Consider the following 288,358-nt stretch of genomic DNA (forward strand, 5'->3'; position numbering starts at 1 on the left):
GGCATTCTAACTGGCATGAGATGGTATCTGATTGTGGTTTTGATTTGCATTTCTCTAATGACCAGTGATGATGAGTTTTTTTTTTTCATATTTTTTTGGCCACATAAATGTCTTCTTTTGAGAAGTGTCTGTTTGTATCCTTCACCCACTTTCTGATGGGGTTGTTTGTTTTTTTCTTATAAATTTGTTGGAGTTTTTTGTAGATTCAGGATATTAGCCGTTTGTCAGATGGATAGATTGCAAAAATTTTCTCCCATTCTGTAGGTTGCCTGTTCACTCTGAATGCCTACAGAAGAAAGTGTGAAAGATCTAAAATTGACACTCTAACATCACAATGAAAAGAATTAGAGAAGCAAGAGCAAATAAATTCTAAAGCTAGCAGAAGAAAAGAAATAGCTAAGATCAGAGCAGAACTGAAGGAGATAGATACATGAAAAACCCTTCAAAAAATCAATGAATCCAGGAGCTGGTTTTTTTAAAAGATTGACAAAATAGATAGACTGCTAGCTAGAGAATAATAAAGAAGAAAAGAGAGAAGAATCAAATAGACATAATAAAAAATGACAAAGGAGATATCACCACTGATCCCACCAAAATACAAACTACCATCAGAGAATGCTATAAAAATTCCTTTTCGAAGACACTACTGAAAAATAATTTTTCCTTGACTTATATTCTGCTTTGCAAAACCTTAAAAAATATATTTGTGATATTAAGTGTACTACTCTGAGTCTCGTATTTCAGGCATTTGGACATGCAGGAACAATGTTTGACAGCATGGCATGTTAATAATAAATTCAGTAATCCTTCTGTTTCACTTACTAGCACAGAGATTTCTGGGTCTCACCAAGAAATCAACATGATGAAAGGACTGAAGACATATTTAGAGAACAGAAAACTGTAAAGAAAAGTGACATGAAATTATCATTGACAATAAAACAAGTATGTTGGGGGCTATGAAAGGTTCAGCATTTTGTTAACACTTTTTACATGCAGAAAGTAATTATAGCCCTGAGTAAAATAATATTTACTTGCTAGAGGCAGAAAAACTGTGAGGAAAGAGAAGTGATAAAGTGATAAAATCACTTCTCTTTAGTGGAAAACAAACCATATGACCTAAAAGAGATTTAGGACTGCCGGTTCTGTTCATATAAGAAATGTTCAAGCAAAATAGGAAAGAAGATACTGTGTGTGAAAAGGGAATGTGAATGAAGAAAAAAATCTTAATTATTAAGTAACATGAGATATGTTAATAATCAATAATTGCTTGCAGATGATGCAATTAGTTGGCTGAAAACTACTGATGAGGTAACTGAGCTAATATGCCTGATAGTGCCTATATTTTTTACATGATATTTATTATAACATTATTTGATCAAATCCAGGGAAAATGCTCATTTTGTTGAAAAACCAATGTTAACTGAAATGCAGATAAAAATTAATTGAAAATGTTATTATCTTAAAACATATTACTCATTGGTCCATTTCCAGGTTCATAGTTTAAGGATAAATTTTTTTCAAATAATAATGTGAAGTGGGAATGCAAGAAAATATTAGCAATAAACATTTACTTAATGGCACCAATCTACATCTACTAAAATTTTACTAAAAATATTCTGAAATCATCTTATTTGAGCAGGATGTGAAATGAACTTTCATAATATGTGAAAAATAAAGTTGGCTCATCTGGGAGTATACCTACTCTGAGACTTGAACCTCTCATCTTTACGGAAAAAAGGTTATTATTATTTTTTTTTTTTTGCAATTTGCAGAGCTCAGTATTAAACTGCAAATATTACATGTAGCTTCTTTCTGTTGCTATGGGTAAGTTACTTGAATGACTTCAACAGATTCTTGAACTAAGCAGAAATTGCTTCCCACTCAGTTATAATTTTACCATGCAGAGGCTAGAAATTGGGAATAAATAATGAAAGAGGTCATTCTGGTTCACATTTAATGCTCTGTGTGGGATGTAGCTGATGATTGGAGAGAAAAACATGACCTGGTGGTAGAGAGTTGTTGCTTTATGATCGAAAGAAATTCTGTCAGCTCTGACTTTAATTTCACATAAGTAAATGGGAAAAAAAAAACCTGTCATGAAGGAACAAATATGGTTAGTAAAGTTTTACTTTTAAAGTTGTACCCTACAGAAAGAAGTAAATAATTACCATTAAAGAAAAGCATAGAATGTGGATTTCTTACAATCCAATCATACCTGTGGAATCATTTGTCATTTGTTATTGAGATAAACATTGAAGAAATTAAAGACATAAACTATATTTTTGCCAAAAGCAATTTGTATGAAATCCATAGCTTTGTTAATTGATAAAAAATTTGGAGGGTGTATTAGTCAGTTCAAGATAACAAAATACTGTAGACTGGGTGGCCTAGACATTTATTTCTCACATTTATGGAAGGTGGAAAGTCAAATATCAGGGTGCCAGCATTATAGGATTCTGGTGAGACCCCTCTTCTTGGCTTGCAGATGATCATCTTCTTGGTGTGTCCTCACTCTGTCCTCACATGCAGGGGAGAGAGAGAGTGCCCATTCTGGTGTTTCTTCTTATAAAGGCACTAATCACACCATAAGGGCCCCACCCTATGACCTCTTCTAAACCTAATAGCCTCCCAAAGGCGCCATCTCCAAATGCCATAACATTAGGAGTTAGGATTTCATATGAATTTTGTGAGGACACAATTAAGTCCATAGCAGATGGCCACAATTTCTTGTAACTCTCCTTTTTGGGAATTGATATTTATTTTCCCTTAGCTAGAATCTAATCTGGCCCTGTGGCTGCTTAAGCAATAGATTGCAGCAAAAGTGGCACTGTGCCAGTTCTAGGCTTAGCCGTTTAGAAGACTGACTGGCAGCCTTTGCTTCTGCCCTCTGGATACCCTGCCATCAAGCTGTGAGAGCATGTGTAGGTGTTGTGGACACAAGCCCTACCGAGAGCCGCCAGCCTTCATCCAGCATCAACAGACAGCCCTGTGAGTGAACCATGTGGGATATTCAGCCAAATAGAGCCTCCAGATGCTCCCAGATGCTTACTGTGGTTCCAGGTGGCATCACAGGACTAAAACTTCCCAGGTGATTCCAGTCAACACACAGAACTGTGGAGAATAATAAAATGATTGCTTTAAGCTATTAACTATTGGCTGCTTTGTGATAGAGCAATAGCTAATCAAAATGTGCATTTTGCATGAAGATTATATCAAGTTTTGTTAAAAGCTAAGTATTATAGATGACAGAATGAATAGAAAAGTAGTAAATTTGATCTATAGCAACAGTTGTGCCTGCAATCTAATGGTCATTAGATTGTATTAGTCTCTATGGGCATTGATTGCTCGGTAACAGCCCTGTGGAGCCCACCTATATGAAAAGTCATCCCTTCCCATATGCAGGTTTCACATCTCACAAATACCATATTTTTGATAAGCAGTTGGTTGAAAACAGTCCATGTCTAAGTTGACCTGTGCAATTCAATTCTGTTTTGTTGAAGGATCAACTGTATTCAGAACCCTACCTTAGTAAAGATTGCCTGTTTTTAATGAGAGCAGAAGAATGCCAAGAATTTAAATATTTTGACATTAAACTTTTATGTTCTCATCGATATGTTTTTAAAATAGATTAAAACAAAAAAAAAAAGCAAAAAGAAAAACTCCAAAAGACAACAAGCCTAGTCACCCTAAAAAGGTTTCTTAGCTTCAATAAACTATAAATAGAAACCTCTATATGTTGAGTTAGTTGTGGTATTAGGTGCCTGAATATTTCTATCCATATTTGGTCGTAATGAATCAGTGATATGAAATTGCATTGGTTTGTCACTGTTAGTTTGTTGGATTTTATCTCAGATCTTAGGGTTGAGTTACATGTAAACATGTGCTTCTGTGGGTTGATTAAACAAGTTTTTCAATCAACTTCACTGAGAAACAGAGTTAGGAAACCTGTCTTCTAGGGGAAGCTTTGAGAAAAAACTACTAGCTATGTTATTTTGAGCAAGTTGTCAACACACTTGCCTCAATATATGACTCAAGAAAAAAAAAAAACTATTCTTGTCCTGTTTACATGGAAGGATTGTTCTTCAAAATAAATGATCATATATACAAGGGATATTTATGGAGAAGGCTTTTTAAGCTAAAATAATTGTATTGTCATTCTTAATAATTTTGCTGTTAGTAATTGTTTTTTCTGTCAATTTTGAAAATTATTTTATTACACTTTTCTGAGGTCCAAAGTTGATCATTTGGTCAATTGTGGTGTCTGCTTGCTTTATTCATAAGGCCTCCAAAGTTAACTGATACTTAGTTGGAACATAAACCATGAACTATTGGGGAGAGATGATAAAAGATAATTATACAAATGTTGAAACAGAGATCATAAGACTGACAGAACAGACTCTTCGTGGCAATAAGATACCAAACTATAAACAAGACCTAAGGCCATATCAGGCAAGGGTTAGGTCACACACCCCTACTCTTAAAGAATAAAGTATGTTCTGGCCGGGCGTGGCAGCTCATGCCTGTAATCCCAGACTTTGGGAGGCCGAGGTGTGTGGATCACGAGGCCCAGTGTTTGAGACTGGCCTGGCCAACATGGTGAAAACCCGTCTCTACTAAAAAGTACAAAAATAATCCAGGCACGGTGGCTCACGCCTGTAATCCCAGCTACTTGGGAGGCTGAGGCAGGAGAATTGCTTGAATCCAGGAGGTGGAGGTTGCAGTGAGCCGAGATCGCGCCACTGTACTCCAGCCTGGGTGGCAGAGCAAGACTCTGTCTCAAAAAAAAAAAAAAAAGGAATAAAGTATGCGGAAGGTTTTTGTTTGTTTGTTTTTCTCTTTTTCTCCAGCAGCTACACAAGCACTGAAGCACTGGCCTCAAGATAAGCAACATTCAAACAATTGCAGCTCACTGACCACCATATGCTAACTGAGCCACGTGATCCACAAGCCGTAACTACAGCTTTGATTGAACAAGAGATTGATTTCAATAACTTTCTCCTGATAAGAGACACTGACCATGGACTGGTGCTGACCACTTTACAGTGGTTGAACGCGGTGCCTTTGTGTCTTTGGCTCCACCTTTGCACACATAGGACCTAACTGTAATGAATTTAAATGCTAGGTCTCCACCCCAAGCATTGAACATGGGACACATGTAACATGCATGTTTGCTTACTGCATTTTCATGCATCTCTCCCCTTCGTGAATATTCATTTTCACCTATAACTTGTTAAATATGTATACCTCACCAATTCATAGGGCATAAATCTCAGCCTTTCACTTTTTTTTCTCTGAAGTGCCTGCTTTCTGTCTCTGCTTCAGGCTGTGCTTCCAAGCCTGTCAGCATGGCCACCCTGAAGGCTGTAACTCTTCATAAGAAATAAAGCTCTCCTCTCCAAGTTTATAGATCTTGTGATTCTTCAGTTGATACAAAAAATTAGGTGACAATTTCAGGCATTGAAGCCTCTTCTTGTCCTAGCTCTATTTTAATCCATCCAGAACCTATAATATATAGATCCTACCTCCAATTTACCGTTCATCAGTCTCTCAGGTCCTCAGTTTTTCTCCACAACCAACTTAGATTCCATAGCTTATCCTTTTAACCATACCCTTGCTTATACCATTTCTCCCTTGCTTCTCTTTCCTTATATATTTCCCCTGGGAAATGATGTGACTACATAATGCTATGGTTAATTTCATATGTCAACTCAACTGGGCTAAGGGATGTCCAGATAGCTGGTAAAACAATATTTCTGGATGTGTCTGTGAGGGAATTTCTGGAAGAGATTAGCATTTGAATTCTTGAACTGACTAAGGCAGATGGCCATCCCCAATGTAGGTGGGCATTTGTCCACTCCATTAAGGGCTTGATTATATAGAACAAAAAGTCAGAGGACATCCATCTTGTTTAGCTGGGACACCCATCTTCTCCTAGCCTCAGATATTCGAGTTCCTATTTCTCAAGACTTCAGACTCTAGGGCTTACACAGCATACCCCTGCCAACACTCCAGTTCTCAGGCCTTCAGACTGACTGAATCACACCACTAGCTTTCCTGGTTCCACAGCTTACAAATGACACATCACGGGACTTTGACGCCTCCCTAACCACGTGAGAAAATTTTCACAGTATATCCTCTCTTATATACCTATATGTATCCTATTGATTCTGTGTCTTTGGAGAACCCTGACCAACACACAGAATAAGTATTCTTGTCTTGCTTCATTCACTCCAGCTAATGTTTTTATAATTTATCCATGTGTGTATCTGTAGTTATTTTGTTCCCAAATGGTACTGCTGAATATATCACAATTTGTTTATTCTCCTGTTTGTTGATTGACACTTGGGTTATTTCCAATTTTTGCTATAAATAAAGCTGCTGTGTGTGTACAAATCTTTGTATGAGCATATGTTACCAGTTTTCTTAGGTAAATACCTAAGACTGGAATTGCTGGATCTTAGGGTAGGTGTGTGCTTAACTTTACAAGTAACTACTAAACAGTTTTCCATCACCAGTAGGATAAGAGTTGCAGTTGCTTGGCATCCTCTCCAACATTGATATTTATATTTGTTAGTTCATGTTTCATAATAACTCTCTTCCGTAAAATAACACTGATCTATCCAGTTCATTGGAGCTGAATGGCCAAGGCTAGCCTCACTTGTATATTTGATGGTTTACCTCATTATTAAGTGAAATGATGGTCATGACTTGGCCTTGTGTATTTCAGAAGCTAGCAGGGCTCATCCACATGCTAGCTAGCTTACAAAATCAGCAAGAAAAGGCAAGCTCCTGTACATTTTCATTTTGTATATCTCTACTTGGGTTATGTTTGCTAGTGTCTCAGTAGCCAAAGAAAGTCATGTGTCTAGGAACATATTTAGAAGGTGTAGAAATAGACTCCATCTTCATAGGAGGAACTGAAAAGTCCCATTGGGCAGGAACATTGCTATAGAGATAGGAAGTATGTGAGGCCTTTTTGCAGTCTTCTCTTTGACCGCAAATTGCTTTTGTTATTCTCACATGAAAAATATGATCACCCTCATTCCAATTTCATATCAATAATGGCATCAGACTCAAAGTCTAGGATCTAGTTCTCTAAATCAGATTCAAGTGCAGATGAGGTGCCAGTAAATATAGTAATCAAGGCTTGGTCAGGGAAGCAGAGCTTCAGTGAGTGTTATTAGAATAAGGGATTTATTAAATGCATTAGATTTTATACTCAAGTGAGAGTAGATGGAGTAAATGGGAGGGTTGTTGGATCAGAGTCACTAATGAGTTTACCTGAAATGTTGGTGCAGGTGGACAAGTAAGATCCTTCAAGGGAATCTGAGAAACCAAGCACATCCAGTGACTGTAGTAGGACCAAGAAGAGGAAGTTCATGGAGAGGTCTATGGGAAGCTGTTGCCTAGGGTAGCTACCATGGCCAACCATCTGATGATAGAACTGGGACTGCTGTTGGTCATGTTGATGAGTGGGACATGTAGCAAATAAGAACATGCTGTAACTGAATGGACACATTTTCACCTGTCTGACACCCTACCTGACACTGACAAACATTCAAGAGTAATGGCCACTGCTTCATTAGGTGTTTAACTTGTCACTGTTACCTCCTTCACCTGTAAAGGTCTACCCCAAATATATACATGTCCCCTTTTATCACTGTCTTCAGGTCTCTCCACAAATGTCACTATAGCCTTTTACTTCTGACCACTTTATGAAATAAACCTAAGTCATCTCCTCTGTACCCCCTTCCATCATCCAGTTTATCTGGGTGACCTTACATTTAAGTTTGTACAGGATGTCCCAGCTTATGCCTGCTGACCTGGCATCCTGTCTAGTTTTCAGTTCCTTTTGTTCTAAAAACATGTCTCTATTTAGACAATAAATTACCTATCACCCTACCTTTATCCTGATTCATTTTTCTTCATGACACTTATCAACTAACTGTCATATTATACATTTGCATGGTTTTTTATTTCTAGTTTCCCCTCTTTTAAAGGGATTGTAAATTCCATGTGGCAGTCTCTACTGTTAACTGCTTTATTTCCAACATTTAGAACGTGACCCCGCACATAGTACTCAGTAAATAACTGTTGCATTAAATAATTAATAAGTCCACTAGTTGTATGACTTTGGGCATGTCACTTCACCTTTTGAAGTTCTGTTTTCTTTTCCCCTTGTTTGTAATGAGGTCCTAGATGAAATGAGATCGTAAGTCTAAAATCCAATAATTGCTTATGAAACCTTCTTCCTTTCGAGGACGAATTTCATTTAACAGTTGCTCTGTGTAGAGGGAGAATATTAGAGCTATGTTTTTAATAAGCTAGAGTAGTCATCTAAAGCAATAAAAGACATTGTTCTAAAGTATAATTTCATCTAAGCAGCAAGGATTGATTTAAAAATAATAATCACAGTGTCTTTACTTGCATGAAGAAATTAAGCCTAAATCCCTATTAATCATTTTCTGACTTGAATTTTCCCCCAGGTTCTTATAAAATTAAAAATATATTTTATAGCATTGGTAAAGTTATTTAGGGAATTTAATTTATGATGATAATCCCCAAATTTCCATCTCTAGCTCAGATCTATGCCCTGAACTCCAGGCTCATATATCCAACTACCTTCATGAGATTTCTGCTTGGGTTACTAATAGGCATTTCAAAACTAAAATGTTAAAAATCGAAACTCCTCATTTTCTGCCATAGCCTATGCTCTCAAAGTCTCTCATTTAAGCAGATGGCAATTGCATTCTTTCAGTTGCTCAGGCCAAAATCCTTGCTGTCACCTTGACTCTTCCTTTATCTCATTTTATCTCATACCTCACATCCAATCTATCAGCAAATCCTATTAGCTATACCTTCAAAATACACCAAGAATCAGGCCAGTCCTCACCCTCCTATACTTTTCCCCTAGCGTAGCCAACATTGCATTTCTCTGAATTACTGCAATAGCATTTTAACTTACTTTCTGTAGCTTCTGCCCTTCCCATCCTGAGCAGCCACCTATGTCTATTTTCAACAAATCATCCAGAAAGATCATTTTAAAGCCTAAGTTAGATCATGTCACTTCTTTGCCCCAAATTTTCTAATTGCTTTCATCTGATTCAGGATAAAGGCCATGTTCCTGATAGGGGGGTATAGGATCTGCCATCCTGCTGCCTCTCTAAATTCATCTTTTACTACTTTTCCCTGTGCTCTGTTTGTTCTTTTCATGAAGGCATAGTATACATCATGTACCCTCCTATCTCAAAATTTCACTTGCTACTGGCCTTGCCCAGAATGGTCTTACCTTCAGAGGTATGGGTGGCTTGGTCTCTTTCCCACTTCAAATCTTTCTTCAAATGTCCCATTATTAGAGTGGCCATTCCTATGCCCTTGATGCAATTAATAGCAATTTCCTCCTCAATTTTTCCATTTCCTATTTTCTCTACCCTATTTCCCTTTCCTATTTAGTATTTACCCACTTTTGACATAGTATAACAACATGCATATTATGTGTTTATTATCTTTCTCCCTGTACTAGAATGTAAGTTCACAAGAACTAGGATTTTGTCTGTTTTGAACCCTTCAAGACCCTAGAATTGGACTTTGAACATAGCAGATGTTCAATAAGTTTCTGTTAAATCAAAGAATGGATAAATCTGTTTATTAGATGAAGGTTTCATTATCCAATGCTCTTCTTCCTCTTATAGCCTTTAACTTTAGCTCCATTTTTTCGACTCCTTGATAGAGCAAACTTATCTTAAATTAGTTGCCTTTAAATTAATGCATATTATAAAACCGTGTTTTAAACTTGGTTATGAAGCTGAAAATATGCTCAAACGCAAACAGTGTAAAATGCCTAATCACATTTGAAAGCATCATTCTCTGAGAGACCAACACATGCCTCGTGTCAAGAGGGATGACAAGGTTGGATGTCAATCCTTTTTAGCATTCCCCTTTTTAGAGGGGAAAGGATTGGCAGAATCAGAGATACTTTAATGCCTTTCTACTTTGTTTCCCAGGCTTCTGCCACTGCTCACTTCTTGCTGTTTTAATTCGGCAAAAAGCCCACCATACATATGTCCTTACACTACCCTCAAATTATTCAGTTTCCCATAGTGATGCCCTACTCAAGACATTCCTCACCAAAGTATTCTTTAATTCTGGAAGTGCTGGTGTCTATACTAGCACTAATGAGGATCTGGAACATCATCTAGTTCATCTGACCATTCTCTTTTTTTTTTTTCTTTTTTGAGACAAGGCCTGGCTCTGTTGCCAGGTTGGAGTGCCATGTTGCAACCGTAGCTCACTGGAGCCTCTGCCTCTCAGGCTCAAGTGATCCTCCTGCTTCAGCTCCCAAAGTGCTGGAATTACAGGCATGAGCCACCATACCCAGCTTACCTGACAATTTTCTAAGTAAGGAAACTAGAACTTGGAAAGATGAAATGACTCATGCAAAGCCAGTCCAGGTCTCCACTTCCCCATTCCTGTTCATCTGTCCTGTACTGTATTTCCATTCACATTAGTTAAATACAGGAATAACCTAAAAGTCCAGTAAGAGGGCAATGGCTAAGTACATCCATGTGATGGCTTACTACACAGCTATTAAAATTTTTATCATGTAGAAAATAATTAAGTGACCTTAGTAAATGTTAACAACAATAGTTAAGTGAAAAAAGTCAAATACTCAATTTATAAAATAATTGCGTATATAATGGGAAGCCTCTGTAACATCAAAATATTGTCAGTGGTTATTTCTGGAAGTTAGGATTAGAGATTTTTTTTACTTGTGCTTATACTTGCATATTTCCAAAATCAACACTTTTATAATAAAAAAATCTAAGTTTTCTTCTGCTCCATGCTCCTAATTAACTTTGTCTGCATTTTTAAACACTAGAATATATTTTTAAATGTTACTTTTTTGTATAAATAGCATGTGTGAGATATGAGATTTAAATATGTGGAAAATTGAATAAGCTTCATAAATGTAAAGAATTACTAGCAATTAAGTCAAAAGACAGAATGACATCTAACAACCTTCACAAGGTATATAAGATGAAGATTCTTTGGGGAGACTAGTATACCTTATGATAATCATGAAGCTCTATTTTTTCTTTATAATTCTCATGTTTTAAAATTATAGTTCAAATTAATTTTCCATCCTTTTAAAAGTTTTTGGAATTATTTGAAATCTTTATAGATCATCTCAATACAAAATTCTGTTAGTCTCTTCTTTGCAACTTCGGTTTATGCCAAGCTATTTTTGAACCTTCATATAGACTACATAATGCTTTCTCATATAAGAATGATTGTGTTAAGTCTTATGTTGTTTCATTTTTGTTTAAAATATGCATCTCAATTGTCACAATAATCAGATGAGGAATGAAGTTTATAACCATTTTTTAGATGAGTAAAATCAAGGTCAGAGAGTCTAAATAGCTTGCCTGTTATCATACATCTTACAAATAATAGAGCTAAGTTGAAACCCAAGTCTAAATGCCAGTAAACTCAATGCTACAATTAGAATCTACCTGTACACTGCCTAAATAGAATCTTCTAAATTAACTTGGTGACATATTGCATAAGTGCGAAAATGGAGAAGTTTGTCTAGTGTTCTTTCATCTGCTCTTGTACTTGTGCTGAAACCCTCAAAACATCACCTTTCACTATCTAGAACTTCTTGCTGCAGCAAGTCACCCAGGACTGCCTCATGATCCAGATCTGAAATGTCACTCCCACCCTCTCACCATGCATCTGTCTGTGCTTATGCCCATGTGTCTAATCTCAGCTACAGATTTCTTTCCAGTCACAATGTGCTGTATGACCCCTTCGATGTCCTTCATCAGGATTGACAGCTATTCTATGGAATTCATTGTGTCATTTTGTAAATATCAGTCCTAGTTCCTTGTAGGTTCATAACCCACAAGATTATGAGTTCTTTGGGGATAAAAACCAAATCTTAGTCATCTTTTTAGAAACACACAAGGCATAAAATTAACCTCCAGATAAACTAAACATCCAGATAAACACAATTACATTAAAGAAAAATTAATAGACATAACAGATGGTACAAGCATCCAAGAAGGTAAAATTCAACATGTCCTGTAGCTAATAAAAAATAGAGCAAATGAGGAAAACGTGTCCCATTAGGAGGAAAGATAATTCAACTGAACCTGACCCAGAAATGACATAGATGTTAGTTAATAGACAAGAACAAGAAATCGGTTATTATAACTATATCTCTTATTTTTAGACTGGCAACAGCCATCCAGTTTCTTAATCCTTATAATTACTATTTCTCAAAACCTCTCAAAGTCCTGAGATATTGTATCTGTTGGTGCATTCTCTTCTACTATTATCTTGTTGTAATTTACCACAGGTCAAAGTTTAACAGTTGCACTGCAATCCTGCACTAATGAGGAACTCATTACCTGTTGGTCAGCTCCAAAGCTGACCCATTTTACAATGTTTGCTTTAACTGTGGCTTTAATCCATTTGGTTGTGATGCCCCTGGTGTAGTTTTATCATGTTTATTCTGCTTGAAGTTCATTAAGTTTTTTTGATCTATGGATTTATAGTTTTTATACAATTTGGAAAATTTCAATCATTTTTTCATGTAATTTTTTTCTGTATTCACTGTGCCATCTCTGACCCCAGCCCTCACCGTTCAGGGACTCCAACTAATCTTTATTAGACAATTTGAAGTTGTTCCGCAGTATCCAAATGCTCTATTCATTTGTTCAACAGTTTTTTTCTCTATATTTCACTTTGGACAATCGCTATTGATGTGTCTTCAAATTGGCTAATCTGTTTTTCTGCAATGTGTAATCTGTTGTTAGTTTCATACTGTGTATTTTTCTTTTCTTTTCTTTCTTTTTTTTTTTTTTTTGGAGACAAAGTCTCGCTCTTGTCCCCCAGGCTGGAGTGGAGTGCGATGGCACGATCTCAGCTCACTGCAACCTCCGCCTCCCAGGTTCACTTGATTCTCCTGCCTCAGCCTCCTGCGTAGCTGAGATTACAGGCACCTGCCACCATGCCCAGCTATTTTTTTTTTTTTTTTTTTTTTTAGTAGAGACGGGGTTTCACCATGTTGGCTAGGCTGGTCTCGAACTCCTGACCTCAGATGATCCACCCACCTCAGCTTCCCAAAGTGCTGGGATTACAGGTGTGAGCCACCGCGCCCGGCCACAGTGTATTTTCAATGTAGACATTGTACTTTGCATTTTTAGAAGTTCCTAAAATGAACTTATCATATTCTTTCTTTTAGTTCTTGAACATATGGAGTTCAGTTTTAATAACTGTTTTAATGTCCTCTCTAATAATTCTATTTTTTTCTGAGTTACTTTCAATTAGTTGATATTTTTCTTTTAATGAGACATATTTTTCTTATTCTTTTCAGACCTTTTAATTTTTATTGGATATTAGTTATTGAGAATTTTACTTTGTTGGTAAGTAAACAAGGTAAAATTCTTGTTTACTTGGATATTTTTGTATTCCTAAAAAATATTCTTAAGATTTTTTTCTGTCATGCTATTATTTGGAAATAGTTTGATACTTTCAGGTCCTGCTTTTCAGATGTGTTGGTTGAGACTAGTGGAGCATTTCATCTAGAATGAATTGTTCACTCTCAAGGGCAAAACTCTCTTTGTATTCTAGTCCATACCCTGTGAATTATGAGTTTTTTTCCAATCAGGCAGATGGTAACAGGCACAATTCCCAGCCTACTGTAAGCTCAAAGAAGGTCGCTCCTTCTAAACTTGTTAGGTGGTTTTTTCCCCTGGCCTCAGGGAATTTCCTCACATGAAGGAACAGATAAGCGGTCATGAATACTGAGTCCTCCTCTCTGAAGATCTCTTCTCTGTGCAGTTCTGTCCTCTCCATACTCTGTCTGTGCAACTTCTACTTTCTGGCACTCCATTCTGTGAACGCTGGCTGCCCAGTCTCCCTGGACCTCAGCTCTGTCTCTCCCAATCACGGCCACCATCAGGCTCTGCCTAGGTTCCCCTTTTCTGTGCCACAACCTAGCAGTAAGATGGGACAATTAAAAGGCTCAGTTTTTTTGGTTTCCATCTCCCAGGTATCACTCTCTTTCATTGTCTGACAGTCAATATCCTCATATATTTTCTTTAGTTTATTAATTATTTCATGAGAGAAGGTAAATTCTCTGTTACTTCATCTTGCTTGGAAGTGGAAGTCTTCCCAAATTCCATTTTAGAGTCTGCTTCCTAGGATCATCCCTATTACTAACACTGTTCCAAGCTAGTTCCCAGGAACCAGGCTCTGGCGCTCTGAGATTTGCATGCATGAGGTTTATTAGTGAGTATTCTCAATAACATCTGTAGGGGAAGCAGGATTGGGGAGAAGGAGAAGTTAAACTGCAACGCAGTTGTAACAGAAGCCTTCATGGGTCATAAGGGAAGTTCTGGAGAGAGAAGCACCTTTCAGAGTTGCCCCATTTATATCCCCTTCTTACATAAACTAGTTGGACGCATGTAGCTCTCAGTGCAAGTGTGCAAGAAAGGGTGAGTGTCTCTGTCCAGAAGGGGAAACAGAACCACCCATCTGCTACACAGATAATTGCAGCATTGTACAAAATAGGTTTGTTTGCATACTGATGAAGCATTTAGTTACAGTTAGTCATTGCTTCTTCTTGAAGCAGCTTATCAAAATGGAAATTGTTTTTCAACTAATAACTTATTTCCATATCCCCCATTTTTTAAAGAACCTCTATTCAGAATTTCCTTTCACAGGTCATTAAAACTATAAATTCAATTTTGCCCAGAATAATGGGGCTTTCTGTGGCAGGGCCAGCAGGTTTCATATCTGCAGGATCCAACTTCTCCTTAACAGGTGTAGAGACTGAATATTACTGGACACAACTGAATGTCAGTTGTGATTTTTAATACCATTTTCAATGATCTGAAGTAAATATGTTTTGAACTCTGAAGTAGGCAGTGTGTATGTAGCAGAGAGTTTAGGAGCCTGCACTCTGAAACCAAAGTGTTCACCTATGCATTTTGACTCCATTCCCCCTGTGCTTTGGACTTTGGGCAAGTTGCTTTGCCTTTCTAAAGCTCATTTTCTTCGCTATAAAATGGGCAGACTTTCATACTTCATAGGGTTGTGATCACTGAAGGTGTCAGAGGCAGAATAATGTGGTTATAAAGAGCACGGGTCTAGAGCCATGAGTTTGAATCATGCCTGATCACTTACTAACTTAATTTAGCCACTCTTTGCCTATGTTCCTATTTATAAAAGAGAGATTATAATAGCAAATCCCTAGGGTGTTTGTAAGGATTAAGTGAGTTAATACAGAAAAATAGCTTAGAAGAGGGTCAAGCACATAGCAAGTGCTCAACAAATGTAAGCTCTTATTATTAAGGGTTTAGGAGCTTCAAAAGTGTGAATGAATTTGATGGAAGAGGAGTTTTTGCTTTGAGTGACCCTACAGTCTAGTAAAGGAGAAAAAACAAGGCATAAGTATTAATAAAAACAAGACAGAATATTATAGGAATTTTAAAAGATGAACAAATAAAATTCTGTGGGAAATAAAGGAGAAGGGTGTAAATTTCCATGGAAACGTGAGAAGAACAGAACTTGAAGTGACAGTTAAATTCGACCTTACACAGAACATGTAGAATGCATACTTTCTCATTTGGCTGGTTAAATTCCAAGTAATTTTATAATTGACCTAATTGCAAAGAGGTAGCTGAGCAGCAAAATATATATAATTCCCTATGGCTGTGGAATCAAGTGTCTGAAGATGCCTGGAGTTATGGATTTAAGAAACAGAAATGCTGCCACTCTGCCCACCCCTGCCACCTCCCACCCAGTTCCCTTCATCTAGGATTCCCATTGGTGGAGGGAGAAGTGGTTGCCAATTCTCACTTCCCTATTCAGGCAGATCCTCAAGCAGAGAGACTCCTGCCTGTTTTGTTTCTGCTGATATGGGGAAGTGGGTACCTCTAACCACTTCCCTAGGGAGCAGGCGCTACTGCTGCCTGAAGCCAAATATCTCTTCCCCGAAAAGGAAGTATAGATTAGAGAGAGGCCCTACTCTGGGTAGCTTGAATAAAATATAAGCCCTGTTTCTCAGTCTTTGACAGTTGTTAAATAGCAAGAGTTTGGAAATCCCTAAGCTCAGTCCCAGGGCAATCATCTGTATAGACAGTTAGTCCAGAGAATTGGAGAGAGCACAGGTTATGGAGTGGCCAATCTTCCTCTGCCACCTATCATCTGCTCCATGTCAGGCAAGTCCCATTTCCTGTCTGCATTTCAGTTCTTTACCTGTGGAATAATAACATTAGCTATAATTCTCTGAATGCTTGGGATGAGTCAAGCATATTTGAGGTATTATTCTTCCCTTTTCACAAATAAAGAAAATGGAAGTTAAATAACTTACCCATAATTACCCAACAAGAGTCAGGATTTAAATTCAAGTTTATCTCTAAAGGAGTTAGCACCCTTCCCTAAACCTTGCATGTAGTAGGTACTCAATAAATCACAGCTATTATTATTATTATTCCAAAGTGACATTGACAACAGTTATAAGAAAAATAAAAACAGCAGTAGGACCTGTTGTCTTTTTTGCACTGCCACAATAAATATCATGTTAAGCTTTGTAGCTAGAACTATCTTAGAGAGGAACAGATTTGCTCTTACAATTATAGCCTGACCAGAACCTTAGCTCCAGAAAGAAGAGAAATTCCATTTATGCATGCTGCACTCTTAATATAATAAAGGAGAAAGAACACTGGCATAGGAATTAATAGGCAACTTATACTCGTCACATCTTTTATGATTATCTTATTCCATTCTGATGACAACCCCCTTACTTCATCCTAATTTAATAGATGTTTAAAAAGCAAGCTCTGAGTGGAGTAGTGATATGTTTGGCTTAAACTGGCAATGCTGACTTTAATGTGTTTAGTCCAAATTCCATCAATAAATAACCCAGCAACTTTTGGCAAGACATTTTGCTTGTCTTCGCCTGGAGTTATTTGTCCATAAAATACCGGTGGGATGTAGATCTTTTGATTTCTAAGGCTTATCTTCCCTAATTGTTTTGGCATCTTGCAGCCATTAACAATGGCTGCAGGACAGCCCTTGTTCAGGAAGAAACTCACCTCTCTGTGGGGTTGGCTGCTTAAAGTTGTGCTGTTTTCAGCCAAGAGTCTTTGTATATACTTATAGCTATAAATTTGATTACTCTGACAAAATTTGGTAGTAAATAATTTTTCTCACCATTTAGTCCTCTACTTTCATTCAAGAGAGTTCTCTGGAAGTTTGAATTATGGTATAAACAAAGCAGAATCTTCATGATGTGTTCATTGTCTTTACATATATAGGAGATGTTTGCAGGGCAGTCTTGTAGTCATAATATTAACACTGCTGACTTGGAATTTATTTATTTTGCATATAGAAATACAACGAAGGGGCTGTCTGTCATCTAGGTAACCCCCAGTAGTAATCCAATAGTAATAAGATTGGGATAGTCTGACAAACCATAGGCTATGCTGAGTGGAGAGCCCTGAGCATTCATTTGTCAGAGAAGTTGAAAGATTTTCTCTGCAGGAAGCTGCCTCTTGCCTGCACAGGTGGAACTGTGAGCATGTGCCCAGTCCCATGAGTGGAGGGGATTTCTTTTATTTAAAGATACTTAACTATTTCTAGGCTCATGAAAGACACCAACCAGTAGTAGTGGTCCTAAGCCTAAGGGCTGTGTATCAGGTATCTCTGAAGTGAGGTTATATTGAACCAACACAATATTTTGTTTTGTTTTGATAAATTTGCAAGCTCTTGCAGTCTAAGCATGTCTCAGTTAAGCATAGTATCCACTACTCTGTATTTAGCTGGCCAACTTCATTCATTCACGCCGTCTGCTGCTCCTTGAAACCAGGTGGTCTGTCATCTCTGAAAGAGTGGCTCCTATTTGCTGCGCTTTGCATCTTATCCTCAAAACAGAACTGTGAGTTAGGTATTAGCATCTCCTATTTATAAGTGACTAAACTGAGACTCAAAGGGAAAAACTAGCCCAAGGCAAGATAACTAACAAATATCACCACTGATGACTGAGCCTTAAGCCTGCGCCCTAATAAGCTTCATTTTACTTTGTTCTGTCTGTGTCACCTGGCCCCTGGACCTTTTCTGGAAAGTCTATAAAGGACCACCTGAGCCCATGACTTGGACTCACTCTTTCATTCGAACAACAAGACACCTTATTGGTTTTATTATAGATATCATCACCTAGCCCTCAGCGACTCAAGGTGTCATTATTTTGCCTTCCTTACACCCACTGTGTTAATTTCTGGACCCCAGGTTTTCAAGCCATTGACAATTTCAGCGTGTCTGTAATGTCTCCTTAGTAATTATTGAAGGTACTTGTTATATTTAGCCAAGAGAATAACTGGGGTGGTACTAGGATAACATCTACGTTCAAATAGCTGAATATTCAAGAGTCGATATATGTCTATGGTTCCGAAGGGCAAAGCCAGGCAGTGTAGGTCCTGCAGAAGAACTCCAATTAATCAGGGCTGCCCAGTAATCCTAATGTCAAACCCGTGCCCCAGAACCTCGATTTCTCCCCAGACACCAACTCCAAGTTCCTTCACGGGGATGTGGGATTTCAGTTTATGTTCTTGCGTCCCTCTGCAGCCACAGGCCGCAGAGCCCGCCCCCAGGGCCCCGCCCCCGCTCTCCGGGCGCTGGACGCGGGACGCCGTCTCCTGGCAACGCAGACGCGGAGCCCGAGCGCGCCGGCAGGCTCTTTGCTCAGAGCTCAGCCCTACATAGATGGGCTTCTGCCATGGCCTCCAAACAAACCAAAAAGAAAGAGGTGCATCGTATCAACTCGGCGCACGGATCGGATAAATCGAAAGAGTAAGGGACCTCTGCCTGTCCGTCCCTCCCCTGGCCTAGCCCCTCGACCTCACCACTAGTTCTGGGGCTGCCTCCCTGTAGCAAACTGTGCCAGGGCAGAAGTTTAGTGGCCTCCTCGCAGCTTGTCTTCTCTGGTAAACCAGATCCTGGAGGTGCTCGCTCTCATCCTTCTCTCTTGCTTGTCTTGACTCACTTCCTTTCCCAGAGCCCCTGATTTTCTTGCTTTGGGTGTTCAGCTCCCATGGGTGAATCTGCCACCCCTCCTCTTCTTCATAGCCCTCTCAGGCAGTTAGAAAGGCCATAGCTTTCCTAAGAAAGAGGCATATCTCAAATACTTCTGGTTAAAGCCACATCTGCATGGCCCCGGAAATGATACAGACAGCGAGGGACAGAGAGACATGGACACATTTCACCTTAATGGTGATTTTCTAGTTTGCATCTGCCCAGTCCAACGACTACGATCTTTAATCAGATATAGTCAGACGTAAAGTGGCTTCTAAACCTTAAAACAGTATAAATGTATAGTTCATGTTACTAACATTTACTCTGAGAAAGTAAACAGACCCTCGCTCATGGAATTTTTATGGTGCCTTTGTCCTGGGCTGGTGTTAGGTGTTGTGTCTTAGGATGTACTTCCCCATGATTATTATTTTCTGTGGTCTGTTTCCCTAGAGATATCCAGTTATCCACAGCATAGGATTGGGGCTGTTTGAACTTACACCATTTCTAATGTTCATTCCCACTGTGAATCCCAGCTGCCAGCCCTGCTTCAGTGGGATCATTCATGTTCTTCATGCTCTGCCTGATGGGGAGGGCGATGCAATCAATCATTTCAAATTGAATTCTTACATCCTTGATGCCTGTTTCTCCATTTCCTTCCCTGGCTGAAGAATTCCACATTGGACTGATCCCTATGATTCACTGATCCCTAAGATATAAACTCTTTTTCTTTGTGAATTCTTCTCCCAGACTCATTCCCATGTCTGTGATTCTCTAGTCCCTTAGTTCTAACCTCTCTCATAAGCAGGTTTCCAGTTACCCGGCAGATAATCCATTCCTTTTACTAGCTTAAATTTTAAATATTACATATATAAGTAATATTACATATATAATTTTATATAGATATTACATATGTAATTTTAATAGGATTGCTTTACTTCTGTGTACCAAAGTCAGGTCTTTTCAGCGTTGTCTAATGGCTTCCATTCCTCTAGGTCCAAGGCTGAGGAGGCCCTTCAGAATCAGGCCTCTATTACTTCTCTAACGTTACCTTTCACTAGCCTTCTCTCCACTCCCTGAGTCATCTCAGGATTGTTCCCACTGCAGGGCCTTTGCACTTGCTGTTTCACCTATTGGAAAGCTTTTCTGCTCAAATATCCATATGGTTTTCCCTCTCCCTTCCTTCAGGAGTTTACCTAAATGTCATTTTCTCCTGTTAGCTTCTTTGGCCACCTGATTTAAAATTACAACCTCTACTTCTCTGCCAAAACCAAACAAAGCTCCCTGTCTTCCTTCACTGTTTTATTTTTTTGCTCATTTAACATGCTATATATTTCACTTTTTAAAAACTACGTTTTCTTTTTTCATTTGTCTTCCCAATAGGGAAGTCAAGGATTTTCCTTTTCTATTTTACATACTGTTGAATTCTTAGTACTCAGATAGTTCCAAGGTCATACATAGTAGGCACTCAAAAGTGTTTAGTGAATGAATGAATGACTCTCTTAACTAGGAGATATTAAAGGATTGCAAAAGAATTTTGAGTACACCCCCCCACCCACCCACACACACACACACACACACACACAAATAACTAAGTCACTGATGGTTACAAGTAATGCACATTGAAGGCTCACAACTCTTTAGGAGCTTCGGGAAAATCTTGGACTTTAATGAGTTTATATCCTGAAAGAGATGTGACTGTTAACTCCCATAAAGAAACTTATCAAACCAGACACCATAAAACACATTACTTGCCCTGATCCTTTGATGGTTGTATTACACAATAGAAACTAGATCCCCACTGGTAAGATGCAAACTCTCTTCTTACTAAGACTTTCTATTTCTTTTTGAGATGGTAATAAATGTCTAACATGTTTTTTTCTAGAAAATATCTGAATTATATCAATAAAAATGTATGCATACATTTATGAAAATAGAAGAGGAAGGGCAAAGAGTTATTTTTAAAAAGCTAAGATTTGTTAGAGACTACTGAGCATCAAACACCAAATCATTAGATTTTTCTGCAGCATTAAATAATTGGATATTAAGTTCATTATAAATCAAGTCTATCCTCTAAGTTTAACTGAGGAACTAATCACAGAACCTAAGCTAACCCATAGATGTAGGACAAAATGTTACTCAGTATGAGGCATAGGGATCAAAGTCTAGCAAGGCTCTAGTATGATTGTTATTTAAAATACACTGGGAGATTTATAGTAAGTTTTTATGTCATTTTACCACACCTTGTGTTTACATATTCAATAAATGCGACCAACTCTAACATGGTCCTGGATACGGAAATAAAAGAAAAAGTCTTCAGAGCCTTGAAAATGGCTATGCAATAGAATCTTACACTCCTAGAGATGCCATCTCTGACATCTCTCTTTTGCCCTAAAATTATGTGTCGGACTGGGAATAAGTGCCATGTTTGGCTTTTGCCTCATATGGCAACTAGCACATAAAAAAAGTCACCATGTGCTTACTAAATGAGCTCATAGTTTTGTTATCCACCTTGGTTTTCATTCCTTCTGAATTTGATTGAAGCCCAATTCTCCTTCTCTTTCCTATTTGATCTGCTATTGGCAAAGTTCAAAAACTGAGATGTTACAACTGATTACGGTAGAATCATCTATGTTCATATTCATAAGTAAATATAACTTTGAATCACCAAGAAAAACTATTCCAGATAACTAAGCTGTAAATTTTTACATCAGATTAAACAATTTCTATTTTATCTATTTCCTAGTTCTCTGTATCTGCCAGTATGAAATCACTATTCTAGGGTTCACTCTGGCATCAATTTTTTGACAACGGACAAGTCATTTTCTATTCTGACATTTAGTTTTCACTTCTTTAAAGGGAGGGTCCTTTAATTGAAATTGCTCTTAACCAGCATGTCCTGTTCTCCCTTCCCTGCTTTATATTTTCCTCCAGTTCTAAACTTCCATGATTCTATCAGATATATTTTTTAACTTCACTGGGTCCATAATAAGTGAGGGGATTTCGTTACAGTAAAATGTTTAAAACCATGGTTTAACTGATTGTTCTGTTATCATCTTTTAACATAACAATTTTTAACATAAGATAACTTTAACATAACATCACAACTGTCACAGATTATAACTCATTGCCAGTATCTTAGTTTGAGCTGCTGTAACAGAATACCATAGACTGGATAGGTTAAACAACAAACATTTGTTTCTCACAGTTCTGGAGGCTAGAAGTCAACAAGCAGGGTGCCAGCATGGTCAGGTTCGGGGAAGGCTGTCTACGTCAAGGGTCCCCGCCCGCTGGGGCTGCGGACCAGTACCAGTCCATGGCCTGTAAGGACCTGGGCTGCGCAGCAGGAGGTGAGAGGCAGGGGAGTCAACATTTCCCCCTGAGCTCCCCATCCTGTCAGATTAGCAGCGGCATTAAATTCTCACAGGAGCGCAAATCCTATTGTAAACTGTGCATACAAGGGATCTAGGTTGTGTGATCTTTACAAGAATCTAATGCATCCCCCTCTCCATCCATGGAAAAATTGTCTTCCACAAAACTGGTCCCTGGTGCCAAAAAGGTTGGGGATGGCTGCTCTACTTAATTCACAGACATCTGTCTTTTTGTATCCTCACATGCTAGAGAGAGAAGGCTAGTTAGTTCTGTTACTTTTCTTATGAGGACAATAATCCCATCATGAGGTCCCACCCTCATAACCTAATTACCTCCCAAGGGCCCCATGTCCTAATACCATTCCACTGAGAATTAAAATTTTAAGATGTGTATTTTGGGAGAGGAGACACAGATATGCAATCTGTAATATAAACTAATAACAATTAGCAATTATAAACAAATTTAAATTAATTGATCAATCTAATTGATTTGAAAACTAATAAGTGCTACAAAGATTCATTCACCAATTAGATGCCACTGGAAGGATTTGTAGTGATATCAAGACAAAAATTTGATCTTCTTGGAAGTACTAAATATAATTATTTGTGTATATCATAGACAAGACAACAGAGACAAAAGAAGTGCAGTTTAAGTATTGACAGTATTAATGCATACACTTTATACACTAAAATACTTGGAACCTTAATGGGAAGCTTGAGATGGGGACACAATTTGATGTTTATACTCATAAAATTTTTTTCACTTCCAAAAGGACATTCAAACCAAGATTGAAAAACAGGTAATCTGTTAAACTAACAGGAACCATATAGCCTTGTAGATTTGTAATTATAAAATAATATTAAGCCTCTTTCAAAAACAGAATGAAATATATTTCATAATTTTCAAGTTAATCTAACTTATGACTAAAATGAACATCTAAATTTTATAGAATTTTCAAAAATGATCAGCATGTCTCTCTATATGAAATTTGAAAATGATACTATTACAAAAGCTGAATTCAAGATTTAATACAATGAAAACAACATAAAATAGAGGAACAAATATCTTGCTGTCTATTAGATTAAGTGAATTCTTTCTTGGTTGTCTGAGGCCCAAGAGAGAGATGATCCAATGAAACTATGCAACAGAGGTAGGTAAGTAATATGTTCCTCTACCTGCAGCGTTCAGAAAAGAAACCTCCCCAGAGTCAGCAGGACACATTAGGGAGGTGCTCTCTGTAACCCCAGGTCCAGTTTACATAGCTCACACCAGAAGGCAGAGCTAAGAAGGTGAAACTGTCAACAACCCAGGGGTCAGCTGAGTCTTGTGATTTCCCCAGGTGACCTGTGTGGAGCTCAACAACTATAGTCAATTAACAAATTTAAAAGGTCGGTTGGAGCAAGCATCCCCCAAAGTACTACAATGTGGCCGAAGACTTTGTACATTGTTCTTTTTTTAATAGTCATTCCAAATATCGTGAGATGCATTGTTACAGGAAGTCCCTTGCCCTCCTAAAAGCCACCCCACTTGTCTCTAAGGAGAATGGCCCAGTCCTCTCCCAAGTCCACGCAGGGGAGGTGATAGCATTGCTTTCGTGTAAATTATGTAATGCAAAATTTTTTAAATCTTCGCCGTAATACTTTTGTATTTTGTTTTATTTTGAATGATCAGCCTTTGTGGCCCCCCCTTTTTTCCCCCAACTTGAGATGTATGAAGGCTTTTGGTCTCCCTGGGAGTGGGTGGAGGCAGCCAGGGCTTACCTGTACACTGACTTTAGGCCAAATGAATAAAAGTGCACCTTAAAAATGACAAAAAAAAAAAAAAAAAAAAAAAGATCAACTTCAGTGACAGAAGCTTTCCCAGAGGATAGCTTATTCTTTATGCTTATTTCCCAATTATTTATTGAGGATTGCCCATGCTGAAGTCACTGGCAGGCCCCAGATAATAAGGAATTCTGAAACATGATGCTTTCTGTCAAGGGATTTATACTCTGGGGCCAGGGAAGGGAAGATTCATATAGAAGTAACTAGGAAATATAGAGTAATGCCACACTTGACAGGAGAAACTTGTTGGAAGTCATAGAAGGAATCATGCGTTGGTGTGGGGGTAAAGTAGAGGAATCATGAGACTCCTAAAATGAGGGCTGTAGGAGTTAGAAGAGAGGAAGAACACTTCCAACTGGGGCTGGTTTCTCATTGCTTCTGTCTAATAGCCACTCTTCAATTTCAAAAGGCACAGGTTAGTGGGGCAGTTAGTGCAGGCAACAGGAATGTGGGGACAGGTCATCCAAGTTGAATCATAAAGCATCTAAGATGAGTATCCAGCAGAATGACAGGGATAGATTAAGGAATTCAAACTATATGTAGTGGGGAAATACAAATGGTTTCAAATATCAAAATGGTGATTTATGATGTATAATTTGACAATTGCATGGAATTTATGCTGGATTAGGAATCAAGGTAGCAAGAAATAGTGATGGTCTGAGATAATGGGAGAATGCGTGATTCTTGGTCCTCCTGATGATAGTGAGGAACATATTAAAAGCGATGTGAGTGTGCACTGTGCACAGCAGATCTGTAAGGTGATTGTGGTTAAAGACTATACAAGCCACATTTCCAGTCTCCAGTTGCAGTTTTAATATGTGATGATGATGTCCAGACCAGGATGCCATCCTGTCTGAAAAAGAAAATAAAGAATGTGTAAATAAGATTCAGTGACAGATTTCTGAATGCCTCGCCTTATTTATTTTGCATTCTCTCCAGGGCCTGAATATATATTTTATATTATATATTTCATAAATGCATGTGTAATTTAATTGAGTTGAACAGCAAACTCAGTGCAGGAGCTAAACCATAAACTCCCTGACTCAGAACCAGACAGAAACTGGGACAGCCCAGAGGGAAAAGGCCCTGTCATAGTCATCTGCAGCACCCGGGACAACACTTGGCACAGATTTGGCCATTTTATGAATGTCAGTTGTATAAGTGTAAAAAAGTAGCAAAATTCCATGTTTAATGAGGATACCCCTTTATTTTTCATAGGGCCTTTAGTTCTCCCTTTGAAATAGTCTCAATCTGAGCACTTGGTTGATTCTATGCCCTTGCTATTGTGAATAGTGCTACAATGAATATACACATGCATGTGTCTTTATGGTAGAATGACTTATATTCCTTTGGGTATATACCCAGGAAAGGGATTTCTGGGTCAAATGGTGGTCCTGTTTTAAGTTCTTTGAGAAATCTCTGAATTGCTTTCTTGGAAATGGCTGAACCAATTTACATACCCACCACCAATGTATAAGCATCCTCTTTTCTCTAAACCTCACCTGCATCTGTTATTTTTTGACTTTTTATAATATCCATTCTTAATGGTGTGAGATGGTATTTCACTGTGGTTTTGATTGGTATTTCTCTAATGATTAGTGATGCTGAATATTTTTTCATATGCTTGTTGGCTGTCTATGTCCTTTGCCCATTTTAAGTGGGGTTGCATGTTTTTTGCTTGTTGATTTAAGTTCCTTATAGATTCTAGATATTAAACTATTGTCAGATGCATAGTTTGCGAATATTTTCTTCAATTCTGTAGGTTGTTCATTTACTTTGTTGATAGTTTCTTTTACTGTGGAGAGGGTCTTTAGTTTAATTAAGTCCCACTGGTCAATTTTTGATTTTGTTGCAATTGCTTTTGGAGCCTTCATCATAAAATATTTTCCAGGGCCTATGTCCAGAATGGTATCTCCTAGGTTTTCTTCTAGGGTGTTTTTTTAAAATAGTTTTACATTTTCCACTTAAGTCTTTAATCCACTTCAGTTGCTTTATGTATATAGTGAAAGGAAGGGGTCCAGTTTCAATCTCCTATAGATGGCTGGCCAGTTATCCCAGTACCGTTTATTGAATAGAAAGTCCTTTCCACATTGCTTGTTATTGTTGACTTTGTCGAAGATCAGATGGTTGTAGGTAGGTAGCTTTATTTCCATGTTCTGTAACCTGTTCCATTGGTCTGTGTGTCTGTTTTTGTATCAGTATCATGCTGCTTCGGTCACTGTAGCCTTGTAGTATAGTCTGTAGTTGGCAAACATGATGCCTCCAGCTTTGTTCTTTTTGCATAGGATCATCTTGGCTCTTTTTTATATTTGGGCTCTTTTTTTGTTCCATATGAATTTTATGACTTTTTTTCCAATTATGTGTAAGACATTGGTATATTGATAGGAATAGCATTACATCTCTAAATTGCTTTGGGCAGCACAGTCATTTTAACAATGTTGATTTTTCCTATCCATGAGCATGGAGTGTTTTTCCATTTATTTGTGTCATCCCTGATTTCTTTAAGCAATGTCTTGTAATCCTTGATGTAAAGTTCTGTCATCTCCTTGTTTAGCTGTATACCTAGGTATTCTATTCTTTTGTGGCTATTGTGAATGGGATTGCATTTTTAATTTGGATCTCAGCTTGGATGTTTTTGGTGTGTGGAAATGCTACTGATTTTTGTACATTGGCTTTGTATCCTGAAAGTTTGATCAAGTTATCAGGTTTAAGAGCCATTGGGCTGAGACTTTAGAGTTTACTATGTATAGACTCATATAGTCTACAAAGAGAGATAGTTTGACTTCCTCTATTCCTATTTGTATGCCTTTTGTTTATTTTTCTTGCCTGATTGCTCTGGCTAAGACTTCTAGAGCTATTTGGAATAGGAGTGGTGAGAGTAGGCGTCCTTTTCATGTTCTAGTTCTCAAGGGGAATGCTTCCAACTTTTGCCCATTCAGTATAATGCTGGCTGTAGTTTTTCATAAATGGCTCTTATTATTTTGATGTATGTTCCTTAAATGCCTAGTTTGTTCAGTTTTTAATGTGAAGGGGTAACAGATTTTATCAAAAGCCTTTATTTAGTATATTGAGATGATCATGTGCTTTTTGTTTTCAGTTCTGCTTATGTGATGAATAATGTTTATTGATTTGCTTTTGTTGAACCAACCTTGCATCCTATGAATAATGCCTACTTGATTGTGGTGAATTAGCTTTTTGATGTGCTGCTGGATTTGGTTTGTTAGTATTTTGTTGAGGATTTTAGCATCTGTGTCCATCAAGTACATTGTCCTGAAGGTTTTGTTTTGGGATTTTTTACATTGTGTCTCTACAGGATTTGGTATCAGAATGATGCTGGCCTCATAGAATGAGATAGGGAGGAGTCCCTCCCCTTGATGTGTTGGAATCATTTCAGTACGATTGGTACCAGCTCTTTGTATGTCTGGTGGAATTCTGCAGTGAATCCATCTGGTCCAGAGTTTTTTCTGGTTGGTAGGTTTTTTTATTACTGATTCAATTTTGGAACATGTCATCGGTCTTTTCAGGATTTCAGTTTCTTCCTGGTTCAAACTTGGTAGGTTGTATGTTTCCAGGAATTTATCCATTTCTTCTAGGATTTTTAGTTTGTTTGCATAGAGCTGTTTGTAATAGTCTCTGAGGTTTTGTGGTTTCTTTTTTGTATTTCTGCAGAGCCAGCGGTAATGTGTTTTATTATTATTATTATTAATGTAGCTAACAGTCTATCAGTCTTATTTATTTTTTCTGAAAAAAGAACTTTTGGTTTTGTTGATCTTTTGTATGGTTTTTTGTGTTTCCATTTGTTTCAGCACATCTCTAACTTTGGTTATTTCTTCCCCCTTCTAGCTTTGTGGTTGGTTTGCTGTTGTTTTTCTGGTTCCTCTTGTTGTGATGTTAGATTGCTAATGTGAGAAGCGTCTAACTTTTTGATGTGGGCATTTAGCAATATAAAATTCCCTTTTAACACTGCTTTAGCAGTGTCCCAGAGAGTCTTATATGTTGTACCTTTGTTTTCATTAGTTTCAAAGAATTTCTTGGTTTCTGCCTTAATTTCATTGCTTACACAAAAGTCATTTCAGGAGCATGTTGTTTAATTTCCACTTCATTATATGACTTTTAGAGATCTTGGTTTTGATTACTTCTTATAACACTGTGGTCCAAGAGTGATTGGTATGATTTCAAAATTTTTTCAATTTGTTGAGAATTGCTTTGTTGTCGAAGACATGGTTGATTTTACCGTATGTGCCATGTGAAAATGGGGAGAATGTATTTTCTGTTTTTATTGGGAGAAGTGTTCTGTAGATGTCTGTCAGGTCCATTCGGTCATGTGTTGAGTTTAGATGCTGAATATCTTTTTAAATTTTCTGCCTTGATGATCTGTCTAATACTGTCATTGGGGTGTTAAGGTCTCCTGGTATTATTGTGTGGTTATCTAAGTCTCTTCATAGTTCTCTAGGAACTTGTTCAATGAATCTGGGTGCCCCACTTTGGGATGCATATATATATTTAGGATAGTTAAGTCTTCTTTTTGAACTGAACCCTTTATCATTATTTAATGGTCTTCTTTGTCCCTTTCAATCGTTGTTGGCTTAAAGTCTGTTTTGTCTGAAATAAGAATAGCAACTTTTGCTCTTTTTTGTTTTCTATTTGCTTGATAGATCTTTCTCCATCCCTTTACTTTGAGCATATGGTTGTCATTGCATGTGATATGAGTCTCCTGAAGATAGCATGAGACTATCTTGAGTCTTGATTCTTTGTCCAACTTACCACTCTGTGCCTTTTAAGTGGGGTGTTTAGCCCATATACATTCAGGGTTAACAATGTGTGGATTTGATTATCAGGTTGTTAGTCGGTTGTTATGTAGACTTGTCTGTGTAGTTGATTTATAGTATCAATGGTAGACTATATTGTGTAGTTTATTTATAGTGTCAATTCCATAGTTGATTTATAGTGTCAATGTAGGTGATTTATAGTGTCAATATACTTCAGTGTCTTTTTGTGGTGGTCAGCAACAGTCTTTCATTTCCATATTTAGCACTCCCTTAAGGACCTCTTTTAAAGGAGGTCTGGTGGTAATGAATTCCCTTAGCGTATGCTTGTTTGAAAAGGATTTTATTTCTACTTCAGTTATGAAGCTTAGTTTGGCTGGATATGAAACTCTTGGTTGGAATTTCTTTTCTTTAAGGATCTTGAATATAGGCCTCCAGTTTCTCCTGGTTATAGGGTTTCTCCTGAAAGATCTGCTGTTAGACTGATGGGTTTCCCTTTTGGCAGTGAATCCATCTGGGCCAGAGCCTTTTCTGGTTGGTAGACTTTTTATTATTTAGGGGTAGGTGACCTGCCCCTTCTTTCTAGCTGCCTTTAATATTTCTTTCATTTGCATTAACCTTGGAAAATTTGATGACTATATATCTTGAGAATAGTCATCTTGTATAGTATCTCTCAGGAGTTCTCTGAATTTCCTGAATTTGAATGTCAACCTCTCTATTGAGATTGAGGAAATTTTCATGGACAATGTCCTCAAACTCTGAGATCATTTCTTTATCCTTGCCTATTCTGCTGTTAATATTACTAATTGTGTTATAAAATTCTTGTAGTGAATTTTTCAGCTCTATCAGACGAGTTTGGTTTTTCCTTAAAATGGCTATTTCATTTTTCAGCTCTCGAATCATTTTACTGGATTCCTTAAATTTGTTGGATTGGTTTTCAACTTTGTCCTGAATCTCCACAATCTATGTTACCATCCAGATGCTGAATTCTATGTCTGTCATTTCAGTCATTTGAGTCTGGTTGGGAACCATTGCTGGGGAGCTAGTATGGTCATGTGGAGGTAAGAAGACACTTTGGCTTTTATAATTGCTACAGTTCCTGTGCTGGTTCTTTCTCATCTGTGTGGGCTACTATTCCTTTAATCATTGAAGTTGTTGTCATTTGGATGGGGCATTTTTCTTTTATATTCTTTGATGCCCTTGAGGGTTTGAGCATGGCATAAGTTGAATTTAGTCAACTGGCTTCATTTCTGGATGATTTCAGGGGGACACGGCTAAGCTCAGCACTCCTGAGCTGTATGCTCTAACCCTGGGTGGCTGGGACCAGGCCTGTGATTTTGTTCTCTGGTTCCTTGAGGTTAAGCACCTTCTGCATTGGAGGGGCCAAGATATTCCCAGTCAGCTGGCAACAACACTCCAATGGCGGGTGGTTCACAGTAAAAGCATTTCATCGTGGTGGTGTCACAGTGAGGTCTGCTCATAAATGTGCACTGGTGGTAAGTTGTCAGGGTCCACATGCACGTGTCCATGCTGCTGGTTGCAGGGTGGCAGGATCCATTCACACATGCATGCTGGCATGGACAGGCCAGTGGTGGGGTGATGGGGTCTGCATGTGTGCTCATGCAGTGCTGGCAGTAGGGTGGCAGTGTGGAAAGGTCCACATACACCCACATATACAAGCACATTGGTATGGCAGTCAAGGGAGGCTGCAGGTGAGTGCATGCAGGCCAAGTTGTGTTGCAGGGGTTGTGGGCAGGCACATGCTGGTGGGGGCCCATCTGTAGAAGCTCTCTGATGGTTAGACAGGGTCTTTTGATGAATGAGCTATGGAAGTGGTCACTAGGAAGCACCCCAGTTGAGCATCTGAGGCTGTGCTGCAAGCAGGTGAGGCCAGGCAGGGACTTTTGGAAAGACTGGTAGACAGGGAGGTGCTCAGATTAGATTGTTCCCATTCCATGGGTAACATAACCTTGTTCTGTTCAGGTTCAGCTGTCAACAAAGGCCAAAACCACCTAGAGGAGCATGGGAAGCCTTGAGGGCTGGGCTCCACTGCAGCCATTCCTGTGCCAAATTTTCTGGGCTCCTGACAGGCTGAAGTCCTGTCCTTGCTGCCTCTCTAAGAAGCTCTCCATGCCAGCTCAAATGTCTTTGGGCATCGTGGGGTCTCCTGCAGCTGGGATTCTGAAAGTTCATGGCAAGAGTGGACCACTCCATGCCTATTTATCTCACTGCTTCCCCCAGTAGCTGCTCAGGGCCAGAAACGAGTCCTGGTGTTCGGCAACCCTATGCAGGGTGCCCGGCTTCCACCTCCTTCAGTCCAGAATCTGTGTCCTTCCCCCATCTCCTCTCAGCGCCCTCCTTCTGAAGATCAAATAATATGCCTGTCTTCCTGATGACCTGGTCTCTTGGGCAAACATTTTCCTGATGCATCTAGTCAGCCATCTTGGGAATTGTTTTTAAAAGGGATTAGTTTGAGCCTGTACATGTACTAGCCTTTGGGTTCTGCAGATCTGTTTTTTTTATGGATTTTGGTTAAAGTCTTTATGGATACCATTTCATGTATTTGCATACTTCTTATAAATATTAACTTTGCTGCTGAAAGGTGGCATATCCTGGGAAATGGCAAAAGCTTAAGATCTTAGTGGCCAGCATTACTTTGCTTGGGACCAGAGTAGCAGAAGCAGCCTGTGTCCCAGACTGCTCTCCTGGGTCGTTGTCTCTCACAAGGATTCAGGTGCCTTCAGGGAAACATAAGGCACTGCAGCCCAATCTGGCCTCTTTTACCTTTTCCTGGAGTTTTCCTCTCTTTCCCATCTGCCTCCTGCTTTGTTTTCTGTCCCCTACCTATGAAATCAAGCCATTCTCTGATGGTCTTAGTTTCTCTTCTTTCCCTTTTGATTGAAACAATTATTCTTTATTTAAGATTACTAAATTAACATCTCTGAACCTTATCATGTGATTAAGCTCACGTTCAAGTGGACAAATATATCTGGATGTGCTCCTCTACTCCAAATTAAATCAGTCTAAATGGGAGTCAGCCTTTTCTCTCCCAGCTGTATACACACTTCCCATGTTGCTCATTTTAGGGAATGTTACTTCTATCTTCCCTGTAATCTTAACTCCAGAGATCAGTCATCTTTGACCTCTCCCTCTCTTTTGTGCATCACATTCACGTGGTTTCTTTGTTCTTTCAGTTGTTCACCTTGGCTCCACATTCATTTTCTTCCCTGCCATCCTCTAGTTGAGGCCCTTTTAAACTCTAGGTAGAACAACTTGAGAAAACATTCTCATTCCGTTTTCTTTAGTCAAGGTTTTTCTTATCCAAATTACTTTATATGTAGTGCTGTCAGTAATCTTTGTCATCTACCATTTTGCTGGTAGAATGGTCCTGCTCTTTTTAAAAAAAGAAGAATGAAAGAAGGGAGACAGGGAGAGAGGGAGAGAGAGAAAAAGAGAGAATGCTCTCAGCAATCAGCTCTGCAACCAGCTTCAGCCCCTACCTACTCTCTATATCAACTAAATGCTACCATACTATTTACCATTATTCCACTTTTCTACTTCTAACCCTCTTCTCATTTCCTTTTCTATGTTTATAGTAACTTTTGTGCTACACCTACTTCCATCCATATCTATGAAGCCATAAAACCAACATTTACTTTCCAAGTTGAAAACAATTTTTCTCTCTCTTCCGTGCTAATAAAGTACTTTGTTTTAAACTTTGTTATAAGCCTCTTCATTTGTGCCTTTGCATTTTAGTTATTGCATTATTTATTGTCATTCATTTTAAGTTATTTGAGAATAGAAACTGAATCTTTGCATTTACCCAAGCACGATGTATTGAAAAAGAAATAAATGATGAACTTTTAAAGTTAAAAGTCCATTTAAATAATTTTTGTAAAACCAAGTGAATAAAACGTAACACAGCATGACTTTAACTATTTTAATTTAAAAAATATTTTAAGATTTTCAATTTGTTTTCCTATATGTTTGATTTTCTGAAGAGTGAAACTCAGAATGCCCTGACCCAAAATAATTCCATTGTGTGATTCTATTCATATTCTGATTCTGTGAGGGTATTAGCTGACACTACTTAAGAAAGCATGCTGGCTGCACATTGCATGAGTAAATTTCCTCCCTCTGTGAATAAAATCATGTCTTTACACTGAACAGCATGCCTTAAGAAAACAATGGCAAAGTTTCAGACTCTAATGTTATTGCAATTTTAACATCCCTACAGTAAACTTACTTCCATGAAATAATCTAATTAAAGCAAATATATGAGTGCATCAGTATGTTTATATGTGCATATAAGGGAGATTCAGCTGTGTTTCTATTGCTTCAAAGTCTATAGTGGCTTTATACCTTTGTACCAGCTAATGTTTTCCTTAAAGATTTTTACCTCTTGTGCATTCTTTATTGTATTAAATAAACTTTTCAATTGACTTCAGAGTTTCTAAGAAAATCATTTTATCTTCTTTGCAAAGTATGCAATTAGGTGCTTTTAAGTTTTAAATAATTAATTTATTCATATTTTAATAGCAGCTTTATAAATAATATTTTAATAAAATTATAGACTAATTTTATTATGTATAAAGACAATTTTCACCTTTCCCAACTCCAGATTATGTAGGATATTGGATATGCCAAGAATAGATATATATATATATATAAAAATATGTAGACAAAACAAATTTTATTACATGTGACTAGGTAATCAACAGTATAATAGAGTGTCGATTTAAATTTAACTATGTATGAAAAGTTTAGTAACAGATATTGCTGCTATCATGAAGTGATGTTTGTAATTTCCTGAAATTCCCTTTTATCCCCAAACTTGTTTTCTCTCCCTCCCTCCCTCCCTTCCTCCCTTCCTTCCTCCCTTCCTCCCTTCCTTCCTTCCTTCAACAGTTTTTTGATATAACATTGATATACAATGCATTGCACATATTTAAAGGATGCACTTTGATAAGTTCTGATGTGCATCTGTACACATGAAACCTTCACCACTATCAAAAAATAAACGGATCTATCATTTTAAAAAGTTTACTTCTGCCCTTAGTAATCCTTTCATCCTGTCCTTTCCTGTTATCAGTCCCCAGCAACCACCCTTCTGTTTTCTGTCACTTTATTAGTTTGTATTTTCCAGAATTTTATATAAATGGAATCAAACCCATGTACACATTTTGTGTGGCTTCTTGTAATCATAATTATTTATTTCATTTTATTTTTTTAAATACATAACTGTACATATTTATAGGGTAATGTGATATTTTGATAAATGCATACAATGTGTAATAATCAAGTCAAGGTAATTAGGATATCCATCTGAATTAGGCCATTGTTGCATTGCTGTAAAAGAATACTCGAGGCTGGGTAATTTATAAGGAAATGAGGTTGAATTGGCTCACAGTTCTGCAGAATGTACAGGAAGCATGGTGCCAACATCTGCTCAACTTCTGATGGGGCCTTTGGGAAGCTTATAATCATGGCAGAATGTGACAGAGAGCCAGCATGTCACATGGCAAGAACAGGAGCAAGAGAGTAAATGGGGAGATCTCAGATTCTTTTTTTTTGAGACAGAGTCTCGCTCTGTCGCCCAGGCTGGAGTGCAGTGGCACGATCTCGGCTCACTGCAAGCTCCGCCTCCCGGATTCATGCCATTGTCTTGCCTCAGCCTCCCGAGTAGCTGGGACTACAGGTGCCCACCACCACGCCCAGCTAATTTTTTTTTTTTTTTTGTATTTTTAGTAGAGACGGGGTTTCACGTGTCAGCCAGGATGGTCTCGATCTCCTGACCTCGTGATCCACCTGCCTTGGCCTCCCAAATTGCTGGGATTACAGGCGTGAGCCACCGCGCCAGCCAATCTCAGACTCTTTTAAACAACCAGAACTCACGTGACCTGAGTAAGAATTCACTCATCACCAAGAGGATTGTGCTAAGCCATTCATGAGGGATCCACCCCCACAGTCAAATCACTTCCCACCAGGCCCCATCCTTATCACTGGGAATCACATTTCAACATGAGATTTGGAGGGGACCGACATCCAAACCATATCACCAACACCTCAAACATTTATTGTATCTTTGTGTTGAGAACACTCCAAATTTTCTCTTTCTGCTATTTTGATATATACAATAAATTATTGTTAAATATAGTCACTCTACTGTGCTATCAAACACTAAAACTTACTCCTTCTATCTAACTGTGTTTTTGTACCCATTAACTAATATCTCTTTGCTCTCCTTAATTCTTAACCTTCCCAGCCTTTGGTAACCATCATTCTACTCTCTACCTTCATGAGATCAACTTTTTTAGCTCCCACCTATAAGTGAGAACATGGAATATTTATCTTTCTGTGCGTGACTTGTTTCACTTTATATAATGTCCTCCAGTTTCATCCTTGTTGCTGCAGATTACAGGATTTCATTTTTATGGCTAAATAGGACATTTTCTTTATCCATTCATCTGTTGATGGACATGTAAGTTGATTCCATATCTTGGCTACTGTGAATAGTGCTGTAATAAATACGGAAGTGCATATATCTTTTTGATATACTGACTTCATTTCCTTTGGATATATATCCATTAGTGAGATTGCTATATCATATGGTAGCTCTATTTTTGTTTATTTGAGGAAACTCCTTACTGTTTTTCATAGTAGCTGTACTAGTTTACATTCCCACCAGCAGTGTACTAGCATTCCTCTTTCTCAGCATTATTGCCAGCATTTGTTATTTTTTGTCTTTTTGATAACAGTCATTTTTAACTGTAATGGTGTCTTCTTGTGGTTTTGATTTGCATATCCCTGATGATTAATGATGTTGAATATTTTTATATGCCTGTTGGCCATTTGTATGTCTTCTTTTGAAAAATGTCTATTGAGATAATTTACCTATTTTTAAATTGTATTTTTTTTTTCTTTTGCTATTGAGTTGTTTAAGTTTTCTATATATTCTAGTTATTAATGGATACTAAAGTAGATGGTTTGTGAATATTTTTGCCCATTCTGTAGGTTGTCTGTTTACTCTGTTAATGTTTTCTTTTACTGTGCAGCAGCTTTTTATCTTGATATAATCCCATTTGTCTATTTTTGTTTGTGTTGCCTGTGCTTTGGAAGTCTTATTTTAAAAATATATATATTTGCTCAAACCAATGACCTTAAGCATTTTCCCAGTGTTTTTTCTAGTAGTTTTGTAGTTTCAATTCTTACATTTAAATGTTTAATCCATTTTGACTTGATCTTTGCATATGGTGAAAGGTGGGGGTCTAGTTTCATTTTTATGCATGTGAATATCCAATTTCCCCAGTACCATTTATTAAAAAGACTGTTCCTTCCCTCAATGTATGTTTTTGGTGCCTTTGTCAAAAATGAGTTGGCTGTAAATGTGTGGAATTATTTCTGGGTCCTCTATTCTGCTTCATTGGTTTATGTGTCTGGTTTTGTTGTTGTTGTTGTTTTGCCAGTACCGTGCTTCTTTGGTTATTATAGTTTTGTAATCTATTTTGAAGTCAAGTAGTGTGATGCCTCAAGCTTTGTCCTTTTCATTGAGGATTGCTTTGGTTATTCTGTGTTGTTTGGGGCTCCATACAAATTTTAGAATAGTTTTTTCCATTTCTCTGAAGAATGGCATTGGTATTTTGGAAGGGATTGCATTGAGTCTGTAGATCACTGCGCCTAGTATAGATATTTTAACAATAATAATTCTTCCAATTTATGAGAATGAGAGTTTTTTTCATCTTTTTGTGTCCTTTTCAATGTTATTTATCAGGGTTTTTTAGTTTTCTTTGTAGAGATCATTCACTTCTTTGGTTGCATTTATTTGTAGGTATTTTATTGTCTTTTAGCTACTATAAATGAGATTGCTTTCTTGATTTCTTTTTCAATTGTTCACAGTTGGTGTATGAAAATGCTACCTATTTTTGTATGTTGATTTGTGTGCTGCAACTTTCCTGAATTCATTTTTCAGTTCTGTAATTTGGTGGAGTCTTTAGGTTTCTCTAAACATAAGATCATGTCACCTGTGAGCAAGTATAATTGGCTTCTTTCTTTCCAATTTGGATGCCCTTTCTTTCTTTCTCTTGCCTAATTGGTTTGGCTAGGTCTTCCCATACAATGTTGAATGAAAGTGGTAAAAGTGGGCATCATTGTCTTGTTCCAGATCTTAGAGGAAAGGCTTTCAATTTTTTTTTCCTATTTAGTATGATGCTAGCTGTGGGTTTGTTATATGTGACCTTCATTGTTTTCAGGTGTATTCCTTCTATGCGCAATTTATTTAGAGTTTTTATCATGACGGGTTATTAAATTTTATCAAATGCATTTTCAATTATCTATTGAAATAATCATATGGTTTTTCTTCTTGATTCCATTGATGCTATGCGTCTCTTTTATTGATTTGCATATGTTGAACCATCCAAGCATCCCTGGGTTGAATCCCACTTTATCACAGTATATGATTTTTTAAATGTGCTGTTGAATTCGGTTTGCCAGGACAGTTGTTCTTTGAACAACATGGGGCTTAGAGCACCAACCCCTGCACAGTAGAAATTTGTGTATAACTTTTGAATCCCCAAAACCTTAAATACTAGTAGCTTACTGCTGAGTGAAAGCCTTACCAATAACATAAAAGCTTGATTAACACATATTTTGTGTGTCATATGTGTATGTTATATATACTGCATTCTTATAATAAAGTAACCTAGAGATAGGAAAATGTTATTTAGAAAATCATAAAGAAGAGAAAAATATATTTACTGTTTATTAAATGAAATTGGATTATCATAAAGGTCTCCATCATAACACCAATTTGTTGGTTTACAGTTGTTCATAACAGTCTCTAATTATCCTTTGTATTTTTGTAGTTATAATGTTTCCTTTGTTGTCTCAGATTTTATTTATTTGGGTATTACGGTTTTTTTTTTTCTTAGTCAAGCTAAAAGTTTCTCTATTTGTTTTATCTTTTCAAAAAATGAACTTTTTATTTTGTGGATTTTTTGTATATTTTTATTCGTCAGAAATAGCTCTGATATTTATTATTTCTTTTCTTCCACTAATGTTGTGTTTGGTTTGTTCTTGCCTTTCTAGTTCCTTGAGGTGCATTATTAAGTTATTTGGTCTTTCTACTTTTTTGATGAAAGTGTTTATTCATGTAAACTTTCACCTTAGAACTGCTTTTGTCATATCCTGCAGTTCTTGTGTTTCCATGTTTATTTGTCTCAATAAATTTTTTAATTTCCTTTTTAATTTCTTCAGTTACACATTTGTTGATCAGGTGCATGTTGTTTAATTACCATGAATTTTTACAGTTTCCAGCATTCCTTTTGCTTTCATTTTGTTTTATTCCATTATAGTCAGAAAAGATACTTGATATGATTTTGATTTTTTAAAATTTGATAAAACTTCTTTTGTGACCTAACATATGGTCTGTCCTGGAGAATGTTTCATGTGCTGTTGAGAAAATGTGTTTTCTGCAGCAGATGGATGAAATGTTATGTAAATGTCTGTTAGGGCTCTTTCATCTGGAGTGCAGTGTAACTCCAATGTTTCTTTGTTGATTTTCTGTCTAGATCATCTGTCCAATGCTGAAATCCTCTATTGGATTGAAATCCTCTATTACTCTTGTATTGCTGTCCATTTCTCCCTCTATGTCTATTAATATTTGCTTTACATATCTGAGTTCTCCAGTATTAGGTGCATATATTTTTACAATTGCTACATCCTCTTGCTGTATTTACCCCTTTATCATTATGTAATAACCATATATATAGATAGATAGATATAGATATATTACAATTCTTGACTTAAAGTTTGTTTTTTCTCAATAAGTATAGCTATTTCTGCTCTTTTTTGGTTTTTATTTGTGGGAATATGTTTTTCCATCTCTACACTTTCAGTATGTATGTGTCCTTATGGGCAAAGTGAGTTTGTCATAGACAGAATATTTGGATCATTTTTAAAAAATACATTCAGCCACTCTATTTTTAATAGGATAATTTAATCAATTTACATTCAAGGTTATTATTGATAGATAACGGTTTATTACTGCCATTTTGATACTGGTTTTCGGGATTTTAAAATAGATCCTTTCTTCCTTTTCCCACCCTCTTACTGTATTTCTTTATAGCTAAATAAGTTTCACTAGCAGTATGTTTTGATTCTCTGCTATTTATTTTTAGTGTATCTATTATAGGTTTTTGCTTTATGGTTACCATGAGGCATACAGAATATATCTTACAGTTATAACACGTTATTTTAAATTGCTAATGACTTAATCTTGATCACAGTGAAAGCAACAACAAAAATTCTCAACTTCAACATCATCCCCATCCCAACATTGTGACTTTTTGGTATTTCAATTTATGTCTTTTTCTATTTACTATTTACTAATTAACTGTTGTAATTATTTTTAATACTTTTGTCTTTTAGACTTCCTATTAAAAGTATAAATGGTTTACTTACCCCAGTTACAGTTTTAGAATATTCTGGATTTCTTTTTTCTTATTTTACCAGTCAGTTTAATAACTGCAGATGTTTTTGTTATATGTTAGCATCCAGTTTCTTCTGTATTGAAAAACTCTCTTTTGGTATTTCGTGTAAGACAAGTCTGGTGTTGGTGAATTCCCTCAGCCTTTGTTTGTCTGGGAAAGTCTTTATCTCTCCTTTGAGTTTGAAAGATTGCTTTGCTGGGTATAATCTTACTGTTTGGCAGTATTTTTTCTTCAGCACTTTGAATATCACATTCCAGTCTCTCCTGACTTGCGGGATTTATGCTGAGAAGCCCCCTGAAAGTTATATTGGGACTCCATTGAATGTGATATTTTTATTTTCTCTTGCTGCTTTGATGATTCTTTGTCTTTAATTTTTGGTAACTTAATTATGATGTGCCTTGGGGAATCCCTCTTTGGGTTGAATTTGATTGGTTATGTCTGAGCGTCCTGTCTTTACCTGAAGGTTGTAATCTTTCTCCAGGTTTGGGAAATTTTCAGCCATTATTTCTTTAGATATGCTTTCTAGGCATTTTTCTTTCTTGTTTCCTTCAGAAATTCCTATTGCACAGAGATTAATTCACTTGATTCTCTTGTCCCATAATTCTTGTAGGTTTTCTTCACTCACTTTTATTCTTTTTTTTTTCTTTTTGCTCCACTGGTTGGATAATTTTATATGTTCCATCTTCAAGCTTGCTAATTCTTTCTTTTGTTTGAGAATATCTGTTGTTGAAGCTTTCTAATGAGTTTTTTCAGGTCAGTTATTTTATTCTGTATTGCTAAGACTTCTATTTTGTTTTTGAAAAATTGTTTCTATTTCTTTGTCGTATTTCTCATTTTGTTTTTAGATTGTTTTCCAAATTTTATTTAGTTTTCTGTCAGGTATTTCTGTGATTCTCTAAACCTCTTTAAGAGAATTATTCTAAATACTCTGCCAGATCTCATAGATCTTCAAATCTTCTGGGTCAATTACTGGAGATTTGTTGGTTTCTTTTGGTGATGTCATATTTCCTGAGTTTTCGCAACTCTTATGTTGATTCCTGAGCATTTGATGAGACAGCCACTTCCAGTTTTTGCTGACATTCTTTGGTGGTTTTAGACCTTTACTACTTAGTATTGACTCTTAAACACTGCTCTACTGTTGCTTTCCATCCTGGGAAGAACTTATGTTGAGCACCAGAACTAAAACACTGCACTATAACTAACATGTTGCCCTGTTACTGTTTCCTCGTGTAGAAAAAACTTACAGTGAGCACCAAAACTTAAACTTAGACCCATAACTATATTGCATCCCTGCCATTGTTTTCTGGTCTTGGGAAGACTTAAGTTGGCACTAGGTATTAATTCTGATCTTTTAGTTTTTTTCCAGGCCAGGAAAATCCAGCTAGGGATTTAGGCATTCCCATGGATTGTGCCATCTGTGGCACATAAAAGAGACTGGCCAGTCTCTTTAATGTGGCACCCCCACTGACTGGAGCACAAAGTAGCTGCCAAAATCCATGCATCAGTTACTGTGATTAGTGCCCAGTTCATCACAGGTAGTTCAGCTTTCCTGGTACACCCAATTGCTCCCCTGGAAAAGAGTCAGTGTGGGCTTCCCATGAAGATTTCAAAAGGTGAGGAGATTGACCGTCCACCTCTCATTTCCTCCAATCACCATGGAAACCACAGGTCTAGAGAAATTCTCTTGAGTGGTTATGCCAGCTTGGGAGAGGGGCTGGCACAGTCTGAAATGACTATTTCTCTTTCTAGTCACAACTTCTCTGATGCCCTAATGGGTTTCTCTACTTTCCCTCTGTGCTCTGGTGAATTTAGGGAGATATTCTTGTCTTTTAATAGTTTCAAGTTGAATTTCTGTGGGGGAAGTGATGATGCTTAGGATCTTCTATTCTGTCATCTTGCTGTCACTCATAATTATTTTAATATTCACTGTCCATTGAATGGATATTCCATGATTTTTTTTTCATTTACCTACTGTTGGGCATTTTGGGCTATTTCTAGTTTTTGGCTGTTACAAACAAAGCTGCTATTCATATTCATGTATGTACATGCACTTTCAGTTTTCTTGAATTATCTAGGAGTAGAATGGCTATATCATATGGTATTATATGTTTAAGCTTTTAAGAAACTATTGGACCATTTTGCAAAATTCTATATTCTACATGGCCACCAGCACTATATGAAAGTTTCAGTTGCTCCACATCCTTTTCAACACTTGACATGGTTTATCTTTTTAATTTTAGCCTTGGTAATAGGTATACAATAGTAGCTAATTTTGGTTTATTTTGAATTTCCCTAATGACTATTGATGTTGATCACCTATTCATGTGTTTATTTGCCATTAGTATTAGTTTTCTATGGCTGTAAAACATTACCAGGAACTTAGTTACATGAAACACGAGCCATTATTTTCTCACAATTCTGTAGCAAAGACGTCCTGGTGGGCTCAGCTAGTTTCTCTTTTTAGGGCTTTACAAAGCTATATATTGGTGTATCAGCTGGGCTGGGCTCTTACCTGGAGATTTTGGGAAGAATCCACTTTCAAGCTCATTTACGTTTTTATGACAAGATCAGATCCATGCAGACAATCTCTGTTATTTTAAGGTCAGCTATCCCATACATCATCACATAGCCAACGATGTGATGTCATATTCATAGCTTTGATGATTAGACCGGATCGTATTTGAGGGGCCATTTTAGATATTCTGCATGCCACACAACTCACATGTACCCTTATGTTAGATTATCTGATCAAATATCTTGCCAATTTTTAATTGGGCTGTAAGGGGTACAAACCTTTTACAAGGTATATACTTTGCAAATATTTTCTCTCAGTTTGTGGCAGTCTTTTTATTCTATTAATAGTGTTCTTTGAAGAGCAGAAATTTTAAATTTTGATGAAATCTTAATAAATTTTTTACTTAATGGATTTTGTCTTTAATGTTATATTCAAGATATCTTTGGCATATCTTAGGTCACAAAGATTCTCTCCTGTTTTAGAAGTTTTATAGTGTAAGTTTTACATTTCAGTATATTTGAATTTATCTTTGTAAATAATGCAAAGTATAAATTGATGTTTATTTTGCATATGGATATTCAATGTTTTAGCACCATTTGTTGAAAATATTAATATTTCTTTATTCAATTGTTTTGTTACTTTGTTGAAAATCAGCTGTCCATATGAATATGGGCCTATTTTGTTACTATTTTCTGTTCCTTTGATCTGTTTATGTATCTTGATGCCACTACCTTGTGGTGTTAATATGAGATTTGAACTGTTAGTCTTTGAATATGTTTCTCCTGTTACAAAGTTGTTTTGACTATTCTAGTTTCCCTATGGGTCCATATGAGATTTAGAATCAACTTGTCAAATTCTTTATATTAAAAAAGCCTGCTGGGATTTTGATTGAGATTATCTCAAATCTGTTGGTCAATTTGGGGTGAATTGATGTCTTAACTATATTGAATCTTTCAACATATGTATATGGTCTATCTATTCATTTATTAAGTAGTTATTGAATTTAAGTAATTTATTTAATTTCTCTCACCAAAGTTGTATAGTTTCAGTCTACTGGTCTTGAGCAACAAATATGACATGTATTCCCAAGGATCTCTTATATTTATATTATTGGAAATATTATTATTGATTTTTAATTTTGAATTCTTCTTGTCAGTGCGCAGAAGTTCAATTTATTTTTCTATATTACCTTGTATCCTGAAACATGGCTAAACTCACTTATCATTTACAAAAGTTTTAATACATGCCAATAGATTTTCTACATAGTTACAATCATGTCATCTGCAAATGAGAATGTATATTCTTGTCCTATTTCTAATTAGGTGGGCAAAGCATTCAGTCTTACATCACTAAGTATGATGTCAGTTCTAGGTTTCTGCAGATGTCATTTATCAGGTTAAAGGAGTTGCCTTCTATTCCTTGTTTTTTGAGATCAGGATTGACTGCTGGAATTTTTTCAAATGTTTCTTCTCCACATATTTAGATGATCATAATTTTTTTTAGTTTGTTAATAGGATGAATTACATTGATTGATTATCATATATTGAACCAACTGTTTATTCCTGGGATAAACTCTAATTGATCATGATGTATTTTAATACACATATTGTAGTATTTGATCTGCTTTATTTGATCTGTCTAGATATTTTTTGCATCTATGTTCATGAGAGATATTGGGTTCCAGTTTTCTTTTATTTTGATGTCTTGTCTGGTTTTGTTTTTTGGGTAATGCTGGCCCATGGAATGAATAAGGAAGTATTCCCTCTTCCTCAATTTTCTGGATATGTTAGTGGAGAATTGGTGCTATTTCTTTCTTAAATATTTAGTATACTTAACCAGTGAAGCCATCTGGGTCTGCAGTTTTCCTTGTGGAAAGATTTTTAAGAAACTTTATTTTATTTAATAGATACAGAGATATTCATATCTCCAATCCAATCTATTTCTTCTTTAGTGAATATTGTTAGTTTATGTATTTCATGGAATTGATAATTTTATAAGTTATCAAATATTTGGATAAAGAATGATTTGTAATTTTTTTATCCCTTTGATATCTGTGGGATCTGTAGTGATGTCTTCTCTTTGATTTCTGATATTGATAGTTGTGTTTTCTCTCCTATATTCTTGATCAATTTGATGAAAGGTTGTTATAAATTGTGGTCTTTGATCTGCTCTATTATTTTTATACTCAAATAACTGGATTTTTTGTTACATTTATTTTTAGAGAAAAAATGTTTCCATGTTTTCTAGTCTATTGATTTCTGCTTTAATTCTTATTATTTACTTACTTTTATTTACTTTGGACTTGCTCTTTTTTTTGTTACTTAAGGTGGAAACTGCTGTATTATTTTGATATTTGACTAGGTATTTCGTCCTATGAATTTCACCCTATATGTTACTGTAGTGGCATTCCACAAATTTTAATTTGTTGTGTTTTCATTTTTATTTTATTCAAAATGTTTTCTAACTTTTTATATCTTTCTTAATACATAGGTTAATTACAGTGTGTTATTTATATTCCAAATATCTTGGAATTTTCCAGATCATTTTGTTTGTGATTTCTAGTATAAATCTCTTTGGTCAGAGAATGTACTTTGTATGACTTGAATATTTAAAAATTTATTGAGACATTCTATGTATTAAATTATGGTTTATCTTGATAAATATGCTATGTGCACTTGAAAAGAATGTGTATTCTGTTGTGATAGAGTGTTTTATAAATGTTAATTAGGTCAATTTTGATGATACTTTTCTATATTCTTTATCTTCTATAGCCTTATTGATTTTTGATTGGCTTATTCTATCAACTATTCAGAAAATCATATTGTGATTCTCTACTGTGTTTATAAATTTGCCTGTTGATTGTTGTACTTCTGTTGTTGCTTCATGTGTTAACAAGCTCTGTTATTAAATTCAAGAAGGTTTAGGATTATTATATGCACCCAGTGAATTTTCCTTTTTGTTATTATGAAATCACATTCTTTTATTACTGGTAATATTCTTTTTTTCTGAAATCTACTTTTTATAATGTTAGTTTTGTTTAGCGTTAACATGGCATATATTTTTTCATTCTTTTATTATTGATATCTTTATAAAGTAGATTTCCTAAAGATAACATATAGTTGGTGGTATGGCTTGGACATTTGTCCTTTCCAAATATCCTGTTGAAATGTGAGGTGTTTGGGTCATGGGAGTGGGTCTTTTGTGAGTTTCATGGTGCCTTCCTTGTGTTAATAAGTGAGTTCTTGCTCTGAGTTCACATGCAATATGGTTGTTTTTGAAAGTGTGGTTCCCCCTCTTTCTCACTCCCTCTCTTGCCATCTGACATGCCTGATACTGCTTTGCCTTCTGCCATGAGTTAAAGCTTCCAGAAGCCAAACAGATGCCAGCACCATGCTTCCTATACAGCCTACAGAACCACTAACCAGTTAAACCTCTTTTCTTTATAAATTACCCAGTCTTCAGTGTGTGTTGCTAGCAATGCAAGAATGGACTAATACAGTTAGATCTTGTTTTTTTTTAAATCAATTTGACATTCTGTTCCATATAGTGGGTTAAATTACATTTAATGTGATTATTAATATTGCTAAAACTGTTTAAATTTGTCATTTTGCTATTCATTTTCTTTTTGTCTCTCTTTCTTGTGTTCTTATCGTTTTATTCCTCTGCTATATTTTGGATAGATTGTATTTTTAAAATTCTACTTATCTCCTATATTGGCTTTTTGCTATATCTATTTGTTTTGTTATTTTGGGTATTTCTGTACAGTTTATAATACATCACTTATCACACTCTACCCTCTTGTGATGTTATATCAACTCACATAGAATATAAAAAACATTATAATAGTATACTTATCAACTCCAAGCACTATGCTATTATCATCATATATTTGATGTTATATATATTATAAACCTCGTATTACATCATCTGTTTATGTAAGCAGTTAATTATATAACAAAGATACTTTTAAATAAAATAACTTGTATATTTTGCCATGTATTTACTACGTAAAATTATTTTTGTTTGGCAGATCCATATTTCCATCTGCTATCATTTTTCTTCTGCTTGAGGCCTCCTTTTATGTTTTTATTGTGTTGACTATTTTCTGCTGATGAATGCTTTTAGCTTTTTTATGTCAGACAAAAAGCACTTATGTCCCTTTTACTTTTAATAGACATTTTCAATAGGTGTAGACTTTCAGTATGACAGATTTCTTCTTTTCTTTCAGTTCTTTAAAGATGTTGCCCATTACCTTTTCATTTACATTGTGTTTTAATGAGAACTTTGCTGTTCTTTTCTTTTTTCCTCTGCATATAATGTTTATTTTTTCCTTTAACTGCTTTTAAAATTTTCTTTTTACCACTGTTTTTAAGCTACTTCCTTGTATTGTAACTTGGCATGGTTTTTTTCAGTCTTTCTCAAGTTTGAGTTTTATTGAAATTCTTAACTCTGTAGGTTTATAGTTTTCATAAATTTTTAATGACCATTATTTCTTCAAGTAGTATTTTCTGTCTTTAATCCCTTCTTGGTGACAACAATTACATTTATATTCGACTACTTTAAGTTATGTCAGAATGTACTGATGCTCTGCTTATTTCCAATTTTTTTCTTTTGAATTATTTTTTATCTTCTAAAATTCATTAATCACCTACAATGTCTAATCCACCATTAATACTCTTGTTGTGTGTTTTCTTTCCTCTCATTTTAGTTTTTATTTATGGTATTTGAATCTTTTTTTATCTTCCTTGTCTCTACTTAACATTTTGAAAATATGGAATTCAGATATTAGTTTGGTGCAAAAGTAATTGCTGTTTTTGCCACAGCAACTACTTTTTGCACCAACCGAATATAATAACTATATTAGTATGATTGTTAGTTAATTTTAACACCTGTGTCAGTTATGTGTTTAAGTCAATCAATTGTTTCTGTTGTTGTTTCTCTCCGTTAGTCATATGTTCTTATTTTTTTATGCCTGGTAATTTTTTATTTTATGACAGACATTATGATTTTATCTTACTGGATGCTGGATATTTTTGTAGCCCTATAAATATTCTTGAGTTTTGTGCTAGAGTACGTTTAGTTGCTTAGAAACAGTCTGATTCTTTCATATCTTGCTTTTAAGATTTGTTACGTGGAACCAGAGCCATGTTTAATGTAGGGCCAATCATTCTCTGAGTGAGGCAAGATACTTCTGCCTCTCTAGGTGAAGCAAGATACTTTTCCCAGTATCCTATGGGGCTGGGCACAGTAATACTAGTTCTGGTTCAGCGTGAATCCTCAGATTCTCTCAGGTACTTTTTTTCCCCTGGCTTTGGGTAGCTTCCTCATGCACATGTGCTAACAAATACTTTGCTAAATATTCGTAGGTGACTCTATTAAGATCTCAGGAGTTTTATCTGTGAAACTCTTTTTTAGGATCCTGTCCTTGAAAGTCTACCTTGCTGTCCCCCAAACAGTCATCTCCTTCTGTATGCAAGAAATAAGCTGGGATTTGCCTGTGTTACCTTGCAATCTGAAAACTCTCTCAGGGCCATATGTTGTGGTCGTTAAAGGGCTCACATCATTTGTTTCTCATCTTTCAGGGACCAATGACCTGCATCATTTCATGACCATGTCTTTAAAATCAATTTCATGTATTTTGTCCAGATTTTGTGTTGTCTTAGGTGACAAAAATCCAGTCCTTGTGACTCTAAGATGGAAGTGATATTCCTCAGGCTTATTGTTTAAATTTTATATTTGTTTTTAAATATTAAGATGATAGATTTTAAAGTTGTTTTTACAAGCATGTATTCACAAATAATATATCACAGGTTTGGATAGAATTTTTTAATTAAATATGGAATCTCAAATTGAATATAATTGGCATTGTATATTATATTTTTAAAAATTATTTTTTTCTTTATTAGAAACATCTCCATATAAGAATTTTCCTCAGAAGAGTGCAACTTTCAGATCTGATGAAAATTACCTTCAATTTTTAAAATTATTATCATTATTGTGTTCATTTTTAAGTTGTATTTCAACTTCAGTGTTCCTCAAGCTTTACATTTGGAAACACCAGTAAATATTAAATAATATATATCTAAGAATAAAATGTTTATCTCTATATAATAAGCAAAGTCAACACTAACTAGAAAACAAAGTTCAAACTCCTCAGCAAGGCCCTCAGTCAGGAACTTCCTGCTTACCTTTTGTTTTTCTTTAACCTTAATTCCTCTTTCCTGCGTTATACTATAAGCTTGCATAGTACTGAACAGTTTATAGATCTCTGCACCTATTCTGCTGTTTCTTGCCTCTGCACTGTCTCGTATGCTGTTCTTTTCTCCTAGTGATGCCCTTTCTTCCTTTTTTAACTTGGAAAATTTGTAGTTATCCTTCAAGCATGTCAGATGCTATTTTCCGTAAGAAGTTTCTCTGAATTGCCTCACACTGGGCACAATGCCCCCCTCTTTATCACCTGGGAAAGCATCCATCTCTGCATACATCATTTCATATTGAAATTATCTGTCTACCTGTTTGCTTTCCTAAAAAATTCAGAAAGATTTAGAAACTGGCAATATGGGGAAATAAATGTTACCAAATTTAAGAAAATTCAAACCTGAAATAACTGGAAAATCAGAGTTACTCACAAAGTTAATTTGTTTACATAGCAATATGCCCAGATACTAGTAAATTATTTAGTTCATTAAAATTGCAAATTGCATTAAAATGTTCAAAAGCAATATATTATAAAAGTATAGGGTTAAAGGCCCTTCCACATACAGTGAGTTTAAATATTGAAATATTTAAATATTGAAAAATCATCTTATTCTCAGAATTAATGAGACCGGAATAATGCACTTTGAATACTTAAAAGATCCCAACTATACTAGAGCAGTGGGTATATTCTGCCAGTGGACTTCAAAGGCAACGGTGCTGAGAGTTTCAAAAGCAGGAGTTTACATGGTCATTTGAAGTCCACAGTATACTTCACCTAGAGCTGCATTTCAGCTTTGTTTATATTGTGTGTACAACACTGTAGGTGATCTATTGGGCTAGTAGGAGACACCTCTAATGAGAGTCTTTTTAAGTAATCTTCAATATAGATGGACACATATTTGATGCGTTACAAGGAAAGTAGGCCAATTAGAGATAAAGCTTAATAGCTTCAAGGAGGGAGCTGGAAGATTTACTTACACTTGACAGTGAAGAAGCAAAACATAATCTTAGTAAAGCCCTTATATTTAAGAAATGATATCTTCCTTTAAATAAATAGATTTTCAGATTTTTAGCTTCCTGAATGAAGTAATTTTATGCTGGTTTTGATGGACAAAATCACCAATTTATTTTTATCTGTGGGCTTGTGTCAATACTCTATACAACAGAGATATTGTAATATGCTAATTTATGCCTTGATTTTTCCATTAATACTATGAAAAAAGCTTCATTTTTCTCTGAAAACTATTCTAGTCATCCTCACTCCTTTATAATACATTCTTACATGCTACTTAGGAATCCTCTTTAACAATGTATAAATTTTCAGACTTTCTTTTCTAGGGTGATAGTAGATTAATATTTTAAAAGAATAACAATACCTATAAATGTGTGCATAAAGAAAAAAGCTGGCTAGGCGCTGTGGCTCGTGCCTATAATCCCAGCACTTTGGGAGGCTGAGGCAGGTGGATTATCTGAGGTCAGGAATTTGAGACCAGCCTGGCCAACATGATGAAACTCCACCTGTACTAAAAATACAAAAATTAGCTGGGCATGGTGGCAGGCGCCTGTAGTCCCAGATACTCAGGAGGCTGAAGGAGGAGAATCGCTTGAACCCGGGAGGCGGAGGTTTCAGTGAGCTGAGATCGCGCCATTGCACTCCAGCCTGGGTGACAAGAGTGAAACTCCGTCAAAAAATAAAAATAAAAATAAAAATAAAAGAAAGAAAGAAAGCTGGGCAGGATCATGCATGCTTGTAGTCCTATATACTTGGAAGGCCAAGGTGGAAGGATCATTTGTGCCCAGGAGTTAGAGGCCAGCCTGACAAAATAGTAAGGCCATAAAAAAAGAAGAGAATACAAATACTTATAAATATGTATATAAAGAATAAAAGCCAGGCATGTTGGCACTCCCTGCTACTTGGGAGGTTGAGGTAGGAGCATCATTTGTGCTCAGGACTTAGAGGCCAGCCTGGGCAACATAGTGAGACCCTGCTTCTTAAAAAACAAACAAACAAAAAAAGAATAAGGATCTTCAGGACCCAGAAGTGAAGAGAAAAATTGATGATCAGAGTGCTATGGCTCTGTGGGAAGTCCTATCAGTCTTAAAAAATTGGAATCTTTTGTTTCAATATATACAGTACATGGTCTTGTGCCCAAATGAGGAAAGGAAGTATTCCAATCTTAGATGAAAATACGGCTTTCCAAGAGTTTAATTGTCTTTAAAGAGATGAATGAGAAAATCCATCTAAGCACAGAAAGATTATAAGAAAGCTAACTTTTCACTGAGACTTGCGTAGGTTTGTGACTTGCTTTTACATTATCTATGGGTTCCTGGATGGCTTATTCATTTGGGGTTTCTGACAGAAGAAAACTCAATGTTATATTGAAAGAACATCTTCTCAACACAGGATTACCCTGGAGGAAAAGGATTGGAGGAGAAGAAAACCCTGATAAGGATAAGCTCATAATTAAAGAATATACAAAATATTGGCCAAAGTCACAACAAACAAGAGAATCGAAAGTTGAAAATATAAGATAATAGAAGAATAATCTGTAATATAGCATACAAGTGCTTATAATGATTAAAGATATGAAAGAGGAAATCCAAATCCTAAGAGTATAATTGCACTCTTTATTTGAGCCAATGCTATAGTATCGAAAAACCAAATCTCAGTGACTTAACACTACAAAGAATATTTCTTTCATACCAGAGTGTGACCAGGTGTGTAGTGATGGCTTTGCATGTGCTGAATAAGAGTTCTTGACTCCTTTCATTTTGTGTTATAACCATTTTGTAAGGTGTCCTTATAGGACTCAGACAGACATGGAGCAGGAAGAGAGAGAGAAGTATCTCACAGAATGTTTATGAACCCGAAGCTGGAATACAACATGACATAGTGCTAGCCAAACTGCAAAAGAAATGGAAACAGGATCGGTAGGCCTCTGGTCAATCTCTACCTACATATAAAAATTTGACAGAGTTTCAATTAGATATTATCAGAAATGTAAATTACAGGCATTCATTGTTTCATTTCATATAAATAGATGATAGAGAGATAGATTTATTACTTTGTCCAGGTACCATCCCAGTTACTGAAGATGGAGGAAATGAACAAAAAATCCAATATTCCTACCACAGTGGAGTTTACAAAATCCTACCTGTGGAAGCACACAGTCAGCACATAAATAAAGGATTAGTGAGAGTATTGAGTAGTATAAAAATGAAGCAATATGAAATGATGCAGAGAAGTGCCTTGCTATAATAGGGTGTTCATGAAAGTCCTCCTCTAGCCCTCACCTCCAGGAGGTGATATTTGAGAGATGTTTCCTTGTTGCTAAATGTAACATTTAGTTGTTTTCACTTTATCATGCTTGATCCGTTAGCTGCATTTAGGTCTCCTGCTCATGTCCTCATTAAAAAAAAAAATACTTCACTTGGTTTCCAAGGTATCGCCTTCCAGTGTGTTTTTCCTACCTCAGTGTATTAGTTTCTTATGGCTGCTAGAATAAAATATCACAAACTTAATGGCTTCAAATCACATACATTCATTGACAAATTCATTTGGAATTCTCAAGGTCACAAGTCCAAAATGGGTCTCACTGAGCTACCAACAAGATTTCAGCAGGGCTGCCTTCCTTTCTGTAGGCTCTAGGAGAAAATCCACTTCCTTGCCTTTCCAGCTTCTGGAACTTGACCACATTCCTCGGCTTGTGGCCACTTTTGTCTGTCTTCCAAACCCAGCAATTTTCCCTTGTTGCTTTCTTCAGCAGCCACTTTTCCCTCTAACCTCCTCCGACTCCTTCTTCCACTTTTGAGCACCCTTGGGTTTACTCTGAGATCCCCAGATAATCCAGGATAATCTCCCCATCTCAAGATACTTAATCACATCTACAAGCTCCCTTTTTCAATGGAGGGTAACATATCCACAGTTTCCAGGGACTAAGATGTGTATGTATTTGAAGTAGGGGTTGGTGGTTATTCTGTCTACCACATTCAGTGACTGCTTTCTTTTCTCAGTGTTCACAGTTATTTCCTCCTTATCTCTCTGACCCTTACATATAGAGTACCAGGGCAGAAATACAGCTCTGATGGTTACTAGAGATTGAAATATTTTTATATTTCTCAGTAGGTAGTCTTAACAATTACCAATAACTCTTGAGTTCCAGACATTTCTGCCTTTTGCCCTAGGTCCCTGACTTTCACTGAGGACTTTAAATCTTTGTTCCTGCTACATAAAATACATAATAAATGTCTGGTTTAGTTGGAGGCTTTGAAGACACTGACCCAGCATTGTGGTCAGGGTCCATTTAGAATTGTTCTTGCTCAATCTATACCAGCTGTTAGCATCCCTGGGTGTGCCCTTTCCTTAAGTAGTTATTTTCTTGATGATTTCATCCAGTCTTAAGACTTTAAATACTACCTAGATGCTGATGACTCTCAAAGTTTCACTTGTTGTCCAATTTTTTCTCCCAAACTTCAGAATCTGACGTCTAATTACCTACTCAGTATCCTGAAGGCTGTATTTTTGGCATCTAAAGCACAATCTTATTTATCAGCGCACTGCTGCTTTATGCCCCCTGCCTCAATTTTTCTCCATACCACGGTCTTCTGTCGATAAGGAAATATCAACTCTATCTGCTTTCTCTATCTTAAAGTGTATGCAGAATCTATTTCTTGCCTTCTCTTCAGTCACCAAGCCAGTCCAAACCCCCATTAGTTCTCCCCTCTTAATTCAAAGCATTTTACATTGTCTCCCTTCTTCCTTTGGTCTTTTTCAACATAGCAGCAAGAATGATCATCAAATTCTGATAATATCATTTTGGACCCCTGCTCAGAGCCCTACTTTGGCTTCTTATCTCAGAGTAAAGACCCTCCCCCTGCCTTAGATCACCTTGACAATCTTTGCATCTAGTACCTCTCTGCAATCAACTTCCACTGCTTTTCCTCCCACTCACACAGCTTAAGGCACACTGACCTCCGTATTATTCTTAAACTAAGTCAGGATGTCCTCTGCATCTGGAATACTCTTCCTTCCTGTATCTGGAGCATTCTTTGTTGGATAGTCACATAGCTTGAGCCCTCACTTTCTTTTATTATTTAAATATTGCCTTACTATAGACATTTTCCTTAACCAATGTTTTAAAAATTGAGTACCTTAACTCATCAGTTCCCCTGTACTGTGTTATATTTCCTTTTAGGAGTTTCATGTTTGAATACAATCATACACCTCATAACAACACTTTGGCCACTGATGAGCCTCATATATGAGAGTGGTCATCTAGTAAACTAAGGCTAATTTATTATTGAAGAAAGAAATTGTTTCTACAAATTTAATGTAGCCTAAGTGTACAATATTTATAAGGTCTTCAGTAGTGTACAGTAATCTCCCAGGCCTTCACAGTCACTCTCAAATCACTGACTCATTAAAAGCAACTTCCTGCAAGCTCCACTCATGGTAAGTGTGCTATACAGGTGTACCATTCTGTTTTAACTTTTATACCGTGTTTTTACTGTATTTTTCTATGTTTAGATGTGTTTGGATACACAGGTGTTTACCATTGTGTTACAGTTGCCTGCAATATTCAGGAGAGTAACAGCTGTACAGGTTTATAGCCTAGGAGCAATAGACTGTACCATCTAGCCTAGCTGTGTTGCAGGCTATACCAGTTGTGTAGTGTGCTTACTAGGTTTGTGTAAGCACACTCTGTTGTTTGAAGGACAACAAAATTGCCTAACAATGGATATCTTAGAATGTATCCTTGTTGATAAGCAGTGTGTTACTGTATACTGTATATTTTACTTAATTTATGATATTTAATTTGTATCTAGAACCCACTAGGATATAAGCTGTATAGAGATTTTAGTCTTTTTTTTTTAACTGCTTGTCCCACCCACTGTCTACAGGCAGGGTTTTAGCCTCACAAGGCGTTATAAACTTGAACATTAAATAATATACCTATTTTACACTTTAAAAATCATGAAAATGAATGAAAAGTAGCATTCAAGGTTTAGCAATATGGGAATTGTAATACACATATATTTAAAGTAGGAAACAAGTCCAACTTTTCAGTAGAAAAATAGTCAAAATCTATCACAAACCTTAAATATGCATACACTTTGGTATAGGAAGGCTCCTCATTAGAATCTATCGTAACAAAATGATGTGAATGTACACAAAGATTTTGCAATAAGAACAACCACCATAGTCTTATTTATGAAATTGAAAAATTTTAAAATTTTAAAAACCTACCCCCCCTAAATTTCCAAATATAGAAGCTTAGTTAAATGAAATAAGGTATATTTATACAAGATGATCTTATGCAATCCTTAAATTAGTATTTAGATAAATATTTAGAACATGAGAAATATTAACAATATGCTGATGAAGTGGTAAAAAGCAATTTATACAAAGTATATGCAAAATGACTTAATTTTTGAAAAAATATATGTAGACTGATAGATATATAGATGGGATTCTATATATCAGTCTGAGAATACAGCTATTTATCAACTATATGTTGTTTGTGTTCATGATATTTGATAATACTGTATATCTTTTTTTAAATTCTTACATCAGTAAGTAGGGACTAAGGCTCCACTTTAGCTTATGAAATAAACTCTTTGGGGTTATTTTAGTCTTTAGAAACTTAACATGTAGAAGCTGCCTAGCCACAAGTACGATTGTATTAAAAATGTAGTTAGTATGACTCAGCTGAGAAGACAAATTTATGTTATGCAGTTAATCCAATATTTGATCTCAGAGATTTTAATTAAACCTAACCCACCCACTCTCTGTCTCTGTCTAGTTTCTATCCTTTTGGCAGTAATGTACAATCTGGTTCTATTGAACAAAAGAAGGGGAAATTCCCAATCTGGCCAGAGTGGAGTGAAGCTGACATAAATTCAGAAAAGTGGGATGCAGGCAAAGGTGCAAAAGAAAAGGACAAAACAGGAAAAAGCCCTGTATTTGTAAGTAGATGTGAATGTGACTGGGTTTCATTTTGGTTTTTAATTTTATAATGGAATGAGATTTGTAAACATAAAAAGGTATTCATTCTTCTCCATAATGTGCATTCAAAAAGGAAATTTTTTATTTTTCTATCAGCCCCACCTCCCAACACTCCCACTTTGTCTTTCCAAGCCTTAGTCCTGAGCTTTGGTGAATCATATTTGGGTAAATTGGAAGAAAGAGATATGACCAAAGAATCATAATGATATAAAGGAAAAATTAAGAGATAGGGCAGGTTAGCTAGTCGACCTTGGACAGAGTTTGGAAACAGGCATTTATAAAGAGTGGTTAAGAAAATGAAAATCCACAGTGGACTTGGAAGCTGTGACCGGGAGATAATAGGAAAGATAATTTTTTAAAAGAAATGTTAACTGTGAGATGAAAACTGGATTCCTCCTACTATCTCCTCAAGATATGTGAATAAAGATCCTCACTGCTCTTCGTTTACTTTTTGTCACATAAACATGGCATGTCCCTGAGATTGGTGCCAAAATGTAGAATTTCTGCATTTTCCAATTATATTACTTTATGTTATTTGGCCTATTTAAAAATGTTTATTTCTAAAGACTTCAAAGTTGAGGCTATGGGTCTGAATTTCATTTAAAATATGATCTATTTATTGGGTGCAACAATTCATTTAAAAATATTTATAGAAAACAATATAATTTTCAAGACATAAACATAAGTGCCAGAAGGGTTTAGTTGAACTTTACATAAAGCATTCTGAAATAGTAAATCTTAGCATGTACGTTTTGTTCACAAAAGATTGTATCACAAATTGCATGATTCATATTGGTCAATTTGTTAACAAAAGGTACTCAATAAAGGTATTGCTGACTCTGTTAGCACCTAAACAATTTCCAAATTAGCAACATGTAAGGGAACAAATTCTTTGTACCACATCTAAAATGATTATGGAAATTCTAGATGCAGAGGGCTTTGAATTCTCTGGGTTCAAATGAAAATTGGCATATTCTATGTATTTTTTTCAGTGATTCAAAACTTATGGAGAGAAAGAGAGAGAGTGTGTGTGTGTGGGTGTGTGTGGGTGTGGTAAAATCTAGGATAGAACCTTACTTTCCACTTCCAGTCTGTCACAATCTCATCCATAACTCGTGAAGTAGCAGCTCCTTCACTGGAGTGAGTGGTGGACAGTGTCCAAGCCTTGTGATTGCATCTGCATGAAATGGTTGCATGGTAGCTCTTAGCCCTGATTTGCAGCATCCATATTTTATTAAGATTAATTTCCTTAAGCATCCAACTATAACAAGTATCCTGGGAGTTTTGCAGAAGGCCGCTTCCCTAGACATGAGGCTAGTCATCAGGAAATCAGCCTCAGATGAATTCACCCTTTCCTCTAAGTCCAGAGAAAGGTCTCACTTCTTTAGCTAAGTGATGAGAACTAAAGGATGTGATGGGTGAATCAAATTGTGAATATATTATGCAGTACTGTAAGGTTATTATAAGGGACACCGATATGAAAAATAATGTGGAAAGATTACCCTTAACTTCTTAATGAGGGAGGCCCAAATCCAGGGGAAAAGGGAACCACAACAAGGTCAGTTCCACATTCACCTTGTTCTTTGTTTATTTATTTTTTCCTCTCTCAAGTACATTTATTAATTCAAGGCATGAAGATTAGGGATCAAGCACAAAGTAGTGTCCTGGGACCTGTGTCAGTTTCTTGAGCTGGAGAGACAGAGGATATTGCCTAGGACTGCTAAAGCAATCCAAACTTGAACCAAAACCCCAGGGCTAATGGCAGAGAAGCGATCTGAAAATTTTGCATATAATTTTACTTGAAGATATTTACTCAACTCCAAAACTATGTATGAAGGATAAGCTACGGAGCAAATGGGTAAACAGCAGCAGCTTGAAGGCGAAATAAAAAACGATTTAATGGTACTTTGGAGAGAAATTTAGGAACATCAAGGTAAAGGGACCCCAATAAACACTCCAGCTTTTTTAGACAGTGCACAAGACCAGCTATAGCATTCTGTATAAAGTAAGGGCAAACCAAAGTTACACCAGCCCTACCAAATCCTGAAACCCAGTGTTGACTGAGTCAGGTACATCTTGTACTCTGCCTGCCAAAAGGAAATAAATTCTCCTCTCTGGAATAACACATCATTATCTAGAGCCCATATTAATTTTTATACTCAGTGTATATCATTCATTAAAAATTATTAAGCGTGTGAATCCTACCAGATGTACAAAGACAAGCTGCTATCATTCTTACTGAAACTATTCCAAAAAATTGAGAAAGAGACACTCCTCCCCAACTCATTCCATGAGAACATCATCATCCTGATAACAAAGCATGACAGAGTGACAACAACAAAAAAATCTTCAGGCCACTATCATTGATGAACATCAGTGCAAAAATCCTCAACAAAATACTTGCCAACCAAATCCAGCAGCACATCAAAAAGCTAATCCACCATGATCAAGTAGGCTTCACTCTCAGGATGCAAGGTTGGTTCAACAGACACAAATCAATAAATGTGATTCATCACGTAAACACAACTAAAGACAAAAACCACATGATTATCTCAATAGTTGCAGAGAGGACTTTTGATAAAATTCAATACCCCTTGATGTTAACCCTTTTCCCATTTACAAAAAAGTGCAGCTCGCTTCCAGCATGCATTTAATTTTACATAAACATACTCTTTGAGGCTGATGGAAATCTGACTGATTTTCAATGTGAAAATAAAACATAAAAAGCTGTTCTTATAGCAAAGACTTGGAACCAACCTAAATGTCCAACAATGATAGACTGGATTAAGAAAAAGTGGTACATATACCCCATGGAATACTATGCAGCCATAAAAAATGATGAGTTCATGTCCTTTGCAGGGACATGGATGAAGCTTGAAACCATCATTCTCAGCAAACTATCGCAAGGACAAAAAACCACACACTGCATGTTCTCACTCATAGGTGAGAATTGAACAATGAGAACACATGGACACAGGAAGGGGACCATCACACACTGGGGCCTGTTGTGGGATGGGGGAGGGGGGAGGGGGAGGGATAGCATTTGGAGATATACCTAATGTTAAATTATGAGTTACTGGGTGCAGCACACCAACAAGGCACATGTATACATATGTAACTAACCTGCACGTTGTGAACATGTACCCTAAAACTTAAAGTATAATTTAAAAAAGCTGTTCTTAGAGTTATTTCTAAACAGAACTTGTCTATAATCTTAATGTAACAGAAATGTATATGATGATCAGTGTTTAATAATTTTCATCATGTGATAAATTTCAAAGCACAGCACAACACAAAGTGGAGCATCACCTTCTGCAAAAAAAAAAAAAAAAAATGCATTTCTCTCCAGATCATCTTGCCATCCTTGCTGTTGTGCAAGCCTCAAAGTTTGCAGTGACTACTTGGATTTCATTTCATTTCCCTGATATTGGTAATAGGCTTTTGGGCAAAATGTCTTCCAGACAGATGAAAAGGGGTGGCATCACCAGAACATGGGTGACCTTGAAGATGTTGCTGCCCTGGCTTGTGATGCTTTTCCAGCATTTTTTTAATCAACAGGAATCTGAGGTTTACATGGCTAATCATGTGCTCAGGATTGTCCTTCTTGAACAGGATATAGGAATTCAGTGCTTTGATATTTAGAGGTGGCGAAAGAATTTCTTATACCAAGCGTGTTTTATCTTGGGATAAACACTGCAACTGCAAGCACTGCTGGTGAGTATTCTTGGGTGCAAATGGGAAATGGTTAAAAACTCTCCACAAACTAGGTATGAAGGAACATACCTCAAAATAAAAAGAGCCATCTATGAAAAACCCACAGCAAACATTATACTGAATGGCAAGAGCTGGAAGCATTCCTCTTGAAAACTGGCACATTACAAAGATGCTTTCTCTCACCACTCCTATTCAACACAGTATTGGAAGTCAGCCAGAGAAATCAGGTAAGAAAAAGGAATAAAGGGCACCCAAATAGGAAGAAAGGAAGTCAAACTATCCCTGTTTGCAGATGACATGATTCTATATCTAGAAAACCCCATAGTCTCAGACCAACAGCTTTTTCAGATGGTAAACAACTGCAGCAAAGTTTCAGGATGCAAAATCAGTATACAGTGCTCACTTCAGCAGTGCATATACTAAAATTGGAATGATACAGAAAAGATTAGCATGGCCCCTGCACAAGCATGCCTCCTGCACAAGCATGGCACGCAAATTCGTGAAGAGGTCCGTAATTTTAATTAAAAATCTAACTTCACAATTGAAATAATTAGAGAAGCTAGAACAAATTAATCCCAATGCTAGCAGAAGACGAGAAATAATGAAAATTAGAGCTGAACTGAAGGAAATTGACACATGAAAAACAATTTCAAAGATCAACAAATCCAGGAGTTGTTTTTTGAAAAAATTAATAAAATAGGCCACTAGCTAGACTAATAACAAAGAAAAGAAAGAAGATCCAAATAAACGCTATTAGAAATGATGAAGGGAATGTTACTACCGACCCCACAGAAATAAAAGCAGCTGTCAGAAACTACTACAAATTCCTCTATGCACACAAACTACAAAACCTAGAAGAGATGGATAAATTCCTGGACACATACACCCTCCTAAGACTGAGCCAGGAAGAAACTGTTTTCCTGAACAGACCAATAACAAGCTCTGAAATGGAATCAGTAATAAAGGGCCTACCAACCAAACAAAAGTTCGGGACCTGATGGATTAACAGCTGAATTCTACCAGATGTAGAAAGACGAGCTGGTACCATTTCTACTGAAACTCTTCTAAAAAGTTGAGAAGGAGGGACTCCTCCCCAAGTGATTCTATGAAGCCAGCAACATCTTGATAACAAAACCTGGCAGAGACACAGCAAAAAATGAAAACTTCATCCCAATATTCTTGATGAACATCGATGCAAAATTCCTCAGCAAGATACTTGCAAATCGAATCCAGCAGCACATCAAAAAGCTAATCCAATATGATCAAGTTGGCTTCATCCCCAGGATGCAAGGTTGGCTCAACATATGCAAATCAATAAATGTGATTCATCACATAAACAAAACTAAAGACAAAAACCACATGAATATCTATATAAATGCAGAAGAGGCTTTTGATAAAATTTGACACCCCTTCATGTAAAAACCTCTTAATAAACTAGGTATTGAAGGATCATACCTCAAAATAATAAGAACCATCTATGATAAACTCATAGCCAACGTTATACTGAATGGGCAAAACCAAAAGCATTCCCCTTTGAAAACCACCATAAGACAAGGATGCCCTCTCTCACCACTTCTATTTAACATAGTATTGGAAGTCCTAGCCACAGCAATCAGGCTAGAGAAAGAAATAAAGGACATCCAAATAGGAAGAGAAGAAGTCAAACATCTCTGTTTGAAGACGACATAATTCTATATCTAGAAAACCCCACAGTCTTGTCCCAAAAGCTCCTGCAGCTGATAAACAACTTCAGCAAACTTGCAGGATACAAATTCAATGTATAAAAACCACTAGTATTCCTATACACCAACAATAGCCAAAATGAGAGCCAAATCAGAAAGGCAATCCATTCACAATTGCCACAAAAGGAAGAAAATACCTAGGAATTCAGCCAACCAGGGAGGTGAAACATCTATACAAGCAAAACTACAAAACTGCTCAAACAGAAACAAATGGGAAAACATTCCATGCTCATAGATAGGAAGAATCACTATCATTGAAAAGGCTATATTGCCCAAAGCAATTTACAGATTCAATGCTATTCTTATCAAACTACCTATGACATTCTTCACAGAACTAGAAAAAACTATTTTAAACTTCATGTGGAACCAAAAAAGAACCTGAATAGCCAAGGCAATCCCACGGAAAAAAAAAAAAAAAAAAAAAAGCTGGAGGAATCGCGCGACCTGACTTCAAACTATACTATTATACAAGGCTATAGTAACCAAAGCAGCATGGTACTGATACGAAAACAGGCACATAGACGAATGAGGCAGAGTAGAGAGCCCATAAGTAAGGCCACACATCTATGGCCATCTGATCCTTGACAAAGCTGACAAAAACAAGCAATGGGGAAAAGACTCCCCATTCAATAAATGGTGCTGAGATAGCTGACTAGCCATATGCAGAAGATTGAACCTAGACCCTGTTCTTACACCATACACAAAAATCAACTCAAGATGGAATAAAGACTTAAATGTAAAACCCAAAACTATAAAAACCCTGAAAAACAACCTAGGCAATACCATCCTGGGCATAGAAATGGGCAAAGATTTCATGATGAAGCCACCAAAAGCAATTGCAACAAAAGCAAAAATTGACAAGTGGATCTAATTAAACTTAAGAGCTTCTGCACAGCAAAAGAAACTATCAACAGAGTAAACAGACAAACTACAGAATGGGAGAAAATATTTGCAAACTGTACATCTGACCAAGGTCTAATATCCAGTATTTGTAAGGAACTTAAACACATTTACAAGAGGAAAACAAACAACCACATTTAAAAGTGGGCAAATGACATAAACGGACATGAACTTCTCAAAAGAAGTCATACATGCAGCCAACAAGCATATAAAAAAAATCTCAATATTACTTATTATTAGAAATACCATTTCACACCTATCAGAATGGGTATTATTAAAAAGACAAAAAAGAACAGATGCTGGTGAGGTTGCGGAGAAAAAGGAATGCTTATACACTGTTGGTGGGAGTGTAAATTAGTTCAACCATTGTGGAAAGCACTATGTCAGTTCCTCAAAGAGGTATAACTAGAACCACCATTTGACCCAGCAATCCTATCACTGGCTATATACCCAGAGCAACATAAGTCATTCTACCATAGAGACACATGCATGCGAGTGTTCATTACAGCACTATTCACCATAGCAAAAACATGGAAGCAACCTGAATACCCATCAATGACAGAATGAATAAAGAAAATGTGGTACATATACACCATGGATACATATACACCATGTGGTACGTATATACTATGAAACCATAAAAAAGAACAAGATCGTGTCTTTTGCGGGAACATGGATGGAGCTGGAGGCTATTATCTTTAGCAAACTAATGCAGGAACAAAAAACCAAATACCACACATTCTCACTTCTAAGTGGGAGCTAAATCATAAGAACTTATGAACACAAAGAAGGAAACAACAGACACTGGGATCTTCTTGATTAGGGAGGCTGCAAAGAAAGAGAGGAGCAGAAAAGATAACTATTGGGTACTGGGCTTAATACCTGGGTGATGAAATAATCTGTACTACAAACCCCTGTGACATGAGTTTACCTGTGTAACAAACCTTCTCATGTACCCCCAATTATAAAATAAAAGGGTTTTTTTTTTTTAAAAAATTAACAGACATGAAAAGAAACAGAATCAAGCGACTGAAAACGAAGAGGAGAAATCAAATAATAGAAACTGATCCATGAACATCTTAGATTTTGGCATTGTTAGATAAAGGACTTTACAACAACTAAATATTTGCAATAAAGGAGGGGAAAATGATGTGAGGAAACCCCAGAAGTGTAGCAACAGCTCCTGGAAATTCAGTCAATTTTTCGATGACTCGCTTTTTGAGACTCTTGCCTGGATATTGACGTACATTTTGTCTTCATTCAAATTATTCCAGTATCTTAAAGGTGACAATAAACTACATCTTCCAGATAAACATATATACTTAAAATGTTCAAACTGTACACAATGCCCTCAAATATAACCTGTTTCTCAGGCCACACTGGCCTTAGGGTAAAAACGTGATTACTGTGAAAATCACAAAACAGTATTTATTTCTTCCTGTCCTTATTAACTCAGGTGAAACTTAGTTGCTCTTTTTCCTGTATAGATAGTTTATATTCCTCAGGCATTTCGTTTATAACCTGTCAATTTTAATATTACTTTTTGTAAGGACCTTTTTTTCCCAGTATCCTATAAATTCTTAGAACTCTTACATAGTACTTGCCCAAAGCATTTTTAACTTACTGGATTGCTAGCACTTGAGAGTACGCATTTGGATATTATTCTTTCTCCAGAGCTCACTAACTGACCCATAATAAGAATTCAAAAAATAGTGAATTAATTGCATTCTTGGGCATTTATCCCAGATAAATGGAAACGTATGCAGATGTTCACAGCAGCTTTATTGGTAATAGCTCAATCCTGGAAAGAGCCCAGATGTTCTTCAATAAACAGTTGGTGAACAAACAAATGTCTTTACATGAAAAACTACACAGCAATAAACAAGAACAAACTATTGATACCTGAAACAACTTGGATGAATCTCCAGAGAATTATACTGACAGAAGAAAAGCCAATCCAAAAGATTTCATACTTCCTTACAATTATACCACAAATGGTGGGATTTCACCTATGTAACATTACTGAATGTTATATAGCCATTCAGTATATAATGACAAAATTATAGAAATAGAGATCAGAGAAGTTGTTGCCAAGTATTAGGGATGGAGTATGGGATGGGGAGTGGGAGCATAGGTATGGCTATGAAAAAGCATAGGAATGGTACTTGTGGTAATAAAACTGTTCTATATCTTGACTGTCAATGCCAATATCCTGGTTGTCATACTGTATTACAGTTTCACAAGATGTTACAATTGGAGAAATTCGGTAAATGGCATATAAGAACCCATTGTATTATATCATACAGTTGTATGTGAATCTATAATTATCTTAAAGGAAAGAAATTAATTTTAAAATAAATAAATGAAAATCAGGTCAAACATCCAAGTTTTATTTATATATAATCTTGTTTATGATTCTTACAGTTGAAAATTAAATAAATATTTTTAAATCTTCTCCATTCAGGTAAAAAAAATTTTTTCAATGGAGAATGTGGCCATATCTGGCCCATCGTAAATTGCTTTCCTGCCATATCTAATATAGTTTCCACAGCATCTCATGCTTGTTTAGGCTACCTCCTATACAATCAAAATGCTACTCAACAATCAATGAGCATATTACATGTAATCCATGAGTATATGTTAATTATATACAGTATTGTTAAATTCAGTATTCTTTAAATACTCCATGAATTAGCTCTTACAACAAGAACACAAACTGCTTTTTAAAGGCTTATTGATTGACCAAATCTATGCACTTATTTCTTTTTTATTAAAATTGTTGTTTTTATTTTAATAAAAGAATATGCAGAAAAAACTCAATTTATTTTTATATAGCATTTTTTTGAGGACCCTGAAGGAAAGATTGAGTTACCACCATCCTTGAAAATTTATTCCTGGAAACGTCCACAAGATATTTTATTTAGTCAGGTAAGAAAGTTTTTTCTATTAAATAAAATACTTACTATGTGGATGTATTATCCTACTGATAAAAATTTGCATTTTTTGTAATGATTTAGGGTAATTTTCTCTTGTGGTATTCAGTAAAAAAGTAATTGCTTTTTGGCAACTAATCAAAACTAAATGTTTATTAATACAGTTTAATGTTTCTTGTACTGGCTTCTAAGAGATTATTGAATTTTTGTTTAGAACCTTGATTTTCCTTCTTCCCTCCAAAATGCTAACTTATAACTTAAAATGTTGTATGAAGTTGTTCCTTAATTTCTGATTGACACACTTCTTTCTGCTTCTTTGCATGAACATTCATAGCATGGAGGTCTGTTTTCTCTGGTGCTTATTAGCATTAATATTCCAGTCCAAGAGTTTTGCACATAGATACCTCTATTTCAGGGATTCTTGAAGCATTTTCCAGAGAACACTTTTATTTCTGGATCTCATGCCCAACTACGTGAATCATATTGACTGGAATGTCACTCAATAAACTTTCATTTTTAAATAGCACTTATAGAGATTAAGAGATTAAATCTTCAGACACACTAGTCTATCTTCATAACAGCTATATGTTAGTTTGAATATATTTAGCTTTTCCAAGGGTTTAATTATGACTAATGCCTTTTTTCTTCCTTGAATCTGCTATTATTTTCACCTAATGCATAGGAAACCAGTGGGCTAAATTATTTAGAAGTAGTCAAATTGTTGTAATAAAGCTGATTGTTCTGTACATTTGTGGAATCCATTAAAGCTATGTATCTATATGAAATTTACTTTATTCCTAAAAGTTTTACCCATTAGAACTGCTACTAATTCAAGAAAATATGATATGTCCACCATATTTTTCAAGTACTCTTACTAGTTGAGTAAATCAGATGAATCTAAATTCAAAGATTAAATAAGATGCAAAAATAATATCCTATCAGCCAGAGTATTTTTGAATGCCTACTTATAAGATATTTGAAATAAAGTAAATAGAATATATATGAGCCATGCTTTTAAGTTACTTATAGTAACTTAAAGTTTTAGATAACTTTAAGTTTTAGATAACATTGACATGAAGAATGTGAATTCAGTGATATTAATATAATGTACTTAATATTAATGTGTTACTAACAATATTCAGTCTCTGCTCAATATAAGTACATAGCTTACATTTCATACAAATAAAGGGTATGAATTCCACAAGATGATGATGTTGTAAATTTGGATAAGTAAAAAAGTTTTTTCCCTGAGGTTCCCTTGGTCAAGGAGGTGGGTCTGCCCAGTAATTTGGGGTGGCCTTAGGATGTTACTTTTTAGTATGTATTCCCCCTTTCCTTTTTGGGCAAGATATGCCAGAGGCAGTATCAATGGTCAAGGTTTTATTTTGGCTCATATTAATGTCAGGCTGGTGTGGCTACCTGTGCCAGGCCATCATGTTCTTTGGTGGCACCCCTATAGCCAAGGGACTTAGAGTCAAAAGACTTACAGCCAATTAACCATTTTAAGCAAGATAGGAATAGAGGTAGACAGGTGTTTATTAAATATTAAAGCTCTCTTAAGTAATATAAGAGCCCCAGACTAAAGTCAAAAAGCAAGGTTACAAAACTGACCTGTCTTTAAGTTTTATGTGTTGAGCTATCAGCTGTTTAGGCATCTGTGTGCCCAGGAGTCAAGACTCTGTAACTTAACAGCAGAAGGATTAGTTAATAGCACCTGAAAAGAAACCTTTCAGTGGGGTGAAGGTAGTGATACTAGAGTCCATGACCTGACTGGAAGTTGTAAAAAATATTTTACAACCTTGTAGTGATTAATTTTTATAATTTTCATAAGTTTCAGCAACAAATCAGAGGCTGAATTTAGAAGAATTTAACTTCTGATGACATTTGTCAAAGATGTTAAAGGGCTCAAAATATTTGATCAAAACAGAATCACAGGCTGGCTATGGTGGCTCATGGCTGTAATCTCAGCACTTTTAGAGGCTGTGGCAGGTGGATCATTTAAGGCCAGGAGTTTGAGACCAGGCTGGCCAACATGGCAAAATTCCATCTCCACTAAAAATACAAAAATTATTCAGGCATGGTAATGCATGCCTGTAATCCCAGCTACCCAGCAGGCTGAGCCATGTGAATCACTCGAACCCGGGAGGTAGAATTTTCAGTGAGTCAAGATTGCGCCACTGCACTCCAGCCTGGGTGACAGAGTGAGACCCTGTCTCAAAAAAAAAAAAAACAATAAACAAGAAACAAACAAAAAAACACACAAAAAACAAACAAACAAAAAAAACAGATTCCTGGGTCTGATAGTTAAAAGACTTTAAAGGCAATATATAAGGTTACATGGATGTAAAAACCTTAACTCTTTTTAGTCTCAGAGTTTTAAGCAATCAAAAATCTAATAATAATAATAATATAGGAATTATCTTGATAAAATATAAAATCTTGTTTATTTTAAAGCCAGTTGCCCAAAAAGCAAAGAGAAATCTTTTTTAGTGTGACTGATTTTCCTTACAGAAAGCCCATTTAGATAACCTAGAAGTCAAACATGATGAAAAAAAGTACTTGAAGTGAATCAGACACAGGAAGAGTATGTTCAAGGTTATGAGTATAGTAGGGAAATACATAATTTTTAGTAACTACATGAGAGGTTTTCTGATTTCATTGAAAAATTTAGACATATTAAAAAAGTCAAGAGCACAGAATCAAGTTATAGTTTGGGAAAACATTGCGTTTATTCTATACTTTATTACTTTTATTTTATTTTTAAGATAAAACATTTTAGCATCAGGCCACAACAACAACTAGAACCAGATGAAAAAAGTTACAGGATCTAATGAAAAAGCTGAAGGAGAAAGTTATCATCTTAGTCCTTCTGAAGGGGAGAAAGAGTTGAAAGCAGCAAAACACAACAAAGTTGAATTTTTGAATATGACTCTGATAAGTTTTTAAAAGAAACAAATAATAGAATTTAAATAAAAACTTATAGTAATTTTATTGAAAGAAAATAAATACCTTAAGAAAACCTTTCTTTAACATAAGGTCCAATTTTAGAAAGACTCTAGAAAATAATTTAAAAATATATATAGTCAACTTTATCACATACAAAGGTTTTAAAAATAAATTTCCCTTTATGAACATTGTCACAACTTACACAGACCATATATGACACGTTTGGACTTTCTTGTTTTATGTGGTCTTCTTTTTTAAATAATAAGTCATTTTATTTTAGGCCAAACATTTACTGTCTAAGTTTTTTACACAAAATTATTATTTTATAACCTTTTTAAACCAAAAATATATTTTCATATTTATATAAATCTCTCTCTCTTTTATTTACTTTTATTTACTTTATTTTATTTTTAGAGATAGGATCTCACTATGTTGCCCAGGCTGGTCTTGAACTCCTGCACTCAAGTGATCCTCCTGCCTTGGTCTCCCAAAGTGCTAGGATTACAAACATTAGCCACTGTGTTCAGCCACTGTATTAGTCCATTCTCACACTACTGTAAAGACACAACTGAGACTGGGTAATTTATGGAGAAAAGAGGCTTAATTGACTCACAGTTCCACAGGCTGTACAGGAGGCATGGCTGGGGAGGCCTCAGGAAATTTACAATCATGGCAGAAGGTAAAGGGGAAGCAAGCACTTCTTCACATGGTGACAGGAGAGAGGGAGAGTAAAGGGGGAAGTGCATATACTTTTATACCATCAAATCTCATGAGAACTCACTCACGATCATGAGAATAGCAAGGAAGAAATCTGCCCCCATGATCCAATCACCTTCCAATGGACTCCTCCCCCAACATTTGGAATTACAATTCAACATTAGATTTGGGTGGGGACACAGACCCAAACCATATAAGCCACCTTTTTAAATAAAAAACTTTTAAATAACCCCTAAATTATATAAAATTATTTTTAAATAAGAAGACAATTTATAGAATTATATATTAACTAAAATTTATATTTTTAGTAATGTTAAATTTTCATGAAAACCTAAGCAGCAAGAAATCCTTAACTGTTTATCAGATGTTAGCATTTTATAAATGAAACCATTTTACAAATTTTAGAAACACATATTTTATATTAAACCCATTTTTAGTTGGAAATGACCCATATATCCAACAAGCATCCAAAATCATTTTAAGATTTTAAATTACACAAAAAGTCTTCCTACAAGCATTTATCTCATTTTTATGTACTCAATTATTTATTTTTAACAGTGTATAATAGATTACTTTTGAAAACTGAAAACTGAGATACTGAGATATTAAACAAAGGTAGTCATTATTTAAAGTTTTTTTTTTGCTATCCATTTATGAAGTCTGTGAACATCGGGTATTCACCTAAATAAGAATCTTAAAGTGAAATATGTGGGCATTTTGCTGATAACTCAGAAGATTTAGCCATTTTTATTGAAACAACAGTATTAAGTTAGTCTTATTTGTTTAAAAAAAAAAGTCACACAAAGATTATTTTGTTTTTGGCTGGGTTGATAGTCTCACAATATTTGTACCAAACTCTGACACCTTAAAATAACTAGCAAAGGCAAACATAAAACTTATCTAGACAAAAATGTATACTGATGATTCTGAAGACATTTTTATTTTTATTTTACTAATTTTTTTTTTTTTTTTTTGAGACAGGGTTTCACTCTTGCCCAGGCTGGAGTGCGGTAGCATGATCACATCTCATGGCAGCCTCAACCTCCTGGGCTCAGGTGGTCCTTCCACCTTAGCCTCCCAAGTTGCTGGGACCATAGACAGACACCACCATGCCCAGCTAATTTTTCAATTTTTTGTAGAGACAGAATTTTGCCATGTTTTCCAGGCTGGCCTCTTAGTTCCTAGGTGCAAGCAATCTGCCCACCTTCGCCTCCCATAGTGTTGGAATTACAGGTGTGAGCCACCATGCCTGGCTTTATTGTACTAATAATTTTAAAACAAGTTTTATTTACCAAAGATTTATATGAACTTGAAAAGCATTTGGACTTATTGTATGAATACTCATTTACTCATAAGCCAGTTTGGTAGTATGTTAGACACAACGAATAGCACAATACACATACATATACCTAAACATATCTAAACGTGTAAATATTATATATATATACACACACAAAGATCCAATAGTTTTTATCTAAGAACTCTAGCCATGAGACAGCGTCAAAAACTCACTGCCCTATAAAAGATAGCTGGATCCATGTTATTTTTCAGAAAATTGGGACCTGTCCACATGGCTAAACTTTCTTTGCCTTGATAGGTAATCCTATAATAGCTGTGGACCAAAATTTTGGGTAAAGCCGTTTTCATTTTTAAAAACATGTTTTATCCTTTTTTCTTCGGTTTTAAATGAGTTTCCAATGTTTACATTTTAGCCGAAACTGGATGAACTGTATAAGAAAAATAAAATGTCCGAATAACCTTGAAATCATAAGTTTTATCTCAACACCAGTAGCTTAATAACAGCAGATTCAAAACAGGCAGAAAAGAAAAGAGAAATAGCTGTAGAAGACTCTCCTTAACTCTATAGTTGCAGGTTAAGTATTTGAGCTCTGACTTTTTTTTTATTGTAATTTGCCCATCAGTTTGTTTCACACAAACAAGCCACAATATGTAACCAGCTGGAGTCCCAGGTAAACTAGAAAATAATTCACATGTTTTTTTTTCCTGCACAAAGCTTGACACAGATACAGTAAATACTCCTGAGTCCCTCCCACCAAAATAAATAAATAAATAAATAAAAATCAGGGGCCAGGATTTTGGAAATAGTTTCTCCCCTAGTGAGGAGAGGAGAAGCCTGTTTTGCTGAATTCTGACAATCAGATGGACCTGGTCTTGGCTGGTGCAATTGAGACCATTTCAAAGCACCCTCAGAGGTAGGGGCAAGACTAAACAGACACAAACGCGAACGGATCTGACGCAGGCGGAGCGCTCCAAACTAATCCCTGAAAGGGGTTACTGGAGAAATGTCCTGAGACCTTGTCTCAAATGCTGACAGCACCACAGTTTAATTGTCCTGCATTAAGTCCAGATGTCACAGAGGCCAACACAGCAGCACAGATGATACACACTAGGTCTAGACAGCTAGAGAAACCAGATGGCAGCGACAGAGGATTTTCAGGTGCATTCCAGTTGACTTACCCAGTTCTTGAAGTCTGTTGACTTCCCAGATGTTGCTTTCCTCACACCAACAGAGAATGATAGCAAGAGCTGATGCCATGAAAGTGAGGGAAGGGAAATTCCCTGAGACAAAGGCAGCCTTGGTAGCTGCTGGTCCCGGGTATGGGGACAACTAGCCATGAGCTGCTGGCATTTGCAAGTGGCCCCTGCCCTGCCTGGTAGCATTAACAAATAATCCCTGGCACACTGCTGCAGGCAATTGCTCCACGCATTGGAAACTAGGCATATAGGCTGAGTCACTTGAAACACACAGTGTCTCACAAAGGGCACCAAATTAGTAACTGACTCAAATTTGGCCGCTCTCTGCCCAGAGGCCAGAACACGAGAAACAAGATGTGGTGAAAGGAAAGTAACTTTATTCAAATGCTAGAAATTGGGGAATGGCCAGGCTTATGCCCTCAAAAGGCAATTTTTGCTTTGGGGGCTAATTGAGGGAGTTTAAGAAGGAAAACTTGGAAGGCGAAACATGTACCAGTAGTCCAGGAGGATGCAGGTCTGCAAGTCTCTTCCAATGGCTATCTTGAATATTTGCCCATCTGCAGCTCTGGTTGATATCATTGATATCATCTTGACTTTGGCCTGATAATGGCAGAATAATCGTTCATAACTCCACTTAAGCAGGATAATTCTGCAGCTGGGTCTCTATGCCTGGTTTATTTAAAAAGTAGCCCCTGGGATTTTTAAGCAAACACATAATTAGATAAGTGAGCACTGTGCATGGAGATGCCTGGTGGGAAAGGAGGGAAACTAAGTTTTACAGTATATTTTATGGCTAACAGCAAGAAAGGAAAAAAAATTTCAAAAATGCATTTTGAAGCTAAGCTACTCGATTACACTGTTATAAAATACCTTAAAATCCTGAATTTAGGATAGCAGAATAAACATGAGCCCTTCCAACCAAAAAGGTTAACAAGTTCTGATCACAGAGTAACTTACCAGACCTGTTTATTTCTGAGAACTAGAAATGAGTGGCCCAGACCCTTGAACATTGAATGTGTTGAATAGATTAGGATGTCTGAAGATTTATCCTGTCCCGGGTACAGGTATAGGCAGTAAAAGTGTGAAAGTGTGCCATTGTAGAGACCTCTGCCTTAATATTTGTTGTCTCTTACAAACTTAATTTCTACTTTTCACTTGTCAGCAGGAGGCTATCAAGACTAATACTTCAAACTTGAGGTATCTAATACTTATTAATGTATAGCTTATCAACTTTGGTAATCACTGAAGTATAGGGGCATTTGAGAAGCGTTCCATCACAGTCAGTCAAGCCAGAAGAAACTATGTTTATAATTTATGATCTGCAGAGTCAATTCAAGCCTTTAAGGTAGTTTTAGGTAAATTTTTCTCTAACTTTTTAAATTGACTTTTCAAGATGCTGCTTGTATAGATGAGTGAAAGTAATTGACAGTGTTACTTTTCCTAAAAACCTGATTCTCTAATCAAAACTGTTTTCATGTTAATTTGGTATGTTAAATATATATACTTGATATGAATTATAGCTCATTTTAAAGAAGTTACAATTTGTATTTCCCTATTAGTTTTATATTATTATTATTTATTGGTACCTGATTTAGATGTGTACTAATTAAATAATGACCATTAAAATAAGTTTTTAATCTAACAGGATATTAACTTGAACAAGATTTTAAAAAGCTATCACAATCTCAAAAAAAAATTTAACACTAACAAAATAGACAATAATCATTAAATGGGAGAAAAGCTATCATGGCTAATATTAGTCATTCAAGATGAAGATATTTTCCCTGCTATCAGACGTTAACTAAGTTTTCAGGTTTAGCTTCAGTGGTTGATTTAGATTTTAAAGCAGTGGTCCCCAACCCTGGTCCATGGACCAGTACCAATCTGTGGCCTGTTAGGAACCGGGCCACACAGCAGGAGGTGAGCGGCGGGCGAACAAGCAAGGCTTCATCTGTACTCACAGACGCTCCACATCACTTGCATTACCACCTGAGCTCTGCCTCCTGTCAGAGCAGCAGCATTAGATTCTCACTGCAGTGTGAAACTTAGTGTGAACTGCGTGTGCGTGTGAGGAATCTAGGTTGCATGCTTCTTATGAGAATCTAATGCCTGATGATCTGTCACTGTCTCCAGTCACCCCCACATGGTACCATCTAGTTGCAGGAAAACAAGCTCAGGGTTCCCGCTGATGCTACATTATGGTGAGCTGTATAATTATTTCATTACATATTACAATGGAATAACAGTAGAAATAAAGTGCACAATAAACGTAATGTGCTTGAATCATCCCCAAACCACCCCCGACTCCTTGGTTCATGGAAAAATTGTCTTCCACTAGACTGGTCCCTGGTGCCAAAAAGGTTGGGGACCACTGTTTTAAAGTACTTTTTAATCTCTCAGTTTGTGTGTCTGTTCATGCTAAGTTTATCTGCATAAGGAACAGAAAACAAAATATCACATGTTCTCACTTATAAGTGGGAGCTAAATGATGAGAATACATCGACACATAGAAGGGAACAACACACACTGGAGCCTACTGGAGTGTGGAGGGTGGGAGGAGGGAGAGGATCAGGAAAAATAACTAATGGGTACTAGGCTTAATACCTGGGTGATGAAATAATCTGTACAACAAACCCCCATGACGTAAGTTTACCTATGTAACAAACCCACACATGTACCCCAAACTTAAAAGTTAAAAAATAAAAATAAAAATTTACCTGCATATATATGTATTTTACTCCTATAGTAAAATACTGTATCTTATTGGCATTAAATTACATTTCTATCACCTATAGCTCTAAGAATTATCTTAAGGAATGTGTTTATTTCTTATTTCTCTGGTTGTGAGAACTGAAATCAGGGTGGCCTATTTCCAGCACCAACCAATTTATGCCTAGTGTTCCATTATTGGAACGCTAAGCATGTGGGAGTTATTTATATCCTACTGCTCAAGGTCATTGCCAAGGTCTGATTGCAAAAATTCAAAAAATTGCAACTTCAGGCATAAATGGATTAAAACTATTTCATTAAATTACTTTTTAATTATTTTTCTTATGGAGTAATATATACATATATATTTTTTTCAGACTCCAGTAGTTGTGAAAAATGAAATCACGTTTGACTTATTTTCAGCAAATGAACATTTACTCTGCAGTGAGGTATGTACAGAAATATGAACTAAAGTCTCACCATGAAATGACTTCCAGTCCTGCTTAAACCATTCCCAGACAGTCGATTTCAACTCTCCCTTGCTCACCTTTAAGTTTTGGTATTATATATATATATATAATACCAAAAAATATATATGGGGGTGGGTGTTTGAGACAGAGTCTTGCTCTGTTGCTCAGGCTAGAGTGCAGTGGTGTGAACACAGCTCGGTGCAGTCTCAACCTCCCGGGCTAAAAATGATCCTCCCACCTCAGATTCCTGGTAGCTGGGACTACAGGGATGTGCCATCTCCCCCAGCTAATTTTAAATTTTTTGGTAGAGACGAGATCGCACCACATTGCCCAGGCTTGTCTTGAACTCCTGGGCTCAAGCAGTCCTCCCACACGGCCTCCCAAAGTGCTGGGATTACAAGCATCAGCCCCTGTTCCTGGCCAAAAATTGTGTATATTTAAGGTATACAATTTGATGGTTTGATATACATTGTTAAATATTCATCACAATTAAGCTAATCAACATAACCATCAACTCAGTTATTATTGTGTCTGCCAGTTAATATTGTGTATTATTGTGTGTGTTATTGTGTGTGTGTATATGTGTGTTAAGAACACTGAAGATCTATTCTCTGAGCACATTTCAGGTATACAATACAATATTGTTAACTACAGCTGCATTGTTGCAAGTAGATCTCCATAACTTATCTTTCAGAAGTAAAACTTTGTACTCCTTACCAACATCGCCCCATATCCCCCTCCTTCCAGACCCTGGTAACCACCATTTCTCTATCCGTTTCTCAGACTTTTGTATTTTTAGATTCCACATATATGTGAAATCATGCAGTTATTTGTCTTTGTTTGGCTTATTTCACTTAAGGTAATGGTATTTTACACACCAACATTCAAAAGGGAAATGAAGTCTCTTTAACTGAGTTTGGTGAGCCTCTGTTCTCCTGCCCCTGGTCTCAAAGTAGCTGTATTCTCTCCCTCTGGGCTTTTCTCCTTGAGATCCACATGACCAGCAATGGACATGAAGTGGCTGCCCATCCTGCCCTATGCCATGTCAAGAGGAGGGTACAGTGATGTTGTATGATGTGATAGTGCAAGGGAAATTGGGGTGTACTTGGATTACAATACCTCTTCCAAACCAGCAAGGTTTTCAGCACAGCTGTCCTACTTCCTGTGGGAACTCATCTCCCCACCTCCTACTCCCCACCTCCCTGCCCCATGTTGGGTTGGGATTTATCCATCACAAGCAGGCCTGTTCCACTCCTCTATGTTAATTAAATCAGAAACAAGAACTTTTAAAAATTATTTTCTGCTAAGACTCAGAGGAGTGGGGCATAGTCAATATTGATTAAAATACTTTTTCTTATCTTCAATATCTTGACCCATATTAAAATCAAAATATTATATTTCTTCAACCAGTTATACATATTAGTATAAAATTATCTCCAAATAATTTTATGTTTTAGTATAAAATACACCTATTTGATGAATCCTAATCCCACTTAGACTTTCGCTTTTCATTTTTCAAGGGAAGGAAAGTATAAAATATTCTACAATAAATTTTCCAGATATACAGGATGATATCTGCTTTGTCTTTTTCTACTTTACCAAACATTAAGAATTTCCTAGATAACTCAAATTAAGAGAAACATAAATCTTGCAAGGTCAATATTAAATATTTAATTTCCTTATAAACCAGGCAGTTAAACATGAGATGAATAATTCAGAAAATCAGATACTACTGAGGTAACAATGGCTTTATTGAACACCCACTGTGACCTAGAGATTTCTTACATACTGTTTCTAGTCCTCACAAAAAAAAAATGTGAAAAATAGCTACTATTATCTACATTCTACAATGAAGAACTGCAACTTAGAGAGGTGGAAGCAACTTTCCCAGCAGCAGAAGGCTGTGAAGATCTGAAAGAGGATTCAAATCCTGATCTCTGTTTCCACTCTGAAGTCCATCCACCCACTGGGCCTTGCTGCCTGTTAAAAACCCTGCAAGGGGACGTTTTACTTAGAGCATTTCAGCAGCTACAGATCAACCCATGAAATGTGGGATTTACAGTATATTTATGTGTCTACCCCATTTTAATTCTTTCACATCTCATTCCTTCTCTAATTTGTCCTATTGACATACAAGAGATAATATCCTTATCAAATATCTAACATTTACAAAAGAGTAGCTTGCTCATTTGTCACAATTTTCAGAAGCTTTCTCTCTCTCACACACAAACACACCACTCATATAAATATCAGTGTCAAATAGAAGTCGTGCCAAATCACCCACAGTTTACTTCAGCAGACAGCTTTCTTAGCTGAGTATGTTTAGTATGAGACATTTTAGTTTGTATTGTGACTGTATTTCCCAAAAACAAAAGCAAGACCTATAACTTTATTCTGTAGATCAGAAATGAAAGTATGGAATACATTACATGTATAATTTAATATTATTCTTGGAAGTGGATTTTTTTTACTGTATTTATCTCTAAATTACAGTACCTACAACTGAAAAATAACCAATTAACCCTAATGTTTTTTATCTCTAGCTGATGAGATGGATTATCAGTGAAATCTATGCAGTGTGGAAGATCTTCAATGGAGGAATTTTGAGCAATTATTTTAAGGGGACTTCAGGGGAACCTCCTCTTCTCCCCTGGAAGCCCTGGGAACACATATACTCTCTGTGCAAGGCTGTGAAGGGTCATATGCCTGTGTTCAATAGCTATGGAAAGTATGTTGTGAAACTTTACTGGATGGTAAGTCCATTTTCGTGTGCATAAAAACTCATGAGTCTTTCATATTGAAATATACTTGGCCTGGCATGGTGGCTCATGCCTGTAATCGCAGCACTTTGGGAGGCAAAGGCCAAGGCAGTGGATCACCTGAGATCAGGAGTTCGCAACCAGCCTGGGCAACATGGTGAAACGCTGTTGCTACTAAAAAGACAAAAAATTAGCTGGGTACGGTGGTGGGTGCCTGTAATCCCACCTACTCTGGAGGCTGATGTGGGAGAATTGCTTGAACCCGGGAGGCAGAGGTTGAGTGAGTTAAGGTCTCGCCATTGCACTCCAGCCTGGGCAACAAGAGCAAAACTCCAAAAAAAAAAAAAAAAAGAAAAAAGAAAAAGAAAGAAAGAAAGAGAGAGAAGGAAGGAAGGAAGAAAGGAAGGTTGCCTTGCACACCATTACTTAGGCTAGTACAAGATAATGCAGCTTTTATAGGATATCAGTTGTGTAGCTACAGAGAGAAACTGTCCTGCATATGTAATTTGTGATTAATGAGAAACACAGTAGCTTCTCCTGTGATTTCAGTCCCATGGGCACTTTAAACGGGTTCTGCCTAGACCACTGAGGTATGGCCACTCATTGTAGATGCTGGTCCTGCCGCTGCCTCTGCACTCTCATGCTGAGGCGAGCGGGGCAGGCAGGTGGATGCACCAGGCTTCCACCTTCCTCTTTCTTCTCTGATGTGGTATCAGGGTCATGGGCAGGAGGCAGTGCTAGCCCATGGTCCAGTCCTCTTCTGACTTTTGCTGTAGCTGAGGGGCCTGATCCCATCAGTTCTTGGTCCTGAACTTAAGATTTGTTTTCATGTGAGAAAATCTTACCCTGAGACAGGAAGATGTTACCTCTGCCTAAAAGGAAAGCAAATAGAGTAGTAGGAAGTACAAACAGAGGATCCAAAACCCCTTATAAATATGGCAAAGCAGACACACACTAAATTAGCAATGCTAGATCATATCAAACTCCTTTGGGTTTTTCTTGGCCCTTGTCACTGGAAAAGAATGTCCTCCTTGAACATTTAAAGGAATGGGAAAGTATTAAAAGTTAATAATTCCATTATATATTTATGAAAATGTAACTTTTTCTTTCATAGGCCTGAGCCATCTAGCTTCCTGGGATGGGGAATGTTGAAGCGCCAATAATGAGAAATTGTTAGGATAATTACAATGGGAAGGGAAAAGGGAAAAAGGTAATATAGCTTCTAATATCCAAAATTGGATTTTTGTTTTTTAAACATCCACAGCAAGACAATTGGCCTTGAAATTTTGTTAGAAGAGAAAATAACTTTCTAAGTTACTTTATCTTATTTATTTACCAATCAAGAGGACTATTATCTAGACTAGACTTTAAGTTTTAAATCTGTGCAGAGGAGCAAGCAGAAGGGTGTGATATTAAAAAGGTGAAAAACCTAGTGGATAGTGTTGAGGGAGTATAGAAAGAAGGTACGCAGAGGAAAAGTGAGGAGGTAAAATGCCCTGGTTCCTGTCCCACATTTGTCTAAACTTGAGGTGGGAGGAAGGTCAAAACTATGAAGTGTTTTGAAACATTGAGCCAACCCTGTTGATTTATTTCTCATTCTCTCTTTCTGCTTCCTGACATCCCTCCTTGGTTTTCAAATTTCCACCTGCACAGGAGTTAACATTCATTAACATCACTTTCCATTTTGCAAAGAAAATGTGACTTATTTCTCCTTTATCATACTGATTATTCACAAGCTCAACTCCACTTGATTCAGAAATTTGTTTAAAAATGTATTGAGCCCACTTTGGAAATCTCAGTCTGGTCCAGTCATTTAGCCCATCTCTAGATAATTTAGCCCTTTAGGGAACGATGTGGTAGAGACTGGACCTCAGCTCCACTGGCTCCCTCTGTTTCCTCAGTGGTCTCATCAGAGGAATGCCTACAGAGGATGCTGTGAGCACTGACATACCAGTTCCCTATGAATTATTTTGGTAGGCATGTGATAGAGAGGCAGCTGCCTGGTTTTCTGATTAGTAGAATCTGTTCTCTCTAGGCTTAGGGCAGAAATTTTTATTTCTTTCTACCTGATCCCCAGGTGATAGGGCTGAGTCAATATCTGTGTACATATTAACATTAGTAAGAAGTTAGAGTCAATTCTGTCTTACATGCAAATCCTATGTGGTTGGTTTTTTATCCTTTCCTTTCCAGACACACTCAATTTGATTTTGATTTTTTTCTCTTCCAATTCTAGTTCAGCACTTGTACATGTCTGTCATTTGATTCTCTCTGCAAGTATTTGGGAAACATGTTTATAAAATATGCATTATTACTTCTACTTCTTGATTCAGTACAATACACTACAGATTCATCTTATACCCTACATTTATTTTCTTTCCCGTTTCCCATCTTATGAGACATGATGAGTCTTCTTCTCACTGTTTTTCTTCTTTAGTTTCTTAAAGCTTTCTTACCTTTTTCTTATTGGAAATTGATTTTTCTTCTCTGCCTTATCACAAATATTCTTCTCCCTCATTCACTTTGTCCTGTAAAACATTTACCTTTATCACTTCTTTGAGGCAAACCAACCTCTCAGAGCCTCTTGGCATGACATTTAAAAATTCTGATTTTCACACCAGGTTATCATTTTTTCTATGAAAGTATTTTTATTATTTCCAGTTTGGATTCTAAGTAAATTGTATCAGGTTCTTTGACCTCAGCCAGATAGAAATTTATTGAGTAGCATTAAGAACAGGGTTGTGACACAGAGCAGCTCTCTCCCGTCTTTCACCTGGGAATGATGATACTAATGCTGGGACACATATCATCTCGTCAAGTGCCTTCCAATGGCAGCATTCCTTTGGGTCCCCGAAAGAAGCAGGTTAGCCATTGCTCTCCACTTGAAATATGTATTGCTGATGGCAGCTTTTCTCTGAGTGTCTCTGTGCTTTCATTTGTTTCTGATAAACAGAGAAAACACACACATTAGGACCAATAATTTTTCCCAGTTGCCATCAATATGTTTATATAAAAATGCATTTGCTTTATTTCTGATTGAGCCTTATACTGCTTAACCACAATGTTATTCTAGAATTCAGAGTTTCCTAACTTTGTGGTACAGAAACCCCCCAACATCAAACTGGCTGTTGTACTTCTTAAACATCCACTTCCCGTGCCCCACTCCAGACCTCATGAGTTTGAATTTCCAGGGTAGAGCCTGCAATCCTGCATTATAAGAAAACTCTCTCATCCAGTGACATTTTTGTTCATTAAATTTGAGGAACAATGTTTGCAAGATATAAACTATGACAAAATTATTTTTCTATCATTCAATTACTTTGTTCCAAAATGGAAATGCTTTATTTCATTATTTGTAATATTATACCTGCTTTTTAAAAAGGAAATTCAACTACTGTTAAAATGTTCAAAGTATGCAGTGAAAGTTCCCTGTAATTTTACCATATTTAATCACAGCAAATGATTTATTTATATCCTCCTAAGCTTTCTTGTATTCTTATAAACATACATAAAACTATTGTACATAATTTATAACAATAGGGTCATAGAAACGTATTATTCTGTAAACTATTCTTTTCCCTACACATAGGCATTTTCTATGCTAATATATATTGATCTACTTTGTATTCCATTGTGTGAGATATGTAAATATAATATATATTGCTAATTTGATATTGGTAAACATTTAGGTTAGGACCAGTGTTTTACCAAAACAAACAATGCTGTAAAATTTCATCTTTATGTATATAGTCTTTGCCCATTTGTACGGACTTCTTTTTCTAGGATTTCTACCATATGGAGTTATTCCATCAAAATATTTGCAAATTCTTAATTTTTGATAAGTATATTCAAGTTACTCTTGTATTTTAATTTGTCTGTATAGAACATTTATATTTGATGTAATTGGAATTGAAGTCTGTGATTTTATTCTTTGTTTATTCTTTGTTACCTTTCTTATTTTGTGTGTGTTACTTTGTATTTATTGCATTCTTAATCCCCTTTCCTTTACTCCTGTATGTTTCTTGGTCATTCCTTAGAATTCCATTTTGATTGACCTATAGTGCTTTCAAGCAAATCTCTTCACTTTATGAATTAAAATATACATGCATAGCTTATCACAGTCAACTAGTATCAGCATTTTACCACTTAAATTGGAATATAAATACTTTACCACCAATTAGTCTTCTTTATATTCCTCCTTTTCTAATATAGCTTTCTTTTCCTTTTTCCTTTACTTTTTTTTCTTTTTTTTCTTTTTTTTTTTTTTTTTTGGAGATAGGGTCTGACTCTGTCGCTCAGGCTGGAGTGTAGTGGCACAATTATAGCTCACTGCAGACTCCACTCCTGGGATCCAGTGATCCTCCTGCCTCAGCCTCCCAAGTAGCTAGCACTACAGGTATGCCATCATCACGCCTGACTAATTTTATTTTTTGTAGAGACAGGGTCTCACTATGTTATGCAGGCTGGTCTTGAATTCCTGACCTAAAGTGATCCTCCTGTCTCGGCCTCACAAAGTGTTGGGATTACAGGTGTGAGCCACCACACCCAACCACTGATATAGTTTTTTAAAACATTTCCTGTGTATATATTGAAAACCTCATCATAAATTTTGCTTTTAAATTCAAACACAATATAAAAAATTTGAAGACAAGAGTACCACATTTAGTCATATGTTCATTTTTTATTTTTTAAGTAAATATTTTAACTGGCATGTAAAATTTTTCCTTTATGCTTTCTCATTCTTGATGTTCCATTTTTCCTTTTATTCTCCTTTCTTTTTATTTCTGAAAAATTTTCTTTCACAATTCCTTTTGAGACACTCTAATGATGACAAATTATCTTGTCTTTCCTTTATCTGAGAATGTGTTTATTTTACTCTTATTCCTAAAGAATATTTTCCCTAGTGATATGATTCTGGGTTAGCAGTAATTTTCTTTCAGCATTTGGTATTTAGTGTGCCATTAATTTTCCAGCCTTCCAGAATTTTCCTCCAGGCCAGCCAGAATTATTCTTCTGGCCTCCCTGGCTCCTGGTGAGCAATCTGTCCTTCCCCTCTAACAGGTCTTCTCTTGCTGCTGTCTTTCAAGCTTTTTTTCTTTTGTCTTAACTTTTAAGAAGTTGGAAACTTAAAGTATAATAAAAAATTAAGAAAAAAAAAGAAGTTGGAATTTGATCTGTCTGGCTGTAGAATTCTTTGAGTTTATCCTATTTGGTTTAGTCTGAGTTCCTTGAATGTAGGTTTATGTCTTATGACAATTTGGGAGAGTTTTCAGCCATTATCCCTTCAACTATATTTTTAGCCCCACTCTCTCTTTTTTTTCTTTTTTTCAGTGGCAACAATGACATGAATATTATATCTTTTTGCATTATCCACACAGGTCCCTGAGCCTTATATGATTGTTGATACTATATTTTCCTGTTATTCGTAATTTCTATTGATCTAATATCCAGTTCACTAATTTCTATGCTATCTGCATTCTGCTATTGATCTCATCAACTGGGAGTTGCTTTTTAGTTTAATTTTAAGCTTAAAATTTCTATTTTTATGACTTTATATCTTCCATTTCTTTGCTGAGAGTTTCTATTTTTGAATTTGTTTCAAGAGTGTTCATAATTGCTTGTTGGAACATTTTTGTGAGAATTGCTGTAAATTTCTTATTTAATAATTCTAATTTCTCTGTCATTTTGGTTTTGTGGCCTGTAGATTGTATTTTCCCATTGAAATTGAGACTTTTCTGGGTTTTGGTATGATAGGTAATTTTATACAGTTTCCTGAATATTTGTAGTGTTATGTTTTACAACTCTGATTGCTAATTAGTTTTATATTTTAGCAAGTAGTCAACGTGTTTAGATTCAGAAGGCACATCCTGGCTCACATTTATTGGCTGTGTCTCAAATGCCAGTTTAGTTTATAAAGCCTCTGATGTACTATTCTGGTCTGCCACTTTTGTTTGCTACCCAGATAATAAGACTTCATTCCACAATCTTCTTATATATAATATATATATAACTTAATAATGTTATATATTACACATATAAATATATATGTTATAATGTATATAATATATATCTTAATCTTAATAATATATATCTTCATAATTTTATATAATCTTAATAATATAGATCAAAATAATCTTAATATTATTAAGGTCATATATTTATATAATTATATAAATATGTAATTATAGTATAAATATAATAAATATATAATTATATATATAATCATATATATAATAATATTAAGGTTTTTTATATATATAAGTATATATAACCTTAATAATATTAGTCTTGTAACAACTAAGGCTACTATACCAGAATACTATAGACTGGTGACTTATAAACAGCAAAAATTTATTTTTTATATTTCTGGAGGCTGGGAAGTGTGAGATCAAGGCACTGGTAGATTTGGTGTCTGGCAAAGCCCTGCTCCCTGGTTCATAAATGGCTGGCCATTTTCTTGCCTTAAAATTCCATGGTGGAAGAGAAAAACTTTGGTTTCTTCAACTTCTTAAAAGGGCACAAATCCCATTCATGAGGGCTTTACCCTCCTTTTTACCTAATTCTATCACTTTGGGCATTAGGATTTCAACACATGAATTTTGGGGAGAAACATTCTGTATGTATACACACATAGACACATGCACGCAAATGTATTTTTTATATGTTCAGGATAGATATGTTCAATATAGATATACATGTTCAGTAATCATACAGTATTTATCCTTTTGCATCTGGCTTATTTCTCTGTGGTTTCTTGTTGATCAAGAAATTAATTAGGAGCAGGAATAATATGAGAATTGGAAGCGTAAGATCAGTGAGGATATATCAAGATAAGCAATAATTACTAAAGTTATATTTGGAGAATTTGTATTTTGACTATATTAAATTATTTGATTATGTCCAAGCTTATCCATGGTTGTATAATGTTTTGGTTCTGGTCCTTGAAACACCTCAATTTACTGCATTATGCAGTAAGGGACTCCCAAGACTTTGTTCACAAGACCTCATAAGTAAAGACAATATTGATATAGACATGGGTGTGCTGTGATTATGCTAAATAAAGCAATAAGCTAACATATTCAACCAGAGTAGTATTGAAATCCAATATCTCAGTCTTTCAGTGTAAGATGCTAAAATAAAATTGGAAAACGGTAAATAGTAATGTCAGCCATGTGCAATCATTTACGAGAGAAAAGACTGTAAGCCATTGATGGTATTACATTTCTTTCATCTTATTTTTAGGGTTGCTGGAGAAAGATAACAATTGATGACTTTTTGCCTTTTGATGAAGATAACAATCTATTGCTTCCAGCTACAACTTATGAATTTGAACTGTGGCCAATGCTTTTGTCTAAAGCTATTATCAAGCTGGCAAATATTGAGTATGTAATGACACATTATCACTCACATGAATAAAAAAAGCAAACAAAAACATTAACTATACATTCGTATTGCATAATTTATTTTTTAAAAATTAGTTAAAAGACAGCTTTTTTCCCTAAACAATGTACATGCTCTAGTATAAAATCAAATACGCCAAAACCACTGATTTATTCTATTAGGTTAACAATAATGCAAAATTCCTCCAAGAAAAATATACCCAAGAATTATTCTATGTTCAATGCTGTCTTACTATGAATGGAAAGTTGATCATGGAAAATGGTGTTTTGTTTAATAGGAGAAAAAATTGTTTTGTGGGAGAAAAATATTGGTTCATCTAAATACTGAATAATATATCCTGAAATCTAGTTAAAGATTTAGGTTCCGTATATGCAGCAATAATTTACTGATCTTGAAAAACCTGAACTTTTCTGAAAGATGTCAATGTACACTTCATGATTTTGATAACGTTGGTCACTTTTGATACATTCATGATGAAAACTACTCATATTTTCTTCAGTATTCTTACAAAATTGGTTTCTGTCTTATATTCCTGCCTGACTTGTGCACCAGCATATATGAGACACATCTGCTATGTGCTATTCTCTCAGCTTACACTTCCAGAGAAAAGGAGTCATACCATCCTGGCCCTAACAATGCAAAAAATCTTTGATGATTGGGTGGGAAATGCATGGCAATTTTGCCTCATTGCTCACTGGAAGATGCTCACATACATTGCACAGACTGGGATTTTATACACGTCCACCTCCTGCAGTTTGTCAAAGATTCTCGATATTTAACAGGACACACCCACATGCTTTAACAGTACATGTTAGAGATTTGCTCACAGCTCAGCCCCCTTCCCTTCCATAAACATTGCAATGTTAGTCAGAAGTCAGGTCTGCTTTGTGTGGATTTTCTTTAGGCACAGCTTCATTTTTCTCTCCCAAGGCTACAAAACAAAAACAACCACTCCTACTGCCATCCTCCTCATATCTGTTTTTTTCTTACCAGCCCTCAGTTTTCCTTTGGGAATTAGTTTCACCCAGCTTTTAGCACTTAATTGCAATGATTTTTATAAAAACTCAGCCCAGATCTTTGTAGGTAGCTGAATAGCACTAAGTATTCATACCGGTGGCATGTTCATTTATTTGGGAAAAAAAATGTTCTGAATGTTTCTAGTTCTCAGACATAACTTGAAGTTCTGAGAATCAGAGCTGCTAGAGCAGTGAGGCATTGAATACATGACCTGGATAATTGGAGTGGTATTTGATCTTTCTTAAAGCTATAGTTCAGTAGAAATTTATAGCAACATAAGTATTAGGGTTATTATTATTGTTTAAAAAAATCCAATTAGTAAATAAAGCAACAAGCTAAGTGTAATACATTTCTTGGGAATTCTGGTGGAAAGTTGCCCTACATGGAACAATTTATATTTTTCCATAATTTTTTTCAGATTTTTACAGTACATAGTGATTGCTTTTATATGAGGTTTAGCTTACTACATTTTCCAAATTAACACATAGTAATTTCAATGTCAGTGTGAGATATGCACAGAAAAGAGCATTATTTCTATTTGATTTGCAAAGTCACTTCATAAATTTATCCAATGAGGAGTTTAGACTAGTCTGGGATCTATCCCAATAGACACTTATTATCTTTGAAATACGTAGACATATAGAAATTCGTAATCCATAAACAACAAAGCAGTGCACATTTTAAAATAATGGCATATGTGACAAAGATAGTAAGATTTCTTTCTGAAGAAAAGCACACATGTGTTGGTAATGCCATTAACACTACCATTGACGGATAGTCAGCTGAAGCCGTGACTCCCGGGCAGAAGGGACATATGGCATTTTTGTGTGTAAATGTAAATAGACTATTAACCTCAGGGAAAAAAATAAGAGGTCTAAATGAGAATAGCGATACTTGGTTAATCATATCCTCGTTTTACTTTATGCTAAGCTGACAGATCCACTCTTCTGTACAGGACAGAACAGATGTTTCTGGTTTCTCCACAGTTATCTAAGGATTTCTGATGCCCATCTTGACTTGCCATAGATGAGACTGATCTAACACACAGCTTCAAAGACATCTTAAAATAATTACTGAAATCAGAATGATAAAAGAGACTGTTCTGTTTTAAAAAGAAGTATACAAAAATGGATTATATACTAATTATATATTTCATAATATATAATGTGAATATATTTTATGTATATAGCATTAATATTACTTTTAGATCTTAAAAAATAAAGCATATAAACGTGCCTTGCAAATACAAATGAAATTAATTATATTATAAATCCTACTTCAGTGTTTTAACAAATAATTTGGCTTCTGGGATAGTATTTTTTAATACAGTCTATAATGAATAATCAGAATATATTGCTGTTTATTAATGATTCCTAGTTCTTATATATCTTTATGTGTTTTCAAATTTTGCTACCTGTAACATTATGCATTTTCTTTTTTAGCATCCATGTAGCAGACAGGAGAGAGCTGGGGGAGTTCACGGTTATTCATGCGCTCACAGGATGGTTACCAGAAGTCATTTCTCTTCAGTACGTTTGACTATTAAATTGCTCATATCTATTTTTTTATCTTCCCAAGATTTCTTTAAAATATTCCTAGCCTTTAAGAAAATTTCAAGAAAGGTCATGTTTTGCAAAATTTGGGGGAAAATATCATTTTGTAGTATTATATAAAGTTCCTTGGGAATTTCAGGGTAAATTCTATTTCCTTATGTAGGAGAACAATGACCCCCATAGGTTCTTTGTTGGAACCGACTCCTGTAACAGAAGACACATTAACAAGAGAAAAACACACAGAAGTTTATTACCATGTAGATTTCCACGGGAAATCTACAACAAAGAACAGTCAATTTTTACAGAAGTGACAAGACAAAAGAAAATGACTTTGGGCCTCTACAGGTGGCAACTTGTGGGAAGGCAAATAAATGATAGATAAAGGCTAGTTATGAAAGCTTGTTCATGTACATTCCTCTGGTACAATTCCTCAGGCCAGTAAGGGTCCAAAGCTGTCTTCAGTGGTTAACATCTGTTCTCTCTGGCACAAGGGAGTGAGGGGCAGGATACCTCTTGGTTTTTGTAAATCTATATCTTGCTTTTAGGCAAATAGAGGGAAAACAGAGTTTCTGTGTATCTGCTTCTTCACAGGGATTGCCTGTAGCTCAGCAGTCCTTCATATTTTCGGGTGGCATGTGCAGGTCTCCCACACTTATATATATATATATACTATGAATTTAATCTTTAAATATCTGATGTACAAATATTTAAACAATGGTAATTATTTATTATGGTAAAACATTTGCAAACTTCTCTTTACACTTATAAACCTGTCACACTTACTTCAATATAGAAACATAACAGCAACTTTTAATTGGCCACATCTATATGGAAATAATCATAAGAAGACAACTATTATGCATCAAGTATTTTAGTATATTACTTCTCGTTTAAAAATCACAGTCCTGAAAGGATAATCTCATTTAATCATCCATATGACCCCATCAACTAAGTGTACATCATTTCAAATGAGGAAACTAAAGCTCTCAGAGGTTGAATTCCCCCAAACTAGGAACATGTAAGTCTTGCTGGTCCAAAGCCCACAGTCTTTCTTTCATGTGATTCTAGATATAGAGAAATTGCTTCTTTATGTCCAAAAATAGCTATTAGGTAAAGAATAGAATAGAGACATTGCTCAACTTAGTGCTGACTTATAATTTCACGATCGTTTTATTTAATACATAAGGAATATAGATGCACCGTTTTATCATTTTACCATTGACATTTGGAAACAAATCAAGATAAGGTGCATAGAAAAGAATTATAACAATAGATTTGAATATACCCTTAACTCAGATACTGACTTTTACAAGATGATTAAATCTACAGTACAGTTATCAACCTGGATCATCTCTGATCTTTGACTGGCAATAGGAAGCTGCAATTCCCCAGGGGCAATAGAGATTAGAGGAGGTTGAAGACAGGCCGTAGTAACTTGGATTCTGCCATCTTCACCATATTTTCAGCAGGATAAACTTGGGTGTTGCTTTGTTCAAATAAAAGTATTTTCAGGGAAAAAAAACTGGAGGGTAGGAGCTGATCTTGTTTTTATCTTAGGAAAGGCCAAGTTAGCACTCTTTTATATCTTCTTTTGGAAACCTTTTCCTACTATCTAAATGACTTCCTGACATAATGTGTACAATGTTAGTGAGAGAAGTAGAGAGAAAATGAGATTTTAAAAGTATGGAGCTCTCTAAATTTTTATACTTAGCGTTGATGGAATGCTTACAGTTTTTCCTGTGCAATTTTCTCTGTGCAGTAGTCAGTAGAGGTACCAGAGACAGGAAATCATCAGAATTCTACCAGAGGATGGTAAAGAAACAAGAGATGAGAATAATTCACAACTAGAAAATTCATAAAATTTTGCCTCGGAAAATCAAAACAGAGTATCTTCTAATTTTCCATGTAATAATAGAAGCAGAGTCAGTGACATGTCTGAGTGGGAATTAGAAATCCAACCACTTCAAAGGACTCTTGTTGGCACGTGTCTCTGATGCATGGTCTGTCTGTGAACATAGCACTCTGCCACCCTGTCTTTAAGCCTAATGGTCCAAGAAGTTATATGGTCTCATTCCGTGGTGTTTGAATAGGTCTTTTTCATAGTGCAGCATATTTTATATGGTAGATGGGAAATACAACCTAGATTTTGGATTCAGAAAGGTCTGTTCCTATCCTGACTCAATTATTTGCTGGTTGTGTGATGCCATACAACTTAACAACCTCTTAAACATCGGTTAAGACTATAATGTTCCAGAGCTGTCATGGGATCAAATGAAAAAAAAATAAAATGTGCTAAAGGCCACTCTGCTGGGTAGTGGAGATCCAGGGATGAATAGGAGGCAGTTCAGGGAGTCGAGCAGATCAGAGATGCACAGGGAAACCAATTATTATTTTCCAGCCACCACTTCATTTCTCTTGTTTTCCTCAGGAAAAAAAGTCTTAATAAATGAGTGGTTTGTACACACTGTCTTCATCTCCTCAACTCCCCGTTTCTTCTCATCTGACTGTTTGACCTTCCCCCTCCACCACACCAGTGAAATGGCTCTTCTTAAGGTCAACAAAGACCTTAACATCGTCAAATCCAGTGATCACCTCTCCTGCCTCATTTACTTGCATCCCAGTATGTGACCCTCTTAAACAAGTTATTTCCTTTTGCAACACTTGCTTCCCTTGGTTTCCACAGCAACACACTCTCTGGGTTTTTCTCCTTCTTATTTTCTGCTCTTTCTCAGGCTTCTTGGATAGTTCCTCAACCACGGTACAGCTACTAAGTGATGGTGTGTAGCAAGGCTCCTGTCCTGTAACTTAAAATAACAAACTATTTGACAATGATTTTCAAGTTTATGCCTGGTCACCATTGCCCGAACTCTAGACTGTATTTATCTACAACTGCCTAAGTTACGTAGCTATGTGAATGTCAAAAGTGTATCTTAAACTCAGAATATCCAGAAAGGAACTCTTGATTCTCAACCTCCTAAACTGCACCGTCCCTAGAATGCATCATCTCAGTGAATTTCACTACCAACCACCTATTTATTCAAGCTAAAGAAAAAAACTAGAAGTCATCCTTCATTGCTCATTTTCCTTGCCTCTCACATAAAATCTCTCACTGGCATCTGTCAACAGTACATTCTCTCCTTACTCTGAACCTATTTGTTTCTCTACATCTCCATTATTACCATCCTAGTTCAACCACTGATCACATGTAATAGACTTATAACTGGTCTCCTAGAGTCTATTTTGCCCTCCTTTAGTTAAGTTGGTAATCAGAAGAATTTTCTAAAGTATAAATCAAATCATATAGTTTTCCTCGCTTAAAACCTTTCAGTGTTTAACTATTACACTTGAATGAAGTTTTACAGTCTTGACCATGATCCTCAGAGATCTACACTGTCTGATTCACACAGTCTCTGACCTCATCACTGACCACATCAATGTCTTGGCAACCATTTACTGGTCACCCAAGTCTTCTTTCTGTTTCTGAAATATAATGAAACTCACTCTACCTTACGGTCCTTACATGGGCTACTCTTATTTTTTTTCTGCCTGGAATGACCTTTCATCAGATTATTCACTTAGCTGGGTATGTCACAACGCCTGGGTTTCACCAAGCTTAACCATCAACTCCTTAGACAGGCCTAGTTGAGCATCCAATCTAAGTTATTCCTTCCCCATGTTATGCCACATTTCAGCTTCCCTTATTTCATTTTCATCATGGAAGTTATCACTGTTGTTATTCTCTCTCTGTCTCTGTTTTATCCAACCATTGGATGTAAAGTTGTCCACAAGAACAGGGACCCTCTTTTGTTTTGCTCAATGTAGTGCCTTCTGTGTTTAGAACAGTGACACGGAATGACTGGGATACAGTCTGTGCTCAATGAATTGTGTAAAATGAGAATTAAAAAAAAAATTTAAAGGCTATACTAGAATACTAGGAGAGCGTAAAAGATTCTTTGGGAACTCAGAACAGAAACCTATAGTTTAATTCCTGCAGAGGATAATACTTGAATTTATCTCAAAGGATTAGTTGAAATGAATGAAGCTGATTGAGGTGGGGAATCCAACTCACAGAAGAAAATATATCAAGGAAATAGAAGAAAGCAGGGTGCATCCCAGAAAAACATGTGGTTCTGCATTATGTGCTATGGAATTCTAGAGGAGGAATAGGATGTGGGAATGGAAACATAAATAGGATCTAGGTAGATAGGCCTTTTATGCCATGCTGACACTTTTACAACCTCCTTAAAATGATCAGATGTCACTAAGGGATTGTAGACAGGAGGATGACTGTATCAGACTCATGGTTTTGAAAGATTGCTCAGAGCCTTAGAACAGCAAATGGCAGGAGTGGAACAGCGAGACTGGCTTGTGCAGTATTCTTGAGGGGGGTCTTCTGAGGGCTTCTGCCAAGGAAGTGGTGATGAGAATGGAGAAAAGGGGATCCACTGCACTGAGAAAAGGTAGTATCCAACGGACACTGTGTTTTATTTGAAGGGGATTTTAAAGAGAGAGTCTTGGTCATTCTGAATTTTCTGCTTTGAGTACTAAGTAGAAGGTGATGCAGGACGTTTTTGTTTACTTATCTTTTTTTATTTATTTGGGACAAATACCTATTAGGTGGTTGAATGTGTGAGTCTGGATATCAGGAGAGAGGTTTGAGCTGGAACTAATGATTTAGAGATGACACACATTTGTGGATAAACTCAAAATATGAGGAAATACTATGTAAAATGGCAAGAACACCAAGAGGAGAGCTGTGGGAAGAGAATTAAATTGTGGACAGTGAGCAGAAGAAAAGGAGTGTTCAAAGGAGTCTGCAAGTAATTTCTATGACAACAGAAAGAAAACCAGGAAAGAGGGATGTTATGGAAGCCTCAGGGAAGAATTAAAAGCAAGAAACAACACTGTCACATTCCACAGAGAAGCCTCGTAAGATAAGGACCTTCTGCATAAGTGATCATGCATGCAAAAGTGTCTGCCACTTAATAGATGCTCAAGGACATGTTCTTTCCCTGTCCTGGCTGTTAACGTGATTAGCTTCCCTGCCAGGGCGAGTGATCTCTGAGATAACACCATGGTTTTGGTCGCTTTGTATCAGCAAAGCCCAGCACAGAGTGGGCACGCAATGAAAGCTTGTTGAATGTCTAATACATAATGCTGTTCTTTTAACTAAAAATTTGAGTAACAATTGAAATTATTCATTAAATAGCAAGTTGATTTTTCTGTCAGTAATTTCTTGCAAAGTTCAAGGAAAAAAAAAAACATCGTTTGGAAATTAATGTTGTTGTCTTTTCTCTTAGCCCAGGATATATGGACAAAGTTTGGGAGCTCCTGAAAGAAATATTGCCTGAGTTTAAGCTGTCAGATGAGGCCAGCTCTGAAAGCAAAATAGCAGTGTTAGATTCTAAATTAAAAGAACCAGGGAAAGAAGGGAAGGAGGGAAAAGAAATAAAGGATGGAAAGGAAGTAAAAGACGTGAAGGAATTCAAACCTGAAAGTTCTTTGACAACACTAAAGGCTCCTGAGAAAAGCGACAAAGTTCCAAAGGGTAAGATATTTTACATGTGATTCAGTATGGACATTGCATATAAATGCCTTACAATTGTATTTGATGTGTTGCTGGAAAGAGTGGTTTTGATCCAGACCCCAAGAGAGGGTTCTTGGATCTCATGCAGTAGGGAATTCAAGGCAGGTCACAGAATGAAGTAAGAAGAGATAGTTTATTGAAAACTCCTCAGTTACAGAGTAGGGCATCTTCAGCAAGCAAAGAAAGGTGCTGTCTTTGTTTTCAGTTTTTCTTTCTTTCTTTCTTTCTTTTCTTTTTGGAATGTAGTTGCGCTCTTGTTGCCCAGGCTGGAGTCCAGTGGCACAATCTCGGCTCACTGCAACCTTCATCTCCGAGGATCAAGTGATTCTCCTGCCTCAGCCTCCCAAGTAGCTGGGATTACAGGCGTGCACCACCATGCCCAGCTAATTTTTGTGTTTTTAGTAGAGACAGGGTTTCACCATGTTGGCCAAGCTGGTCTTGAACTCCTGACCTCAGGTGATCCACCCGCCTCAGCATCCCAAAGTGTTGGGATTACAGGTGTGAGCCACTGCACCCAGCCCAGTTTTTCTTATATAGGAGTCTTATCTATGTAAAAGCCAAGCTAAGCTAAGCTGTCCTGACAGCGTGACAAAATGTAGTATTCTGTTGATTTAAAGAAAGTTATACTTGGCATTCTAGTGCATTAAGTACATCAAAGCATAACAATAATTATCTTGAAAGCATACTTTTTAGGGGCATTGGGACATATGGACATATTGCTATCGGTATTGGGACATCTGGACATTCTGCTGTTGTAAGAGTGTGTCCCTTGTAGGTATCGTTAGGCTGTATCTTCAGCTATAAACATGTAATGACTGTGAGTCATGACTGGCAAGAAATGTGCCTTGTTATTCTTAAGATGGAGCTGAACTTAAAATGTGGTTTCTCAGGGCCTCTGAGGCTCCTGCTTCCCTAAGAAATGCATCTTTGTTGTCGTTATCCTTTCTTAAGTTTTTGTGACAACAGCCATGTAATTAAGATCTTTCTTTTCTAGGACTTTAGGACTTATAATGGTGTTTACTATATGCTAATTATTATTCCACATTTTGCTTTCTTTAAAAATCAAAAGCAATTCTCTACTTTGATGCTACTAAATTAATCTAGTATTAGCTCTCAATTTCCATTAAACACATATTTTTCCTATTTAAAAAGTAAAAAGTGGCAGAACTTGACAATGATGACGGGTAGAATTCCAAGCTGCAAAGCAAGATAGATGGTGGTACCATTTAGGAGAGATCACAAAATGATTTTGAATATATTGAAATTGAGGTGCCTTTAAGACAACCAAGTGGTTTTTCATGTCAAGACTCCTAGGCTGGTGATATACACTTGGGAGTCATTGACAAATGCCTGCAAAATTAAACCAGGAATGATATTTCCCAAGGAGACAGTATAGAGTGAGCAGATGAGGGAGGCTGAGACTGAGTCCTGAAGAAGTGGAACATCTAAGAGGTTGGTACAAAATGACGAGCTGCTGAATGAAGAGTAAGGACCGGCCAGAGGAGCAGGGACAACATCAGCAGAGCATTTTGTCATCGGGGCCAAAGGAAAAAGTGTTGCAGGAACCAGAGATTGTATTAAATATTGTGGGAAGATGAACTATGATGAAAACTTAAATTTCTCAATTACAATTTGTGATATGGGGGTCATTGCGCACTTGTGAGTGATAGGAGTAGAAGATACATTGGAGGGGAGTAAGAAGGAAGTGGGAAGTAAAATAATGTATAAACAACCCTGTGAGAAGCTTGTCCTTGAAGAACAGGAAATTGCAAAGTGGAAGCTGATAGAGAAGAATGTGGGAGGCAGACAGAATATATATTTGTGAATCTAGTGAAGGAAAATTGGTTTTTTTTTAAGTGATGACTGGGAAGATCCCGCTGAGATGACTGCAGTAGTATATGTTTTCTGAGAAGGAGCAAGTTCCACACCCCAGCTATAAGGGGATTGGGCCAACCCAGGGAGAGCAATGGCTCCTCCATTCTCATAGGTGGGCACAGGTCATGGGAGAGTGGATACAGGTGTAGGTGGGTAAACGGGTTTGGTAGGAGAAGATGAGGACTTCAGACCAAAGACTTCTACTTTTTGTTTATACACAGCCTAGCTATGAGCTGAAAGTGAGGTGGAGGTGGAAGATGTAGATTCTCACGGAGATTTAAAATAGATGTGGCAAGGTTTGCAGAACTATGGGAGGATTATCTCCAGTGGGACTCAGCTGCCAAGTTTATTCAGAGTGGGGTTTTGCCAGATGGGTGGGATGAAATGACAGAGGAGCAATCCTTATTTAGGGTATTGGCAAAAACACATTTTGGTGAGCACTGTTGTATTCTATCCAAATGTCTATGTGAAACAGTTTGATTTTTTTCTATTTATAATTTTTATTATGTATTATTTTTAAGTCACAAATTCTGAATAGAAGTTTGAAAGCTCTTAAAGTCCTATTTGAAAATTATACATGCACTCAAATATTGCTTCCTAAAATTAGTTTTATTGAATTAAGGTAATATATATAGAAAATTCACAAATAAAATTTTGATAATAAACTTTTTAAAAACAGAAACTTCTTGGTTAAATGTTTTATCCTATGATTAAAGTTATAGCTATCTTTACTTTTATATCTAATTTAAGTGTTAAATCTACTGAAAAAGCTAAGATATGGGCCGGGCATAGTTGTTCACGCCTGTATTCCCAGCACTTTAAGAGGCTGATGCAGGCAGATCACTTGAGCTCAGGAGTTCAAGACCAGCCTGGACAACATGGTGAAATCCTGTCTCTATAAAAAAGAAAAATAAAAAGAAAAGAAACAGAAAAATTAGCAAGTTGTGGTGGTGCACACCTGTAGTCCCAGCTATTCAGGAGGCTGAGGTGAGAGAATTGCTTGAGCCTGGGAGGTCAATGCTGCAGTGAGCTGAGACCTCGCCACTGCACTCCAGCCTGGGTGGCAGAGTGAAAGCCTGTCAAAAAGAAAAAAAAAAGCTAAGATATGAAACATGTCTATTTTGGATGTTCAGAAACATTATAAGTAGATAATGTCACAGTTTTTATTTATGAAAATTTTAAAGATGAGCAACCTGACCAATGATGATTACAAACTTTGCAGATGATGCAGAGAATGAAATGACAGAAATCTATAATTTCTGTCTCAGAATTGAGACAGATTTGTTAGGGAATTAAAAAAATCTTCGAGAAAAGTATTTTAGGTTGAAGAAGAATATGTTTTGTGGATTGAGTATATGAATGAGCATTCAAATGGTGGGAATCGTTCTGGATACAAGAGTTTTATTACCTAAGCCATGTAGGCAATAAGATGCTGGTTTGGGACTTTGGCTGGAATCTGGGCTCCACAAGAAAATATTTTGGAGTCATAAAACTGTTTCCTGTAAGTGGAGGACCCAAATAAGGAAAATCTGAGAGGGCTCTACATTTAGGACTTAACTTTCAGCACAGGCTTTGCTGTGTTTTGTTTTTATTTTTAAAATGAGAAAATTACCTTGATACTATAATCTTATATAAATAAAATATATTCAAATAATTATCTCCATGAAACAAAATTATATGCAGTAGATAAAAAGCAATGCTGCATTTATTTCATAATATATCTCAATTTTCAAAGTTCTCCCTGGCTTTATCATGGTGTTTCTAATTAGAGGGGATCATGTTTTGGAGAAATTATGGCATAATTTTACATTAAATAATACTATTATTTTGGCCTTTTTTCTGGAAGACAATGACTGAATAAGAAATATAGTTTGAGATTGTCTAGTTAAAGTATTTATTGTGATTTTTTCATATGTTAGAGAAAGCAGATGCAAGAGACATTGGAAAGAAGAGAAGCAAAGATGGAGAAAAAGAAAAATCCAAATTCTCACTTCATGGTTCAAGACCCTCATCAGAAGTGCAGTACTCTGTGCAGTCCCTATCAGATTGTAAGCTCTTAATTTCTTAGAATAATAACTATTTTAGTTGTTTCTTAAAATGCTGGAAAACCTTGGAACTTAGAAATACATTTCTTCTTTTGAAATAACTAAATAAACTTAGTCAAGGTTGCCTTAAATGTTGGGTTCTCAGATGGGTGGGCGTGTTGGGCCAAGTCCTACCAATGACAGAAGCCTGTTGTCCAAATTACAGTGCAATTGTCACAGAAGAAGTATCCACATGTGGGAGAGGCTTCTGCTGGTCGCTTTCAGGTATTTCTCTAAAAAATACTCAGGTTGAATTTATCATCCAAATTAAGTAAATTCAAAGTTACTTGTTTGTGTGGTTAGATGCCAGCCACCAAATAAAACAAAAAGCCTACATCTGGCTCCTTGCTCACAGTGGGCCTCCAGCTCTTTTACTGTGTTTTAGAAAGTAACTGTGAGGCCGGAGACTCTGGAAGTCATTGTTTATATCACAATACTGACAACCACACTTTTTTGTGTATCGCACTGTGACTGGGTGGATGTAAAAGAACTATTTATAATAGCCTCATTGTATAAAGGTCAACTATTTTTGTGAAAATGCTAGGGTTTCTCTATCACTTAAAATCACATTGGAGCTCTTTCATTTTAATTAATCTTTCCAATTTGGACTTACAAATTATCTCTAAAGACCCCTTGGCTACCGCATTTTTGTCCTGTGTACCAGCTAAAACAGTCTAGGTATAGTAGCCCTTAAACAAATTGTATCAGGTTGAAAGAAAACAAGCTGTAAAAAAATGATACCGCAACCTATTCAGGAGGTTATCAGGAGGAAGACTAGAGTGTCTCTTTTGAGTCTCAGCTTTGGCTCATCTATCTTGGTGCTTCCAGAGTGCAGGTTATCATTTTCACCTCATCCTTTATTAGCTAGTCAAAAATATGTGTTTTTACATCTAGTAGTGTGCCTCATTAATAAATTTTTATCTTTTTTCTTATTATGATGATTTGTATGAGGACATTTTAATAATTATGGCTTTTTATTTTTACTGAAACATGTCTAGTGATGTGGATAGAAAAAAGTCACTGTTGTATTTTTAATTCTACATTAAAAATCATTTTCTTATATTGATGCCTTAAGCAATATTTTTTGATAGTGAGAAACATTACATTAGCAGATTTACTGATGGTTCTTCATCTTTGTGAAAATGGCTAAAACTTTCTGAGAGTTCTTTCTTTGTGAAAATAAAAGTAATGATGCCTTCCTTCTCCTGCTGAACTTACAGTTAAGGTCATTCCAACACATACAATGTGGTTCAGTTTGGACTGTGGAGTCAAGCTGGTTGAGTTCAATATCTGCTCCAACACTGAGTGTATAAGTATCAGGCAAGTGATAGAGCCTCTTTAAACTCAGGATCTCTATAAATCAGCATTATTGTTTTGGTGAGGGTCCTTGTGAGAATCAAGTGTTGAATCCAGGTAAAGTGCTTAGCACTTGTTGGTAGAGCTACATTTTAGCATATTTATTGCAAAAGCCTTTGTTAATTCTTACATGTGCTAAAGATACAGTGTTAGAATGAACTCTATAGGAGTCCTTTATCTGGCATAAATATGAGGGTGGCCATGTGAACTTCCTTCTCCCACAGAGTTAAATCTAAGTGCATTTCTGATGGTGTTATAATTCATTTCCTTCAATCAGCTGCTTTGGTTTCACTTGTAAAGGAGATAATGGATAGACAGTAAGTGTTCAAGAGGTAATTGAGTGACAATTCAAACTCATATGGAAAATAGAACATGACATTTATATTGTTTGTTTGTTTATTGGTTTATTTATTCATTTGACACAGAGTCTTGCTGTGTCGCCCAGGCTGGAGTGCAGTGGTGCAATCTCAGCTCACTGCAATCTCCACCTCCCAGGTTCAAGCGATTCTTGTGCCTCAACCTCCCAAGTAGTTGGGACTGCAGGCGCATGCCATTACACTTGGCTAATTCTTGTATTTTTAGTAGAGACAGAGCTTCATCATGTTGGCCAGGCTGGTCTCAAACTCCTGACCTCAAGTGATCCACCCACCTTGGCCTCCCAAAGTGCTGGGACTATAGGCATGTGCCACCACGCTCTGTCTATATTGTTTATTGATGATTTGATATTAGAGGTGTTGTAGTTAATTCTGATAAGTCACTGAAAATTTAATATAAAGAACCCCTGTTTTATTAATTTTTTGAAGTAGCGTATTTATCACAACGGTCATTACAATAAAATGACGCTCACAGTTTTAAATGCCATAGGAGATATAGTTTTATAATGGCAGAAGACATGTAGAGATTTATATATATTTACATGTCATCTAATATTATCCAATGCATATCCTAATAATGACTTGACATTTAAGATTTCATTTTGTTATTTTCAAAATAAGTGTATTCATTTAGGTACACTAGCTGGTATGACTAACAAATGATTCTAATGTCATATATATTTCTTTCTCAATTAAAATAAAAAGACTAGTGTTAATCACTGGCAGGAAGTTATTTTCTAAATGGCATTGAAGAGACCCACGCTCCTTCCATTTTATGCCTCTTATACCTCTAGCATTCTAAAGTTCTATACCAGTGGGAAGAAAAACAGCTTGGAGGATTGCAGGAGCAAGATGTCTGAAATCAAAACAAGCTGTATTGTATATCACTTCTGGTCTCATTCTATTGAAGACAATTCAGTCCAATGGCCACACCTGACTTTAAGAGGAGTTGGAAATATGGAATGTGACGTGCTAAAGATCGCTCATTTCAGAAGAGGAAACCATTTGGTGAACAATGATCAATCTTTACCACATTCCACTTTCCTGATCACCAGATACCCCTTTCACTCTTCTTCTCACATATATGTTCAATACGTACCAAGAGTCCCAGTCTAAATTATTATCTAGTAATTTCATCTAGTTAAAATATCCAGGATCTCCAAGTCATGTACATGCACACACATGCTTACAGATACACCCATATGTATCCATTCACATCTCTCATGTACTCTTGAAGACGAACACAGTAACTGCGATATAAACTCCACTCATAAAACAAAATAGCAGGGGACACACTGTAGTCACTCATCATTCGCAATTCTAAAATTTGGCTGAGAAAGTCCTGTTAAGACCTTTTTCCTGGCATAAAGGGGAAGTTCTTTGGCACTGATTCTGCTCTCTTGGAGGAACTCCAAATTATAAAGTGTAAAGTGGGTTCATAAACCCACAGTCTTACTCCAGAGTTCACACAACTACTATGTTTTCTCTCCTCTCGATATCTATGAATACTAATATTTTAAACTGTAAAACTTATTGAAAAATTTTTTCTCTAAATAACTAAATTTAAAATGTAGCTTAAAAAGAAACCTTGATACAAATAATGACATTAATTACAAATACCAAAGTTCTATAAGAATGAATAAATCATACCCTTCCAATATTTGAGAAAAAATGATTATGAGAAATATTAGAGATTTGAGTTTTGCCAGTAACTTATTAACTATAGGGTAAGTTAGAATTTGTGTAGTACTCTATTATAGAGTTCAGTATCATAGTAACTTTAAAAAATTGTTTCAAAAAAGCAAAAATCAATAACATTAGAATATGACTCAGTGGAATAGTAAGTTGGATATTTTCTGACTGTGAGAAAAACTGCTAGCTTTTCACAATTTCCTCCTCTTTCTAGGAACAGAGTTTTGCTATATTTTCCCAGCCTCTTTTAAGTGAGATGTGGCCTTCTGTATCATTTCTAGCCCACAGGATGTGAAGCAAAGCGATACATACCAGCTGTAGACTGACCTATACCGTGCTCTCAATTACAATTCCCTTTTTGCTAGCTCAATGCTGTTGAGAGCACAGTGTTAAAGATGGCAAAGCCACAAGGATGGACAGAGCAGGAGTATGTGAATCACTACCTGGAGATCTGCCTGCTGGTCAAGAAGGTTCATTTTGTACTTTATATGAACAAAAAGAAACTATATCATGTTTAAGTCATTTTTTAGTGTGTTCCTTATAGCAGCTACAATTACCTCATGATAAATTAACTCCTGCCAGAAGTTGAGTACTAATAACAAGGTGAAAATATGTGGTGTCTGCTTAACAGTAGAGTAGAAGGCAGTGAATAAATGGTATCTCAAGCTTGAGGAAACCTGGAGATCTACCTCATACAGCAAAATATTTGGTAAAACTGGAACCTGCGACAATTTAGAAGTTAGCCATGTACTCAGTGAACCTGAGTCTCTAAAATAAGTGGTTGAAAATCTGCTATTCTAGGCAGTGTTAAGTTTGTAATATCTACTGTTAGCAAGATATTTCAAATAAGAAATGAGTTCAGGGAAGAATTGTCTGTTTTTCCAAAATAAATGGGAAAAATAGAGAAATTTCTGAGATCACAGAACATACAAAATTGAAAAAGAAGTCTATTTCTTTACCACAATTAATTGGAGATAAGGCTGGTGTTGAAGAGAGCCATGCTCCTCCCTTTTTATGCCTCCTATACTCTAGCATGTGAATTCTAAAGTTCTATACCAGTGGGAAGTAAAAGAGCTTGGAGGATTGCAGGTGCAAGGTGTTTGAAGTAAAAACAAGCTGTATTGTTTATCACTTCTGGTCTCATTCTATTGAAGACAATTCAATTTCATGGCCATACCTAAGTATTTAACAACAAAAGTCCAGGATATATTTTGGATATTTGTCCTCGCCCAAACTTCATGTTGAATTGTAATCCCCAGTGCTGGAGGTGGAGCCTGGTGGGAGTGGACCTGAAGGCAGATCCCTCATGGCTTGGTGCTGTCTTCATGACAGTAAGTTCTTGCAAGATCTGGTCGTTTAAAACTGTGTAGCATCTCTCCCTACTCTCTTGCTTGCTCCCATTCTCACCATGTGAGACATCTGCTCCCCCTTTTGCCTTCTGCCATGAGTAAAAGCCCCCTGAGGCCTCCCCAGAAACAGATACCAGATCTAGGCTTCCTGTACACCCTGCAGAACCGTGAGCCAATTAAACCTCTTTTCTTTATAAATTATCCAGTCTCAGGTATCTCTTTATAGCCATGCAAGTATGGCCTAATACAGTCCAGTAAAACTTAAACAACACACCTGGTTGTGTCAAAGATTAAGACTGCAACCTCTTTGTTGCAGCTATCTTCAAAGTAGCCTCTATGAAGCAAAGAAGTAAATTAGCCTTGGGAATTACGCTCAAGAAAGAATATGGACATGTGGAACTGATGAAACAAATAGATTAGAAGCCCACTAATATATATTATTTTAAAACTTGTATTAAGAAATTATGGACTTGGTATAAAAAGTCTTTTACTTTTCAGCTTTGCATCAAATATTGGACCTGCAAACATTGTCTGGTAGGAAGTGGGCCGGAACACATTTCGAGTCATTATCCTCTTTAGATATTGCCACATAGAATAATAGACAATAAAAAATTGCCAGAAAGACCAGGGTCTACTTTACACTTCACACTTCTTAACTGTGTAGTGGACATGTTACTTAACCTATCCGTAACTCAGTTTACTTGCCTGAAAAATACTGTTAAAAATAGAATTTATTTCATAGGGTTTACGTGAACTGACTCATATGAAATACCTAGGCCTTAGCACAGAGTAGGCATTCACTGAAAGTTAGCTATTCTAAATTAACTAAAGATCACATCTGAAAAAAATCATATATAATCTTTAACAAATACTTCTTATGGATTTATAGTAATTTGGGGTTCATCTCACTGGGACTCAAAATTTCAGGCTGAAATTTTTATAGGTTCAGACAGTAAATGTCTAACATAAAATGAAATCAATGATAAAAGTGGTATTTAAGTAATCTTACGTATTTTATAGCAGTCTTCTGAAATATGCTTATAGAAAGCAAAAAAAGCTGTATCACATGTAAAATAAAACATTTAAATCATACAAATGTAGCAAAAGCTTCTTTTGAGCAATAAAATACATATAATTAGTATGGCAGTTGTAGGCCATATAAGACTCATAATTACTGTACAAAATATTTTAAGGCAGTTTTAGAGACTAGGATGTTAAATTTCATTTCATCATTCAAGAGTACATTTTTTCTTAAATTTCTTTCTCAATTATTAAGCATTATTATATGCAGCTGTGCTAATTCAATACAAAGTTACTCCAACAACTGGAAAGATAAGGAAATTTCATGGTCTGTACCATTGATAGTTCACTGAAAGAAATTATAGAGCCCCTAGATTTAAACATTTGCCTTTAAGATATTTTAAAAGCAGTTTTATTGATATATAATAAAATCAAAAAGCATTATGGGTGTTCCAATATTGCAGAATCACACAACATATTTACAGAGAGATAACAGAACAAATAGGAATTATCTAAGGCCCTTTAGACCCTTTACAAATAATTCTTATATTTTTTTGGCTAATAAACTTTTTTGAAAATCTTATGAAAATTTTGAACCTTCTCTCTCTTTTTTTTTTTTCCAAATCCTTTGTAGTCTTGGTTGAATGTGTCTTCTGGAGTCCATGTGCTAGAATTTTGATCCCCAATGCAACCATATTGGGAGGTGGGGCCTAATGAGAGGTAATTAGGCCATGAGGACAGAGGGAATGGATTAATGCCATTATCATGGGAGTGGTTAGGTATCCCGGGTGTGGGTTTGTTATAAAAGGGTGAGTTTGGCTATGGGATGACATGCTTATTTGGCCATGGGATGACACAGCAAAAAGTTCCTCACCAGGTGCCAGCACCTTGATCTTGGACTTCCTAGCCTCCAGAACTGTGGGGAAATAAACTTCTGTTCTTTAAAAGTTACCCAGTCTCAGGTATTTCATTTTAGCAGTACAAAACAGACTAAAGCAGTTAGTGTGCACACAGATCTGCAGTGTTACATAATAGTTCACTGAGTTCTGGGCCCCTGAATCTCATTTATAAGATGTATAAAACTTAGTTTGAAAATCCCTATTTAATAGCACATTCCTATCCAGCTTTTACAGATTGATATTTAGTTAATAGCACCAGTATAGTGATACCAATATTTATAATCAGCTTCTAGTTTAATTAATCTGTGCCCATGCTATACCACTTATTAAATATTTAAAACTTCACCCTTAACTAAACACTTGTGTTATTTTTTAATATTTCAACATTACATACTACAATCCCATGTAAAATGTGTGATTATCCTAAAATTTGGAGCAAATTTTTTTGTCATCAACATCATTTCTATAATATGTCAAGACCACATTCTTTACTCCAAGTTTCTAAAGTTATTTTTTTCTAAGACCTCACCTGGAATTCCCAGGTTTCCATATATTTTATTACATAATGTTATAAAGTAAATGAGAACTTTTTTCAAAATACTTGTATTACAAACTTTATTTTTAATATCATAAGGAAAATAAAAGTTCAAAAGACTTATTAAAGATCAAGGACAAAGTACTTAATGTGATAATATTAAATATTAAGCTTTAGAAAATTTTAGGGAAGACATCAAAATTTATAATGCATAATGTACAAATGTGGGATATAATGTGGACCAAAATACTTTTACACGTTATGATTTTTAAAACAAGATTTAGAAAAGAGCTAATGAAATAGATCAACCTGAACGAGCCGTGGGGTGCCCAGACATTTGGTCAAACATTATGTAAGGTGTGTGTTTAACATCTGGAAACTCAGCTGACTTTTTGTAAAGAAGCCCAATCTTGCTCAGTAGCCAGGCTCAGAGAGGAACCCTCACTCTTCTTCCCTCCACCTCTCATGCTTCATACTTTCCTAAGGTGTAGACAGCCAACTGCTTAATCTTGAACCTGGAAAGTACATTTAATCTTATCTTCTTCCTTGAGCAGAAAGTTCTGCAGATAGATTTAAAAAACTGATTTTTAAAATTTTATCCATTTTAATATTTAGCAGTCATCACTGTCAGGAACTTCCTCTCCATAACTGGCCTTCAACTCTCAGCTGACACCTAAAGGCATTTCACAATCTTTCTTTTGATTAGAGGACTTATTGGAGGGCTTCGATTAGATTGATCAGTGAGAAAAGTAACTGGACTGTAAATTACTGGTCACTGCTGAGGGCCATTCTGGTCAATGTGGGTATCTCAAATGGTCTTATCTGATGATAGGAGTGCATGAAAAGTATTTTCATAAACATTCATTCTTTTTAAAAGGAATAATTATTTTGCTGCATCCTTAAACTTAAGATGATTAGTTATATTTAAAAACATATTATTTCATACAAGTTATCACACAATACACAGTACCTTGTATTCCACAAGGAGCAGGCCAAATTATTAACCAAGCCTCTGCAGAGTTAGTTAATCCAACTAACTTTGGATTAAAAGTTAGTTGGGGAGACAGCGTCTGTGGACATTAGATGATAACTAACATCATCAAACAAATGTAGCATAGATAAATGAGTAATGTAGGGAAAAGGCAATCAATATGTGTTGGCAAGGTGTATGAGAAATGCACAAATTTCAATTTTGAAATGTAGAAGTATGTTTCTCTAAGTCTGGCAGATTTCCATATGTCCATTCTAGACATATACTGGGCTGACAACTAATTTATGTTCTGTGGTCTTAAAGATATTATTCTTTTGTAAACATAGTATCAAATATAGTTAAATGTCGGTATGTAAGTTTGTAAAAAAATTTAATTAAATATAAAAAGAGGCTAAAATAAATTGACTTCTATTTATTTGTCCAAAATATTTGCAGGACCAAAAAATACTGAATAAAATAATCAAATAGAATAATTTCAAGGATAAGAAAAACATAACAAACAAATAAGCAACACTTAAAAGCAAATTCTACCAGCATTAAACATTTCAAACTAAATTATTTATGCCTTACTTCTTCATGGAAAAATTCATTTTACTTATGTTTTCTTTCTTTTTGAAATGGCAAAATGACATAGAAGCTCCTGGACTTTCTGTAAGTTCAACATAGAATAAAGATCCTATCTATGAAAGAAAAGAAATGCTTCAATTTAAAAATAATTCCTTTTGAACATTCTCATTTGTGGACCATTCTATGTTGCACTGATGAATAACTAGAGTATATTTATATAATAACTCTTGTTCATGAGGTATAATAAGGTCTTAAATTATTAAATAGTAACAATGTGAACTTAAAATGAATGAGACAGGCTACAAAATAGATACATCTTTGAGATTTAACATCTGTTAAATTCATTTTGCATCCTTTATGTATTTTTCACCAGCCCAAAGATAAATTCATTAAGGCAATTGAACAATCTGGAGTGAGCAACTCACAGACCGATTTTGACTAGAATTTTCACGACATAATGTATGTTTGTTTTACAGGTTCTTCTGCAATACAGACCTCTCATATGGTCGTATATGCGACATTTACACCTCTTTATTTGTTTGAAAACAAGATCTTTTCATTAGAGAAGATGGTAAGCATTCAAGCTTAGGAAACAGTATTATTTATTTTGTGTGTGTGGGTGCACGTGTGTGTGTGATTACTTGCTGTGGTAGAAGGCACATGAAAATTTAATTAAAATTCTATCTGTGGATGTCAGTTTCCTTATCTTCAAAATTAGATAGTCGACCTAAGGCATCTGACACATCCAAAATTATCTTAGATGATTGCAATAGCTCTGGCTAATTATAAAAAAGGAAAAGAAAAAATATATAGTCACTTTTAATTTTTATAGATCCTCTGTTATAATCAAAAAGAAAGATACAGGATTTATGTATTTCAGTGAAAATCATAGAAATTATTCCCAGGTAATAATTAATGACCTTCCCATAAATAGGCCACATACGTTTTCTTAAAATAAGATGATATTAGTGAATTCACCCTCAGGCTGGAGAGATACTGCTATGACCTTTCTTGTATCACAAAATAATACAAAATAAATGCTAATTGTTTTCTTATACATTTAACAAATTGTAGAAAATTTAGAAAATGTAGTGAAAGGAAATACAATTAAAATATTTATAGTATAAATGGTAAGGCATAGGTCCTATTAACATTTTGGCATATATACTCTGATTTTTCTTCTATATTCTGTGTTTGTATGTGTATACCTTTTTTACTGGAATCACACTTTATGTTACATTTGAAAACCATCTTTTCACTTAACAAGATATTGTTAACATTTTTTTCATGATGTTAAATTTTAATCAATATGTTTAGTGCTTGCATAGTATTTATGCATTTTCATAATTTTTAAGCTATCTATTGTTCTTGGACAGAAAAACAACTTTTCTCCTTCCCTTGTGATGGTGAAGTCCATCAAGTTATTAACAATTTATTTAAACAAATGCCCTACTGCTTTTGGGGTTTTTGAATCCCAATTCTGTTTGGGAACTCTAGACATCTAACGCTTTGTTACTAGGATTTCATAGTCTGGAGTCACTACATTAAAGTATACAACTGCATGATGCAGCAATATGATTACATATAAATGTTCATTTAGTTAGCTAGAAAGAGCTATGTTTTAAAACTTGAATGGAAATTAGCTTGAAACATAAATAATCCAATTGAATGATTATTATACTTTACTATGTGCATTACATTTGTCTTTTAGATTATGCCTGGGGGGCACGTTGCTAACATTTTTCCCCTTCTCTTTCTTCCCATTCTTTCTTCTCCACTTTTTTAGATAAAAATAATTCCTTCCACAAAAATTTTACTATATAACAGTGTTCATAAGAGGATTATGTGCCATCCTGAATATGGCAGTTTCACTATTTTTAATCCAAAGTTAGAAAACATTAGCCATGGTTAAATAGCAGAAACAGCAATTTGGACTGAATCTAAAAACCAGAAACATTCAACAATCTAAATGTACTTCTAAAGCCTCTCCCAAGTCAAGCCTCTTGCTAAGATTAGGGCTGGCCTTCTCACGCCTGCCTTTCTTTTAACCTCTTTGCATGCCTACTGGCCTACGTGCTGTCTCAGATATGCTAGCGAGTAAATGCTCTAACTCACTGGACTGCTGAAGAATACCAGCAATGCCCCATCAATGATAGAATGAATAAAGAAAATATGGTACATATGCACCACGGAATACTACGCAGCCATAAAAAGGAATGAGATCATGTCCTTTGCAGGGACATGAATGAAGCCGGAAGCCATTATCCTCAGCAAACTAACACAAGAACAGAAAATCAAACACCACGTGTTCTCACTCATAATTGGGACTTGAACACTGAGAACACATGGACACAGAGAGGGGAACAACACACAACAGGGCCTGTTGTGGGATGGGGTTTAGGGGAGGGAACTTAGAGAATGGGTCAATAGGTGCAGCAAACCACCATGGCACACATAGACCTATGTAACAAGCCTGCACATTCTGTACATGTATCCTGTTTGTTTCTTTTTAGAAGAAATAAAGAAAATAAAAAAGAATACCAGCAATGCTTTATAGAGTGCCATAGTCTTATGTCTGAGAAGTATTCAAACCCCCTTTAAAACCACAAAGTGTAAGCACAGGATAAAAGCATTACAAAAAGAATGGGGTACAAAATAATCCTTTTGAACCTTTGGTGTGCTACTGAGAAACTAAAATTTAAATACTGTTCATTTTTAAGTTAAAAAACTAAGACTAAAGACTAAAAACTCACATCTGTTTATTCATTGGTTAATTCAACAGATTTTATGAATTATCTATGATATACTATTATATGCTAAACAATATGCTATCTTCTGAAGATACAATGATAAGCAAGATTGACAAGGTTCTCTCCACAAAGCTTAGAGTCTAATGAGGAAGGCAGACAACTGAGTGAACTGCAAATAATACAATTAGAACAGAAGGCATACAAGGTGCCTGCCACGTAGTAGGTGTAGGTGAATTAATATTTGTTGGAGGAGTAACCAAGTGAACATATGGTTAAATGAATGAAAAAAAAAAGAATGAAAGACATAACAGAAACATGTCATCCTTTCTAATGGGTAGCCAGGGAAGTCCTCCCTAAGGGAGAACTGTTTAAGCTGAGATCTTAGAGAAGTTAGGCAAGTAAATGGGATAAAGTGTGTTCAAAGCAGAGGAAATCTTACGTTGGAAAGTTTGGAGATGAAGAAGATTCCACTGGGTTCAAGGAACTACTAGATATTGACATTATAAGGGGAGAAGACTTAAAGGCAGCTTGAGGCATGCCTGAGAGTCAAGGCATAAAGATTATTATAAATCCTCCCTTTGGGGAAGTTTAAGGCTTAAGGTGCCCAGAGGTTCTGGAATTAGCCCAGTGTCTGGAACAGTAAGTGACTTCCAAAGCTGTAATGAACTGACTAGTGTGTCACCATCTTCCTGTCTTGCCTGCTGATTCTTTTAGGTTAGCATCCTGTGAGGGTGATCTGGTTTCCCTGGTAAATATCAGAATATAATGGAGATACAATGTCTTAAGAATATACCTATAGGAAACAATTTCTGTCTTAATGAAATTTTGTTAAATGGAGTACATTGCTAAAAGTTACAGCCTCAAAGACAGTAAGATCAGCAGGTAAAATAAAGCCAAGAACTTACATTTATTTAAAGAAGTGGTAAAAAAGAAAAATACACGAAAATCAAGAACAAAACTCGGGAAGGAGCAAGATGTTACAAATTACATTATCCAACTTCTTTCTCCTCTTGGGTATTCTAATGGTTTTAGTTTTATGTAGATCTGAGAGTTTTAATAAAGCCTCTTTCACCTGCCCAAATCCAACTCTTGCATCTGTTAGAATGTTTGAAATGAGCTGAAGTAAAAAGAGTGAAAGGGGCCGGGCGCGGTGGCTCACGCCTGTAATCCCAGCACTTTGGGAGGCCGAGGCGGGCGGATCACGAGGTCAGGAGATCGAGACCATCCTGGCTAACACGGTGAAACCCCGTCTCTACTAAAAATACAAAAAATTAGCCGGGCGCGGTGGCGGGCGCCTGTAGTCCCAGCTACTCGGGAGGCTGAGGCAGGAGAATGGCGTGAACCCGGGAGGCGGAGCTTGCAGTGAGCCAAGATCGCGCCACTGCACTCCAGCCCGGGCGACAGAGCGAGACTCCGTCTCAAAAAAAAAAAAAAAAAAAAAAAAAAAGAGTGAAAGGGTCTTAGGAAAGGAAACTTCTAATTTAAGTCTTATACATGAATTATGCAGCATATGTATATTGAGTGCCTAGGAAAAACTCAGTGTTTCAGGCACTATTGTAAATCTCCCTCATCCCCTAATTGTAATCCAAGGAACTTTGAAATCCTTGAACAAACTTTCTCAGCATCAAACTATAACTATTATTAATAGCATTACTTTACATGAATCAGAAGTATTGCTTAGTACATTGAAAATAAAATGAAGTATGTAGAATTGCTGTATTTAAATTTCTTGTGCCAAAATCATGTTAGTACTTTGGCAGATTATTCAAATTATAAATAGGTGCTAATACTGGAATTTGTTATTTGGACCAGTCCTTTACATTTCCAAATGCTTTAAATCATTTTATTTTCTAATGCTCTACGGTTTAAAAAAAAAGTGTTTTTAGACTAAAATTTGTTGCAATGGCAGGAAGAAATTAACATATGTAGACCAAAAATTATGACTAGTAAAGTATCTGGAACTTATTCAACTTTTAAATACCACTTTGAGTTTGACTTCTATTTTGGATATTATTCAAATGTAACTTTTACAGTAATTCACCTTTTATAACTACTATACCAAGGCATTTTCTTTCCATTGAAAGAATTAGTTTCAGGTGGTGGCTTGACTCATGGAAACTTAAAACTCGACAGGGTTCAAGTTATAGAAAAAGGTTTAGATCTTAGAACATCTATGAAAAAGTTTTTTAAGGCACTCTAAGACATAATTCCAGAGTTTTCTGAAATTTTTTAGTTAAGTTGCTAAAATATACCAAAGGGATAAAAAGAAAATGACAGTTTCCTCCATTTCTTAATTTGGTGACTTAACAACTATTGCATCACTGTTGTCTGTATTTTGAATATTTACAATATTTTAAGCCACTGCTGGACTCACTAGTGCACTGATTAACTCCTTAAAATTATTATCCTGATCTTGGGAAGGACTCTACTATCTCACAGGTCTCCTACCTCGGGGCAGATTGAGCTCTACAGCAGAGTCGTGAGAGCAAGGCAGTTTCCAGTTGAAGTAATAATTTGGAATAGGCTGATAAGTGGGTTTCGGGTTCTAATTTAAGTGTCTGTTTTGTAAATTTGCAATCTGCATTGTGGCTATTGCATAGAAATCATTGAGACAACATAACTAGGAAGAAAAATAGTTATTGACAAAATCGGTCAAAATTGATTTTAGTGTTGTTAATATTTCAATCTATTTTACTTTAAATGTTAAAGTAAGCTGTGAACATCAGAATTTGGCTATAGTGTATATCACTTTAACATTCATATACTTTTTTATTTCCTTTGGCATTGTTCAGCCGTAAATCAGTAACGTAAGTTCTACTTAGCTGTTATTCTGAATTATTCCAAAGCAGACTGGCTTCAGGAGATCTAACATTAGAATATGAGAAGTATCTGCCTGGGCAACTCCTTGATTGTAATCATGTGTAATCATGGGGATCTTATGTGGAGGAACACATTGTTAGGGGAAGAGGGGTGAAGTGTAGACAAGACAGCCACTTACCACTGAACACACTCAAGAAAGGAGCATTTAAAAACATTATGTAGTAATGGCTAGTTTTTTTAAATTTACACATTAAGCACTAGTGTTAAAGCATTAACCTGTAAAAATAATGGCTGATTAATTTTGGACTAACTGGTGTGCTAAGATTTTGTGCAATCTCATTCATCCTTAAGCTTTTAGAACTGAAAAGTGTATTCTAGTTCCAATCTCTCATTTTGTAAATAAAGAAACAGGGCTCCAGAAAATTTAAAAGATGGAAAGAAATACAAATGATAATAATGCTTATATTAAGAGAGGTAGAGATATTGGGTGATTTTTTTTCTTACTACCACCATATTGCTCTGTTGGTGATAGTATTTTTACATTGGAAAAAGCATTGTTTTGAATGAAGGAGAATGCTTTTCAATTTACTTTCCATCTTCTAGGCAGATTCTGCTGAGAAACTTAGAGAATATGGGCTTTCCCACACCTGTAGCCATCCTGTGCTAGTGACTAGAAGTAGGTCTTGTCCTCTGGTAGCACCACCAAAACCACCTCCTGTACCTCCCTGGAAACTCATTCGTCAAAAAAAGGAAACCGTTATAACAGATGAAGCTCAAGGTATGTATCACATCATCTTCAAATCCTTCTAATTAATGTATGAAGGTCTAACAGTTTCATTTGCGGTGAAAGATGTATGTCAAGGTAAATCACCCAACATTGCTTCTAAAGCCTATGTTTAATTTTTTTTTTTTTTTTTTTTGAGACGGAGTCTCGCTCTGCGGCCCAGGCTGGAGTGCAGGGGCACGATCTTGGCTCACTGCAAGCTCCGCCTCCTGGGTTCACACCATTCTCCTGCCTCAGCCTCCTGAGTAGCTGGAAGCCTATGTTTAATTTTATGCCAAAATTTTATGTCTTTAAAGGATTAATTCTTCACATCTCAGAAGCTAAGAAGTTTGGTTAATGTCTGACTTGACCACATATATGAAGCTCATTCTTTTGAGTTATGGCGTTGTTATGATTAGTGTGATAGAAAAGTCGTTTGTAGCAAAGTGCATCTGCTTTTAGGGTTACAAAAACGTCCCGGTTTTTTGTGTGTGTTTGTTTGTTTTCTCCTTCCTTCCTTCTTCCTCCCTCCATCCCTCTCTCCGTCCCTCCTTCCTTCCTTGTCTCCTTCCCTCCCTTCCTTCTATCTTCTCCTTTATTGTTTCTTGAACGGAAGACCAGCATCTGTTTGACACTTGAAAGGAAAACAAAATCCTTTATTTTAAAATGTTATATTTTGGTTAAATTTGCAGAGCTTCTTAAAACAGTTATTCGTTCAGGGCATTGAGGAATAGTTGAATGAAAGGAAGAATAGTGAACATGTAGGTAATTTCTGATTTTGCTACTGATTGCTGTGTACAGTCAAAGAAAATTTATGTATCCCATGTCCTAGTCTCTTTTTTTTCCTAATAATCACCCCTAATGTTTAATTTCATTGGTCACCATGGTAATGCAAGTGCTGTGTCCTTTATTCATTGAGAATTTCTTTCTTCTGGATCAGCCTCAGACTCCTTTAGGAATATCCACAACGCCTCTCCTGACCTGCTGCTTTCTTTTTACCTCATGATCATTACTTTGCTACAGTTTTTGTTCTTCCACTGCCGTATTCATATGTTAGTTCACATTTCCTCCTTGTATCCTAAGCAATTGTGTTACAGAGGTTAACTAAGGGAACATTTTTTTTAGTAAAAGACTTTTATAGAAACTCATTCCTGTACTTGAAATAGCAGCAAATACCAAGTAATAATTCTATAAGACATTGCTAACTTTCTCCCTTGAGACTTGTTTCACATAATCTGGAAAGAAAAGAGTAGACAAAAGAAATTGAATACCGTAAAGATCTATAAACTCTTTCAATAAAAGCTTTATGTATGGTTTTACATTCCTATTTCACACTATTGAAATTTGCTGAGTAAATAGTTAATCTATCCAGCACTGTATTAAATGTTAAATTCTGTATGCAATCCTGAAAGATTTTTTTAAATGTACATCATACTTTCTAACTGCTACTTTTTAGAGTTAATAGTAAAGAAGCCTGAACGTTTCCTTGAGATTTCAAGTCCATTTTTGAATTATAGAATGAGTCCATTTACAATTCCAACAGAAACGTAAGTATTAACATTCTTCCTCACAAATGTGTCTTGTTAGTAAATACTTTGTGATGTGTCTGGCTAAAGATAACACCAAATGGGAGCATTTTGAAGAATAGTAATTTTAAAATAAGCCCAAATACATGTAAAAACTTTAAAAGGACATTTTCTTGACCTTTTATAGCTTGTAGTTACCTTAATCCACTTAATTAACAAATAGTTTTTACTACTTTCTTGTGTGTGTTATGAGCTGAATGTTTATATGCCCACCAAATTCATAGGTTAAAGTTCTGACCTGCCAGTGTGGCTGCATTTGGAGGTAAAGCCTCTAAGCAAGCAATTAAGGTGAAATGAGTGATAAGGCGGGAGTACTGATCTGAGAGGATTAGTGACCTTCTGAGGAGAGACACCAGAGAGTTCTCTCTCTCTCTGTCTCTTTCTCTCTCTCCAGGCACACACACAGTGGAAAGGCTACGTGAGCACACAGAGAAGGCAGCTCTTGGCAGGCAGGAAGAAGAGTCTTCATAAGAAACAAACCCTGCTGGCACCCATCCTGACTGGTCTCAGACTTCCAGTCTCCAGAAATGTGAGAAAATAGATTTCTCCTATGGTAGCCACCTAGCCTGTGGTATTTTGTTACGGCAGCCCGAGCAAACAAATACGGACTTTGGTACAGAGAAGTAGGGTGCAGCTGTAAAAAATATCTGAAAGTGTGGAAGTGGTTTCCACATCTTCCTTGTTCTCTTTCAAATAGGCTTTCTCATTTTTCCCAATATGGATAGGCTGAGAATTGTCCAAATCTATTTCTTTTTTCTAGCATTTTACTATAAGGAGTCAAGAGAAGCCACGCCACACTTTCAACGCTTTGCTTAGAAATTTCCTCAATCCAATATTTAATTTCACTGCTCACAAGTTCTACCTTCCGCAAAACACTGGAACACAGAAAATCAGCCAAAGTCTTTGCCAAACAAGGGTGGCTTTTCCTCCATGGCCCAATAACATGTTCCTCATTTCCATTTGAGACCTCATCAAAATGGCCTTTACTATCCATATTTCTACCAGAATTTAGTTCACAGACACGTATATATTTTCTAAGAAGATTGAGGCTTTCTCTACAGCTCTCTTCTTTCCTTTTTGGGCCCTTTCCAGAATCATCTTTAAAGGTCTGTTCATGGCAATGTAGGCTTTCTTTAGCATGTACCTCCAAACTCTTCCAGCCTTTATTACCCAGTTCCAAAGCTGCTTCCACATTTTAGGTAGTTACCATAGCAGCAATCCCACTTGTTAGCATTCATGTTCTGTCTTAGCCTGTTTGGGCTGCTATAACAAAATACCATAGACTTGCGGCTTGTAAATAACAAAAAAATTTATCTCTCATACTTCTAGAGGCTGGGAAGTCCAAGAACTGCATGCCAGCAGAGTCAATTTCTGGCAAGGGTCTGCTTCCTCATGCATGGCATCTTACCACTGTGTACTCACCTAGTGGAAGGGGTGAATGAGCTCTCTGGGGTACCTTTTACAAGGACACTAATGCCATGCATGCAGGTTGAGTCACCTCCCAAAGGCCTCACCTCTTAATACCATTATTTCAGGGTTTAGGATCTCAACATATAAATTTGATGGCAGAAGTGTATACACACCTTCAGACCATAACACCTTCCTTCCCCTTCATCTAGCAAGTAGTGTGTTCTGTTGATGTGTTTGTAAATTCATCCAGTTCTTCCCCTAAAATGAATAATATATAAAGCTCCTAAAATAATACATTGCAGCTTTTTTTGCTCCCTATCTACATGAAAAATCTTCAAATATTTGACAACAATTATATATGCACCACTCCATTCTCTTATTATTAGGTTTCTAGATGTGTAAAAAAATACTGTGTAAGTTATTTTCCGGTCCCACTGGACATTTCAGTTACAAAAGCCAGTGGAATTTCTATTCTTATTAAAGTTACTATGAATTAGCCTTCTGTCACTTGGACACAAGCAGTCCTAACTGATACTGCAATATAATAGAAATGCAATGCAATGTTATCAACAGTGTCATTAATTTAGTCAAAATTTGGGCTAAATTAACCACTTGTAATATACACATTATTAATATATTAAATAATGTCTTTCCTTCTTAAGTAGAGCATACTCAAAGCCTTCCTTGCTTCCTGGATGAATCATACTTAGCATTATTACTATACTGTCTTCTAACAGCGGGACCTCAAGGACTTTGAGGAACAATGACCCTAACATTCAATGACCTGAGACTACTGGCTTTTCCAGGGCTTTATTTCAGTGATTGGCTTAATTGTAGTTTTGATTTTGCTTTCATAGTACTAATGATGTCTTTATCAGTTCTTAATATTGTCTGCTTCCAGTAGCCTTCCCTTCTCCAAATTTGTTTCTAATTTTCTGGGTGTAATGAGTAACATCACCAAATTTTTAGAATTAGTTAACGTTGGCTTGTATATACTTATAATAAAGACATTAACAGTTAGCATATGGGCTTTGTATCTACACTGTAACAATTGGATATTTAACATAGTAACTTGGAAATCATAGGTATTAAGTAAATCATAGGTATTAAGTAAATATTAATTGAATTGATTAAAATATTAAAATATTTTGAAGCACCTAAGTTATCCAGTATTTAAAATTATGTTCTTTCCTGTATGGTAGGCACTAGGCACATGGGGCTATGTAAAATTTTTTAAGTTAATTAATATTATATAAAATTAAAAATTAATTTCCTTAGTTGCATTAGCAACATTTTAAGTTCTCAGTAGTCAAATGTTCTAAGTGAACATTTTCATTATTGCATAAGTTTCTTCTAAATATTAAAAGGAATGAACAAGTGACCTGTCCATAATTGTAGCATTTTACTATAACAGTATTATATTATTTTTAGTTTTTATTATTTTAACCCATATTACTATTCATAGATTAAAATGAAAAGCTCATTCATTCATATAATGCAACATAACTAAGTGGCATTTTCTTTGCCCTATTGAGAAGACCAGTTGAATGTAATTGTCCTAATATGATAGTTAAAGCATTTCAACCTTTTAAATCAATTTTATTTAATAAGTAAAAATGTATGCTTTCATGACAAATATACTAAAATTTGTGTCATTGCAGTGATTATACAAAAGCAATATTTCTTAAGTTCCCTTTTATAGTAAGAAATACTTTTTTTTTTTTTCCCAAGATGGAGTCTGCTCTGCTGCCCAGGCTAGAGTGCAGTGGAGCAATCTTGGCTCACTGCAACCTCTGCCTTCCGGGTTCAAGTGATTCTCCTGCATCAGCCTCCCAAGTAGCTGGGATTGCAGGTGTGTGCCACCACACCCGGCTAATTTTTGTATTTTTTGTAGAGATGGGGTTTCACCATGTTGGCCAGGCTGGTCTCTATCTCCTGACCTCAGGTGATCCACCCGCCTTGGCCTCCCAAAGTGCTGGGATTACAGGTGTGAGCCACAGTGCCCAGCCAGAAATACTTATTTTAAGATAAATTTTGAATTGGTTGAAATAAGGCCTACTTCAAATGTTCTTTAGCATCATAAAACTTCAAAAAATAAATTAAATGAGCCCCCTTATTCCAAGGATATTTAAATAAAATATTGAGGGGACACAGAGGATTAACTAGAAAGGGCACTGTTTTTGTGAGGAAAAATTTGTTAATTAATCAATGAAAACTCTGACTGTAAAAATAAAGTGATATGAAAATATTATATGTAAAACAAAGATACTATTGAAAAATGCCCTCACTTTTCTCTTTCACATTGTTTGTTTTACTGCTTTGGTGAGATGTCAAAGCTGCTCAAATTATGTTCCTAAAAGGAGTAGACAATGTAAGAGTGCAAGCTGGTGAGAGATTAAAGGTGGTGATAAGAAACTGGGATATTGCCTGGAGACAGAAGAGAGCCAGAGAGGCTTGGTGTATTTCATATTTAGAAGTACTCTAATTTTTTTTCTTGTTTCTAGTAATTATGCTGATGGGAAAATCTGTCTGGCTTTACAGATTTGGCTACTGTTTTAGAACAACAAAAAAGCATCTTACCTACTTTAATCATTAGCACTGATGAATATTTTCGGTTATTACCAGCTAATTAAATTACAAGATTAAATGATTGTCATAGAAATGTGGAAAACTGGGTGTGTCACTCTTAGGGAAAAAAAAGACTAACTAATACAACAGCAAAGACAATGAAGAACAATGAAGAGAAAGGGGGAAGGAGGAGGAAGAGGAACCCAAATTCACTAATATTTGAACATCACAATAGGGATAGAAAGAAAGACTGTAAAGCTGGGTCTGAAGTTTTTATTGAATCAGAAGTGACCATGAACTTCACAAATAGCAATAACTGGTGTATTGGATGATATGAGTGCAGGGTATGATGGTTGCCATTAAAATTGTGGTAATTTTTAATGCAGCAATAGGTGGCTAATACATGGTTATACACATATATCAAAGACTAGCAAATTTACACTTTGAATTTGTGCAGTTAATTGTACTTCAATTATCCTTCAATAGAGTGGTGAAAATTTAAAAAAGAAAGTATGTAAAGTGGTTTAAAAAATAAAATAGAAATTCTAGAAGCAAGGAGTATAATGACTAAGACCCAGAACTCAATAGATGTGCTTAAGAACACATTAGATACAGACTAAAGGAGAATAAGCAAAGTTGAAAATAGATTAGAAGATAATATCCAGACTAAAGCATGGAGACAAAAAAAATGGGAAAAAAAAGTACAGTTAAGACCTATGAGACACGTTGAACATGACCAACGTACTTGCCAGTGGTTCTCAGAAGTAGGAGATAAAGAGATTTGGAAATAATTAAAAACTCAAATCTTAATGGCCAAAAGAATCCCTAAAGGGAAAAGTTTAAGTCAAGACTCAGGAAGTCCTAAAAAGACTAAGTAATATAAATACAAAGAAAACTGCAGCTAGACACATCATAGTAAAGCCAAAGACAAATATAATGCAATAATATAATGCAATAAAAGTGAAATAAAGACTGCTATACAAAGCAATATGGACGAATCTCACATACACTCACAAAATTTAGTCCAAAGAAGTCTGGTACACAAATTACGTGGTTAGTTTTCAGCTATCCTATTAATATATAGTAAGAAAAGAATTTTAAAAAGCAATTTTAAAAAGCAATATATGGTGTTGGAAGTAACCAATGTGGTTATCTGTGGTGAGGAGAGTTGGCCATGATTGTGACATGCTTCTGGCAGGGTTTGTGGATTGCTAGTAATATGAAAAATGCTTGATCTGAATAATGGTGATATGACTGTGTTTACTTTGTGATATTTCAGCAAGTGTACATTCATTGTTTAAGAACATTTAAACATGTATTTTAAGCTTCAATAAAACTTTATTAAAATCATTGAATGGTCTATACCATCGGTCACACATATAATGGCCATTAAATATGGCTTTAGCCTTCTCTTGGATAGACTATAATCTATGATAGGAATATAAGCTGATAAGAGAAAAGCAGTCAAAATTTAGATCTGTACCGTGTTCATTGTGCTTTCCTACTTTTAGATACTCTTTACATCACAGGCAGTTAATTTACACTTTTATTTATTCTATTTAAGTTTATAATACTAAAGATATTCTTCAAATATTTTACCTTTAAGGTTTTGTCAGTTCTATGTATCGACAACTGAACATTGAAAAGTGGGTAGAGAGGGAGCACTGCACAGCACTACTAGACAAATATTGGCAGTTGGCAATGTCAAGCCATGCGGGACAGCTTTATAACCAGAAAAAAAACATTTCCTGCTACTTTCGTTTTAAAATTTTGCTATTGTTGCAAATTAATAAATCTAGTTTTTTTCTCAAACTTTTGGGGTTTTGTTTTGTTTTGTTTTTTGAGATGGGGTCTTGCTCTGTTACCCGGCTGGTCTCAAACTTCTGAGTTTGAGGCAAGTGGTGCCTCTTGCCTCAGTCTCTTGAGTAGTTGGGACTACAGGCATGTTCCACCATGCCCAGCATAAAATTTGTGTTATAATTTCTAATGAATCAATGTAATAAACCTGATCACATTTGTGATCAGGTTTCAACGTCCGAATTTTGGAGGAACACAAACATTTAGTCACACACAGAGTTTTTCTAAACTTAACATAAAAATGTTAATGCTTCATGATTTCTGATTAATATCATGCTTAAGCTACCCATTGTTTTAGTCAGGGTTCTCCAGAGAGACTGAATTAATGCGGAATATAGACATCAACATAGATATAGATAAAGATACAAATATAGATATATGACAGGAGGTTCATCAAAGGAATTGGCTCATTGGTTATGGAAGCTGAGAAGACTCAAGATAGGCTGTCTGCAAGCTGGGGAACCAGGGAGGTCAGTAGCACGTGGTTCAGTCCAAATCTAAAGGCCTCAGAACCCAGGAAGCTGATGGTGTAACTCTCAGTCTGAAGACAAAGGTAACGAGAATCCAGGGAGTTGTTGGTGCAAGTCCCAGAGTCCGAAGGGCAGAAACCCTGGACTTTTGATGTCTAAGGGCGGGAGAAGAAGGGCATCCCAGCTCCTGGAGAGAAAGTGAATTCACCTTTCCTCTGTCATTTTCTTCTGCCCAGGCCTCCAGGTAATTTGATGACACCCATCTACATTGAGGGTGGATCTTCTCTCAATCCACCGACTCACACGCCAATCACCTCTGGAAGCACTCTCACAGACACACCCAGAAATAATGTTTTACTGGTCATCTAGGCAGCCCTCAAGCCAGCCAAGATGGCACCTAAAATTCACCACCACACTCTCTAAGATGATGATTTTACTATTCAAAATAATTTTTGTTTATCTCTCAGCTAGTTGAGTTTGCATATCAGAGATTTTGTGGGTTGTAAGAAATAGAACTGCAGACCTCAAGGACAAATTTTCTTACAATTTGAATAGTCATAGCCAGCCTTTTAGAATCTCTATGCCAATAGGGACCCCAAATGGATTAGTTTCATAACCTAAATTCCCTGAGTTACTTACTTTTTATCTTCTTTCAGCTGTATTACTTGATTAAAGTACATGAAATTCTAATACCCAGATACAGGTGGCTTCATCACCTGATTGGATTCGACTAATCTATTCACTGCTTGAATCTGTTATTAGTTCATTTACATATTCATCTCTGACAGAGCCAAATCAGAGATATGTGGATGGCATTTCATCCTACGTGATAGACATGCCCCTTGTCCTGCTTTGCTGTCGCAGGTCAACATAAGAGCAAGCCTGTTTTTTAGTGAGCCTTTGAAAGTGACTGCTATCACAACTTTCTGTCTTAGGAACATTGTCTTTGTAGCAAAACTCCAGGTTTACCCATTCTTGGCTCCTGGCCATGTCTGGTAGAATTGGAGACTCAACCAAGTTTGTGCTACCCTCTAGTGGCAGTTTTGTGTAAATCAGAGACGTTTAGTTACAAGTGAATTTTTACAGAACACTAACTGGAAAAAATATCCAAGTTGATGAAGTCTATATACATGGAATTTATCTTTAAAACACACTTACTTAAAAAATACATATACTACAAAAGTGTCTTTACGTACCTATAAAATTCTAGCGATGGCAAGGGCAATTTGGAGTCATATCAGCCAATTACTTGAAAGGAAGACTGTATGCTCGGGTAGCTGGTATGAATGTCACAGTTATAAACTTAAGTGCTCAAGACTCATAATTAAATTTCTGACTCCTAGTTCTGTTTCACTGATACATCACTCTGATACTTAATTAAATCAATTCCACATATCAAATTTCTGTTTTGATCATCAAAATCCAAAGATGACCACCAAAGCTTTGAAACAAATAGTGTTCTAGAATTTTTACATCAATTTGTTGACTAATATACAATATTTTTAGTAGCACAGAAAGATATTCAATGTTTTAACATGAGGTAAAAATCATTACTGGTAGTAAAAGAATGAGAATGACAAATAGAACACAATCAGAACTTTCTATTGTTGACAAAAATGCAGTTATTTATTAATAACTTTAAACAGAAGATCAAAATAACAGAAGTTTGGGGTTTTGTTTTCCTTTTAGGCATTTTGTGCGCTCCTTAATTAAGAAAGGACTACCTCCAGGATCTGATTTACCTTCCGTCAGTGAAACTGATGAAACTGCAACACATAGCCAGACAGACTTGAGTCAAATAACAAAAGCTACATCTCAGGTGACTATGTTACTCTTACTGTTGGCCCAACTCTTAATGAGACAAGATTTTTTTCCTTACATTGTGAAACATACTATACATACAAAAGAATGTATAACATGGATCTGAACAGTATAAAGAGTAGTGTTAAAATAAATCTCTTATGTATCTATCACCTAGGTTAGAAAATGGAATAGTCATCTGCTATAGAAGTCCCCTGTGTGTTTCTTCTTGGTTGTATTTTCTGTCGGCCACTCAGATTTTGGTATTAAACAACTTCATATTTTTCTCATTTTGCCAATTATAATGTAACATCTTGTTTGTGAGATTCCTCCCTTTTGTTTCATGTCCGGTTCATTTCATTAACCAATGGTATTTATTGAATAAAATTATGCTACAAATGGTTTTTAGTCTATCACAGTATTAGTGGCTATATTAGTTGCTTCTTGTTTCTATTGTAAGAAATATTCTTACTTACTATTCTTGCTTTTTGTTTCTTACTATTGTAAGCAATGGTACCATGATTTTTCTCAAATGTCCCTTGAAACAGGTACAAGAGTTTCTTTAGTTTCAGGGTTCATAACCCTTTACGTGCTATGGCTCCCCTTAACAATTTTTTAAAACTCTAACAGGTTGAAAACAACTCATCTTTTTCTCCATATTAATTAACTGAGAATTATTGATAAGGAACATAATTAGCACTGTGAGAGAACATACAACTTCACTATTTGGTGGTTGAATGACTACTAAGCATAGTTGCTATAGTTACCTAGCCATATAGGTCACAGGAGTATCTGTAGACGGGGAGATATGACCACATGAAATACAGCAGGAGGTCTAATACCTGCTGTAATTTCAAAGTAGTAATCAGCTTACATATTCTTGTAAGATATTTGCAACAACTATAATATAATATAAAATATTGTGACATTTTGTGGATAGGGTCAGTTACTGCTCTCAACATTGTGACTACTTGCCTGTATTGACAAATTTGTAATTGAAAAAAAAATGTTGAGTGTCAAACATGTAATGTCTTTCTAACCATCCACATTAATGGATTTGTGAAATTTAACTATGAGCTTCATTGGATATCATATTAGGAAACCCTGTTCTGGGATATGAATCTAGGAGTCTAGTTAATAGGGCATTCATTCACCTCCTTGACCTTACAATAAAATGCCAAACCATTTTCCGAATGGGTGTAGTAATACCCACACCTGTCAACACCAAGAGTTCTCTTTATGACAGCATTTGATACTGTATGATGTTTGCTAATGTGGTGGGTATAAAATGGTATTTTATTTTTTATTATAAATATAATATATATTGACATATTAACCCATATATGCCTGAGGTTGCTATTTTTGGAATTTGAAAAATCAGACCTTGGCAATGACCTTGAGCAGTAGGATGCTGAGCTTTCCAATGTAAAACAAATGTAAAGAAATCTTGCCTCCATTTATGTACCTCTCTATCCCATTTTCACCATTCTGCCCTCTGTAGGAAACTTTCAGGATTTTTTAATGTAAATGCAAAGAAACACACACACAATATTTCACAACTTCCTTTTTTTCTACTCAAAATTAAATAATCTTAAAAATACTTAATATATGCTGGAGATAATTCCAATCTACACCTAAAGAGTGTTTTCATTCTTAAAGCTTCATAATTTTTTATTATGTAAATGAACTGTAGTTTATTTCTATCAATCTCTATAGATGGAATCTTGGGTTGATTTTAATCTTTTGCTATTATAAATAATACTGCTATGAATGAATTTGTACATGTAGTTGGATTGTTTGGCCAACAAATACAATTCTATTGGAATTTTAAAATAATTATTGCTAAATATACATGATAAGATTACACCCGGGTTGTATGAATATTTCCTTGGAGTGTGTAGAGGTTTTTTAAAAATTTTGCCAATCAGATTGGTAAGAAAAAGTAGTTCATTTTGCTTTTCCATTGAACTGATTGCTATTGTGACTGAACAGCTTTGTATACATTTACTGCCATTTCTGTTTGTGCTGCTTTGCAATGCCTGCTTATGTCTTTTGCCTAATTTCCATTTGGGTTGTATGGTCCTATTTTACCAATTCATAGATGTTCTTTGTGAAATATGGAGACTTATTCTTTATTAGATATGTATTTCATATGTTCTAAGTTTATCTTTTCAATCTTATTTGTCTTTTTAAAATTTATTTTTAATCGATAAAAAATGTATGTATTTATAGTGTAAAACATGATGTTTTGAAATATATACATAGCTGAATAACTAAATTGAGCTAATTAATATATGTATTACTTCACGTTCCTTTCATTTTTTGTTGTGAGAACACTAAAATCTTCTGTCTTATCAATTTTCAAGAATACATTAACTATAGGCCCCGTGTTGCAAATCAGATCTCTTGAATTTATCTCTACTAACTGAAACTTTGTATCCTTTGACCAGTATTTTCCCAATCACCCACACCTAGCCCCTGGTAACTACCATTCTACTCAGTATCTATTTTTCTGTGTGTGGCTTATTTAACTTCACATAACGTCCTCCAGGTTTATCCTAGTTATTGCAAATGATAAAGTTTCCTTCTTTTTAAAGGCTGAATAGTATTCTATTTTGTATATATACCATATTTTCCATATTCATTCATCTGTTGATGGACAATTAGTTTGATTTCATATTTTGGCTTTGTGAATAATGCTATAATGAAGACGGGAAGGCAGGTATCTCTTCTTTGACACACTGATTTCATTTCCTTTGGATACACACTCAGAAGGAGGATTGCTGGATCACATGATTGCCCTATTTTTAGTTTTTTTTTTTTTCAACCTCCATACTGTTTTCTACAGTGGCTGCACCATTCTACCTTCTCACCAGCAATATACAAGGTTTCCCTTATTTCCACATTCTTACTAACACTTATTTTTGTCTTCTCGATAACAGCCATTTTAACAGGTGTGAAGTGATATCTCATTGTGGTCTTAATTTATGTTCCTCTGATGATTAGTGATGTTCAGCATTGTTTAAAACACGTACATTGGCCATTTGTATGTCTTCTCCTGAGAAATGCCTATTCAGATTCTTTGCTCATTTTTCAATTGGGTTGTTTCCTTGCTGATGAGTTGTTTGAGTTCCTTATATGTTTTGAATATTAACCTCTTATCAGATGTATGATTTACAAATATTTTCTCCCATTCTATAGATTGTCTCCTTATAATTGTTTCCTTTGCTGTGCAAAAAAAAAAAAAAAAAAATTTAGTTTGATGTAATTCCTTCTGTCTGTTTGCGATTGTTGCCTGTGCTTTAGGGATTATTTCTTAAAACTTGTTGCCCAGGCCAAGTTCTTGGAGCTTATCCCTTATGTTTGTTCTAATAGTTTCATACATTCAGCATACATTCAGGTCTTAAAGTTAAGTTCTTAATGCATTTTGAGTTAATTTTTGTATATGGTATGAGGTGACTTTCCTCTTTTGTAAATGGATATCCCAAAATCATTTACTGAAGAGACTCTCCTTTCTTCCATTGCGTGTTCTTGTCAATATTTTTCGACCATAATACTTTGAGTTTATTTTTGACTCTCTACTCTGTTCCATTGGTCTATTTTTATGGTGATACATGCTGTTTGGGTTACCATAGCTTTGTAGTGTATTTTGAAGTCAGGTAGTGTGATGCCTCCTGCTTTGTTCTTTTGCTTTAGCTATTTAGGGTCTTTTGTAGTTTCACATGGATTTTAGGATGTTTTTAATATATCTGTGAAATATCTCATCAGAATGTTGATAGATTACATTGAATCTGTACAATTGCTTTGGCTAGTATGTGAAAAATCTCATCAGAATGTTGATAGATTACATTGAATCTGTACATTGCTTTGGCTAGTACAGCCATTTTAACAATATGAATTCTTTCAACTCATGAACATGGGACATCTTTCCATTTATTTGAGTCTTATTTTATTTCATCAATGTTTTATTTTATAGTATTCAGAATATAGGTACCTCCTTAGTTCAATTTATTCCTAAATATGTTTTGGTAGCTATTGTAAATCGAATTATTTTACTGATTTCTATTTTTGTTTTTTGTATGTTGATTTTGTATCCTGAAACTTTATTGAGTTTATATATTAGATCTAACAGGATTTTTAATGGGGTTTTAAGGGGTTCTATATATGATTGTATTATCTGAAAAGAGGAAAAATTTAGCTTCTTTCTTTCCAATTTGAGTGCCTTTTCTTTATTTTGCCTAATTGCTCTAGGTAGGACTTTAGGTGATATGTTGAATAGAAGTGGTTATTTTCCTTGTCTTACTCCTGATCTTAGAAGTAAAGCTTTCAACTTTTCACTGTTGAGTATGTTAGCTATGAGCTTGTCATATATGGCCTTTATTGTGTTGAAGTACATTCTTTATATTAGCTGTCAGTTGAGAGGTTTTTTATCATAAAAGGATGTTGAATTTTGTGAAATGCTGTTTTTACATCTATTCACATGAGTGCATGGTTTTTGTCTTTTATTCTTTTAATGTGGTATATCATACTGGTAGATTTGCATATGTCAAACCATCCTTGCATCTCTGGGAAAACTCCCACTTAATCATGGTAAATGATCTTTTGTAATGTGCTGTTGAATTATGTTTACTAGTATTTTGTTAAGGATTTTTGCATGTATGTTCCTCAGGGATATTGACCTAAGGTTTATTTTCTTATAAGTGTCCTTGTCCGGCTTTGGTATCAAGATAATGCTTGCCCTGTATAATTAGTTTGAAAGTATTCTCTCTTTGTCAGATTTTTTTGGAAGAGTTTGAGAAGGATGGTATTAATTATTCTTTAAATATTTGGTAGAATTCAGCAGTGAAGCCATAAGGTTCCGGACTTTTCTTTGATAGGAGACTTTTTATTTTAAGATATAGGGTCTTTCCCTGTTGCCAAGGCTGGAGTGCAGTGGCATGATCACTGCACCTTGAACTCCTGGGCTCAAGCAGTCTTCCTGCCTTACCCTCCCAAGCAGCTGTTACTACAGGCATGCATCACCACACTTGGTTAATTAAAAAAAAATTACAAATGGGGTCTTGCTATGTTGCCTAGGCTAGTCTCAAACTCTTGGCTTCAATCCTCCTGCCTTGCCCTCCCAAAGTTCTGTAATTACAGGCATAAGCATTGCACCTGGCCAACATGGGACAGTTTTTTGGGTTTTTTTCTTTTCTTTTTCTTTTTTTTTCTTTTTTGAGATGGAGTCTTGCTCTGTGGACAGGCTGGAGTGCAGTGGCACAATCTCAGGTCACTGCAACCTTTGCCTCCCAGGTTCAAGTGATTCTCCTGTCTCAGCCTCTCGAGTAGTTGGGGCTACAAGTGCATGCCACCACACACAGCTAATTTTTGTATTTTTAGTAGAGACCAGATTTCACCAAGTTGGCCAGGATGGTTTTGATCTCCTGACCTCGTCATCCACCTGCCTCAGCCTCCCAAAGTGCTGGGATTACAGACATAAGCCACAGTTTTTATTACTAATGTAATCCCCTTGCTCATGGTGTTCTGTTCAGATTTTATATTTTTTATGATTCAGTCTTGGGTAATTTGTATATGTCTAGAAATTTGTTTCTTCTAGGTTATCCAACTGGTTGTCATATAATTATACATAGTAGATTCTTAGGATTCTTTGTATTTCTGCAGTATCATTTGTAATGCTTCCTTTTTTATTTCTGATTTTGTTTGAGTCTTTTCTCCTTTTTCTTAATTAGTCTAGCAAAAGGTTTGTCAGTTTTGTTTATCTTTTCAAAAATCAGCTTAGTGTTTTTTGTTTTTTTTTTTTACTTTTCTTGTTTATTTCTGTTCTGAGATTTATTATTTCCTTTCTTCTACTAATTTTGGGTTTAGTTTGCTTTCTTTTTTTCTAGCTCCCTGAGGTGTAACATTAGGTTTTAAATTTGAAATTCTTCTTTAAATTTCCCTCTTAGAGCTTCATTTACTGCATCCTATAAATTTTGATATGTTACTGTGTCAATTTTCATTTGTCTCAAGATATTCTAAAAATTTCCTTCTTAATATCTCATTCAGAAGCACATTGTTTAGTTTCCATGTATTTGTGAATTTTCTGAAATGCCTCCTGTTGTTGATTTTTAGACTCATTCCATTGTGGTTATAAAAGGTAGTTATATGATTTCAATCTTCTTTAATTTGTTAAGACTTGCTTTGTGGCCTAACATATGAATATCCTGGAGAATGTTCCTTGTGAGCTTGAGAAGAATGTATATTCCACTGCTGCTAGATGCAAAGTTCTGTATATATCTGTTAGGTCCATTTGATCTAAAGTGTAGTTTAAGTCTGATGTTTTCTTTTGATTTTTTGTCTGGATGAGCTATCCTTTGCTGAAAGAGGAGTACTGAAGACTCCAACTATTATTGTATTGCAGTCTCTCTCCCCCTTTAGATCTATTAATATTGCTTTATACATTTAGGTGCTCTGATGTTGGATGCATACATATTTATAATTATTGTATCCTGTTAAGAAATTGACACCTTTATCATTATGAAATAACCTTATTTGTCTCTTTTTTACCGTTTTTGACTTAAAGTCTATTTTATTTGATATAAATATAGCTATCCCTGCTCTCTTTTGCCTTACATTTGCACGGAATATCCTTTCCCATCTTTTTATTTTCAGTCTATATGTGTCTTTAAGGTGAAGTAAGTCTCCTGTAGGCAGTATATAGTTGAGTCTTTGTTATTTAAATACATTTTGCCACTCTATGCCTTTTGATTGGAGAATCTAATCCATTTACATTCAAGATGATTATTGGTAGGTAAGCAGTTACTACTGTTATTTCATTAATTTTTTTCTGGTTGTTTTGTAGATCCTTTGTTTCTTTCTTCTCTTCTGTTTTCCTTTGTGATTAGGTTATGTTTTTAGTGGTTTGCTTTGATTTTATGTATCCACTGTAGGTTGTAACTTTATGAATACCATGAGGCTTACATCTTATGGCTGTAACAGCATATTCTAAGCTGATAGCAACTTAACTTTGATCGCATACAAAAACTCTACACTTTTACTCTGTCTCTCTTATGGTTTATGTTTTTGATGTAACAATTTACAATCTCTTATATTGTATATCCCTTGACAAATTATTGCAATTATTATTATTTTAGTAATTTTAACCTTCATACTAAATTTTAACCTTCATACTAAAGATGTAAGTGATTTAAACATCACCATTACAGTATTAGAGTATTCTGAATTTGACTATGTACTTACTTTTACCAGTGAGTTTTATACTCTCATTTTTTAATGTTACTGATTACCATTCTTTTCTTTCAGCTTGAAGAATTCCCTGTAGTATTTCTCATAAAACAGATCTTGTGGTGATGAATTCCCTCAGCTTTTTTTGTTTGGGAAAGTTTTTATCTCCACTTCAGTTTTGAAGGACATCTTTTTTAAGTACAGTATACTTTCTTAGTATTATTTTTCTTCAGTACCTTGACTATATTATCCCATTCTCTCCAGGCCTGTGAGGTTTCTACTAAGAAATTTGCTGAGAAATTATAACTCCTTATTTGCTTCATTTCTCTTGCTGCTTTCAGAATCCTCTCTTTGTCTTTGATTTTTGACAGTTTGATTACAGTATGTCTTGGTGCACAGTATTATTTGGATTAAATCTGATTTTGAAGACTTTCTACCTTCCTCTACCTGGATATATAGAACTTTCCCCAGATTTGAGAAGTTTTCTGCTATTATTTCTTTAAGTAAGTTTCTACTCCTTTGTCTCTCTTTTGTCTTTTGTGAACTCCTATCACTCAAATATTTGCTCTTTTGATACTGCCCCATAAACTGTATAGTCCTTTTTCATTCCTTTTCTTTTTTCCTCCTTTGAGTGCGTATTTTCCAATAGCCTGTCTTCAATTTCACAGTTTCTTTCTTTTGCTTGTCTGCTTGATTGATTCTGCTGTTGACCTTCTCTTGCATTTTTAATTTCATTTCATTCATTGTAATGTTCACCTCTAGAATTTCTGTTTAATTTATTAAAATAATTCCAATCTCTTTGTTAAATTTCTTGTCTTAGTTGTTCATTGTTTTCCAGATAGCACTTAATTGTGTTTTGCTATTTTTGAAGTTCACTGAGTTTCCTTAAAACAATCATTTCACATTCTTTGTCAGGCAGATTATAAATCTCTATTTCATTAGAGCTGGCTTTTGGTGCTTTATTTTGTTCTTTTGGTGGGGTCATGTTTCCATTATTGTTCTTTGTCCTTGTAACCATGGGTTGGTGTCTATAAATTTAAGAGTAGTAAATTATTCTAATACTTGCAGACTGGCCTTGTCTGGGAAAGCCCTTCACCAGTCAGATCATCTAGAGATTCCTGGCAGGTTGCCCACAGGCAGGTTTGTTACTGTACTCCTTGAACAGGCTGGTCCAGTGCCTAGATCAGCAGGTGGGCAACCCTGGCACTTGCGTCTGCAGGATTGGGTCTAGAATGTATGTCCTTGGAAACCAGCCTGAAATCTGGTTCCACAGAGGCTAGACTGATACTGGCATAGACCTAGAGTACCAGCTTCTGCAAGGGTGGGCCTGGGGCCTCAGTTTATGGGGGCCAGCCAGCCACCAGGGTCTATTGGGTGGCCTGGACCCTAGGCCTGGTAGGGATCTACTTTACTGCTTTACTGGTCCAGCCTGTGTTTAGGTCCAAGGCAAACTCCAGTCCTTACTTCCTTTTCCTTCTCCCAAGTAGAGGGTATCTCTCTTTTCCTGGGATTGGGAGTGATGTGTGTGATGCAAAACTGTCCTTACTACCTTCTTCAATGTGTCTTATTTCTGTGCTACATTCAGTTGCTATAACCTTTCACCAAGTTTCTTTAGCTCTTATGAAGATATTTTCTTATGTGGATTATTTTTCAAATTGATGTTTTTGCAGGCGGCAAATACAGGAAAGTCTTGTTCTTCCATATGACTGCTAAGAGCTCCTGAATATTGTGTCTTTGTATAAACAATTTTTTTATTTCTAATGTGGTTGAATTTATTTATATATTCATATATAAATCTGGTTCCTTAAGCCAGATATAGAAATCTCAATCATATATAATCATATTATATATATATGTAAAATCATATTATGATTATATATGATTGAGATTTCTATATCTGGATTAAGAAATTTGCCCTATTCTTAGGTCATAAAACTATTTTTCTAATCATCTTCTAAAATGTTATAGTTTTACTTTTATAAAATCCAATTAATTGGGAACTGATTTTTGTGTATGATATAAAATGATGAGACCAATTTTATTTTTTCCCATATAGATACACAATTGTTTTTAGAGGAATTCTTATGCAACTTTCAAATGTTATAATAAAATTTTGAGCCATTGCAATATGATAATGCTTGTAAATGTAGGTCTAGATTATAACAATAGATTCTTAGAGACAGAAGGTATCCATAAACTGATGTTCCAAATCATAATGAAACTTTGAAAAACTCCTCTTTAATTGGTTTGGCTTTTATTTGTTGAATGTGATAGCTTATGTGATGGTATAAGATACTCTCTGGAGGGCACATCATCATATACAGATGAACAAATCTATTAGTGTTAATTAGAAAGCAGAGATTAATAGGTGATTGAGGAGAATGAATATCTGTCAACATTTTTTGAAATTTTTTAAAAAAATTTAAATTATTGATTGTATTAGTTTTAAAGAGACAAAGATTATCCAGAAGATAATCATAAAAAATAGCCAGCATGCCCTACACCTCCTCATTTTTCAGTCTTCTCCAGAGTCACCTACTTTTATTTTATTTAACTACTTCTTCTGATACATATCTCCATAATTCTAAATAGTAGGCTTCATGAGGCAGAGATATTTATTTTATTATATTTTGTTTCTCCCTCGGCACCTGTGAAAATGCCTAGCATATAGCAAACACCATGACATATTTGTTGAATGACTACATGCTATTTTATCTTGATCTGTTAATTTAGACGTTATCTCTTGACTTCCTGTTATGGGAGATAAAGATTTAGCTCACCTGAACTCACTTACTATCCCATATCTACACTTTCCCCTGTCTTCAAGATTTTGTCATTTCATAATTTTTGGTTGAAACAACATTCCTGTTTTGTAAGGATTATTACTGCTGAAGCAAATATGATAACATTTCTTACACAAGGTTTTATACAAGCAAATTACTGCACTTTTTCCTTTGCTCACTTTACTATAGGAAGCATTAGTAGGTCTTTCCAAACACTACAAAAATTATAACCTCTCTATCCATCATTTTCTACACAGTCAAATACATCAAATATTTTATAAATGCCAGCTTTTTTTTTTTTTTTTGAAACCACCCCATGCACTCCTTTGCTGTCTTGCTTCAGTGCAAACTGAGAGAACTTTGCTCCTGGTACCTTTAGACTTCCTTTTGTCTCTCTCCTCTGATGGACTTCCCATTTTTGGTCTCTCTTCTTTCATGGTTTAAACCCTAATTTTAGTGTAGCACATCTTCCAGTACTTCCTAAGAAAAGATGTACAGGAAGTAAAATTTATGAGCACTTGCATGCTTGAAGATGCCTACATTCCATTCTCCCACCTAATTTATATTTTGGCAGGATATAAAATTTCAATTTGGAAGTCATTTCCTCAAAATTGTAAAGGTCTTATTTAATCCCTTGTCTTTTAATTTTAAGCATTGCTCTTGATTTAAAGATGACATTCTGGGCTGGGCATCGTGGCTTACACTTGTAATCCCAGCATGTTGGTAGGCCGAGGCAGGTGGATTGCTTTAGCTCAGGAGTTTGAGGCAGCCTGCGCAAGACAGTGAAACCCCATCTCTACAAAAACAAACAAACAAATAACAACAACAAAAACCCCAAAAACATTAGTCAGGCATGGCGGTGCATATCTGTTGTCCCAGCTCTGTGGGAGGCTGAGGCAGCAGGATGGCTTGAGCCCAGGAGTTTGAGGCTGGAGGGAAATAAGATCATGCTACTGAACTCCAGCTTGGGCAACAGAGCCAGATCCTGTCAAAACAAACAAAAAAAAAATGACATTCTGATATTCTGATCCTTGATCTTTTATATGTGACTCTTTTAGGACCTTCTTTCCATTCTTAGCATTATGAAATTTCACTATCATTGGCCTTGGTATGGGTTTTGTTTTGTTTTGTTTTGTTTTGTTTGAGACAAAGTCTCACTCTGTTGCCCAGGCTGGAGTGCAGTGGAGTGATCTTGGCTCACTGAAACCTCCACCTCCCAGATTCAAGTGATTCTCCTGCCTCAGCCTCCCAAGTAGCTGGGAATACAGGCACTTGTCACCACACCAGGCTAATTTTTTTGTATTTTTAGTAGAGATGGGGTTTTGCCATGTTGGCCAGGCCGGTCTTAAACTCCTAACCTCAGGTGATCCACCCACCTCGGCCTCCCAAAGTGCTGAGATTACAGGTGTGAGCCACCATGCCTGGCCCTGGGTTGTTTTTTTTGTTTTGTTTTGTTTTGTTTTGTTTTTACATGAATTGTGCTGCATACTTCATGAACCACTTCAACCTGAAGTCAAATTATTTAGTTCTGGAGAATTTTCTTATACCACTTCCTCAGTAATTTTCTCTTCTCATTTTCTCTGCTTTGTGGATCTTCTATTACACTACCTTTCTCCCAATTTATTCTCTAATGTACTTGATTTTTTTCTCATTTATTTTAATATATTTATCCTTATTTTAAATATTTTAAAACTGTTTAGTTGTAGTGAAATACACACAACATTTGCCATCTTAACCATTTGTAAGTGTGCAGTTCAGTAGTATTGAATACATTTTCACTATTGTATGACCAATCTCCAGAATTCTTTTCATCTTGCAAAAGTAAAACTCTATATGCATTTAAAAGCTTCTGATTCTCCCCTCCCCCTAGCCCATGAAAACCACCATTCCACTTTCTGTGCCTGTAACTTTGACTATTCTGGGTACTTCACATAAGTGGAATAATAAAGTATTTCTGTTTTTGTGATTGACTTATTTCATTTGGCATAATGTTAATGTTCTCAGGTTTCACCCGTGTTTGTACGTGTGTCAAGATTTCTTCCCTGTTGAAGACTGAATGATATTCCATTGTATATGTATGTCACATTCTGTTTAGCTAATCATTTGTCAATAGATATTGAGTTGCATCAACCTTTTAGATATCATGAATAACGCTGCTATGAATTTGGGCGTACACCTATCTCCTTGAGACTCTGCTTTCAATGCTTTTGGGAATATACCTAAGAGTGGAATTGCTGGATATGGTAATCATTGGAGGAACCACCACACTGTTTTCCACAGTGACCACACCATTTTACATTCTCAACAGTGCCTCTCAAATTTCTCTACATCCTTACCAACATTTATTATTTTCTATGTGTATTGTTTATGGTAGCCACCCTAATGGGCATGAAATGGTGTCTCATTGTAATTTTGGTTTGTATTCCTCTAGTGATTCATGATATTGAGAATCTTGTCATGTGCTGTTGGCCATTTGTATGTCTTCTTAGAAGGGTCTATTCAAATTATTTGCCCATTTTTTAATTGCATTGTTTGGGTTATTTTGTTGTTTTTGTTCTTTTTAGAAATTCTATATATATTATTGTATTTTCCCTTTATCAGATATGTAATTTGCAAATATTTTCTCCCAGTTTGTAGGTTGCATTCTCACTCTGTTGATTGTATCCTTTGATGTACAGAAGTTTTCTTTTTTTTATTTTGATGCTCAACTTACCTATTTTTTACTTTTGTTGCCTGTGCTTTTGGAGTCATATCTAAGAAATAATTGCCAAATCCAGTGTCATGAAGCTTCTTTCTATGTTTTCTTCTAAGAGTTTTGTAGTTTGTCTCTGTCTGTATCCGCTTCAGTGCCTAAAGCTTGTATTGTTTATGCCACTTATTCTATTTTTTAATTTCTAAGAGCTCTCTCTTGTTCTTTATTATTTTTGTAGAAGTTTCTTATTTGATAGATGAGTATCCTCTTATTTTTCCAATATTACTAATCTTTTAAAAATTACTCCTTATAATATTGTTTCTGTTTTCTATGAATCTTGCCACCCACAATTGTTAGCTTCTTTCTTTCATATAAGAATCTCTCCTCAATTGTTTGCCAGTGCTTTGTTGTACATATATATTTAAGAAATTTAAGGCACCAAAGAGTTGCTTATTAGAAGCAGCTCAATGGCATGGCCAGAGCTTATCAACTGTTGGCTCTAACTTAGGATAATTGAGGATGAGTGAGTTTTATTTGGAGGTGGGGCTGGCTCCCAATGTGCATCTTGTTGTTTTTTTTTCCCCCCTGACTCTGGTGAGTTTCTCCAGTTAATGGTTCTCTAAAGTTGATCACAGGGAATGGTATATACTTGTCCATCCATGAAGGTCGAGCAGCACAGAGAAGCTGAGAGTCTCAGCACTTAGCTTGTGGACTTTCACTTAATTCCTCTGTTGTCTATACAGTAGACTCTTCTACTTCCAGAGTATCTGTGAGTTCAGATTAAGAAACTTCTCATTTAATTTCTCCACTTGAAGCAATTTCAAGTGTGCTGTTTAGGCAAAAGAAGACTGGATGCTGAACCAGAAAGATTAGGGAGAAGAAGTGCGAATCTTTCTACAGACATTAAACCCATGTCAGTGTTTTAAGCCCATATCTCATTCTCTCCTGCTCAGATACCTGCTAATTGCTTCTGAGGTCCTGAGGCATGGATAGGCTTTGCTTTGCACTTAGTATTTAACTATCTCTACTCTGCTATCTCTTCCATCCACTTTACATAATTTTTTAAATATTGTTGACATTACCTGTAATTAGCCTGTATGAATTTATACCATTTTACTTTTTATATTTACTTTTGTGTTCCAGAACACAATTATTTGATATTAAATAATTAAAACAAAATTTATACACATGAATTCAACTTAAATTCCTTGTTAAAATTTTCAGGAGTCATTTTTATTATTGAAATCAGCCTTTTTAGGTTCTGTACATTACTTTCAGTCATAATCTTATTAAGTTATCTATATTAATAGCAGGTACCTTGTGCCAAGTAATATGTCTACTTAGGGATATTACTGTTTTAATTTAACTCTTGTTACAAGATTCAATCATTTAGTAAATTAACATATTCTGTGTCTTAATGTGACAAGCTTAAATACTCAGTCAATTATTTAATTCCATTCATGTCCTTTGACATTTAAAGTTAAAAACAAATTTTTTTGGTAGGTTTTAGTAAATTTTCCCAAAAATCTATTTCTTCAAAGTTTAAAAAAACTATATTAGCTCTTTTAGTAACTTCGGTGCTTTGGATGGCTGTAATGTTTTGTTGGATTCAAAATGTGTTTCTTTTAATTCATAGGGAAATACGGCTTCACAAGTTATACTTGGAAAAGGTAAATTAATAATTTTCCTGTGACTTTTTTCAATGTACATCAAGATACAGAGGGGCATCTCTGCTTCTTGACAGCTTCCCTTCTGGCTCTCAGCAGCCTTTTTTCAGTGTCTCCTTTGATTTGCTGAGTCTAGTCTGCTCTGGGCTTTAAAAAAAGAGATAATTTCAATTGTTAAATTGAAGCTAAAAATAAAAATAAGAGAGAATCTGATTACCCACAAATAAAGTTCATGTGTTTTAATGCTGCACCCTGTGATCGAAACACTGAAACCACTGCAAATTCCTTAGTTCCTAAATAAAAGACTTGGCCAAGACTTGAATTCAAAATTATATATATAATTTTGGATCCAGAAGTCTTTAAGAATGCTATGCTGGCCAGGTGCAGTGGCTCACGCATGTAATCTCAGCACTTTGGGAGGCTGAGGCGGGCAGATCACGAAGTCAGTAGATCGAGACCATCCTGGCCAACATGGTGAAACCCTGTCTCTACTAAAAATATAAAAATTAGCAGGGCATGGTGGTGTGTGCCTGTAATCCCAGCTACTTGGGAGGCTGAGGCAGGAGAATCTCTTGAACCAGGGAGTCAGAGGTTGCAGTGAGCCAAGATCGTGCCACTGCACTCCAACCTGGACTCCGTCTCAAAAAAAAAAAAAAAAAAATGGTATGCCACATTACTTGGTAAATATAAAATAAGGCTCTAGAACCACTGACTGTGGGAAGTGATTAAATGTGTTACTGAAACACGTTTGTTGCACCAGATCTTTCAAGTTTTCATTTCCCTTTCTGTTGTCTGAGCCTCCCCCTCCAATAAGAATATGTCCATCTAGAGCAGATTTTCAGTAAAGAATCTAGCTAATTTGTGTTGTAACTTCACAATCTCCAAAGAATCTGTGAACAAATTCGTCAAAGTAATTCTGAAATTTTTGAACACCCTGATATGCATAGAAATTATGATTAAATTCTCCTTTGTGTATGAAATGTGTCCCTGTGTGGACCTCCATAAATGTATGAAGCCTGGATTATCTCATAAATATTTTCCCAAAAATAGACGTTGATATTTAAGTTTCCCTTTATCATTTTACATATTTCAATAACTTGTTATTTAACAATATAAGATGTGTTTGACATGTGTGTCTTCTAGGCACAGATGAACAAACATACTTTAGATTGGGTGATGCTCATCAGAGTGATGGATTAAACTTGGAAAGAGATATAGTCATCCAGACCACAGCAACACAGGAAAAGTCACAGGAAGAACTTCCAACAACAAATAATAGTGTTTCTAAAGAAATATGGTTAGATTTTGAAGATTTCTGTGTATGCTTTCAGTAAGTATACCAATGGGATCAATCTGACTATGTCGTAGTGGTTAAACCCTGAGCTGCATTAGTATACAGTCACATTAAGATTTATTTTTGCATATTTAATATAGTGGTTATATAACCTATTAATTCTTAGCATCATCCAAAATAAGCCAATAACAGCCTAGTGTTGGTATATCAAATAAAATTTATAAAATGGAAAATAAATATATTGATTATCCATATAACACATTAATAGCCAAACCAATCTTAGGCCAGTTGCAGCTTCTCCTCAAAGGCTTGTTTCTTAATTAAAATGAAGAAATCTTATTCACTAGAATCATTCTTGTCTCTTTAGGGCAACTGACCCAATACTGTTGTTATTTTTTAACTTTCTTCCTACAATAATTTGATTATAAGAAACTTAACATGTAGTACTAGTCTTTGCCTATAATGACAATAACCTGTTAAAAATGTCTTTCTTTCAGAAATATATATATTTTCCACAAGCCAAGTTCATATTGCCTTAACTTTCAAAAATCAGAATTTAAGGTAAGTATGTTAGAATCTCTTTTATTCTCTTTAAATTTTTGGTAGAATTGCACCAGTAGAAAAGGTCTTCAAATTTCTCAAAACATTTCTAAACTTGTAACATAGTTATATTTTTAAAAATTAATTTTTAGAGTCTCTCACTAATCCTTATCCAAGCAATAAGCAAAATTCCACTAGCTTATAACCACAAATGTGATCCATCTGACTATGTTGGATCCTGGCCTGAATTATTATACAAATTCACATTAAGAAAAAATTGATTTATGAAAAAATGAAGGACATGCACAAATAAATTCACTAGATTTGGTTTCAATTAGTATTTATTGAATAGTGTATGTTTCCTAAAACATAAGGACACTCTACCATTATGCCTGCATTTTTTCCCCCATATCATCCCTCTACCTGGAGTTTCTGTCCTTTCATCCCTGTTATCCTCATTGCTGTTGTTCAGCTAATGCCTAGAAATCCTTCAGAATAGCACAGCTGCCCTTGACACTGTGAGGCTTCCCTTCCCTGGCCATGGAGTCTGGGTTAAGAGTCTCAGCTTCACCAGCCTGACCAACATGGTGAAACCCCATCTCTACTAAAAATACAAAAATTAGCCAGGTGTGGTGGCATGCGCCTGTAATCTCAGCTACTCAGGAGGCTGAGGCAGGAGAATCGCTTGAACCTGGGAGGCAGAGGTTGCAGTGAGCCGAGATTGCACCACTGCACTTCAGCCTGGGCAGTAGAGTGAGATTTCATCTCAAAAAAAAAAAAAAAAAGGCTCAGCTTCATGTCCTCTGTATGCTCTATGTTTGCCTGGCATTTGCCTCCCACCCTCCCAACTTTCTGATTGCTTCCCTGTGCCCATTCTTCCCCCTACTTACTGTTAGCATCTTTAGAAGAGCTGTATCTTTTTGTTTACCACTTATAAGAACATTCCTGCCATGAGGTAGGAACTCAATTTAAAAATTGTGGATTAAAGTAATTAACAAACCACATATTGAGCAGAATTTTAAGAAAAACTATGACACATATTCCGGAAAACTAAACTGTACCAACATTTACATGTTGTCCTGTCATAGGACAAGGCCACCCAAGCCCCTCATGATAATCCCACACTTCCATGAGCAGTACGCAGAGTTGGAGGAAGTAAAGAGTCCTTGAAACTTTTCCATTGCCCTTGTAACAGATGAAAACGGACAGAGAAAACCTTTTGAGCAGACCTCAAGAGCTGCTTTGTTGCTGGCTGCCTACTCTGAAAATAAGAATAGTGACTGGGGGAAAGAAATCCTTCACCTAGTCCTGGAGTATGTGAAAACACCTAGAGGAATACTTTGACTTTATAGAGATAACACAACAATTAATTGGGAATAGTTGAACCCAGAGTATGATATCAGCATAATGTACAGTTTACAGTTTATTTAAGCATATTTCCATATTTAAACTATTGCCAGTGGTAAAATGACAATGGTTTATAGATGTTGCAGGCCCTTAGGTTCTGTATTGCATTCACTCCTCGTAGCAAACCCTGCGAAAAGATACTATTACCATCATTTTACATCTAAGGAAAATGAAGCAGATCAAATGTGGAATAACATATGTAAAACACTTAGAAGAATGCCTATTAGTAAGTAATCATAAATGTTGGCTGCCATTTACTAAAGACAGTTGCATAGAAGCTTTTGGTACACATAACCATCCTAATTTAAGAGTGTATGTGGTAAACTGGTCAACTGTTCTTTATTCTGATCTTATTCTTATGAAGTCATGATAAGCACAGAATTTTTTTTCTTTTAAAAGTCTCAGCTTGGTGAAATAAAATTATGACATTCCTTTTATTTCCCTGAATTTTTTTAAATTAGGTATGAGAAAATAACTTTCTTGGAAGTCATTGGAATATAATCTTAATGGCATTTAGCATGGCCTGAAAGGAAGGATCAGCTGTGGTCTGAGGCCAGACACTCCAGACCTTAGTGGCCTGCTGAGCTGGGGACACAGAGCCCGAGGCCTGTCCTCAGCACAATCCACAGATGTTCCTTTGGTGCTCAGTGTGAGGTTAGAGCAGGGTCATTTCGACGGTGCCATGTGCTGGCACCAGAGCAGAGGCCCTTTGTGGCCTTCAGGAACACCCCACCCCTCAATTCTCAGACCCTTGAAAATGACAGAAAGTGAGCTCCGGGCAGAAACTCCTCCTCAGGTATGCATGCCAGGCTCACAAGTCCAAGGGTCCTTCATATTTTCAGATAGTGAATATTTGAAACAACTTTCTATATCATCAACATGTCACAGCTGACAAGAAGCAAATAATAAAGTGTCAAATGAAAACAAATGGAAAATAGGGGGAGGAGTAAACATTTAAGTCATGATTGCATTGTATCAAGCATTTCTAGCAATCTTTGTTATAGTTGATTAAATAACAAGGCTTCCCTTTTCATAGCATTGCTACATATTTGTTTTTCATATATTAACTGTTTAATATTGTGGTAGAATAATGTGAAAAACTTTTAAAGTGTAGTATAATTCAATTAAGTTAATTGAACACATTTACCGTGTGCCATCCCTCACAATTATGTTGAAGCACTGAGAACTTGAAAGGCAATAATAATGCATTAGTCAGGAGTACCAGCCTTAGAGTCAGACAGATGGCTCTACCTACTTTTTTCTCTCATCTTTGCTGCTACAAACTCTGCGACCTTTGGTAAATAGCTTACCCTTTCTGTGTAATTAGATACATTAATGTGTCTAATTATTTACATTAATTATTAAGTATTATTAAGTACTATTAATGTATAATTAGATACATTAATAGTACCCATATAGGATGAACCAAAATTATATACATGTAATGTTTATGTAACTATCCTTTAAGGAAAGTTTTGATTTTACTAAGCACTTTATTCCATCTCCAAAACAAAAACCCACAGCCTGCTGTATCAGCAAGCAATGGGTATTGAGTTAGGCCATTCTCACACTGTTATAAAGAACTACCTGAGACTGGGTAATTTATGTAGAAAAGAGGTTTAATTGACTCACAGTTCCACAGGCTGTACAGAAAGCATGGCTGGGAGGGCTCAGGAAATTTACAGTCATGGTGGAAGGCTATGGGGAAGCAAACATGTCTTACCATGGCAGAACAGGAGAGAGAGACAGGAAAGGGGAAAGCGCCACACACTTTCAAACAACCAGATCTCCTGAGAACTCCATCGCTAGAAAAGCAAGGGACAAGTCTGCTCCCGTGATTCAATCACCTCCCACCAGGCCCCTCCTTCAACATGTGGGGATTACAATCCCACATGAGATTTGGGTGGAAACACAGAGCCAAACCACAGCAGGTATATATCTGAAGCTCCTGTGGAAAGAAGGAAGACAGAGCTTATTTCACATACCACCCTGTAAAATAAGACATCCAACTGGCCATTCCCATTCTCTGCCAAAGTTTCTTACTCTATGGCCTTCCTGCCCATCAAAGACCCATGCTTGAGTACTACTCTGCCCCGGGCTCGGCCTCTTCTCTTTCTCATTTCTGGAACAAGCATATCCCTTTTCTGTCCTCATAGAGGAGAGCTCTGCCTCTCTCTGATATGGTGGCTAGTCTAACACAGCTGCTGCAGACCCAGTTTCCACAGACGGTTGCCAACATTCACCCAGTATAATTTTCTTCATATAATTAGATTCATAAAGTATTTATTGTGGTGCCTACAACACAGTAAGTTTCCTGTAAATCTTAGATATTATACTATGTTTTCATTAGAAGTGAAATAATAGCATTGATGAACTGATATTAAGTATGACAACTGGTCTAATTTCTTGCAGTTCTCAGAAGAACGAGTGTCCTACTATCTATTTGTAGATAGTCTAAAACCTATTGAACTACTGGTTTGCTTTTCTGCATTGGTACGCTGGGGGGAGTATGGAGGTAAGAGGGCTCTGAGAAAATGATAGCCTTAAAGCCTAGATCATGTTCAGGCTAGGGAACATGCAATAATAAGATTTTTAGAGGCCAGGCGTGGTGGCTCACACCTGTAATCCCAGCACTTTGAGAGGCTGAGGCGGGTGGATCACCTGAAGTCAGGAGTCCTAGGCCAGCCTGGCCAACATGGTGAAACCTTGTCTCTACTAAAACTACCAAAATTAGCCAGGCGTGATGGCACGCACCTGTATTCCCAGCTACTCAGGAGGCTGAGGCAGGACAATCGCTTGAACCCAGGAGGCAGAGGTTGCAGTGAGCCGAGATCGTGCCATTGCACTCCAACCTGGGCAACAAGAGTGAAACTCTCTCTCAAAAAAAATAAAAAATTTTGAAAAATATTTTTAGAAGACCATGGATGGAGGAACTTCCTCCCTTTCCAGAGTTTCTCCAGAGTCCCACAGGACCACCTACACCACCTCCTCTGATGCTTTTACCCCACAGACACAGGGATTATGCTCACTGCTGCCACCTGCACCTCTTCTGGTTGTACTATCTGTTCACCTTTTTGGTGTACTTACTCAATCTGTTATTGTTGTAGTTGTTGACCTATAAATGTCATCATTCTTAATTATTTCAAAATCTATTGAAAAACGAACTATTTTTCTTTGACTTGACATTCCAACAATCTTTTCCTCTATCCCACCTTGGTCCCCTACTTTCATGGTTACCTTGTAGACTTTAAGTTTACCAATTTGTGCATCATCTCAATCATCTCAATTTCAAGCACCCCACTCCCCGCTCACTGCTTGACTCTCTAGTTCACTCTACAGAACTCCCACTCCTACAATTTTGGAAGCCACTGGGACTTTCATTACTATCTACCCTGCCACTTTTTTCTCTGTCCATCACAGAGATAGCCTCCACACATTTGCTCTTTTTACCCCCTCATCTTACTTTCCTGGAAAAACTTCACTATTGGTTAAACTTGATGCATATCCAACCCACAGTTTCAAGAGAGCAGCTGAATGTGATTGGAGGAGAGAAAAACAAACACACTGGCTAGCCCTGCTTACATTTGAGGAGCACAAATCTCAACAAGGCCTTAGGCACTGCCAGTATTTCTGTCATTCTTTTATTCTCCCACTCTTATTTATTCCTGTAGACGACCTATTGCAAACCCTCAAACATTCTCTCTCTCTTCAAATCTTCAACACCTACTCTTACTCTCACTCATGTTCAGATGATGACCTTGCTGCTGATCTCACTGAAGAGACAGAAGAAATCAGAAAGGATTTCTGCTTTCAGAATTTGTACCTCCCTTTCCCACAATGAACTCTCTCAAAATCTAGGCCACCTTCCTTCTCTTCTAATGGATAGACAATCTCTGCTCCTCTACAAGGCCAAACCCTTGCATACACACGCACACACAGGCACACACTCACAAAACTTCATTATTTTATTCTTTGGCCTGTTTTGTTAAAGAATTTTTCTTCAGCTCAAATTAACAGTACATGGCACTGTAAATGTACAATAAGTATTTCCCAAATGCTTAATACTGAATGTTTTGTCAACATGCAGGGCAGGGATTTTTTTTAAACTGAAATATCATCAATGTTTTGAATGGTGTCTAACATAGAGCAGGTGGCTAGAAAATACTTGTTGTATAATAAACTTTCCAAAATTTAGTGATCTAAATTTAGTGCATCTACCAAACCAAAAGCTCTGAAGCCACACCATGTCCCAGAACATTTAAATTCTATAGGCATGAAGGCATTTCAGGTAATGTTGTGACCTTATATCCTCAACTCCAGTGTTTTCTGGAAATAGGGGGGAAATTATTTTGCCCTCAGTCATTGATGAACAATTAGCCTATATTATTTATCCATTTTTAATAAAAAACTTGATATTAAATTTAAAGTTTGTTAATTGCTTGCTATTTCTACATAATGTCAAAGACTGAATCAAAGATAAAAATTTTGATAAACAGGTTGGGCATGGTGGCTCACTCCTGTAATCCCAGCACTTTGGGAGGTTGAGGCGGGCAGATCACCTGAGGTCAGGAGTTTGAGACCAGCCTGGGCCAACATGGTGAAACCCTGTCTCTACTAAAAATACAAAAATTAGCCAGGGGTGGTGGCAGGTGCCTGTAATCCCCGGTACTCCAGAGACTGAGGCAGGAGAATTGCTTGAACCCAGGAGGTGGAGGTTGCAGTAAACCGAGATCGCACCACTGCACTTCAGCTTGGGTAACAGAGTGAGAATCTGTCTTTAAAAAATAAATAATTTTTTTGATAAACAGTGGGATATTTGGATTTATTTTTTACACTATTTTAGAGAAATCTCTTATTTTTCCAGATGTAATATGTTTTCTTCCTTTAAAATTGTATCTAGAAGGATATTGTAGTTATTACCATAGAGATAATAAAAGCGATGCTATACTACAATGAAAAATGTCCTCCTGATTCTAATTTTCCTATTCCTGGTTTCTTCACTTGAGAGGATTGTTACGAGAAAGAATATTGAACAGGGAGGAAGACCTAAGTGTTATTTCTAGTAATTTACCTGGAGTAATTTCTAATATTTTCTTTCATGATCAAACTTTAATACCTTTTTACTTATCTTAAAGCCTTAACAAAAGACAGTCCTCCCATAGAGCCTGGACTTCTCACAGCTGAAACGTTTTCTTGGAAATCCCTGAAACCAGGCAGTCTTGTTCTGAAGATTCACACATATGCTACCAAGGCTACAGTGGTTCGTCTGCCTGTTGGGTATGAAGTGGCTTCATTTTTCCCATAATAAAAATTGTTTGAAGGCTTGCAAATTGTTGGTTACTAAAGAAGTAAATAATATGGACTCTAAGACATTGTTTCCTAAAGCAATTTCTCAAGGCATAGGTCCATGATTATTATTCTTGAGAAAAATAATTCCAAAAAACTACATTGAGAAATACTGTACAATGAATATCCCTTTGGGAGATTCATAATTGTCAAAGATTCTGGGAATATATTTAGTCAACAATACTGCTTGAGCTTGTTTAACCCAGCATTTTCTAAAATTAATTTATAAATATTATACACATAACATTTATAATACTTTAGTATGAATTTTCTCATAAATATTTCTTATAAGTTTTCTCACCAATATAATACTTAGCAAAAACCTTGATTTTATTTAAATGCAAATTGAGAAATATGCATTTTCCCCTACCAATCTAGATTTTCTTGTGGCTTATTTTCGTTAGATATTATTTTTAATTCAGATAAAGCTGGTTAAACACATTAGTTTCAATTTTAAAGAAAATACATACAATGGAAAAGATTTTATTTTGATGAATAAAATTCAAAATATTATCTCAAATTTCAGAAGAAATATTTTCACTAGGCTTTGAAATAAACATTTTCACTAGCTTTTACTTTTTTCCCAAGATCAATCATGCTAATTCTATGTGATCAATGAAAAGCTATGTCTCTTATGCAAAAAGCAAAGCCTCAGCAACAAATGCTAAAATAATTGGGTCAAGCATCTAGTACTTCTACAAAATACTACATTTTGAAACTTTGACATTTCTCACATCTCCCCTTTATACTCTAGCAAATCAAATTACTCTGTCTGAGTGCTTATTCATTTGAGACAACCAAGGACAAGGAATTTAATAAAGAATCTTCTTATATCCGCTTTTCCCCCGACAGAACCTAAACCATCAGCATGTATGTTTTGAACATGCTCTAAATCTGCAGTCCCCAACTCCAGAGCCATGGACTGGTCCTGGTCCGAGGCCTGTTAGGAACTGGGCCATGCAGCAGGAGGTTAGCGGTGCCTGAGCTCTGCCTCCTGTCAGATCAGCAGCAGCATTAGAGTCTCATAGGAGCGGGAATCCTATTGTGAACTGCACATGCAAGGGATCCAGGTTGGACACTCCTTATAAGAATCTAATGCCTGATGATCTGAGGTGGAACAGTTTCATCCTGAAACCATCCCCAAACCAAGTCCATGGAAATATTGTCTTCTGTGAAACCGGTCCTTGGTGCCAAAAAGATTGGGGACGGCTGCTCTAAATGCTCAATAACTGGAGGACTGTGAATATCCCTGCTCTCACGATACGACAACCTGGTAGAGGAGACACGATTAACATACATGAAATGATGCATTTGTGAGAAAAAGACTAGGAAGTCTACACAGCCCTGTACCTGCTTGAGTTTTTCTTGTTGTTAGGGAGAAATCGAGACTAGTCTTCACACCATGACTGCAGTGTGTGGGAGGTCACTCCAGCATGTACTGCAGAGAAGTTTGGTATTTAGCCTAACTATTTTTGTCCTACATAATAAGTAAAGCGTAGATTTCATGATCCCGTAGGGTTCTTATAGAGTGCGAATTCAAAGATCCTTATCTCATCTGTGTTAAAAATTGAACTCTTCCCTAACCTTTGACTTCATTTGAGTTCCAAAGTGTGAATAAGCAACTCACAGGTCAAATGCCACCACCCAGGAAGCACTTGGTTCTCATCCGGCATCCCTTCTCTTTAGGAGACACATGCTACTCTTCAACGCATACTCCCCAGTAGGACACTCCATACACATCTGCAGCATGGTGTCATTTGCCATTGGGGATGAACACGTTGTGCTGCCCAACTTTGAACCAGTAAGTATTTTTGCAACAGCAAGTTATTTATTTATTTATTTATTTAGAGATGGAGTCTCGCACTGTTGCCAGGGCTGGAGTGCAGTGGCATGATCTTGGCTCACTGCAACCTCTGCCTTCCAGGTTCAAGCAATTCTCCTTGCCTCGGCCCCCCAAGTAGCTGGGATTACAGGTGCGTGCCACCACACCCTGCAGATTTTTTTGTATTTTTATTAGAGACGGGGTTTCACTATGTTGGCCAGGCTAGTCTCAAACTCCTGACCTTGTGATCTGCCCGCCTCAGCCTCCCAAAGTGCTGGGATCACAGGCATGAGCCACCGCACCCAGCCACAACTGCAATTTTTATGTGCTTTATTTTCAAAGATTTTGAACTAAACACATTTTTATTTTATACTCAACTTACTTTTTTTACCTTTTAAAACTATTAAGTATACTCTGCAAGAAATCCCCACATGCAACCATGAAGTCTATAATGAAGTCTGAACCCTGTAGGTATACAAGTGAAATATGTATACTTTTCTCCAACAACTGCTCTCACCTCTACTCTGTTGAATCTCTTTTCATATCTGTTAATATCTTAGTTAGATCCCATGGCATCATTGGTTCTTTGAGGTATAAATATCAGTGCAGTCCTTTTTAATAGAGTTTAAAATTTTGGTCTCTTTCTCTCCTTTCATTTCTTCCTTTGCCTAAGGAATCTGGAGCATGTGCCTGGGATTTAGCAGAGAAGGAGTAGCTCAGAAGGTTCTGTCTCTTCACCTTCGTCTCTTCTCATTCTTCTTGGTCTCTTCTCCTTGGTTTCTCTTGCTCTTCTGTTCTGACGGGGTCTGAAAGAAGAGATGAGGTCAATGGGACCAGTATGTCCCCTAAAATCTTCCCTTGGTTTTAGATGTCCTTTGTACACATGCATTTGGGACAATATTTGCAGACAGCCTTCCCACTGCATAATTCCTGATGCTTTCTCAGCTCTAACCCTTTCCTACCAAAAAAAAAAAAAAAAAAAAATCCAAATAGCACAACCTTGTATTGATGGGATTCTCTAAGCCAGCCAGCAAATTTCGTGGCAAGCAGATGGCCCCCACACATGTCACACTCATGCATTCTTCCTTGTCTGAGCAGTGGCTGTGCAAGAGTTCCCAGGGCTGCCTCCTCTGTTTGCTGTGCCATCTCTCACTAGCTTTCTTTCTCTCTTGCTCAACAGCCACAGCAAGATCACACAGATCAGCAAGTTCATTTTAGACACAGATGTCACTTATTTCCCTAACTATGTTTATCTTGCTTATTTCAAGTTGTCTTTTTAAGAAAATAATTCTGCTTTATATGGTATACATTGTCAGTTTGTTGTCTTCCTTTAGATAATTTATCTCCCCGGGTGTTTATTTATTTTGGTCTATGAGCTCACATTTCCCTGGAGATATCACTTCCTGATGTTGAAAAGATTGTTGGAGCTCAAGTCCAAGAAGCAAAAGAGAATAGACTGACCCAAGGGCAGAGAGACTAACGCTACTTAGAACCATAATTGATCCCTATCTAATATTTGACCAGAGAACTTTTCTGGGCATGGTTTCACCTTAGGGAGAAACACCACTGAGATGAAACTTTCTGTAGGCTTTGTGAGGATTCTAAGTCAGTGTGTTCCAGAAACGAGTCAGTTGCATCTGCTTCCATCAGTTTCTCACCCTAGCAAGGCATCTGTGCTTCAGGTGCACTTGCTGGGCCATTCCTCAAAATTTCAGGAGAGAATCGGGAATCATGATTGCACCATGGTGCCCTCTAAGGGGAAAAAAGTTGTTTTGTTTTGTTTTTTCCAATTTTACTTTTTTCATGCTGCTGCCAGGCAACTCCAGGACCACCCACCGTACACCAACCACAACAGCTCCAAACACCTCACAGTTTTCTCCAGTTTTTAAAAATTAGTTACTTCCTGAAATTCCTGTCTCCTTCTTGCTTTATGATTTTTTTTAAGAGTTGATAGCAGGAGAGAGCCACCAGCCCATGCTAGGTCACCCTCTTGTCTTTATCTTTCTGGCTTTCTCCCTGAGATCTCTGTTCGTCAGTCCTCAAACTCCACACAGTTTTTTGTCAGACTAATCCTAAATGTCCTCAGAACTAGGTCTGGTTATTAATACGGTGGGGAAATTTTACGTGATCCCCAATATGAGATGAATATTCCTCCTACAGGTTCCCACTCAGGTAAGAATTGCATTCCTTGTTTTTTCTGAGACTGCAGAATTTAGTAAAGCTGCCTTGATATCAAATCCTCTATAAAGAATCATTGAATCATATAGCAGAGATTTCATATTTTAACAGAAATTAATTTGTATAAACTAGATGACACTTAAGGATGAGTGAGGATGGCTGCCATGCTTTGTCTTCACAGGAGAGCTGCCGATTTACGGAACAGTCTCTGTTGATTATGAAAGCTATTGGAAATGTGATTGCTAATTTCAAAGATAAGGGTAAACTCTCTGCAGCTTTGAAGGATCTGCAAACAGCTCACTACCCTGTCCCCTTCCATGATAAAGAACTAACTGCACAGCACTTCAGGGTAAGCTTGTTTGGGATACAATGTTCAGAAGAGGAAATTTTCTTTTCAAAATGGTATATCTTCCATTAGGTGACCTCCCAAATCAGAGCCAGAGAAAATATTTTGGATGGAGATAATATATTTGGGAAGTGATTTCAGAAAGCAGAAATGAGGGAGTAAAAAGAATGAAATGAGAAAGAGAAAGAAATTGATTAAAGGACATGACAACTACTGCTGTGGCTTACTGGGAATCAGCTACGCAGGGTGTCCTGAGGAACTATGTGGGACATCCCTTTAAAAGTTCCCACTCAAGGAGGGCAAGATGGTGGTGCTTCTCCACCAACTCTTTTCCCCACTGTTAGATGGTTGCTCTCAAGGGCTTTGACTTCCTCACACTTACAACGTGTGCCTCTGCCAGGCTGAGCCGCATTCTAGCTTCACAGGCAGCCTTGAGGGCGTGAAGCAAAGAGACTTCCTGGTAACCCCTTCACAAGGCACATATGGACCTGTCCACTGCAGCTGCGCTAAAACCAGGTGGGCTTAGGTCTGGCTTTTTAACACTCACACTATTCACATTTTGGGTCAAATAATTATTATTCTCTCTTCTTCGATTTTTTTTGGAAGAGATTTAGAAAGATTTGTATTAGTTCTTCTTTAAATGTTTTGTAAAATTCAGCAGAAAAGCCATCAGGTCATGCACTTTTATTTGATGGGAGACTTTCTCTTTTTTCAAGAGATGGAGTGTTGCTCTGTCACCCAGGCTGGCTTGCAGCAGCATGATCATAGGTCATTGCAGCCTGAACTCCTGGGCTCAAGTGATCCTCCTGTCTTACCCTCCCAAGAGGCTAGGACTACAGGCATGCACCACCACACCTGGCTAATCAAAAATAAACAAACAAAAATTGAAGAGATGGGGTCTCACTATATTGCCTACGCTGGTCTTCAACTCCTGGCTTCAAGCAATCCTCCTGGCTTAGCCTCCCAAAATTCTGGGGTTAGAGGCATCAGCATTGCGCCTGGCCAACATGGGATACTTGTTATTACTAATTTAATATTACCTATATATGTCTAGGAATTTGTCCTTTTCTTCTGGGTTATCCAACTTGTTGGCATATCATTTTACATAGTAGATTCTTACGATTCTTTGTATTTCTGCAGTTCGTTTGTAATGCCCTGTAGGATGTTTAATAGCATCTCTGGTCTCCACCCTTTAAACACCTGTAGATTCCAGTTATGACAACTGAAAAAGACTTCAGACATTGCTAGATGCCCCTGCAGGGAGGGGTAGCATTGCCAGATTTAGCAAATACAAATACAGGACACCCAGTTAAATTCTATTTTGTGTGTAAACAAACCATATGTGCAATATTTAGGACAGAAGTATACTACTGTCCTAGTATACTTCTAAAATTACTTACATAATTACTTATAAAATTACTTATATAAAAATTTATTTTATCCATTATTCAAACTTGACTGGGTGCTTGGGGTTCTTGAGGAAATATAACTAGAAATAAAATCTCCCAACCTAGATGACCTGTTCACAAGGCAGAAGAAAAGGAAAACAATTTGCTGTTGAATGAAGTTTAAGCCAGAAGGTGGTGCACATCACAGACAATCTGCTAAGAGATTGCAAAGACAAAAACAAGCAAAAATCTTACCCCAAGCAGATACAGCCCATTTCACACATACCATCAAGATAAGCAATATGTAGTCTTCAAGGAAAAGACTCCATATCACCTCTTGCCACACAACATATTTCATCCCAAATTCACTTGGTATAGGGGTGACCATCTGTGTTAGGTAATTAGCTTTATCTAAAAGAAAAATACACTTGTAACACCTTCATATCAGCAAGGTACCTACCAATGGTAGTCTCCTACTCTCCTAAAGAAACTTGGAAATACTGGTGCTATCTTCCATGATGATTAACGTTTCAAATAAATGGTACTCAGGTCCTGGACAAAAACATTCCTGGGCTATTAAATGCGCAAGAGGCTTATTTAGCTTTTTAGAAAGATTTACTGGCCAACGTGGTGAAAATCCATCTCTACTAAAGATAGAAAAATTAGCCAGGTGTGGTGGGCACCTGTAATCCCAGCTACTTGGGAGGCTGAGGCAGGAGAATTGCTTGAACCCGGGAGGCAGAGGTTGCAGTAAGCCGAGATCGCGCCATTGCACTCCAGCCTGGGCAACAGGAGCAAAACTCCATCTCAAAAACAAATAAATAAGATTTACATACATTTCTGAGAGAGAGAGAGAGGAACAGAGAGAGAGAACTTATCATTACAAGTGTCCTAAATGTAAATGCTCTAAGGCAAAGGATGTGAGGGAGCAACCTCTTTCCTTATTTTTCGTAGGGGGTGATTAAGCCCCTTATTTTTTAATTTGTACTTCCCCTTACAGTGTAATGTATTTAATTGGCAATGCCGCCTGAGGTGCAGATCAACCCCAGTTGAGAACTACTCACCTACAGCATGAGAGTAATATACAAGAAATATTTGCCATAATTCACCTGTAGAACAAGTCTGATAGTGCCCCCACCCTTAAGTAAACTCTTATCCATTCTTCAAGTTGGTAGCTGGTCACAAGGTCTAAAATTAAACAAATAAATAATCAAATCACCATATGACAAAAAAAGCTATAGTCTCTACAGCTACCACTGGCCTTGAGGCCGCAATCCATATTCAACACCTGTCTTCTCTACCACCCATTCTAGATTGCCTTGTTTTGCAGCCAGTTCTTCTAGTTGTTTACCTGGTGAGTGATCCAGATTCTCCATCCTGATGAGTGCAGGATCTTGGCTACCTTACTGTAGCCAAGCCATGGTTGCTGCAATTACTCATTTACCATGGAAGCATTAAAAATTGTCCCAGCAAGTTTCAGACTAAATTCTCCCTGCTCCCTCAATGTAGCAGAAACCCTAATACCTCATGATAATCAATGTGAATTCTCCTCCTACCCTGTTATATTAACTCCTTTTTTTCTGCTTATCCACCAAGATGAGAGGCCCAAAGCAACCACACATATGTCATAGTTTAGTTTTATTGTAAATAATACCATATTCCCTGGTGGAATTATCCCTTGTTTTCTTCCCTCAAGAAATGTGTTCTGAAATCTAGCAAACCCGTTATTGTGGGGGAATCGGGCACGGAGTCTGCAAATGGGTCATGTCAGATGATGGGGAGAGAGGCCAATCTTACTTGCAACTTTTGAATCTCAGGCCTGTGTGTTTTAACTATGCAGATACAGCACCAGATATTGGTCTTTGGTTCCATATGTACGTACTTCAAGTGACATCTCCAGGCTGGCTTTTTAACCGAGCCTCCTATGTGTCATTGCAATCTACCAAGAATTTTATCAATTCTATATATGGTATATATTAGGACCAACATGTTCCAGACTATTCCCAGTGATTAAATCTTTACTCTATAATGCAACTCTTGATCCATGGGTATGTTAGCTGAATCCCATGTTTGTAAACCAGATTTTCTATAACCTCTTGGATGCTGGCCGAGGTACCAAGGACACAGAAAGCAAACTCATAGCTGAAGCAGGAGTCAATTCTTGTAAGGAATCAGTGACCCACCTAATGGAAGTCTAGTCCACTGAAAGCAATTTGCCACCAAGTAACTGACTGGACTTCTCAGGGGACTATACCATATCAAAGACCAGAGTCAGTTTCTGTTGCTGGTAGGTTAGATGACTGAGCCTGGATGAAAGAGAGCCCAGGTGGTCGGTTCACCATTTCACGCTACCAAGATTACTCTGCACGGGCTCAATGTAGCTGGCCCTGATTTAATATGTAAGGGGTCTTGGTGAATGAATCACTTATGCAAAAGGAAGCTATTTTGGTAAAAAAAAAAAAAAAAAAATCTCCATTTTATACTTAATTACACAACTATGTGACATATGATGAAAAAGCTTTGTTTAAATAAGTCTAAAAGTTTTTTCAATATGAGGTTAGTACTACTATTAAGTGATTAAAAAAACTCTAAGAAACATATTTTCATTTTATGTAGCATATGAAATAATAGTGTGTCTTACAATGGATGGCGTCTTAGAATCAATAAAATAAGCTATTTAACTTGCTTAAGCAGAAGGATAATGCTATTTTTTTACCTTATTCTTTACCTCCTCTACCAGTTTAATGCTGTATTTTCATTGAGTCTATATTATAAACGTTGTAGTGATTACATTTTGTTAAATTAGAAATAATCAAATGATAATTTTGGTCTCTTACTGGGCAGGTGAGACTTCAAAGAATCTTCTGTTAGGTTGCGTGTACATCTGAGAAATGGTTTTTATTTTTTATTTTTAGAGTATCTAAAAATTTTTTAGAGCTTCTCTGGCCAGATGACGGTATTTTCTTGCTATAAAAAAATTAATGTACTTTATGTGTTTCAGGTTTTTCATCTTTCCTTATGGCGTTTAATGAAAAAAGTTCAAATAACAAAACCTCCTCCAAACTTCAAATTTGCATTCCGGGCTATGGTTTTGGACTTGGAGTTACTCAATTCCTCCTTGGAAGAGGTTTCTTTAGGTACCCATGAATTGTGTATATTTAATCAAGGAATTCCTAGTTTTAAGTAAGGTAAATAATTTAAGAAATGTGTTTGTGGAGTAAGTGGAATAAGTCTGTGTGGACTGTCATGGAGTTCAAGCAGTGCTCTAAGAGCTCAAGGGGCTCCAAGGACCTGCTGGGGATCCCCTACCCCTAATCCCCACCACATACACTTCTAGGGGAGTGTCTTACAGAGGAGAATTTCCCTGTTTTATTTACTCCTAACCTTAAAAATATGGAAGTCACTAATCTATATGGTTTGATTTGAAGAATTCTGGCAAGATCCTCTGACTCAAGTAACCCTACTTTTCTCTCTTCTTCCCATGCTCTGCTCCCATCATTTTAACATGTCTTTTATTTTTGAGAAAAATCTCTGGCTATATTCACACAGGAATCAATAGTAGTTCACCAATATGTCCCTATTTTGTGTGTTTTCCCTCCTGCAGAATATTTACATTCTAACAAGAACCACCTAGAGCCGGCAATATTAAATATGATGCTAACTCTTGCAATGTAGAATTTTATATGTTGGAGGGCTTTGGCAGCTGAAGGCGTTGAAACTTAGGGAAGGGATGAAATATAACTTTCAGTCCAAAGTTTGTTTTTCCGTTTCCAGTGGAATGGCTGGACGTTAAATATCGTATGCCCACAAGTGATAAAGAGTATTCTGCTGAGGAAGTAGCAGCAGCAATTAAAATTCAAGCCATGTGGAGAGGAACTTACGTTAGATTGCTTATGAAAGCCAGAATACCAGGTATGATTGTCCAAACATTTATAAAATGAACTTGTTTGTATAAGAATAAATATTTATGTGTGTTAATGAAAGTATTTTGGAGTCCCCCACTTTATGGCTAATTAATTTCAGTCCTCTAAATAATGAAATTATTTGAAATCAGGAAGCATGTCCAATGCACCGAGTGTCTTGTTCCCAGGATTGGCACAGTGCCTGGTGCATCATAAGCACACAATAAATACTTGCTGAAAGAATGAGTGAAAAAATGAATGCATTATCAGCTTTGTTTTCCCAATCTATTGCAAGTTCTTTTAAAACAGGGAACTGGTCTTTTTCTGTATATATCCCAAGTAGCTAGCACTTGTGCTACCTCAGTCAGCCTCAGCTAAGTCATAGATATTTTCACATTTCCAGATGATTTTTCAAACAAATGAGTGAATAATTAAGTGAATGAATAAACTAATGCATAATAAAGAAGCCACTATATATGTCCGTACTGACACACATCTAGAAGGCATAAAATGCATGTTAAGTGTGTTCTTAAATTTATTAAATCAGATACATCTATGTACATGAAATACAATCTTTTTGCCAATAGGCCAGTTTTATCAGCTTAAAATAAAACATGGCAGATGCAAAACTTATATTCAAGCACTTTGGGAGGCTGAGGTGGGCAGATTGCTTGAGCTCTGGAGTTCAACACCAGCCTGGGCAACATGGGGAAACCATGTCTCTACAAAAAATATAAAAATTAGCCAGGCATGGTGGCATGTGCCTATAGTCCCAGCTACTTGGGAGGCAGAGGTGGGAGGATTACTTGAACCCAGGAGGTGGTGGCTGCAGCGAGCCTGAGCCGAGATCACACCACTGCACTCTAGCCTGGGCGACAGGGTGAGATCTTGCCTCAAAAAAACAAAAAACAAAAAATATATATTCAATTATTTTCATTCTGTGGTTTTTGCTGACATTTTGATAGGAGAAGCCTTACCTCCAATAGAATTCTTTACATATATTGAAAAACTTTCTTGTAAAAAAAAAAAAGAATCTATTTAAAACATTTAATGATAATATTTAAAATGTTTAAGCAGTAAAAACGTCAGATACACAATGGTTTAAAAACCCTAAATTACATAGTTTAATGATAGTTGTCTAATTCAATGGGTTTTTTCCCCATTACAAAACATATGCATTCATCAAACTCAATATAGGATGTCTTGCTTCATTTTGTGCTGCTATAATGGAATACCAAAGACTGGGTTATTTATAAAGAACAGAGATGTATTTCTTACAGTTCTGAAGGCTGGAAAATCCAAAATCAAGGGGTTTGCATCTGGACAGAGCCTTTATCCCATGAGGAAGGAGGCAGGGCGAGAGAGCACATTCATGAAAGAGAGAGAGAGAGATAAAGGAGGGATAGAGAGAGCCAGAACTCATCTTCTTATCAGGAAGCCACTTCTGAGATAACTAACACTCTTTCGATAATCACATTAATTCATTCATAAGGGCATAGTCCTCATGAGCTAATCACCTCTTAAAAGGTTCCACTTCTCAATGCTGTTACTTTGGGAATTAAGTTTCTAACACATAAAGTTTGGGAAATATATTCAAACCATGCATATGGTAAAATATGCTTTTATTGTCCACATATGTTGTAAAAATTTTCATATAATGATTTTACTTCCCTTTTTAGAGACTGAAAATATGGGCAATTTAGTAATGTACTTCATAGAGTTTGTGTTCAACAATTCAAAATGTTTTTTTAAATGGTGTTTGCATTTTTTTCACTCAACATATATTTATTGAATAACTCTTGATTGCATGGCAATGTTACGTATTTTGGCCTTATAGCAGTCAATGAAACAGACAAGGTTTCTACTCTGATGAATCTTGTATTCTAGTGAGAGTAAGCATATAATAGACAAGTAAATATATGAAGATATCAATTTCAGATGCTGGTAAATACTATGAAGAAATTAAGATAGGATAATTAGAAAAAGAATGTTAGTTTCTGATACAGTAAATTTGAGGCTCTTAATAAGGATTCACATTTTCTTGGCAAATTATCTACTTTTAAACCATTTGCAGATAATGCAGTAGATTGAGATCTAATAAAATCCTATTAGCCATTGTTCTTTACAAAAATTGGATGGATTACTTTTTCTGAGATAAGATCTGTCACAAAAAAAGTTTTAGTGTGACAGAGGTCTCCTTATGTAAACGCTTTGATGACTATCTTAAATTAGGTCAAGTAATATTCTAAAACTTTAAATTAAAGATGAAGGGAAACAGCATAACACAGTGAGCAGAGCTCTTGACTAGAAGTTTGTAGCTCATATTTTAAACCTGAGTTTTCTGCTAATGAAGCCTATGACTTTGAATACCATCTTACTTGTGAGTTTCAACTTCATTTGTGAAAATGAAGGCTTTGGACAAGATGATCTTTCAGGCATCTTAAAGCTTAACGTTTTTATTATTTATTATTATTTTTAGACACAAAAGAAAATATCAGTGTTGCAGATACTCTTCAAAAAGTTTGGGCTGTATTGGAAATGAATTTAGAACAGTATGCAGTTTCTCTCTTAAGGTAAAGCAGTCAAATGATATTTTTATTGCAGTATATTGTCCTTTTGTCAAAGTCCAGTTTGAATACTACCATATTTGTTGAGAGCTCCCCAGTCACGGCAGCTAGAACCACACCATTACTTCGGACCTTCCACAATATTTTATCTGAAACATTTCTATGGTACTTGCTACTTTTTGTTTATGTTTTAATTGCACATAACTAAAATTCTAAGCAGAAAACCTCTAGGAGCAGAACAAAGTTTCCTTAAATCTTACGGTACTGAGAAGACAAAAATTAAAGTTTAGGACCTGGGAGCGGATGAGATCCCAGTCAACAAATAGTCAGATGAAATCCTTGGAGGACAACACTTTCTAAACAGGGACAAGGCAGAGGTAGATCGAACCTTAGAAAAACTGCATTCTAGCCATAACTCATGTCCAACAGTCAAGCTAACCTGAAAAAAACAGAAAAAAATTACACACCCACTCACCTCCCCGCCAATATATATACACACCATACATTATGGAAAATATGTGGAACCATACCCTCTGGTGATGTAGATTTCAGAGGTGGCAGAAAAAAAAAAACCTCTAAACATGACTGTTATGAAAATGAACAAGAAAATAAATAATAAAAAAGAGAAAATAGATGAAAAGTTTGAGAATTTAATAAAACACAGACAAATGGAAAGTACGTCAATGAACATTTTAATAACCAAAATTAGGAACTCATTGATGAATTTAACCACAGATTAGGCATAGTAGAAGAAGAGTTTAGTGAACTGGGTAATATGTCAATAAAAAGTATCCCAAGTGAAGCTAAGAGAAAATGAATGGAAAATAGCATAAGGGACTTGTGGGGTATTCTCAGAAATCTTAGTGTGTAAGTAATTGGAGTGACAGAAGGTACAAAGATAACAGGTGAGAACTTTCCAAAACTGATAAAAGACATCAATTTACATTTTCAAGAGACTCTGCAGACCCCATGCAGATTGCTTGATTAACCTTTACTCCAGAACCCATTTCCTAAAAGGGCTACACTTTTGCCTAAAGTTTTAATTGTATGAATGCACATAAGGAGCACAAACCCTCTTTTCCAACCTGCTTTTGTATTTTGGGGCTACCAGGAGGAGATCTCTAGGTCAGATCCTACACCTAATTGTCATGAAAACGATGTGCTAAAAAGTGAGTGTCCCTATTAGGGAATAGGATCAGTACACCAGGGAGGTGTAACACTAGCATAATACCTTCAGGGGATTGTTGTTCTTCTCCATGTGATCTTTCCACTACAGCCAAGACCATTTCACGGAATCTCAGCTCATATCTGATACAGAGGCCATGCTCTTTCAATGCTTTGAGTTCTACATACACATTTCTTGGACAGATAAAACCAAAAAGTCTGTTATTTAAACTCAAATGCCAGTGGCATCCAAAGCTACCTTATCCTAGCAGGCATTAATTTTATGGTTAAGAGCACATAATTTGACACAAGACCTGAAGCTAACCCCGGCTCTACTAATTATTGTTATCTAAGATAAGATTCTTATCCTCTCTAAACTTAATTTTTATATGTAGCATAGGGATATCTACTGTATAGTACTATTCCCTCATAAATCTGTAAAGATAAATTAAGGTAGACAGGAAAAGTACTTAGCACAATGCCACAGATTGAATTATTACAGAAAAGTAGCCACTGTAAACATTGGTATTGTCATTACTACTACATGTGGAACTTTGAGGTTCTGAAGCCTAGCCTTTCATTCTCAACTCTGAAGGGGAAGAACTTCCCCCAAGTCAATTTGGGGAAGACTGAGTTTACCAATTTATGATTTAGTCTTAAGATTGAATCCCATTTCATCTTTTTTTTTTTTTTTTTTTTTTAGATGGAGTCTCGCTGTGTCACCCAGGCTGGAGTGCAGTGGCACAATCTAGGCTCACTGCGAGCTCCACCTCCTGGGTTCACGCCATTCTCCTGCCTCAGCCTCCCTAGTAGCTGGGACTACAGGTGCCTACCACCATGCCCAGCTAATTTTTTGTATTTTTAGTAGAGACGGGGTTTCACTGTGTTAGCCAGGATGGTCTCGATCTCCTGACCTCATGATCCACCTGCCTCCGCCTCCCAAAGTGCTGGGATTACCTGGGATTACAGGTGTGAGCCACTGCGCCCGGCCGAATCCCATTTCATCTTAACAATTCAATCCAATTGTGTGGACGCACACAGAGAGAACAGACCCTCTTATACAAGTTGCTTCTGCATTGTGGGGCCTATCATAGGAAAATCTGTGGGTGAGATCTTGCACCCAATTTTCTTGCAAATGATGTCTAAAAAACAAACTCCCCTATGAGGGCATCGTATCAGATAAAAATCTGACTAAATTGAAACTAATTCTTAATTAAGACTAAATCTTCCAACTCAGTCAGGTATATCACCCTGGGTCATTCAAAATATTCTATATAGTTCATCAGGATTTTGATGGCTCTACATTCATTAAACGGGTAGAATGTTTAAGGGGAACAGTGACAGTCTGGGAAGACTGGAAATCACACTCTTATTTTAGAATGGTGGCAGGTCCTGTTACAGTCAATTCCCACTGCGACCAGCTTAATTCCCATGTTGGTTGAGCCAACATCCTTGTATAGATTAGGCCAGCCCTGTGTGATTTACAGGGGTGTCATGCATTGACAGACCTGCACTTTATAGCTCCTACTTAGAATTATCATACCATTGATCATCCAAACTAGGACATTGACAAGAAAAGATGGAGGACTGTTAATAATTAGGCCTGTAATAATTAGGACTGTAATAAATAGTTAATAATTAGGACTGTAAGTATAAACCACAGCTATCCCAGGCAAACCAGGATAGATGGTTACCCTATTATTTGTCTTTGTCACCATTTTAAAAGGCCTTTTAAACCCCTTCCAAGTATAATCCTGTTAGTTTCCTCCTACCAAAAGCCTATGATCAACAAAAACCAATGATAAAATGGAGTATGTGACTTTTGTCTTCCATGAGGACCACCATGGCTTTGCTTTCCACTGACAATCGATGAAAACATCTGCCTTCTGGAAGACAAGAACACCTCTGGCTCTGTCTAGACCTCTAAAAGAGAACCATTTGCTATGGCCATAATGCTTCCATCCCAGCTAATACCTGAGACATCGTATAAAGGGCCTTATATTCCCAGTGCTATAAAGGGCACATCCAGTTTCTGGCAGAATAGGAGGGATAAGACCTGGAAAATCCATCACATCATCACTCCCATTATGTTCTGGAATATGTCACAGCCTTCCAGGGGGAAAACGTGGAGAAACCTCAGCTCCATAATTAGTTTAGCAGTGTATGCTCTACTCCCTTATACACTCAGAAATCATGCAGGAGGAAAGCCAGCACTCTCCACTTGCGCATGGCCTTAGATTTTTAAAATCTATTTTTCCAAACGTATTTCTCACTTTAAACTCCATTTCAGTCTCCATTCTCTCTACTTCAATTCCAGGCCCTTCAGTGACTCTCACCCAGTTTTGTTGCTGGTTTGCTTGCTTCTAGTTTTTCTATCCTTATAGCTTCAACTTTGGTTCTGGTTTCCCCCCTGTAAACTTTACTCCCTCAATCATGAATCATGTTTCCTTTGAGAGCCTCAGATAACCTTGGGCACCTTTGACAGACATCTTTTGTGATTAACCTAGAATGGGTCCCCTTCTCTTGGCACCATGTATCAGGGACTACACAGACCCCCTTTGATCAAGATCTCAATCTAGCCAACAATGACTTGCAATATCTTATACTATTTTTTGTCATTTCTTTTTGTAAATAGAGTTTATCTTTAAAGTGGCTTTTGCCATTGATACATAATTTATTTTTATATTTCTAGACTAATGTTTAAAAGCAAGTGCAAGTCTTTGGAATCTTATCCATGCTATCAAGATGAAGAAACTAAGATTGCTTTTGCAGATTATACTGTGACTTATCAAGAACAGCCACCAAATTCTTGGTTTATAGTATTCAGGTGAGGTTGTTATATAGTGACAAATATGTCTCTAAATGGCTTGCAATATCTGTATTTATGAATATTTATGATAGTAGTAAAGGTATTAGCTTCTGGGTTGCTTTCATAAGTTAGTTAAAATTCTTCCACACTTGGCATTTTAAATGAGATATTATAGAAATTTTTATCTATTCTTTTCATCAAAATATGAAGAATGTTTAGTAATTATTAGAAGCTTTTATGTTCATGATAAAAATACTATAACAAATTAATATGCTTTTAGTATAGAAAAAGATCCTTTAATTTCTAAGCAATAGCATATTTGGTAAAAGTCACAAATTACTTATAAAATTGATTTTTTAATAGAGTTTGCGTTTACTTGACAAAATAACATATTAATAGTAATTTTTAAAAGAAAATAATATGTGTGCCTTTTAGTTATTTGGAACTTTGGATTTTTAAAAAAATTTCTTGGCATTAATGCAAATTTCAAACTTCCTTTAAGAATTCACATCAAGGGAAAGTTCATGCTTTTGTAATTACAGAGAAACATTTTTGGTTCCTCAAGACATGATTTTGGTTCCCAAAGTATATACTACACTTCCAATCTGTATCCTACACATTGTTAATAATGACACAATGGAGCAAGTGCCAAAGGTGTTCCAAAAAGTGGTGCCTTATCTTTATACCAAGAATAAGGTAGGTATAAAATTTATTCTCCACATATGATAGAATGGCAGTGAAAAGCCACCAGCTTGTAGAGGGTCCTGAAGGGAGGGTAGAGTTGTTTTTAATCTACTTAACAGACAAATAAGGCCCTGATCTTTCACTATAGAAGTCCCATATATTTAACAGTAGGAGATATTAAATGTAAGTGCTAAAGCATTCTTTACCTCTCAACGCTCTTTCTTCTTCCGAAAGAAAATATGACAAAAAGAAAGCATTAGAAATTCTAATTATTGAAATTTAAAAAACATATAAATGCTTAAAATAGAAACGAATCTAAAGAGCTCCTTTAGCCTTATCCCAAAACCAAATCATATGATTATCTTTGTTTCCCACTGGGTTTTTATTCTACTCCTGTATATTTCAGAAAATTGTAGTTACATAGCCACCAACCATCACCACCTCATTTTGAGAGCTAAATAAATTGCTTTACCAGCCAGAGGTACTTGGGGACCTTACTGTGGCTAAATGATAGACCCTGATCTCTGACCTTCACTCAATCCACATTGCTTCTCTGTTTATTCAAACCTCATATTTGTCTTTTCAGTCATTTCCTCTAAGAGAGAATCACAACAAATGATAATGTATACCTAGCTGGATATGAAGAGGGCTGTTTTAGCTCTGGTCTTCCATTCTGCAGCTTTATGTCTTTAAACCTCTTCATTTTTCTTTTTGAGTTATGTCTGTACTTGACTTCTGAGATTCATTTCAGCCTATGATTCTATACATTATTTTGTGTAAATTAGAACATACTTATCTCATGAATACTGCTTTTGTATAAATGAAGGATACATTTAAAAATGTATTAACTCCATAAAAATCCTAATAGCTCTTTCATGCTGTCTTAGAGATTTTAGGAAACATTTTAAAAATAAGGGCAATTAAATTTTCGACGAAATTACTTAACCCCATTGATACATATGTGTGTATATGTGTATATTATATACATATATAATCTGTTTTCTTGAAAGATTTTTTACCATTTTATTATAATTAGAAGTTGTATATGTTTCATTAAACCCTTAGCATATTTTTCTATCATTTTTAATAAGACAGATTTTTTATATTACAATCAGATTTTATTAAATTTGATATTATCAAATTGTAACTTAAGCTTAAATTATTTTTATTTTGCATTAAATTTGGCAAATTTAACATTTACATTTTATAAGCAAATCTTATAAACATCAGTATTTTTGTGCAGTTATCTATATTTGGAATTATACACCTAAGCATAATTTTTAAAAACTCACTTGATTAAAGTCAATGCATCAATATATTATTTTTACTGATTGTTTTTGTTAATTACCTTGAAAGGGCATTTACATATCACTTAAAAACAGAATATTTTGCTACTAAAAATTCAATTCCTATACATCAGACATGTATTTACAAACTTTATTTGACCCACACAATTTCCTTTTATACTATATTTATTCTTCCCCATGTTCTAATAAATGATATCTCTAAACCAAGCTTGTCCAACCCGCGGTCCATAGGCTGCGTGCTGCCCAGGGTGACTTTAAATATATCCCAACACAAATTCGTAAACTTTCTTAAAACACTATGAGATATTTTTGTGATTCTTTTTTTTTTAAGCTTCTGAGTTTAGTTAGTGTTAGTGCATTTTATGCATGGCCCAAGACAATTCTTCCACTGTGGCCCAGGGAAGCCAAATATTGGAAACCCCTCCTCTAAACCTGACCTTTCTGCAGCAGAATGCCTTGGGTTAAACCAAACTACAGAGCTAGTTCTTCACGAACAAATTTGTCCACACACCAGTAGATGATTTTTTGAATGTTTGTTTTTAAAGTTTGAGTTAGACTTCCTTTTGAATAGAAACAGTTTATTTAATTTGTGATTAGAATTCAAAAGTCACAAAGATTAAGAGGAAGAAGATGATTTAATTTAAAGGGAGACTATCAAGGTTATAGATGTCATCAAATTCTAGCAATGAATTTTGTATTACTAGATAAATATACTAATGCTAGTCTTGAATACTTCATTTTGGAAGAGACCTTTAAAGAATATTTGGTTGAACCAAGTACGAATCTGATTATTATTTACATCTAGCATACCTCCTTGGGTTGGGATGGGTTTGGTTTTTGTTTTAGAAACTCCATTGTAGACATCCCTCTCTAGATTAAACTTGAATTTTTCGGATAGTTCTAAGTGATACATTTTGAGTCAACGTTCAGAAGAACATTCCGGCTCCACTTAACTATTATTTTTAAGTTGTAAATTGAGATTGCAGCAAACATACTTCCTGTCTCATATTTTATCTCTTCTGCCCTCTCACTCTAGCCAGCTCTGTTTAGAAAAAAAGTTAAGGCCGGGCGCAGTGGCTCATGCCCATAATCCCAGCACTTTGGTAGGCCAAGGTGGGTGGGTCACCTGAGGTCAGGAGTTCGAGACCAGCCTGGCCAAAATGGCAAAAGCCTGTCTCTACTAATAATACAAAAATTAGCCAGGCGTGGTGGCGTGCGCCTGTAGTCCCAGCTACTAGGGAGGCTGAGGCAGGAGAATCACTTGAACCCAGAAGACAGAGGTTGCAGTGAGCCGTGATCACGCCACTGCTTTCCAGCCTGGGTGACAAGAGCGAAACTCCATCTCCAAAAAGAAAAAAAGTTAAAAGTGGAGAAATGCGGAGGAGTATGTCAAGCTGTGTGAATAGAAAAAGAGCTTAATTGGACCCTTTTGTGCTGCAGTTTTCCTCTCTTCATAATTCTTGATCTTTGAACATTTATCCAAACAACCTTTGTCCCTGCTAAAATGTGGTTCCCAGAACTGAATGCTGCCTCTGAAAGTAATTCTGACCCGCAAAACATAAAGAGGATCATTGCTCCATTGTTTTGTACCCTGTGATTGCATCAGTCTTTGGGTACCTACAAGGCATGTTGATATGGTGGACTCAAGAGACACCTCAAGAGAGAACATCTTTGGCTGGCTAGATAATGTCTAAAACTGTATTGAGCAGTTGTATAACTAGCAATCTTAGGTGGGAATTTTGTGGCTAATTCTGCCCAGCAGGCTCATCCGGAGGCATCCTGACCCATACGAAATTCACCAGAGGCCTTGACATATGCCTGCCCAAAATTCATAAACACCATGTCTGCAACTTTTACCTGATGTTGTGTCTTCTAATCTTATGAAAAAAGTAAATAAGTTTTGTTTCCAATAAACTCATGCTGGCTTTAAGAATAGGTTTTATCTTTGAGGTTCACGTGAGACATGCTTTTTATGAGCTGCGGCAGAACTTTGATAAGCACTATTATTAAACTTACTAATCTGTGGTTTGCAGAGTATATATTCTTCTTAAGTTTGAAAAATCAGAATTGTTTGCTCTATTTTTTTTCATAAATACTCAAGACCATACACTGTAATTCAGAATACTAGTCTATGGGATTCCTCAATACTCAGTACTCGATTATATAGCTGTTTTACTACTGAATCCATTTAGAATAGCCAAGTTCTGTCCTATAATCCTATCACTGATTTAGCTTTGGATTTTCACTTACCAATATCTAATCCCACCATTTAATAACTTTTTCCTTTATAATCATTCTGAGTCTAAGCAAAAACAAAATAATTTTGCTTTGCCTCTTTAATTCAGTAGTACAATGAACTCAAATAATAATAAAAATATCAATACATATGTGCATTACCCTTCGCCAGTAAAAATGCTTTATTATACATTTTTTTTACTTGCCCCAAACATGATGTCATAAAGTCCTTACTGGTGTTGCAATTCTCATCTCATTATGGGGACTGGAATTCCAGCTAATATTTCTAGATGTGTATGAAACTTTTAAAAAATTCATTCTGGCTTACATATATCTAATTTTTACTTCTGGAAATCTAAACATACCAGAGAGCTATTTGTGGGCAGAGTACAGCTGGAAGACAAATCTATCTTTTTATTCTTTATTGGGGGCATCTGGAATTATAATCTCAGAATTACTTTGAACATTTGCATCTATTATGATATCATGCTTTTGATTCACTGACTTTTTAGCCAGCTATCCAATTATGTTAAACCAAGCTCTTCCCCATCATAAAGTAAGCCATTCCCAGGCTCTTGAGCTGCCCCTTTTCTGCAATCTAAAGAGCTCATCCTCAATCACACATCTGGGTTCTGTGGAATCAAATCAGCTATTAATTTTACAGTTTTACCTGTCATGTCAACAGAATACATTTCTTTGAACTCTTCTGCTTTTCTTAATTCAGTATTCCAGAAAGATAATCTGGGTGACAGGAAAATCAAGTAAGAAGCTTTTGGGCTACTCTGGGATGGTGCAATGATAAAAATCTGCCATGGGAGGCATTAGAAGAATTAGAAGAGGACATAGTAATCATCTATTGTAGTTAAGCACTTTATTTTATAGTTAAGGAACCACACAAAGGAAAATACCAGAGTTTATTATTTTCCTGAAAACTTTGTAGGATAGTGCTTTCTAAGAGAAATTCCAAACATAATCCTAGTGATTCTATGTTTATTAAGAGATCTTGGGACCTATAGGTATATCATAATAATAAGACATTTAGCACTATTAGATATTGTACATTCGATAGAATAATAACGACATAATTCATTTCTGTGTAATTTATCTTTCTTATAGAAGGGATACACTTTCGTGGCAGAAGCATTTACAGGCGACACATATGTAGCAGCCTCACGATGGAAACTGCGTCTCATCGGTTCTTCTGCTCCACTGCCATGCCTCTCTCGAGACTCTCCATGCAATTCCTTTACCATAAAGGAAATCCGAGATTACTACATACCCAATGATAAGAAAATTTTATTCAGGTACAAGTAAATGACAGAAGGGGAAAGGCATTTTTTAAAAAAATATTAATATTTTAGGATAAAAATAAATTCTGCAGTAAAATCCTGAGTCGGTTTTGAATTTCAAATTCTATATTCTTTTTGGAAACAATTAATTGAGTGTGATGTGATTATGTGGGTGTTATGTAAGATTAAGCCTGTATGGCTACATATAATGGTAGTGAGATTTCCCTAAGTCTTCATCCTACTTGACTTTGATTAAAGATTCTTCATGACATGGCTTCCTCTTACTATTTTCTTCTTCTTCTGCTCCATCTCTGGCTAGTATTTTGTGGGGGTTTAATCAACCAACTCAGCCTTCTTTTTATGCTCATCTATGTGCAGTGTTCTCCTTAAATAGCCTAATTATAGATTCCACTCTCTTTCGTTAATCAGTCTTCAATGTCCCTGCACTATTTCCAGCCCTCATTATCTTCAGTCTATACAATTGTTTTGTTTCTGGAATCCATGACTCTACTATATTCCCTTTTCTGCGCTTAATCAGTCTTTTCTCATTCTCCCTATCCATTTACATACTCATCCTTTACTTCCACAGTAATTGCCTTTCAACCACACATATTTAAATATGTGATTCTCCTGCTTTAAAACCTTTGATAACGTTCCATTGGCTACAGATAAACTCTGAAGCACATAGCATGTTATTTAGCATTCTTGAACAGATGCCTAACACAGTGTGCTCTCCTGATGGAACTAACAACCACCTCCTGATATATATGCCCGGAAATTTTATTTTGCTCAAGCATTTCCTCTTGTCCCACGTGTCCTCTCCCCACCTCTCCACTTAAAAAAAAATCATCACCTTTAATGAGAATTTTCAATAGTAAACTTCTTTGTGCTTAAACCTTCAAATATAATTAGTTGGCTCTGGTCATGTTCCTATAGTCCTTTGTTCTCTCTGAGACTGTGACATATCAAATTTTATCTAGTTAATTTCACCCTGGCCACTGTGAGAATCAACATTGATTGAAGGCAAGAATCATTTATTTTCAATATAGGACCTAACACAGTGCCTGATACATAATTGGTCTCCATTAACAATGTGTTGTTATTCAACGAGTTGTTGGAATACTTATCTTCTCTTTTTAATATACACTTCTCTGCACAGAAAATTTGGAAAATATGTGTATTCCCCAGAAGGAAAGAAACACACCAATAACTAAAAATAGCAATTGTGATAAAATATTTTAACTACTATGATAGAAAACTATCATATCACATGGCAGGGCCACTAATAGACTAAAAAGTGACATTTAACCTACTACCTAAATTACTCCCAGAAGCTGGTATTAAAGTCATCAAGCTGAGTGGTGAGGAAGGTGAAGAGGGAGCTGCTTAGGTAGCATAAGTGAAAGTTCATGAACTAAAGGATATACAACCTTTTCTGGAAACTCAAGACATTGTTTTGTTTGCAAAGTTGGGTTTTGGCATGCTATAGTAAGTAGTAAGACCAGAAAGTCAGCGAAAGCTTTCTGAGAAGAGCCTCACTGGACAAGAAGAATGGATTTTTACATTAGGAGCAAGGGGACTCTTTAAAGGATTTTAAGAAACATTATCAGACTTGTGTTAAAAATTATGTCTGCATAGCATGAATTTTTAAAAATATATTATATATATGCATGTGTATATACATATATATATATATATTTTTTTTTTTTTTTTTTTGAGACAGAGTCTCACTCTGTCACCCAGGCTGTAGTACAGCGGCACAATCTTGGCTCATTGCAACCTCTGCCTCCCGGGTTCAAGTGATTCTCAAGCCTCAGCCTCCCAAGTAGCTGGGATTACAGGTTCATGCCACCAAGCCTAGTTAATTTTTGTATTTTTTGTAGAGATCAGGTCTCACCATGTTGTCCAGGCTAGTCTCAAACTCCTGGCCTCAAGTGATCCACCTGCCTCGGCCTCCCAAAGTCCTGGGATTACAGACGTGAGCAACTGCGCCCAGCCCATTAATTATATTTTATAACAGAAAAGATGTTAGAACTATATTATTTTAAAATTATATTTAATCATAAAAGATGTGGAATATGAAAAAAAAAAAAAACTTCACTCAAGGCAGCAGTGTGTTGAGTGAATGGAAGGGGAGCATAACCAGAGGGTGGGAAACCAGGTAAAAGCTTTGAAATAACCCAGAAGTGAGATTATGGCAGTCTGAAGTAGGGCAGCATATTGACCTGTGAGGACTGTCGTAACAAAAGTCCACACACTGGGTGGGTGACTTATGCAATAGACATTTATTGTTGCAGAGCTGTGGAAACTATTAACAGAAGTGTGAGATCAAAGTGTCAGCAGGGTTGGTTCCAACTGAGGCTGTGGGAGAGAACCTGTTTCGTGACTTTCTCCTGGCTTCTTGTGGTTTGCTGGTAATCTTTGGTTATCCTTAGCTTTTAGAAGCATCACATCTATCTCTGCCAACATCTTCACGTGGTATTTTCCCCTGTGTGCCTCTGTTTCCAAATTTCCCTTTTTCTTTGGAGACAATCTCACTTTGTCGCCCAGCTGGAGTTCAATGGTGCAATCATGGCTCACTAAAAACTAACTCCTGCCTCAAGCAATCCTCTCACCTCACCGTAGCTGATACTACGGGCACATGCCACCATGCCCAGCTAATTATTTTTTAAATTTTTTGTAGAGACAGAGTCTTGCTATGTTGACCAGGCTGGTCTCAAACTCTTGGCCTCAAGCAATCCGCCTGCCTTGGCCTCCCAAAGTGCTGGGTTTACAGGCATAAGCCACAGTGCTCAGTCCTAAATTTCCCTTTTTTTATGAGGACACCAATCATACTGGAGTAGAGCCCACTCTAATGACTTAATTTTAACTTGATTCTCTGCAAAAGACCCTATCTCCAAATAGGTGACATTGTGAAGCACTGGGGGTTAGAACTCCAACAGATCTTTGGTGGTAGGCGGGGACAAAATTCAACCCATAACAGGCAGTGACAGTGAATCTGGAGAGAAGAAAAAGGATTTTAATATATTGAGGTAAAATTGACAGCCTTGCTGGAGTTCTAGAGTTTGACTTGGGAAATGTTTGGATGATGTCATTTACTTAGATAGAGGGGAGAAGCTCATTTGCAAGGTGGGCCATAGGAAGACAACTGATTCCTTTTTAGTTTTTAAATGTGGTGGTCTAGTGAAATAGCCAAGTGATACTGCATAGGTAGTTCCACTGCAGACCTTGATTTGGGAGTCATTATTCTGTTACTGCTCATGGAAGTGCCCAGGAAAGTTTGCAAAATGAGAATCAGACCTAGGACAGAACATGAAGACTCTCTGATGTTTGTGGGAATGTCTGTCAATGGAAGCAAAGCAGCCCCCAAACAGGAGGGAAAGTACAAAAGCTGCTGTGCTCATAGTGGAAGAGTTTTTAAAGGAGGAGGAAATCAGGGTCCAGTCAACACTGTCAAGTTCTCCTGAGAGGTAAAAGAAGATGAGAACTGAAGTTTCTATAGGATAGTGACAAACTCCTTGAAACCTTGGCAAGAGTAGGTTTAGCACCTGGTGTGTTAGTCGGTTCTCACACTGCTATAAAGACATACCTGAGACTCAGTAATTTATGGAGAAAAGAGGTTTAATTGACTCACAGTTCTACAGTATGTACAGGAGGCATGGCTGGAGAAGCCTGAGGAATCTTACAATCATGGCAGAAGATGAAAAGGAAGCAGGAAGAGTCTTCACATGGCAGAGCAGGAGAGAGAGAGAGAGAGAAGGGGGAAGTGCTATACACTTTCAAACAACCAGATCTCATGAGAACTCACTCACTATCATGAGGACAGCAAAGGGAATTCCTTCCCCATGATCCAATCACCTCCTACCAGGCTGCTCCTCCAACCCTGATTATCATAATTCAACATGAGATTTGGGTGGGGACACAGAGCCAAACCATATCACCGGTGTTGGTGATGGAGTAGGCATGTGGAAGTGGTAAGATGAGAAGAGTGGAAGCAGACAACTCTCCTTAGGTGCTGAGCTGGGAAGTTGGAAATGCAGTAGAGGCTGGACTGCAAGGTGGGCTGAAAGTTGTGTTGGTTTGTTTTTTGCTTTGTTTTAATCTGTTTTAAAGATAGGAGAGAACTGTACTTATGCACAAACTAATGTCAAGGAGGAATAAAGAGTGGGGTTTATTTAAGATACAGGAGAGGGGCCAGGTACAGTGGCTCATACCTGTAATCCCAGTACTTTACAAGGCTGAGGCAGGAGGATTGCTTGAGCCCAGGAGTTTAAGAACAGCCTGGGTTAACATAGTGAGATCCTGTCTCTACAAAAAATAAAAATTTAGTTGAGCATGGTGGTGCGTACCTGTAGTCCCAGCTATATTGGAGTCTGAGGTGGAAATATCACTTGAGCCCAGGAGTTCGAGGTGCAGTGAGTCATGATTGCACCACTGCACTCCAGCCTGTGTGACCTTTTCCATATATATAGAGAAAAAAAAGTATTGTCTTTTAGTGTCGTCATATATATGAGAGACATGATACTCAGAAAAGCAAATTTCTAGAGAAATTAAAAGTTGATAGAGTCCTGAGCATTTGTGAGGAATCACCTAAAATAAGAACAAAAAGCCAACTCTTTAATTGCATTAAAAGGGGAGCGGGAAAGAATGGATTAGACTGCATGTTTCCAGTCTTTTTGCAAGAGGTTTCCAAACTATTGGTGAGGGGTGAAGGTGGAGGCTAATTTCTCTGTATTTTTGTGAATCACAGAAAATGCTATTATCAGTGAAGCTCCAAAGGCTTCTGCCAGGAGTGCTTTTTGTGTAATAGAGAGGGTTGACGTGGCAGTAGTTTGCAGATCTATTAAGAGGTTTGGTGGCTTTTAGGGCTATCAAGTTTTATATTTGTTTATTTATTTTTATTAAGTTCTGGTGTACCTGTACAAGATGTGCAGGTTTGTTACATAGGTAAACATGTGCCATGGTGGTTTGCTGCACCTATCAAACCCATTACCTAGGTATTAAGCTCAGCATTCATTAGCTCTTTTACCTGTTGCTCTCCCACCCCCCACCCTCCCGCAACATGCCCTAGTAAGTGTTGTTCCCCTCCCTGTGTCCATGTGTTCTCATTGTTCAGCTCCCACTTATAAGTGAGAATATGCAGTGTTTGGTTTTCTGTTCCTGCATTAGTTTGCTGAGGATAATGGCTTCCAGCTTCGTCTACGTGCCTGCAAAGGACATGATCTCATTCCTTTTTATGGCTGCATAGTATTCCATGGTGCATATGTACCATATTTTCTTTATCCAGTCTATCATTGATGTGTGTTTGGGTTAATTCCATGTCTTTGCTGTTGTGAATAGTGCTGCGGTGAACATATGCATGCATGTATCTTTATAATAGAATGATTTATGTTTCTCTGGGTATATATCCAGTAATGGGATTGCTGGGTCAAATGGTATTTCTGGTTCTAAATCTTTGAGGATCACCACACTGTCTTCCACAATGATTGAACTAATTCACATTCTCACCAACGGTGTAAAAGAGTTTCCATTTCTCTGCAACGTCACCAGCATCTATCGTTTCCTGACCTTAATAATCATCATTCTGACTGGCATGAGATGGTATCTCATTGTGGTTTTCATTCACATTTCTCTAATGATCAGTGATGTTGAGCTATCTTTTATGTGTTTGTTGGCCACATGTATGTCATTTTTTGAGAAGCGTCTGTTTATATCCTTTGTAGGGCTATCAAGTTTTATAAGTGACTGCTTATTACATCTAAACAAAAAGTTATATTTTTTAAATCTAGGGTTTGATGATAATAAAAGTTCTATTTCCTTTTGTTTTACAGTACTATATTGGGATCCTTTGCCAAAGTCTCTAATAACTCCAGTATTTTCAGGATGTTAGTGAACTTTAAAAAGTAGTTTTATTTTTAGGTTATCATATCAGAAAATTAGACAGTTTTCCTTACTGTATTAGTCTGTTCTTGCATTGCTATAAAGAAATACCTGAGACTGGGTAATTTCTGAAGAAAAGAGGTTTAATTGGCTCATGGTTCTGCAGGCTGTACAGGAAGCATAATGCTGGCATCTGCTCAGCGTCTAGGGAGGCCTCAGGAAGCTTCCAATCATGGCAGAAGAGGAATGGGGAGCAGGTACATCACATGGCCAGAGCAGGAGTAAGAGAGAGAGAAAGGGGGAGGGGGATACACATGTTTAAACAACCAGATCTCATGACAACTCACTCACTGTCATGTGAATGGCACCAAGTAGATGGTGCTAAACTATTCGTGAGAAGCCTGTCCCCAAGATCCAATTACCTCTCACCAGGCCCCACCTCCAACAGTGAGGGTCACAGTTTGACAGGAGATTTGGGCAGGGACATATATCCAAACTATCTCACTTACTGACTTGAGAGAAAGACCAACATACTTGCTGATAATGTTAACTTTTTTTTCTTTACAGGTATTCAGTTAAAGTTCTAACACCACAACCTGCTACAATACAGGTACGCACATCCAAACCAGATGCATTCATCAAGCTGCAGGTCCTAGAAAATGAAGAAACTATGGTGAGCTCCATTGGAAAAGGCCAAGCTATAATCCCAGCATTTCACTTCTTGAAGAGTGAGAAAGGTTTGAGCTCCCAGTGTAAGTGTACCTTTATGAACAGGATAGTTAGATTCATAAATGGATATTTGTGTTTTCATGACACTTGAAAAATGAAAATAAAGTAGCAAGTAACCACTTAAATTATGAAACTTCATAGTACAGCAAAATATTACAAGTATAGCATTTGCATGTCAAATTAGGCTCTGAAAATCATTATAGGTTTATTTTAAAGCCTTTTCATCTTGGAGAAAAATTTACTTTCCTATTATATGAGCCTTCTTAATAAGAAGTCAAATTTTTATTATTTTGAAAGAATATTTTTACTTTTTTAAATTCATAATTCATTATTTTCAGAAAATATTCTACTTACTAAAATTAACAAAAACTAAAGTTACTATTTGCAATATATTATTCTCAATGAGTTATTAAATAAATAAAATAATTTTGGAAATAATGGTTAGCAGTACTACTCTGAGGCGTATTACTTAGTTATGTTAGTAACTTGATTCTGACTGTAAAAATCACACATTACCAATGTAGCATATTTGGAAAAATAGAAAATTACAAACAAGGGAACAAGAAATGCCTTATAATCGTGCTACTCAGAAAAAAAGTTAATATTTTAGCTTTTTTGCCAAAACACACTAAATATTTTGGCTTTTATGCCTTCATTCTCCATTTTTGCACTTAGATTTTAAGGAAAACTGAGTTCTTACCTATTTTGCCCGTTGATATTTCTTCTTTCTTAAAATAATAACTTTATTTATTTTTTGTGGCCTTGGCTGGGACCTCCAAACCAAGGTTAAATAAGTGATGATGATGTATTTCCTTTTCTTAAGGAGGAACACTTGGGACATTTATCATTAATTATCTTTTTTGGTGGCTTCTAATAATTAGACTTAATGAAACTTGAGAAAGTTCCTTCTATTGATAGCTGTGAATTTTAATATTGAATGGGTTTGGAACATTATTAGTTATTTTTTGTTGTTGTTTATAGAAATCATCAAATTTTACTCCTTTGAGTTTAATAAGTTTAGTTTTAATTTTGAATCACTCTTGCATTCTTAGAATAAAACCTATTTGGCCATGATGTTTTAACATACTCCTATGTTTAGAATATATAATTTTACTCAGTTTGTTGGATCATAATCATAACTTTGTATCTCTGTGAGAGTTTTTTTCTCTATGTGCACCCATACATTATTCTTTTCTAGTTCTTAAGCTAAAATTATAATGAATACTTGAAATTAATTTGAGAACTTTGTAGTTTTTCTATTTTTGAGACTTTTAAATTCTCCAGGATTCATTTCTTTTTAAAAAATTTATTATATTTGTCCTCAAAACTTTCTAAATCTGATGTTTTTAGGGGAGAGACATTAATTTGTTTTTTCACTATATAAGAAAATAATTTCCAAGGTTATTTTTAACTGCCTTTCATTTTTATAGAATATATTTTTAGTGAAAAGTACAGATTCATTTAGTGTTTCCAATTTATCTGCATAAATTTGCATAAAGGATTTTTAAAATTTTTAAATATCTTCTCAATGGGTTTGTATAAATACAATGTATTCTTTTTTATTTATTTTTAATTTATTCCTAATCAGACTTTTTTGAATTTACTGTGTATTATTGGTCTTTTCTTAGAAAGAATTGGATTTATTATTCAAACCCGAATGGCTCTTTTAGATTTATAATCTACTTTGTCAATATTTATATTTATCTTTTAAAACCCTTTCTCTACTTTTAAAATTTAGTTAAATGTTTTTTCTTCTAGCTTTGCCAGTTGCAATTTTATTTCATGTTTTAAGTCTTGTTTTTAAATGAATATACTTAATGCTATACATTTTTCTCACTCTGGCTACATATGTTTTATTATATTTTATAACTTAGAATGCTATAAAATTTTTATGTAGTGTTATGTTAGCCATGGGCTGTGATTTATTTTTTACTTTTTCTTTAACCTTAGCATTTATAACATTTTTAGAATTTCTAAATAATAAAATTGCTTTATTTAGCCTATTTCTGTTAATTTCTAATTGAATTCTGTGGAGTTCGAAAGTGTAGATATATTTTCTACTTTGAGGATTTGACTGGTGTTTTTCCAGTTTCCTGATTCAAATCAAGTTTGATTACTGTCCCACTGAGGTTTAAAAAGAACTCTATTTTGGAGGTAGTTTGATGTCTAAATGCACACATACACTTTCATAAAAGTCAAACTTGCTAATTATGATATTTAAAATGTCAAGGTTGTCATTTATACTTCAACTGGTGTGAAAATTTCTTAGTGATATGTATTAAGATCACCTATTTTTATTTTTAAATGTGTGATAACATCTCTAACTCTAATATGTTTAGTTTTACATATTTATATGCTATGTTGCTACTTATGTAAGTTTCATATTTGCTTTATATTTTTCATGTATCATATTTTTAAAATAAACATAAAGCAACCTTCTCTTAACTTTAACAGGATTTCTTATCACTGATTCTTCCTTTTGTTATTCTTCCTTTTGCTATTATTTGCCTGTTAATACTGTTCATCTGTTTAGTTTTCCATCCTCTACATGTTTTTGCTGTGAGTCTTTCTCCTGTAAATGGATATTTTTTCTACACAATGATATATGGACTGGCTTTGTGCCCCGCCCAAATCTCATCTTGATTTATAATCCAAATTGTAATCTCCACGTGTTGGGAGAGGGGCCTCGTGGGAGGTGATTAGACCATGGGATGCTATTCCCCCATGCTAATTTCGTGATAGTAAATGAGTTCTCGCAAAATCTGATGGTTTTATAAGGGGTTTTCTCCCCCTTCACTCTGCACTTCTCTCTCCTGTCACCATATGAAAAAGAATGTGTTTGCTTCCCCTTCCTCATCTACCATGATTGTAAGATCCCTCAGGTCTCTTCAGCCATGCGGAACTGTGTGTTAATTAAACCTCTTTCCTTTATAAATTATCTAGTCGGGCAGTTATTTTTAGCAGTGTGAGGACAGACTAATATAAAATGCAAGATTCTTGTCTCTAAAATGGGGGAATGCAGTCCATTTACATTAATTTTGATGTGTATGCTTTTTTTGAATTATTCCATCACATTATATTTCTTAATTGATTACATCTTCTAGTTGACCTTTGCAAAGCTATTTCATAATCAGCACCCTTCCTGAACTTTTTCCCCAATAGTGTTTATTTTGATTAAACCTACAAGCAAATTACTAGAAATAACTGTTATTTTTCTATGTGTAAAAATCTTTATATCCCTTTTCTACCTAATATCAGTATTTTTTTGTTTGTTTTGTTTTGTTTTAGTTATATAGGTGGGCGTTCCAGAGCAATACAGATTCCAGTGGTGACACTGACTTTTGACTCCCTGTCCCTCTCTCTTTAACAACTACTGGCAAGTTAGTGAGTATAAGCTGAGCAACAGATCACTGCAAATTGTTTGATATCCCATCATCTTACACAGGCTTCAGTAGTGTGAGTCTCTGTCTTTTCCCAGTCCAGTGTTCTATCCAGGAACTGCTCCTAGCTAGTGGGATGAAGGGTACCACTGAAGGATTTATTATTTACACTAACTTGACTGGAGGCACTCAGTCTATAATACAAATCCTTCCTACCATTCTCCCCAGAGCTTTCTGCAAGATAGACCTTGCCACGTGTGGCTCTACTTCTGAGTATTGTTTCCTAAATCAGTTTTTGGTTTTGATCACTAACGTCGGGTAAGAATCCCATTTCCAGGGAGACAAGGAGTACAGTTCAGGCTGTGACCTTAATCAAGATTTTAACACTGCTTATTTGAAATCTCTCTGCGTTTTTCATTTATCTCATTATTATGATTTATAGAATGTAAAATATTACATATACATACCTCTGATTAGTTTCTCCCTATTTCACTCTTTCCATATTTCTAGTCTGACTTTCAAGTTTCTTCTGATTTTATTGCATAACTCATTGTAATTGTGCTCGCTAAACATAATTCCCACCCTCCCACTGTACCAATATATTTCCCTTCTAAATGCCCCAATAAATAGTACTACCCACTCAACATCAACATGTTCATCATTATTTTGTTCGTAGATTTTTTTTTTTTTTTTGAGATGGAGTCTCACTCTGTCACCCAGGCTGTAGTGATCTCAGATCACTGCAACCTCCACCTCCTGGATTCAAGTGATTCTCATGCCTTAGCCTCCCAAGTAGCTGGGAGTACAGGTGCGTGACACCACACCCGGCTAATTTTTGTATTTTAGTAGAGACAGGATTTCATTATGTTGGCCATGCTGGTCTCAAACTCCTGACCTCAAGTGATCCACCTGCATCAGCTTCCCCAAGGGCTGGGATTACAGGTGTGAGCCACGTTCCTAGATTTATTTTGAATGCTTGTAATGATTTACCCATAATTCATCAACAAATATGATTGAGGGAATTTGTTAAAGAAAACTCTTCGTATTATATGTTGCATCATTTACAAAATTTAATTTATAACACATATTTACTTTTATCAAGTGTTTTTTACGATTTGGATTTCCCCATTTGATTTATAGTTATAAATTATATAAATATTTTCAATATTCAATAATATTTGCTATTTTAGAATAAACCCTAGTTGATTGTGGTGGTTTTTAATAGTAGTAGATTTGGTTTACAATTATTTTATTGGGAATTTTTTACACATTCTAATTAATATGTATAGTGAACAAATATGTTAATAATATATTTATTAAATGCTTATATAGATTGAATTTATCTCTGTTCCTTGACTGTTTAATTCTGCATGGATCTTTGAACATACTCTATCTCTCTTTTAAAAATTGTATATTATATGATATCCACTTGTAGAAAAGTCTTTTGTTCCTGTCATTCTTTTAATTACTAGTTACTGTACAATACCCCAATGGTCTTAGCAGGGAGTTTAACTCCAGCCTTCCATGAATAGTATATTGAAGCTTACTTGGACAGTAAGACGCACAAAGAAGTAAGGATCCTTCTGTTCTGATCCTTAGAATAATTTTAAATTATTTAAATTTAAAACTTTTAAAATTTAAATTTTTTACTTTAAATTTAAATTTTAATGTTTTAAATAATTTTAAATAAATAAGAATCCTTAGAGTGCTTTTTATTTGGAAAGAAAAATAGAAGCCCTTACAGGAAGGCTGTCTTCATCCTGTCCTATTAACCTTGGAAATAACGTGTGAATTGTTGTCATAACCCAGGGATATGCCTTTCCAGTGTGAATAAGACTTTGAGGAGAATTGAAGAAATACCACACTGGGATGATATAATTAGGGCACAAGTGCAGTGTTTAAGTCACAGGGAAGTGGGATATGCATGTACTATATTAGTAGGGTTGAGCTTGGGCAAAGCTGTAGTACTTTCAGTTCTTTTGAGCATGTCTTCTTTCTCCCATCACTTGTCCTTCACCCCTGAATATCTCCTGGGTTGTTTTCAGCACTTAGGCTGCATTACTCCTTTGTGGTTTCTCATTCAAACTTGCCCAACTCCATTTCTAGTTTTTTCTTTAGATATGTTAAGACCATTTATCAGACATGTTTTGTCAGTCGGAATGCTGTTTTTAACTCTTTAAAATGGCTGTTTTCTTTATTTTGATACATTTTACACCGGTATTATAGTTTAGTTCACAGAGGGAACTCAATTCCAAAATCTTAGTGGGCACTTTTGTGCAGCTCTCCTGTGCTATTTATGACCTCATGCTTTTCTTTAATTAGCTAATTACCACCACCAATTTTCTCTGCAATTTTTAGTTTCAAATTCTTGCAGGTAACACTGTTTATAGTTTGTCATCTAGTTTAATCATTATTTCATTCAAAATGTACCATTTATAAGAGAAGTATACATAAGTATTTAAAATCAATTTTTATAGGTTTACTTCTGGCCAAGAAAGATACAGAAAAATTGAGTGGAAGAGTAACTGGGTCAGAGATCAGAAATTGATCCAAAAGTAGAGCCAACATCTATAATGGCTCTTATTTTACATGATATTTCTATTTTACCATTAGTATTTCCAGATGAACTTTAGTACAGTTTTTCAAGCTTTCTCAAAACACACAGAAATCATTGTTTTTCTTCTGACTGCCTTGAATATATAGATACTATAATTTAAGGAAACTGACATTGTTACAATATCGAATTTGCATGCAAGGAAAGGCTATTTCCATTTATTCATGACCTCTTCTATTTTTCACAAAAAAGATTAAAAGATTTCTCCATATGATAGAACTATTATTGTACATTAGATAATTTCTTCATTTAGACTTCAAACAGGGTGTTGTTTTTAAATTGATGCTATTAATTTGTGTCTATGAGTGATATAAAAGACACTGAATTTAAAAATAATCACTTTTCCGTGGCTTCTCTTGGAAACAAATCTATTTACATATCCTTTACTGTATGTATTTCTGGAGTACCCCCACATAAATACTAATAGTTGCAAAAAATCTGTGTGTGTGTCTTTACAGGATATCAAGGTACACACTACCTTGATAGGTATTCTGTACACAAACACTCTTACCACATGCTAAAGGAAAGATAAAACTTCATTGCAAGGATGCAGAAGTTCAAAATGAGCCAGTCACAGATCTTATATACAGACTTCTTTATATCTGTTCTGTATCATATCATAGGAATTTACAGAATATCTGTATATCTTATAATTTTTAAAGAATAAAATCTTATACTAATACTTATGGTATAAGGTCAATATAAAACTTGTAATTTTGAATATTTTGTAAAATTTCTAATTTTAAAATTTGTAATTTGGGAAATTTATAATTTTCCATAAAATTTACATTCTAGATAACTGAGTATTTGAGGAAGACCTATAGGCTAGGAATAATACAATATTTTATTTCATATGGTTATATTAGGCTCCTACAGAGAGTGATCCTGTGATATGCCCAATCTTTAAAATTCAAGGATGAATTTTAACAAATTACATGTGTATCTAATTTTCTGAATGTGTACATGCATATATATGAAATAAATGTTTAGAAGTAGAACTACTAGGTCAATGAATGGGTACGTGCATTGTTATTTTCCTATACATTGTCCAGTTGCCCTCTACTGGAGTTTGAGTAAATTTATCCTCCTTTATCCATGCTCCCCTGATTGACAGAGTTACATTTCTTGACTTTTGTCATCTGAATGCTACAAATATTAATTTATGTTTCATTTGTCTTTAGTGAGGTTTGAACAAATTTTTATGTGTTATATTTCCTCTTTTTGTATTACCTTCTTTGCAAAATTTTAAGTGCTTTCCCATTTTTTAATTGAAGTTAGCTATTTTTTTCTAGCTGATTTGTAGAGTCTCATACATTAGGGAAATTTGCCCTTTTACCTAGGTGTTTCTAATGTTTTTGTAAAAATAATGAGTTATGAATTAATGACTAATGGATGGAAGGAAGTAAAGGACAGGGCCTTTGTGTCATACATTTTTAATTTTTTATTAAAGTATAATTTATATACAGCAAAAAGTATAAATCAATGTTTTGATAAGTACATACTTTAGTGTGACCCACACCCCTAACAAGATATCAAATATTTCTGTTACCCAGAAGATACTTCAGGCCATTTTCATTCAATTTCCTCACCCTCAAAGAGGCAATCACTGTTCACATTTCCATCACAATAGACTAGCTTTGCCTGTTCTAGAACTTCATAAAATTGGAACCATATAGTATTTATCTTTCGACACCGGCTTCTTTTGCTCAGCATAATGTTTTTAAGTTATATCCATGTTATTGCATATAACACTATTCTATTTCTATCTATATTTCTGAGTATTAATTCCATCGTATGGAGATACCACACTTTTGTCTACCCATTCTCCTATTGGACATATGGGTTTATTGGAGTTTTTTGATATGGTGACTCAAGTTGATAAGGACATGCTTGTACACATCTTTTGGACTTATGTTTTCATTTCACTTGGATCAATATTCAGGAGTTGAATTAGTATGTCAGTGTTTGACATATGTATACATTTATTTTAAAATGGTAAACAGTTTATCAAATGGATTGTATCATTTTACATTCCCAACAAGGTATAAATGTTCTAGTTTCTCACATTTTTCCTCACATTTATTGCTGTCAATGTTTTTAATCCATCATTCTAGCTTATATATTGTACTACTTCTTTGTAGTTTAATTTGCATTTCCCTTATGACTAATGATGTTGAGCATCTTATGTGTGCTTACTGACCATGTGTATAACTTATTGATTGAAGGATTTATTCACACATTACACCCACATTTTTAATGAGTTGTCTTTATTATTATTACCTTGTTCTTCATATATTCTGTATCTTCTGGATACAAGTTCTTCATCAAATGTATGCTTTGCCAATATGATCTTTTAGTCTAAGTTTGTCTTTTCACTTCCTTAACAGCAACTTTAGAAGAGCAAAAGCTTTTAATTTTTATAAAATTGGAGTTGTTAAAAAAATTAGTGCTATTTGTATTTTATCTAAGAAATCTTTACCTAATCTAGGATCATGAATATTTTCTTTCATGTTTTATTCTAAAAGTTTTATAATCTTAGCATGCATGTTTATTTCAATGATGCATCTTGAAATAATATTTATGTATGGTTTAAGGTAGGCAGTCAAAATTATCTTTATTCCCATGTAGATATACAGTTTTTCTGGCACTGCGTATTGGAAAGATGATATTTTCTCCATTGAATTACCTTGACATTTTAGTCAAAAGTCACTTAACCATGTATGTATAGGTCTACTTTTGGACTCTGGATCAATTGATCTAAATAACTACTCTTCCTCCAACACTGCCTTTTCTTCAAAATTGTAGATTTTAATTGGATTTGGATTGCACTGAACTTGGGGAGCACTAACTTCTTAACAAAACTGAGCTTTCTGGTCCATGAACACAGTACATCCCTCAATTTTATCTTCAATTTCTGTCAGCAACATTTATATTGTGAGTCAGCAGAGTGTGCATATACTTTACTATTTTCATATTTAAGTATTTTATTTTTAGTGGTGCTCTACCTAGGACTAAAAATACATACTCTATGCAATTTGATATCTTTATTCATTCTCCAGGACTGCTACGGCAAACTACATAAAGTGGATGGCTTAATAAAATGAACATTCATTCCCTTACAGTTCTGGAAGGCAGAAGTCTGAAATCAACATATTGTCTAGGTCATACTGCCACTGAAAGCTCTAGGAGAGAATCCTTCCTCCTTTCTTCTAGTTTTTGGTGGATCCTGGTATTCCTTGTCTTGAGACAACTTAACTCTGCCTATCTCTGTCAACATCTTCACATGACCCTCTTATTTGTATGTCTCCATGTTTTACCATTTTTCTGTCACCTTTAAGGACACCCATCATTGGATTTAGGGCTCATCCTAATCCAGGTTGATGTCTTCTTAGGATCGTTTTCTTAATTAGAACTGCAAACACCCTTATGTCAAATAAGGTCACATTCTAAGTTATTGGGTGGACATATTTTTTTGGGGGGGTCACTATTTCACTTTCCACAATATCGTACCATGAATCACTTATCCTCTTTTGAAGTTTTTTCACTCTGGTTCTATTTCAATCATTTCTATTGCTTGTATTCAAGTTTACTAATCTTTTCTTCTGAATTTGACAAAATGTTGTTCAAGTCTATCCAGATATTTTTTATTTCAGATATATTCAGATCTGGAATTTCATTTTGATTCTTCATATATTTCATTTTTCTGTGATACTCACCATTTGTTCACTCAGTATGTTCATCTTTTTCCATAAATCCTTAAGCACATTTTAAATAGCTATTTTAAAGTCCTTGTTTGATGAGTCCAACATTTTTATCAGCTTCATATCTATTTCTATTGACTATTTTCTCAAGTTATGGTCACATTTTCTGCTTCTTCATATATCAAATTGATTGTGTGCTGTATATTGTGCGTGCTACACTGCTAAGAGTCTAGATTATGCTCTTTTAATTGAAAGAGTGTTGAATCTTGTTCTGGCGGGCAGTTAATTTATTGGCAGCTTGATCCTGGTCCTGAGCTTAGTAAGTCAGTTCTAGAGTTGCCATGACTCTAGTGTTAGGGTAGCTCTACTCTTAAAGCTTGGCCTTTCTTGGGTCTCAACTGAATGCTCTGCATATTCATTGAATTCCCTTCATTTTGACAAGTCAGAATTTCAATGTCTCTCAACACTGTGGAACTACCAGAATCTTCATTAAGCTCACAGCCCCCTAGTAGTTATTGTCTGCCTGGTATTGTTGAGTGTTTGCACAAATGAAGTTTAGAATTCAGCTAAAGACTCAAGTGGACACCATGTCTATTTCTGAGCTCCTTAACTGCTCATATACTCCCTTCTGGTATCCTACCTCAAATTTTACTTGTTGCAGGAGCCCCGCTCACCCATCTTTGTTTCCTAAACCTAGCAGCACTGCTGTTCACTACTTTGGGCTGTACTTCCCTGTATACAGTTGGGAAGGTGCTTGCAGGCAGAAATCTCTGGAAATCAAGAGGTCACTTTGTATGTTTCCCTTGTCTCAAAGATCACAATCCTGGGCTGTATATTTTCCGGTGGCTAAAAATAGTTGCTTTATACGTTTTGTCCATTTTTATCATTTTTTGTGGTACGAGAATAAGCCCAATGTCATGGCTGGAATTAGAATATCCCTGTGTCAGTCACTTATGTTTTTTCAATACATGTTTGATGAATTAATTAATAACATTCAACATATTTCCATTTTAAACCTATCATCAGCAGTACTTATATGATCTGTTAATTAGAAAATAATTAAAAATTGAAAATTAAAGAGAAAGTCTTTTATAAGTGTGATAACATACATATGTGGCATTAAACACAGAAAATCAGTGTGTGGCGTTAGCTTAGGGTCATTCAAGTGGCACAAAATAAATGAGAAATTGTTGAACTGTTGTATATATTTTAGAAATAAGTGGTTACTCAGAATATACATTGCTCTGTGCATGTCACATACTATTATAATAGATTTCCTTAAGATCAATAAACCAAAAACACTGTTTTTTATCTCACTAAAACAAAAGAATTGACCTATTCCTTTGAGTGTTTTATAAAGGAATGTAACTGATTTAGTCAGTAATAACTATGTATATCACATATTTTAACTTTAACTTAGTATTTCTCCTATTCAGCTAGCAAGCACATTCTTTCATTTCACTCTGCATCCAAGAAAGAGCAAGAAGTGTATGTTAAGAAGAAAGCTGCTCAGGGAATTCAGAAATCCCCCAAGGGTAGAGCTGTAAGTGCAATACAAGACATTGGTCTACCCCTTGTGGAGGAGGAAACTACCAGTACACCCACTAGAGAAGACAGTTCCAGCATACCACTGCAGGTATATTAAAAACAATTGTTCAATTGGACTGTTCCTAAAACCCTAACATAAAACAAAACAATCATTTCCCTAAAAATAGTCAATATACAATGTGCCAATGTATAGCCAATGTATAGCCAGAATTGAAGAATAAGAGAGTCTTGAACAGTTTCTCTGTGCCAAGATCTTTAAATACATCTTGGCACAGAGATGTATTTAATATGTACATGAATACATCTTGGCAAATTTAATATGTACATGAACTCTATAATGTACCTGTAATTATCTAATTTTATAGTTGGGTTGTAAGAAGCTATATAACTTTGTGGGTCACATATTAATAAATGTCACATATTAAAGGTCATATATTAATAAAACTTAATTTGTATGTGCTTACAATTAAAGGGAAAAAAGATAATGCATATATTTATAAAACAGCAGACAAAGGCATGACCTAGCCATTGGAAACCAAAAAGTAAAATAAGTTTAAATTAAATTAAAGGAATAGAAAAGAAAATGCCAGAAATAAATGTTAATATCACAGAAATTACAATAAATCCAAATAGATCAAATTAATCAACTAAAATGCTAAAATTTTAAAGTTATATAAAAATAAGATCTAACTATTTTAAACAAACTGCTGTAGAAAGTTCCATGATAGAATGTTAGAAAAACATACCTGGCAAATATGAACCAAGAGAGAGCTGTGATGATAGTGTTTTGTTTGTTTGTTTGTTTTTTGAGATGGAGTTTTGCACTGTTGCCCAGGCTGGAGTGCAATGGCGTGATCTTGGCTCACTGCAACCTCTGCCTCCTGGGTTCAAGTGATTCTCCTGCCTCAGCCTCCTGAGTAACTGGGATTTCAGGTGCCTGCCACCACACCTGACTAATTTTCTGTATTTTTAGCAGAGACAGGGTTTCACCATGTTGGCCAGGCTGGTCTTGAATGCCTGACCTCATGATCCACCTGCCATGGCCTCCCAAAGAGCTGGGATTACAGGTGTGAGCCACCGTGCTTGGCCTGATGATAGTTTTAATACATATAGAAACATTACATAAAAATAAAAGGTAGAATAAATCAAGTAGACATGGCCATAACTAACATATAGGCACCTAATTATCTAGACACAATAAATAAAAAGCAATAACTATTAGAACTACAGAGATAAAAAGATAAGTAAATCATAAATAATTGAAGATTTTTAACCCATGCCTCGTGGAAACTGACAGTTCAAGCTGAAAAACGAAGTAAATAGAATTGTGAGAATTTGAAAACAAAATCTAAATATAAGCTTAATCATTTAGATATCTATATGGAACACTTTACCCAATAAACAGAGAATATACTTCTTTAGCACACATGAGATTTTTTTTAAATATCATGTAATAGACAATAAATGGAAGCCTCAATAAAATCCAAACTATCCCTATCATATAGTATGTTATCTGAACTTAATGCAATAAAATAGAAACTAATAATTAACAAGGAGTTTTAAATCCTATAAATAATAAAACTAAATAAAATATATTAAATATACTAAATAATTCTTTAGTTTAAAAGAATATTGGAAAATAAATTATGAAATACATAAGATTCAATAACAATCCAAATTTGTAAACAACATCTAAAATAGCATTTGTTTACTGCTACTATTTTTAGTAGTAAAAATACAATGCAGCTTCTAGATTAATTCATTAGGAAGCAGGGATGATTAAAAACAAATGAGCTAAGCTATTGAAATAAAAATTCAAAAAAAGAACAGAAAAGTAACTCAAAGATAAAAGAAAGGATTTTAATAATGATGAGAGCAGAAATCAATGAAATGTGGAATAAAAAATAAAGATTAATAAAACCCAGGGTACTTTTAAAGATTAATAAAATACACGTACTTCTAGTAAGACCAATTAAGAAAAAGAGAAAAAGAGAAGATATAAATTAACCAAATACAGAACAAAAAATTAGGATGGAGGTGTAACAACAGACAATGGGTTAAAAAAATAAGAGTATTAGAAACAGCTCTGTGCCAGCAAATTTAAAACCTACAGGGTGGTAGGGGTGAGGGGGGCGGTGAGCACAGTGGCTCACCCCTATAATTCCAGCACTTTGGGAGGCTGAGGCTGGTAGATCACTTGAGACTAGGAGTTCGAGACCAGCCTGGCCAACATGGTAGAGAAACCCTTTCTTTATTAAAAATACAAAAAATTAGCCAGGCATGGTGGCAGGTGTCTGTAATCCCAGCTACTTCAGAGGCTGAGGCATGAGAACCGCTTGAACCTGGGAGGCGGAGGTTACAGTGAGCCGAGATTGTACCACTGCAGTCCAGGCTGGGCGACAGAGCGAGGCTCTGTCTCAGTAAAATTAAATTAAATTAAATTAAATTAAATTAAATTAAATTAAACTAAATTAAACCTGGGGGTGAGGGGGAAACACATAACTTCCTGAGGGTGGGGGAGAGGAGAAATCGCAGAGTTGATTCACAAGAAAATAGAAAATCTGAATAAAACAGTAAAGAATAATAAAATTGAAATGATAATTCAAAGTCCTCTAAGTCTTCCCTTTCCAAAAAACCATATGCCCTTTTGGCTTTATAGGATAGGTCCAATAGACTTTTAAAAAGTAATTTCTTACAGAAAACAAACAATATAACTTTCCAATCCTTTTTAAGAAATTAATATAATCCTGATTTCAAAACCAGATAAAGGTAACACAAAAAGGAATAAAATGTATTTATAAACATAGGTGATAAATTGCAAATAACATAATAGATATCCAATTCTAGCAGTGTATTAAGCTATCAGACAGAATTCTTCTCAGAAATTCAGAAATCTTTTACCATTGGAAAATCTATCAGTATTAGTCACTACAGTAATAGACTAGATGAGAATGATCATATAATCCTGAAACATTTGACAAAGTTTAACACCTATTTATGGATTTCTAAAATGTGCTCTTAGCAAACTAGGCATAGGAGAGAACTTCTTCATCATAAATGTTACATGCCAAAAATTTTACACTTAATGGCCAAATCTCATATACAAAACCATTATACTAATGTGGGACGTGTAAGTGTGTTCCTATTAAAATTGGAATAAGAAAAGAATGCTTGCTATCATTGTTAGTATTTAATGATACTGAACTATTATGATAATGGAAAGCCACAATGTACAAAGAACAAAATAATTAAAAGATTATTCTAAATAATCATTGAATTATTCGCAGATAATATAATCATATGCCCAAGAAAAAACAACAGAATAAACAAACTTTAGAACTAAGAGATTTTGGCAAGATTGCCAAAGACATTAATAGTAATAACTAATATATTGACTTACTTATTACTTACTATGCACCTGATACTATGTGCTTCACACATAGATCTTGAATTCTCCCCATCGACTTTTTTCTTTTTCTTTTTTGAGACAGAGTCTCACTCCATTGTCCAGGCAATGGCGTGATCTCAGCTCACTGCAATCTCCACCTACGGGGTTCAAGTGATTCTCTCGTCTCAGCCTCTGGAGTAGCTGGGATTATAGGCACATGCCCCCACACCCGGCTAATATTTTTTGTATTTTTAGTAGACAAAGGGGTTCTCTACCACGTTGGCCAGGCTGGTCTCAAACCCCTGACCTCAGGTGACCCACCCACCTCAGCCTCTTGAAGTAAGTATTCCTATTATCTGTATTTCACAGTCAAGGAACCTGGAGGACAGGAAGCTTAAGTGACTTCCTCAAGGCCAAATAGCTGGTTTGTGCTAAAGCAGGACTTCAACCCAGACAGCTCTAGCTCATGAGGTCATGCCCTTAATCACGATGCTGTTCTGCCACTACAACTTAAACAAAAAACAGTAGCGTTCCTCTACACCGGCACTATGCATTAGACATCAGAATATGATGCCTTTAATAATAGCAGCAACAAAATCAGAAAACACCCAGGAATTAACCAAAAATATATCAGTTTTCCACATAGAAAAGCTTAACACTTGAATAAAGGCTACAGAAAGTAACCCAATCCACTGATGGACACAGATGACTTGAATAAATAGAGAAGCATTTCATGCTTTTCAGCAAGATGGCATAACAGTATAAAGATATGTTATCCTCAATCTGCCTTTAAATTCAATGCAATCCCAATCAAAATTCCCACTGTATTTTTCTGAAATTTTCTAAAGATACTTTAAAATTCATAGGAATGAATAGCAATTCACAAATAGCTAACGAAACTTGGGGAAAAAAGAGCAAAGTGTGTCTTAGTATTTCCAAAGACAAAAAGATATAGCAGTAAAAATAGCATTAATTAATGCATACATAGGTAAATGGAACAATAAGAGAAAGTAAGATAGAAACATCTATATTTTTATGAAAATTTCATATAGAATAGAGGCAACACCATAAACCAATGAAGAAAAGATGGACTATTGAGTAGGTTGTACCAGGAAAATTACATCTCCATGGAGAGAAATAAAACTAGATCACTAGCTAACATCATACATAAAGGTGAATTCCAGATATAGTGAACATTTAATTGTAAAATTTTAATCCATAAAAATAATAATAGATAATGTAGGAGACTATTTTTTTCTGTGTCATGATCACAAAGAAGAGAAAACCCTAAAGGCCAACAGCTTTGAAAAAATACTCAAACTCTATAGTAATCTTAAAAATGCAAAATACAATAGCAGTGAGATTTCACTTTATACCCACTGCACTCGCAAAAATTATAAAGTTGGGTAGTGGCAGGTGTTGGTGGGGATGTGAGGCTATTAAACTTTTATAAAGTGTAGCGTTACAGAGTTTTGGAGAACATCCAGCATGATTTAACTAAATTATGACTGTCTGATCTGGAAAATTCTGCATTTATCATGTACCTAGCATAATAAATGACATTAGACACATACCATGTATGTTCTTATCATTTTTAAACACTGCATTTTATTTCACAGAATTACAAGTATATTATACAGTGTTTGGTGTTGTATAACAGTTGGCCTCTCACCGAAAGCCAGCTGACATTTGTTCAAGCACTGAAAGACTTAAAGAAAAGTAATACCAAAGGTATGTCACCCTAAATGTTTAAACATGCACTTTACATTTGAATAAGTTGATATTTAAATATTTAATAATAAATTGATTATTTAGTCATGAAAATATCATTGTATGATGTTTTATTACACATTATAATTTGTACTCTATATCCTGTGACATTTCCTGTTGTGTTAATTGATTATATGTTTCAATATTTTTACTGCCTGTTTTATAAGGAAAAAAATATGATTAGTTAGATGTAATGTAAGCACATTTTGTCTAGTTAATAAAAATTACTAATTGATTATACTTTTGAACATTTCAAAAATGTATGACATTTTTCTATTTATAAAATTATATTTGCCCATATTTGTTGAGAATATATAGCATTAAATACAAGCTTTTAAAATATTTCACAAATTCTTCAATTCCAGAAGAATAATTTTCTAGTGAAAGAGTACTCTGGTTTATTTTTTCAAAATATAAACTACTCTAGTATTCCTGGCCAGGAAGCTTGTTGCTTTCAAAAAAGAGAATCAAAGGGAAATCTCCAACAGCTTTGTATCCCACTGGGCAATCTAATAATTGAATCTGAAAGAATGTGTATTTTCTATTTATGTTCTCTTTCAAATTTAAGCTAGATTGCCTAATCATAAAATAATATATGCATGTTATTTTTAAAATAAAATAAACCCATGCAATACAAAAGGGTATAACATAAAATGTAAAAGCCTCCATTTCCTCCTGGGTCCCATTAACCTGAGTTCAAACACTTGATGGTAGCCACCACCGAAGTGGGCTTTGTCATCATTCAGAATTTTTAGTATACATACAACACGCTTATGATAAGACGTAAACTCTTAGTCCTTTTCGTCCTCTAAGAAACAGTAAATTTTATCTATTATTTATATTCCTCTATTAGAATGCAAGCCCCTGAAGAATGAGGAGTTTTGTCCATTTTCGCCTGTTTCGTCCCTTGCATTATCCCTAGTTAGATCCCATATGAACAGTAAGCACCCCACAATATTAGCTGAATGAGTAAATGAAAGGATACATGTAAGCTATTCCTATTATTATTACCCTTATTTATTAATTGCCAACAACTCTGTTCAGGCGTTTGCTTGCTTCTATTATCTGCCTGGACCTGATCAAGAAAGAGCTTAAAAAGGTTTGTGTGTATAGAAGTTAAGAGAAAACTGTTATTGCCAGGCTTACTTTATTAGAAGGTATAGATTCTAGTATGTGTCTTAAAATTCAAAGAAAAGCTATAAAAATGTATGACACCAAGAGTTCCCATTTCCACTCAAATGTATTGAGTGTGCTTCCATAGCAACGCATCACACTGCGGAAATTCCAACAGCATCGCACTGTGCGGCCTCTTCTGAGGTTCCTCTCTCATTGGGCAGGGATGTGTTCTTCCTCGGTCTCATCATTGCATCTCTAGCACTAGTGGGAGATGTCAATAAGTGTTTAATGAATGAATGCACGAACATGCCACACCAGTGACCTCAGGTATGTGTAAATCCTAATGGCATCCTGGCCTGCTGTGTGGGCAAGATTCTGAGGCTGTGTTCAGGCTCAACGAGAAAGTTTTGTGATGTTTTATCAATGTTCCACGTAGACACAGGAAGAGAAAGTGGTAGCACTGGGACCACAGAGTCGCCGCCTCTTCGCTGTTCGTGTGTGTTATGTGGATAACTCCAGAGCAGACACTGGGGTGTTCAAACCTTGTTTTTTGAACAAGTGGCTGTGCTACTTACTGCTCCATAGTGTTATACATAAAAACACTTTCGCACATTCCCTGGATAGTCATGGAATATGAATTTTGCCAAAACATCTGCCCATTCTACTTCAACTTCCCCTCCTAAAGCCAACACCCCTAACAGCCCAGCACACTGACAATGTCTGAAATAGCAGACAAGGCTTCGATCTCATATTCTTGCCTACTAGAAAAGAACACAATTATTCTGTGAGTAAATGTCATATGAAAGCTGCAAATTCCTTGCAGGCCACGTCTCAAGCCGAATACGCCCGAATACGCCTGAATACGCCTGTTGATTCCCTTGTTGTGGTTGCACAGGCAGTTGGCTATGGCAATCACTTCCTTGCAGCTTGTTCCCGGATGCTGTGTTTCCGGCCCAGTTCCCTTCTCTGGGTCTTAAGCTGTGAAGGTTTCCGGGACCCACCTAATGTTGCCTAACCCTGTGTTATGGATTATCTACTGCTGTGAATTTGAGCCCTTTGATTATTTTGCAATTGACCACCCACACCCACCAAGTTCTAATGGAAACTAAATGAAAAAAAAAATCAGTTGTTTATGTTTATTTCTCTTTGCATGTTACCATGTTCTCTTTCTCTATATATTTTTCCCGTCAGGTTGCCACTTTTGTTCTCGCTTAAAGTAACCATTACCCTATCCCTACTTCCCCTGTGGTTCAAAGCAAAATCTCTTAGTTCATACCGTGCCCCCGCCCCTGGCCCCTGGCCCCCACCATTCTCTGTCTTCTTTTTCTCTATCAATTAACAGAAACCTGTTTGAAATAATGGATGGTACAAATCATGTGGTAATTTTGTGTTCCCCTACTGCAAAGAAGTAGATAGAGTATATGCCTAATACCAGTGGAATTAAATATTTTATGCTAAAGATTTAAGTGCAAATAAAATATTCACAATTATAGAAATCAAAGAACAAAGAAACAGCACAGTTTTGTATGAGCTTGTGTGTTCACCAAAGCTATTCTCATTTCCACTTTGTTCTTCAAGGATAATTTATAGGACTGGTAGATTTTACATTACATTTCTGAGGATTAAGAATTTCAATGGATCAGAGAATGACAGCCAGTTCTGATTTGTTTTGTTTTGCTTTTTGTTTTGGACAGTGTGGGCTTTTTCATGAGTTGCCTGTAACTCTTTATAATTCTGATTTCTGTATTATAATAGTGTGTTATACCTGTCTCAATAAGCTCAAAATAGTCATGCTACTGTTGTTTATAGCAATTATAAATTATAAACCCAGATCCATATGACAGAAAACAAATAATCTCATCATAAATCATAAAAGGAAAAATACAGAACAACCTTGCTGAATTCAGTTGAAGATCTTGCTCACAAGGAAAACCTGTTTCTGAATAATGTTTAAATGAGATTCATAAAAATGGGCAATCATAAGGAGGAGGTATTTGTGAAAAAATTTTAAGCTTTTCAGGGAAAAATAGCATCACATAGTACAATGCTATTGACTAGAATTGCTTTCTCCCAATTCTCTAAAGTAAACTAATGTCTAATATGGTGCAAAAGAAAAATATCTCAAAATACTATTAAATTTAGTTAAATATATATATTATATTTATTATATATATATATCACACAGCTGGTTGCTGGCACAGCTAGGAATTCTAATGGAAATTAAATTCCATCAAGGGCATTTGAATGGGGAAAATAATAATATACAGTAGTACTGGTTTCATGTCTTTACTTGTGTCTTTGATAGAGGGCTGTATTATGTTTTTTCCCTATATTAATATGTAATTATATAATATATAATATATTATATATTATATTTATATCATATGAAATATATTTGCCTAAATTTATTTATTATATATAAAACAATATATATATAATTTAAATACCTGTGTATATTTTCTGTGATAACTAGAAATTTGGTTTCAGTACTTATATGTTGAGTGTGTTATGTAAAATTTTGTAAATTTGGGATATTTAGAAAAAAAAAAAGAAATGACACCTTGAAATGTGTGGAGGAAGTGAGGGTAAAATAGTTTGTATTATACAAGAAAGTCTTGAAGGATACCAAGCATGAGAAATAAAGCGCTGCTTTGGAAGTAGAAGTAGCGAGAAGGAGAAGGTGTCTCAGGCTATACCCAGGAGCCAGTGCTGGACTCACATCACTCACAGGAGCACTTACTGGGCATCACGTGTGCCTAAAGAGGGACTGATTCCTGCCAGAGAACACAACATGAGGGACAGAGCAACAAGGAGAGTATCTGCACATAGCTCACTATTCAAGGCCATTCCCATTTCCTTCCACATCAGAAATGGTGGGGAGGAAAGATTCAGAAATGTTTTCTCTCACTTTAGGTCACAGAAATTCATAATTATTAATATTAAGACTTCATAACATTAGACATTAGTGACCCTAAATTACCACCTCTCTTCAAAAATACATAAATGCATAGAAGAAGAAAAGGCATACATAGAGAAAAAAAATAAAGATCGTACATACCAATTAAGGTAATTAGTTCTGGATGTTGAAATTATTAGTAGTTTTACTTTATCACTTGTATTTTATATCTAAAAACAAGTTTTAATGAAAAAAATGAGAAGTTTTAAATGAGCACATACAATTTTAATCAGAAAAAATATGGTACTTTTTAATTTTATAAACAAGGAAAACTCTGGAGAGACCTAGAAGTTTAATTACTCTAATTATAATTGTTTGAGTGCTATTGTGTCCATCTTACTCAACTTAGTAGTTTTCATGCATTCTTCTTAATTCTCACAAAAACTTTGGGAAGTAGTTATTACCATCCCAGTTTTACAGATGAAGAAATGAGCCTTAGATGCTATGAATAATTTGCCTACGTTTGCATAGGTAGGAAGGAGCAGAGTGAAGGTTCTAACATAAGTCTGATTTACTCCAAAGCCCAGAATCTTCCACCACATCATGTAAGCTCTTTAGATACTCTAACAAGTTGTATTGTCATAATAGTACTGGTGGTAGGGGTGATATTGATGGTACTGGTAGTAACTGCTAACATTTATGTCCAAGAAGGGCTTTACATATATTGACCCAATTAATCTTCCCAATAAACTTATGAGGTAGGTGTTATTACTACAGCATTGTCATTTTACAGATGAGGGAACTGGGATACAGACAGTTTAAGAAACTTGCTCTCAGTCACACAGCTAGTGACTGGCACAGCTGAGAATCTAATGGAAATTAAACTCCATCTAGGGCTTTGAATGGAGAAAAGTAATAATATACAGTAGTACTAGCTTCATATCTTTACAGTGTCTCTGAGAGATGTCTTTATCTATATTACTTTAGTGAACACAAAAGTAATATAGATAAAGACGTCTGTCAGATATATATGACCCATATTGTTTTTCCCTGTTAATGGGTAACTATTAAGATTCTAGTGGAAAACTAGATAAAAACATGAATATCTGAAATGAACACAGTAGTTTAATTCATGAAATACAATAATGTAAATATGTAGAATTGGGTAATGGTACAAAATTAATAATATGAGTGAACACTCAAGAAAATGGTATTATCATGTATTCCAAAGAAAAAATAAGTCTTCAGAAATAATTATGTTTTCTTTCCTGATATCACATTTGAAAATTTTATGTGTGAATGACCAGCTGCTAAAATTAAATTACACTTTGGATTACACAGTATGTTTGTTGCTGAAAAGCAGCAAAGAAATTCAGAATTAAATTGTATTTAAAATGAAGTAGGAAAATTTTCTGTTTGAAAGAATATTTTGTTGGGCAATCTTCTTGAAAGTCAAGCAGCTTTCAAATTCAGAATAATTAAGTCTTTAATGTCATGTTTATAAATATTTAGTCAATTTGATTAAAGCATGTCAATATGTCAGCTGCTATGTATCAATTATATATACAACTTAAAATCTACCTGCTCTGATTTGAAGTGCATGATATATTTCACACATCAGTTACTCCATACATAGAAAAATTACATATATAGAAAAATTCAGTTACTAATGTCTTTAATTTATCCACTTAGCTTACTTTGGTTTTTTTGCAACCTCCTCCTCCTGGGCTGAAGGGATTCTCGTGCCTCACCTTCCCAAGTAGCTGGGATTACAGACATGTGCCACCATGCCTGGCTAATTTTTGTATTTTTAGTAGAGATGGGGTTTAACCATTTTGGCGAGGCTGATCTCAAATTCCTAGCCTCAAGCAATCCACTCATCTCGGCCTTCCCAAGTTGCTGGGATTACAGGCATGAGCCACCATGCTCGGCCAGCTTACTTTTAAAATACAAAACTTTACATCAAGAAGAAATTGGTTAAGGGTTTTCTGTTGTTGTTTTTTACTAGTACACTGGTGACCTAAGTTAAATTTGATATTCATCCTGAAGTCAATGTTGCCCCACTTACTTAAACTCAACATTTAATTTATATGAAAAATACAATATATAATTTGTGGGGTTTTTTTCAAAAATTCATGTCTTTATAACCCATGATAAGAAAGAATAAGGCCTGAAATAATGGCTATGTACAACTTAGGATATTTCTATTATAAATGTTTAGAAACCTTGGCCTCTGGTTAACATGAGGCAACAGTGCCACCTTTAGTATATTTTAAAACCTAAGTTTTGGTAAAAACTGCTTACTGAGATGGTTCATGGTCACTTAAGAAAATAGAAGGCTAGAGAACCTTGAGCAGATAGCACTTAGTGATGTCACCTGCCTTCATGTATAATTACTGGTGTTGTGATTTTAAATTCCTTTTGCCAATATGTTATAGTTTTGTGTTGCTGGCCTGGATCTTTGAAGTTGTAATCTATTTGCAAAAACAAATATAAATTTGTCATTCTCAAAAATATTTGGTTTCAAGTCTCATTGAATTTTGTTAGCAGTATTATAACACTATTCCTTTAACTCTAATTAATATTATACTGTTGTTCTTTATTTGGCACAATGCATGGTGTAGCCAATTCAAGGTCTTTGAGGAAACCAAACATTATTAAATACATGTTATATGTATATTATTTATATATATAAAAAGACTTTTCTGTTTATATTTATCAAGTATAACTGTACTTGATAAATATATACTTTGTTCTAAACAAGTATTCTAGTTTAGAAATATGTAAATTTTCAAATTCCAACCTGATTATATTTCTGATATATAAACCTAAGCACTGAATTTTAATCATAAAAACAAAACTGAATTTTTACAATTTTTATATGTTTCGTTATCCACTGAAGATTTCTGTCTACTGTGTTCTGGATATATGGAGGATATTGTAAGAGGAGACCTAAAGGCATAATGCTAATGGCCTTTTGAGCTCATTTCATCAACAAAATACTCCCTAAGCACTTCCTCTCTTCCAGGGGTATATTAATTTATTCCAATGGTCATTTCCTCTAGAGGTCTTCTGATTACATAAATATGCAATGTGAAGTAACATGTTTCATAATTCTTGGACTAGTAGAATGTTTTTTTCTTGCATCTTACAACTATATGTACTCCCAACACATACGTATTTCCTGTAAAGCTTTACATATTAAAGTTAAACAATCTGATAATCAGTATATATTATTAGTTCAACATTATACTAGATGAAATTAGGAATTTAAAATGAGGCATATAATGATGTTCTGGCCTTCAAAGAACTTAAAATTTATGTGAGAAAAGGTTACCCTAAATTACGCCATTAAAAATTTTGGAAATTATTTTATTCTGTATATTAAGAATGTAAAGAAGAAGGATGGCACATACCTGCCGTGTGCCTGACATTTTAGTAGGTACTTTGTGTATGTAAACTTGAATATTATATGTGCTAACTTCAGTGGAATCAAATACACCTAAATGTATTACTCAAACACTAAAAACTATGTGTAGTAAGACAAGAAAGCCCCAGAAATGCTTCATGGGGCAGCTTGAGATTCAATTTCAGCTGACATTTGTTAAGCATTTAAAAAACCCAGTGGGTGTATGATACCAGATATGATCCTATTTTAAATGCTCTATATTGATTATTTTAAGCTCTCTAGGCATGGTGCTAGTATCTCCATTACACAGAGAAGGAAACTTAGACTCAAAGGATGTAATAAACCTACAAAAGTTAACCTATTTAGCAGCTGAGCCAGAATTCACCTCTAGGTCATTTGACTATTGGACCAAAGGATTTTCCCCACAGCAAGACTCCTCAGCAGCTGAGATTGTTGGCAGAAGGGACAGTTTCCACTCCTATAGAGCGCTCACAGTCCCTTTGCAGTCTGGTAGGGTGGTTTGTCCCCCAATTTGAAAGTAGCTAATAAATGGGCACCAAGTAATTTATAAATATGGGTTATTTACAATTACTATTTTACATTGCTAATGGGGTGATTTACATGAGACTCCAGTTTTGAAAGGGACTAACAGGTTCTTTGAACTTGTATTTGAGAATACAGATTCAACTCTTATCAGTTGGGAGACTTGAGTAAATTATATAACTTCTCTGAATATACCCTGCTGGGATGCTTGAGACTTAAAAGAGAAGGAAACACAGTAAAGATTCAATAAATATTATTTTAAATAATAAATAAATTATTTAAATATTTTCCCCTCACCACTTCCATATTTAATTGTTAGAAGAGGTTAAAAAAGCATAAGGCTCATGTCCTTCATGTTGGGGAAAGGTAATTATACTCTTCTAAAAGTAAACCAGTGGTTCTCAAAGTGTGATCCTTGGATCAGCTGCCTCAGCACCATCTGGAAACTTGTGAAAAATGTACATTTTGAGGCCCTATCACAGACCTAGCAAATCAGAAACTTTAGGGTTGGTGCCCAGAAATCTGTTCTATGGTAAGCCCTTCAGGTGATTCTGACACAGGCTAAAGTTTGAGAACCACTCTTGTGAGGGTACCTTCAGCTTCTTTGAATCCTAAGTCATTGGCATTCTTCCCTTCAGCCCATCCCTTTGCAGCACTTCTCTGACAAAAGGGAAAACTGTAGCAACTTCTTAAAGCAGTGTTTCTCAAAGTACAACCTACAGGCCACTTGTATCAGAATCACGTGAGGTACATTTTAAACTGTAGATTTCTGTGCCCCTCACCAGACTACAGAGTTGGAATCTCTGAGAGGTGGGCCTCAGGATGTGCATTTTACAGGTTATCTGTATGATTTCTACACTCACCAATATTGTGAATTGTTGTGTTACAATAAGCACACCATTAGCAGCCATATTTTGTGACAACAAACACAGCATTATTAGTAACAGACTTGTCTGGCAGCACGAGGTGAAAATAACGAGTTATTCTAGCTCAGTTTTTATGAGATTGGCTTATCTAAAGTGGGCCACAAAGGGAGCTCTAAAATTCTGTTAATCCCACACTCTATTGGCATTGAGAGCTCTAGGACCTGGATTTCCTTGGGACCAGAAGCTGAAGTGGTAGCTATGGCCAGTGAGGGTGGTTGAAGCCTGGTTACCTCATGTTTGGGTTAGGATGAAGGGCTGGTACTGCAACACCTGGAGGCAGGGGAGGCCTGAGGAGACTGAAAAGAAGCAGCACTGAGTTTGCTTTTCTGTGAAGGCAGTGTTTCTGCCACCCCAAAGTTTATGGCTGACAAAAGATGTGAAAGAATGTAGGAGAAAAGGTGTCCTCTGTGGCCTTTCCTACTTTCTATCTTGGGTTTCTGAGAAAAGTTTATTTTAATATGTGGTTTTCTATAAAAATCTTTGTTTTTATTTCTTTTTTCTTCTTATCCTGATGTTTCTAAATCTCTAATGTTAAGCCTTATCCTTCCTCTCATTTAAACAACCTTATTCTCTTTCTGTGAACTTTTTACTCACTTTTAAATCAGTCAATATTCATTTTTCCTTCCCATCACTAGCAAAAGCTGAACTGCTTAGAGTGTAATCTCACCTTCCTCCACAGAGTGCTCTGTAATTTCATAGACTTGTGACAAGGTCTCCAGGCTAGATGAATTTTTCCACTATCCCAGGACCCTATCTCAGAAAAACAGCATGCACAGATCCTCAGAAGGTTTGGATAGAAAATAAATCCTGGAGAATGGCAGTGAAAATGGCAGGGTAAGAACTCTAAAAATTAGTAACTCCATGAAAGCAGTGAAAAACCTGGCAAAAAATTATGACTGTCAACTTTTTCAGAACTCTGGAAACTTATAAAAGTCTGCAGCAAAAAAAGTTTGTTCAAGGAAAAAACAGCTGGATTTCTGTAAGAATAGGAAACTTTATGGCATTTTAACTTGTCCCATTCCTCAGCTCAGCAGTAGCTTTGGAAAAAAAAAAAAAAAAAAAAAAAAAACAGCCAATATTCCTGGCACATACTGGCGGATGCCAGAAGAAGTAAAATGGAGTTGGATTTATTTCAAGGTCTTATTCCCAAAGACTTATCATTATTTGACTTGTTTGATGACTTCCTGGAAGACTCCACTTAAAAGCTGAATCAAAACTACTGATTGTGCAGAGCTTTCTCCACAAAATTGTAGTCTGAGATTATGCAGTCTGAGGATATAGAATGAAGAAAAAGGAAGAGATCTTCAGAGACTTGTGGGACACCATCACACATACCAGCATGTACATAATGGGAACTCCAGAGGGAGAAGAAAAAGAGAAAGTGGCAGAAAGGCTATTTGAACTAATAATGGCTGAAAATGTCCAGATTTGATGAGAAACATTAACTGGCACATTCAAGAAGTTAAACTCCACATGGGAAAAATTCAAAGAGACCCAGAGCTAGACACCTCATAATTAAACTCTCTAAAGACAAGGAATCTTAAAATCAGAAAGGGAGAAGTGGCTCATCACATACAAGGGATTCTCGGTAATATTAATAGCAAATTTTTACATCAACATCTAGGGAGACCAGAAGCCAGTGGGAAGACATATTCAAAGAACTGCAAAGAAAATTATCAACCAAGAATTTTCTACCCAGAAAAGCTGTCATTCAAAAATAAAGGAGAAATTAAGATATCCCAGAAAAAAAACAACTGAAAATGTTTTTCAATTTATTTTGAAAACAAACCGAAGCAGTTTGTTTTGAAAACAAACTTGCCCTACAAAAGTACTACAGGAAGGTCTTCCAGCTATTAAAAAAAAAAAAAAAAAAGACACTAGGCAGTAACTTGAAGCTACATAAAGAAATAAAGTGTACCAGTAAAATTACATAGATAAATATGAAAGTCAATATAAATGTATTTTTTTTGCTTATCACTCTGTATTCTCCTGATTTAAAAGACAACAGCTTAAAGCAATGATCATAAGTCTGTGTTGATGGGCTTTATACATATACATATGTATAAAGATGAAATTTGTGATAATAACATAAATGGGGACAGAAATATGTGAACAAAGTTTTTGTATACTATTGAAATTAAACTGGTATTAATTCAAACTAGATGGTTATAAATTAAGATTTTAATTATAATCCCCAAGCAACCACTAAGAAACTAACTCAAAAATCTATACAAACAAACAAAAAACAAGGGAATTAAAAAGTAAACAGTAGTGGAGGAATTGAGAAATTAAAAAAAACAAGGTGTAGTGCATAAGAAATAATAAAAAGGCAGACATAAATCCTATCTTAATGATTATTTTAAATGTAAGTTAAGTAAACTCTCAAGTTAAAAGGCAGCAAATGGCTGAATGGCCAACAAACACATGACCTAATTATATGCTCTCTGTAAACAACATAGTTTCAAAAATACAAATAATTTGAGAGCAAAAATATGGAAAAAACAATACCATAAAAAGAATAACCAAAAGAGACCTGGAGTGGCTATAGTAATACCAGACAAAATAGGGTCTAAGATGAAAAATGTTAATAGAGACAAAAAAAAGATACTTTAAAATGGTAAAAGGGTACTTCATCAAGCAATAGAGCAATTATAAACATACATAAACCTAACAACAGAATTCAAAATACATGAAGCAAAAACTGACAGAATTGAAAGAAGAAATAGACAATTCAACAATAATCGTTGGAAACTTTAATACCCCAATTTTAATAATGAGTAGACAAACTAAACAGAAAATTAGCAAGGAAATAGAAGGCTTGAACAACTCTGTAAACCAACTTGACCTAACATACCTATAGAATACTCCACTCAACAACAGCAGAATACACATTCTTCTCAAGGGCATGTGGAACATTCTGCAATGTAGACCATGTATAAATCAACAAAACAAGTCTAAATAAAAGTAAAACTATGGAATATTATACAAATATGTTTTCAGGTCACAATTGAAAGGAAGTAGAAGCAATAAGAAATAAATTGGAGGCCCGGCGCGGTAGCTCACGCCTGTAATCCCAGCACTTTGGGAGGCCGAGGCAGGCGGATCACGAGCTCAGGAGATCAAGACCATCCTGGCTAACACGGTGAAACCCCGTCGTCTCTACTAAAAATACAAAAAAAAAAAAAAAAAAAAATTAGCCGGGCGTGGTTCGCGGGCACCTGTAGTCCCAGCTACTCGGGAGGCTGAGGCAGGACAATGGCGTGAACCCGGGAGGTGGAGCTTGCAGTGAGCCAAGATTGTGCCACTGCACTCCAGCCTGGGCGACAGAGTGAGACTCCATCTCAAAAGAAAAAGAAAAAAAAAAAGAAATTGGAGAATTTCACAATACCTGAAAATTAGACAACATACTCTCTTAACCAATGGAACAGAGAAGAAATCACAAGAGAAATTAAGAAATTCTTAGAAATGAATTAAAAAAAAAAACCGAGGATGCAGTAAAAGTAGTGTTGAGAGAAATATATAGCTACAAATGCTTGTATTACAAAGACGTAAGATCACAAATCAATAACTTATCTTCCATCTTAAAAAACTAGAAAACTAGAAAAAGAGATAACTGTGTCTAAACCAATCAGAAGTAAGGGAATAATAAAGATTACAGCAGAGGTAAATGAGTTCAATATTGTATTACAAGTACTAGCCAACACAATTATGCAATAAATGAAACAAATGGCATCCATATTGGAAATAAATTGTATAGTGGTGATGGTTACACAGTCTTATAAATGTACCAAAGCCTGCGGGTTCATCCACTCACTCAATGGTGAGTGTTTGGTATATGAATTATATGTAGATTTTATGAAAACGAGTCCAACAGGCCTTTATAAAAATCTGTGTGATTGAAAAAATACAAATCTATTAGCTTAACCATATTTCCCTGAGTTGATTCTCTTGTCCCCTGTGAAACCATTTTATTGTTATATTATGACTCACCATTTTTTATTTTTATGTCTCTCTAGCTTATGGTGAAAGACACGAGGAGTTAATTAACTTAGGAAGCCCAGACTCCCACACTATTAGTGAGGGACAAAAATCTTCAGTAACTTCCAAAATAACAAGGAAAGGCAAAGAAAAGTCTTCTGAGAAAGAAAAGACAGCCAAAGAAAAACAAGCACCTCGCTTTGAGCCTCAGGTGGGTGTGGAATTTTTTTTTATTTGAGTGACTTAATGATTTTAGGTTCAGTGGATTCCTGTTTGCCTATCTCGTCTGAGGACAAAACTGTGAAACATTCTTTCTCCCTGATTCCAGAAACCATCTAGATACTTTGAGGACATTCCTTGGACACCTTCCTCAAGCTCCCTTTTCTAGTTCAGTATCAAAAGCCATCAATTAAACCTTTAGTATGTAGAACACTATTCATGGCACTTGGGTTTCTAAGATAAATATGACTCAGTACTAACCCTAAAAGAATTCACAGTCTAATAATGGAGGAGACTGAAGGTAAACTGAGAATTATAATGTTGAATGTTGTATGTGTAGTGGTAGAAAGGATAGGTTCTAATACAGCCCCTTCCAGGAGGAACTGAGTTCTGAACCGAGTTAATAAGCAAAGACATGATGAGGTGAAAACTCAACCTGGTTTTTTGAAGCATTAAAGTATGAGAGATGAGGCTGGAGGGGTCAGTAAGGGTCAGCTGGAAAAGGGCCTTAAAGCGTCATTGGAAGGCTGGGACTCTATATACAGTCCAGAGGTTATGAGTCTAAACTCCTTCAGGGCCAGTTAGAAAATTGCAATGATTAAGGGTAAGGAAAAGGATGTGGATGGCAAACTCGAGGAGTGCAAGCACAGGCCTAAAGATTTTCAAGTTACCAAAAAACAGTGCACTCTAAACAAGATACCTATGAGTACAAAATCTTCCCACCATTTATGCCTAGGTTAAGCAGGACTGGAACTAGGGGTATTTAAGAAGCACATTAACATGATCAGATTTACATTTCAGATACCCTAGTGGCTTTTAAGGGTGTGGACTTAAAGGAGAAAAGACAGGAGAGGAAGATAATTCAAGAAAATACTTCAGTAATCTAAGCAAAAGAGTGCAAAGTGTGTCAGGAACAGGAAAAAAGGAAGCATGGGACAGATCAAGAACTATCTGGAAAACAAAAGGTGGGGTGCAGTTATTAATCCAAAGTGGGTGTTAAGGAACAAGAAGGAACAAAGTATATCTCTCAGGTTTCCAGCAGGAATAGCTAAGTAGGATGTCAGTACCATTAAGAAAATAGAAAATAAAGGAAAATTAACAAATAAGAAGAGATGATGACTTGTTTCAGACTCCAGGAATGGTTCCTATAGATTTCAAAGATTTCATTTCTTAGCTGAAGTCTACCCTTAGAAGTAAATAAGATTAACCCAATCCATAGATTCCTACAAGACCTCCCTTAGTACCTTCACAGTGCTCCCTTTCTTGATCAAAATTTGATCCCAGAAAAGTCTCTGATAAATTCATGTATTAAGCAATTTAAAAAATAATAAAAGCTAATATACCCTGTGTTAAAAGGAGGAAATAAAATAATTTCCAATTGTGAAAGTCAATTCTCACCAGAATATTAGGGAAATATTGTAGAAAGCAAGGTCATTTGGTAACACTAAAACCAAACTGCAGGTGGAAACTGTATTCAGTGATTATATCAATCCACTCTTCCCAGCTGCATTATTTATCAGTGATAATTGACATAGCCTCGACCTTATGTAAAGTGCTATGTAACCACATTAGTTTCAATCCTGTCTTCCTACCCAATTGCCACCTATGAGCCTCACCTACGTAAAACTTGTCTCCCAGCCTATGATACATGCAGGTGATCCCATGAGACATTAAAATGTTAATTTTCATGATGAATATGTAGCAAGTATATACAGACCTGGAAATGATCAACTATCCTACTCTCATTTTTATGAAGAGATGCTATGAGTGAACATAATTACAATTTATCATTTAATGCGTACAGTTTTAAGTAAAATTTGCATACATGAAATGCACAATTCACAGTTATAACATTCAGTGAGTTTTGATCAATGTATTCACCATGTAATCCATGCCCCTATCAAGATATAAATTATAGATAATTCCCGAGTTTATGGAAATAATCTCAAACTTCTTTGCATTCAATTTTCTAATTCTCACACCTCATCTCCTGGTAACAACTGATCTTTCAGTCACCATAGTTTAGTTTTGCCTAAATTGCTCTGGAATTTCATACTAATGACATACAAGACGATGTACCCTTTTGTGTTCGACTTCTTTATCAAAGTATAATATCTGTCTGTGGTGTATATCAATAGTTTATTACTTTTTAATATTAAGCAGAACCCAATTATATGACTATATTACAATTTGTTTATCCATTCCTCGATTGATAGACATATATGTTGGTTTTTTGTGTGTATTATGAATAAGACTGCAATGAACATTTTCATACAAGTCTTTTGTGAATATATGTTTTCATTTATCTCTAGTAAATACCTAATAGTGAAATTATGTATCATATGATAAAATCTAGACCCTTTTGAAAGGAGGAAAGCATGCAACCCAAAGGTTTTTATTTTATCAGATATCCACTGTTCACCCTCAACAAGAAGACCCAAATAAACCCTACTGGATTTTGAGGTTGGTCACTGAACACAATGAATCAGAATTATTTGAAGTGAAAAAGGATACAGAACGGGCAGATGAAATCCGAGCCATGAAACAAGCCTGGGAGACAACTGAGCCAGGAAGAGCAATCAAGGTCACCTGATTTCGAAAAGCTGTCATCTTTTACTTTTCCTCCTTAGGCATGCTCTGAAAAAAATAGTCATGCTGGTAAAAACCATATAGCCTGTCCTTTAGTAATGGTATCTGAAATTTTATCAGACAGGCATTGAATAACTACGTTAGGACCACCTTTGGACACATTGTAAAATGTTACCCTCCTGATTACCCAAAGGACTTGCAAAAACAAAGCACATGGTGGTACCAATTATAGGCCCACGCTATGGGTTACCTCATTCTTTCACATAGCCCTGGCTTTCTGCATGTCTGCTTTTAACACCCCCAAGTAAGAAAGCATTCAAATGTTTAAAATGTGCTTTACTACACTTTGCACAGCCTTAGATGGATTAAAAACCATGTGCTTCCCCCTTGTGGAATATACACACCTAGTCTCTAGAGTCTAGAGACCCTAGAGAGTCTCTGACCTATTTCCTCTAAGAGCGATTGCCATAGTGACACTATTACCATGTAAGTAAGTGCCTTCATGTCACAACTCAGGGTTATTGGGCAGATGAAAAAGATTCAGGAACCACTGCATCTAAGATAGTATGCCCAGAAATGTATTCTTTTTAGGGCTGCTTCTTCATCTATTCTCAAAAATAACTGTCAAAATCATGGATGACTCAGAATTTGAGTTTATCTGTTAATGAAGAAGAGCTGGTCTGCTTCATTTAGACTGCCCTATTTAATTCACATTTTCCTGTTTCGTTTTCGATTGAATACCATTAACATGTATTACCTGTACTGGTTGTTGCTTTTGAAGAGCTTTTAAAAAGCTGCTCATGTTTGTTCTTTAGGCTTCTCAGGCTCGTTTGCATTACCTTAGCGGGTTCATTAAGAAAACATCTGATGCTGAGAGTCCGCCTATATCTGAAAGCCAAACTAAACCAAAGGAAGGTGAGTGGATCCTACCACCCCAGCTGCCTCAGAGCACAGAGCTGTGATTTGCACTTCTTAAAAAAATAATCAGTGGGTTGTGCTTGGTGAAAAGGAGACATTTCAGAATCTCGTTTCTTGAGGATTATAAAAAGTCGCACAATTTCAAATAACTATATGAATAGTGCTTCAATTTTCAAATCACTTTCACACATTTTCCCATTTAAGTCCTACATCTCCCCCCTCACACACACTGTGCAAGGAGATGTGATTTTCTCCATTTAACAAATGATAAAACCGGAAAGAATGATGCAACCTAGTTAGAAAGTAGCAGTATAAAACTTGAAGGTAGGTCTACTACTATATTATTATTAGAAAGGTACCAGACTTAAACAATAACAAAAAGAAGTCATTTTTAAGTATATAATATATATTTTAAGTATATATTATATTATTTATATATATTTAAGTAAGTATATATTATATTATATATATTTAAGTATATATTATAATATTATTCCAGTTTATCAATAAGGACACAGGCACCAGAGACCCTCAGTAATAGTCTAAGTTCAGGGCCAGAGACAGAATTGGCCTGCAGACAGGCCCTTCATAATGCCAGTGTCTTCTCACAGCTACATGACTGATTACATCGATTGCCACACTGAGGTGTCCATGGAGGCAGAAGGCGTTCACATCCCAAATCATGCTTTTCCATTTTTATATATTCAGGAATGTAATTCAATAATTGTTATAAAAATAATATCTCTTAACTTTTCATATGAACAGTGTGAATAGCAAGTACCATCCTAATTCTGTTATCCTGGGATAGGCAAAGCATTTTACATTTATTACCTCACTTTAACCTATAGCAACTATGAGGTATGTATTACTTACTCTAATCATCTTAGAGACAAAGAGACCAAAGCTCAGAGAGCCACCTTATTCTTCCTAAGTCATCCATCTCAAAAGTGATGAAGTTGGGATTTGAAATATTTCTAACTCAAGTACTCACTCCTCTAATAGAGTCTAATGTAATGCTAGGAAAACAAAGGTGAATAGGATTCAGTTCTTGTCCTTTAGGCTATAGATTTATTATTATTTTTTATATTTTGTTTTAATGTATGTGTATAAAATATTACACTGAATACATTAAAATTGACCAAAAGTAGGGGAAGTCTCCCCTACTTCCAGGCTACTGAAGTAGGAGAGAAAGATTGCATTCAACCGTAGATACAACAGGAACAAGTGGGGAATTAAAACCAACAGTCCAGGTGAGGGAGTAGATGGTAAATTACTAAGAGGAACTTGGTTAGGTGTCAAGGGTCAGGAAAGAGGAACTTGATTTGATATCAAGTGGGGAAGGATTCTGGATAAACTGACTTAGCAGGATTTTTTGCTAAAACTGGGGTCAGCAGGCCAAGGACAAGGCCTAGTTGAGAACAGGGCTCAGAGACCCTGACCCTGTCATAGAACACACATACAATAAAAGCCACAAATTGTAACTGTACAGCTCGATTAATTTTTGCATGTGAATACTCAGTGGCCACTGCTTAGATCAAGATTGGAAACACCACATACTAAAGTCCTCCTCCTTTGTTTCCAAGTCATTTCCTCCCTCAAGGTAACAACTAGTTGACCCCCATCACCATCAAATAATTTTGCCTATTCTTGAACTTCAATTTAGACTCATATGTACCCCGTATGTCTCACTATTTAGTTATTTTATTTCTCACTGTGCCTGGAATAGTAAGCTTCGTTTTATAAGAAATTTGCCTATTTTATGTAGGTTCAACTTACTGGAATAAGTTTCCTTTTTACCTTTTTTTTCCTCAATCAGTCTTGCTCTAGGGATATATCAACTTTAATAATATTTTTAAGGAATCGACTTTTGACTACTGAATATCTGCCTCTTATTTCAACATTTCTTCATGCTCTTAAGTACTTTCCTATTGCCACCTTTCATTCAATGCAGAACATAACATGAATTTGGTCACCTGCAATTGATAAATAGGAAAATAATGTCTCTATATAATGAGGAAATTATGGTAGGTTTTACATAGTCTTTCCTAGGCTAGGGATCTGGAACACTGAATAGACTCAGAGTATCAAGAAAAAACTTCCCAGCTTTATGACGTCACAAGAAAGAGCTCTGTTCAGCTCTATTTTAAGACAATTTTAAATAAATGTCTGCATACAGGGATCCCCCTGCAGAGAGGAACACCTTATCTATTATGAAGCATTGTCAGCATAGGGCTAGTTGTACTTCCTCCAGGGCCGATCTTCACAGCATCCCCAATAATTCAAATATCCCATTTCCATTTATGCTGTCCCAACTTCTAAAAGCCTCTATTTTTATGTGACATTTTAATATATGGAGGCAGTTTTCAGACACACTTCCTGCCTGGGTCAGCCTTCTAGGGTGACAGTCATTACTTTTGCTAGTGCTCTGGTTAGAAGTTATAGAGCTTTTGAGTCATCTGCTCTAAATCTGTGCTCCCATCATCAAGCCCTGTTACTGTTTGCATGTGATTTCATGGAATGCCAGCTTTTTCAGTAATGCACATGTCATGTTGTAGTAGAAACAGCTGCACGTGGTGTAAAAGAACCAAACTCAAAGAATTCTGCAAGTTCAGAGAGCAAAGAGATGACACAAACAGGATCAGGGAGTGCGGTGTGGAAGAAGTGGCAATTGACCAAAGGCTTGAGGGATGTGGCAAAATCCACGAGTAGCGAAAGTGGAGGAGTGTCTTCACCAGGGAAGGAAGAGCGCGAGCAGAGCACGCGGAAGGAGAACATTCGTAAGTATTGCTGTCATTGGTAACATAAACATGTATTTTCAAATAAAAATTATGGAAAAGATTTTAACTTAAACATAAGTGACGGCTAGGGCTATAAAAGTAGAAAAGATGTCTTTCCGATATATAGATTTTCATTTTACTTAACAGAGTTGGGAATTTGCTCAAGGACCTGATTACTAAATATTAACCAAAAGACAAAAGTGGGCAAAAGCCCCCCTACAGATTTGCAGGTATATTTTTTCTGTGTATAGGTTTTCTGTGTCTACAAATGCTAGAAATACAATGTCAGCATTCACACATACACTTGTCGTTAAACACAGATTTTTTTGTGTTATCTGTAGTATGCTACAAGATAGATTTCCTTTTTACCTTTCATAGCAAATTTTAAGAATGTCATTTTTTAAATGTTGAAAAAGAGCAATTTTCAGTGGTGCACAAGTCACCCTGACCTGATTCATTTCTGTATGGATTCATATCTGTTCACTAAACTGAACTAAAACCCTGATCAAAGGAAAATGCCTTTCCACACTCCTGGTTTCCATGAATTCCTAAGCAACTCCTCAACTCCTTCTGTCTTAAAGGGAACTAAATGTCCTATTAATGCATTTGGAGAGAATGAATGAGGCTGCCCATGGAAGCACTGCTTCTCCCTCAGGTGTGAGCACTACCTAGACTGTGCTGGAACAGTCAGTCAGCTTCAGGTGATCATGGCCCATTTGTCTCTCACATCAAGCTACATCCTCCGATTAAACCTGGATCAATTGTATAATCTTACTCTATTTTTCTACTTGTTTTGAACCCAGACAGCAAAGAAAGAACTCTTAGAAAGAAGCATTCTCAGAAAAGCCAACAATGGTTCTTTTCTCAAAATTGCTAAACAATTCTGAGAATTTTTAAATTAAGAAGTGTTTAAAGCTAAAGTATGTCCTTAAGTGATTTCCATACTGAGAGGAAAATTCCAAAATTAAAAGGAATCTTTTACTATACTAACAAGAGATTCTGATATTTTTTAACGAATATTTTGAAAGTACATGCCCATTCAATAGGTAATAGCTCACATGATGGTAGCAGTAAAACTCATTAGAACACATTTCATTTAATATTAATTTTTAATTTGTAGAGTAATTTTTCCACTTATCTCACTTGAGATTCCAGGAATTAGAGAAAGCATATACTGCTATCTCCACTTCTAAAATGACAGAATTGGCAAATAACTCACCCAAGGGCAGGAAACTGATGCAGTTTGGGTAGAACCTGGACTTACACCCAGCTCTTTGGTCTCCATATATTGTGATCTCGAACTGAACACAAACTTTTCCCCATCCTTAGTTAATTTAAAGATCTATAAAATAGAAAAATGTAGCCAAAACAATGCAACTTAAATTCTGATATCAAATTATTTACTTATGTGCTAACAAAGTAATCCTTTTTGAAATTTCATTTTTAATTAACAAATAATTATATATATTTATGGGGTACAATGGGATGTTTTGATACGTGTATAGGTTATGGAATGATCAAATCAGGCTAATAAATATATTCATTACCTCAAATACTTATTATTTCCTTGGAGTGAGATCATTTAATATCCACTCTTTGAGCTATTTTGAAACATCCAATAAATTGTTAGCTGTGTTCACCAAGCTGTGCAATAGAACACCAGAACCTATTCCTTCTAGCTAACTGAAACTAACTATACCCTTTGACCAACATTTTCCCTTTCCTTGTCCACTACACTATGACCCCCCAGCCTCTGGTAACCACCATCCTAATATCTATATCTACAAGTTCAACATTTTTAGATTCCACATATAAATGAGATCATGCCGCATTTGTCTCTCTGTGGCTGGCTTTTTTACTTAGCATCTTGTCCTCCAGGTTTGTCCATAATGTTGCAAATGACAGAATTTTCTGTTTGTTAAAGGCTGAAGAGCATTCCATTGTGTCTACATACCACATTTTAAAAAATCCATTCCTCTATTGATGCGTACTTTGGTCCTTTCAATATATTGGCTGTTGTGAATAATGTAATGCACATGCAAGTACAGACACCTCTTTCACGTACTTATTTTAATTCCTTTGGATATATACCCACAGGCAGGATTGCTGTATCATGTGGTAATTCTACTTTTAGTTTCTTGAATAACCTCCATACTGGTGTTTCAAATGGCTTGTAATAATTCCCAGTACCACCAAAGTGTACCTGAGTTCCCTTTTATTCACACTCTCACCAATGCTTGTTATCTCTCATCTTTTTTTATAATAGCCAATGTAGCAGGTATGAGGTAGTATCTCATTGTGGTTTTAACGTGCATTTTTCTGATGACTGGAGATGTTAATCATCTTTTTATATATGTGTGGGTCATTTGTGTCTCTTCTTTTGAGTAATATCTATTCAGGTTCTTTACCCATTTTTTAATCTAGTTATTTGCTTTCTTATTATTGAGTAGCTTAAGTTCCTTGTATGTATTGAATATTAGCCTCTTATCCAATGTATGGTTTGCAAATATTTTATCTCAACCCATGGGTTGACTCATCACTTTTCATTGTTTCATTTGCACAGCAAAGGTTTTTAGTTAGGTACAGTCCCACTTGTCTATTTTTACTTTTGTTTCTGTGCTCTTAGGATCATATTCAAAGAAAATATTGCCCACACTAATATCATGGGCTGTTTCTCCTGTTTTTCTTCTAGTAGTTTTATACTTTCTGGACTTATGTTTAAGTTTTTAATCTATTTTTAGTTGATCATTTTTGGTTTTTGTTTTATTTTTAGAAAGGTTGGAGTACAGTGGCTCAATCATGGCTCGCTGCAGCCTCAACCTCCCAGACTCAAGTGATCTGCCCACCTCAGCCTCCTGAGTAGCTGAGACTATAAGCGCATGCCACCATTTCTGGTGAATATTTTATTTTTTATAGAGATGAGGTCTCACTGTGTTGCCCAGGCTAGTCTCAAATTTCTGGGCTCAAGGAATCCTCCAGCCTCAGCCTCCTAAAGTTCTGGGTTTACAGGCATGAGCCACCCTGGCCTAAGCTGATTCTTATATAAGGGTCCATTTTATTTCTTTTGTATGTGAATATCAGGTTTTCCAAACACCATTTATTGAAGAGATTTCCCTTTCCCATTGTGTGTTCTGTTCCATTTGTTTTCAGTTTAGTTTTTATTGAGACAGGGCCTTGCTCGGTCACCCGAACTGGAGTTCAGTGGCACAATAACAGCTCATTGCAGCCTCAACCGCCTGGGCTCAAGCAGTTCTCCACCTCAGCTTCCTAAGTAGCTGAGACTACAGGCACGTGCCACCGCACCTTGCTTTTTTTTTTTTTTTTTAATTTTTGTAGAGATGCAGTCTTACCATATTGCCCTGGCTGTTCTTGAATTCCTGGGCTCAAGCTATGCTCCCACCTTGGCCTCCCAAAGTGCTAGGATGACAGGCGTGAGCCACCACACTCAGCCTCTATTCCATTTGTTGATGTGTCTGTTTTTATGCCAGTACCATGTTGTTTTGATTAGCGTAGCTTTGTAATATGTTTTGAAGTCTGGTGATGCCTCCCTCGTTATTTTTGGTCCAGATAGCTTTGAATATATGGTGCCTTTTGGGGTTCCATACAAATTTTAGGAATCTTTTTGTCTACTTCTCTGAAGAACGACATTAGAATTTTGGTAGGGATTGTATTGAATTTGTGGATTGCTTTGAGTGGTATGGACATTTTAACATTAATTCTTCCAGTCTATGAACACAGGATGTTTTTCTATTTATTTATGTCACCTTCAATTTCTTTCATCAATGTTTTCTCCAAGGCTGCACCAACCTCCACCCATGCAGTCTGCACTGTGCTCTGAAACTAATAAGGTAATCTTTAAACTGAGAAAATTGACTATAATCATGATTCATCATTTTATACCAGCCCAGGGGCAGTCACAGCACAGACTTTTTTTTTTTTACTCAGAGTCCCAGACCAGTGTTGTAAGGCATGGAAGCTCAAGCCCCAGTTTCAGCTCATCTGCTTCTAATTTCTTCACACCTTTGGCCATCAGAGTCTTTGGACATTTGCAATAAAGTCTACATAGTTGTGAACAGGTATACTTTTGCATAGAGAGGAGAAATAAGAACAGGGAGGAAAGATAAAAGTCAGCAGGAAAGGAGGACCTAGACCAAGCAGCCTATCTCCAAGCACAAAATGTCTTCAAGACATTTCTCAAACACTTGAAAACATTTATTATCATTTTAATGTTTGCACCCCGTTGTGTCTGGAGTTGGTTCCTTCCAGTGGGTTCCTGGTCTCACTGACTTCAAGAATGAAGCCACGGACCTTCGCAGTGAGTGTTACAGCTCTTAAAGATGGCATGGACCCAAGGAGTGAGTGGTAGCAAGGTTTATTGTGAAGAGCAAAAGAACAAAGCTTCCACAACATGGAAGGGGACCCAAGCAGGTTGCTGCTTCTGGCTGTGGTGGCCAGCTTTTATTCCATTATTTGTCCCATCCCATGTTCTGTTTCTGTCCTATCAGATTGCCCTTTTTTCAATCCTCCCCACGATTGGCTACTTTTAGACTCCTGATGATTGGCGCATTTTACAGAGCACTGATTGGTGCATTTTACAGAGCACTGATTGGTGCGTTTTACAGAGCACTGATTGTTGTGTTTTACAGAGTGCTGATTGGTGCATTTTACAATCCCTTTGCTAGCTACAGAGTGCTGATTGGTGCATTTTACAATCCTCTTGTAAGACAGAAAAGTTCTCCAAGTCCCCACTTGACCCAGGAAGTCAATCTGGCTTCACCTTTCAATCCCCCCACTAAACAGGACACCCCAGCTGCTGTTAGGAATGGGGTGATGACCACTGTAGCTACTTCCTGCTGGATGGGGGCAAAGAAGGGGCACTGCAGTTGTAGTGGCCTCCAGAGAGGAGCTCTCTAGGCCAGCCAAACAGCCAGTGGGTCAGTCCAGGGGTCCTTGGTAGAAGTTATGAGTTGAGCTCATTTGGGGTTCCATTTGTAAGACCATCTGTAGCTTGATGGCCTTGATCCTGGAGGAAATAAATTTGACAAGGAGGTTAAAAATACAGGGCCCGAAGGCGAGTAATAGCAAGATGGCTGTCATGGGAACTAGAAAGGGGAGAAGCCATGTCACCCAACTCCAGAAGTTGGTATAAGAGTTTGAAAGGTGTTGGCTGATTTCAGAAGCCTTTTCCTGTAAATGCCAGGCAGCGTCTTGTACTATCCCTGACTGGTTAGTGTAAAAGCAACACTTTTCCCCTAAGAAGGTACAAAGTCCTTCTTTCTCAGCAGTGAGGAGGTCTAGGCCTCAGTGGTTTTGGAGAGTCACTGCTGCCAAAGAGTCTATTTGGGATTGTAGAGTAAGGATAGATTTTGTTATTTCTTGCAAACTGTCTGAGAAATCCTTTGAGAGTGTGTGGTAGTAGGATAATGAAGTAGATAAACTGGCTATTCCGGTTCCTGTAGCAGTGGCCATTCCTAACCCTATATGTAGGGGTATTAGTTGTATGGCCCTGCGCTGACAGATTTGAGCTTTGAGGGGCACTTGTAGGGTCTGATTTCCTGGGATAATGTTAATGTTGGCAATTAGGAAGACTAAGGTGCAGGTGCCTGTCCAGTTGGTAAGGAGGCAGATATAGGTTGAAGTTCCACATAAGAAGAATATGCCTTGGCTGGGTAGATAGAACTGGTTGTGTATGTTAAAAAGGTTGTGAGTTTATTGTTTTCATTTTCCCATACTCCTAGAGTACTTGCCAAGGTAGCTCCAGTGAGTGGCTGGAAAGGGGTGTTGGGAGCAAACTGAGTGGCTCCCTGCGTTCTATTGTCCCATTGGAGAAAAAACCTTACTGTTTTCTCACAAGTTTATCATGATTTTGTATATTTTTGAAAAAATTAAAAAATAATTTGGATATTGTTTTTTATATTTTTTAAAAGTTTGTAGTAAATAACATTTCTGAATGAGTTATAACTTCTAACAAATTATAAATTAAGCAATTTTCAATATTAAATATTACTGTGGCCTATTACAACCACACTTACATGCAAAATTAAATAGTTAAGGAAAGGGGGGTGGGACCTGGGGAATAGGAGAGTGAGAACCTGACACATCCTCTCCGAAAAAAAGGAAGAAGCAACAATAAACTAGAAAAAAATTATTAAAATGTTTTAGAAACCTAAAAATCAACTGAAGGCATAAAACTAAATAAAAAGTAATTACTAAAACTGAGAACCACAACAAAAAAGGAGAGACTGCAGAGGGTCCATCTTATCTACTTGTCCTTATTTGAGTATGAGACTTTAAACCAGTGAAAGTGGGGACAGCTTTGTACACTGCCAGAACTTTGAATGTGTACCCTAAACTACATAAAGGTCTCCTTGTCAAGAGTGGAAGCTTTACTGAATCAAGGAGTTTAAGAGAAATCTTCGAGAAAACATTGTATGACCCCTATTCTGACCCATTGGTGACCCCAAGGAAGCCAGGATTAAAAATAAATAAAAATTAAAGAAAATCATTAGAAACATCATTAGCTGAAAATTGCAGGGGAAATAAGACTCTAGAAGCAAATTGCTAAGTAAACAAACAACTAAACAAAGAAAAGCCACAATAATCCCTTGGGGAATCAGAATGCAGAGTAACTACAATGTAGTATATCAATTGCACATGGGAACAGGCAAAAATTTCATGACAAAGACACCTAAAAGCAATTGCAACAAAAGCAAAAATTAACAAGTAGAATCTTATTAAACTTAAGAGCTTCTGCACAGTAAAAGAAACTATCAACAGAGTAAACAAACAACCTACAGAAAGGGAGAAAATTTTTGCAAACTATCCATCTGACAAAGTTGTAATGTTCAGCATCTATAAGGAACTTAAACAAATTTATAAGAGAAAAACAACCCCATTAAAAAGTTGGAAAAGGACATGAACAGACATTTTTCTAAAGAAGACATACATGCAGCCAATAAGCACATGAAAAAAAGCTCAATGTCACTGATCATTAGAAAAATATAAATCAAAACCACAATGAGATACCATCTCACACCAGCCAGAATGGCTATTATTAAAAAGTCCAAAAATAACAGATGCTGGTCAGGTTGTGGAGAAAAAGGAACACTTATACACTGTTGGTGGGAGTGTAAATTAGTTCAACCATTTGATGTAGCAATCCCATTACTGGATGTATACCCAGAGGAATATAAATCATTCTACCATAAAGACACATGCATGTGAATGTTCATTGCAGCACTACTCAGAATAGCAAAGACATGGAAGCAACCTAAATGCCCATCAGTGACAGATGGGATAAAGAAAATGTGGTACATATGCACCATGGAAGTCAAACTCGCTGTTTGCTGATGACATGATCGTATACTGAGAAAACCCTAAAGACTCATCCGAAAAGCTCCTAGATCTGATAAATGAATTCAGCAAAGTTTCAGGATGAAACATCAATGTACACAAATAAGTAGCACTGTTATACACCAGTAGCAACCAAACTGAGAAAAAAATCAAGAACTCAATCCCTTTCATAATAGCTGCAAAGAAAAAAAACTTAGGAATTTACCTAACCAAGGAGGTGAAAGAGCTCTAAAAGGAAAACTATAAAACACTGCTGGAAGAAATCATAGATGACACAAACAAATGAAAACACATCCCATGCTCATGGATGGGTAGAATATTGTCAAAATGACCATACTGCCAAAAGCAATCTACAAATTCAATGCAATTCCCATCAAAATGCCATCATCATTCTTCACAGAACTAGAAAAAAAATCCAAAAATTCATTTGGAACCAAAAAAGAGCCTACATAGAGAAAGCATGACCAATCTGCATAGCCAAAGCAAGACTAAGCAAAAAGAAATCTGGAGGCATCACATTGCCCAACTTCAAACTATACTACAAGGCTATAGTTACCAAAACAGCATGGTACTTGCATGGAAACAGACACGTAGACAATGGAACAGAATAGAGAACCCAGAAATAAAGTCAAATTACTTACAGCCATCTGTTCTTTAAAAAGCAAACAAAACAGAAAGTGGGGAAAGGACACACTTTTCAACAAATGGTGCTGGGATAACTGGCAAGCCACATGTAGAAGAATGAAACTGTATCCTCATCTCTCATCTTATACAAAAATCAACTCAAGATGGATCAAAGACTTAAATCTAAGACCAGAAACCATAAAGATTCCAGGAGATAACATCAGAAAAACCCCTTAGGCAAAGATTTCATGACCAAGAACCCAAAAGCAAATGCAACAAAAACAGATAAATAAATGAGAATTAAACTAAAAAGCTTCAGCACAGCAAAAGAAATAATCAGCAGAGTAAACAGACAACTCACAGAGTGGGAGAAATTCTTCCCAAACTATGCATTCGACAAAGGACAAATATCCAGAATCTACAAGGAACTCAAACAAATCAGCAAGAAAAAATAACAAATAACCCCATCAAAAAGTGGGCTAAGGACATGAATAGACAATCTCAAAATAAGATACACAAATGGCCAACAAACATATGAAAAAATGCTCAACATCACTAATTATCAGGGAAACGCAAATCAAAACCACAATGTGATACTACCTTATTCCTGCAAGAATGGCCACAATCAAAAAAACAAAAAGTAATAGATCTGGGTGTTGGCATGATGAAAAGGGAAGACTTATACTGCTGGTAGGAATGTAAACTAGTACAACCACCATGGAAAACAGTGTGGAGATTCCTTAAAGAACTAAAAGTAGAACTACCATTTGATCCAGCAATCCCACTACTGGGTACCTACCCAAAGGAAAAGAAATCACTATATGAAAAAGACACTTGCACACACATGTTTATAGCAGCACAATTTGCAATTGCAAAATACAGAACCAGTCCATCAACCAACCCATCAACCAACCAGCCCATCAACCGAAAAGTAGATAAAGAAAATGTGGTATATATATATACATATATACACACACACACGTATACATATATACATATATACACACACACTATGGAATACTACTCAGCCATAAAAGGAAATGAAATAATGGCATTCACAGCAACCTGGATGCAGTTGGAGACCACATTCAAAGTGAACTAACCCAGGAATGAAAAATGAAACATTGTATGTTCTCACTTATAAGTGGGAGCTAAGCTATGAGAACACAAAGGCATAAGAATGATACAGTGGACTTGGGGACTAGGGGAAGGATAAGAGGAAGGTGAGGGCTAAAAGACTACACATCGGGTACAGTGTACACAGCTCAAGTAATGGGTGCACCAAAATCTCAGAAATCACCACTAAAGAATTTATCCATGTAAACAAGCATTATCCTGTTCCCAAAAAACCTATTGATAATACATAAATAAACAAATAAGTAAATAGTTGGAGATTCAGCAGTGAAAAAAAAGCAAGTTGGATAGAAAGTAATAAAGTAGACCTAAAGAAAGAAGGAATAAAAAAATTTTAATGAGACAGAAAACAAAGGAAATAAAGAAAATTCATAGAAATTAAGGCAAATTTAAACACATTCACAATAAGCAAGCACTTGTTTGTGCTTGATAATTTGTTTCCAGATGATCTGCCTTAAAACAAATACAAAAGGAAGTCCTTCAGGCTGAAAGAAGGTGACATCCAAAGGGAATTCACATTCACAAAGAAAGGTAATTATGTAGGTAAATTTTAGAAGACAACGTAAATAGATTTTTCCATTTGTTTACTTATTTAACAATTATTATAAAACTATATAGTTGGGCTTATAATGTACAAACATATAAAAATAATGCACGAACAGTGGGAGAAGGAACAAAGAAAGAAACTCACAACAAACTGGTAATAAAAGGGGATTTCCTCAGACCGATAAAGGATAGTTATGAAAAACCTATGGTAAACATCATACTTAAAGGTGAACAACTGAATAATTTTAGCCTAAGGTCAAGAACAAGGCAGGATGTCTACTGTAACCACTTACATTCCACATTTTAATGGAGGTTCTTGCTAGTTCAATCAAGAAAGAGAAATAAAACACATCAATCTTAGAAACGAAGAAGTAAAACTATTCTCCGACAACACTCTCCTATATGCTAAACTTCTAACAGAAAAAAAAAAAAACTGAATAAGTGAGTTTGGCAGGGTCACATGATGTAAGATTAGTAAACAAATCATTTTTATTTCTACATATTGATGAACAATCAAAATTGAAATTAAGAAGACAGTTTTATTCACAACAGCATCAATAATAAATACATGGAAATAAATTTAACCAAGTGTAGAATTTATGTATTGAAAACTACAAAACATCACCAAAGGAAATTTTAAATTATCTAAATATAGAGATCATTTATGTTTTGGACTATAAGACCTATTGTTCAGATAGTAATACCCCTCAAATTGATCTATAAATTCAGTATAATCTCTATCAAAATCACAGTAGACATTTTACAGAATGTGACATGCTAATCCCAAAACTTATATGGAAATGCAAAAAAAAAAAAAAAAAAACAGAAAAGCCAAAATAATTTTGAAAAAGAAGATCCAAGTGGGAGGGGAACTTACTCATCCTGATAAAGGCTTTCTACAAAAAAACCTATGGCCTACATTTTATTAATGGTGAGGAATTAGAAGCTTTTCCACTAAAATCAGGAGCAAGCCAAAGATGTCCTCTCTTACCACTCTTTTTCAACATGTACAAGACTCCTAGAAAATACAGTAAGACAAGGAAATGAACTAAAAAGACACACTAACTGGGAAGAAAGAAAGAAAACTCCTGACTAACGTGATGAAACTGTCTCTACTAAAAATACAAAAATTAGCTTGGCGTGGTGGCGCGTGCCTGTAATCCCAGCTACTTGGGAGGCTGAAGCAGGAGAATCGCTTGAACCAGGGAGGCGGAAGTTGCAGTGAGCAAAGATCGCGCCACTGCACTCCAGTCTAGCAACAGAGCAAGACTCTGGGGGGAAAAAAAGGAAGAAACGAAGGAAGGAAGGAAGGAAGGCAGGGAGGGAGAGAGGGAGAGAGGAAGGGAGGAAGGGAAGAAAGGAAGGAAGGGAGGGAGGGAGGGAGACTGTATTTGTTTGCAGATAGTGTGATTGTGTAATATATGTACCTCTCTGGTAGGGGATGTTAATAATGGGGGAGGCTACAATGTGTGTGTAGGAAGAAGGGGGATATGGGATATCTCTGTATGTACTTCCTCTCAATTTTACTGTGAAACGTAAAACTGTTTCTTTTGTTGTTGTTGTTGTTTTCTGAGACAGAGTCTCACTCTGTCGCCCAGGCTGGAGTGCAATGGTGCGATCTTGGCTCACTGCAACCTCTGCCGCCCGGGTTCAAGCGATTCTCCTGCCTCAGCCTCCCGAGTAGCTGGGATTATAGGCGGCTGCCACTGTGCCCAGCTAATTTTTGTATTTTTAGTAGAGACGGGGTTTCACCATCTTGGTCAGGCTGGTCTTGAACTCCTGACCTCGTGATCCACCCACCTTGGCCTCCCAAAGTGTTGGGATTACAGGCGTGAGCCACCGCGCCCGGCCCTAAAACTGCTCTTAAAAATCAACTTTTTGGCTTAGGCTGCGGTGGCTGAGAAGGCAGCGGGGCGGCGGCGGCGGCTGTGGAGGCCGCAGTCCGGGTCCTGGCTTCGGCCTCAGCCCCACCATGGTGACGCTTGCTGAACTGCTGGTGCTCCTGGCCGCTCTCCTGGCCACCGTCTCGGGCTATTTCGTTAGCATCGACACGCATGCTGAAGAGTGCTTCTTTGAGCGGGTCACCTCGGGCACCAAGATGGGCCTCATCTTCGAGGTGGCGGAGGGCGGCTTCCTGGACATCGACGTGGAGATTACAGGACCAGATAACAAAGGAATTTACAAAGGAGACAGAGAATCCAGTGGGAAATACACATTTGCTGCTCACATGGACGGAACATACAAATTTTGTTTTAGTAACCGGATGTCCACCATGACTCCAAAAATAGTGATGTTCACCATCGATATTGGGGAGGCTCCAAAAGGACAAGATATGGAAACAGAAGCTCACCAGAACAAGCTAGAAGAAATGATCAATGAGCTAGCAGTGGCGATGACAGCTGTAAAGCACGAACAGGAATACATGGAAGTCCGGGAAAGAATACACAGAGCCATCAACGACAACACAAACAGCAGAGTGGTCCTTTGGTCCTTCTTTGAAGCTCTTGTTCTAGTTGCCATGACATTGGGACAGATCTACTACCTGAAGAGATTTTTTGAAGTCCGGAGGGTTGTTTAAAAAGCCTCTTCCTGATGATCCCAACTCAGAATTCACTGTTTACCAAACACCTTGGTCATAATAATGTCATTAGTTTCTCCATTTTTATTTTCTGAACTGTACATTCAAAATTTATGTTTCTTTGTGATTAATAGATATTGGGGGGAAAAACGCCTTTTTAGGAAAATTATAGTGAAAATCTGACAGTTGATTGGCATAATTTCTTGTTTGAATGCTGCCTCCATTATATAGGTCCTTCCAGGAACTCAAACACTGTAAGTGAAATATGGGAGTATAGTTTTTATTATTTCTTCTTTTCCTTTTGTTTTCATAATATAATGCAGTTTGTTCAGGAAATCAGCACAAAGCCTGATAGTACTTTACTAAAATGACTGCATTCTTTGAATTCCTTCAGTCTATGGTTCAAGTCACTAAAGATTCATTTTTGTTGAGTCCTTATGAGAAACAGCAGTATGAATCTTGAGGGTTTCTGCCCGTCCTAATGGCAGAGCTCTCTGACTTGGGTGTATGCTGCCAGGCTGGGTACTTTCATACTTTGTTTTCTTGTTTTGCTTTAAAACTACGACTCAGCATACATTTTCCCGCATACATTTTTACATTGTACCTTAGGACTCAGTCATCTCCACTTAAATTGATGACACAAGCAGCTAATAACCATTTTTGGGTTTCTGCCTAACCCCCTAATTGTCTGTTAAAGCCAATTCTCTGGGTGTCCCAGTGAGTGGTGGCTTTTTTTCTTTCCACATTGGCACATTCACTTCTCCCACTCTTGGCATGTAAGAAATAAGCATTTACATAATTGGAAAAATCCGGATTTCTGATGCCAAAGGGTTAAAGCATCTTGGATTTCATTTCATTGATATACAGCCACTATTTTATTTTTGATCAGTGGCCTTTGGGCCACTGTTTAGGGTACTGACCATCAGTGTCAGCATTAGGGTTTTGGTTTTTGTTTCTTTTGGGTCTTTCTTTTTTGGCACATGTGAATCTTGTTTTGTGTAAAATGAAATTACTTTCTCTTGTTCTCTGATGATGGGTTTAAAATTAAAAGAGCATCTGGTTTTGGTATGGGGATGATCCAGGATTATGTTGTGACTGATACATATTAGTTACTTGTACATTTTTTTTTTTTTGGATCTTTGCAAGGGCAAAACTACAAGTAACGAGTTTTATATAATTAATTTAAATTTGTTACAGGTTTTCATGTTCAGGATAAACCATACTTCCACCTTGGATGAGAACACTTGCAACAGTTTATTAATGAGGTGACTTTTACCTTAGGACAACTGTTGCATGCCAAGTTTTTTGTGTGTGTGAAACACTTCAAAACTGATTTAAAAGATGTAAATTTAAAATTGGTTGTATCTAATATGCCCCAGGTTCGGTAAATAAACAATTCTTTTTTAAAAAATAAAATTAAATAAATAAATAAATAAATAAATAAAATAAAAATAAAAATCAACTTTTTTTTTTTTTTAAATGAACCAAGCAGGGAGATTTTTACTATGTAATTTCAAAATTGGTCATAAAGTTAAAAATAATGATCAAAACACCATGGTTTGACACTTTCTTTGAAAGTTGAAGAATTTTACCATATGACCCAGTAATCCACTCCTACTTACATAAAATGTCCAGGAAAGACAAATCTGTAGAGACATAAGTAGATTAATGATTGCCCGGGGTTTGTGGTGAGAACACAAAGTGACTATTATAGGACACAAGAGAGATCTTATTTGGATGATTAAAATGTTTTAAAACTGGATTTTGTTGATGGTCACACAACTTGGTAAATTTACTAAGAAGTATTGAATTAGAACCTTAAAATGGTTGAATTTTATATATGTAAATTATACTTCAGTAGTTTTTTAAAAAAAATCAGCAGTCTGGAAATGCTGAAAAGTTAATATCCTAGACTCAAGTCTTTTAAATCTGTTCTTGTGGGCTTGATACTGGTCTATGGATTAAAAAGCTGCTGCTAATTTGATTTTCAGTGTTTATCTTTTATACATTGCCTACTCCACTGGACTACAAGTTTATTGAAGGTAAAATACTGTTTTCAATATTTCAGTATAAATATGTAAAAAAATCTATTTATATCCCAATCCTGGTAGTACTTAGTGTAGCATTCAGGCAAAGCCCAATCTCATTAAATACTGGGCCATTTAACTTGTTTGTAATGAAATTTTGTAACTTAACATAAGACTTGTTCTTATTAATGGAGACTAATCCTCCTCCATTTAAGTGTGATTAGAATAGCATTTTTTAAATTTTTCATTTTTGTCATCTCCTTCATTTAACTAAAAGCATAGTAACACCAGCTAGAGGATAAACAAAACATAAGCATATAATTATATATTATTAACATTATATTAAATAAGACAAGTCCAATGAATGGTTGTTTTTCAACAGAAAATATTTTCAATTAAAATGAGATATAGTCATTTGGTTAGTCATTATTGATTATTTTTTAAAGCCTAGGTTTTTTGTTTTGTGTGTGTGTGTTTTTTTTTTAAAGGAACAGGACCTCGTACACGATCTCCAACAATTTTGGAAACATCTCCACGACTTATTCGAAAAGCACTAGAATTTATGGATTTAAGTCAGTATGTTCGGTAAGTTTTCATAAACATGATTGATGCAGACAACTGTGTGTTTTGTTAAATCGATTATTCAAATACTTAAATATTTTCTGTAAAGATTTAATTTGAGGCCTGATTAAGGTGAGATGAGCTACAAAATATTTCTATCACACCTGCTGCCATTATTTAATTAGATTCAATTTTTAATAACTAGATGATAGAAATATATTAAGCATATTTATAAGTTTGAAAACATCATCAAAATTACTAGCTGTATAAATTCAAAAGGAAAACCTACAAGATATTCTCATAGTTTTGAACACAAGTTTCACAATCACCTCATCAAGTGGTGAATCCAAATTTACTGATTTTCTCCAAAATATTTTCCTAAAATATCAGTGACTCAATAAATGGAGCATAGCATATCTAGAAAACAACCATTTATTTTTTCTATCCCTAATGTTTTATTTGACTCAGACCACCACACTGTTGATATGATTTAAAATTATTTGCTGTCTAAAGTGAAGCTTATTCCAGAGTTCCCAAATGAAATCTGTATCTTTTGATGATTTTTGTATCAAGGAAAACAGATACAGATCCTCTGCTGCAAACAGATGAATTGAATCAGCAGCAGGCAATGCAAAAGGCGGAAGAAATTCATCAGTTTCGACAGTATAGGACCAGAGTCCTTAGCATTCGAAACATTGACCAAGAAGAGCGGTTGAAGTTAAAGGATGAAGTCCTGGATATGTATAAGGAAATGCGGGTGAGTCTAAGAGCACATACATAGATTATAGTTCGCAAATTCTTTCGTAACATTAAAAAGAAATTATATAATTAAATAATATTTTGTATAGAAATAAGTCTTGAAAACATAGGTTTCTATTATTCACAACTGCTAGGAAAACATCACAAATTTGATTCTACACATCTCATCTCACTCCCTCCCTAAAATCCCCCTAAAACGCAGTATTGGGAATCTATCCTCAAAGATGGGAAGAATAGGAGAGAAAACAACAACAAAATTATGTGTTCAAGTTGGAAAATAACTGGATGAAGATCACATTAATCGGCTTGAGACATACAAATCCTAAACTGTCAGTGGGAAAAGTCTTTTTTTTAAGTATTTTTTAAATAAAACACAATCTTAAAAAAGTTAATGATGATTGTTCTTGGTGGTTCCTACTGGTAAGTCCTGTCTTATTTTTTCACATAGTATAAATTATATTTTTATGCAGGATTGCATTCAAATCCAGTAGTTCTTAATGTTACCAAATAACCATATAATTCCCAAATGCAGCAAAGGTGAACAATCTACATAGTGCACTTTCACCTCAATGAAATTGAAGCTGCTCCTTTTGGATATTTTTCCACTTCAATGTGAAGCAGATTGTTGGGATTTCATTAGTGGTTTCATTACGTGGCTTTTTAAAAGAAAAAATAGTTTTGATTTCTTCCACAGTTCACAGTTCTCAGACGAGACTTTTTTTTGTAAATTACACAGTTCAGGGATGTTTTGAAAAACCAAATGCTCTTTAGTAGATGAAATCTCTCAATGTAACTGTAATAAATAGGCATCTACATCCTTAGCTATATTACCAGTATATCCTGGAACCAAAGTAAGATGGTTTTCCTGTTCCCATAATCCACTTAATTGTTTTAAAATTTGAATATTTCCATCATTTAAAATTTCTGTTTCGGATGATAGTTCTGACCACCACCTTTTAATGACTGCTTGAAGCCAGTTTAAACCAACTATAACATATTCTTCAAATTTGCTTTTAAGTAGTGACTTTACTAGAGGCAACAAGTCTACACAGCAACCAAATGAGATATATTGTTTTTCTTCCTGTAAACAATTGGTGAGCACAGGAAGGCAATCTACCACAACGCCAAGATCTTCTATCCTCAACAAATAAGCTACAAGTTCACTTATACTTCTCTTTCTCCAGAAAATTAAAGCTACATTCAATCTCATATTCCTGCTGAACAAAACTTGGACCATTGTTTCATGGTCCTGAGAAACCTCAGAAAAAAACCCAGTATATTTTGATGATGGGCTTTCTGTCTGTGAAGAACCAGAATCACTGGAGTTAACCAAATATGTTCGACTGTCATGGTGTAATTTTTCAGGCAGGTGGCCTGCACAAGCCAGTTCATTTTCTTTATTTGCCATGTCACAGCCCCCACTTCCAGGGGGCTGTTTTTTTCTGTAACAAAGATTTGGAAAGGGATGATGAACTTTCTTTCTGAGATAGATCACTTTACGAAGTTTATCTGGGCTTTTCACAGTTTGTCCAACTGTTCTATTTATGTAAGCAGCCAACTGTTTTGGAGACTTCTTAACCTCCTTCATGTTCTTATTAGTGAAATTAGAGATCGTTTTTTCTAGGAAGATCAATGAAATGATCCTCAATCTTATTACAAAAGTTCCGTTTTTTAACATTGTGAGTTTCCGATGCCATAATCTCTTAAGTACCGGCGCCTCATGGTACCGCGGCGCCTCAGCCCAGCCTCCACGCTGACAATCCGCGCCCTACAGCCTAGAGCGTCCCTCGGCTTCTGGGCCGAGGGCCATTCAAACGCGGCCGCGCGCGCGGCCCGCCGGGATAGCTGGGAAAAGTCTTAACAAGCCAATTAGCTCCTCAGAATGCCTACAGAATCCCCAAAAAGGCTCAGCAATTGGTGGCAGCAGATATGTTAGGAAGTAAAAGTGAAGTAGGAGGAAGATGAAAATAGTTGGGTTTGTTCAGCTTAAGGCTATTTAGGAATTGCAGATCACCACTTCAACTTTTTGCATCCAGATTATTGTCATCCGTTCACCCCAGTAGAAGAATAGGTGTCCTTTAGTTAGAGATGACAACAAACGAAAAAAGGATTTCTAAATTGTAGAAGACTATACTTTATTGAAAATGGGAGTATCATACTAGAAAAGGGGAAATTCAATAAATACATATGGGTAACTTCCCACTACGGATAATGAGAATCTTTTTTTCTCCCTCCTCCCTGCAACACACACGCACACACTCCTACACATCCCCAAAGACACTAAAGCCTATAGGAAATTCTAAATATTTTAGCTACAGTGAGACTGTCATTTCCAGTAATGGCTCATGTGACGAATGTGCCTATTTGACATCTCTTCTTGTGCCTATTTGACATCTCTTCTTGTTTGTCCAATAGGCACCTCAAACAGAACCTCTCTAAATCCAAATTCAAGAATGCTTGCCCTCCTTCCCATCTCAGCGCAAATATGTCACCCCACCAAGATTCTCCATCTCGGTCAATACCAATTGCATTCTTTCAGTTGCCCAAGCAGAGACTATGGAGACACCTTTGACTTCTGTCACTCCTCACGTGCGAGGAATTGTCAGAACCTCTCGACTCTACCTTGAAAATATATCCAATATATATACACCACCCTAGCCTAACCTGTCATTCTTTCTTATTCAGAGGATTGCTATAGCCCGGTTACTGATCTAACTGCTTCCATCTTTGCCCCTCCAAAATGTGGTCTCTGCTTTGCCACAAAACAATTGTACCAATCATGACAAACTAGTCTTATCCTGTGGTAACAAAACCCCCAATATCACAGTGGCCTAACATAGTGTTTGGCAGACTTATTTTCTGTAAAGGCCCAAATAGGAAATATTTATGTTGCATCTACTCAACATTACCATTTTTTACACAAAATCACAGATAATACCTAAATAAATAGGATAATGGCAAAATGAATAAAACTTTACTTAGAAAAATAAGCAATAAGCCAGATTAACTTTACAGGCCTTAGTTCACCAACTCTGGCTAAAAACAGTAAAACGGTATTTCTCATTCTAGCTATGTGTCCAGTGCGGTTCAATAGAGCAACTTTCTTATCAAGATCCCCTGGCTGAAGGAGCTTCCATAGAGACACTTCTACCATGATTATTACAACAGGGGAAGAGAACATGGGGAATTGCACATTGGCTGTGACTATTTCTACCCAGAAATGGCACATTCATTTGCACTCACATTTCACTGACCAGAGCAAGTCACGTAGTCACATACAACTTCAAAGAAGGAACCCACCTTGGTGACACCTTGATGCCAAACTTGTAGCATCAAGCACTGTGAGGCAATGCATTTCTGTTGTCTAAACCCAATTTGTGGTTCTTACAGCAGCCCCAGCAAGCTAATAAAGAGGGAGGGCAATGCTACGAGGTACCTGGAAGATAACCAGCAATATTTTGTGAATTACACTAATGGTTATCATAATGCATATTTAAAATGAAGGTAGAATCATTTCACTTCCCTAATGGCTTTACATTACATTAAGAAATAAACCAAAATCTTGATGATGACCTCCAGAGCTTTCCTCTCTGATCTTTTTATCCACCTTTTGCCTAGGTGACTTTGCCTTTCCACTAACAGCAAGGCATGTTCCCACCTCTGGGCCTTTGACCTCACTCCTCTCTCTTCCTGGAATATTCTTTCCCCAAAGTGTAAAATGTAAAACTTTCCTTTTATGAGATCTCTTATCTAGGGTCACTTATTAGAGAGATCTTCACCAGCTGCTCTTTCAAAATTACTACCCTCAAAATTTGTGTAACCGTGCCTAGTCTTATTTTTCTTGAAGGCACTTACCCTGCATGTGCATTTATTTATTGGCATATGAAATTGTAGATATATTGTAAATACTATGCTTTCATTTTTGATTATTCTCTGCTACAATATAGACTATATGTGGACAGATATTCTGTTTAGATTCACTGTTGTGTCCCCAGAGCTTCAGAGGAATGTCTGTTTTGCAAAGGTTTGTTTCATTAATGAAGCAGTAAATCAATGAATGGATATTAAAATTGTGTAAGTTCAATTTCCCATCTGGGAAATAATTTAGATTAGATTAGAAAACAAAAGGGAATTTTCAGGATTGCTGTTTGTGGTTTTTGTGTGTAATAACCAAATAAATGCAGCAGATAGGAAATGGGGAAAAAATACTAACTCAGACAGCTTTGAGTTCACTCCCATTCATTTATGTGAGAGGCACAGAGAGAGCCCTAGTTTTGATTGAAGCCATTTTAAGAGAAACATGATCAATAACATATTTTTTATCAGATAGGAGAATGAATATGTTTTATACTCATTCCTCAAGGGATTACTGATGTATATTAAACTTATTTACACACGTTCTTAAAATGTCTCTCCTGCTTATTCTCTTGCTGTCTTTCTCTCTTTAATATGTCACTACTATCTTCTACTTGTGCAATTGGTTTAGTCAATCCAGTTTTATTGTGGTAGCTACAGTATTATCTTTTGTAAAAACTTCAGGAATTCTGATTCTGACATCCAGCTTTTCCAACATCTCAATAAAATTAAGCTGGTTGCAAAAAACATGGAAAATGTCTTGATAAATTCAAGGACGAAGACAAAGAAGCCATTTCTAGAAGAGTCTTTTCAGGCTAGCATCTCTGCTTTAATCTTTATTCTTTGATTATATTATTTTTGAAACAGTAAGCAATTCATTTGGCCACTTCCCTTTTAAGAGATGAAGGAGAAAAGGAGAAATCAGCGAAGGTGACTGAATAGGAGCAGCTGGTGGGACAGAAGATAATCTAAGAGCTAAGTGAAATCAGTTGATCCAGGAGGAGAGCGTGCAGTTAAGCAAGAATAAGAACAGTAAATGATCTTGGATTTAACTACATATAAGGCCTTGGTATCCTTGATGAAGAATGAAAGTCAAGCTGACAAGAACAAAATAACCAACCGATTTGGCCATACTATTTGGAGCCTTCGTCATCAAGTATAGCTCATATATTTTGTCAAGTATAGCATACATGTGGGGAACTAGTAATTTCTTGAGCACAGTTACTTTGCAAGAGACATTGGGCTTATTAATATCTCATATAGATTATATTTGAAATAATTTAAACAGAATACTTTTGGTAAAAAATCATGTTTTGACTATTTTTTCTACAACTGTTTTTATTTTGCCATACTGTGTTAAAATCTCATGAACCCTTTGTTGCTATGTTTTGTGTATTGATAAGCTTTTGAGACCATACACTAATTTTCATCTTCAATCATTTTGCCTATGAATGTGTGGGCATAAGGACAGGGTAAAGGAATTTCATTTTTTTCTTTCTGGGAACATAAGCCTTTACCAGTGGAACTTATTTGTTTGGGGTTTTGCTTTGGAACAGGACTCTTTAGATGAAGCCCGACAGAAAATTTTCGACATCCGGGAAGGGTACAGAAACAAATTGCTGGAAGCTGAGCGCCTAAAGCTGGAAGCTATGTCTGCTCAGGAAGCCGCCATGAAGCTGGAGACAGAAAAGAAGACCCCAGCTCCTGACACACAGAAAAAAAAGAAAGGAAAGAAAAAGTAACCAGGGGATGTCCAATACCACCCTGCTTCTGGAGAGAAAAAACTTATTTGTAATGATCTTTAACTGCCTGCTGATAAGATATTGGGCCAACTGAAAATAGAAATTGTTCTTTCTTAGAAATATTTTAATGCTAACTTGTTAGTTTTCCTCAGAAAGCTAGTATTTGAAGCCATTTGAGTTTAAGATGCTCTAATTTCAATAAAATAGCTTCCAAATATTTAAAATGTAATAAAATATATGTTTGACACTCTAAACTGCCTGCATTTTTAATTAGAAGTGAAAGAAGTTCATAAAGCAACAGGATTATCTTTGAAAATTTCAGCAATGAGAAAAGTGGCTTTTGTTCTTAGAAGAAATTTAGTGTTAAACTTTAAAAGTTTAAAAATACTAATAACTATGCTTCAGAATTATGTTTTCTTTCTTTTTTTTTTTTTTTTTTTGGAGACTGAGTCTCACTCTGTTGCCCAGGCTGGAGTGCAGTGGTGTAATCTCGGCTCTCTGCAACCTCTGCCTCCCAGATTCAAGTGATTCTCCTGCCTCAGCTTGCTGAGTAGCCCTGATTACAGGCACCTGCCACCACACCCTGCTAACTTTTGTATTTTTAGTAGAGACGGGGTTTCACCATGTTGGCCAGGCTGGTCGCAAACTCCTAACCTCAAGTGATCTGCCCGCCTTGGCCTCCCAAAGTGCTGGGAATACAGGCGTGAGCCACCACTTTGGGCCAAATTATGCCATTTTTAAAAACTGAACTTCAAGAAACCTCCTTCATAGACCAAGAACTACCCTGGCTTAACCCACCCAAAGTGTTAGGACTCTAGATCCTAGCAACCCATCATGGTCACCTGGGTGTAGAGAGTGTGATCTCAAACATCTCTTTTCATGCTCACCAGTGTCGTGTTTTCTCTAAGACACAGATGAAGTTGTTATACCCTAGTCTTAGAACAATGCAATGAGTGGATTAACTGAGGCACATAGCAGGAAACTGACTTTCTCCAAAAGCACACTTCTAATTCATGACTATCTCAAAACTCTCATAGTATTTTTTAACCAGTCAAAGCGGTTTCACTTTGGCAGGTGATTTTACTTATCCTTTCTTCTGTTAATCTTTGTTATTTAAAATATTTATTTATTGAGACATGGTCTGGCTCTCCTGTCCAGGCTGGGATGCAGTGGCACAATCTCAGCTCACTGCAACCTCTACCTCCTGGACTCAAGCCATCCTCCTAATTTTTTTTTTTTGAGATGGAGTTTCATTCTTGTTGGGGTGATCATACCCAACACCAGGTCGTGGGGGTGACAAAGTCTGGCAGAGTCAAAGGATTGAGAAAAAGACAGTTTGAGAGAGAAAGCTGGGACCAAGTGGCCATTGCGATCGTGGAGGCCGCGAAGGCCTCGAGCTGTGGGAGCCCATGCTATTTATTGGTAATCAACAAAGAAACAGGTGGTGAGAATGTGGAGGTCAAAAGGGCAGGCGCATCATCTACAGCTGTGACGGTTTAGCATTTATGTGGAACATGTTCTGCTACTTGAGATAATGGGAATAGGAGCCTAGGAGGGCTAGAAGCAAGGAGCCAGCAAGTCTAGACACATTCCAGAGGACATTATGTCAGACATGCAAGCCCTGCCTCAGTTTTTGTCCCAACACTCAGCTTTTTCCTAACACTTGTTGCCTAGGCTAGAGTGCAATGGCACAATCTCAGCTCACTGCAAACCTCCGCCTCCTGAGTTCAAGTGATTCTCTTGCCTCAGCCACCTGAGTAGCTGGGATTAGTGGTGCAGCCACCACGCCCGGCTAATTTTGTATTTTTAGTAGAGACGGGGGTTTCACCAGGTCGCAGGTTGGTCTTGAACTCCTGACCTCAGGTGATCCACCCACCTCGGCCTCCTAAAATGCTGGGATTACGGGCTGGAGCCATGGCACCCGGCCAATTTCTGTATTTTTTTGTAGAGACGGGGTTTCACCATGTTTCCCAGGCTGTTCTCAAACTCCTGAGTTCAAGAGATCCACCCATGCCGGATTGCTTCCCAAAATGCTGGAATTACAGGCATAAACCACCACGTCCAGCTTAAAAATATTTAATACTCCCATAAATGATCAACTAATTTTTGACAAGGATGCCAAAAATACACATGATGAAAGAAAATCTTTTCAAAAATGATGTTGGGAAAACTAAATATCCACATGAAAAAGAATAAAATAGGACCATTGCCCTACGCTATGCAAAAAAATTAAATAAAGATTTAAATATAACATTGGAACTCATAAAATGCTTAGAAGATTGCATACAGAAAAAATCTCCTTGACATTGGTCTTGGCAATTTCTTTTGGAGATGACACCAGAAGCACAGGCAACAAAAGCAAACATAAACAAGTAGGACTACATAAAAATAAAAAGCTGCTGCACAGCAAAGAAAACAACAAAATGAAAAGACAATCTATAGAATGGGAGAAAATACTTGTAAACCGTATATCTGATAAGGGGCTAATATTTAAAATATATTAAACTCATATAACTCAATAGCAAAAAAAGCAAATAACCTGGTTTTAAAAATGGGCAAAGGACTTGAATAAACACCTATCCAAAGACAACACGGGAATGACCAACAGGTATATGCAAAGGTACTCAACATCATTAATCATTAGAGAAATGCAAATCAAAACAATGACATCTCACCTCACACCTGTTAAGATGGCTTTTATCATAAAGACAAGAGATAAGTGTTGGGGAGGGTGTGGAGAAAGGGAACCCTGTACACACTGTGGTGAGAATGTAAATTGGAATAGCCATTACAGAAAACAGTATGGAAGTTTCTCAAAAAATTAAAACTAGAGCTACCATATGATCCAGCAATCCCACTCCTGGGTATATATTAAAGGAAATGACATCAGTATGTCTATGAGAGGTCTGCAACCCTCTGTTCATGGCAGCATTATTTACAATAGTGATATGGAAACAGCCTAAGTGTCCATCAATGGATGAATGAATAAAGAAAATGTGTATATATATATATAATGGAATATAATTGAACCATAAAATAGAAGGAAATCCTGCCATTTGCAACAACACAGATGAACCTGTAGGGCATTATGCTAAGTGAAATATGCAAGAAACTGAAAGAAAAATAATGCATAATCTCACTCACATGTGGAATTGTAAAAGTTGAACTCATAGAAGCAAAGTGTAGGACAGTGGTTACCAGAGACTTAGGGGTGAGAGAAATGGGGAGATGTTGGTCAAAGAGTACAAACATATAGTTATAAGCTGACAAATTCTGTGTATCTCAGGTACAGAATGGATGGTGCCATCAGAATCAATAGTAGTAATTAAATTGATTATATTAATCATTCAGTGTACACATATATCAAACCATCCTGTGGTATACTTCGAAAATATACAAAGTTTATTTTCTAAAAATTTTTTTAAAGTTTACATGAAAAATTAATTTAATATTTTATACATCTGCCCACTTGTATATGTAATGTTACTTAATTTAATAAATGCAAATGTGCATTTCTATATTATCCTTTGCCTACTCTTAGCTTCACAACCTTATGACCCCAGCTCCCAAAATACACACATAGAAACAACCTATTTTGAATGTTTCCATATTTTTCATTCCTCTCATATGCTCACACCAATATTTTATATACTGGTTTGTTTTACAAAATGGCATTTTTTAAAGCATAATACAATGTGTCTTGCTTTTTCTCACCAAACAACACAGAATCTCTTCAAGTCACTGGTAATTTATTCTTTTTAATTGCTATGTAACACTCCATGGTACAAATATACCATAACTTATTCATATATAAATTTATGATTTTTATATATATATGTATGTGTGTCTTTGTGTGTTTATATATATATATTCAGGATATTCAGGTAGTGTGTGTAAATATATTCAGGATATTCAAGTAGTAACATTATTATATATTCTCAAGTTAGATAAAAATTCATTGCAAACAATTTGTCATTACAATTTAAATGATGTATCTTTGATCAATTACTTTCTTTCAGATATTTTTTGCTATTAATTGTTTGATAGTTTTCACTTGCTTTCTTCTTCTTTACTTTTCTTGCTGTGTTTTTTTGTTTTGTTTTGTTTTTGAGATGGAGTCTCCCTCTGTCTCCCAGGCTGGAGTGCAATGGTGTGACCTCAGCTCACTGCAACCTCCACCTCCCAGGTTCAAGTGATTTTCCTGCCTCAGCCTCCTGAGTAGCTGGGATTACAGGTGTGCACCACCACGCCTGGCTAATTTTTTTTTCTATTTTTAGTAGAGACAGGGCTTCACCATGTTGGTCAGGCTGATCTCAAACTCCTGACCTCATGATCCGCCTGCCTTGGCCTCCCAAAGTTCTGGGATTACAGGTGTGAGCCACCGTGCCCAGCCTGCTGTGTTTTTTAAACTATTACTCTTTAAGCTTTTTCTATTTCTGATTTTTGCTATTTTTCCAAAGCTATGATAGTTTTTTTTGTAGCTTATTTTGAATCATTATGTTACATTTTTCTTCTGATCAAAGCATACTTCTCTGGGATGTTTTCATTTTCTGTCTAAGTATTATTTGTTTCATTTTATCTCATTATCTTTAATAACAGATTTTTCCCCATTATTTAAGAGAATGAGTTTTATAAACTATTAGAAGCAGGTTCATATAAATGACAAAGAATCTAAAGGAACTCTCCCAGCTTTATGGATGGAGGACGCCCCACAATGAGAGAGTGAGGCAAGAGTTTCATCAATGGAGATTTGTTAAGCTTGAGGGGGTGCCCAAAAAAAAATACATAAAACCTGAGTCACAGAAACATCTGTGCTTGTGTTCTCTGAAGGGGTTTTCAGGAAGTTGAATGTTCATACATTTCTTTAAAGGGGGGAAGGCATGTAGGAAAAGGCAGGTACGTGGTGAGGCAAATGGTTACACATTTTTGTGAGATTTTAATCAGTGCCCATGAAATGCACATTTTGTATCAGATAAGGTGAACATTCCAAGAAAAAGGGAGTAAAGAAAGAATCAACCATGCAGACATCTCAGGTTAGGTGGAGGAATGATTGATCCCTTCTTGTATGTTCTGCACCTGGGAAGACAAACTTGTTATTGACATTGTCAGCGTGAAATCTAACAGACTTTAGTTTTAGGTGCTAGACTTGGATTGCAGATCTAAAGTTTTAAATGACATGCCCTTGTTTTATGGGAACATACACATTTTTGAAAGCTTTCCAGGCCAGCAAAGAACTTACCTGGGAACAACTTGGACAGTGAAGCTTTTTGCCTTTCTATGGGGTCTGACAAATGTGCAATGCTTTGACACAAGGTTGTGAAGAACAGCTATTCATTTGGGAAAAGAATTGCAGTGTTGCATGACTCAGCCTCCAGGCTCTCCAGGCTTATCTCTCCCTTTGGCATAATGAGTTTGGGGGATCTGAGATTTTTATTTTCCTTTAGAGTTGTAATCATCAAAATATGGCCTGATTTCCCAATGATCTGTCTCGCAGAAAATCCTGCTTTATGACAGATTGAGTTTTTTGCCTCTAAGCCCCTGTTTACTAGATTTCTGTGGACCTTGGTTTTCAAGACAGAGTTCTATCTTTAGATATTTTTTCTCTTGCAGTAATCTGAATCCGTGACCCTTTGGTCTCGGATTCTCTTTCTCCCCTTTCTCCAGCATTTCTCAGTTTCTTACTTCTTCAAAGAGTGTTCTCTTACTTTAAGGCATGTTCTTCTGGATATTTCTTAGAGTTTCAAGTGGAATTTCATGGATTTTAGGGTCTGTTGGTGGTTTATTGTGTTTTCACCTGTGCCAACCATACAGATCTAAATGCTGAGATAATCCTGCTGATTGTCTTTATTTGGGCCACAACTACAGATGCAGGAATTTTTTTTCTTGGTCACTTTGTTTGTGTATTTATTGGTGTATGAAAATGTGGATATATTATAAATACTATGCTTTCATTTTTGATTGTTCTCTGCTAGAATATAGACTATATGTGGACAGATATTCTGTTTAGATTCACTGTTGTGTCCCCAGAGCTTCAGAGGAATGTCTGTTTCGCAAAAGTTTGTTTAATTAATGAATCAGTAAATCAATGAATGGATATTAAAATTGTGTAAGTTCAATTTACCATGTGGGAAATCGACTAGATTAGATTAGAAAACAAAAGGGAATTTCAGGATTGCTGTTTGTGGTTTTTGTGTGTAATAACCAAGTAAATGCAGCAGATAGTATTTTATCCCCATTTCCTCCGTAACTCAGACAGCTTTGAGTTCACTCCCATTTATGTGTGAGGCACAGAGAGAGCCTGAGTTTTGATTGAAGCCATTTTAAAGGAAACGTGAACATTTTTATCAGATAGGAGAATGAATGTTTTATACTCATTCCTCAAGGGATTACTGATGTATATTAAACATATTTACACACTCTCCTTAAAATATCTCTCTCTCCTGCTCATTCTCTTGCTCTTTCTCTCTAATATGTCACTACTATCATCTTCTACTTGTGCAATTGGTTTAGTCAATCCAGTTTTATTATGGTAGCTACAGTATTATCTTTTGTAAAAACTTCGGGAAGTCCGATTCTGACATCCAGCTTTTCCAACATCTCAATAAAATTAAGCTGGTTGCAAAAAACATGGAACATTTCTTGATAAATTCAAGGATGAAGACAAAGCAGTCATCTCTAGAAGAGTCTTTTCAGACTAGCATCTGTGCTTTAATCCTTAGTCTTTGATCATATTATCTTTGAAACAGTAAGCAATTAATTTGGCCACTTCCCTTTTAAGAGACGAAGGAGAAAAGGAGAAATCAGCAAAGATGACTGAATAGGAGCAGCTGGTGAGACAGAAGACAATCTAAGAGGTAAGTGAAATCAGTTGATCCAGGAGGAGAGCGTGCGGTTAAGCAAGAATAAGAACAACAAATGATCCAGGATTTAGCTACATATAAGGCCTTGGTATCCTTGATGAATACAGTTCTGCTACATCGGTGAGAATGAAAGTCAAGCTGACAAGAGCAAAGTAACCAATGGATTTGGCCATACTATTTGGAGCTTCATCATCAAGTACAGCTCAGATATATTTTGTCAAGGACAGCATACATGTGGGGAACTAGTAATTTCTTGAGCAGTTACTTTGCAAGAGACATTGGGCTTATTAATATCTCAAATTGTATTTGAAATCATTTAAACAGAATACCCTTGGGAAAAAAAAGTATGTTTTGACTATTTTTTCTACAAATGTTTTTATTTTGCCATACTGTGTTAAAATCTCATGAACCCTTTGTTGCTATGTTTTGTGTATTGATAAGCTTTTGAGACCATACACTAATTTTCATCTTCAATCATTTTGCCTGTGAATGTGTGGGCGTAAGGACAGAGTAAAGGAATTTCATTTTTTTCTTTCTGGGAACATAAGCCTTTACCAGTGGAACTTACTTGTTTGGGGTTTTGCTTTGGAACAGGACTCCTTAGATGAAGCCCGACAGAAAATTTTCGACATCCGGGAAGAGTACAGAAACAAATTGCTGGAAGCTGAGCGCCTAAAGCTGGAAGCTATGTCTGCTCAGGAAGCCGCCATGAAGCTGGAGACAGAAAAGACGACCCCAGCTCCTGACACACAGAAAAAAAAGAAAGGAAAGAAAAAGTAACCAGGGGATGTCCAATACTACCCTGGCTTCTGGAGAGAAAAAATTTGTAATGATCTTTAACTGCCTGCTGTTAAGATATTAGGCCAACTGAAAATAGAAATTGCTCTTTCTTAGAAATATTTTAATGCTAACTTGTTAGTTTTCCTCAGAAAGCTAGTATTTGATGCCATTCGAGTTTAAGATGCTCTAATTTCAATAAAATACCTTCCAAATATTTAATAAAATATGTTTGACACTCTAAACTGCCTGCATTTTTAATTAGAAGTGAAACAAGTTCATAAATTAAGCAACATGATTATCTCTGAAAATTTCAGCAATGAGAAAAGTGGCTTTTGTTCTTAGAAGAAATTTAGTCTTAAACTTTAAAGGTTTAAAAATACTAATAATTATGCTTCAGAATTATGTTTTTTTTTTTTTTTTTTTTTTTTTAGAAGACTGAGTCTCACTCTGTTGCCCAGGCTGCAGTGCAGTGGTATAATCTCAGCTCACTGCAACCTCCACCTCCCGGACTCAAGCCATCCTCCTAATTTTTTTTTTCTTTTGAGATGGAGTTTCACTCTTGTTGCGCTGATCACACCCAACACCAGGTCGTGGGGGTGACAAAGTCCGGCGGACTCAAAGGATTGAGAAAAAGACAGTTTGAGAGAGAAAGCTGGGACCAAGTGGCCATTGCGATCGTGGAGGCCGCGAAGGCCTCGAGCTGTGGGAGCCCACGCTATTTATTGGTAATCAACAAAGAAGCAGGTGGTGAGAATGTGGAGGTCAAAAGGGCAGGCGCATCATCTACAGCTGTGACGGTTTAGCATTTGTATGGAACATGTTCTGCTACTTGAGATAATGGGAATAGGAGCCTAGGAGGGCTAGAAGCAAGGAGCCAGCAAGTCTAGACACATTCCAGAGGACATTATGTCAGACATGCAAGCCCTGCCTCAGTTTTTGTCCCAATACTCAGCTTTTTCCAAACACTTGTTGCCTAGGCTGGAGTGCAATGGCACAATCTCAGCTCACTGCAACCTTTGCCTCCTGAGTTCAAGTGATTCTCTTGCCTCAGACTCCTGAGTAGCTGGGATTAGGGGTGCGGCTACCACGCCTGGCTAATTTTGTATTTTTAGTAGAGACGGGGGTTTCACCAAGTCGACCAGGCTGGTATTGAACTCCTGACCTCAGGTGATCCACCCACCTCGGCCTCCTAAAATGCTGGGATTACAGGCTGGAGCCATGGCACCTGGCCAATTTCTGTAGAGACAGGGTTTCGCCATGTTTCCCAGGCTGTTCTCAAACTCCTGAGTTCAAGAGATCCACCCATGTCAGCTTGCTTCCCCAAATGCTGGAATTACAGGCATAAACCACCATGCCTAGCTTAAAAATATTTAATACTCCCATATATGGTCGACTAATTTTGGACAAGGATGCCAAAAATACACATGATGAAAGAAAATCTTTTCAAAAATGTTGTTGGGAAAACTAAATATCCACATGCAAAAGAATAAAATAGGACCCTTGCCCTATGCTGTATAAAAAAGTTAAATAGATTAAAGATTTAGATGTAACATTGGAACTCATAAAATGCTTAGAAGATTGCATACAGAAAAAATCTCCTTGACATTGGTCTTGGCAATTTCTTTTGGAGATGACACCAAAAGCACAGGCAACAAAAGCAAACATAAACAAGTACGACTACATAAAAATAAAAAGCTACTGCGCGACAAAGGAAACAACAAAATGAAGACAATCTATAGAATGGGAGAAAATGCTTGTAAACCGTATATCTGATAAGGGGCTAATATTTAAAATATATTAAACTCATATAACTCAATAGCAAAAAAAGCAAATAACCTGGTTTTAAAAATGGGCAAAGGACTTGAATAAACACCTATCCAAAGAAGACACAGGAATGACCAACAGGTATATGCAAAGGTACTCAGCATCATTAACCATTAGAGAAATGCAAATCAAAACAACGAGGTATCACCTCACACCTGTTAAGATGGCTTTTATAAAGACAAGAGATAAGTGTTGGGGAGGGTGTGGAGAAAGGGAACCCTGTATACACTGTTGGTGAGAATGTAAATTGGAATAGCCATTACAGAAAACAGTATGGAAGTTTCTCAAAAAATTAAAACTAGAGCTACCATATGATCCAGCAATCCCACTCCTGGGTATATATTAAAGGAAACGAAATCAGTATGTCTATGAGAGGTCTGCAACCCTCTGTTCATGGCAGCATTATTTACAATAGTGATATGAAACAGCCTAAGTGTCCATCAATGGATGAATTAATAACGAAAATGTGGTGTGTATATATATATATATATATATATATATATATATATATATAATGGAATATAATTGAACCATAAAATAGAAGGAAATGCTGCCATTTGCAACAACATAGATGAACCTGTAGGGCATTATGCTAAGTGAAATATGCCAGAAACTGAAAGAAAAATAATGCATAATCTCACTCATATGTGGAATTGTAAAAGTTGAACTCATAGAAGCAAAGTGTAGGACAGTGGTTACCAGAGACTTAGGGGTGAGAGAAATGGGGAGATGTTGGTCAAAGAGTACAAACATTTAGTTATAAGCTGACAAATTGCATATCTCAGGCACAGAATGGATGGTGCCATCAGAATCAATAGTAGTAATTAAATTGATTATATTAATCATTATTCAGTGTATACATATATCAAACCATCATGTGGTATACTTTGAAAATATACAATGTTTATTTTTCAAAAAATTTTTTTAAGTTTACATGAAAAAGTTAATTTAATATTTTATACATCTGCCCACTTGTATATGTAATGTTACTTAATAAATTCAAATGTGCATTTTTACATTATCCTTTGCCTACTCTTAGCTTCACAACCTTATGACCCCAACTCCCAAAGTACATACATAGAAACAACCTATTTTGAATGTTTCCATATTTTTCATTCATCTCATATGCTCACACCTCAATATTTTATATTATATCCTGGTTTGTTTTACAAAATGGCATTCTTTTAAGCATAATACAATGTGTCTTGCTTTTTCTCACCAAACAACACAGAATCTCTTGAAGTCACTGCTAATTAATTCTTTTTAATTGCTAGGAAATATTCCATGGTACAGATATACCATAATTTATTCATTAATTTATGAATTTTATATATACATATATGTGTGTCTGTGTGTGTATATATATATTCAGGTAGTGTGTGTATATATATATTCAGGGTAGTCAAGTAGTAACAATATTATATATTCTTTAAGTTAGATAAAAATTCATCTGCAATTTGTCATTATAATTTAAATGATGTATTTTTGATCAATTACTTTCTTTCAGATATTTTTTGCTATTATTTGTTTGATGGTTTTCACTTGCTTTCTTTACTTTTTTTTTTTTTTTTTTTTTGAGATGGAGTCTCCCTCTGTCTCCCAGGCTGGAGTGCAATGGTGTGATCTCAGCTCACTGCAACCTCCACCTCCCAGGTTCAAGTGATTTTCCTGCCTCAGCCTCCTGAGTAGCTGGGATTACAGGTGTGCGCCACCACGCCTGGCTAATTTTTTTTTTTTAATTTTTATTAGAGACAGCGTTTCACCATGTTGGTCAGGCTGATCTCAAACTCCTGACCTCATGATCCGCCTGCCTTGGCCTCCCAAAGTGCTGGGATTACAGGTGTGAGCCACCGTGCCCAGCCTGCTGTGTTTTTTAAACTATTACTCTTTAAGCTTTTTCTATTTCTGATGTTTGCTATTTTTCCAAAGCTCTGATAGTTTTTTTGTAGCTTATTTTGAATCATTATGTTACATTTTTCTTCTGATCAAAGCATACTTCTCTGGGATGTTTTCATTTTCTATTATTTGTTTCATTTTATCTCATCTTTAATAACAGATTTTCCCCCATTATTTAAGAGATTGAGTTTTATAAACTATTAGAAGCAGGTTCCTATAAATGACAAAGAATCTAAAGGAACTCTCCCAGCTTTACGGATGGAGGACGCCCCACAATGAGAGACTGAGGCAAGAGTTTCATCAATGATTTGTTAAGCTTAAGGGGGTGCCCCAAAAAAACAAAAAACAAAAAAACATGAGTCACAGAAACATCTGTGCTTGTGTTCTCTGAAGGGGTTTTCAGGAAGTTGAATGTTCATACATTTCTTTAAAGGGGGGAAGGCATGTAGGAAGAGGCAGGTAGGTGGTGAGGCAAATGGTTACATTTTTGTGAGATTTTAATCAGTGCCCATGAAATGCACATTTTATATCAGATAAGGTGAACATTCCAAGAACAAGGGAGTAAAGGAAGAATCAACCATGCAGACATCTCAGGTTAGGTGGAGGAATGATTGATCCCTTCTTGTATGTTCTGCACCTGGGAAGACAAACTTGTTATCGACATTGTCAGCGTGAAATCTAACAGACTTTAATTTTAGGTGCTAGACTTGGATTGCAGATCTAAAGTTTTAAATGACATGCCTTTGTTTTATGGGAACATACACATTTTTGAAAGCTTTCCAGGCCAGCAAAGAACTTACCTGGGAACAACTTGGACAGTGAAGCTTTTTGCCTTTCTATGGGGTCTGACAAATGTACAATGCTTTGACACAAGGTTGTGAAGAACAAGCTATTCATTTGGGAAAAGAATGGCCGTGTTGCATGACTCAGCCTCCAGGCTCTCCAGGCTTATCTCTCCCTTTGGTGTAATGAGTTTGGGGGATCTGAGATTTTTATTTTCCTTTAGAGTTGTAATCATCAAAATATGGCCTGATTTCCCATTTCTCTGTCTCTCAGAGAAAATCCTGCTTTATGACAGATTGAGTTTTTTGCCTCTAAGCCTCTGTTTCCTAGATTTCTGTGGACCTTGGTTTTCAAGACAGTTCTATCTTTGATATTTTTTCTCTTGCAGTAATCTGAATCCGTGACCCTTTGGTCTCAACATTCTTTCTCCCTGTTCGCCAGCATTTCTCAGGTTCTTACTTCTTCAAAGAGTGTTCTCTTACTTTAAGGCATGTTCTTCTGGATATTTCTTAGAGTTTCAAGTGGAATTTCATGGATTTTAGGGTCGGTTGGTGGTTTATTGTGTTTTCACCTGTGCCAACCATACAGATCTAAATGCTGAGATAATCCTGCTGATTGTCTTTATTTGGACCACAACTACAGATGCAGGATTTTTTTTTTCTCGGTCACTTTGCATGTGTATTTATTGGTGTATGAAAATGTGGATATATTATAAATACTATGCTTTCATTTTTGATTGTTCTCTGCTACAATAGAGACTATATGTGGACAGATATTCTGTTTAGATTCACTGTTGTGTCCCCAGAGCTTCAGAGGAATGTCTGTTTTGCAAAAGCTTAATTAATGAATCAGTAAATCAATGAATGGATATTAAAATTGTGTAAGTTCAATTTACCATGTGGGAAATCGATTAGATTAGATTAGAAAACAAAAGGGAATTTCAGGATTGCTGTTTGTGGTTTTTGTGTGTAATAACCAAGTAAATGCAGCAGATAGAGAGGAAATGGGGAAAAAATACTAACTCAGACAGCTTTGAGTTCACACCCATTTATGTGTGAGGCACAGAGAGAGAGTGAGTTTTGATTGAAGCTATTTTAAGAGAAACATGATCAATAACATTTTTTATCAGATAGGAGAATGAATATGTTTTATACTCATTCCTCAAGGGATTACTGATGTATATTAAACTTATTTACACATGCTCCTTAAAATGTCTCTCTCTCCTGCTCATTCTCTTGCTGTCTCTTTCTCTCTCTTTAATATGTCACTACTATCATCTTGTACTTGTGCAATTGGTTTAGTCAATCCAGTTTTATTATGGTAGCTACAGTATTATCTTTTGTAAAAACTTCAGGAAGTCCGATTCTGACATCCAGCTTTTCCAACATCTCAATAAAATTAAGCTGGTTGCAAAAAACATGGAAAATTTCTTGACAAATTCAAGAACGAAGACAAAGCTGTCATTTCTAGAAGAGTCTTTTCAGGCTAGCATCTCTGCTTTAATCCTTATTCTTTGATTATATTATTTTTGAAACAGTAAGCAATTCATTTGGCCACTTCCCTTTTAAGAGATGAAGGAGAAAAGGAGAAATCAGCAAAGGTGACTGAATAGGAGCAGCTGGTGGGACAGAAGACAATCTAAGAGCTAAGTGAAATCAGTTGATCCAGGCAGAGAGAGTGTGGTTAAGCAAGAATAAGAACAGTAAATGATCCAGGATTTAGCTACATATAAGGCCTTGGTATCCTTGATGAATACAGTTCTGCTAAATCAGTGAGAATGAAAGTCAAGCTGACAAGAGCAAAGTAACCAATGGATTTGGCCATACTATTTGGAGCTTCGTCATCAAGTATAGCTCATATATTTTGTCAAGGATAGCATACATGTGGGAAACTAGTAATTTCCTGAGCACAGTTACTTTGCAAGAGACATTGGGCTTATTAATATCTCATATAGATTATATTTGAAATAATTTATACAGAATACCTTCGGGAAAAAAAGTAGGTTTTGACTATTTTTTCTACAACTGTTTTTATTTTGCCATACTGTGTTAAAATCTCATGAACCCTTTGTTGCTATGTTTTGTGTATTGATAAGCTTTTGAGACCATACACTAATTTCCATCTTCAATCATTTTGCCTATGAATGTGTGGGCATAAGGAGAGGGTAAAGGAATTTCATTTTTTTCTTTCTGGGAACATAAGCCTTTACCAGTGAAACTTATTTGTTTGGGGTTTTACTTTGGAACAGGACTCCTTAAATGAAGCCTGACAGAAAATTTTCAACATCCGGGAAGAGTACAGAAACAAATTGCTGGAAGCTGAGCGCGTAAAGCTGGAAGCTATGTCTGCTCAGGAAGCCGCCATGAAGCTGGAGACAGAAAAGAAGACCCCAGCTCCTGACACACAGAAAAAAAAGAAAGGAAAGAAAAAGTAACCAGGGGATGTCCAATACTACCCTGCTTCTGGAGAGAAAAAAATCTATTTGTAATGATCTTTAACTGCATGCTTATAAAACAAGATATTGGGCCAACTGAAAATAGAAATTGTTCTTTCTTAGAAATATTTTAATGCTAACTTGTTAGTTTTCCTCAGAAAGCTAGTATTTGAATCCATTTGAGTTTAAAATGCTCTAATTTCAATAAAATAGCTTCCAAATATTTAAGATGTAATAAAATATATGTTTGACACTCTAAACTGCCTGCATTTTTAATTAGAAGTGAAAGAAGTTCATAAAGCAACAGGATTATCTCTGAAAATTTCAGCAATGAGAAAAGTGGCTTTTGTTCTTAGAAGAAATTTAGTCTCAAATTTAAAAGGTTTAAAAATACTAATAACTATGCTTCAGAATTATGCTTTTTTTTTTTTTTTTTTTGAGACTGAGTCTCACTCTGTTGCCCAGGCTACAGTGCAGTGGTATAATCTCAGCTGACTGAAACCTCCACCTCCTGGACTCAAGCCATCCTCCTAATTTTTTTTTTCTTTTGAGATGGAGTTTCACTCTTGTTGCGCTGATCACACCCAACACCAGGTCGTGGGGGTGACAAAGTCCAGCGGAGTCAAAGGATTGAGAAAAAGACAGTTTGAGAGAGAAAGCTGGGACCAAGTGGCCATTGCGATCGTGGAGGCCGCGAAGGCCTCGAGCTGTGGGAGCCCACGCTATTTATTGGTAATCAACAAAGAAGCAGGTGGTGAGAATGTGGAGGTCAAAAGGGCAGGCGCATCATCTACAGCTGTGACGGTTTAGCATTTATATGGAACATGTTCTGCTACTTGAGATAATGGGAATAGGAGCCTAGGAGGGCTAGAAGCAAGGAGCCAGCAAGTCTAGACACATTCCAGAGGACATTATGTCAGACATGCAAGCCCTGCCTCAGTTTTTGTCCCAATACTCAGCTTTTTCCAAACACTTGTTGCCTAGGCTGGAGTGCAATGGCACAATCTCAGCTCACTGCAACCTTTGCCTCCTGAGTTCAAGTGATTCTCTTGCCTCAGACTCCTGAGTAGCTGGGATTAGTGGTGCAGCCACCACGCCCGGCTAATTTTGTATTTTCAGTAGAGACGGGGGTTTCACCAGGTTGGCCAGGCTGGTCTTGAACTCCTGACCTCAGGTGATCCACCCACCTTGGCCTCCTAAAATGCTGGGATTACACGCTGGAGCCATGGCACCTGGCCAATTTCTGTATTTTTTTGTAGAGACAGGGTTTTGCTATGTTTCCCAGGCTGTTCTCAAACTCCTGAGTTCAAGAGATCCACCCGTCAGCTTTCTTCCCAAAATGCTGGAATTACAGGCATAAACCACCATGCCTAGCTTAAAAATATTTAATACTCCCATAAATGGTCAACTAATTTTTGACAAGGATACCAAAAATACACATGATGAAAGAAAATCGTTTCAAAAATGATGTTGGAAAAACTAAATATCCACATGCAAAAGAATAAAATAGGACCATTGCCCTACGCTATATAAAAAAATTTAATAGATTAAAGATTTAGATGTAACATTGGAACTCATAAAATGCTTAGAAGATTGCATACAGAAAAATCTCCTTGACATTGGTCTTGGCAATTTCTTTTGGAGATGACACCAAAAGCACAGGCAACAAAAGCAAACATAAACAAGTACGACTACATAAAAATAAAAAGCTACTGCGCGACAAAGGAAACAACAAAATGAAGACAATCTATAGAATGGGAGAAAATGCTTGTAAACCGTATATCTGATAAGGGGCTAATATTTAAAATATATTTAAAAACTCATATAACTCAATAGCAAAAAAAGCAAATAACCTGGTTTTAAAAATGGGCAAAGGACTTGAATAAACACCTATCCAGAGAAGACACAGGAATGACCAACAGGTATATGCAAAGGTACTCAACATCATTAATCATTAGAGAAATGCAAATCAAAACAACGAGGTATCACCTCACACCTGTTAAGATGGCTTTTATAAAGACAAGAGATAAGTGTTGGGGAGGGTGTGGAGAAAGGGAACCCTGTACACACTGTGGTGAGAATGTAAATTGGAATAGCCATTACAGAAAACAGTATGGAAGTTTCTCAAAAAATTAAAACTAGAGTTACCATATGATCCAGCAATCCCACTCCTGGGTATATATTAAAGGAAATGAAATCAGTATGTCTATGAGAGGTCTGCAACCCTCTGTTCATGGCAGCATTATTTACAATAGTGATATGGAAACAGCCTAAGTGTCCATCAATGGATGAATGAATAAAGAAAATGTGGTGTATATATGTGTATATATATATATATATAATGGAATATATTTGAACCATAAAATAGAAGGAAATTCTGCCATTTGCAACAACATAGATGAACCTGTAGGGCATTATGCTAAGTGAAATATGCCAGAAACTGAAAGAAAAATAATGCATAATCTCACTCACATGTGGAATTGTAAAAGTTGAACTCATAGAAGCAAAGTGTAGGACAGTGGTTACCAGAGACTTAGGGGTGAGAGAAATGGGGAGATGTTGGTCAAAGAGTACAAACATATAGTTATAAGCTGACAAATTCTGTGCATCTCAGGTACAGAATGGATGGTGCCATCAGAATCAATAGTAGTAATTAAATTGATTATATTAATCATTATTCAGTGTATACATATATCAAACCATCATGTGGTATACTTTGAAAATATACAATGTTTATTTTTCTAAAAATTTTTTTAAGTTTACATGAAAAAGTTAATTTAATATTTTATACATCTGCCCACTTGTATATGTAATGTTACTTAATTTAATAAATGCGAATGTGCATTTTTACATTATCCTTTGCCTACTCTTAGCTTCACAACCTTATGATCCCCAGCTCCCAAAGTACATACATAGAAACAACCTATTTTGAATGTTTCCACATTTTTCATTCATCTCATATGCTCACACCAATATTTTATATACTGGTTTGTTTTACAAAATGGCATTTTTTAAAGCATAATACAATGTGTCTTGCTTTTTCTCACCAAACAACACAGAATCTCTTCAAGTCACTGGTAATGTATTCTTTTTAATTGCTATGTAATAGTCCATGGTACAAATATACCATAATTTATCCATATATAAATTTATGAATTTTATATATACATATATGTGTCTTTGTGTGTGTGTAAATATGTATATTCAGGATATTCAGGTAGTGTGTGTATATATATTCAAGTAGTAAGATTAATATTATATATTCTTCTTAAGTTGGATAAAAATTCATCTGCAAACATAATTTGTCATTACAATTTAAATGATGTATCTTTGATCAATTACTTTCTTTCAGATATATTTTGCTATTATTTGTTTGATAGTTTTCACTTGCTTTCTTCTTCTTTACTTTTCTTGCTGTGTTTTCTTTTTTTTTTTTTTTTTTTTGAGATGGAGTCTCCCTCTGTCTCCCAGGCTGGAGTGCAATGGTGTGATCTCAGCTCACTGCAACCTCCACCTCCCAGGTTCAGGTGATTTTCCTGCCTCAGCCTCCTGACTAGCTGGGATTACAGGTGTGCGCCACCACGCCTGGCTAATTTTTTTTTTATTTTTAGTGGAGACAGGGTATCACCATGTTGGTCAGGCTGATCTCAAACTCCTGACCTCATGATCCGCCTGCCTTGGCCTCCCAAAGTGCTGGGATTACAGGTGTGAGCCACTGTGCCCAGCCTGCTGTGTTTTTTAAACTATTACTCTTTAAGCTTTTTCTATTTCTGATTTTTGCTATTTTTCCAAAGCTCTGATAGTTTTTTTGTAGCTTATTTTGAAATCATTATGTTACATTTTTCTTCTGATCAAAGCATACTTCTCTGGGATGTTTTCATTTTCTGTCTAAGTATTTGTTTCATTTTATCTCATTATCTTTAATAACAGATTTTTCCCCATTATTTAAGAGATTGAGTTTTATAAACTATTAGAAGCAGGTTCCTATAAATGACAAAGAATCTAAAGGAATTCTCCCAGCTTTATGGATGGAGGACGCCCCACAATGAGAGACTGAGGCAAGAGTTTCATCAATGTCTTGAGATTTATTAAGCTTGAGAGGTTGCCCAAAAAAAAAAAAAAAAAACACGAGTCACAGAAACATCTGTGCTTGTGTTCTCTGAAGGGGTTTTCAGGAAGTTCAATGTTTATACATTTCTTTAAAGGGGGGAAGGCATGTAGGAAGAGGCAGGTACGTGGTGAGGCAAATGGTTACATTTTTGTGAGATTTTAATCAGTGCCCATGAAATGCACATTTTATATCAGATAAGGTGAACATTCCAAGAACAAGGGAGTAAAGGAAGAATCAACCATGCAGACATCTCAGGTTAGGTGGAGGAATGATTGATCCCTTCTTGTATGTTCTGCACCTGGGAAGACAAACTTGTTATCGACATTGTCAGCGTGAAATCTAACAGACTTTAATTTTAGGTGCTAGACTTGGATTGCAGATCTAAAGTTTTAAATGACATGCCCTTGTTTTATGGGAACATACACATTTTTGAAAGCTTTCCAGGCCAGCAAAGAACTTACCTGGGAACAACTTGGACAGTGAAGCTTTTTGCCTTTCTATGGGGTCTGACAAATGTACAATGCTTTGACACAAGGTTGTGAAGAACAAGCTATTCATTTGGGAAAAGAATGGCCGTGTTGCATGACTCAGCCTCCAGGCTCTCCAGGCTTATCTTTCCCTTTGGCATATTGAGTTTGGGGGATCTGAGATTTTTATTTTCCTTTAGAGTTGTAATCATCAAAATATGGCCTGATTTCCCATTTCTCTGTCTCTCAGAGAAAATTCTGCTTTATGACAGATTTTGAGATTTGCCTCTAAGCCTCTGTTTCCTAGATTTCTGTGGACCTTGGTTTCAAGACAGAGTTCTATCTTTAGATATTTTTTCTCTTGCAGTAATCTGAATCCGTGACCCTTTGGTCTCAGCATTCTTTCTCCCCTTTCGCCAGCATTTTTCTCAGTTTGCTTACTTCTTCAAACGGTGTTCTCCTACTTTAAGGCGTGTTCTTCTGGATATTTCTTAGAGTTTCAAGTGGAATTTCATGGATTTTAGGGTCCGTTGGTGGTTTTTTGTGTTTTCACCTGTGCCAACCATACAGATCTAAATGCTGAGATAATCCTGCTGATTGTCTGTATTTGGGCCACAACTACAGAGGCAGGATTTTCTTTTTCTCGGTCGCTTTGCAAGCCAGGGACCCCCAGCCAGCGATGCCCTACCTGGGCCGCTCTCGGGGATGCTACTGTGCCCCAGCTCACCTGTGTTATAGCTTGTACCTGTGTTCTGTGGTTCCCAAGATCTTGTACTGCGCCCAAGAAGAATGAAGATGCACTGTACATTGAAGGGTGAGGAGGGTGGAAAAGAATTTTATTGAACGATGAAACAGGTTTTAGCGGAGAGGGGATATAGGGGTGGTTCCCCTATCTGAGGGCAGGAAAATCCCTCCCCTGTTGCTGGCTCTGGGGCGTCTTATGGACTCAGAATGGAGAGTGCGTGCTGATTGGTTTGTGAGTATGCAAAAAAGATTAAAGCGAAGACATCACTCAAATGTGGGCATGACAGTGTAGAAAACCAATTAGGAAAGGGTAGGTATATGTAAAATAGGTGAAGGGTGGGGATCAATCAGAGGAAAGCATGGAGGATTTAACCTGTAGCTTGGCTTTCAGGCTTTAAGCTGTCTTTGGCTTCGAGGTGGGGTTTCACCAGGGGCCCGCCCCTATCTGCCTAGGCATTTGGCTGCCTCCTGCCACTCTCAATACCACTCTTGTTTATGGGAATTTCTAGTCATCTAATTTTGCTAGCAATTTATCTGAGTTTTGTTTTTTGTGGGTTGTGTGTGTGTGTACTTGCTTTGCCATCACAATTGTATTTATAGTTTTCAGGAGTAGTTTTGGGGAAAAGCAAAAATATGACACATCATTATCCTGCCACTAGAAGTGTGTTACTTATTTATAATTTTATTTGCTTATAATCAGACTACACGGTCCCTAGAAATTTTTACTTCTAAAAAATTTATTAAGACTTTCTATGTAACTAAGTAGAGGTTTAAATGACATAAATGTGTAGGATGATCGTAAACTTTGCATATATATATGTAATAAGAATTGCTTGAAAAGAATGCAGATTTTAACTTTAGAAAAGCCTCATTTCCAAAATTTAACCCTGTATGTAGTTTTATGGAAAATTATATATAATGTCTTTCAAGTTTATCTTAGTCAAATATATTCATTATTTACTCTCTTTTTTTTAGTTTTAATCCACTTCATTTGTCTAGTTCTGAGAGGCATGTTGCAGAATTCAACAATATTTTTTCTTATTTTTTTGTATTTGAATAATCTTTATCCTTTCAGCTGTGCTATCAATTAAAAATATATTAAGCTAAAAGTAATAAAAAGGTCAGTTACAACCAGGTGTCTCATGCCTGTAATCCCAGCACTTTGGGAGGCCAAGGTGGGTGGTCGGGAGTTTGAGACCAGCCTGACCAACATGAAGAAACCCCGTCTCTACTAAAAATACAAAATTAGCTGGGCGTGTGTGGCACATGCCTGTAATCCCAGCTACTCAGGAGGCTGAGGCAGGAGAATTGCTTGAACCCGGGAGGCAGAGGTTGTGGTGAGCTGAGATCATGCCATTGCACTCCAGCCTGGGCAAAAAAAAAGTCACTTACTTTTGCTCAATTAAATAGAAGGATATTTATCTAACTTAATAAAAAGTTAGCATCTCAAAATCTAGAGCAAATATCTCTGTGGTAATATTGCCTTTCCTTCATCATCACAAAATGACTTGCAACTCCAGCAGAGACATGTACAAGAATATTCATGGCAGCACAATTTATAATAGTCCAAAATTGGGGAAAACTCAAATTTCCATTCATTGTACAATGAGCACATCAACAAATCATGGTGTTTTTATATGATTAAATACTATGCAATAATCAGAATAAAGGAACCACTGCTATGCTCCATACCATGGATGATTTTAATAAATATTTTATGCATTTAGATTTCAACACCTAGGAAAGCTGATCTGTGGTGTTAAAAGTCATAATAATGGTTAAATTTAAGGAGTAAATGGTATCAGGAATTGTCATTACAGGCCATTCTAGATGCTGATAATAATCTCAATATTGATATGAATGACTGTAACACAGGTAGTTTACTTTGTAAAAAAAAAAAATTTTTTTTTTTAAATTTTTTGAGATGAAGTCTCACTCTGTCTCATGGGCTGGAGTGCAATGGCATGATCTCGGGTCACTGCAACCTCCATCTCCCAGGTTCAAGTGATTCTCATGCCTCAGCCTCCCGAGTAGCTGAAATTACAGGTGCGCACCACCTCACCCAGCTAATTTTTGTATTTTTAGTAGAGACAAGGTTTCACCATGTTGGCCAGGCTGGTCTTGAACTCCTGACCTCAAGTGATCTGCCCACCTCGGCCTCCCAAAGTACTGGGATTACAGGTGTGAGCGCCTGGCCTTCTTTGTAAATATTTATGGATCAGTATACTTAAAATTTATTTACATATCTGTGTTTATGTATCTTTCAATACAAAGTTTACATGATAAAATGATCAATGGAAAAGTTAAAACAAAATATTTACTGGATTTAATAACTCAATAATTAAGTTTAATAGCAGATTGTAGTAGTTTAGGAGACAATTATGAAGCTGTAAAGTCATCAAAAAGTAGTTAACTGACAAAACACATCAATCTATATGTTAAACATAAGATTAAATTTAAATGTTAATGGAATAATATTCTAATTAAAAACAATATTTAATTAACTAACATTTAATTAGAGACACAGTGTTGAGAGATGAGTGCAGGTTGGGGAGTACTTCGTAGTGGGAGAATGAAGCTCAGAGAGATCTTGTGGCTTCTTCAGTTCAGTATGTTAAGATGCCATATTATGGGGTATCATTTTCTGACCCCCAACAATGCAATGATTTTATTTCTGAAATATTCAATGAACATTAAAATTGTACAAAAAAATACTTTGACTTTATATGTCTCACAGAATTAGATTCTTTGATTACTAACTTGCTTTTCAACTATACGAATGGTGGGCCATTCAAATCAAATAGAAGGTAAAACAATTCTCTGTTCTATGTGACTCAAAATGCATTTTGAAGACAGTTTTAACACCCCTGTGATTTCATCCCTGACCAAATCAATCAGCAGTTCCCATTCCTTAGCCCCCCAAACACCAAATCATCCTTAAAAACCCTAACCTCCAAATTCATGGGGAGGCAGATTTGAGAGATATTGCCCATCCTCCCCACTCAGCGGCCCTGCAATTATTAAAATTCAAAATGACAGGATGTCTAATAGTCTTGGTCTTCAACTACTAAATAGCAGTTCTCTCTTATTATCGGGACAACCACAAATGTCCCCATGTATTTCCTAAATATTCCCTAGAAGAGGCACTGTCTCCATGGAGAACATTATTCCCATGTAGAAGAATAGTAGAGTGCTGAGAAGCTGAGATAGTAATGTCTATGGATCACAGTTAATAAATGACTATTGGAATACATTGCCAATATACACATGTGCAATCATATTGAGTAAACCAGGGTATGTCTATAAAGCATGTACAGTTCCTACAATCCATAGGCCATTGTCTTTGGCAAAATGTCTGGCCCCCCATTCAGTTTCTTTCTCTTTAGTCTCCTACAACCTACCTCTTTTCAGCCCTTCAAGTACTTCAAGATCAAGCTGTCCCTTCTCTGGGCTGGTATAAGGGCAGAGAAAACAGTGTTCTTGTTCTGAAGACATAGGCTTGCCTTTGAGATGATAGAAATAATCCCTGAGGCACAATTCTGGTGATAATGAAGCACCATTATATGGAGTAATTTAACTCCTCATCGCATCCAACAACTCCACTAAAAAATAGATTGTAGCTTCCCCTTTTCCACAATCAAAGTGCCCACTAAACTGTTTTTGGAAATGTAACTGTCTTCATTTAAATGAATCTAAAAACGGCTGATAGCTTTAATAAACTTTTAACTGGCTTCTAGACATCAAGTTTTCAAACAAAACATTGAATTCTAGTCCTAGAGCCTCTCATTATATTTAGTTTGTTTGCAGACAAAAAAATATGTGTGTAAACTCTGATCTGTTAACTGACATTTATCTTGTATTTCTGTCTCATTCAAAACAAACTCTTGCATTCATTTCCCCTTGAAAAACAGGGAAATAAAGGGAGAATTGGCAAAGAAAAAAAAAATATATATATATATATATGTATGATAGAACTTTTCTCAGAGAAACAAAATCCATGTTATGGCCCAGTGAGGTTCTTCTTGCCCACTGCATGGAAAACACCAATACACTGAGACAGTAGATGTTGCAGCAAAGAAATAATTTTAATAATTGCAGGGCCACTGAGTGGGGAGGATGGGCAATATCTCTCAAATCTGCCTCCCCATGAATTTGGAGGTAAGGGTTTTTTAGGATGATTTGGTGTGTGTGGGGTGCTAAGGAATGGGAACTGCGATTTGGTCAGGGATGAAATCACAGGAGTGTCAAAACTGTCTTCATGTCCTGAGTGACTTCATGGGTGGGAGTCACAGAACCAGTTGAATCAGTTCTTTGGCATGGGTCACGGGTCTGGGTGGCATCAGTTGGTCTACCAGAATGCAAAGTCTGAAAAATATTTGAAAGACCAGTCTCAAGTTTCACAAGTTACCTGTAAGAGCAATTGGTGAAGTTATAAAATTTGTGAGCATTGGGTACAAGAATCCTGAGCAGTAAGCAATTATAAAAAAGCAAGCTAGGAAACAATGACCAGCTATTGTTTAACTATGCCTATATCTTAGCACAGTTCAAGCTCCCAACATAATTGTAAACTGTGGTCTTTCATTAGTCTGATATAGTCACTTTCAGTCCCCAAACAAGGAGGCGGGTAGTTTTGGTACAGGAATTATGCTGAATTCCTCCCATAGTTGGCTTGGCCTACATACAGGAATGAGAAAAGGCAGGTAGCTTGAGGTTAGAAGCAAGGTGGAGTCAGTTGTGTTAGACTTCTCTTACTGTTATAATTTTGCAAAGACAGTTTCACACGCGTCTTGCCACCTCCATCCCCTTGCTTGGGCCCTGCCCTGGGTGGGTTTATTTATACCAGATTAATAAAAGCTTTCAGTAACCTTTATAGAATATCTCTGAAAGTAACATTATGAAGAAACTTTGTTTCAAATTGTCATAAAGTATTTTGTCTAATCAATTATAAAACAGATTTTAGTCATTTTAATTTACATAAAACAGTTTCCAACCACAGATGTGTTTTTATGGAATAGCTTCATTACCTATTGAATGTGCTTAGAACTTTAAGCTAAACATCCTTGTTTTTTACTTTTTTGGTCAGGCACAGATGGCAGCATTACCACATGTATGATTTATTTTTGAAGTGAACTTATATAACAAACAACCCTACTATGCATATGTATATTTTCATAACTTTAAACAATTCTAAATTCAAATAAACCAAGCATTTTTAATTTATTTTGCTAATTATGAAAATTCACTTATCTAATCTGTAAATACCTTTTCCATCTGGTATATAACGTAATGATACTCTTTACTGTCACTGTTAATCAAGCTGTTGATTTCAGAATCATCAATTCAGATAGCATCTGGGCATCTTTCATTCCATTGTAGGTGATTGATACATTCAGACAGATACAAAGAAACCTCATAAAAAGCTGTTTGACTTCGTGGAAACACTCTAAATAAATATGTCACATAACAAAGTCTAATCAGTTAATATTTAAATGACTAAATAGTTTAAGTCATGACTATGGCTCATTGGTGACAACAGGCTAACTTTGTTAACATCACTATAACATTTTAAAGAGCTTGGAAAAACATGCTATTTTCACCAGAAAGTTTAAACTTGTGCAAATGTCCAAAACCATATTAGATAAAACCTGATCAATAACCATTACCTTAATAATACAAAATGGTTGCTATGAATTTATTCTAAAGGAACTCTGAATTATTTGTATATTTCTCTATGAATTTAGCTAATTTTTAGCTCAGTTACTTCTGGTGTAGCATGTGCCCAAAGTCTGCATGTTTTATAATATGATGTGTGCAAAACAACCTTTGGAAAATAATATTAAAGCTTTTCTAAGAACCATCATTTCTTTAGCATATCATCTAAAGTCATTAAATTATTAATATTAGATACCATGAAAATAGTTCTTAGAATAGTCAATTAGAATGTAAAGACTAATTTCCAATTTATGAATCATACAGATTCTTTATGTTTACTTTTCCTTTTTCATTTATCAACATTTAAGTCACCTCATTAGTTATTTCTGGTTCCATAAAGACAAAGATGAAGAAAACATGGGAAAATTCAAAGGGCTGAATTTGTAATTTGCAGATATGATACACACTTTCTTGAAAGAAGTTCACATTCCTAATGAACTGCTCATAAGTCATTTGCAGATTTCAGTAGCCTTTAGTCTTCAGTACTCTGGGTGCCACAATATTGACTGATAAGTTTTATTTTTTCAATTGTGTCATTATTGTTTAACTAGATTGTCACACTAAAGACCATTTTTATAATACTTTGTATAAGATTTCATTTTAATGGGCTATAATCTCGAGTGTAAGAAAGAACTATATCATAATTGTTAGGTTTCTTTTTTTTTTTTTGAGACGGAGTCTTGCTCTGTTGCCCAGGCTGGAGTGCAGTGGTGTGATCTCAGCTCACTGCAAGCTCCGCCTCCTGGGTTCACACCATTCTCCTGCCTCAACCTCCTGAGTAGCTGGGACTACAGGAGCTTGCCACCATGCCCGGCTAATTTTTTTGTATTTTTTTTAGCAGAGACGGGATTTCACTGTGTTAGCCAGGATGGTCTCGATCTCCTGACCTCATGATCTGCCTGCCTCGGCCTCCCAAAGTGCTGGGATTACAGGTGTGAGCCACTGCTCCCAGCCATTGTTAGGTTATTTTTAATCACGCATAGAACCTAGCCCAAAACCTCACAGAATAGGCTTTTGATAGAATATGGTTGAATATATTAAGTATTTGCATTGTTTTAACTATTAGGCTGTTGTCTAAAGGGGGCTATATCAAAACTTATGATCATTATCAAAAATCCATCATATTGGTCTTCAAGTGAAGATATTGAAAAACACAGTTTACAGGACTTCACAAAAATATTCACATTCTTAAGAGACTGTGATAATACCAGATGGCAGATTGTCAACAGTGATATTTTACAATGTTTACAGAAGTCATGGATCATATTCTAGTAGAAACAGCTTTATTTTCCAAATAGGATTCTAATTTATACACCACTAAGGCAAACAGGGAGTCACTGATCTGGAAGCTCATAGTCATGCCGTTAAAGTGAGATGGTTCCAAATTTATGACACTTTATATTTTTTACCTGTTCCTTTGGCCACAATGGTGTCCCTTGTTTTTTACCTGCTTCCCCCGCACGTATCTAATATAGAATGTTGGACCTGGGAATAAACAACACTTTCATTCAGAAAGGGGAGGAATGGGAGACAGCAGTTAGCAGTTCTGAAATCCCTCAGGGTAGACATTGTGAAGTCCCCATCAGGAGGTGGTGACAGGCCTTGATCAGGTCTGATTCCGTATTCTAACAGCTCCTCTCCATTCAGTTGGTCTCCATGCCCCCCCAGGTCCACCTTCTGAGAATGTCTTCTTGCTGTTATACTCACTGGTTACATTGGAAGTGGCTGTTTGAAAATATGTCCTTGGAGGCTGACCAGTGTTTGCAGCCTGGTTTCTCATAATTCATATAGGTCTGTTGTATGTAGACATAAAGTAATAAGAGGTAGGAGAATAATTGTGGCCACAATAAAAATATCAAAGACAGTTAAAATAACAGAAAGCAGTGGTTTCCATTGTCACCTTCTCAGAAGCCTGTGACTATTTTAACAGACTTTTTTTTGGTTGCCTTCTACTTCACATCCCTTCCACTGTTTTTTTAGTAGCAGAAATGAGATGGAGTAGAGAGTCCCATTTTAGGGGCCTGCAGGCCACCCCAGCATAGAAAAGAAGGAAAATCTTGAATTCCTTCAAGGGAAATTCCAGGCACCTAGTTAGCCCTGAGAAGTAAATAAGTAACCTGATTAGCAAAACAGCAATAATAGCCTCAAACAATAGCCAAGGAAGTTTGGGTGCAGATGTGTTTGGTTTCCTACAGAAACTAAATATAGCATGTTAACATATGTCCCATAGTTGTCTTTCAGAAAACCAGCCTCCCACCGAGATCCCCATAAACAGATTCACTGACACATAAACCCTAGATAAGGAGGAATTGAACACTAAGCTCTGACCACTGTAATTTGTTCTAAATTTCTTCCTGAGGAGTTTGGAGGGAGTCACACACCCAGGCCAGTTAACACTTTTTTTTTCTGCTGACCCCAAATTTTTAAACAACGCTTCTCTCTTCCTTCACAATTAGAAGTCAGAAAGTTTTTGAATGTACCTACCACCTATAAGCCCCCCTTCAACATATCACACCCTTTTAGGCCAAAACCAATGTGTAACCTCCATATATTGATTTATGATTTGGCCTATAACTTCTGCTTTCCTGAAATTTTCCCCTGCCTTTAAAAACTGTTACTGCCAAGCCATCAAGGAAGTCAAAATTTGAGCACTAGCTGCCTGGTCTTACTTGCTTTGTACCTGCAAATAATAATGCTTTCGTTTCTGTCTCTGCAAAAACCTCTATGTGGATATCTGGTTTTACTGCACCTGGCAAGTGGACCTCAGTTTTGTTCGATAACAGCAACAAAAGAGCCGAAGCTGAGTCATAAGCAGCATCTCAAGGAGACTGTCCATTAAATTAGTATCACTTCTATCCTTTCTGGTTTGGGTGTTTTGTGTTTTTTGTTTTTTGTTGTTTTTTTTTTTTTTTCCAAACCTATGATTTACTCAAATATATTTCCAATGGCTTTTTTTTCTTAAGTTTAACCAGAGTTTGTTTCTGTTATATAAAACCAAATAATCAAAATTGACACACTCAAATCCAACTTTGGTTTCCACTTCCTGAAAATGGTCCACATTAGAGATTTTGAAACTTAAAAGAGACACCTCAAGAGTTCTGAGAAAAAACATCCATACTCCAGAGCAAGGGTTCTTAACCTGGGATCTTTGGATGAGATTCAGGTAGCACCTAAACCTCCCACAATTGTACTTATTTTCTTTTATAGAAATTCATAGCTTTCATCAGGTTCTTTTTTATGAGGGGTTGGGGGACAGGGTCTCACTCTGTCACCCAGGCGGGAGTGCAGTGGTATGATCTCAGCTCACTGCAGCCTCAACCTCCCAGACTCAGGTGATCCTCTCACCTTGGCCTACTAAGTATCTGGGGCCACAGGTGTGCTCCACCACCACTCCTGGCTAATGTTTGTATTTTGTGTAGAGACAGGAGTTCACTATGTTGCCCAGGCTGGTCTCAAGTTGGGGTCAAGTGGTCTGCACACCTTGATCTCTCAAAGTGCTGGGATTACAGGTATGAGCCACAGTGCCCAACCCTCATCAGGTTCTTAAAGAATATGTAACCATAAAATACTGCTGTTCTGGAAATTTAGTTTTCAAATAGCATAAGGAAGTACAACAATAAAAGATTTTCATCTAGTGAAATTTTTTTTTTGAAGAATGGCTTAATTACTTGGAGAAATTCACTTGGAAATAATTGAAGCTATTTGATATTAGAATGTATCTATAAACCAAAAATAAAATTCTAAGCTCCCCAATCAATTAAATGGAACCCTCCTCTCAGCCAGGGTCATTCTTAACTTAACCTGAAAAGCTAGTTCAGGTCATGAGGGGATGTGGGGATCAGACATACCTCATTATATTCTCCTCCCATTGGAATTCAGGCACAGCTGACTAGCATTAACATTAAAACAGAGATGTTAAGACTTACAAAGTCAACTCTTTGTAGCAATAAGATGCCAACATGACAGATAGCAGGCCCTAAAAGAAATCAAAGTATTTTACCCCAAAATATATTTCTTTGGTATATTTTGAAATGGCCCTGCAAAGCTGCCTCTTGTGGGGAAAATCTAAATTCTGTAGTGAATCTTCTTCCCTTTCCAGGTCTTTTTCCAGAAGAGAATTAACTAAGGGTCTGGCACCTTTTTAAGTCTGATAAGAAACATTTGCAATCAATTCTCCCTGAAGCCCGCGACCTGGAGACTTCAGCTACATAATAAAAGCCTCCATCTCCACAATTTCTTATCTTAACCCAGACACTCCCTTCTACTGATTCCAGGTCTTTAGAGAAACCCTTTCAACCAATGGCCAATCAGGAAATCTTCAAATTCACCCATGACCTGGAAGCCCGTCAACCAGTCCCTCTTTGACTCCTTCCACCTTCTCAGACTAAACCAACATACATCTTATATGTATTGATTGATGTCTTGTGTCTTTCTAAAACATATAAAACCAAGCTGTAGCCCAACCTTGGGCACATGTTCTCAGGATCTCTTGAGTCTGTGTCATGGGTACATCCTTAACTTTGGCAAAATAAACTTCTAAATTAATTGAGATCTGTCTCAGATACTTTTTGGTTTACATATCTACAAAAGATATTATGAAATTTATTTCTCTGAAGGTCCTGAAATATAATGTAAATTCTTTGGTTTAAATTTGTCCTCCTTGAAAAGACTGAGTTGGTTATCTTGGGAATTTTGAATACTTTCCAGTCCTATGCTTCAAGATTTCATATTGTGAACAAAAATAGGATGATATTTAAATACAAAATAATTTATCATGTCAGAGCTGTAGGCCAGCAGGTTTTAAGAAGGGAATAAGAGCAAAGAGATGTTCTACAAGGAGCAGGTCTATGCAAACCTACCTCCAAGTCCAAGGAAGCTAAGAAGCTGAAGAAAGAGACTGACATATCCAGTTTCTCAGAAGAGAACATTTAATAAGGATTTACAAACAGAAACCATGTCTGTGTCTCAGATGGCAGCAAGACAAGATAGTGGATTCCTGCACCATTACCCACCTGACTCAGAGTTTATTTGCCATAGAGAAAGAATACGTGATTCAGAAGGGATATGTAGGAGAATTGAAGTACAATAACATCAAGGTTGTTTTGATGTAAGGGCAGTACATTTAGGTAAGTACATGCCCTTACACAAGGAATAATAGATAAACTGGAAATCTTAAAGGCCTTCCCAGAAATGTCATTAAACAGAAGGCAACATGACAGATTAGCATCCAAAATAGAGTTGCTTTGGCCTCCACAGGTATTTAGCTGGAAAGTTTCAATTGAGAAGTAAAGGTGGAGACTCTCTCTTTCTGGAGTAGAACTGTCATGTGGGAGGTTAGAGAACTGAGGTGAGTAAAGATTCATTGGCTCGAATTAGTACACCACCCAAATGTTGCATTTGTGAATGTCAACATGAATTTTTGTTTGTTGTTTAGCAAACAAACCTCTTTATGTTTACAAAAGTGTTAAACAGATCCAAACACTACGGCAAGAAAATAAGCGTGTTTCAATCAGGGAGAAAAATAGAGTGCTTACTCAAATATACAACATTGCAGGCTTTGGTGTTCTTGTAAATCTGGTGGAATAATTAATTGAAAGGTGTTTTCTGTCCAGGCAGCTTTTGGTAGAACTCACCATCTATCTCAATGTACGCAAATGTTCTGTTCCACAAGTTAAAGACAGAACATGAAGAAAACTGCATGTGATTTACACTGCCAAGAGAATTTGGAAGTTCAGTATACTTATTTAAAATTGGAATTTAGCCCAGACTCTATTCTTGATAAAGGGAAAAAAGAAAAAGAAAAAACCACTTTAATAAAGTACAAGAACATTGGTTAATTGGGGATATAACACACATTTTCCAAGTAAAATTTCTGTTCAATCCTGCATAAAGGGTCAAGTGTGGCTCTTGATATACCAGTTCACCTTTTACATTTAAATAACAAGTTTCTTACCTTGGTGAAAAAAGCCAAAGTCTAAAATATTTGAAAAGGTTTATTCTGAGTCAAATAAGAGTGACCATGGCTCATAGCCCAGTTTCAAGAGGTCTGGAGAACATGTGCCTCAACTGGTTGAGTTACAGAGGTGGTGGGTTTACAGTGGTAACAGAAGTTACATGTAAAGACATAAGTCAATTCATGAAAGGTATATATTGGTTCAGCCTGGAAAGTGGGTCACTGGGACATCTAAAGGGTGAAGGAGCTTACAAGTCATAGGTGGATTCAAAGATTTTCTGATTGGCAATTGGTTGAAAGAGTGAAGTTTTGCCTAAGAAGTTGAAGTCAGAGCAGAAAGAAATGCCTGAATTAAGATAAGGGAGTTGTGGAAGCCAGGGTTTTGTTATGTAGATGAAGCCACAGGTAGTAGGCTTCAGAGAAAATCAATGGTAAATGTCTTTTCTTGGACCATAAAAGGTGTTAGATTCTCAGTTAAGTCTCTCCTGGATTAGGAAAAGACCTAGAAAGGGAAGAAGATTCTCTACAATTTTCCTTACAAGAGATGACTTTGCAGAGCCATATCAAAATATGTAAAAGAAAATATATTTGGGGATAAAATACTTTGAATTGCTTCAGGATCTCCTATGTGTCCTGTGATGCTATACCAGTCAGGTCGGACTTCGGTATCTTATTGCTACAAACAGTCTACTTTATCAGTCTTATGATCTCTATTTTATTGTTAATGCTGGCCTGTTGTGCCTAAACTCCAAATGGAGAGGTTATAACAGGCGTGTCCAACTGTCCCCCTTTCCTGTCATAGCCTGAATTAGTTTTTTCAGGTTTCTTTGGCATTCCTTTGGCCAAGGGGAGTCCATTCAATTAGTTGGGGGGCTTAGAATTTTATTTTTGGTTTACATTTATCTATTTGCTTTTCCAAAAATCTATTTGATAGACTCTGACTTCCAATCTGATTTTTTAGCCTCCCCACAAATCACAGTTGTAAATTCTGGAAATGATGCAGCAGAAAACCAAAGTAGAACTCTGAAAAGTGGTAAGAAGGTGAGCTGATTTTAGACCTCATGGCTGGGGGAAAAGCACAGTAGCACGGAGGCTTGCCTTCCCCCTGCCACCCACCCAACACACAAATGCTACCCAGACCTATTGTTTTCTGACCAGCAAAATAGCAAAGGAAGGAAGCCAAGGTAGGTTTTGTTTTCTCCTGCTTAGAATGTGAGTCCTTCTGACAACATCAGGTGAACAGACACCACTGGTAATGGTGATTGATTGACAGCCTTGCCATAAACAGGCAGCCAATGGAAACATTAATGTTCCCTGCCTGTCCTGAGACTCCCTTTTTCCACTGAGAGGTACTGAGCAGGTCAACGGAGCTGGCAGAGGGTACCAAGCTATGGCTGGTGCCTGGTCAAGGAAGCCTATTTGTCCCCATGAACTCAAGATTCTTCTCCCACCTAGAGATACAGATACCAGGCAGGGAAACAAAGAACTCAGTTTATAGCAAGTAGCCCTATATAGGAAGTCTTTTTGTGCCTACAGCAGGAGAGTCTTCTCCCCTGGCCAGAGGTAATAGAGAAGGCAGAAGGCACTGGTAGGGGAATCCCACCATGCCCCATTCCCATTCAGAGACATCCAGCAGCTGGCCTAAAGAAACCCTATTTTGTCCCTTAGGCAGCACCAGTAGAAACCAATGTGAACTCCCGAAGCACCAGATAAACCAGGTGGATGAAAATAATACCACAAAGGCTCTGACAATCAAAATGCCATTATACCTACAACCTACAAAAGTAAGCAAAGACCTGTATGCTAAAACTAAGCAGTGAGACAATCTTCTAAAATAAAAGATTAAAATAAGACTCAGTGTTTCCTGACAAAATAGGGGGGAAAGTCTAGAATGAAATTTAAAATAACCTTTCATAACAAGAACCAGAAAATCACAACTTGAATGAGAAAAGGAGTTGATATCAACACTGAGATAAATCAGATGTTGGAATTTTCTCACAAAGATTTTATAGTAGTTATCATAAAAATGCTTCAGATATCAATTATAAATTCTCTTGAAACAAATTATAAGTAGAACATATCAGAAAAAAATAGGAGTTATTAAAAAGAGAAATGGAAATCGTAGAACTGAAAATACAATAAAAGAAATAATCTGATGGAAGGGCTCATTGGTAGAGTGGAGATGACAAAGTATAGAATCAATGAATTTGAAGCAGAATAATCAAATTCACTCTTATAACAAGAACCATTGTGAACAATAGGAAGAAAACAGATTCCTTAAAACGTCAAAGCCTCAGGGACCTGTAAGATGATTAAAAAAAAATCCATCATTCATGTCAGCAGAGTCCCAGAAGAAAAGGAGAAAAAGTGGGGATGAAAGAGTGTTTGAAGAAATAATGGCTGACACAAGACACAAACCTACGGATCCAAGAAGCTGAGTGAATCCCAAACAGCATAAACTCAAAGAAACCTATGGCAAAATACCTAATTAAAGTTTTGAATAGCAAAAATAAGGAAAATGTCTCGAAACCAGCCAGAGAGAAATGATACATTATCTATATGGGAACACTCACTTAAAGGATGATAGATTTCTCATCTGAAACCACAGAAGCCAGGAAGAAAGTGGCATAATATTTTCAAATGCTGAAAGAAAAATAAATAAATAAATAAAACAACTGTCAACACAGAATTGTGGTGAAACTATCCTTCATAAATGGAAGGAAAATAAAAACATTCTCACGAGGAAGAAAACTAAAAGCATTATCAGAGATATGGTGGTTAAAGGAAATTCTCAAAAAGAAAGAAAAGGATAAAAGAAGTAATCTTGCAGCATCAGGAAGGAAGAAGGAATAACAGAGCATTTTTCTAATGAGCTTTATAAACTTATTAAAATTAAAAATTATCGCAGCATCTTGCATCCAAGATGATAATATTTAAAGTTTGGAAAGGTAAAGGAACTCAAATGGAAGTGAGGCTTCTATACTTCACTCGAAGTGGTAAAATGTTGGTACCAGTAGACTGTGTTTATATATATATATATATGTATGTATATATCTACTATATATGTATATATACACTATATATGTATACATATGAATATATGTTATATATGTGTATATATACTATATATATATCTAGAGCAACCACAACAAATTATACAAAGATACACATTCAAAAACTCTAAAAATAAGTCAAGATAACATCTTAAAAATTGCTCTTCAAGTATCTCACAGGAAAGTAAGACAAAAGAAACAGAGAAACAAAACCAGAACAAACCAGTAGTAAGTAAATAATAAAATGGCAGACTTAAGTGCTTACATATCAATAATTACTAAATGTAAATTATCTAATAGACCAATCAAAAAAGATATATTGGCAAAGTGGATAGAAAAGCACAGTTCAACTGTAGTGATTACAAGAAACTTATTTTAAATTTAGCAACATGGGTAGAAAGGTAAAAGTGGGCAAAATCATGCAAATATTAATATTTAAATAGCATGAAAGGCTATATTAATATAGCAAAGAAACTAGAGACAAAGAGCGATATTACATAATAATAAAGGGATTAACCCACTAGGAAGACATAGCAAGCCTAAATGCATATGTACCAACTAACAGAGTTTCAACACATATGAAACAAAAATTGATAGAACTGAAAGGAGAAATAAGCACAAACATACTAGATTTCCATAGCCTCCCCCACAAATTGATAGAACAACTAAGAAGAAAATTAGCAAGGACATAGGATATCCTAAAAACACTGTCTATCAATAGGATCTAAGTGACACATACAGGTTGAGTACCCTTTATCCAAAATGCTTGGGACAAGATCTGTTTCAGATATTGATATTTCTGGATTTTTAAAATACCTGCATTATACTTACTGATTGAGCATCCCCAATTAAAAAAATAAAAACTGAAATTTAAAATGTTTCAATGAGTATTTCTTTTGAGCATTATGTTGGTGCTCAAAAAGTTTTGGATTGCAGAGCATTTTGGATTTGGGATTTTAGATTAGAAATATAAAACCTATATAGAACACTGCACTGATCAACAGCAGAATACAAATTTTTTTTTGAGTGCCCATGAAAGTTCACCAAGATAAATTATATTCTGGGTTATAAAATAAGCCTTGACAAATTTTAAAAACTTGAAATTATAAGAGTGTTCTCTAACAATAATGGAGTCAAAGTATAAATCAGTAACAGAAAGAAAATCAGAAAGTAAATACATGAAAATTAAACACAGTTTAAAATAATTAAATAATATATAGGTCAAAGAGGACATCTCCATTGAAATAAAATAATATAGAGAGCTTATAAGAAGAAAAAACCCAGAACAAACAAAAATAATAAATATAAGAGAAAAAATCAATAAAGTTAAAAATAGAAAAATAATAAAGAAAATCAATTAAATAGCAAGGTTGGTCTTCAGAAAATAAATTGATAAATCTCTAGCAAGACTGACAAAAATAAGAGACACAATCACCAACAGGAATAAAGTAGATCCTGGACTCATCAAAGAAAAAAGAAGAAAAAGATAATATTATGAATACTTTTATGCTCACATATTTTACAACTTAGAATAAATGAACTAATTCCTTGATGACAGCAACTACCAAACTCAACCAAGATTAAACTGACGATCTAAATAGCCCTATGATGATAAATGAAATATAACTCATAATTTAAAAGCTCCTAAGAAAGAGATCTCAGGCCCAGATGGTTTCACTGATGAAATCTTCCAAACATTTAATAAAGGATAAACAACAATTTTACATGATCTCTTCCAGATAATAGAGATAAGGGAATGCTTCTCAAATCATTTGATCTGAAATCATTGATGATATCAAAACCAGACATAGCCAGTATAACCAAGGAAAACTAAAGACCAATATCTCTCATGAACTTAGACACAAAAAAATCCCCTACAAAATAGTAGCAAACAAAATACAACAATGTATATTAAAAAATTAAGCCCCATTATGAAATGGGAATTATTCCAGGTATGCAAGGCTGATTCATCATTCTTAAATCAATGTAATCCACCACATCAACAGAATACAAGAGGAAAATTTACATGATCGTATAAATCAATGTAGAAAAAACAATGAGCAATATTCAACACATATTTATGATAAAAACTCTCAGAATCATAAAAATAGAGGAAAATATTCAACTTGACTAAACATATCTCCAAAAAGCTTATAGCTAATGTCATACTCAATAGTGAAAGACAATGCTTTCTATCCAAGATCAGGAACAAATACTGATGTTGGCTTTCACTACTTTTATTCTACATACTGTAAGTTCTAGCTACTGCAATAAAAAATAGAAAAACACATGAAAGAAAGAAAGAGAGAGAGAGGAAGGGAGAAAGGAAGGGAGGGAGGGAGGGAGGGAGGAAGGAAGGAAAGAAGGAAGGGAAATCTTTATTTGAAGATGACATGATTACTAATGTAGGAAATCTCAAGAAATCTACCAACCAAACCTTGTAGAACTAATGCATGAGTTGAGAAAAGTCACAAGATACAAGATTAACATGCAAAAATTAACTACATTTCCATACACTAACAGTGAACATATAGAAACCTAAATTAACAACACAATACTATTTATAATCCATTCCACAGAAAATAAAATACTTAGAAGTATCTTTAGCAAATGATGTACAGGACCTGTATGCTGAAATTTATAAATTGATGATAAAAGAAATTAAAGAAGATCCAACAAAATGAAAAGACACACTGTTTATAAATTGGAGGACTCAGAAAAGATGTCAGTTCTCCCCAGTGTAATCTAGAGTTTGAAGATAATTTGAAGATAATTACTTAAAATTTCACCTAAGTTTTTTTATAGATACACACCAGCTTATTCTAAAATTTATGTGGGAAGGCACAAACCCTAGAATATCTAAAGCAATACTGATAAAGGACAATAAAGTAGGGGGGAGTACTCTACCCAACATTAAGACTTATCATCTAGCTATTACAATCAAAACAGTGGACTATTGGCAGAATGATAGACAATGGATCAATGGAACAGAATAGTAAATCCAGAAATATACCCACACAAATACGCCCAATTAATTTTTGACAAAGATATAAAGCCATTTCAATGGAGGAAAAATAGCCTTTTAGTAAATGGTTCCAGAAAAAGTGAATATCCACGGGAAAAAATAAAAAGAGAAAATAACCTCAACCTAAACCTCACAATTTAGACAATATTTAACTCAAAATGGATCATAGACTGAACTTGTAAAACTACAAAACTTTTAGAAAAAACATAGAATATCGTATTTGGATTAGACACGATTCTTAGATTTGATACCAAATATCACAATTCATAAAAGGAAAAATATCAATGAATTGGGCATCATCATAATTAAAAATTTGCTCTGTGAAACATGTGGAGAGGATGAAAAGTCAAGCCGCACTAGGAGAAAATATTTGCAAACTACATATCTGACAAAGGACTAGTATCTAGAATACACAAAGAATTCTTAAAACTCAACAACAATCAATACAATTAGAAAATTGGCAAATGACATGAACAGACGTTACTGAAGAAGATATGGGGTGGTAAACCCAAAAAAGATGGTCATCATCATTAGCAATTAGGGAAATGCACATTTAAATCACAATGTGATATCACTACATACCTGTCAGAAGGTCTAAAATAAAATATAGCGACAATACCAAATGCTGTGAGGACACAAAGAAGCTAAATCATTCATATATTGATGGTAGTAATATGAAATGGTAAAACCACTCTGAAAAACAATGTGGTAGTTCTTTAAAAAAAAAATAAGCCTACAACTACCAGATGACCCAGTAATTGAACATTTGGGTACTTATCCCAGAGAAATAAAAACTTATGTTCTCACAAACACTTTTACAAAATGTTCATAGTTGCTTTATTTGTAATTGCCCAAAATAAGAATCAGCTCCAATGTATTTCAATAGTTAAATGACTAAACAAATTGTAGTGTACCTATGTATGTGGATGGATGGATGGATGGATGGATGGATGGATGGATGGATGGATGGAGATAGATACACAGACACATACACACACAACATGGAATAGTACTCAGCAATGAAATGGGATGAACTATTGATACATGCCACAAGTTGGATAAATCTTCTAGGAATTATTTTGAGTGAAAAACCCAATCACAAAGGGTTATAGACTGTATCACCCAATTTATATAACATTGTTGAAATGACAACATTTTAGAAATGGAGGGGCAGATTAGTGGTTACCAGGGTTTGGAAGAAGGTGTGTAGTTTAGTCATAAAGGTCCACACAAGGTACCCTCGTCGTGTTGGAAGTGCACAGTATATTGACTGTGGTGGTGGATACACAAACCTACCTAGATGATAAAATTGTATTGAGCTAAATAAACTCACACAAATGAGTTCAACTAAAACTATGGAAATCTGAGTATTATGTAAGGATTGTATCAATGTCAATATCTTGGTTGTGACATCATACTACAGCAGAATACTGACTGGCTCTGTCCCTGAGGGGCTTGGGCTCTATTGAGATTTGCCCTGACCAGCTATGTTTTGCTTGCTTTATCCCTTGGTATGAATTGAATTATAGCAAGCAAAAGGTTGTCAGTAGTCTCCGCTGCTCTCACAATGAGAAGTTCAAGGCACAAACAAGAGCTTAGGAGGGTGATGATAAACCATGAGGATGATAAAGAAACACTTTGAATGGCGAGATTTTCCTTAAAGGCTCAAAAGAAGCACTGATTGCTCCTTGAATTCTCAACCCACATACCAAGCATTTGAAACACATCCTCAATTATTTGAAATCAGTATATTAATCCTGGCTTTCAAAGAGAAATTAAAACTACTTAATTAGCATTCCTTTCCAAGTGACTTTTCCCATCTGTTACACTTTCATTTGGCTGGAATTTTGTGTGTTAAGACACAGAGTGAAGACAAGTTAATTATGAAATCGCTTGATGCTACATTTAAAGATCTGTTGAGGTGTGAAATGATTCCCAGGCCTCAGATGCAATGCTGAGTAATGGAGTACCCAGAATAATCATAATCTGTAAAGACTTAAAACCAAAGAAACCCAAGGAGGAAAAAAGTTTGATGTGGCAAATTAATTTACTTCAATTCCCAGCAAAATTAAATTTCATTATGTAAATTTTTTCATTAGCAAAACAGAAAATAAGAGCTGTTTGTATAAATCTGCAGTGATTCAATATCCTTCCCTTAGTTCTCCCATATTCTTCCTTTTACTTTTCACTTCTATCCATCTCCTCCTCACAATTGCTAGAAGACATACACATGCTTATATCTCAAGGAAGGAGGTCTGTTCACTCTGTGCTCTTTGAATACTTAATTAGACTGCACTCTGTCAAAGACTTAATTAGACTGCACTCTACCAAAGAGTGTTGCCACTGGGTAGTTCATCTGAGTCTATCTTGGTGTTATTTTGCTTCCCTTTAACATCCATTAATTTGCCGATGAGCACCTCCCTGTCTTCGGTCTGGCAGTGGACAGAGGCTTGCTGTCACATTTTCAGGAACTTCCCACTTCACTACTCAGCCTCATTTACCTGTGTCCCCAGAAGGCAGATGTGTGGAATGAATTCAGGGTTTCCACATTAAAGCATTCCCGTGACCCAGTCTCTTCTTCCCTTAAAAATGACAACAAAGAGCAACATAAGAAGGAAACAAGAATTAATAAATGGTAGCTATATATGCGTTAGATGGAGAAAAAAATAGATTCCATTTGTCATTTTAAATTATGATGCACAAAATGAAAAGGCTTACTTTACCTTGGAGTCCAAAACAAGAGAGGCATCTCTATCAGGCAGCAGCAGGAGTGTAGAAACAGAGCTAGTGCTAGACCCCCAAATCTATGGTCCCGTCAAATGAACATTTATTCAGATTTAGTCAGATTTACACATTTATTCAAATTCTCCCACTGGCAGTCATATATAGTACAGGAAAATCTATTCCAAAAGCTCAGCACATCTTATAGCCTTAATTTTTTACAAAGTTAATACATGTTCATTTTTAAAAACCGGAACAAGATAGATGATAAGTTAAAGATAGATGATATATATTAATAGATGGATGATAGATAGAAATAGTAGCTGCAAAGTGTAGGCTATCTACTGTATCTGGCACTATTGTCATTGACTACTACATTTAATTATCACAACGACCCTGTGAAGTAGAATATTCCTGATGTTCAGATTTTTTTTAAGCAATTTTAAGGAGTAAGGTGTTACGTTACTCAAAATCTTATAGTTCACAAGTTACAGAGCTGCAATGTGATCCTTTGCATTGTGTCTCAAGATCCTGTAATGAATGACAAGTATGCAATACAGACCTGGACATAATTGTTATTAATAGGGTCATTTCAGATCAGTCCAGGCCTTTTTTTTTATTTTTACAAAAGTGAGATCATACTTATATAATACTCAGCAACTTGCTCTTTCTCACTCAGCAATCATAGATAACCTTGCATGTCATTCTGCATACATCTCCTTAATACATTCATGCTTTGGTTAACAACTTTCCTGCTCAGCAACATACCTGAAACTGTGCCACTGTGTAAAATCATTCAATTGAAAACAATATTTACATCAATTTTAGTGAGAAAAAATATAATTCCTTTCCACCCAACCTAACCTTTCGACCCTATTTTTCTCTATTTTCATGGAGAAAAATAGAATGACAATAAAACCAAGCTCATATAAACAATAAAAAACAATTTGAAGGAAAATAAAGTCAGTTTTTCCTAAATGAAATAAATGTAATAATGCAGTGAAGCCTTAGTGGACTCACTAGGAAGGAAGAGAGTGTGAGTTGTGTGGTGAAGGAAAGGCACAGGGAGTCATTTATAGAAAGTGGAGGGAGTACAGCAGTTAACTTTCAGCCAGGGGAGCAGTATCTCATACCAAGTGGAGTGGGCTGCCATGAAGGATGGCAGAACCTTTCATTCCTTTTCCTTCTTCAGTCCTCTTTTATCACAACCCATCTTTTATTTCATGCTTAAAGTTTTTCCCGCTTTTCTTTCTATAACATTTACTTTTTCACTTTTTGAGACAATTGGGGGCTTGGGATTATCTTTAATTCAATTCATAAAGTTGCAACACAGAATGTTTAAGGCACAGAACATAAGAACACTTGGAAACAGTGCATGTACGTAAAATGCCAGTCATAGAAATTGCTGTCTTTATCCCTCTTGGTCTTGGAAAATGTCTTGGGTTCATACAAATATGACAGCAGTTCAAATCTGTCCCACATCTCTTCTCTGCATAGAAATTGTGTTGAGAAAATTTCTGAGTGTGTTCTTGTCTAAAATAAAAAATATTATTTTTAGATTATATTTATTTTGTATGTTTTCAGGTGAAAGCATAAACAAGAAGAGTCATCGAAAAAGTGGTATAAATTACCTCAAAAAAGTTATGGTGAAAAGTTACTAATTGAAAAATCATTTTACAGTAAGTCTATGATTTTGGTAACTTATAAAATTACATACAGTGAATAAACTATAAACTGTTTAGCCAGTCCTTATTAATGGATTTTTAAATTAGCATGATTTTATACCATTGCAGATGATATTGAAATATGTGCTTTCTTTTTTTTTTTTTTTTTGAGATGGAATTTCGCTCTTGTCACCCAGGCTGGAGTGCAGTGGTGTGATCTCGGCTCACTGCAACCTCCACCTCCCAGGTTCAAGCGATTCTCCTGCCTCAGCCTCCTGAGTAGCTGCAGGCACCCACCGCCACACCAGCTAATTTTTTGTATTTTTAGTAGAGACAGGGTTTCACCATGTTGGCCAGGCTGGTCTCAAACTCCTGACCTCAGGTGATCCACCAACCTCGGCCTCCCAATGTGCTGGGATTACAGGGGTGAGACACCACAACCCGCTGAAATGTGTGCTTTCTTAAACTTAGCTCCTTCTGCATGTGTATAAGTATTTCTTTGTATGGATTCCCCAACATGGAATTGCTGAATTATAGGACACACATGGATAAAATTTTAATATATTACATCAGATTACTTTCCACAAGGTAACTATATTTTACATTTCCTCCAATGGTATGTGCAACTGGTACCTACTTTTCTATAACTTTGCTGATTCTGAAAATTATCCATTTGAAAAATTTCTATAGTCCTGGTGGGTGAAACTTTTTACTGTTCACTGCTGATGATAAACATCATTGTCAATTTCATTACCACCTGTATAAATATTCTGCAAATATATTTTCTCCATTTTTCTACAGGCTTATTGGTTTTTTGTTATCCATTTATTGGAGCTCATTTGTCCATTAGGGATATTAATATTTTGTAACATATTTTGTAGTTAAATATGTCATTGTTTCTTTATGGCAGATCAGTTTCTTTTCTTGCTTAAATAGGGTGCATTTACCATCATTAGTTTATCACAAAAAGGAGCCAATATTTTTTTCTACTGTGGTTATAGTATTCTAATGTATATTTAGATTTATCTGAAACTTATTTTTATTAAGGTATGTATCATAGAACACACTAGTGCCCACCAATATCTGATTCTCCTCTCCTGCCTAGGCATCCAGAGATAATACTTCCTGATCTCTAGGCAGATTTTAAAAAGGACTTTTTGTCTAGTTGTGGCAAATGGATATGAATAGATGTGATGCATGTGAGACTTCCATGGTGGAGCAGAAAACAGCTCCTTTGTGATTTCAAATCCTTTGTGTATTAGTCCTGTCTCACACTGCTAATAAACATATCCAAGACTAGGTAATTTATAAAGGAAAGAGGTTCAATTGACTCACAGTTCAGCATGGCTGGGGAGGCCTCAGGAAACTTACAATCGTGGCACAAGGAGCAAGCATATCCTTCTTCACGTGGTGGCAGGAAGGAGAAAAATGAGTGCCCAGCGAAGAGGGAAGGCCTTTATAAAACCATCAGATCTCGTGAGAATTCACAATCACAATAACAGCATGGGGGAAAGTGTTCCCATGATTCAATTATCTCCACCGGGTCCACCCCACGACACGTGGGGATTATGGGAACTACAATTCAAGATGAGATTTAGGTGGGGACGCTGCCCTTAGCCTCTTCAAAATCTCATGTCCTCACAATTCAAAACACAATCACACCCTTCCAACAGTTCCCCAAAGTCTTAACTCATTCCAGCATTGACTCAAAAGTCCAAGTCGAAAGTCTCATCAGCGACAAGGCAAGTCCCTTGCATCTATGAGCCTGTAAAATCAAAAGCAAGATAGTTACTTCCTAGATACAGTGAAGGTACAGGCATTGGGTAAATACCAAAATTCCCAATGGGAGAAATTGGCCAAAACAAAGGGGCTACATGCCCCATGCAAGTCTGAAATCCAATAGGGCAGTCATTAAACCTTGAGGTTCCAAAATGATTTCCTTTGACTCCAGGTCATACATCCAGGGTACGCTGATGCAAGAGATGGGCTCCCACAGCCTTGGGCAGCTCCACCCCTGTGGCTTTACAGGGTATAGCTCCCCATCCTGGCTTCTGTCTCAGAATGGCATTGAGTGTCTATGGCTTTTCTAGGTGCACAGTGCAGGCTGTCAATGGATCTACCACTCTGGGATCTGGAAGACAGTGACCCTCTTCTCACAGCTCTACTAGGCAGTACCCCAGTGATGACTCTGTGTGGGGGCTCCAGTCCCACATCTCCCTTCCATACTGCCCTCGCAGAGGTCCTCCTTGAGGGCTCTGCCCCGGCAGCACACATCTGCCTAGACATGCAGGTGTTTCCATACATCCTCAGAAATCTAGGTGGACGTTTCCAAAGCTTAATTCTTGACTTCCGTGCAGCCACAGGCCCAACACCATGTGTAAGCTGCCAAGGCTTGGGGTCCACACCCTCTGAAGCCACAGCACAAGCTGTAACTTGGCCGCTTTTAGCCACAGCTGGAGTGTCTGGGATGCAGGGCACCAAGTCCCCAGGCTGCACATAGCAGGGGGCCCCGGACCTGGCCCAGGAAACCATTTTTCCCTCCTAGGCCTTTTGGCCTGTGATGGAAGGGGCTGCCATGAAGGTCTCTGGCATGCCCTGGAGACATTTTCCCCATTGTCCTGGCAATTAGTGTTTAGCTTCATGCTACTTACGCAAATTTCTGCTGCTGGCTTGAATTTCTCCCCAGAAAATGGGTTTTTCTTTACTACTGCATTGTCTACCAGCAAATTTTTCAAACTTTTATGCTCTGCTTCCTCTTGAATGCTTTGATGCTTAAAAATTTCTTCTGCCAGATACCCTAAATCATCTCTCTCAAGTTCAAAGTTCCATAGATCTCTAGGGCAGGGGCAAAATGCCATCAGTCTCTGTGCTAAAGCATAACAAGAGTCACCTTTACTTCAGTTTTCAACAAGTTCCTCATCTCTATCCGAGACCACTTCAGCCTGGACTTTATTGTCCATATGACTATCAGCATTTTGGTCAAAGCCATTCAACAAGTCTCTAAGAAGTTCCAAACTTTCCCACATTTTCCTATCTTCTTCTGAGCCCTCCAAACTGTTCCAATCTCTGCCTGTTACCCAGTTCCCAAATCACTTCCACATTTTAGGGTATCTTTACAGCAGCACCCCACTCTACTGGTGCCAATTTACTGTATTAGTCCATTCTCATGCTGCTAATACAGACATACGCAAGACTGGGTAATTTATAAAGGAAAGAGATTTAGACCTCTCACAGTTCAGCATGGCTAGGAGGGCTCAGGAAACTTACAGTCATAGTGGAAGGGAAAGCAAACATGTCCTTCTTCACATGGCAGCAGAAAGGAGAATAAGTGCCCAGTGAACAGGGAAGCTTCTTATGAAACCATCAGATCTCATGAGAACTAACTCACCATCATGAGAACAACATGGGGGAAACCACCCCCATGATTCAATTATCTCCACTGGGTCCCTCCCACAACATGTGGGGATTATGAGAACTACAATTAAAGATGAGATTTGAGTGGCGACACAGCCAAACCATATCACTTTGCTTCTCCATTGGCAGCAAATGTGGAGACCACATATTGAAATGTCAGAACTATGAGATCCGAGCAGTGTGGATCTCCAAATCATATTTGGAGGCCAATAATTGTGAAGATTCACCTGACCTACAAGGATTTTGTATAAATGGAAAATAAACCATTTGTGTTTATTCACTGAGCTCTTCCAGGTGTTTTATTAACCTTTTGTTATTAAGATAGGCTTCATGTATCCTGGCTAATTTAATAAAATATGACTTCAAAATAAACAGTTGATAGACAGACAGACAGACAGATAGACAGATAGTGAGATAATATTTTCTTCCAAAGATAGTTGAACCCAAACCAAAAACACTAATATCATGAATTTAATGCTGAACAAAATGAAGACACCACAGAATGCATATTGGATGATTTCATTAGTATAAAATTTGAAAACAAAACCATAGTGTTAGAAATTAGAATAGTGGTTACATTTAGGAATTAGAGAGTTTCTCGGGGAATAAAAGTAGAAATATGAGATGATGGTATTAATCTATTTTTCAGTTAAGTGATGATTATATGAGTTTTACCCATGTTTACCATGGTTTTAAAACTGAATATATACAGTGTCATTATATAGCCTACAAAATCATTTTTTTCACTTAGATATATGTTGTAGGTATGCTGATATGCAGAGATTTCATTAGATTTAGTCCATCCAAAATTTTAGCTTGCCAAAATTTTAAACTTTATTATGACTTCTTTTTGACTTAGGTATTATACAACAAGGCAAGTAAAATTTACTTTCCAAGATTTTTTCTTCACTAAGCTCTTTCATATTCTAGGACAAATTGGCACTACTTTAGTACAAAACTATTCTTTTTCCTTAAAAACAGTAGCATAACCACACTTGTATTTCTCTGTCACTATTGTTCCTAATACAGTCTTTATTGTAAATTTTAACCAAAATAACTGACTTTCATCTCTCAGAAAAACCTGCAGGGATGTATAATTGAAGACTGTTATATATCAGCATTTTAATAGACTAGCAAGGCTCATGAATACGTACAGCTCAGCTTTTCCTGATATGTTGAAACAATTTCCCTGCTCACTGCATTGTCTGGAATTCTACTCATTTCCTCTGGGCTTTTTTTCTTATATTAGTATTTAATAAGTACACCCTTCACTAATGATTTCAGTGAGAGTCCACAGTTGCAAGCTTCCTCAGACCTTTTATCACCCTTGAAGGAGAGTTTGACCACGAAGGGAACTCTGGGGAGATGGTTGAATTCCTATGGCCTTTTAAGGATATTACTTCATTGACTTTTGCCATCCATTTTTGCTGATAAGATGCCTGATGTCAGTCTAATCTTGATTGTTTTGTATATAACATGATTTTTTTCTCTCTCTGGCTGCTTTTAAGATATTACCTTCGACCTTGTTCTGCAGTTTCATTCCAATATGTATAGGTGTGAGAGCATTTCTGTTTATCCTGATCAGCACTCAGTATGTGCTTTTAATCTAAGAAATTAGATCTCTGTTTGCTTCTGGAAATTTCTCAGCTGATACCTCTTCAAATAATGATTTCTTAGGCATTCTCTCAAGTGTCTAGTGTCTGAATTTCTGAGATACATGTTGGAGCCCCTCTTTCTATTCACCGTGACTGTTAACATCTGCTTTATATATATTTGATTTAGCTTGCCATGCCAAGTTCTAAGTAAATTACTCGTTACTACTTCGCTAAATTGTCCTTCAGTTATGTCTAGTTGAAGTTTATCCTCTCTTGAGGATATTTTCTTGACCATCATTTCAACATATTTACATGATTTACAATTAGTTCTTTTCTATATGCACCTATTATTATTCTTTCTATTAATTTCACAATTTCATATTTTAATTTCATACTTTCTTGTTCTTGTTTATAACTTCTTGATCTTGTTGCATATGTTATTTCTGCACTCACAGTGACAAGTTGTGAGCCCTAGAATTAGTTCCCTAACTTCTCTGTCCTGTATCCCCATTTGTGAGATGAAGGTAATAGTAGCTACTTTATAGTTCTATTGCTTTTATCAAATGATATGATACATGTAAAGTTCTTAAAACAATGTCTATATATTAAACACAATTATGATTATTATTTGAGACAGAGTCTTGCTCTGTTGCCCAGACTGGAGTGCAGTGGTGCAATCTTGGCTCACTGCAACCTCTGCCCCCTGGTTTCAGGTGATTCTCCTGTCTCAACCTCCCGAGTAGCTAGGATTACAGGCGTGTGTCACCATGCCCAGCTAATTTTTGTATTTTAGTAGAAATGGGGCTTCACAATATTGGCCAGGGTGATCTGGAACTCCTGACCTCAGATGATCCACCTGCTTCAGCCTCCCAAAGTGTTGGGATTACAGGCGTGGGCCACCGCACCTGGCCCACAATTACGTTTTTGTATTATTCAGAGTGTTCTATTACTTGCATCTCATTGACAATAAATTGTTGGGTTTCCATGTTGATTTTGTTGGATGTCTTTCTTAGCAATATTTTTCCTTGATAGCCATAGAACTTTAGTTTGCAGGCTTAACTTGAATGTAAACACTTTCGCCCTCTCTCTGCCTTCACTATTCCCCGTGTGGCACGGCTGTTTTAGTTTCCTTCTAAGTGGTCCCAGGTCTTATCCTGTCAGCTTAGTGTTCCTATCCAGAAATTATACCAGAGAGATCAGAGGTCTGTGCTTGGAGGGGGCAAGTGGCTTGTCCCAGTTACTGGTTGTGCCACATTCTTCCTCCATACCTTAGAGCTTCCATAAGTCATAGCCCTCGACAGTGAGCAGGCTCCTGTCTAAGCCTAATAAGATGTCGCATGAAGGCGTCTTTTATAGGAGGAAGAATTCCACCCCAGCCTGTAACTTGGGACAATGACTTTGGCTTATATTCCCTACCTCTGCAGGGTGTGTTTGGTCTCTATCATGCCACAGAACTCAAATGCTTGTTTCTGTTCCTCTAAGAAAATATGTCCACAGATTCCGCTCTAGTTTCTACTGTGCGTTTCTGTTCCATTTCTTTCAAAGAAAATCTAAATTTTGAGTGGGAAACATTCTTTTTATTTTAGTAAACTTCTTATCCATTTATCTATCATTTCTAATTATTTGGTGATTGGGAGGAAATGGTAGTGGGGATGTGTGGGAGTGCAGTAGAATTTAGCTTAATGCAGCTAAAAAGTAAATGCTAAACACCATCTTGACTAAAAAATACTCAGAAGCTTGTGAATAAGGACTTTTCTTTGTGCGGAAAAAAAAAAGAAAATTCACACCAAGAAAAGAAATGTTTCATTTCGTGAAGCTAAAAATCCTGACATCATCCCAGAACTATGAACCAGGGTTCTGCTAACAGCATTAGATGCAAATGTGCATGACTTACACACTTGTTTCTTGCCATGTTAATGATTTTCCCCTTTCAGTTTTTTATAGGACTTGGTTACCTGAGACAGTTAACATGATCCTTTACTGAAGATTATTGAGTTTTCCTTTTATAAACAAAAAACTGCTAATTGGCATAATGTTCTACAATGAATTTGGTAGGTCATTTGAAATTGCTTATACATTAGACTTTTCGTTCCTCCTATGTTTTACATGTAAATGAAGTTTTAGGTCACAAAATGAAAAAAAAAACTCTGTTCTTTACTGAGCACTAAAACAACTTAATAGATAATAATTAGACAAATGGGGCTTATGACAGCAGTTTATTAGAGAGAGGACTGAATTGAAAAGCATGAATTGATCTATATCCACAATCAGGTTACATAAAACATCCAACTCCCACTGAGCCTGCCAGCAGCAAATCTCGGGCCTTCCCCTTGCAAGGGCAGAGTGTACCTTAGTAATCATGCTAAGATGAGCAGAGCATGGGGCTTCCCGGAGACAGGATACACATCGAATCTGAATGCACTCATTCTGAAGAAACAGAGCCCAGCCTCAGCTGAGTCACGCACTCCGATGCAAACTCCTTCTCCCGAATTTGCCAGTCAACTCAATCCATCCTCCCCCAGTGAAGAGAATGTGAGGAGGGGAGAAGAGGGACGATGACTCAGGTTGGGTTTCCTCAGAAACAGACTCAGACAGAATTTAGGAACAAATGATTGATGAGGGAGATGATTCCAGGAAGCACTGGCAGGGGAATGGAAAGAAAAGCACAGCAGGGAAGAAAGTCAATGCAGGCATCTACTGGCAAGTTACTACTGTGGACAAGTGGGGCTCCATCTTGCTGGGACCCCTGCGTTACTGTGTGGAGCATGTCTTAACATTGCCCCACACACTAGCAGAGGCAGCTGAAGTACTGTTCAGCCAACCCTTTCCTTTGCTGGAAGAGAGCTGCTCCTGGAAGCTATAACTCACCAGTACTGCTAGGGTGTCCCAATCAGGTGAGCAGGCTCCTGTGGCCAGAGGAAGCTCCCAGGTAGAGAATCACAGTTGTTTGTAGAAAGAAGCAGGAGTACTGAGCAGAACAGGAAGTACTGTGGGGTATCAGTGGGGCATGGGCAGCTTCTGCCAGGCACAGGCAGCTCTCCCTGGTGCTTCCCAAAAGATGAAGTTCCTATATTATGGGTCAAGATAGAACATCAAGATCTTAACTGTGACCTCTCCTGTATGTCACTTTCTGTGAATCAGGAATTTTGGCATAACTTAACTGAGTGGTTGTAGCTTGGGATCTCATGAGGTTGTGGTGAAGACATTGGCAGGGGCTACAGTCCTCTGAAAGCTTGACTGGGGCTGGACAATCCATTTTCAAGGTGGCTCACTCAGAGGCTATTGCCAGGAGCCCTTGTTCCTTACCACAGGAACCTCCCCAGAGGGTTTACTGTCCTCAAGACATGGCAACCAGCTTCTTCTGGAGCAAATGATCTAAAATAGAAAAAGAGAGCAAGCAAGAAGTCAAAAGGTCTTTTACCAGCTAATTTTAGAAGTCTCATACATCATTTCCTTTGTATTCTGTTTGCTAAAAGCAATTTACCAAGACCAGTCTATACTCAAAGTTAAGGGAATTAGACTCGACTTCTTAAAGGGAAGAGTATAAAAAAGTTATAGAAATATTTTTAAATTACAACAGGTGCCAAGCACCCTTGATATTCTAAAGTGAGGCGCCAGGCATCACTTGCAACTTGTATGAGACGTTAGGTGGAAAGGTCCAGAGAACTTATCTGAAGTTAGTTTTTGTGTTGTCTGAATCCTTGCAACATAGGGAAAGGGATGAGTGCATTTGCCCCCACCCCGCTGCTTAAGCCCAAGTGAGAGGGGTTTGAAGGAAACTCTTGAGAGAGTTTGGCCTGTATGTTCCAGAATATGGAGACCATGTGGACTAAATTCTGAGAGATATCTGAAAAGTCAAAAGGTGAGAGGTCAGGTGCACAAGCCCCACATAGCAGAATGAGAGGCATTAAAGAGCAAGTTTCCTCTCATCTCAGCAGGGAAAAGGACAGAGATTTTCAGAAGTGTGAACACTGTGAGGTGTTGACTTGACATCATCTGGAAAAAAGACTCACTCATAGGAAATGCCTGGAGCCACAATATGACCCCATCTTAGTCAGCTTGGATGGCTGTAACAAAATACCACAAAGACTGTGTGGCTTGAACCACAGAAATTTATTTCTCCCAGTTCTAGATGCTGAGAAACCAAGATGATGGAGGTGTCAGAAGATCAGATGTGGTGAGGACCTGCTTTCTGGTTTTCAGATGGCCATCTTGTCGTTGCATCCTCACATGGTGGAGAGCAGAGAGGGAGAGCAAGGAGGCAAGCTCTCTTGTGTCTACTTCTTTTACCTCTCTATTCATTTGACTTCATTCGCATTTTATTTTTTCCAGCTTTACTGAGTTATCATTGGCAAACAAACATTGTATACATTTAAGGTGTACAACGTGATGTTTTGACATACATGTACGTTGCCTAGTGTATTAGTCTGTTCTCTCATTGCTGTAAAAAAATAACTGAGACTGGGTAATTTATAGAAAAAAAGAATTTTAATTGACTCATGGTTCTGTGGGCTGTACAGGAAGCATGGCAGCTTCTGCTGCTGGGGAAGCCTCAGGAAACTTCCAGTCATGGTGGAAGGCAAAGGGGGAGCAAGGCACCTCACATGGCAGGAGCAGGAGCAAGAGAGAGACAGAGGTGGGAAGTGCTGCACACTTTTAAACAGCCAGATCTCGTGACAACTCACTCACCATCTGATATGGTTTTGCTGTGTCCCCACCCAAATCTCACCTTGAATTATAATAATCCCTACATATGAAGGGTGGGGCCAGGTGGTGATAATTGATCATGGGGATGATAATTGATCATCAGTTTCCCCCATACTGTTCTCAGGGTAGTGAATAAGTATCATATGATCAGATGGTTTTATAAATGAAAGTTCCCCTGCACAACTGTCTGTCCTGCTACCATGTAAGACATGACTTTGCTCTTCCCTCATCTTTTGCCATCATTGTGAGACCTCCCCAGCCATGTGGAACTGTGGGTCGATTAAACCTCTTTCCTTTATAAATTACCCAGTCTCTGGCATGTCTTTATTAGCAGCATGAGAACAGACTAATACACCACCACAAGAACAGCACCAAGAGGATGGTGCTAAACCATTCATGAGAATCTGCCCCCATGATCCAATTACTTCCACCAGGTTCCACCTCTAACATTGGGAACCACAATTCAACATGAGATTTCGTGGGGATACAGATCCAAACCACATCACCAAGTGATTGTCACAATGAACTGAATTAACATATCCATCACCTCTCTTGGTTACGTTTTTATAATTTGTGATGAGAATACTTAAGATCTACTTTCTTAGAAAATTTCAATTATACATTAACTATAGTCACCATGGTACACATTAGACCTCTAGAATTTATTCATCTTATAACTGAAAAAATGTGTACCCTTTAACAGACATCTCCTCATTTCCTCCAGACCCCCAGCATTCCTGGCAACCACCCTTCTGCTTTCTGTTTCTGTAAGTTTGACTTTTTTAGATTCAATGTATGAATGATACCATACAGATTTTGTCTTTCTGTTTCTTTTACTTAGCATATTTTCCAGGTTCATCCGTGTCATCAAATGTCAGGATTTTCTTCTTTTTTAAGGCTGAATAATAGTCTGTTACATATATACAATGCATTATATACATATATATGGAGAGAGAGAGCGTGCTTGCACATTTTCTTCATTCATTCATTCATCTCTTTTATGAGGGCACTAATCCCATTCATGAGGACTGTACCTTCATGACCTAATTTCTTCCCCAAAGCCCCACCTGCAGATACCATCATACTGGGGAGATTTAGGCTTCCATATATGATTCTTGGGGAACATAGACATGTAGTCCATAGCAACTGTTAAGAGATGGGTGGAGTACTGTGAGTCCAGTGGCTGAGCTGGGCATCACACCCTACTGCCAGATGACAGGCAACACACCTTTCCCACTTCCAGGGAGCTGCAGGTCAAGGACCACCAAAGATTCACAACCAACATCCCACAGGAGAGCTTTGACCATCTAGTTGGCCAGAGGGCACCAGCACTGGATGACATGTGTACCAGCCTCTAACCCTGCACCCTTTCTCCAGATTCATCTGTCACTCTGGACTTAATTCCAGAGGAATTTTTAAAAAGTAACCATCAAGTTAGGAAAGATGTGTAGCCAGGAAGTAGGGAGAAAGCCAACTGTGCTTCCAACCTCCCCCCGGTCTCTTGGGCCTGGTTAGGCCAATGCTGGAGGAAGGAAGAAGCTTTGCATCATATGAGCATCCAGAATTTGTATTATAACAGTGGAAGAATTATGTAATAATTAGACTGAACCAGGCTAATAATTTATGGCAAATTAAAGGATATGTGTGAGTATCTAAGACCTCATCAAAAGTCCCTAGCATCCCCCAGGGTAGAAAAATAACTGTCTCCCAGAACTTTAGCTTTTATCTGACAAATCCAAAGCAGTAAGTAAACCAGCTGTATTTGAAACGTTAGCTAGGGAGAGATTTGGATCTTTAGAATTAGAAAGCAAACCTTTGTATAGTGGGCAATAAGATACATTGCTTTGTGCCAGCTTTGGGGGGAAGCTCTGTTATTAATTCTATTTTGAATATGGAGACTCTAATAATGAGGAAAGAAACCATACTAGTTGTCTGTGAAAATTGATGAGCTGAAATCCTGGAGATAGAATTCCTTGAGAGCCAACCTAGTCCTACCCTGTGACTGATTTTCCTTCTGGGCATGACTTAATCACTTGGCTTCTTTCTAGCCATATCCTGGCCCAGATGGTTACCACGTTTCACTGTATGAATCTTATACCAATTTGCAAACTCACTGAATTTGCATTCTATCTGTGTTGGTTAATATTTGAGTGTCAACTTGATTGGATTGAAGGATGCAAAGTATTGTTCCTGGGTGTGTCTGTGAGGGTGTTGCCAAAGGAAATTAACATTTGAGTCAGTGGACTGGGAGAGGCCGACTCACCCTCAATCTGGGTGGACACCATCTAATCAGCTGCCAGCACGGCTAGGATAAAAGCAGACAGAGGAACGCGGAAGGACTTGACTTGCTGAGTCTTCTGGCCTTCATCTTTCTCCCATGCTGGATGCTTCCTACCCTCAAACACTGGACTCCAAGTTCTTCAGCTTTTGGACTCTTAGACTTACACCAGTGGTTTGCCAGGGGCTCTAAGGCCTTTGGCCACATACTGAAGGCTGCACTGCAGGCTTCCCTACTTTTGAGGTTTTGGGACTCGGACTGGCTTCCTTGCTCCTCAGCTTGCAGATGGCCTACTGTGGGACTTCACCTTGTGATCATGTGAGTCAATACTCCTTAATAAACTCCCGTTCATATATACATCTATCTTATTAGTCCTGTCCCTCTGGAGAATCCTGATTAATACACTGTCCTTAATTTTTCTGTTGGTTCCCTTCTTGCTTACACTTATTTTAGAAGCCAGTCTCTTCCCATATACTTGGAGAAATAGAAACTTTTCAGAAAAGGTCGGAGAAAGATATTATTTCTGGTCTCAAAGAGTTCACCTTCTAGTTAGAGTGAGAGACTGGACTTGCCTAGACTTCTCACATATGTATTCTTGTTCCTGAGCCTCTTAGGTGGGTTTGTGTCCTGCTTTCTGCAAGTACATCGCAACTTGGTCTCTGCCTCAGTCACCCCAGGGAACTCTGAGTTCCATATGCTCTGTGTGCACAGCAAGGACCTCTGTGTGCACAGCAAGGACCTCTGTGGGCCTGACTCCCTGAAACAGGGGCAACACTGCCATCCTCTTCTTAGTCAGCTACATGAGTTCAACTACTTTCCCACTCTCTGCCTCCTCCCTGTCCTGCTGTCTTCCAAAGGGAGAATTTTACCAGACCAGTTCCAACAATAAACACAGGTCCCTTTGAAGCATTTTCCCATCAATGTTAGATACGTTGGCTCATCCCCTTCAGCCTATCCACTGAGTGGTCCACCTCTAGTTTGGTGACTGCTTTTATTGTATGGCTAACTTTTAGTTAGTAATTAATTCATTAATCACAATTTTTTTCTATATTTGTCATAAAGGATTATTCATCTGTTTTTTTCCCTTCTCAGTCTTCATTCATCCATTCATATAGTCACTCACTCATTCATTCATCAGAATTCATTATTGAGTTCCTCCTTTTTTAAGGTCACACCCTACAAGCTGGGGGAGACAGAGATGAAGTCAGTGGTTCTGTCTTGGCTTATGCTTATAGTCATCTGAGAATCTTCAAAAAAGAAAAAAAAAAAAGATGCATTGCACTGGCCCCGTCTCCAGAGATTCCAAATGAATGAGTCTGGGGCAGCTCCTGAGCATCAGTGATTTTTAAAATATTCCTGGGTGATCTGAAAGTGCAGCTAAGACTGAGAACCATGAGAAGATGAGGGCATGAATAATATGGATTAAAATGAAAAGGCAAGGCTATCCTGAACACTTCAGAGGGACTGCTCTCAGGAAAGCCTCCCAGCAGGCCTGCACCCTTGGCCTGCACAGAACTGACAGCCCTTCTATCTCTGCTCAGCCCCATTGACCACAAATTTAGCCACTGCTCAGGCGAGAGATGTGGCACATCTGACTCAAACTGAGCAAAGAGAGGACGGTAGCATGACTAACTTTCTCTCAGCTGAACAATAATGGTACCACCTTTCTCGAGGGAGTGTGCATTTTGAGAAACTGTGCGGCTGCCGCCCACCCAAGCTCAGGAGTCCTAACGCTTGGGCAGAGAAGATTTTGAGGCAGGTCTAAATGTCTCTAAAATTTGTATGGCTATAAAAAAGGAGGAGTTCATGTCCTTTGCAGGGACACGGATGAAGCTGGAAACCATCATTCTCAGCAAAATATCACAAGAACAGAAAACAAAACACCGCATGTTCTCACTCGTAAGTGGGAGTTGAACAATGAGAACACATGGACACAGGCAAGGGAACATCGCACACCGGGGCCTGTTGGGGAGTGGGGGACTGGGGGAGGGATAGCGTTAGGAGAAGCACCTAATGTAAATGATGAGTTGATGGGTGCAGCAAACCAACATGGCACATGCATATCTATGTAACAAACCTTCACGTTCCGCACATGTACCCTAACACTTAAAGTACAATAAAAAATAAAAAAAATAAAATAAAATCTGTATGGCTAGGTGAGGGTAATAGCTTACACTTCAAGGGAGGCCGATGTAATTCTGGAGATGTGACAGGCAGTTGCTGAGATGTTTAAAGGAGTAAGTAGAAAAGAAGGAAATTGAGGACATCCCGGCCTTCTCCGGGTCTTTCTGCTTCTGTGACAGGATGTAGAGTTAAAATCATGAGAGGACTGCAAGCCCTGCCCCTTCACATTCCTCCACGCACTGAGAAATCCTATCTGGTCCCTTCTCTGCTTTGTCAGGCTGAGGCCTGGCCTCTCCGTCCTGCAGGTGCACGGGTGTAAGAAAAGGACTGGAGCCCGTGTGAATAAACTGCTGAGAATCAGCCCTTCCTCCCATGAAAATCATATATTGGCTGGGGCTCCAGGGTATGCTTTGTGCTCCAGCGGTAAGATTTATTTCTTTTCCTTCTCTGTAGAAAATTCCCCTCTCATGGTGGCACAGGGAGAAAATAATGTCCTAAAAGTGGAGACAGACTGGGGCAAGCAGATGGCTGCGAAGGCGCCATTTCTCTGTGTGTCCAGCAGGGGGCGCCGATGACAAGCGCGCGGGCTGCGAGGCCGCACAGACTCTTACGCAACGATGAGGGCGCAGGCTCGCGGGCCAAGGATGCTGACGCAGGCCTGAGTCCGGAAAAGACCCGCACATCTGGGGCCCAAGTGGCCCATTTCCCCAGAGGCGAGCAAGGACTCTCAGGAATCGTCATCCTTCCCATGAAATCCTGGAAACTGCTTAGTTGAGTTTCTGGTTGACTTGGCGCTGCGTGCAGCTGGCAGCTGCCTGTGAACCCAGTGACAGTGGTTCAGTGCTCATGTTTGTTTTCCAAAAGGGGCTGCCCTGATTTTTGTTTTTTTAAGACTAAATAATAATAGTCATCATAGGCACCCTTTTCTGAACAGCCCCTCTATGCCTTCCCGGTGCTAGGGGTTTGATGCTCATTGTGTATGTTCCCCTGCTGTGTGTGTTTCATCCTCTCATCCTGCAGCAAGGAGCCCCACCAGTGCCTCCCATCAGACCTCCCTGCTGTGTTCAATGCAACTTGCTTTTAAAAGGGAGCCAGGGAGAAAGGGACGGAAGGAGGGAAGAGGAGAGGACACCAATCCCTTCCCAGATTCATTCTACCTATCAAAGCGAGAGAAAGCTTGTGTTTGGAGAATGAACAGGAAACGATGTTATTTGATTGTCTTAAATCAGTTTCATCTTGCTGTTATTTTACTGTTTAAGGCTTCTGTTTGTTCTGTTTTGTTTTGTTTTCAATTTCCCTCAAATGCGTCAGTGATCTCTAGAATATTTCTGTATTCTAGAGAAGATTTGTGCTTAACAGGGAGAGAAAAGGTACAATGGGATTATTTCTGGTAAATAAGGCTGCTTTTTAAATCCCTTTGCTTTCTTAATTTTGTTAAAAGAAAAATTATGAAGTTATTTTTAAAAGAATTATAAGAATTCAAAACCAGGCTTCCTTCACTGAAGACATGTTAACTTAAAAATCTGGAAAATATAGATCTAGAAGAAAAAGCATAAACTGCACTTACAATCTCTTAGCCAAGCAGTAATTGTTATTTAATTTAGTATATCAAGTAAGGATCTTTTTCTAATATTCTATATGCTATACTAGAAAGTGTTATAATATTATACATAGATTAACAATCTATTGTTTACTTAAAATATTTTGATAATTTTAAATATTTGCGCAGTGTTTATCATGTGTCATATAAATATAACAAAATACATTCAGTTAATTTAATAAGGATGGATATTAAAGCTATTTTCACTATTTTTTTCTGTTTTTCTATTGTAAACATCACTAGGACAATAACTTTTACATACATTTCTATTTCCTTGGGAAAAATCTCTAAAAGAAAAATTGAAGATCAATGGATATTTAAAGCTACTCAGCATGTATTTGCAAATGGTCTTCTAGAAGCACCGAGCCAATTTGCATTTTCACCAATGGTTAGGAGCCAATACCAGTAGAGTTCCTTTTCATGTGCTTTAACAATTTTATAGGTTGCAAATATTATTTTATTGTTGTTCTGATTTGCATTCTTGTGTCTTTTTCTCTTGAATTTTTCAGACTCCTTTAAGGATCTTTCCAAAGGTCTTCAATTTTGATATAAGCAACAAAGAATAAGAGTGAGTAACAGCTAAAGAAACCAGGGAACCATTGCGGTAGAGTGTAGCAGTGAAAATATTTAAGACTTGATGAAACAATGTCCCTTGCATAGACCGATGCTTTTATAGGCACTCCGGACCTGCAGTGGACTGTTTCTGTTCTCCCAAAATCCATACGTTGAAATCTAATCTTCAATGTGATGGTATCAGGAGGTAAGGCTGGGAGGTAATTAGGTCACAAGAGTGGAGCCCCCATGAATGGGATTAGTGCCCTTCTAAAAGAGGCCCCTAAGTGCTCCCTTGCCAGCTACTGGCTGAGGACACAGTGAGAAGACAGCTGTCTATGAGCCATGAAGTGAGCCCTCACCTGACATCAATTCTGCCAGCACCTTCATTTTAAACTTTCCAGCCTCCAGATTTGTGAGAAATAACTTTCTGTGTTTATAAGCCACCCAATGTATGTTTTGTTTTGTTTTTACAGCGGCCTGAATAGATTTACAGCCAAGAAAATTAGAGAGGGGATCCAGGTTGGAATTAGTCTTCAATTTGATTACTCAATTATGATGACTAAAAGACCTACTGAGCACCAGAATACTGGTGATTTTTTTTTCCCAAGGTAGCCTAACATAAGGCAAAATTGTAGCATGAAGGAAGGGGATGACTTCTGAGAAGGCTTTCTTCACCTTGTACAGAAACCCAAGAAGTGGGTTGTGGACACAGGTGTGCACATGTCACCTTGTGGTGTGCATATGTGCGTGCTCTTGGGAATGTCATCCCTCCTTATTTTACCTGCATGTGAAAGCAGCAGGAACCTGTGCTAGAAAACAGAGACAATTAGAAGATAGCTGTGCTTTGGGGAAGCAAGTCAATTGACTGAAAAACAATTTGCCAAATGTCCAGTTTGTGAG

The 288,358-nt window shown here is 36.4% G+C and overlaps 3 protein-coding genes, 2 long non-coding RNA genes and 1 pseudogene across 5 annotated transcripts; 3 read left to right on the top strand and 3 right to left on the bottom strand.

Moving 5' to 3' along the window:
• Positions 1 to 2,379: 2,379 nt before the first annotated feature.
• Positions 2,380 to 18,685, bottom strand: LOC107975347 (uncharacterized). The gene is made up of 5 exons (XR_008548683.2): positions 17,227 to 18,685; positions 16,212 to 16,269; positions 8,152 to 8,284; positions 2,948 to 3,111; positions 2,380 to 2,513 (listed from the first exon to the last, which is right to left on the bottom strand). It is a non-coding gene; the product is annotated as an uncharacterized LOC107975347 (long non-coding RNA).
• A 6-nt stretch (positions 18,686 to 18,691) lies between these two features.
• ADGB (androglobin) lies at positions 18,692 to 236,882 on the top strand. Its single transcript, XM_054686389.2, has 36 exons — positions 18,692 to 18,861; positions 55,045 to 55,207; positions 64,439 to 64,531; positions 73,782 to 73,853; positions 76,418 to 76,627; positions 83,873 to 84,012; positions 86,491 to 86,577; positions 91,902 to 92,149; positions 95,983 to 96,111; positions 105,407 to 105,501; positions 111,104 to 111,278; positions 112,720 to 112,810; positions 120,844 to 120,973; positions 135,290 to 135,323; positions 136,464 to 136,650; positions 137,112 to 137,175; positions 140,974 to 141,076; positions 143,697 to 143,838; positions 145,594 to 145,708; positions 148,089 to 148,256; positions 152,643 to 152,778; positions 153,416 to 153,553; positions 156,023 to 156,116; positions 159,967 to 160,101; positions 160,626 to 160,779; positions 165,426 to 165,613; positions 172,046 to 172,230; positions 183,339 to 183,538; positions 188,458 to 188,569; positions 201,515 to 201,687; positions 204,103 to 204,279; positions 205,100 to 205,199; positions 207,758 to 207,979; positions 222,730 to 222,826; positions 223,376 to 223,559; positions 236,613 to 236,882. The coding sequence occupies exons 1-36, from the start codon at positions 18,788 to 18,790 to the stop codon at positions 236,796 to 236,798; spliced, it is 5,001 nt and encodes a 1,666-aa protein (XP_054542364.1). The 5' UTR covers positions 18,692 to 18,787; the 3' UTR covers positions 236,799 to 236,882.
• On the top strand, positions 59,357 to 59,480 carry LOC112209594 (U6 spliceosomal RNA; annotated as a pseudogene).
• Positions 219,528 to 220,954, top strand: LOC452348 (transmembrane emp24 domain-containing protein 2-like). Its single transcript, XM_054686391.2, has one exon. The coding sequence runs from the start codon at positions 219,609 to 219,611 to the stop codon at positions 220,212 to 220,214; it is 606 nt and encodes a 201-aa protein (XP_054542366.1). The 5' UTR covers positions 219,528 to 219,608; the 3' UTR covers positions 220,215 to 220,954.
• On the bottom strand, positions 224,262 to 225,313 carry LOC748208 (KATNB1-like protein 1). Its single transcript, XM_054686390.2, is given in 2 exon segments — positions 224,262 to 225,173; positions 225,175 to 225,313. Coding segments are annotated over 2 exon segments (912 nt in total). The 5' UTR covers positions 225,259 to 225,313; the 3' UTR covers positions 224,262 to 224,345.
• Positions 236,883 to 253,121: 16,239 nt separating the features above from the next.
• LOC107975411 (uncharacterized) lies at positions 253,122 to 269,382 on the bottom strand. The gene is made up of 4 exons (XR_010158226.1): positions 269,302 to 269,382; positions 256,179 to 256,254; positions 254,320 to 254,500; positions 253,122 to 253,422 (listed from the first exon to the last, which is right to left on the bottom strand). It is a non-coding gene; the product is annotated as an uncharacterized LOC107975411 (long non-coding RNA).
• Positions 269,383 to 288,358: the final 18,976 nt, after the last annotated feature.

The sequence above is a fragment of the Pan troglodytes genome, chromosome 5, assembly GCF_028858775.2.
Source record: "Pan troglodytes isolate AG18354 chromosome 5, NHGRI_mPanTro3-v2.0_pri, whole genome shotgun sequence".
Classification (NCBI taxonomy): domain Eukaryota; kingdom Metazoa; phylum Chordata; class Mammalia; order Primates; family Hominidae; genus Pan; species Pan troglodytes.

What these genes read in the sequence shown, in the direction of transcription:
- LOC452348 (XM_054686391.2), top strand. Translation starts at nt 219,609, where the DNA reads ATGGTGACGCTTGCTGAACTGCTGGTGCTCCTGGCCGCTCTCCTGGCC.
- ADGB (XM_054686389.2), top strand. Translation starts at nt 18,788, where the DNA reads ATGGCCTCCAAACAAACCAAAAAGAAAGAGGTGCATCGTATCAACTCG. An exon ending in AAGATATTTTATTTAGTCAG is followed by an intron (nt 64,532 to 73,781) that starts GTAAGAAAGTTT and finishes TATTTTTTTCAG; the next exon opens with ACTCCAGTAGTTGTGAAAAA. An exon ending in ATCTTTATACCAAGAATAAG is followed by an intron (nt 160,780 to 165,425) that starts GTAGGTATAAAA and finishes TCTTTCTTATAG; the next exon opens with AAGGGATACACTTTCGTGGC.